General features: G+C 40.1%; 3 protein-coding genes across 9 annotated transcripts; 2 read left to right on the top strand and 1 right to left on the bottom strand.

Annotated features, from left to right (window-relative positions):
- The first annotated feature begins 95,404 nt into the window (after window positions 1-95,404).
- SVIP (small VCP interacting protein) lies at window positions 95,405-101,861 on the top strand. Of its 2 annotated transcripts, XM_075425314.1 has the most exons (4): window positions 95,405-95,552; window positions 96,337-96,387; window positions 98,849-98,962; window positions 99,444-100,929. In XM_075425314.1, exons 1-4 carry the CDS (start codon window positions 95,490-95,492, stop codon window positions 99,456-99,458), a joined length of 243 nt encoding a protein of 80 aa, XP_075281429.1. In that variant the 5' UTR covers window positions 95,405-95,489; the 3' UTR covers window positions 99,459-100,929. The 2 variants fall into 2 exon arrangements, with proteins under 2 accessions (XP_075281429.1, XP_075281428.1); XM_075425313.1 differs by lacking the exons at window positions 95,405-95,552; window positions 98,849-98,962 and adding an exon at window positions 95,638-95,865 and having other exon boundaries at window positions 99,444-101,861.
- A 3,415-nt stretch (window positions 101,862-105,276) lies between these two features.
- On the bottom strand, window positions 105,277-208,005 carry GAS2 (growth arrest specific 2). Of its 6 annotated transcripts, none has more exons than XM_075425309.1 (8): window positions 207,985-208,005; window positions 197,589-197,750; window positions 189,454-189,578; window positions 169,245-169,386; window positions 159,056-159,119; window positions 154,246-154,390; window positions 150,848-150,955; window positions 105,277-106,645 (listed from the first exon to the last, which is right to left on the bottom strand). In XM_075425309.1, exons 2-8 carry the CDS (start codon window positions 197,728-197,730, stop codon window positions 106,427-106,429), a joined length of 945 nt encoding a protein of 314 aa, XP_075281424.1. In that variant the 5' UTR covers window positions 197,731-197,750; window positions 207,985-208,005; the 3' UTR covers window positions 105,277-106,426. The 6 variants fall into 6 exon arrangements, with proteins under 6 accessions (XP_075281424.1, XP_075281425.1, XP_075281422.1 ...); XM_075425310.1 differs by lacking the exon at window positions 207,985-208,005 and adding an exon at window positions 207,942-207,961; XM_075425307.1 differs by lacking the exon at window positions 207,985-208,005 and adding an exon at window positions 207,474-207,744.
- A 21,633-nt stretch (window positions 208,006-229,638) lies between these two features.
- Window positions 229,639-231,140, top strand: FANCF (FA complementation group F). Its single transcript, XM_075426331.1, has one exon. It carries the CDS (start codon window positions 229,646-229,648, stop codon window positions 230,762-230,764), a length of 1,119 nt encoding a protein of 372 aa, XP_075282446.1. The 5' UTR covers window positions 229,639-229,645; the 3' UTR covers window positions 230,765-231,140.
- The last annotated feature ends 57,218 nt before the right edge of the window (window positions 231,141-288,358 follow it).

Genomic DNA, 288,358 nt, shown 5'->3' with positions numbered 1-288,358 from the left:
AGGAGAAAAATGAGGAATATCTTTTCTAACAGAAACCAGCGAGGAATTTTTAAGTAGGTAGAATGTAATTATCCAAATGAAATTAAGCCACGACATTGCAGCTTTCACCTCTACTCTTGAAAAAAGTGTCATGGGATCTGTTAAATGACCGCATGTTGTCAGGACCTCCCTTTTCTGTCTCATTCAGAAGTGTGGCGGGACGGGATGTCAAATCAGCATTTAAAAATCCTATTTGTTTTACGTGCAGCTTGGGAATATTTTTAAGCTTTTACTTCTTATTGATTTGTTCTTAATACTCAGGGAGAAAGAAAGAGGGTTTCCACAAAAAAGACAAAACAGATAAATGGTCTCTCTGTACAAGAAGAATAACACGGGCAAGAAGCATGCAAAGATCCCAAAATACTTGCATGTTAAAAATATGTAAAAAATACTCAGGGATTAAAAAAAAAATGAAATGGGAAACTTCGGTGAATACTTGCTCATTAGAAGATATTTATCCATATTTTATGTGAATTTATCCAGAAAAAAAAAGGAAAGTATTTTCACTAGCATAAAATAAAACTGGGCTTTCTTCAGTCAGACTAATGAGTTGCAAACAAAACAACTTGCAGCGCAGCAACTCAGATAAGCCAGACGTGGGGCACACATGTATTTGTGTATCTTTTACTAAAAATAAAATTAAAAAATGGTGAGTCTCTTTCCCACAGAATAAGCTTCATCATAGTGATCCTACCAATTATTGCCTTTGACTTCAGGTTTTATTTATACTCTATTTGAAAGAATCTTGTGTTCCTGTAATATGAAGGATAGGAAACCAAGTACTCAGAGCATGGAGCAGTGTAGAGCAAAGCTGAAATCTCCACATTAACTCTGCTCACTTCTGCTTACATCTCAAAATATGATTTCCATACATGAACGTAACACACAGCACAAATAAACTGGAATACCTTCCCAAGATGTATACCATACTTTGTAATAGGGCACACACAGCCTTCACCTTTGCCTTGATCTTAACAGTGAGTCCAAGCTTGGTGTTTCAAAGCGCTAGTTGCTCCTGAGACCTGAAACTTGGTGTTTCCTCCAGCTACCCTGACCTATCTTTCCAGCCCCGCTAGTAAGACAGGTCACTCACATCATGCTCTGATGGGAGTGTGATAGAAGGCACAATGGGCCCCTTTGCTGAGGGGATAAATTCATCCTTGAGTGTTACCTTAAATTTAGGGAACTTCCTCAAATTCTCCACTGCTCTCAGCTCCACCACACCACAGATACTCCAGTAGACCACTGGTGTGGATTGGCAGTGAGTGTAGGTTCAGGCTGGATTCTGCCCTGTCTAGATGCAATGACATCTAGTAGCAAATATAAATAAAATAAATTTAACAGAGACACGGGTCCCAGTGATTTGATACAGAGTCCCAGAGGAATTAATAGATTGACACCAGGAAGCAAGGGCTCATACTTTGCGGGGATGGGTCAAAACTGTACCTAGAGTATTTCGTATACGCATACCTACCCAGCTGGTGAGGAATTCTGTTTTCTTCTTGTCCTTTTACCCAATATCTAACCCTCTCATGGAAACTCAAGCAGATGAGACTGTCTACATATGAGAAAGCTAAAGCCAGCTGGAACTGGAAGGAACAGACCTGGGAAGGGCTTAATCAGAAAAGTGAGTACATCGAGCATCTTCTCTGTTCAGACACGATGCTCAAGAAGGAACACAGTAGTAGCTGTGGATAAAAGGAGCTTTGTCACAGGCTTCAGCAGGAACAAAGACAATCTCTGTGTGAATTATTAAGGAGAAGGCAGCCCTTATTATCAATATGATTATTACTACCTCAGACATCTTCAGGCGCTGTGCAGAACACCTCTATGCGTGCGTGCTGCACCTTCCCATGCACGACCCGTCCCTCCTGCGTACCCCGCAGCAGCAATGCACAGGGTCCTCACTCTAAAGTGTAAAAAACCTTGTTCTCACTAGATGAATGCAAACCTGCCAGTATACGGTGCCCTGTTAACATTGTCCTCCCATCGCTACACAACTTTGAAGCACATCAGAACCTGTTCATAATGCAATGGCTGCCTGCTTCTTATGATACACACAAGGCTAATGTTCAGAGAAATTACTTGGCTGACACACTTATCAGTTAACCCTTATCTTTAAAAATACGTTATATAATACAATTTGCTGTGAGTTAGAGCTGGATTTTAATTCATATTATTTGTATTCTGTAAGTGCATGAGAGGTTCTTGAAAGTATTGAAAATTCTAAAGTTTGAAATGAACAGTTAATTTCTGAGTAGAAATTAAACCTGAAAAGAAAAGCTAGAAAGAAGACACTTTTGCAGCTCCTGTACAATGGAAACCAAAGCATTAGACTACAGCTCCACAAAACTCCATATATCCAACAATAATATCTAGAAACAGTCTAGGAAACATTCGTAGAGCTTCATTTTGTTGAACCTTTCAAAAAAAAATGGAAGTGTCTGTCTGAGGTGCTTATACACAATAAACCCCTACAAATTAGGATCTGGAATGCAAGCTAACATTTTTAGCTTACCTGTTTCAAGCATCATATAAAGAAATCCAAAAGTAAGGATATTCTAATTTGCAGCACCTAAAATCGGTGGTCAAAAAGCAGACCATCTCCATCACCATAAGCTTATTGGGTATATGCAGTCTGTTAGTGAAAATACGCATTTAGATTTCCTCCTTGTTCTTAAAAGTTTGAACTAAATAAAATTATCACAGCAACCTTCTAAACTTCTGCTGAAGAGGCAAGATCATGAAAGTGAAACACAGCAATGGTCTCCATTAATCTTCCACATTACTCCACTCTTTATCCTTTGCTTCTGCTTCACTAATCCTGTTCCCAGAGGTGATGACTCAGCCAGGTTTGCTTTCGTTTTGAAAAACTGTTCCCTTTCTGACTAACCAAGCATCAGACCCTTCTTCCAGTCTTTATACAGTGCGCACAGGAAATTTCATTCCCTTCTCAGTTGAAATAGCTACATGGACATAATAAATACGCTTACATCAGCATTTCAGCTCAGATCTGAAGCTCACATGGAAGTAAATATCTCATTATACTTCTTTTACTGTGGTTTTCTCTCTACATAGTTCAGTGTCAGACCACAAAGCTTTGTTCCTTTTGGATATAACGAAACTGGAAGATGTGCAACTAGCACACCCCAGGTCCTCATAGGCATCGCTTGAACAGGACCAGAGCAGGGAAAAACAAAAAACTTCTGCAATGCAAAGGCGAGGCATCAGCAGGATCCTTTTGGTCCTGACTACCTGCTGATATGTACATGGCCAGTATGACTCATACCTAAGGGGAGCATAGGAAAAGACTGTGATTTGCCATGTCTTTGTTCCTGTAGGCATCCCGTCTCTTGGGGGAGCCTGCTTTTACTGTACTTTGGTACTCGTTATATTAGTTGAAAAACTGATTCCTTTCTGACTAACCAAGCATCCAGCCGTTATTCCTACCCTTACACAGCATGAACAGTATTTAGCTCCTAAATACTTCAAGTCATTCTTTTCCTAAGGTAACTTCCAGGCAGATAACACAGGAGTGGTCTTCCAAATTTCGTTTGTGTCTTTAACTCTGAGAGATGTCAGTTTTTATTGCCTGATATTGTCATGAAAGTCGCCTGTAATTAGTTTACTCTAAGTTCTCAAAATGAATGTAATTTTAGGATTTTTTTCAGCTTACACTCTCCTTCTTACCTCACAGCATGTTTTCATGATGAAAAAAAAAATTTGAAATGAAATCACATCGCTACAAATTAAATTTCCCTGTAATAACGGTGGCAAACTCATGCAATGACTATTGCTACGAAACAACACTCTTTACAAGAAACAAAGCATGAGAGTTTGTGTGGCTATATATGCATGTATTTAAGACAGTAACTATCTGAAGAGAGTAACAGTCCCCCCAGAACATTTTCCAGCATCGTTTTCTGAGAGCTAGCTGCTACCTTGTTAAAAAAATTAAAAAAAAAAAAAATTGTTTTTCAGTGTTCTTCTTGGCCTTATGCTTTTGTATTTTCTTTCCTAGAAAGTGATAGATTGGAATTGTGAATAGAAAGATACAGTGTTTGACATTTAGTACAACTGAGGAGTTAAAAAGGTTTCTAAAACAAAACTCTTTGGATAAATTGAATCTACTCCTTCTATGTAAACAAAATGAATAAACAAATACCTTCCCTATCCTCCCCTCTTTCCAAAATGATTTTGCCCATTTTTTTATCAACGACAAGTGCTTATCCTTCTTAAAGTCCCTTTTTGTATTACAGCCTAGCAATGCGTGCCACATCTATTCTATGTGATCTAAATAACTGTGGTCTTGTATCCAGAGCAGAAGATCTGGAGTCAAGGCAACACTATCCAAGCTCTGATTTTTGTCAGTGGTAGGACAATGGGAAAATTCCTTTCTCTTTTCAGTGCTCTGACCACCTGTACTTTGCACTGGATATGACAGCGTAATTGTAGGTACACAGATTTGAAAGCTGGAGTCATATGGTCTGTCTTGCTGTCTGAACAGGAGGTGACATTTTACTATTTTAAAAAGATGGAGATCCTGAGGTCTAACTGACTTTTTATAAGCATCTTTTAAACTATTATTTGAAAGGTGCTCTTAGAGAGAAATGCATTTTTATCCTTCCACATTTCAGCCCTGAACGAAGAAAACCAAAGATCATTGAAACCTTCATTAGTGATTTCATTTTGCGTCCAAAACCAAAACGCTGCTTAAAAGAAACCTATTACTGTCTATGCTCACAATACAAAAAACATCTTTCCCAAAGGTCAGTCCCAGGTGTTTTCTTTTTTCTCTCAGCTCAACACTACAAATATAAGATAGAGCAGCTTTGCAGCTTTCATGGAATGGGGTCTTCATGGCACGAAGCCAGCGATACCTTTAGCAAGCTGTAGGGCATGGCGCTGAAGGCAAGGAGGTGCTCCACGACAGAAGAGCAGCAGAAGTAGCACCTGCGAAGTGTGCGAGCCATGCACCTTCCTGCAGCAGACTCTTCCCTTGTTGAATTATACCCAGCTTTTTTGCAAAAAACAGCTTCTTAGGTTTGGCAGAGGGGTTGTTGTTTCAGTCCACCCACCCATGAAAGAACATAGGATGAGTAACCATAGCATGGACAACCAAAATGCCACGTCCAGGGAATGGACAGGGATACCACGGGTTATTCCACGGCATCCTGTGAGCAGTCACTCACATGTCTACCCTCCTTCCATGAACCTCCTCCATTCCCTGATTTTGGAAGCTGCCCAGCCACTTTGCCTTTGCCATACTAACTACGTAGGCAACTTGGAAGCCTTCTACAAAGGAAAATACTCATGTCACGCATCTGACATATGGTGCATATGTGTCTGTTTCAGACAGTTCCAGCTTTTGAGAGCCTAACAGTCTCTTAATAAAAGCACCTGGACAGTTTCATCCATCTAAAGATAATTGTATTTCAGGACAATGCACATTTCTCCCCATTTGCCTCACAAAATGCCACTTTATATTGTTGCCTGGCTACTCTCCAGTGAATTCAGGCACGGCACTGTTTCTGGCCTTTAAATGTGCTAATTACTTATTGCTGTAATTACAGCACACTAGTTTAAAGGTTTTATCATTACTTTGAACAGATTAACATGCTGTTGTAAGAGCACTTCAGAGCCTTTTGTTTCAAATTTCCATCATTAATCAGACCAATGTTTCTGTGAAAATTCAATATTTATATTCCTGATAACAATGTGTGTACTTATGAGCATCTGTGTTCACAAACGACATAAAATACAGGTAAACCAGCGGTCACTGAGTACATAATACATCTTTCTTATGTACTGGAAGTATTATATACTTGACGAATCTCTTTTTTTGCTGCCACGGCATCAAGACAGAGTAGAGCAGGATTTGCAAAAGGGCAAGTCGATTCACTGCTCACCCTGCTGGGACATCTGCCTTCACTTTCACCAAAGTTGATGGGACATTACCCAAAAGGGCTGTGCATATTTGTGTGCTGTGGCCCAGCACACAGTGAGATTTTTAAAGCCCTGGACGTTTGGCACAGAGGGTGCAAGGGTGGGAAACTCCTTTGGCCCTCTGCCCGGCTCAGCCTGCCACAGCAGACTTCCAACTCCTAATCATAAGCAGCAGCTGCACAAGCATCTTTCCATGCCAAGCACCCTTCTTATAGGCAAACCCCATCATCCAGCCTTGCCATGGCCCTGATCACTAGGAGTTTTGTACACGGGTAGATTATTTTGAGAGACAGGGAAGGAAACCAAGAAGAAGAAACCAAGGGTGGACAAGGAAAACCTATGGATGTCATCTACCTGGATTTTTGTAAAGCCTTTGACACGGTCCCCCACAACATCCTTCTCTCTAAATTGGAGAGCCATGGATTTGATGGGTGGACCGTTCGGTAGATAAGGAATTGGTTGGATGGTCGCAGCCAAAGGGTAGTGGTCAACGGCTCAATGTCCAGATAGAGACCAGTGACGAGTGGAGTCCCTCAGGGGTCCGTACTGGGACCGGTGCTGTTCAATATATTTATCAATGACATGGACAGCGACATCGAGTGTACCCTCAGTAAGTTTGCAGATGACACCAAGCTGAGTGGTATGGTTGAGACACCAGAAGGACGGGATGCCATCGAGAGGGAGCTGGACAAGCTGGAGAGGTGGGCCTGTGTGAACCTCATGAGGTTCAACAAGGCCAAGTGCAAGGTCCTACACCTGGGCCGGGGTAATCCCTGCTATCAATACAGGCTGGGGGATGAAAGGATCGAGAGCAGCTCTGCTGAGAGGGACTTGGGGGTACTGATAGACAAAAGGCTGGACATGAGCCGGCAATGTGTGCTGGCAGCCCAGAGGGCCAACCGTGTCCTGGGCTGCATCGGGAGAAGTGTGGCCAGCAGGTCGAGAGAGGTGATTCTGCCCCTCTACTCTGCTCTGGTGAGACCTCACCTGGAGTACTTCGTTCAGCTCTGGAGCCCTCAGCACAAGAAGGACATGGAACTGTTGGAGCGGGTCCAAAGGAGAGCTACAAAAATGATGCGAGGGCTGGAGCACCTCTCCTATGAGGACAGGCTGAGAGAGTTGGGCTTGTTCAGCCTGGAGAAGAGAAGGCTGCGGGGAGACCTGATTGCAGCCTTTCAGTACTTAAAGGGAGCTTATAGGAAAGATGGGGACAATCTGTTTAGTAGAGACAGCAGTGACAGGACGAGGGGTAATGGTTTTAAACTAAAACAGGGTAGGTTTAGGCTGGATATAAGGAAGAAATTCTTTACAATGAGGGTGGTGAAACACTGGAACGGGTTGCCCAGAGAGGTAGTGGAGGCCCCATCCCTGGAAACATTCAAGACCAGGTTGGACAGGGCTCTGAGCAACCTGATCTAGTTAGCGGTGTCCCTGCTCGCTGCAGGGGGGTTGGACTAGATGACCTCTAGGGGTCCCTTCCAACCCAAAACTTTCTATGATTCTATGATTCTATAATTATTGGAATTAAGCATTCTTCAGTAATAGGCTAAATATTTTTACTTTGTTCTGCATAGCTTATTGCATTAATTTATTACAACCTATCATGTTTGGCTTTTGTAGCAACAACTTTCATGTCCTAGTTTTTAAGCAGACGAACTGCTCTGGAACACAAAGTCCTCAGGTCCCTTCTGCTTGGCAGCAAGCAGAGCAGTGGAGATAATATTTTTCCACCAGCAGAGCCCGGAGCTCCTACAGAAGTTTTATTTATGATTTCCAGCAGAGTGAATTATGGACAGACTACAGGTAATCCTTAATTAGCATTGTCTATCTAGAAGTCTGTTATCATTAGGTGATCAACCATAGTCAGGTTGTTCAATAAAGAGCAAAGCTGTAGCTCAACCTGCCTACAGAGAAAACTGAAATTTCTAGATCTCCGAGCTGAGCAGGAATAAGCACCACCTTTGTGTTCAGGGATCCCAAAACTGATAAGCACAAATTGACCACAACTGTAACAGACTCTCTATTGCATATAGCAAGAAGTGGAATAATGGCCTTCTACTAACCAGCCCCATAGTAAGGACTACGACTGATCTCCTGCATGCATTGCAGCCTGAAGGGTATTACAGAGAGCATATTTCGTCAGAAAGAATAACCAGAGCAAAACCAGTTATTCCAGAGATTAAGTATTTGGAAATTAGCTATAATTTTTACTAATTTGTGAAATAGTCATTGGGTACTCATTAGTAGTTATGTGCTGCTAACCAAATCACATTGTATATTTCTTCTGACTCAATAGATCATGGTTTAATAAAACATTCACTTTTAAAGTCCAAGCTGACATAACAACTTGATTTTTCTGTAAAAAATGTATAATTTCTAAAGCTTCTTTAAAAGTTTTAACTGAGGATGTTTCTCACCTTAGGAGAGCAAATGTTGGACTGCTTTATTCATAGCTATACATCTAGAGATCTAATCTATCCTAGAGACATCCATCCTTCCACTCTTTTCAGACGCCAGCTAACCAGTTGCAGCTTTTTTGGCCCTTCCATTCAAGCAGGAGTCTACTCCAGCAGTACTATCTCCTTCATATACTAAAAAAATAATGAGTGTGATTACTTGTTGAAATACTTACTGATGCACTTCTCAGTGCTTTTACTCTCTACCAATATACTCCTCAAAATTGCATTCAGCTTTATGCTAGTACTCACTGATAAGTACTAAGGAGAATACAAGAGCTAGAGCACACAGCAAAATATTAAAATATTTCTTTTTTTTATATCTTCCCAGTTTTATCTGGCTTCAATATATGGGCCAAATTCCCACCCATAACAGCTTCTAACTGTGGGGATGCTGCTCAGGTCTTCTGTGAGTTATAAGCATATGAATTACCTTCCTTTTGGCCACCCTACAGAACTGCTCTTTCTGCTTAATGGCCAAGCGCTATCAGAAGCTGCTGAGCAGAACTGCCAGGCAAAAACAGTTCAGGGTCCATGCACCTTCTTATAGCTTCTTCTTCAAACTTCAATGGCCAGAACTCTTCTTCAAAACCAGGGTTTTTTTGTTTCGTAATAGAAATGAGTGACTTTCTTTCACTCAGGCTCAGCCCGTCAATGAAATGAGTAGATAAATTCGAACTATTGACTTCCCTGAGGCAATGGCCTAAATCAGGATCACAAGACTGATAATTGCCTGATTCTGCAAAGGCCAAAATTTGGAAAAGTTTTCCTGCAAAAATGATAGATTTTCTGTCTAAAGCAACAATTGACATTTCATTTACTTAATTACTTTTCTCTTGTTCCTGACATGTCATGAAGTTTTAGTCACTATAAAATGCTTCTGATGCAACACAGATATCTCAGCTCTGGGTTACAGACACTGAAAACTCCTTAAAGCCTACAGTCTAGTCCAGTCATTAGTAGTGGAAGAAAGTATTTATACACAGCAAGGATAACAAACTGGTTACATCGAGCTGATAAATTCCTAACAGGGGCAGAATACTTGAAAACAGAATCAACAGCTTCTACCTTAGTTATTCAGTCCACAAGAAAAATGTAGCAAACACAGTTATAGGAAATTGAAATTTAGAGTTATATATAATTCTATCAGGGAAAAAAAGCTAATAATCCAGGCACAGAAAAAATAATGACAAATATTTAGGAATTAACAACCAAATCCAATGCTTATGGAAGTAGAGTTTTGTCTAGAAAAATCTTTCAACTGACTTTTTTTGCACTTATACAGCATCTTTATGAGGGTATTAAAGCACTGTCCAAACACTGCCAGTAGCCCTCTCCAGAAATGCTGGTGAGGAACTGAAGTACAGTTCCACTATCCACCAGAACAGCTTTCTATTAAAAATAATGACCCAATGGTGTAAAAAAATGCTTTGGGGACTTTAAATAGAACTGGCAGCCATACAAGTCAAACAATGCTTGATTTCCATCTGACCTACCTGGCTGGAATCTGGAATTAAAAACAGAAAAGGATAAAAAAATAAAGTCAGGAAAAGTGACATTTACCACAGGATTTTCTAGTTCTCTTGCATTACCTTTAGCTATTTCTGTTTGCAAATAGCCTAATTTAGGCAGAGCTCCTTTACACAGAAACTCAATTTTGAAATATGTTTCACATTCAGATGGACTTGGCTAGATTTGTATATTATGGCTGTAATAGCTTTAGCAACAGAAGTAATATTGTAACCTCACAGCTTAGCCTAACAGATGCCCTATATCTGCATAATAGCATAAGTTCATCTGTATGTTGGACTATACGTACTTTGTGGAATATCTCAGTGTACTTATTCTGTGAAATAAAATATTCCACTCTTGCATCTTTCCATCAAACTTGCTTTCTTCTTGCTGCCCTCCCATTTAAGAGTTCCCCCTTTTCGGCATTGGTTGGGATTCATTTGGGTTTGAAGCAGTAAATGAATCATAGAATCATAGGCTGGAAAGACCTCTAAGATCATGAAGTTCAACCATCTGCAAATGAACCTTCAGGGGATGATAAGTGGTCAGAAGAGCCAGGTCCAAACAAACTGAATCCCTTCCTGAAACTTGCAAGTGCCAAATGTGTTCAGTCATAATTCCTGGATTCAACACACAGTTTCATTAAGTGTCTTTAACAGGCAATGCTGCTTTTTTGGAGGGGAAGATGAGGTCAGGCAGAGAACAGTTATTAGTAAGAGAGAGATACAGCTACCCCAGTAGTGGTCTACAAATCACGAGTGACACGTACAGAGAGGCTCTTCACCATCTTCCCCAGCAAAAATCTAGGGGGATAGAGTGAAGAAAGTAGAGGCTGTGTTCAAATCAAACCAAAAGAACTTGTTCTTCACATCCAGGTGGGAGACCTGTGACATCTCCTCACAATAGGGCTACAATAGCCATCCGAGGGACCGAGATGGTAATGGGCTAGACATCCATTCAATAATCACCAAACATGTCAGAAACCACATCTGATCCAGTAAGTTCCTGAAGACGACACTATCTGGCTGCTGGGAGATTGCTGAAGAAGCCTCCATCTCTCTGTGCTTCCTCAGGAGTCCCCGAGCCATTTGCCATTGTAGGAACAGGCACCTCTGGTCTTACAAACAGCTATCGGGTCCAACTCAGCCCTACGTTTTCAGTCTTCCATACAGAACCATGCACAAGCTGCCTAACAACCCTATTAAAAATGCAATTAAATAGTCATTATAAAACATCAAATTATACACCTACCACTGTTCAAAGCTACTTGTAATTATACAGCACTCCACACATTTCCAGACTGCAAGGAAATCAATAATCTTCCAATGTTTACTGCTAATGATCACTTACAAAATGAGGTGTTTAAAGAACACTCTCCCTTGAAAGTCCAGCCCCTTAGAAGAAGCCACAGGAGGAGTAATCTCTAGTTTAGAAGAAGTGGCTAATTTAAATGAGGAACTAAAATACTGCTTATTGACAATATGAGAGAGAAGTAAGTACCATGAGATTTAATGGTGGTATTACTGCTTTGATCCCTGGTGCTCAAAGCAATAATCCATGAGCTTTAAAATTCAAGTGCTTGACTGAATCTCTGAAAGCTCAAGTGGATTGTAAAGCACAATTGATAAAAGCAGATCTTTAATTAGACAATCACTTTATAGGAGATTTCTTTTATGAATATTAAGGAGGTTTGAAAAACTATCAAGAGTTGTTTATGAAGCACATGCAGCTCTGGGTATTTTTTCCTAGGAAATCCCATGAGTAGGAAAAAAAGGTGTATTATGTCAAAAAACTATATATGAGCTAAACACCTACACACACATACAGAGTCATCAAATTAAAGACATGGGATATGTGGACATGCCCTAAAACTGATGGTGGGTGATCGAAAATCCCACCAACCCAGAGCACCTATAATATAGGAAGCACAATGTACAATTCGCAATTTTAAGGTTAACTGTGTGTTTTTATTGTCATTTTGCATCTCAGCTTTTTTCTTCTCTGACTCCGCACTTCAGCTGAGTACACTGCTTTTAAAGAGCAACTTGAGGCGCCCTGTACCTCTCACTCGCCCAGCACCGCTCAGCACACGCTCACCTGCTTACTATTCATTGCACGGGATAACCCTGCCCAGACAATGGGAATTTGCAGCCATACCCAAACTGTGGCAAATACTCCAAACACAGTCATGTTTCATACAAAAATAACCCATTCATATAGTATACCAGCTTTCAATCTTTCCATCCCCATTGTATTCTCAGGATTATTTTAAGTTACTCTCTGGCTCTTAAGTTCTCGATGAATGACAATTTCTTGTTGGCTAAGAGAACAAACGTCAGCTGGATTAATTCAAAGGGATGTGCTTGTTTTCTGTCACGGGCAGGGGAAGCTGGCTTGTTTCCTGAAGAGAAAAAAAATTGTTTGTTAAAATCAGCCTGAGCTGCGTTGGAAGAGTCGCAAGCTGCTGTGCACAAGTGTCTGCATTTTATCTAATGTACTAAATGAAACATTTAAAAAGTTTCAGCTTTTGTTTGCCGTGGGCACTGTGCACTGCTCTTTCAGAAACAGTAATATTTGTTCTGAGGAAAAAGGATGACATTTAATTTACCCAACGTTCAGACTGCCTAGTTTCTGTGCACATACCCCCCAGTTCGCCATCTGGGTGCACCAACTCCACCCACAGAAATCTTCCCATTTGTGGGTAGAACTTGAACATTAACTCTAAAGTTATAACCCTGATTTCACCCATTCCTGAAGCTGATCTGCAGCTGGGAAATAAGTAATACTTTAATGGTTTTCACATACCCCATTTTTTTTCTCAGTACAGTATGCTATCCGCTAGAAACTTCTTAGATAATAGCATTAAGATAAAGCACATAAGTCGAGCTTTCGCTTTCCTATATGACCAGTGCTATGTATCTGGCAGAGAAACGCATGCCCAAGTTATTAATTGCTCTTCCTTAGTACAGAAAGATAGAAATAGATAAATAAAAATGCTCCTGTTATCTGCTTCTCATTTTTATTATCCCTTTCTCTACCAGTGTATGACAATAATTTTTACTTCTCCCGGGTGATATAACTTGTAACCACTATAAGCATTTGCCACATAACAATCAAAATATCTCTTTCCTATTTCTTTGTTTATTAAGTCTCTGGTTCATACTTGCTTAATAATACATCATCTTCATTTCTCCCCTTTTTTGTTATGTACCCACGCAAAAAAAGAGAGCTATATTTTCTGTAGCTTTCACTCTTTTTTCCTTATCCATCAAATTTTTTTGTAAATTAATTTCTGGGAAGTCCCTGGGGTAAATGTGTATGCAAAAAAGAAATCTCCTTACTGCAATATGTTTGTAAGCTCCTATAATTTTAGCATTAGCTTCTTTCAGTCTCTAAAATGCACTTGCCAACTGACTTGACGCAGGGTGAGAGTTAACCAATGATATATTCAAATATACAATGTTTAAGAAATGTCCCAGAAATAAATTGCAGACCATTTTTGGAAATTAACTTCTCAGACTATGTCCAGCGGCACCGTGGTATTAGGAAATACTTCAATTATTTTCACAGCAGCACTGGCTGTAGTCATCAAAAGTGCCTATCAACTGCAACTGAGTCTATATGCTTTCTTTCTCCTACCCTGAACAATTTCTCTTTTTAGCTCCTTTGTCCAGGTACTTGCCTGTATTAGCTGCAGCTTTCTGCCCTTCTTTCAAATTGCCGTTCAATCTGGCAAGCAATGTGCTGATTTCTAGCTCAGATTAAATTTACAGCAAACCTCTGGGTTGCAATTACATGTCTTGGATGTTACACGACAATCATCACGAAGATCCATTCATTCCTAGCCACAACATTTTGTAAAAGATCACTTTATCTTAATTTTACTTGAGTTACCATCTTTTGTATCTCCCTTTCTCAGAATCTATCAGCATTTCAACTTATTAGTCAAACAGCACTTTTTTAATGCTATGTATTTGCTAACACCAGATGTGTTTGTTCTATATTCATCACATGGTTTTATGAAATGGTTATGATTCCTCAACCTTTTCTGCACAACTTACTTTATTTGAGAGCTGTGTTACTGCATACAGTGCTGGTGACTCCAGCGTGAACCAGTGGCTCTCTCTGCCCATCTCTATGAATGCTGTCTTGGTGAGCTCAGGAAGCTTGTCCTATTTTTTGTGGCAGAATAGCAGAGAAACATTCAAGTGATGTCCCCCACCTGCAGAAACATGGCTCTGTTCCTTTTGCTTGGATCCTATTCAGCTTAAAACTTTATAACTGTAGCAAGTCATAGCAAATACATTTTAACTAGAATGAGCTTATTAGCAGATAATTTCCTTTTTCTTCCTTAATAAAAACAATACCAGCTGCAGCTATTTCTCGATACGCAGTCTTATTTACTTTGTAGTAACAGAGAATAAAACTGATTGCAGTAGAAACATTTTCAAAAAGCTTTCATCTGCTAAGGAGCGTTTCTGTCCCAGGCCCTGGGTCTCCCTGTCATCCACACATCCATCTGCCTCGCTGCTTGGAGACCTTTACCTTGTGTGCCATTAGTAATGGCCCTGACTCAGCCTTGGAGTGTCTGGTGTGAGACTGGCAGAGCTGCACAGATTCGGGCTCTCTAGAGGCTCCATTCTGGATTTTCACCCCCAGAACTCTACTTATACATTGGGGTTTTGTAGATTCTGTATATCGTAAAAAAACCCAAAGCTGTACTGGTGTCTTTATTCTCTAATAAAGAAATAAGATGCACGTTTTTCTTTAAATGTTTGTAAATTAAAAATAATGAGCAAACAGCAGATCTCTGTCTGTCTTATCTCTGTCTCTCTGCATTTCTCAGCATGTTTTGCACCCTTCTGCCACTTTATCCAGGAGCAATGACCCACCCTGGGGTTACAGAAACAGACGGCTGTTTCAGAGACACTTTTTGCTCCTTCTTGCTTTTTGTAACTGGAAACAAAAGCAGTCTTCATGTAAAGAACGTCTGCACTTTGTATATGGAAGAAATAATACCTGCCTTTTTACACCTAGGTTTGACTTTTCAGTGTTGCTGAGGTGTAGGAAATGGTATATGCGCTATACTTTGGGGTCCAGCGCATGCTTATTATTAACTCAGGATTTAGATGTTCAGCTTTTCCAGAGTTGCTCTGTTGCATGATGTTTAATTAAAAGTTGTATTTGTTACAATACTTAAAAAAATCCTTCAGGAAGAAAAAAAATTTTTTTGAGTTGTTACAAGCATAGAAAATCCTGTCCCGAAATGAAGGTTTAGATTACCTGGAAAGAGGTCTTGGAAAGGAAAACTGTATCTCTGTCCCCAGGAAGATAATGAATTGCCTGTTCTGTCCACTGCAGAGCAGATGTTACCTTCAAACAGAGCTAATGCAATTAAAATGGCTACACTTTTAATTGATACTTATGTCATACTAATTGTGCATAACAAGGCCACGAAAGTTAATAAATACATTTTAATAGCCCATGGCAATTTCTCATCATGCATCTGACAGCAGGTAACAGATACATCAAGAAATTTCCTTCTGTGTAAAGAGCTTTGCTGTGAAGGGCTGCTGAGTAAGTCGTTGCACTATTAATTGCTTTTCTTTCCCTCATTTTGAAAACCCGTATGGGTGCAAAAACTACTGGCTAATGAATTGTAGGTAAGACAGGTTGAGGGACTTTCAGATGGTCAGCTGAGGGGGTAGGGAGGAAACAGTTTATATTTATTGATGTTATCTTGGGAAAAATTTGCCAAAATTGCACGTACAGTGCCTTCAGCCTCTGTCTAGTACAACAGAAAAATCATCCTCCCCATCAGGCAGTAGCAGCAGGTATAATTCTTGTGCTGAGTGTAGACCTTTACCTCTACGCAACCAGTTGAGTTGGTCACAGAAATTACAGGGGAGTTTTACCCCTGGAAGCAAACTGAACAAATGAAGACAGATCTTTTCAGAGGACAGCTACAATTTAGCAGACAGATTTCCTCAGGAAAATGTTTACATCGAAATGGAGGTCTGTGGAGCTCACTGGGGCTCTGCACGCGTCCACATATTGAATTGTACCACTGGGTAAACAACTGCTCAGAGACTCACCACAGATTATTTCAGTGCTCAGCCTGCTATAAACTCAGAGGACATCCAACATTGTCAATACTGTCACCTTCGATGAAGCAAAACATAGAGCATAGAGGAATACTATATACTTCTAATTTCAGCAAGCAACCACGTGAACGGCATGCAAGCATGGCTGGTACATTTTGCTGTTGTATTTGATGTAGTCCTTTAATACTCCTTAGTGATGAGATTCCTTGTTGAAGTCAATTTAAAAAGTTGGCAGAAACACTTTGTTGCAGCAAAGTAAAAACCATGATTTTAAATTTTGAATTAAAATCAAAGTTTTAAAGCAATAGAGTTTTTAGTGAGAGCCAGAATAGACTAGAACCAAGTTCTCATCTGAACTCCTTCCTCAGTCCACATGGAAGTAGGGCTATCAGCATGTTTTCCAAAATATTTCCTTTTGATAGACTTTTATCTTCCAGAACTTGTGTTTTCTGTATTTTTTACAGAAGACTCTCAGTCCCACCAGATCACAGTACTAAAGTTGCATAATTTATCTGTATTCTACTGCTTAGGCAAAAGGAATATTACAAATTGAAGTCACAAGCATCAAAAGGTTATAAGGTTGAAAGAAAGAGACAGTGGGAGAAGAGTGAAAGAAGACCACAGTCACATTTAAAGCTACAAATGTCATAATCAATTAATAATACATATTGCAAAGAGATGAAAACACTCAGCATATGTAATATCTGAGTTTTGACTTCAAGTTTATATTAAGTACAGTGTCTGAAACAATAAAAGAAATTAAGACGTATAAATCTTTCGAAAAGTTGCTGAGCTGGCAGTAGCATTTCACATCTCATCACATTGAATAACATAATTGGAATGGCCGCAATTATCACGCCGTCAAGCATTTTCCAGTAGCATTTAAACAACGATGAGTATCTATTCTATTGTTTTGGTGCTTTTGTATGGTTGATTTCAAAAAATAACACACACTCGTATACACACACAGCATTGTTAGCGAAGGAACATAAAATCCATTAGTCTTGTACTTTAAATGTGAGGTAATAAGGCATGAGATTTGCGACGCCAGTTGAAGTGAGGGGTTATTCTCTCACCTGGAATGAGTCCACACCAGAACGTGGCTTCCAGCACAGGCGAATTTTCTCTTGGAGAGAAGCAGCTCCACAGTGCCTGCGGCACACAGACACCCGTCACGCACATCGGAGCCTTTTGGACACTGTCGGCACATAAACGGTAACAGCACTGCTTGTTAGCATGCAGCTCCTAACCCAAGCCACTTATGGTTTCCCCACGAGTACCTGCCATAAAGTCAGTGGAAGTTCTTCTGTATATAGTGTTATGTTACTTTAAATGCACGAGGGATTGGGATGTATGAAGACATAAAAAGACACAATCTTAAAGTAACATCTTACCCCTCTGCCTTGTGAAATACAGAAATGAATAGGACTACTAAAAAAAAAAACATCCAACAAAGAAAAGAAGAAAAAAAGAAGTAATCTTTACAAAAGAAAAAAATATCTGCAAAATCAGTGCTTTGGTGTGGGTATTTTTGTTTGGAGGTTTTGGTTTGGGTTTTTTTTTTTGTTGTTTTTGTGGTTTTTTGGTAGACTTTGTTATTCAGAACACACAAGCAAGCACCAAATGGGACCTACAGTCCAAGAGTAAGAATTAAAGGCTAAAAGTTTTGAGTTCAGCATTTCTTTTTGTGTGGGAGAGTGAGACTTAGTTCAGTATCTGCTTCCCTCTGTTTCTCCTTTTACTGCAAATTGCTTCTCCTGGTCATTTCAGTGATGTCTGATTTTTCATCTGTCAAGCATGATCTCACTTTAACACTGTTACCTTTTTAATTAAACTCCTTGGTTTTCATGGTTGGGATCCTTGATCAATTACCTTAGATCATGTCTTATCCATGAATGAAATATAGTCCACAAAAATGTACTGGCTTATTTATCTTTAGAAAGTTGAAGAGGCACTCTGGAAGTACTAAAGAAATGCTCTGTTTAGTGAGCTTCCTGATGATATTTCATATTTTCTGAATGTTTAAAAAGTGCTCTGTATTTCTAAATAGCAGGTACACGTAAAATGAACTTTTTTTCTGACTAGTGAATTATCTTTATATCTTTATATACTAGTGAATTATCTTTATATGTTTTCCCACTCACAGACAACCGTATGTAAATACAAAGAATATTTCCAGGATTATTTTTGTGAATGCACATTTAAAGGAAGGGAGAAGAGAGCTTTATTATGGCTTTGTTTAAGGAAACCTTGTTATTCCCAATGCAAAATAAGGCTCCTGCTTTGTTTTCTCCCAGTTCAAGACAACACACAATACATCTGTGCACTGTAAGGTTGTTATGGCTTGAGAATAACCTAGTAATTTTAAAAGAAAACTTATTTTCACTTACTGACACATGTTGATGTAGTTGGTGTTACTAGCAAGATATTTCTCTCAATTTAGCAGTCTCACCATGCAAGTTGGGGCTTGACGTCGAAGTCTAGTTTCACTCACCAGCTGATGAAGCATTGCCTTTACTGCAGCTCGACCTAACACACTAATTCGTATGTGCAAATGGCCCTTCTAGTCTTTGAGAATACGGCCTTCAAAGCACCGCTCCAGTAATTGTTAGCCAGCATTGTTTCCCTGCAATCAAAAATGGTGTTGTAAGTACAGGATTACAATTTCAAGGTGAGGAAAAGCAGGTAGCGGAACTTAACTTGCAAGACTCTTTAAAAAAGAATAAAGAAAGAGAAATGTAGAAAGGAGTAGAAACTTAGTGAGAATGTAGACAGAACTGGCTCTGAAGGCAATGCTTTTCAAAGTTATCTGGGATGCACCGGCCTGGTTTTAATGTATGCCTTATCAAGCCAAGCCAGGCTGCGGAAGGAACAGACCGCAAAGAGCTTTAGAGGCAATTATTTTCCCTTGTCTTACTCCACTTTTTTCTCTAGCCCTTTCTGGTTGTTTTTTTTTAGGAGCTACTGTGTATGAAATGAGCAATTTGCCCACAGAAAGGTAGCATCCCACAGACCAGCAGCACCCGAAATTTCAACCTCCCTGTGAAAACACAGCCAGGAATTAGCATGTTGGGGAGAGGGAAGGCCTGGCAACACCAGGTGGGCTTCCAAGCCGCTGCGGCTCTGCCAGCGCAGCTCCACGCTTCCTTGAATAAACCTTTTCAATCGTGCTCTTGTACGGAGCCACTGCGCTGAACCGCAGCAAACTACTGGCAACGCCAATACGGATGCAAGGGCTGGCACAAAACACCCAGGCTTATTCATCTGTGGCCTAATTAGTGTTTGCACCTGTATCATCTATTGAAGAGATTTCCGCGGCAGATTCTTCTTCCCCTGCTGTGAACACCCACACTTGCAGCCCTCTCAATTACAGGTGAGAGAAACAATAACAAAAAAATACACCCTCAGACTTGGCCATTTTTCAGAATTCAGCCGGTAGCAAATATAACAGGTGCTCATATCCCATAAATTTCAGTTAATTTGAACACACAGCTTCGCTTTCAAAGAGGTATCATTCAGACAGAAGAGGTGTGTTCTGCACATCCACACCACCAAGCTCTTGGTCAGGTAAAAATAATTCCAGATAAAATTAAGTCTCCTGCAGCTTCTGGGGACACAGCACAGCACTAAAGCCTGCCACTCTGCCCATAAAAATGTATTAGCTTGCATCGCATAAAACTCAACCTCTAAGTATAATCTGCTTGAAAATGGAAGCAGTTCAACCAGTTTAAGAGGCGGCTTTCCAGTCAACACTCACTGCAACACCACTATAGTAATTGCTATAAGCAATTATTTATCTCTAGCCTCAGCAATAGCTCATCTTGTACCATTCAACAACAGGAGTCTGATCCCAGTGATGGATTTTGATCAAGGTTTGCAGGAGTTTCAGCTGTATTTACCTATCACCAGAGTTTTGTTTTCTTTAATACAGCTCTTTATACTGCTCATTGAATAAACCACTCTTTCTGCCTGTGGGGTTATCGTTTTCTTCCAGAACTTTTGCCTCCGTTGTCTGCTGGGAATAATTTTCATCCCAAGAACACTGAATTTTCTCTGGCTTTGCAGTATAGCTTAGCATAAAACCAAAATGAGAATCGTATTTCCCTCCTACAAAAGTTAGTTCATTGGAAGGCAGTGGGAGAACTGTGAGAATCCAAACTGAGTAAACCAGTTCACTTTGTTAGAGATGTGCTATTTTTCTACACTGAATCAACAGAAATCATGACCATTGTCTGTCAGCATCCTGAAAAATGCCTGTTGTGTGAAACAACTATAAGTGCCATTAAGGTGTCTTCTTTTGCATAAGTTGTCATGAAAATAGATGTACTGACAAACCTAGAAAAATTAATAAATGAAAATGCAAATAAATATCACACAAAACAAAATCTTATGCCTAGGCACACTGTACAATGACAGTTTGAAGCCAGCATCTGAATCCTTACTTATCACGACACACAAATCCCTTTTTCTCTCTTTTTATGGATTCTAAGGTGCCGCAAGTGGCAGTCTCACTTCCCACAGAATGCAAACCTCTTCAGTTCCAACGGCAAACTAATGATCACTGACAACACATTTCAGGGGAATTTAAGTTAACAAAAGCATTTTTCTTTCTCTCAGTTCTGTCCTTCAGGCTTTTAGAATTCCAGAGATGCCCCCAAGATCACCTAAATTAGGCCTTCCAGAGCTTGCAACTGGGACCAAAGCCTTCCAGAGAAGTTTGCTTGCAAACCATCTAATCTCTTTATAGAAAATACTAGTCTATGCACGCTTTTCGAAATATGAATCATCTTCTCCTAAGTTTTCTTACAAATAAAATAAAAAGCATAATCTGGTTCCTTTCAAAACAAAGAGTTGAAAATGATTCATTTTTTGGATCCACTTAGAGAGAGCAAATTCAGTCTTCTCCTTGGACATCCCACTCCCAGGAGAATTGTGCACCTGGCAATTTGCAGTACTTTTCCCCAGAGTTATTGGTACAAATACTGGGGACTACGATCTTACTCCTCTGAGAAGAAAAATGAGGGAATTCCTGCCCCATTCCAGTCCTACAAAATGCAGAGTTACGCCTCAAAGATTTTGCTTCCTGTATCGTCACCGATACTTTTTTATGGTACCCAAGTCATTTCTTTTCCTATCTCACATAATTTATCCTTATGCGAATGAGTTTGCAGTATGGCCAGTACCCATAATGCAAAGGCATTAAGAAATCTTGCCCTATGTTATACTCATTGCTTAAAATAATTACATTTTTATATATACAAACAAATACAAGCAGAATGCTTTTTAAAAAAAAAAAAAATAAATACAGGTGGACTTAATTGTCAAACTGTTTCTGGCACCAAAATAGGCAGAAATATCCTTATTATGAAAACAAAAATAGCCATGAACCTAACTTGCGTTTCAGTGAGATGGGTTGCCAGCCTGACCAGAAAAGGCAGCATCAGGAACCTCATGAGCAAATGTTTTTCAAATCTATTTTTTTCCAAACAAAAGAAGCTTGGTGCTAACATAGGTAAGAGTGAAAATTTCTGACTCCTCATTAAAGCAAACAATTATTACAATCACTATTTTTCTAAATTCATAATGATAAAAAAAAATTCTGAAAACCTTTAAGTCAAATTGTTTTCAAGGCATGTACTGGCATCCATTAGTTCCTTACGTTTCTCTTTAGAGAAACTGTTTAAATGCTGTTTGGCACTTCTGACTGCGTAAACATTCCTCTCATGATGACAGTTACCTACAATTATCCTTAATCATGCTTTTTTGCTTTGTCAAGGTACAAATAATGTTCATTACTTATGTTTTCCAAGCCCTGCAGTTTAATGCACATCCTCATTTATATAGTTGATAAACGTATTTGTGAACTGTAGCTTTCATTCCCTCAGTTAATAGGCTGTATTATGCAAAAATATAAAGGTCACAATGACCTACAAAAAAATCTTCAGTTTCATTTAAAAGCTTTCTCGATAGTCAGAGGGAAAATGCTGTAGCATCTTGAGATCCTAAAGATTAAGATTCACATAAAACACAATAAAAGGACGACCCTCGTGGGATAGAAACACATGTACAAACCCAGAAAGTAATGAGAAAGAATATCACTCTGCATTTGAAATTTTGATTTTAAAACAGGGTTTTGATGCTGGCGATGGCTGAGCTAATTTATTTTTCCTGTCTTTATTTCCTTGTAGTGTGGACTGAACAACTGGAACAAACGTGTAACAGCAGAGCAGAAGGCATAACAGCTTTATGTAAACGCTTTGTAGCTGAATGTCTAAGGAAACGGCAATGGCATTTTATGTCCTGCTTCTTTTAAGGAGGAAAAAGAAATGTGGTGCATACCACTTTTTTTACACTGCTCAGTTTGCAAACAAAAATAATGAAGAAAATAAAGAACGTAATAAAGCACAAGTTCAGACTTGGAGGGAAAACACATTTTGTTTCAGTCAGCATTTTCAAGGACAAGACGACAACATTTGTACTTTGCAGCAGCTGGATTTACACAGCATCTAGGCCGCTGCACCAAAATTGCGACGGAGCTGGAGACCTACCCGTCACTCACTCTGTTCTTCTGTTCGTCCCAGCACTAAGAGAAATTCTCTCCTGCCCTCTTGGTTTTGTGCTGTGGGACACAACTGACACAGTTTTAAGGAAAACAAAAGGCAAAAAAAGTGAAAACCTCATGTTAAGGAGTGTGTTGGAGGTGTTTATTTAAGTGTCAGAGAAGGGGGAGGACACGTTTGTCTTCTGTCTGACTGTCCCTTCAGGAAGATGACACGGATGAAACGGTGCCAGGACTCCACAGTACCAAAAGTTTCATTTCTGCTTCTGTGTAAGCATTTCAGAATTCAAATCCCGAAAGCAAGAAATGCAATATCCGTAATCCCCTTTCCTTTGCCCTTCTCCTAAGATAGGAGCAGATCAGACAGGCAGTGCTTTCACAGAACTGATTAGCCCTCAAAAGCATCTTGTACTGCTCTGCAGCTCTCCGAAAGATATCCACAAACCATCTGCTTTCCTCTCTGATATTTTGTTTATTTTTAGGATTCATTCCTTCATCTATTCCTGTCGACAGGGCTGTTTCATTAGTCTAAGTGGGAAGGGATAAGCAGTTTGCTTACTTACCTCAAGCATTAAAAACTGCAATGTGCTCCAAGTTACCGCGAGGTCATTAAAAAACCAGACACGGGGTTTCGGCTGCTTTCTGCTCACTGTACGCTGCTCATCAGCCCAGAAGCTGTGCCACCAGGGACCCAGAGAAATCCAGCTCCGTGTTTCTTTGGAGTCACTCTGTGTAGGGGACTTGTCTGAAATAATAAATGTAATAACGTGACAGTCTTGCACCTATGGAGCAGGCTGCTGTGTCCCCACCCTCAGGATATAACTTGGAGGAGTTTTTAGGTTGTTCAGATTTGTGCAAGCAGCTGAAAAGTTTCAAGATAGCCAAGGGAAATTAAGGAACAGAAAGTCAGGTTGAATGTCTTCCTTCTCTCGGGTCCTACACTTCATACTTCACCTACCTAACTTGAAGATTGCAAAGGCCGTCAAACAGAGCATCCCAAGATCAGCTGCCTCTACTGAAATCACCAACCATGTCAAATAAACCCTTTCAAACAACTTTAATCTTTCCTAATTGCGAATAAAGACCACTGTTAGAAAATTCTTGATTCCTCACATTGTCAGATATGTTATTATTCATGCTAAATATATGGAAAATACCTTAGCATCCTTGCTAGATCACAGTGTGCCAACTCTACAGAAAAGCTGATTTTTCTAGTGAAATCTATGCTGTGCATCTTGGTCATCACAACGTGTCTGTGCCCTAAAAAATGTCCAGCCTGTTTTGGAAGTTATTGCCTTTCACAAAGGGACATTTTTTGCATATGCAAAATCTTCACCTGCCCTGGCACTTTACAGACATATACTGCTGTTACCTAAACACAGCACAACTTCTCAGTTGTATCCTGCTGCTTCCAGGGCTGTTTACATCACGGCATTAACAATTGCAGAGGTTTCCCAGAGGCAAGCGAAGCCTTGGCAAGGTCACCAGTACTCACACCAGCATCCCCAGAGTCAACTACCACCACAGAGTCATGCCCCACCATCCCCTTCACTCCATGATGAGGGAAGTAGATTTTGCATTTTTTATCTTTTACCCTCCCAGTTCATAAACAAAATTAATTAATACAAGTTTTACATAAATAAAAACCCACAAATCTTACTCCAAGCAATGCTTCAACCCATGAGAAAAGATGTTCAGATAAGACCATAAGCATTTCCGCATCCTACAGAGCCTGTGTAAAAAGAATTTATATACCACACCAGCAACAAGACATCAAATGTTGAAATACATCAGAACAAATATGTCTTGTGCTAGTGCTTAGGAGCACCAGGGTGTGACAATGTCACAACTTCACTATGACTCTAGAAACTAATATATAGTTTCTGTTTCAAAGGTTTTAAATCAGAAGAATAAGACAACGGACAGTAAGGGAAGATAAACAAACAGGCAGGGAACAAGAATAAGAAAATAATATATTTCCATCAGAAGTGTGCACTATTAATGCAAGAAATCTTCTCAGAGTGACAGTGTGTGTTAAACAAATGTATTTTCACCTTGAAAGATTCAACATAATTCTACATAAAAGAGAAAGTTTTTTCTCCTTCCTGCTGTCTAAAAGTCATCTGAAATCAGTTGCTAAATATAGCCCTAGGAAAAGCGGTTAGACCCCACGTGGACTCCTGTAGGTGTGTAGAAAAGGTAACACAGTTGTGAAACTGCAAGTGATTACCTCCAATCAAAACTTCCTGGCTGGATTCCAGGCAATGGATTTAGCATCACTGAAGGGTGTTAGCATGTCTTGAAAACACATTGTAATTTGTCTTTGTTCCCTTGCATAAGCATATAATTCTAGGGAAAAAGCTCTCTAAATGGGGAAAAGGACTAAGCATAATTCCAATAATGAATGTTAAGATCTGTACAATTCAGAGTGGCACAACATAAAAATGCAAATCAAAAATAGGAAAAAAGACGCAGTGTTTTCTCTAATGCAAGTCAGCGCTCACATTTGTAGACGGTTATACTCCAGTGAATCTACTATCCCAATTTTATAGCACCTGATGCATCAGCATCTGACTAGTAATAGAACTAAAATAGTCTTTCCACTTCAAAAAAGATTGCATGAGAGACATATGTATTTGCCAAAACAACAGAGATTTACTGATCCATTGCAACACAGCTGGTATCTCCTGAGCCACTAAGCCCTCGAAGTATCCTTCTGAAGAAGAGCATCCCAAAGACATTGTCAAGGAGTCCACATACACAGACGTATGTGCAATGAGGATACGGTATTTTTGGATATCAAATAAATTTTTTTTTTCCTCTCGGTTGAATGGTAACTATTCACACTCCAGTTTCAAACCTGCCAAAAACATTTTGCATGAAAAATTAAAAAGAATACATAAGTTTAAAAGGGAGACATACCATTTATTATTGATGACATCTGTGAAGACTGAAATCTTGTACTTCTCTCCATTAATAATAATTTCTCCTAGTAATCTGCCAATACATGATGAAAAAAAAAAATAAGGTTGTAAAGGTCTTGGGCCCTGTGCAAAACATACGGAGCACTTCTGAAATCAAACCACTCCTTTCAGCAGCAAATGCACAGAATTATACATCCAGTGCTGCATAACTTAGCTGGTAAGTACCGCACCTTCTTTTACATGAAACTCTATAAACATTTTACGAAGCTATTGAAAAAGTTCTCACAATTGTAGGAATCACCTAGAAAGCGGAATTGAAGTTTGTCAAGCACAGACCTAATGCATCTAATTTTAAAAATTTATTCACAGCAGGAAAACCTGTCCTGTATTCATCTCTTCTTTGTTTTCCCTCTCCTCTCATCAGAATTTAAATCCCATTCAGGGCACCACTTTAAATTTGGAATTTATATGTAACAGTACACACAGTAATACACTTGATGAAAATTAAAGCTGAACGCAGTTTTTCACTGTATTCAGATTCAGAGCTGCAGCATTTTTGAATTTGTGTGGGATTTAACTCAACTGACTGAATATGAAGAACAAACTTTACTCCCTTCAAGACACAGCACTTGCAGCACTTTAGCATTTTTATGATGAAACTTCAAGTAGGGTTTTAACTTAAGAAAACTAAATTGTCTGAAATACCCAAATAAAATAAATTATTTTAGAGTTAAACAAAAGATTTCCTTGAACTAGCAGCACTTTTTTCCTAAAAATTTAATGAAAAAATAATTTTCCAAATGGTTGTATGCAGTTGATCCAAAACCCATTTCGCCCATTTTTTCTCTTGAAAGCAAAAGAAAAAAAAAAAAGAAAAAAGAAGAATTATATAGTCCTAATTGAATCCTGACTTTTTGGAAGCCAAAAATGCGATATTCATACAAGCTTTGTTAGCAGCTCCTTCCCTAGATGATGGTGCTTCTTTCATCTCTTTAAGAAAAGGAAAGAGGCGTGGTTGTCCACAGCTAGCCATTGAGTATAACATTGAAAAAGGACTGAAAGTCCGGATCTGGTGGCAGATCCCAGCTAGCTGTACTTGCCACACAAGGTGGCTTGAGCACCCTTCTAAGTAAAAATAAATAAATAAATACATAAAGAAATAGAAATATACAGCTTGAACATCAGCAAGATCCTGTTGAAATCCCAGCACACTTTCTGCAGAGAAACACTAAATGGCTCCATAAGTATTCATTCATATCCCCCTTTAAGCCTTCAAGATCAGTAAATTAACTTCAATTTTCCCAGCTACCATCAAAAATCCTAAAGAAATATACCCCTGAATTTCCTTTACGTTACAAGGTTGTTTTATCTTGGAGGTTCAGCTTTGAGCAATAATATTCTACATGACAGTGTAGCAGATGGGGCATCACTTGTGGATCTGTCATCATTTCATTCAAGTCTCTATTGCCTTTATTATGACAGAGAATTAAAATCAATTCTGAAACCTGCCATTGTAATTTTTAAAAATCTTTACAGATGAGATTTTCTTCCAAAAGATTAAAAAGCGAGAGAAATGTCCACTGAACTGACACCATATGTTTGTTAAAAAACGCATTCCTGGGACTGTACCCCTTGCTTAACCCAGCGAAATGAAGAAAAGTAATAATAATCCACTTTGCAGGTGACAGACAATGCCATGGGCTATTACATTTTGTAATTCTGCCAAGTGATTTCATGCAGCTTCATTAAGCTATGGGCATGTGTAATTACAAACTTGCCAGGTATAATCTAAAATCAGAATTTCAACTTCAAAATCAAGTTTGTGTATGTCAGGAAATCTTGAAACTATGCACAACCGGAAGAAGTTAACTAATCCCACTCAGTATTTCTTATCTGGTGAGTCCTGAGAATTAGTTAATCTCTGCACAAAATGGTATTTTTTGGAATGTTTACAATACCAATAAAAACTCTGAACAGCACCCCACCAAGGGACCATCATGAAGTAAATTGAGTTGGCCAAAAAATAATGGTTTCATCTCAGCTTTATATCCTGATTATTGTTCTGTATTTCCTCTCCGCCTCCTATAGCGACGCAGATGCTGTGAACAGAAGCCAACAAGACTGGCTGGACTGAGTGGTCCCTGAGCATCTTTAACAAGACTGGCTTCAGCTGTCATGAAACGTACCTTCCACTTCAAGCTTTACCTTTGGGTGTTTCCCTGTTGTGTGGGACTACTTGTGGAAGAAGATTTGCCTACATGAATGGAGACTAAAGCATCAGGTCCCATGCTCTCAGCACACTACCAGAAATCAGCATGTTACTATAGATCCTCTCTCTGACATCAGCATCAGTTTTCACTCAGCTTTTGAGGAAACATGTTTTGGTAGGGCCTCTTGTGATAGGACAGAGAGTAAAGGCTTTAAACCATATGAGGGCAGATTCAGACTGGATATAAGCAAAAAATTTTTTACAAAGAGGTTGGTGAAACATTGTCACAGACTGCCCAGAGAGGCTGCATATGCCCCATCCCTGGAAACATTCAAAGTCAGGGTGAACGGGGCTCTGAGCAACCCAATCAAGTTGAAGATGTCCCTGCTCACTACAAGGGGGTTGGGCTAGACGACCTCTAAAGGTTCCTTCCAACCCCAACTATTCTATGATTCTATGTTTAGACATTTAGCTGGGTTCAGGTAAATACATATTTATTGCATTTAATGTGTAAGGTTAGTAGAAGTTTTCATCGTTGACTCTATATCCATATAAACTTCTACCAAGTGGCTCTTCCTGCCAGTGACCTGCTATCAGAGACCTTAGCAGCAGGTAACTCTTGTTTTTTGATGAAAATTGCCTGTGTCTGCTGTTGCCTGCATATTGTTCTAAATTCCCTTTTCCCCAATGGGGTACTGAATCTGGGGAGATCCAGTTTTTGTCAGACCACCCTGCATTCACTAAGGTGTAACCACCGACAGACTCAGGCTGGTTTTGTTAGTAGAAGGTACGTATTCACAGAATCACAGAATCACAGAATCACAGAATAGTAGGGGTTGGAAGGGACCTCTGTGGGTCATCTAGTCCAACCCCCCTGCCGAAGCAGGGTCACCTACAGCAGGCTGCACAGGACCTTGTCCAGGCGGGTCTTGAATATCTCCGGAGAAGGAGACTCCACAACCTCCCTGGGCAGCCTGTTCCAGTGCTCCGTCACCCTCAGAGGGAAGAAGTTCCTCCTCATGTTCAGACGGAACTTCCTGTGCCTCAGTTTGTGCCCATTGCCCCTTGTCCTGTCACTGGGCACCACTGAAAAGAGCTTGGCCCCATCCTCCTGACACCCACCCTTCAGATATTTGTAGGCATTTATAAGGTCCCCTCGCAGCCTTCTCTTCTTCAGGCTGAACAAGCCCAGTTCCCTCAACCTCTCCTCGTAGTGGAGATGCTCCAGTCCCCTCACCATCCTTGTAGCCCTCCGCTGGACTCTCTCCAGTAGCTCTTCATCCTTCTTGAACTGGGGAGCCCAGAACTGGACACAGTACTCCAGATGAGGCCTCACCAGGGCAGTGTAGAGGGGAAGGAGAACCTCCCTCGTCCTGCTGGCCACACTCTTCTTGATGCACCCCAGGATCCCATTGGCCTTCTTGGCAGCCAGGGCACACTGCTGGCTCATGGTTAACCTGTCGTCCACCAGGACACCCAGGTCCCTCTCCGCAGAGCTGCTCTCCAGCAGGTCCACCCCAAGCCTGTACTGGTGCATGAGGTTGTTCCTCCCCAGGTGCAGGACCCTGCACTTGCCCTTGTTGAACCTCATCAGGTTCCTCTCTGCCCAGCTCTCCAGCCTATCCAGGTCACGCTGAATGGCAGCACAGCCTTCTGGTGTATCTACCACACCTCCCAGTTTGGTGTCGTCAGCAAACTTGCTGAGGGTACATTCTAACTCTTCATCCAGATCGTTGATGAAGAAGTTAAACAAGACTGGGCCCAGTACTGACCCCTGAGGGACACCACTTGTCACCAGCCTCCAACTAGACTCAGCGCCGCTGATGACAACCCTCTGAGTTCTGCCATTCAGCCAGTTCTCTATCCACTTCACCGACCACTCATCCAGCCCACACTTCCTCAGCTTCCCCAGGACGATATCATGGGAGACTGTGTCGAAAGCCTTGCTGAAGTCAAGGTAGATAACATCCACAGCTCTCCCTTCGTCTACCCAGCCAGTCATGTCATCGTAGAAAGCTATCAGATTGGTCAGGCATGATTTCCCCTTGGTGAATCCATGCTGACTACTCCTGATAACCTTCTTTTCTTCCACTTGCTTGATGATGGCCTCCAGGATAAGCTGCTCCATCACCTTTCCCGGGATGGAGGTGAGGCTGACCGGCCTGTAGTTCCCTGGGTCCTCCTTCTTGCCCTTTTTGAAGATTGGAGTGACATTGGCCTTTCTCCAGTCCTCGGGCACCTCTCCTGTCCTCCAGGACCTCTCAAAGATGATGGAGAGTGGCTCAGCAATGACATCCGCCAGCTCCCTCAGCACTCGTGGGTGCATTCCATCGGGGCCCATGGATTTGTGGACATCCAGATCGCTTAAGCGATCCCTCACACAGTCCTCCTCGACCAAGGGAAAGTCGTCCTCTCTGTAGGCTTCCTCTCTTACCTCCGGGGCCTGGGATTCCTGAGGGCCAGTCTTAGCACTGAAGACTGAAGCAAAGAAGGCATTCATTAGCTCTGCCTTCTCCGCATCCTCCGTCACCAGGACACCCGCCTCATTCAGCAGCGGCCCCACGTTGTCCCTAGCCTTCCTTTTGCTGCTGATGTAGTTGAAGAAGCCCTTCTTGTTGTTTTTGACATCCCTTGCCAGCTTCAATTCCAGGTGAGCCTTGGCCTTCCTCGTCGCATCCCTGCATGCTCTCACTACGTTTCTGTACTCTTCCCAAGTGGCCTGTCCCTCTTTCCACATGCCATGCACCTTTCTCTTCTGCCTGATCTCCGCTAGAAGCTCCTTGTTTAACCATGCAGGTCTCCTTCCTCCTTTGCTAAATTTCTTTCTCAGGGGGATGCATTGCTCCTGTGCATGGAAGAAGTGTTGTTTAAAAAGCGACCAGCACTCATGGACCCCCCTGCCTTCGAGAGCCCTGGCCCACGGAATTCCTCCCAGTAGCTCCTTGAAGAGGCCAAAGTCAGCCCTCCTGAGGTCCAGGGTTTTGATCCTGCTTATCGCCCTGCTTCCTCCACACAGGATCCTGAACTCGACCATTTCATGGTCACTGCAGCCGAGTCTACCTCCAACCTTCACGTCCTCCACCAGTCCCTCCTTGTTTGTTAACACGAGGTCCAGCAGCGCGCCTTTCCTTGTTGGTTCCTCCACCACTTGCATCAGAAAGTTATCATCGATGCTCTGTAGGAACCTCCTGGATTGCGCCTGCCTAGCTGTATGGTCTTCCCAGCTGATGTCAGGGTGGTTGAAGTCCCCCATGAGAACCAGGGCCTGTGACTGTGAGGCTGCTTGCAGCTGCCTGTAGAAGGCCTCATCAACCTCCTCCTCCTGGTCAGGTGGCCTATAGTATACACCCACCGTAATGTCACCCGTGTGAGCCTGTCCCTTAATTCTAACCCACAAGCTTTCAACTCCTTCTTCACTTGCCCCCAGGCCAAGCTCAATGCATTCCAGTTGCTGCCTCACATATAGAGCAACTCCCCCACCTCTCCTTGTTGGTCTGTCTTTCCTAAAGAGTCTGTAGCCATCTATGACAGCATGCCAGTCATGCGAGTTGTCCCACCACGTTTCTGTGATGGCGACCAAGTCGTAGCCGTCCTGCTGTATAATGGCTTCCAGCTCCTCCTGTTTATTGGCCATACTACGTGCATTGGTGTAAACACACTTGAGCTGGGCTGTCAATCTCACCCCTGGCCTTGGCACTCCAAGCCTAGGCTCATCCCTAGTGAGCTGGGCAATATCCCCTTCCCCCTTCAAACCTAGTTTAAAGCCCTCTCAATGAGCCCCGCCAGCATTCACACCACGCATGGACCTCACACACAGAGGCAGTTTCTGCATCCACCAGTTCTTGCAGGTACCACTGGGACAGGAGACAACAGAGCTCCTCAGCCCTGAGGAAATTTTTGCACGCTACTTATTTTTCATCTTTTCAGCCTGCCGTTTTCAAAGGAACCACTTCTGCATCCAGACCTATAGGTACACAAAGAAACCACTCAAACACTCACATGGAAGTGGCCTTTCTAACGATATTCCTATTCTAGAGCCTTGGGCACCAATAAGTTTCATCATACTCAAAATTAAAGACAAAAACCTTCTCATCTAATAAAAACCAGAATCTGCAAAAAAAGTAAATACAGTGCGTATTTCAACTTGCAAGCCAAAGTTTCCAAACTGAATATACATTTTTTCCCTATGGAAATTTTAAATCTTAAACATGTTTCATTAATCGGACTTGCTTTTTTCTTTCCCCCGTCCTCTCCTTCTAAACCTGCAGTGACAGAACGGCAAAAGGACTCCTTTTCTCTTTGTGTCAACCACATTACACAGTAATAGCACTTAAACTATTACTATAAGTCTGAAGTTGATGAAGATTTCTGGAGTTTTCCCTGTCATACAGGTAAGCTGGATATTTAAAAATCCTTTAAATCACCAAATGAAACATAGTGGCAAATACGGATACATTTGATATACATGTCAATCAGAATAATCCATTTCAACAGGCTTTCAGCTGTAAGTCTGTTTCTATTAGCATCTCTCACATGTCTTTATTCCATGTGAAAAAAAAACCCAGCAGTTTTAAGTCTCCGTTATTTCTAGACTAAATGATAACAGAATTAAATATATCTTAAATTATTATTTTAAAATTTAAAGAAACTACTGAAAGCAACTATTCCCTAACGAAGTATTCCTTTTCAGCAAGCTGCAATTTCAGAAAAAAAAAGTTTCAGCCACAAGCTGCTGCCCAGTGCAGTTCAGCAGTACCAAGTCGCTGTCTCCCAGCATAAAAGCAAGCACCTAATTATCACAGCTCGCTCTACCTCCAGGCAGTTTCCAAGCACCCCAAGTTCCGCAAAGCTTTAAAATAGCAAGAACATGCAGGAACGGAGCATCGAAGCACAAAGCCCATTGAAAATCCCTGTTCAAAAGCAGCCCAGAAATTAATTCCTCTCAAACCAGCAGCTTCTGTCATAGGCAAGGTCCTCTACAGTCACAGGGAAAATAGCTCTGTGTTTGATTTGCTTCCACAGAGGTCCACGGCTTTTACGCTGCTTGATAGCTCATCAAAAATATATCCATCTAACACCTTTCTGAGGAGCTGCTACACAGACACTCCCTTCTTCCTGAGCACTTTGTAGAACAAATGGATTCTATGCCAATGAGTTCACCAACAGTAGCAATTTTACCAAGGTAAGGGGAAAGGTATGACCTGCAAAAGTATCTACCATCTCCATCCCTGCTGATTCTGGAAATCCACAAAAATAGCTTCCAGCCGCGTAGCAAGACCGCATTTTTGCTTTTATCGTTCACAACTGTGATCGGCGTTGCTGAGGCCTCGTTCTTCTCCCAACAGAAGCCAACTGAAGTTTTGCCATTGACGTCAGTGGGAAAGAACTAAGGTGTAACTGGAAAATACCTTGCTGGGTGCGGGCAGGCTGGGAGGTGAGCTCTGGCAGGTGTCCTCCGACAAATCCCACCTACAGTATTAGTACGGAAAATTCCTCACCTCTTCTGAAATGCTGTCAGACCCTCTCTACCTTTAGTCCACCTGGTCTGAAAGTAACCAAATTGAACTTGTGGGCATACATTTATGTCGTTGTAAGGGAATAGAGGGGTTTTTTTTACAAAACTAATGAAAAATGACCTTAACATGGAATTTAATTATGTCAAGTACAGCATGTGAGTTTCTGGTGATACATGATGAGGCTTGAACAGTTAAAACAGAGACCTTTATAAGCAGGCTTTTTTTGCCTTTTTTTTTTTTTTTTTTAACCAACAAGTAGTGGGCATGCAAAAGCTGAAGGGCTCTTCAACACATCACTCCAGTTATTACAAAGCACTAGCGTAACACCTAAAAAGCTCTAATTTCTGTCCACGTATTCTTCTTTCTTCTCTCCAGCACAATTCACTGGCTGAAAACTTCATGAGTACATTACAGATTTCCTTGCAGCTCTTCAGCCTCAGCTCTCATGTATCAGTGACGCTAACCTCAGGGTTCCCAAGGAGATCTTCTCTACCATCTCGGTGGCTTGCATTGCATTTATTGTAGCCATAGCACCACTTCTTGGAGCATGTAACCCTTTGTCTACGGGACGCAGCCGTAGGCAAGATGCCCCAACAAACCAGGGGAAACGTGATTCAGGCTACCTTCTTCTGACACGCAGCTTGTCAAGTGCAGCAGGTATCGCAGGCAGCTTCAGAAGATTAGTGTCAGTGCAGGGTGGAACAATAGTAAACTCATCCTTAAAGATGATTAATGGCCAAGTCCACATAATTTTATTGCCTGCACCTCACAGTTGCTGAGCAACCTTCCTGCTACATAGCCCAGAACATACTTGAAGCAATCAACTTCCACTGAAATGAGTGAAAACGTGAACTGCTGGGACATTATTATTGATCCCTAATTAAAATGGACTAAATGGAAAATAGTACTGGAGAAGGCTATTAAATTAAGAAACACAGAAACTAAAGCCTAGACCTTTGACGGCATTTAGACGCTCAGCTCTCAGGAGAAGCTTCCCTCTTCCCACATGACATCTTGTGGAATTAAAAAATTCTTAAAAAAAATCTTTTGGCGTAACTGCAGCACTACTCCATTATTAACACGACCCAGAAATCAGAAGCAAACTCCAACCTGTAGTGCTAAAAATGCGGCACTGGCTCTGATTTCAGCTAACTAGTCCCATTCATGAAATTATGCCCACACTTATAATCTATGCATACGCAGATCCCATTTCTCAGGGTGGAATTTCTTCTTCCTTTTTCTTTTCTTAGAGCTTAGCATCTTCTCCAGACATACTCCTTGATGATATATAACATTCTTTCTCAGTTATCTGATGGTAAATGAAACAGCATCTTTACTATTTGTATCCTTTCCAAAGTTGTTTACACTTGGTTGGAATAGCACTGCTCTACTGAACAGAAGTTTTTGTGCCTGCAAATCTTAGCATAGTCAGCAAATGTAGCTATTAATAACTAGCCCAAGTTTCCCTACTGTTTACCTGGACAATAAGCGGCAATTTTCTAGTACCTTGGCTAAAAAAATTGTATATACATAGGTATATAAAATCATACATATACAGATACCCAATTTAAATGGAATAAGGGAAATAAAAAAAAAAAGTCAGTTTTCTTTTTCCACCACTGTATTATATGATACAGTGTATTACCATCACCTTTTAACATCTTCCAGTATGTGGTACAATATTTTTCTTCCTCTAAATGCATCAGCTGGCACCGACTTGAGGATTATTACCAATCAAAGCAGGTTGAAGCTCTGCTAGCTCTGGCAACATCTTTCACTGGTAAAAGACTGCATCAACATTTGACTTGTCTGTCACAGCTCTGCCCACAGCACCTTTCCTCAGCACTGGCGAAGGGATTTTCAGTGCCTGATCCCACCACAAGCTTTTGACTCGAGCTGACTTTGCTTTATTTGTCTTCCCCTGCTCCCTGCACGGCCCTGCTCTTTTTCTTTGTTTTCCACCTCTTCACAGAGAAGTAGAAGCGCTGCCCATCAGGTAAACATTTCTCCGCTTTGGAAAGGTTACAGAGAAGGGGAGCTGTGCCTGTGACAGTCTGCTGCGGCCGAGAAGGTACATCGTGTAAAAGAAATACAGGACTCTCGTCTCCAATCTAAAGTAGCGTAGAGGTACAAGGACAGTCTCCTGTGCTGGGAAAGACCCTCAGTTAATAACATCATTTCAATAATGCAGCTTGCCTCCTTATATTGATTCAGGATGAACATGCCATTCCCCCCAAGCGACACACCAATGAATGCTTATGTTCTTCTACTCGAAAACACCCAAACTACTTATTTCAGAAGCTTGTCTACTATGAGCACTGAGGCAGTATCACCCTGCAAGGCGATTTGTACCACCCTTGGGGAACCAGAGGACGCAAGTCCTCGGTCCTCCTAGGGCAGGAACTGCTGTGGTACCCAGCCTAGACACCATTTCCAAACACCGACCCTCAGTCACCACACAAGACCTACACACAAATTATTTCCAGGTTGCAAACCAAAAAAGAACAACAACAAAAACATTTCCAGACAGCCACTAATGTGTTACAGGGGAAGGGCAAGAAGAACTGCAGTGAGACAACTCCCCTCCCCTCCAGAGAGACGACCCAACCCAGGTGAGAGACAACCACCAGCAGACAGCCCATGGGAAAGGCAGAAGACAATTCTGCTGGGATCAAAGCAGCTGAGAAGACTGCTCTGGGACCCCGGGACATGGCAATCTCCCAAAGTGCTGTCCTCCCACCCGCATCGCTTGCTGCTCCTCCAGGAGCATCCCTGGGGAATGGGTGAGATTTTGGAAAACAAAGGATTTTTAATAAACAAGAGGTGATTTCCTAATGGACAAAGCAGAAAGTCCTTCTGAGCAGAACTACAGCCTTCAATTTATTATGAAAATCCTCCACAGATGCATGCAGGTCTCACTGTTCTCTTGATCCATATAAAATAATGAAAAATGTCTGAAATTCTTTATGCAAAGTTCCCTAGTTCTATGCTGCACATTTAGACTCAGCACTGCTTTTTCCTCATTTCTCTTGTGCTAAGTAATTAGTACATTTTAAACTCCTATCATTCTAAAAAGTAGTGTTGCCTTGTAGAGGTTTTTTCCCCTCAACTGTTCATACCGTTTAGAAAAAAAAAAAATTCAAAAGCAGAATTCCAGAGTCAGCAGCATGACGGAAAAAGCAGCTTACATTAGTTAGTTATGACAGCAAAAATTCTAAGACACGCTACCCAGAACTGAGAAACATAATCCAGATTTAATCGCTTAAATAAAAAGGATATTAATGTCAGAGGTGCAAAGCAGAACAGCATCGTTTCTGGTCTGAACTCGCTCGTAGTTTCCTATATAAACTAAGCAGACTTTCTCCACCGCTTCAGTCCTGCTCCTCACAGCAAAGTCACGCTGCATCTTCTGTGAGAAGTGTTCGTACCAGGCTAACAAAAGCCCTCTGCTCAGATATGCCGTGATTTCCTAAGCTGTGTATTTCCATTAGCTGCTGTACTTTAGCTTAGGCAGAGAGATCTTTTCAAACTTTTTATATTTTGTCATCTTGAACAACAAAATAAAGAGCTGGGTGACCCAGATGCCTCTTCTGAATGAGATACAGCGTGGGCTGCTATAATAGCTTCTGTAGCAGTAACTTCTTCACTCTGAAAGTAATTGTTGTTTGGACACAAAACAGAGGAAGCCTGGACTTGCCAGGAAAGCGTGAGATGGGGTAGGAATCACACACAATCTAACGGCAGCAAGTTAGACCTTTACAAATAGCCTGGAAAGGTGAGATCTGTAAATAAATCTGCTTAGCCAGATAAGAGGAGGCTATCAGCATCAACCCTATTCCACAGTGTCTTCTGCACTGCAAAGGTGAACTCCTTTTTCCCCATTTCACCGCTTCTGTGGCCTGAAACAGAAGAAACCAAAGTGCTCTGAGGCTGCTCGCTGCCACCTGTCAATTTAAGAATGAAAATATTGGGACGTGGCAAGGCGGCAGTGTTAGGGGCATCCAGAAGCTATGGGCATTGGGCAATCCTAGTTCTCCAATTGCAGTCAGTTATATGGTTCTTTAAATGATTTCACAGGTCACCTTTCTGAATGTAGCAAAGCTCCATAGTGGCTTGAACACAGCCTTAACTAACAGAAGAGCAGGGGTAGGGACTATCCTTTCGACTTGGTGAAAGCAACAAAAGGAATGCACGCAGCAATATGGTAAATACAATAAACTCCCTTTTTACACATGATAGAAAAGTATTTGATGAAATTTCTCAGGTTGTCTTATGGAGTCCCATCAGTAAAGTTAATTTCTATTTGGAGGGTGTTTAGAGATGATATGAAGGAGAAACGGGGTAATTTATGATGGGAGCACTGCGCTTCTATGCTTTTCCCATTGCTAGACTTCATCTCGATTTTTTTCTTTCAATGCAACATCTGCAAAAGCCTTGATTTACAGGCAACCCCACGGTATTTCAGCTTTGCTGTTACACTTTGAGGTACTTAATTTTTTTTCAGAAGTGGACAGTGAGTATCTATGTCAACATTTATTTAAATATGTACTGTGGATCAAAGCATCTTCAGGTAGGGATGTAAAGCCTCAAGTAGCTGCCTCATGATTAATTTAGACTCCTTGCACTGCTGAATAAGGATTCATTTTACTTAATAAAGATTCTCTGAAGTTAAGTAGATGCAGACCTCCTCAGAGAAGAAGATTTTACACATCTTTAACTATCTAATTAAAAACAGCAAATGGTTTCATTTACTATTTTTAAGAATTTATCTACTCTTTATTTTTACTTGGAGGAAATCAAGCTGTTACATTGGCCCTTTGTGATCTGAAGAACATCAGTAAATGAAGCTTCTCCTACATGTCGTTACCATTACCCCCCCCTTTTTTTTGTGGCATTACACACATTAATCCAGTCTTATCCTGCACAATCAAAAAAAAATTAAAAAAGAAAAAAACATAAATCAAAGCTTCCTTGCTGTGGTAAATTCTTACTGGTTTGGGATTTTTTTGTTTAGTTGGGTTTTTTGGGGGGGTGGTTGTTTTAATGCAATTTTAAATATTTTATCAGGAACACTAACTCCAGAAAATTTTGCGTTTAAAAAGAGTTTATTTTGCATTTCAGCTGGTGTAAGATGTTGATGCTTGTGTTCCATTTCTTCAATCAAGCAGAAACATCGCATTTAGTTTCAGACCAGTACTGCCAGTATTCTTCTCTTATAAAAGCCATACGCTGCAGAAGTAACCTGGCATGGATTTCTTTTTTTTGTATGCACTGTATTTCCTGGTGGGACCACACCATTCCCTGTGGCCAGTCAGGTCTATGACTGCATGCGAAGAGATGCCATTCTTCCACGAGCCTCTTGAGAGGCCCGGGCACCTGAAAGACAATGTTGGTACGGCGGGAACAGAAACAAAGTTGGATGTGTCCGCAAAGGAGGTGTTGTCACCTATTTAAATCAGCTTCCGATTTCGGTGACAACATCAAGAATACCATCTCCTCATGCAAAGGCCACAAGTTTAGCCATCCATCCAAACCCACACTTTACACTTAGAAAGCATTACAGCTAAGAAAGGTTAAAATCTGCTGTACCTCCAGACATTACTGAGGTTACGGCTCCATGTCAGCACACACTACTGCAAAAGCCAAACAACAAAACCGGGATCATCCAGGGTCATGACAACTAAATCTACGTCTACATTAGCAAACAACACATGTAGCAGCTGACGCAGAGGGTCTGACATCTACACTATCTATGTTTTAGTGAGCTACCCCAACGGAGCTCCAGCCCAGCACCCTTGACAGACGGCCCGTTGGGGGCTGGGGTGCACGAAGTGTCTTTTTGTTTGCTCAATACACAAAACAGTTAAAAGGCAGATTTAGTAATTTCTTCCAGCTTTCTAGACAACTGCAAAGGAAAGTACATTCTAGAAGGGAAAACAGATTGTCTTTTTATTTATTGATGTATATGACTACATCAGAAAAACACAAAGAGATAATGGAAAAATAGGACCAAAGAATAAAGAATTTGTTTTAATCTAATGTTTAGGGTTTTTTAAAACCAGTCATTAAAATTTCAATCCTATTTAAAATTTCCCACAATCACATTAAAAACAAGGCACTGCTATATTTCAGTTAGATGTATACCACAGGGCTATAGTCACAAACTTCTCATTGACAGTGAATTGAACTTCCAGTGAACCCCCCAGCCCCATATTTTAGTGATGGAGAAGAAAGGTGATGCAATGCATTTTCAGATTTCCATTCATGTTTTGATTTCTCTTGCTAGTGTGTGGTTAGAGTTTGAAACTATTACAGCCAGTCAGAAATTTCCCCAGCAATTATCTTAGCTGGAAGCCTCTGATTTACAAAAGTTGTTGACAAAGGCAGTGCTGATACTGAGAGATGCCGGTTTTGCCGCAGGAAAAGACCCATTCTTTTCAAAAGCTGGTGTTGGTGGCAGGCTCACCCTTCCCCAAGGCATGTGTCCATCTTGGACTGCTGCTCACGGTCACCTCAGCCCTACCTCCTCACTGCCTGGCTCCTCTCCCTGCTTTCACATTATCTTTGTCTCAGTGCTGACCAGGCAGCTCTCTGAACTATCGCCACAGTTTCACCACGAAAGTCAGCCCAACTCCATAGAACCTTCGATCTTCTGTCTAGCATGGATTTAAAGTCCAAGGAAATTTCCTTGCATAAGATTTTTTTTTTTTCCCCATCTATGAAATGGTTATTCTCAGCAGGATCTAACAGGTACCCAGGTATTTGTAAAATCATAGTTAAGTGACTACACACATAGCCACTGAACAAGGAGCCCAGCACTCCTTGTACTGAACAACCTGGATTTTAAACTGCACCTTGGCTGGCATCCCGGGCTACAGGTTAAACAAGCTGGTTTGTTTTCTTTTCTTTTCCTTTTTCTCATTTCTACCAATAAATTGCAGCGTCATCTTTGTCAAATCAGTTTATTAGTAGCTTGGAAATAAAAATGCTTAGCCAGCTGTTGCAGAAATACCTGCTACAGACAAGCAGCACAGTTTTGATCTTGTTATGACTGCAGACTGTAACTCTGCGTTGTGAGCAGGATGTGATGAATGTGAGATTATCAAAACCATGACTGGGCAAATAATATGGTGAACACAGAGAGAAGAAGAAACACCACCAAAAAAACCCCACAAAGATTAAGTGCTTAGACTGTAAAACAAGGTTTTATAAACAAGTGGTGAATGAGAGAAAAGACAACTGAGTATGGGTACTTGAACTTCAAACAGCGACTAGCATTCCAGTTTTTTTCCCCCCCATACTGCTATGGTGTTACTTCAGAAAACACAGGGCATCTAATTTAAGAAATGAATTTTATTTATGATGTTTTGAAAGCTAAGGAGAAAAACATCTATTGATTTTAACTGCTGACAGAAACTCAGAAACAAATCAAGGTAAAGTGACAAAGCTAATAAGAGGGCAAGCCATCACAGCAAAGCACAACAGAGCAATTTACTCGAGTCCTTGAAGCAGCCCATTGCAACGAGGCTGTGCTGCAGAGTCAGCATCATTTGAGGATTTTTCCAGTCAAACTACTTGGCTAACACAGGTTAACGAAAGCTCACCTTGTAGTCAGATACATCAAGAGCCATGAATTGAACTTCTGTCTAGGGATTTTGCTAAATTCAGTGATAAAACCGGATCCTAATTCTGATACATCTAAGTTCTACCTACTTTCAGGATGTCAGGCCCCTGAAGCATAATGTCAGAAGATCACTTCCATCCCTCCGTATATTCATCTCCCCCACTGCAGAACTGAGAAAACATTATGGCCGAGTTTCTAATGCCTCTCAATATCACATATTTCACTTGTTCCAAAATTTTGGGAAATGTATGTTAAGGACACGCATCACATTTCTCTTGAGAAACTGAAAGTTCTGCGTAGTTTTCTAGCAATCTTAACTCATGAGCCCTTAAAAATCACTTCTCATCAATAGGTGGCTAAATATTTCACAGAGGAGAATGATCTTTGTTTTCAGGAAAAGTGAAGGAGAGTATCAGTATGAAAAGAACTCAGTTCTCCTGAGTCTCAGTCCAGTATTTTTAACAGTCATACAGCTTTTTCCCTCTGATCACTGCATTTTGGAACAAGTTAATGCCTCAGAAGAGTAGCAAAGTGTGGTCATCTGTTGAAAAATAACTGCAAAGTATTTTCCAGTACATTAAACAGCGTTGACTGGATTCCAACCCGTCTGATACTCACATATCTATTTTCCATACAATGCGATAACACCCCCAGAACTGTAAATAGTATGATAAAATGTTTTCACAGATCTTTGCTCAATAAAATAATTCATTTCAGCTCCAAGTCAAATGGAGACTTCCAGCACCAGCTCAGGCACATGCTCCTCTGCTTTTCTGGATCAGGATCATCTCAGCTACTTCTCTGGACCATTTTATATCAAATTGTAATGCATACGCTTGCAAAAAGAACATCTTAACTAGGTGCAGAGGAATTTTCTCCATGTAAAAACTTTATTCTAAGGTCATGTCAACAGACCAACTATCAGTCAAATTATGTTGCAAATAATCTGGAAAAAAGCCCCACACCCACAAAAAACACCCAACCAAACAAAAAACCCACCCAAAAATATGAACTGCAAACAATTTGTGAACAGAAAGACGATTACATATATATGTATTTGAATCTATTATTCACTACAAGATATCACTCTACTCCTGTCGTAACTGCTTTATTTATAGAAAACTGCAAGTGAGCTCTTCCCCCTGTCTGCTCGGCAGAGCCAGACTGGCTGAAGAACGAGCTGGCCTCCTTTCTTTTTAATCTGATAATCACAATTCCCAATGCTTCTGCTGCAGTCCTTATCGTCATTGTTAATCCATAATACCAAAAGTCTGGGGATTGATTCTTAGATTCAGGTGAAGCTCACAGTTAAACACAATGTCATATTTCTTGTACTGTAACTCAATAGATTTTGTCTGGGAATCAGCGAGGGAGAATAAGTGTGAGACACTGAAGTGATGCTTTCCTTCAGAGACTCACTCTTCAAGTAAGCTCTACATGAAGAGCATTTTCATTTATCATAATGAAAAATGGCAGATCATTAGCATTAACCTGTCTTTAAAAATTCAAGGTGCACACTCCAGTAACGATGTGATGAATTAACGGCCCAGCTACTCACCCTGCGATGGCTTCTTCACTTCTCAGCCAGCAAAGTAATGAAAAGCCCATTTAACCAGCCAGCTGTGCACAGACCCTGCTCTGGGTAGTCTGAGGGTACTTCAGCGATCCCAAAACATGAGCAGTTGGAAACGAGAAGACCTCAACCCAGAACCTGCTCTCACCTTCTCTACAGCAAACAGGCCAAGGACTGGCACTCATATGGAAGATTCTTCACCCAACCCCCAATTTTTTTTAATTTTTTTTTTTTTAACACATTTCAGGCAGAGCTAAGAATGTATCCCACTCAGTCCATTCTGATTTGCCCTTTTTTTCTTTTCTGAAGCAATGTATCACAGAAGGTATTTTGCAATTCCCTCATGAAATTTAATCAAACATGTAGTGTCCTTTTTCAGGAAGCATAGTCAGAAATATTGTCCATTGAATTAATACAGGAGGAAACTTTTCAAAGGCTGTTCTCAATCCCCAGAACTGTTCATTCATAATGAAAATCTATGCTGCTTTCAACAGAAGTTTGAAGTAGTAAATTGGAAATAGAAGACTGACTCTGGAAGCCTTGGGGAGGGTGGGGGGAGTAGGGGAATACAATAGAAAACCTTTTAAATTTGCTAAGTTTCAGACCCATCAGACTGACACGTTACTTGAATGCTAGCCTGCAAATCAGGGGATTATTTTAACCGTCAGTCACATTAGCCTGTAATGCTCCCTTGTGTGCGCTGATGTTTCAAATGCCACAGAGATCCGTGAGCGAAGACAGCTACACTTTATTCCCAGTTCTGCTGGAGCCCTCTCCTGCCGCTCCACCCAGGATGCTTCACCTGCCGCTGCCTCGCTCTTCCCATCAGCTAAACGCTGCTCCTAATCATCCTCCAGCTCCCTGGGGAGTGACCCAGGGAATACGAACTGTTTGCAAAGTTGTCAGAGAAGCGCAAATAAATACACGCCTATGGTGCACAAATGGGTCTTTTACACTTCAGAGCAGACATTGGAGGTGGGTGGGGAGGCCGTTTTCTTCTGATGGATGAACACAAGAGATACAGAGAAAATTAAAGCGTATATTGAGTTCATGTCTTACATGTCAGAGTGATTACATAAATAGTTTTTCTGAAGACGCCAGCCCACTTAGACACATTTTTCAGATCCTGGTTATTTAGAAATAGTAGCTACCAAATACTTCTTATCAAGATACTAATGCCAAATTTGAGAAAGCTGTTACAGGTATTCTGAAATATCTAGCTTGTCACATTATCTCTAATTTATACAACTCTTTCATTTCAAAAGCACACAGATTAATTAGTCTCTATAAAGCATAGAGGCTTTATTCAAATTTGAAATGCTAGCAGTCTGGCTTGAGTAATTTCATATTTGCTGCAACTACTGCAGATATTTAATTGAACCAGCCCCCAGAGGTACAATTGTGCCAAGACTGGCACAGGGCTCATTGTGATAGCTGGAAAAACTTGGTCTTTGACTTCACAGACCTTGCTCCAGAACGGGCACAGTGCAGCACGGCTGCGGCCCTGCCTCCCCTCACCCCCTCCCTCCGGGCAAGGGCTATGAGGAGACCCCAGGCTCCTTCGCATCTTTGCTGCTGCAGGTTGGGGGTTTTGTTTCTGTTCTCCTTCCAGTTCTTCACTCCATCCTGCTGCAGTGGTAGAGGCAGGGCTGCGATCCCAAATCCGCCGCCGTCTTCTCTGCCTCTCTCAGCTTTCACACTGGACCACCGAGACGAACATCAGCAGCTTCAAACGCAGACAGAACACCTCAGCTCTGCTTCTGCAGCAAGGTTAACGCCGAGTAGCTGATTGCTGCTCCCAAGAGTGCCTCTCTGGTGTGCTCACCAATGCCCCGGACAATCCTGGCATTAATTCCTCAGCAGTTCTCAGTGTACTGTAAAAGTAGCTGCACTTCAGTTTTTATTAGGCCAACACAGCCTCGTTGCTCTGGTTCTTGTCTGCCTGCTTGTCACAAGGGAGAAAACTTTTTCAAGCCAAAGCGTTTGAAGATTAGGAAGTCTCAAGACAAGAAGAAATGGCTCATTTGCTTGTGTTTTTCCAGAGTTCTCAAAGCTTTTTTCTATCCTTCATTTTTTTTTAGACCAGACACAGGAATATATTCATTTTCTTTAGTTGCCTGAGTAATAAAGAACTCTGATCACTCTATATTTTGCATACATTCTACATTCAGTTTCTCCTCCATATTTCATTCAGGGTATTATTTTTTTTTTACGTGACTGTTTATTATGAACAAATATTTTCATGTAAAAAAAATTAAACTATTTAATGACCAAGGGACCAAAAGAAAATACATAACACTACTTCTCTTCCTCAGTGAAAAGTTCTTGAATTTCTTCTTCATCTATGTGCTACAAAAATTTGTTCATTATAAAGCTGGTGTTTTGTCTTTACAGCTGGGCCGGACAACATCAAGCATTTTGCTATCACTACCTTGTTCCAGATAGTAATTTTTGCGTCTTTTTTAATGCACAGTAGAAGGATACTGTTACTACACATCTGTTGCTACTGCCACCTCTTTTCCTGAATCCAGATATTGGACTGAAAAATTTTACTTATGCTTGGTAATCTAGGTGGTGTTCTTTCTTGCAGGGTAATTTCAAAGTTATTACATTCCAGGGAAGGTCTTATCTGGGAATACAATATGGGCTTTTTCTGCAAGAGCTTGTAGCTTTTCAGTATTAACAACTCCAGCATCTTCCTCTATAACTAGTTTTACCTCATCATCATATGTTACACTTAAAATAAGAATGCTGAGCGATGAAAGAGAGGAACATTTGAGACAGAATATGGATGCCATTCACAAAGGGGGTCTGAAGCACTGCAGTGTTTGATAGCCACTTTACAGCGTTTTTTCCACTAGCAGTTAGTTTGCTAATAGGCGCTCAGAACTGAAAATTAAATAAAATTAAAAAAAATAGGCATAGTCCAAATAAGGCCCATTTATCAAAATGATCATTAATTTTTCAAAAGACCAGAACTTTCTTCTCTCCTATCATCCTGAACAACCATAGCTCCAGCTGGGATCTGAAGTAAATGTATTAAAAAAAAGAAGTCTTCCTAATCCTGGTATTCTGCATAAAGTAATGCAGTAGCATATATGAATATTAATTGGACGTCTCCTCCAACTAAATAGCTGTCTACCCCACAAGTCTTAACAGTCCTGTAAATATCAAATCTTCTACAGGATAGTTTGCTTTAACATGATGTACAAAGAAAAGTTACCAGTATTAGTAAAGTTATGTGATTTTTGAATATTCATAAGCATTTTTGCAACATTTTGCCAAAAAGAGTGCTGACCTCAACTCGTCTCTATTTATCAAAGCGCTCCAATTAATAAAATGTTTGCAGTTTCTGTAATTCAGCTTTTCAAGAACATCTAAACAGAATCATGTATACCTAATTAATATTTCAAATGTCAGCATAATTACAAAAATAATATTTCATTTAGATAGTGCTGAGACAGAAATCTCACCTTTAATCCTGAAATTATCTATCTGGCTATTAAAAACACCCAGACGCTCACAGTTTCTCCCAGGAAAGCATCTCTCATTCCTAAAAATATTCTTTGAGGCAAAACAAATTATAAACCCGCTCTGAGCCATTTCTTTCATAAGGGTTTTGCTGCCAAGACACTTTCTTTGGTGAACTGCTTTGGTTTGTTCACAACTATTTTGTCTCACAGTGTTAGAAAAAAGAAAGAAGTGGGATGAAAAAATTTGGTCATAAGCCAAGACAGCTCATCCCAGCTCTACTGTACAAGCAGACTAGTCCAGCTACCTTCATTTGCTGTGGTCCCACTCACTTTATAGTTGTTGTGCAAATCTCAGAAGTTAAATCTCTTGAACAGTCCTGTAAATAATTTTAAGTAAAAAAAAAAAAGGCAAAAATATTATCCACTCAGTTATTTCTGCTGTAAGCTATGTCCTTTTTTTAGAACTAGGATTGGATTCCAGAAAGAAGAAAGTACATCTTGTTGTTCTTCTGATTACAACAGCATATTTAATTCAATTTCAATCATTTCAAAGTAGATAAAGCTGACCTTTATGCTCAGCACACTGTTTCAAAAGAGACATAAATCATTATTAGGTGTCTATGAGGATTTCTCCATCAGCTTCTCTTCAATAAGATTTCAAGAGAACATAATGCTACTGCCAGTTTACCACAAACTTGGTTATTAAAATCCAATATGGTTCCCCTAAAAGCTAAGTCTGTTTACTGAAACTTCCTCAAAATTACAAATTCATCTATTTGTCATTGCTGACTTTTGCAAACATACAAAGTGTACTAATGTTTCTAGGTAACTTACATTCCCAAAGTAATTTTACTAAGAGTTGTCAGCTTGAAATATTATTACAAGTACACCTGCTTTCACTTTACACTTTTTGTATTTTGTAAAATTGTACGTTACTACAATTTAATGACAGTACAGATATTATAATGCATTAAATCGGTGCAGGGGTTTGTATTTTAATGTCTTAATATATCTCCAATAGTGCCCACAACTACGCATAGGGAGAAAGTACATACGAGAAACACTTTATTTAAAAAAAACCCACTATTTTAAGAAAAAGCTGCTGGGTAGGACAGACTGACCTATTCTATTTTCTTGAGAAAAGCACCCTAATTTTATTTGACTTGTAATGATCCTACATCAGTGTGTCATAATCTTCATTAGCAGCAAAAGACATTTTGAAGCCTACACAGTAAGACAATCAATCAGCAGCTTCCCTATTTTTTAAAGAAAATTTTCAGTTAAATTATTACAAATGCAAAATGAAAGAGATCACTGATCGATACCCTGAACCAACCTCCTGGGCTCCAACAAGCACTCACAGAGTGAAGCCCAACATCTCTGCTACCAGAGCAATCCAACAGCTCTCAACAGCTACCTCGCAATCCTGCCTACCTTTGATTTATTCAGACCCCTAGCAGCAGATTCTTTCACACACACACAAAAAAAAAGGCGGGGGGGGGGGGGGGGGGGGGAGGAACAGAAAGAGTGTTCTCCATAATCCATACAAGCTACAGAAGTGGATCCACTTTTTGTAAGATGAGTTTTCGTCCGTTTCCCCAAGCTTTCAGCCAGCTATGTCAGAAGCAGTTTCACTGAAAGCTTGAAAGCCAACAGCTCTATTTGCCTGTATAAATTTTTTTTATTCAGCTATAATCCTTTGTCATTAAACTGGAAAAAGTATTATCTGGAGCCAAAGAAAACATCAAAAAAGTCAAGTGGATGACTAGTTTTAATCAGTATTTCATTGTTTATCTGCAACCTAAGAATTTATTTAGTAAGAATTTTAAAGGGAACAAGGCATATTCACAGATTTCGAAAAATGAAGCACTTAAATGATTTTGAAAACTCTTCTAAACATCTTCCATTGACTTTATATGCTTCTTTTTTCTTTTAAAAAACACTCCGCTACTTTTGGCAAAAAGCTGTTCCATGCTTTATGAAACAATTTCAGGAGTGGGCATAGAAAGTCATGATCTAATCCCACACCTCTGCCGGTCTGGGAGGATGCGATCAGCTCAGACGTGGGGACTGTTCAGATAAACCACCTTAAGAGTGGGTCTGGGCCAACGCATCTTCACAGTTTACAAGTGTCAACGTCAAGTGTGTGCAGAGCAAACCAAACATTGGCCCATAGACACTCAAACTAAACCAAAGGTGTCCAAATTTAGTTTCTGTTACAGATATACCATACTCATTCTTATTTTTCTTTACCCACTGCAGAGAAGATCCTATAAATAGAGCGCTGAAAACAAACTGCACCTATGGTTTATAGTAAGAGATGTCTCCTGATAGGAATGCCCCGTCCCTCCTAGCAAGACAAATAGAGCAGGGCACATTAGAACAAACAGGTTTTGTTAAACAAAGCCAGTTTTTTCCATCTAAAATAAGTTTGGGTGATGAAATTATTTTGCTGAATTGGTAAGCTAAATAGGAGAGTATTTTGGAGAAAAATAACATTTCAGCTAATTAACACTAGTGTAATTAAGCCATAAATGAAGTTTGATTCTCAGCTAAGCTAATTCAGAATAGGGCATTCTAATTTACTTTTACCTTCAATCAGTGGAAATTTTCCTGTTCTCATCCTGGCAGAAAAAAAAAGTTTTGAAGAAAATTACTTAGCTTCCAAGGGTTGATTTAATCAGTAAAGAATACCCATTCAGCCTTAATTTCAGAGCTTTCTTAATTCAGAATTCATGTTTATTGTAGAGATAAGTGTCTTAATGTGTTCATAAGTCTGGTCTTGTACAACAATAATTTTTGCACTGTAATAAATGCTGACTGAAATTGTTATTATTCCATTCATTAATAAACAGTTAATTGATAGATTAACAAAAAAGCAGAAATGGAAAACATCAAAGTATAATTGAATCAAGGCTATTCTAAAGAAGGTCCCTCAGAAATCTGTTCTTGAAATAGTACTTTCATTATCTTTATGAATCCTTCAGAAAAGGACAGAAATGCAGCAGCTTGTAAGCCTTGTAGGTGATGCAGAAGTAAGCCGGCAGTTATTTCCCAAGAAATTTCATATTGCACAATTTGTTCAGCTTTGGTAAGAAATGATATGGAATACAGTTCAATGCAAAATGGTATGAGGAACCAAGAAAGTGTATCACAGGTAAGCTTAAGAATTCCGAAACTGTAAGATAAAGAATAGCCAAGTACAAATAAGATGTTAGGACAATGCAAATGGGAGCAAATGCAATCCTTCAATGAGTTCACGGCAGAATATCAAACAAAAAAACTGTTATTGCCGTGACATATCATTACCAGAGCGCTGTATCTAATAATGGTGTCGACATTTCTAAAAATTGTTGAATATAAAGGAATTGGCAAGTATCTTTCTCACGCTCAACAGACATTACAAGATACAGTTTATTTTTAAAAAGCACGTGGTAAATCAAATAAAATAATATGCATGACAGCATAGCTAAGTTAGATCTCCAGTACTGCTCAAGTCAGCCCTTCTCAGCCATTTTTCTCCACAGGCAGTGTAACACTTCGATGTCTCCAAGAGTTTCTGTTCACTGGGTTTATTAAGGACCAACAGGTTATTAAGGGCTTGATTGTGTCAAGCGAGCTTCATGGTTGAAGCCTCCTGCTAATTCTCTACCTTTATGAGTACTGGTCCCCAGAAACTATTCTGTTGAATATACAAAAACATAAAAAAAACCCACACACAAAAAAAAAACCCACACCCCCAAGCAGGTACTGTGCTATGCTTGCCCAGACATAGTCTTCTGATAATTCACCTTTGGGTAAGTTACTAGGGAATTTTAGTCCTTGGATGTTAACCACAGCAGCACACAAGTCAATGCTTGATTTAAAAGAGTCAACTTCAATAGTGTCCATTAGTTTCCAAAGAACAAGCAACAACAGAGCGATATGAAGGGGGCCTACAAGAAAGCTGGAGAGGGACTTTTTACAAGGCTGTGTAGTGACAGGACAAGGGGTAATAACTTAAACTGAAAGAGGGTAGATTTAGGTTAGATATAAGAAAGAAATTCTTCACTATGAGGGTGGTGAGGCCCTGGCACAGGTTGCCCAGAGAAGCTGTGGCTTCCCCCTCCCTGGCAGTGCTCAAGGCCAGGTTGGATGGGGCTTGGAGCAACCTGGTCTGATGGAAGGTGCCCCTGCCCATGGCAGAATGGTTGGAACGGGGTGATCTGTAAGATCCCTTTCAATCCCAACCATTCCATGGCTCTGTGATGCCTTGGTGCCACGTAACCAAGCAAGTATTTCTGCAGAAACAGTAGTGTGGGGACAGAAAGCAAACCGTCAAGCTGCTCAACTTACTTTCCTTCTACCTATGGTGTTGCTGGTACACCTCATCCTGTTTTTTTTTTTTTAAAGTAAATATACATATATACACACAAACATCTATATACATATGTATACACATACAGAAAGCAGATGCAGACAAACACACACTACCTTTACATTAATCTCTTAAAAGAATGAATAACTTAAAAGAATGAATAATTAAAGAAGCATTTGGTCTTTTTAATGGTACAGATGGCAGGAGGGAAAAAACCCACACTACACGTACCAGCTGAAGTAGTGAGTAGAAGGTCACACCTAGACAGCATCTCAAGCAGATTCGGAAAAAGCACTACATATGATCCAGGGGGAGCCTTAAGAGCTTGAGTTTAAAGGAAAGCAGACTAGAAGAGTTCAAGTTATTTGGAGACAAAGGCTAGAAAGATCAGTGACAGCCAGCCAGGGCTCCAGGCACCCTGACTGACTCAGGTTTTCAAAGCCAACTGGAAATGAGGGATATTTACAAATATTTCCTCCGGGCACTTCATGTTTTTAGCTTCAGCCTGAATTATAGCACATCTCCTCTCACCACTGCTCTTTCAGGAAAAAATGAAGTTCACACATACTTACCGTATATTCAGTCACCCTTGAACTACAAATTAAGACAGCCTGTCAATTCCCAAACCTTTATCTTTTCAAGAATTCACAGGAGCTGGTTTTATTCTCGGTACATTTTGACTGGAAGGGGTTGCTGCTTACAAATGAAAGGAGCATTGGAAAGACCAGCAGAGGCCAGGAGCTAAAAAGCAATAAACTCTGAAGTCAAAAACACAGAGAAAAAGATAAAGGAGAAGAACAGGGTAGGAAAAAAAGAAGTGGCCCTAATAAGACAGCAAATTTAAGACATGGAAAAGAAAAAACTAAAAAGTGTTTCTCCAGATTCTCCTCAAATTTTTGCAGCCTCGTAAGTATCCAACAGAGTAGCTCATCAGGAGTGATTTGAATATTTACAACATACAGATATAAAAGATAAGACAGCATATATGTGAGAACCTAAGCAAACCTCAGATGAGGCTCGCATCACTGAGTAGATAAAGAGAGAGGATAATGAAGAGAGGCAAGCACCATGGTGGAAAAGAGAGCCGATGCAGGGATTCAAAGAAAGGCAAAGCATATGAACAGCATCATCTCACACCGCTGTGGGTGGAGAGCAGTAGGGGTAGTTGGGTGCTGCAAAGGGCAAGGCCACAGTCAACACGTGAAGTACAAAGAGGATAAAAGCAACAGGGGTATGGAGGGGTACGAATGCTGCACGTATGTTCTAGAAAGGCTGTACAAGTGTACAGAGGCCAGGGAGAATACACACTCAGGACCAAATGGAAGGACCAAACTTTTCTTGACTTCCTGCAGGAGGAATGATTTAGTGCTTGAAACACGCGCCTGAAAGTCTGGAGGCTCTTTACTCAGCTCCCACCTCTGCTGATTATTTGCTCCACAACTCTAGGCACAGAACTGCTCTGTGCCTCAGGATTCCCACTGTAAAATAAGAAGAACATTTCTGTCGCGAGCAAGTGACCCTTCAGGGCCACCCACACCCAGCGCACCAACGGTTGGCAGGACTTTCAGAACGACTACTGCTGTTGAGATTGAGCCAGTTTCAAAGTAAACAGATCAAATCAAATTTAGCTTTGTACAACCAATGAGACTGTCTCATTGGTTTCCAAGTCAAAGAGAAAACTAGTTAAAAAGTTCTGATATTGGACTCAACAGCTCTGTCCCCCAGCCCACAGAATGCTGCTCTTCTTGCTGCATTTACTCTGTATGCTAACATCTCCTCCACCAGCTCATATAAGTCCAAGAAACAAAACCAGTACAAAATTAATATGGAAGTTTCATGGCTGGAAAAAACACATGAGTTAAAAATTGAGATACCCATACCAAAAAGATTTTATTGGGTTTTTTTTTTTTTTAAATGAAGAATTTTACCTTCCTTTGCAGTCATAAAAGAGAAACTGAGATCCAGGTATTCAGGACAAATAACTGCAGGAAAAAGAAATCCCCACAGTAATCTCTAATTTAGCTGAATGAGTCACGTACGACAGTTCTCGTTTAAAGAGAGTGCTTTGTGGATTTATACTACCTAAATTTGCAGTAAAGTTCCAGGAGAATTATTTTTCTTATTGTTCACTTAATAATAGGGAAAAACGCACTTCACATCACAAATTGGCAGCAGTACCAGGAAGATATTCATATGGGGAACTCCATACAAAGATCAATAAACCTTCTATTTTCATATAACTTATAGAAATAAGCAGAGAGGAAGACTGCATAAGTTTTTAAAATAATCATAATCTATAAAGCAGGACACAATAGTTCCTACATCATTCTGGAAGGCAGGAAAACTATTTTGTCCAATCCTGATAACAAATTCAATCTTCTGCCATCACAAAATCCAATTGCTTTGGCTGGTTTTGACTATATGAAAAGATCGAAATCTCAATTCTTCCCCTATATTGGAGCTAGATTGATTAGAGGTTGTTCATATTGATTAGCTGTGACAGCTAGCAGCTAGTTGTAACCAACAAAAATTCTTTCTTCTCCCGTTACTGGCCCTTTATAGAAAGCCTACCACGGAAAAAATTGTGTGGGTGCAGGAGGAGGGAGCAGAGGCCACTTCCTTCACTGTTCTAGGCACTCTGTTAAGTCAGAGGACTTAACAGGGGATTATTTTTTATTTAGAATTGCTTCTTGCCTTTTCTTCTCGTGCCCTAAGTTAATTAAACCCTTCAAGGAAAAAGGAGAGGAAAAAAAATAAATTAGGAAGGCAGGCCCTTCCTCACCATATACCATAGGTATTTTTGCAGATCAGAAAGCAGCACAGAACAGATTAGAGACAGTTTTATTGTCTCTCTCTCTCATTTATCCCCCTTTTTGTTTCCCTGAGCCAAAACTGAATTACAAAAGAACAGATACATTAGCTAAACTCAAGCTCTTCCCACAAACAATATTCCACTGAGCCAAGTCACCAGAGTACGGTGGCACGTGTCGCTTGTACACATTCCTCTGCATTTGTTAGGCTCAGTTCAGCCTTGGATGTACCTTACTCAGAGTGACTCTTACACATTTTCTTCCTTTTCTACAAACCCAGATGTCCTGCAGCAAGCACTACTGGCAGCAGAGATATTACGGCACTTTAAGCTATACGCTCCAGATAAATGCATGCAAGGCATCTCAAGTTAAAAGCCTTTGGGGCGAAGCTAATTGTCCACCCCCGCTCCCTAAAGTCATTATGCTATACCAGCAAAACAATAATAATGCAAAAAGTATGCCATAATACCCCTCTTGAAGCTGGGATGGGCAGAGCTACTTGTCTCTCCATTTAGTTAAAGAAGGTATATAGAGTCAGTAATACACTTACACCTGCCATGTAATGCAAAGCCAGCTGTGGCACAAAACCATTAAGGCCCACTGAGACAAAAATAGTGATACCCCAGGCTCTTATATACATATTTAACACAGTTTGGTTTTCTACAGATTATCCTAAAAATATTATTAGACACAGAAACTTGATTAAATGGGGATTTTTGTAAGATGAGGAAATGTATTTTGTTATGCTGATTGATAGATGGAGAAAGAGATTTCACCAGCTCATATTTTAAAATTAAATCTCATGCATGCAAAATTTGGTATTTTCTAACTGTACCTGATATTACTTCTCTCACAGATTGTCTCACTCATATGCATAATCTGTCAAAGAATGACAATATTGGTACACTGCAACATTTATGCAAAGCACAAGGAGAACTGCAGGAGCGCAAAGGGAAGCGACTCCTACCACAGCTCTCCCAACACTGTTAGAAAGCAGAATGTTTGTCAGTCTCAGCTTTCTGGCACAGTTTTGCAAACCCCAAAAATACGCTTATGCATCCAGGTATTTTACACATGTATCTGAAAGACAGCTTTCTTCACTTGGTTTCCCACAGCTCTAACAATTTTAGTAACAAAATATGTGTGCTTCATTGATTTAGACAAACAATACTAAAGTTCCCAGGGTATTTGTACCAGCAGCATCTTCAAACCAAATACTTTATCTTCACCAATAACCGAGTTCATCATCATTACTAATGCCGTTACCCCAGCTCAGCCCTTCGACAAATCTTGCGCTATTTCAGGAAAACATAAAAAAAACCAAAAGTCCAAGAAAGAAGTCATGGTGTTAGATTAAACAAGGTAGCACTGTTTAGTATATTAAAGCAAAAATTAATGACAGTTCTGGTGATCTACAGAAAAACACAGTGACTGAGAACTTACCCCCCTCTCTTTTGAAGACATGATAGGTTGTTTCTATTCCCACGCTGTGAAGCACCATGGCAAGGTTTCCAACCCCATCTCCAGTGCATCAATACATCTAACGCATTTCTGGGGATGTCTGGTATTTGCAGAGAATTGCCTTAAGAGTCTCACAAATCAGGAAGTTCAAGAGTGCACAAGAGACCTACTAATTATGGTTGGACTTGATGATCTTAGAGATCTTTTGCAACCTTAATGATTCTATCAAAATACTGATTCTATATATTATACCCTCACCCACTCGCACAAACATTTCTGTACAACATCACTCTGACTTGTTCTGAATCTAAGCGTTTCCTTCTAGGAACTGCCATTATTTGGATTTCAGGGTTTTTCCCACAACAAGATCTGAAAATACTCATATCACTCGGACTTGATCAGTTTAACTGGAATCTTAGGTAACAGCTATCATATTGGTCCATCACACTACCGCCCTAATCATACATAGCAAGAACAGGAAGAAGATGCTTTCGCCTAAATGTAAGAAGACGATTCTGAATGTCATTGCAGACCTCTCAAAGTAGTTCCTGCTATTGCCAAGTGGTTTACATGCCAGACACACTGCTGAGTCTTGTTTGAAAAAAAGTAATAAAGGTATTTGTATAACTATGCAGGATCGGTAGAGCCATGGTCTCCTTGTTTCCCATTTAATGTCTTCGTTTCCCACCAGCCAGATGATCAATCAGACCTACTTCTGGTAGTGTGACAGAAGCGAAGAAGTGGGCAGGGCTCTACAATCAAAATATTTTATACCCACTTTGCTTCCAAAGGTATCGGAAGGCAGTAATGGTTCAGGGCACAGGAGAGTTGGGCTCCAATTGTTCTTTTCTGCTTTGAACAACGCACTTGAATAAATATCCACTCTTCTCTACTGTCCTTTCAAACACTATACAAAAATACAAAATTAAAAAAAAATCCTATCTTACCTAGTCCTCTGAAGAATAAGGTCGGAGCAGAATCCACTAAGCTTGCTGTGATAGGTGTAGGAAGCCATTCTCCATAGCATAGCCACAATGTTGCATAAATTACCCATGAAATCCTTGTATATCACAAATAATTAAACAGAAGCAAAGCACTTCACATTTTTTCCAGTTATTCATATTTATCAAAAACCAGGCTTTACACTGCAACCAAAAAAAAAATCATGTACGTACCATGCATGGAATAATATTTGAACAAAGGCAGCCAGTTTAACTTTACCAACTCCTGCAATGCTATGCTATTTTGAGAAGATAGGCAGGACACACAGAATTTAATATTTATTGAAATTTTTCCTGTAACCTGTGCTGATAAATCCCAGGCAAGGTCATATTTAAAGGAAGTTTTCTTGATAGGAAAAATTGTCTACATCTCCCATATGAGCACAAACAAACAAGTAATTGAAAGAGCAAGCAGTAGCTGTGATACCAAGAAATCCCAGATTATTATTTACGAAATGGACAGCTGCGCAATTGCAACTACAGCAATTTCAGCTGCTACCGCTTTCAGGCATGCCCACACAATCATTAATTTAATATTTAGCCCACCCAAATCCAACCTCAGTGCTCTTCATACAGACTGGCTTCTTCCCAGAAACAACTATTTTCTTAACATGCCTTCACACAGTTTTCTTAATTTATGCCTTTCAAGCACAGGCTATCTTAGAAATAAAGGTTGTTATATATATATTCTGAATCCCAGCAAGACACATGAATCCTAGAAGGTCACCCATTTTTTTTTTTTCAGAATGCCATAATTCCTGACTGAATAAAAGCATATCATTATTTAAGTGCCTTAGATTTTGATTCTATGATTAAGAGAACTGGAGAGCTCATGATTCTAGCAGCCTCCATATAAGCCACCATTTATACTAAATCCATCAATGTTTCTCCTTAGAAGATCTTCCAAGATGAAGATCAGTTGTGGTGTTAGTACAGGAATCAGTAAATTTGGGAGTCCACACAACACAAAACCTATTTCTTAGCATGCATTTCAGCAATTTCATTTGATAAAAATTTCTGAAAAAAACAAAGAACTTATTTAACATATATTATTTCTCTGTACAGTATATTTCCCCACTTTGTCCTGCCAGTAGTCTTTTATTCTTGTTATTTAGGAAAAAACCTGTCATTGTAGTAGAATGCACCATAATTCCCAGCTGATCAGTATAGGCTAATCCAAATACAACAGGAACAGCATCGCGTATCTGTGGGCTAGATCTGGTTCGCCACCTGGCCTCTTTCAGACATGATCCATATAAAAAGAACGGAGAAGATGCTGGAAAATTTTGTGATTTCTGAGGCAAGTCAGAGATAAATGTGCTGCAGCCCGTTTCAAAATCTTTTTATGACACTGATACCTCTGGGTCAGGGTCTGTTTTTGTAGAGCAAAGCAGATTTTGACAGAACTGTATCTCTTTGTGGCTGTAATAGAGTAATGTATCAAATTCCTGAACAAGACAAAATAGGATGCCATTTTCTCCAAGTTCACTGAAAACTGTAGGGGTGAGTCATTACACAAATGAAAAACCCAGAACTAAAGAACTCAAACAGGACAAAAACACTCAGATGTAACCTTGAAGCATCCTCCACTGGAATACACACCGTTTTACAGCAGAAACACACAAAGGGAAGCTTTAAATACCAAGCGTGACTTGACTCACTATGAGAGGTAGCCGAATTTCTCATTTGTTAAATAATAAACAGTTTGGTGATTACCATTTCATTTACATGTAGGAGTCATTTGCAAACTTCAGCAGGTCAGAAAGTTGTTTCCGAAAAGCACAGAGGCAAAATAATGGCTTTTGCACTCTGCAAGAAGAAAGCAAATAAAATATAAGGAAGACTGGGGACCTGGCTAGGGTCATGAATATTTTCACAAGCCTACAGAAAACAGGAGCAACTTGCTGTGATATTTTGCCAATGGACTCTAGCCTATGTCATTATTCATTTTCAAAATCTCTTGTCTTCCAAAAAATGCTGGGGCATTTCATTATACATGAATTTGCATGGCTAAGCAGCCCTCCGTTTTTTTTTTTTTTGTTGTTGTTGTTGGTTTTTTTTTTTTAAAGTCCCAAACAATAGAATTTTGATTTCAGGCAGGTTTCAAGAAAATATTGAACTGTTTCCATTATCCCAAAGAATAATTAAAAATCCCTGATCACCTCCAAGTAGAGAGCAGCGTGTGCTTAATAGAAATTTCATGCAGTTGATAGTATGTACATTTCTAATACTTGTCAAAACACATAGAAAATGCTTTGCAGACAAGAAAGCTTGCTAAGCTGTCCTGGCTAGGTAAACACACACAACCCAAGTAGTATTCTCATGTAGGAAAGGACATGTGGATCACATCAGCCCAGCTTCACGTGAATATCTGGATATTTATATCTATGCTTGTATGAAAATGTTTATAAGTGTTTATTACAAAAATATAATACCTCAGGCTTTTAAAGCCTTTCTTTGTATAATACCTAATGTGAGATCGCACCAGGGACAGACAGACAACCCAGAAAGCCTAATGAGCTGGCAAAAGAAGTCAGCATACAAAGTGTAAGGATATCACAAATTTAAAAGACCTTCCAGTGAGATTTTTGCTTACGTCTCGCAGTTAAGCTCCAGGGCTCTAGTGTCATTTATTTTCTTGCCTTGAGTAGGGAAATTAGAACAGTGCAAACACCCACCAGGGATGAATGTTTATCTCTGGTTTGATTCACTGCTGAATCAAAGCTGTCTGCAAGCCAGCCTGAAGAAGTCTGTTTAACTGGTAACATGCATCAGGAGATGCAAGGTGTCACTTCATAAAAGGCTTACACGCACAAATATATGGGAATTTGAGCTATATAAACTGGTTATGGTAGTATTTTGGGATAAGGTTTCTACTTTATTTTCCAGAATTCAAGTTATATATTGCATGTTCTCTGCTGTCTGTATTGTCCACTTGCATTGTTAAATAACATGAAGCTATACATTGACCCTGAAAAAAAACTTTAAACAGCTATTTAGGTTCGGCAAAAGAATACCAGAAAAGAGAAATGGCTAAGTGGAATCACTTATGTGTGATCTCTCACTTGGGTGACAGGGAGAATAACGCTACTCAAAACCTCCCCACTCTGCTGCTGCTATCTTATACTGGTTGGGGGTGGGAAGTGGGGGCGGGGGGGGGGGGCAAGCGGGAATGGGGTACATACGATATTATTTTCTGCAGGCAACCATGGACTGCTGTGGGATCAGGCAGAGAAAAGATTTAGATGCCTGGCAGTCCAGATTTCCAAACAGCACTCTGCTACAGAGCGAGGTTATATTTCCCTTCTCTACAGTTCACATGTATCACATGTAATGCAGTAATTCAAATTAATTTTTTTGCAAGATAAAAATAACTCATCTTGTCCCAGCCAGCTGGGTACTAAACCGAACTAAAACCAAAAAAGTTTCAGAGAAGGAATTCATGTATTTTTTTGGAATATTTTCAAGCCTTTTCTTATATATATGAACAGCATCTGCCTGTCTGCTTGACAGCTGTTACCTTATCACAGATATTCCAGCACAGCACTCCTATCCTAAAGAGAAATGTGTACAAGCATTTCACAAAATAATCACAACAAGATCGATATTTAATATGAGAATTTTCCAATGCCTTTCCTCTGTTTAATATCCCAAATGAATACAAGTAGATGCGTTACTTCCTATAACTTTACAGCTACCAAACCAGAGTCTGAATTATAGTCCTCCCCCCATTTGGGAAAACTAGAAACTGTATTACTACTTCTCAGCTCTGATAACGATACCGTTACAGCTACAAAACAAATACTGAATGATAGTATAACGAATACTATTGCCACTGAGATTAATGGGCTTTGCCAAGATAGCGCAGACAACACAGTAGTGTGAGGCACTAACACCAGGGAAGCAAAATGAAATCCAGGGGGAATTCCTGGTGAGCAAAGTTCCAGTTTGTCTTTCCTGGATCTTCCTCTTTGAACCTGCACCTCTGTGTCAGTGAAGGTTTTGCTCTTGAACTGTACAAGAGAAGCAAGAACATTTCTTCACTGTTTGCGCACACTGGACTCATTTCTGAGTTGTAATCAAGCAGCCTTTCTGAAGTCCTTATTGCCCGTGCACAGCATCTGCTTTTAGCCTTCCCTCCAAAGTGACTCTAGGCCAGACGAGCTGGTTACATCCTTCTCTGATCAATTAACAACCAAGCTGATGCTGAGAAGTTCTAGACTGAGTCTGAGGTTTCAAAAAAATATCTCCTCCCACAGCTAAGAAAAACAATGCAATTTGCAGATGGCTTTAAAACACATTTGACTATGGCTATGGAAGTATTACATAGCTATTTTAGCGTACAGAGCCACTCAAAACTAGAGTCCAGTTTGGTGTGCGCTACAGAACCAAAGCCAGTCTCAACGTTCCTGTCTTATTTCCCCTCTTCTCTCCAGAGCAGGCAGAGATAGGAGTTCCTGTGGAAGAGAAATGAGGTTCAGACACCACAGACTGTATCCATAGGGAGGTTACTCCTCACCTTAGCTGCTACTCACAGAATCACAGAATCACAGAATAGTAGGGGTTGGAAGGGACCTCTGTGGGTCATCTAGTCCAACCCCCCTGCCGAAGCAGGGTCACCTACAGTAGGCTGCACAGGACCTTGTCCAGGCGGGTCTTGAATATCTCCAGAGAAGGAGAATCCACAACCTCCCTGGGCAGCCTGTTCCAGGGCTCCGTCACCCTCAGAGAGAAGTTCCTCCTCATGTTCAGACGGAACTTCCTGTGCCTCAGTTTGTGCCCATTGCCCCTTGTCCTGTCACTGGGCACCACTGAAAAGAGCTTGTCCCCATCCTCCTGACACCCACCCTTCAGATATTTGTAGGCATTTATTAGGTCCCCTCGCAGCCTTCTCTTCTTCAGGCTGAACAAGCCCAGTTCCCTCAACCTCTCCTCGTAGTGGAGATGCTCCAGTCCCCTCACCATCCTTGTAGCCCTCAATTGCAAAGTCAGTTCAAAATTCAGAGGATCTATATTTTCCATATTAAGATTCTTCATGCACATAAAACTCTGCCTAAAGGACTTCCAAGAGCTACATATGTCCTGACAGCGCCCATCAGTAAGTTCCTGGGTTGCTACATTTAGCTTTGGCAAAACTGGGCGCTCTGGCACCCATGGCCTTTTCAGGATCCACACTTGGCACCTGATCTGCACGTATATCTGGTGGACGAGGTGCCAGAGAAAGAGACGGCGATGGTGCTGCTCTGTCTTCTCTTCTCATCCCTTTTACTGCCAGCATTAAACCAGTGACAGAAGATATGGCAGACAAGCTCATTTCCATCCTTTTTCTTATTTGATCTGCCACTTGTCACAGAAACCATTTAAACCTCCAAATACAGGGCAGTCTGAGGTAGCAAAGGCAATGGTATCAACCTTTCCCACCAAAAGTAAACTGCTTCACAGGGATGAATGAAACATTCACTGAGCCAAGAAAAGCAGAAAAAGGATTCTAGACCACTGGTTTGGGTATCTGATTATTCGCCAGGGAAGCACAGCTTTCTGCGCTGCTCTACTGAACATTTAATGTAAAGAAAGCGTTGAACAGCCCACACATGGGGATGGAGGTCTCATCTCCCAGCTAGCCACCAGAGCACTGGGCTTTAGAGTCATGCTGGCTCTGTTTGCTACACCAACAAGTGCTTACCCTTCTGCACAAAGTGAATCAGGTTAAGGAGACTGAAGCTCTGTCTCTAAGGGTTTATCGATGCTTCAGAGCATAATATCCCTACACCCAACAAAACCAAAAAAATTTCAAAACCAAACCGAAGCAAGAAGAATCACCCTCAGACAGACTGCATGGGCTCATTTAGGAAAAGTTGACACATATGGTCACAGCGCAAATTAGTAGAGAAGTATCTAGTTACTTTTATTATCCCAAATTAAAACTTAATGTTGTCCACAGCTCTGACAAGTGATTGCTTATTACCATAATATAATATTTATAAGCAGTGGCTGACACAGACCCTGACATTTTTTCTGTGAAGCAGCATATCGAAATAAGTTTCCTACAAATCTCCAAAAAAATAGTCCATACAAGTCTCAAATTAGCTGCAACATACATACACGTGATGTGTTAGAAAAACCCTCTCGTAGTAATGAGCCACTAGCCGTGTAGTCACAGCAGGAACAGCCACATTTGAATTTCCTTACTAGGCTAATGAGAAGAAAAATAGAAAGATCTTTGTTTATGCTATAACCAGAAGCCATTGTAATTATTTTCCCAGGGCTAGGCGAAAGCAAAAACATAGTCTGCTATAATGAATGTACACTGGCTTTGTCAGATGGTAAAAGTTATTTCTGGTTCAGTGGTGGAATTCGGTAGGCTTGATCCCCAAGGACTTGCTCAGAAAATAGCAGTTTTGGGATCATCTCTAGCGATGCACACAGTGAAAATTAAGTTCTACAACAAAATAAGTTTTGCCACTGGGCAGATTGCTGTATAAAAAGCTTGACTTGCATTAGTTCCCATTATCTGTATTTGCAAGCTGTTCACAAACAGGTAGCCGTACGACATGAGATTTTCCATAAATATTCACTTCATGTTTACTGAAGAAACATAGTCGTTTACTATCAAAATGTATAGTAACTATTTTCTCTAGAAATATAATTTCTGGTAGGAAACACAGACATAGGAAAAGCTTTTTTGGGTAAAAAATAGCAGAACCCATGCCAAACTATCAGCTTTGTGCACAGACCAGAAAATGCTCCAGTGCACTGGAATTCAAATTTTATCAAGTCATTCAACATATTTCCAATAAATGTCATTTTCATGCCCCCTTTTTGCATACTTCAGCAAAGTAGGACCAAATAAGCAATACACTACCAGTGAAATAGAACTAATAAACTAGAAATTATGTGCCTTTTTTCCTTGCAATGTATCTCCAGGGTATCAGAAATTCACCCATGGTGACTAAGGACTCAAACCCACTAGAGTTGCTTTTGTCTCTGCTGTTATGTGGCACAGATTGCAATACATAGTTCAGTGAGGAAAGCAAATTGGAGGGACACAGTCAAAGGACTCCTCCTCCCAGATGAATTACAGAATGACTTCAGTAATCAACCACATCATCAGGCCACTCCCTTTAAGTATATGGGAGTTGCTAACTAGTTCACAGCAGCACTTCAGAAGAGCTACAGTAAACAGGTTGATCCAATTCAGTCTTTTTTTTCCACACCGACAGCTGTATAAAATTTCTCAGGCTCTGGGATTTACAGAGAGAGGTTGGATCCTCAGCTATTACAAAGCATCGTAGTTTCATTCCGATCAATGATGCGCTAAGCGTGAAAGTCATTTACACTAGTCAAGGATCTAGTCTACAGCGCCTGGCTCATGGCCACCACACAGTTCACAAAGCTTTGAGTGAACTTGTAAAGCATTGCCCAGTAACAAAAAAAGAAATCCACTGCTGTCCTTGAGACGTGTTGGCTTAACAGCATTTTTGCTTTCAGATTAATATATAAAGTCAAAATTGGAAGGACAACAGTGACAGAGATCACTGGTGCATAAAATCAACTGAAATAGAAGAACTGAAACCATAATTTTTATGACATGCCCCATATGCCTCACTCAAAGCCTGTTTTTAAAGATGAAATGGTCAATATCTGATGTTCAGAGGAACATAAGGCCTCTAAGAGCAGAGGACAGAACAGCAGGAATTCAGAAATTGTACTTGTTCATTGAAAGAAGTGGCACCCATAGCAATGCTTTAAATGTGTAGAAAGTATAATTAGTTAATACAACCTAGATCTCAACTTTGTAATCAAGTTAGAAGTGAAGCAAGTGGTTTAATAACTGCCCTTCCCCTTACAGTCTACCAATATATATTTTGTTTGTTTTTCAAAAACCTCTTCCTATGTTTTTATTTATATATTTTTAATACACATACAGATGTGTGTATGTGTGTGTGCAAGCTGCACAAAAACTCAGGCAGCATCCAGTATGTCAAATTATGCACCACAGCGAGCATGACAGTCCTGTTTAATCAACAGAACATCTGTTGACCAGTCAAACAAATTGGGAAATAGAAAATACAAAGAGTTAATTTTATCATTCCAGTCACTTCAAGCAAAAAGATAGCAAAAAACATTTCTAGAGTTGGTAGATTCATTTAATCAGCCCATACTCTAAAAAACACCTGAACCACAAGTGGTGTGGGGCAGGGTACAAAGCTGACTTGACAAAAAAGGCCACGCAGGCCCTGAATGCACAGATGAATTGAGAAGGGATATTAGTTCGTTACTCTGAGCTCCTGTAAGGCCAAGGGCTTCAGTCTCTCACACAGTTGCTCCTGCACAGAATCCAGTAGGGTGCATTTGCTAAACCGCACCTTCCACGAATGAGGTCAGTCTTGATTTAAAGCAACAGTGAAATTATGGAAAGAATTACAGCTACCTTGATAATTACATCCAGTGGTTGATTATCACATTGCAATAGAGAGGGGGGAACAAAATGAAACAAAACAAAACAAAAAATCTGATTCGAAGACAAACTTGTCAGGTTTCAGCTTCCAGCTGCTGGGCACCACCAAATTGAAGAGCTTTGGTGATCAGTGGGTGGGTTGTTAAGTTTTTATTGCTTTTCCTCCTGTTAGATTTATATATGTTCCATTACTTCTCACTTCCTCTTTCCTTTCTTCTTTGATTTTAATGTACTAAATACCCTGATCCTTTTCTCACTACAATGAATTTTGATCTACCTTCAAAAGTGTCGGACCTTTTTGATCATCGATTGCATGTCATAAAATTAAAACAAGTCTCTGAAAACTCAATGCCATATACCAGTATCCCCATTCTCGCTAGTGCTGTAAAGAGACAAATCACTTCCTTGCTCCTATTTGCTACTCTCTTATCCACCCCCTCGCAGAGCATCTCTCCTTGTTTGGTTACAGCATCACACAGAGAGCACATGTTCTGTTACCCCCAGGTCCTTCTAGTTGCTGCCTTCCAGGATAATTTCTCATTTGAAGTAAGCTCACAGTCCTTATTTCTACAGGAATCGCTTTGCATTTGGTGTATTTAAAGCTTATTTCTGTTTCAATGAACCTCTATTTATCATTCTTTCAACCGCTGATTTATCTGAATGTTTTCTCCATATTGATTTTATAGTTACTGTTGCAAAAATGGTATAGCTGAGCTGCAGTAAACTTAATAGGATGATTCCATATAATCTATCCTGGAGTCCTGGGGACTGCTAACATCCATCAGACCAGGAGCTTATAGCACTTCTGGAAAAGAAAGGTCATTCTGTCATGCCCAGAAATTTACTTGGATGGAAGTTTGGAGAGGAAAATAAAAAAAAGCAGCAATCACAAACTTTCTCAAGTAAGGAAGCACTTCATCTTTGCTGTAAAATAAAGTAACAGCAAGAGAGCTCTCTACTGTACAGTCAACAAAGGTACATGAAAAAGAGAGAGTGCATGAACTGTGAAAGATTAAGCTACCAAAAGTGCACTTCAGCATTGGCAAAGGGCCCATCGAACCCCCAGCTGCCACACTGACACTAGTCTTAACACAATGGATAAAGAGAGGCAGCTGAAATAGCTTTCTTCAAACAACAGCAGAAGATTTCAGGCTGGATGGACTCATTTTGTCACCAGAGGAAACCATGAAGTGGACCAAGATGAAGTGAGGAAGATCATTTTTATGTTAGTCCACAATCCACCTCATGGGAGAGGGAACGACCAACCTTCTAGACCCATTCGTTACCCGATATAAAATGCAGTAACCCACCAGGTGACCTGAGCACAGTGTATCATGTCCTAGAGATGTTAGCAATGAGCAGCATCTCAGCAATTCTCCTAACGATAAGTAGGGAGAAGTGACTTTCTCTCTGAAGAGAAATTCATCATCTGGCCTGCTAAGCATGGGAGATATCTTAAGGGAGCCAGGACAAGGGCTTCGATCACACACTTGACTCACAGTTAGCCACCTTCTCCCTACCAGTCTTTGACCGCTGTATTTGGGTCAATAGCAGTCTAATTCTGACAAGAACTGGTGCCAGCACAGCACTGACTATCAAGTTTTCTACCTGCCCTGGTGACCTGCCCCACATAATGCTGGATCAAAACAATTTATAATTATCGCCATAGGATCTTACAAATCCAGGGGCACTGCCACAGAACTGCCTACTTAAGGCTATCAAAGTGTTGCATAAACAGAAGCAAACCAAGTCTCAAAGAAAACAGTGCAGATGATTGTATCTATTTTGCCACTGGGAAAAGCAGAAGCTCAGCAAATGCATCTTATTCAGCAAATCCATGGGCAGAGCTGCAAACAAAAGCTCAGCTCAGCCCCTGACTCTCACACCCTGTTTCTGCCTTTCTTGCTTTCTTCAAGTCCTTTTGAAACAAAGAAAGTAATAAGGGATTTAAGTGCTTTGAAGTGATAACATAACATTAATGCTTGTTAATCAATTGTTTAAGGAGACTAAATAGTGCAGGAAGCTGCCTGTACAGAGTATATTTTACTTGAATTGACTTACTCTATTTTGCTTCATGAAACAGTTGTCTATATTAGAATAAACAAAGATATTAATTCAGTGCCTTAATACTCTGGTAATCTGCTCTTTACAGCTTCTTTTTTTTTTGCTGTGAAACTTCAAAATAATTTCTAATAATTTGAAAAAATGTTCCCAAGCAGTCAGCCTGCCTCTGCTCAGAGCTCTGTGCCTCCACCTGGGACTTTTTTCCTTTCCCACGTTATTACTGCAAACAGAATGTCTCCTGAACTAAGAAATCCAGCATGAAAAGATACTTCATTACTCTGTATGGCGATGAATACCAAATCTCCCTTGGGCTGTCAGGAAGTGGAAGGTTTTTTATCTGTATCAAAATAGCAGCCAGATCTCATGAAACCTACTTACAGAGAATTTTTCCCCACCTCCTTAAAGTTCTTTACAATTACTATTGTTTTGGGACCGGGAGCAGCAGCAACTCCATTTAAAACGGTTCCATTTTAAAGGTGTCATGGCCACTGTAGGCAATTTATGCTGCCCAAGACAACTTATACAGGTTATTTTCAAATACTGTTAATCTTTATTGGGACTTCAGTGCTGCTTCTTATCCTATTTTAAACAATTATTTGCCCTGAAAGTCGTTATGGTAACCTTTCACAAAGGAATCAGCATATTTATTGCTATTCACATTGTCCATTCACACACTGGCTGACATGGGAACACAGTTTGGTTTTTAAAACTTGATTTTACTTATTCAACTTTGACTAAAGTGCCATTAATGTCAATCAAAATAATTACACTCACAGTTTCTTTCCTTCTCACTTCATCTTGCACAACGATGATGGAAAATCCAAAAGTAACTTTTTAGACCTTCACATTTGCGTTTCTCCAACTGCTCCACATGAACATTATTTTTAGACAGGAATTCAAAATATTATTAGCATAATAATCACAGACTGGAGATAGAAGCACACAAAGTATCAGAAAAACATGATAAATACAGGATAATTATCAGCAGGAAAGTTTCCCCTGAAGCAAGTAAACAAGAAGACGGCAAATAGTTTGTGATTTATATTTTCTGTGTCACTTTGATAGAGTATTGCTTCACAATAAATGTATTTCAGTTCACAATTCATTGTCACATAGACACCTGAGATTTGCATTGGGCTACAGAAAACACTACATCGATATACCATCTCCCCTGCTTATCAGAGATTTTGTGCAAGAGTAAGGATCTACACTGCACTCAAACATCAGTTTTCTGAACTGGCTTTGCTGATTTGTCCTGTGCTCTTAGTGCAAATAGTAGATTGAGGAGCATCCTTAAACACAGAGCCCCATCATTAAACACCCTGCATTTCTCTGGGTTCATTTCTCCTTTCACTGTATCACCGCAATACATCACCTACCCTGCACCCTAGTATACAGTCAAGACTTTTAACTGCTCTAAGAATGTATTAAAAAAATGCATGTAAAAACAGAAAATATGGCCAGGGATCATTTATAAACAGATGATGAATAAAATAATCACCACTTCCCAAGGTGTGAACATTTTTCTCATTGCAAGAAGGGAAAGTGAAACGCCATTATGAATTTAGAGATCAAAAGCTTCTGCACAGTCACCAGAGAAACTGATTGTCTTGACACATGTTGAAGATAAACACGACAGTTTTTAGTTATACCTTACACTCAGCAGCTCAAATAAGTTATCAAAACTGTAGTAAAACAGGTTAATGATAGTATTAAAATTAATTGAGAAGTCTTCTAGCTTCCTGATGCACAAAAACTGTTCTCTGTGATTTAAGGAACTTAGCATGTAAATACAACATATTCAAGAAAAATATTACTTCTTCAATAGCAAAGCTAACCTCCTGTATGAGTTAGAATAATAGAAGAAACTAGATCATCTCAGCACCCTTTCATCATCTGCTGAATATGAATCTACAGTGATTCTTGTCTGAACGCATAAAAGTTTTCCCCTGAAGTAAAAGATACAACAGATGCCTATTTGCCAGTGAGGTTCAAGTATTCTGAAAATTGGATCATGAACCATGGTGCCAAGTTTAGTCTCTTTCAAGATTCATTAGAAAACCTTTTTTATTTTTTTTTCCTGGTGTTAACAAAGAAAGAAAAACACTCCTTCCCAACATCCTCCCATTCCCTATTAAAATGCATATTGCTTACTTTTCTCTTTAGTGAAAAATACTATTCTCTGACAATCTTTTTAAAGATCTCTTATATATAATGGAATTCCCTAAAAATCAGCCTTGATACATTGCAATCACAGCAGTTAACACTGGCAAGACTCGTTCACGACATCCCTGCTGTCCTCTGTCTTGTTTCAGGCTTATGGCACATTTACATTTGCCAGATATTCGTCAGGATTCTTTAGATATATTCATAGTTCCTTTTCTATGTTCAAAGAGCAGCAAAGAACATACCGTGATACAAAACATGACACACAGCATCCATCTACCCACAGATATACATGACTCACTGAATTTCCTCCCAACATGAACAAATTACTTCAGGTGGGTATCACAATAACTCAGCTCTTACTTCCAGGACCCCAACTCTTTGTAGCCCTTATCTATTTCTACATACTACTTCATAAATGTATTTTACTGTAAACTGCTCCCAAGGCGCTACATGTACCTTTCATAATTCAAAAGGCTATGAATCCAAACGCTTACAGATGGTACTCTAAAAATCAACTTCTGTCTTGAAAAAGACACCAAAAAGAACATGCCCTCAATTAGAGCACTTTTTATTTAAAGCAGAAGTCTGAAAATCTGTAGCATTTGGCTACCAGTCTCACAAAAACAATCTGTTGAAAGATCTCTACTTCCTGCTTCCAAGTGGACCAGAAATACACACAATCTGCTTCGTGGTATTTTAGTATTTCTAGTCCCTGCTGCATGAAAGTACATTAATATATTAAGGCATGTTACTGCTGGTTTAGAAAAGGGCACAGGTTCTTCCCATCCTCAAAAAGTATAGTCGAATAAACCTACAAGTTTGTTTAATGGAAGAAAGCCCCACCAAAGAATGACTTCAAAACTAAACCACTGAGTCTGCAAAGTTGCAAGCAGTACTCAAATCCCTGATCCTTCTAAATAATAAGAAATATGCCTTAGAGCCGGGCACAATTTGCAACCTTGATTGTTATGATTGCCCCAGGCTCTTGAACGCTTTAAAAATAATTTCCCAGTTTAATGAACTGTTCATTCCACCGCAGACTTAAAATAATTTCTGGCAGAAATTCCCCAGCTAATGGAAACACTGGAACTCATCTTTGAAAGGTAGCAAGGACAGGGCAATCGAATGAAGTAATGTCATATCTGAGCTAGGGAATCTCCAAAGTGATGCTGTTTTGACAGCTCTGACAAATGATAGAATGGTTTGGGTTGGAAGGGACCTTCTAGATCATCCAGTTCCAATGCCCCTGGCCATGGGCAAGGATACCTTCCACTGGACCAGGCTGCTCAAAGCCCCATCCGACCTGGCCTTGAACACTTGCAACAGATAAACCAGGGGCCGCACAACTCGATGTCTTGCCAGAATTATTACTACTACATCACTAGACACCCCTGAGTGTATGGTCTCCTAGTCAGAACTGAAAAAACACCTATAAACAATTAATTTTTTTGTCAGTGAAGCACCAGCAGCTGGCAAAAGTTCAGGATTAAAAGATTACCATTTGCAAACCTTCAAGTTGCAATTGATTTGATTTCAGGACAACTCTAAATGCCTGGGCTGTCCAGGTCCTACAGCAAAGGCCAAGAAGCACAAGTTAAATGCTCTGTTGTGTTCTCCTCTGCCCACACCACCGTAACCCTGGACAGAGATCCCAAGGACCACTCTTCTGTCGCATTCTAGCAAACACATGGGACAGAGTTCACACCTGACTGATGTTATCATTGAGCAACCCTATCTAGTGAAAAGTGTCCCTGCCCATGGCATGGGGGTTGGAATTAGGTCATCTTTAAAGGTCCCTTCCAACTCAAACCATTCTATGATTGCATTAGATACAGGAGTCTATGGGTGAAGTTAGCCATGTAAAGACCACACTTCATTTTTCCTCTCAAAACAAAACTCCTGCCTTTTTGATCATCAAGTCCAAATCCTCCACCAACGTAGCAGCAAACTCCAAAATTTTAAACTGGGCAAGTCTGCTCCTCCAGAATCAAGGCAAAGGCAGCTGCACCAGGGGCCTCCCCACCGCAGTTCCATGTATGATTCCAGAGCCAGCACGGGGTTTCATAGCCTAAAGAAAAGACTTGCAGCCTCACAGGTCTGATACTTTTTTTCCTTTTCTGGTAGCATCAGAGTATGCTTGAGGTGCAGCCTGTGCAGTCGCCAACGTTAACGCAGATTCACAGGCAGCACTTTGGGAGATGTCGTGTTGCAGCTCTTAGGGAAACGTCTTGTTGCAGCTCTTGTTTCACAGAAAGAGTTTCTCTCTCACATGGAGCTGGCTGGTCACAGAGAAAGCGATAGAACGCATCTGCCCTCTGACTGACTGTTTGTCAGAGAGGCTGACACATTTAGTTTTGAAACCTGCCAATATTTCACAGCCTCTGGAACAGACAAGCTGCCAGATTTCCTTTGGGAGAAAGAAAGGAGGGGACGTACACACCCTGAATGAAAATAACGAAGTGCAGGACTGGATCCAGCCACAAAGAAGCAAACCTTTCACTGAATAAGGGCTACAGGTCTTGCCCTACCGATTTTAGGTGGAAAACAGCTCTAGGATTTGGCCTTTACATTTAAGCGTAAGACTACTTCACAGGGTTTGCTTGCCCAAAATCAGTAAAAGACTGAAAATTTGCATGAGCACAAGATGCATACAGAACAGCTTCAATGCCTGAAAAATAACTCTGCAGGCACACAGCTGTTACACAGACCAGCAGCCACTGCAAGCTCATATTGTTTAATGCAACAGCAGCATCATTAGGGGAAAAAAAAAAAAAATCAAACAACAACCAACTTGCAATGCTGCAAAACATCTCAGTGCTTTGTGAATGGCTTCGCAAAAAGCAGTCACTATGATAGCTAGCTTATGTCATTGTTAATGAGATATTATACATAATAAATCTATTTATACGGAACAGCCAATACTGAAAGCTCTGTAGATGAAGAACTGTTATTGCTTTCCAAGAAACAGTCAAATGAATCCCCCTTTTGCTGTCCAGGTTTCTAGAGATTTCCATGCTCCAGCACGGAATCACCCTTGACTCCACAAGGATCCCCAACCCACAGAAAGTCCTTACAAGTCTTGGATTTAGGCAGAACAGAGTGTGAACATGCAGCATAAAGCTCATTGATACTGTGCAAAACCTTTTCACTGAGACCTGGCATCTTTAATCCTTGTCTTCCAAGGTACAGAGGGGTTCCAGAAAGGGATTCATGCTTGAAAGAGCCTTTCTTCCACAAACTGAAGTGGTTGTGAGAACAGCTTGTACTTGTCTAAACAGAAAAGCCTAAGCAGGGACCAGTTCTGTTTTGGCAAAAGGTTTCTCTGGGGGCGTTAGGTTTGTTTAGTTTTTTTTTTTTTTTTTTGTTTTTTTTTTTACACACACATAGAAAACACAATTCAGATAACAGTGGATATGCTTTCTCTAACTTCTGATTGCAAAACCTATTTCTGTTACCTGTAACTTTGTCAGGCTGAAGTTTATCAGCATGAGGCAGAAATCTGACATAGCTGTTTCGGCTTTTTGACAGAACGATCTGAAATGTTACATTGGTTTCAGAGAAAAAGGTGGGAGAAAGAGCCATACATAGGTGCAGAAAAATAATTTCAGCAGGTGTTTTAATGCAATGTTTTGAAAAGCGAGTCTCCACATTCATCATAAGGGTCACCTTTCTTGTCAAGGAATTGGCTTGTGGGGAATATTCCTGAAGCAAAAAAATAAATAATCCACAAAGATAAACAAGAAATGAGCTGCTGAAAGAAATCACCACAGTGAGGCTTACTGCAGCCTTCCAGAGACCATATGCTAACTCACAGCTCCTCCACTCTAGTAAAGTCCTGTCAGCACCAACCTTTCAACCCGACTAACTGTGCACCCGCCCAGAAGGGCGGAAGCCAAGCAATTGCCAGCCACAGGATTTCATAGGAAAGACTACTCCAAGTACTAGTTACTCCTGGACATAGGAAGAGAAAAAAAGAGGAACGCAGTGGAAAGCCAAAATATTCTACCTGAAAAGCTAAATGTTAGGCACCTAAACAAACACCTTGCTGCCTGTAGCCATAGTTGATTTCCATTAAAACAGAGGGATAATTCTGTTATGCACCAGGGTAGCCTACCTGGTTGACTGCCCCCACGCAGATTCGGGTATGAAGGGCTAGATACTCCAAAAAGGATGAAGCTTTTGCTCAAGGAAGCTTGAAGTACTTTGAATTATTAAAATTACTGGACAGATTACTTAGATATTTGTATGCATGCTCCTCCAGTGTTAGGGCTTTTGTACACAGCTTTTAAGTCTTCTTTTGGAACACTGGGGACTCGCACAAAGGACAAAGTCCTCAATGCCTTCATCACAGAGGTGGAATTACCAAAATAATTTCAGGACAATGGAGTAAAGGGCAGTCCAGGAGTGGGAAACCAGCTGGACCCTCCGTACTCATGGTCTCCTGAACCTGAGCTAAAACACCACCACAAAGCCCACAAGAGTCAGACAGTCTATCAACAAGCACCAGCAATGGCTCCTGAAAGGTGCAGCAGCAGCAGGAAGCAGAGCTGTTTTTTAGCAGCTAGGTTAACTGGAAGTTATTTTAATAGCTGGTTCCAATGAACTGGGCCAAAACTTACTCCAACATAGATTAGCCCACAAGTTCATTTACAGTAGTTTCAATCTAATGTGTTCTCCATCATGAAGCACGGTATTCACACCAACCCAAAAATCTGCTTTTCCCGTCTGCAGCCCAGGGGTCTGAAAGGATGCAGGCGCTAAAGAAAGAGCCACATAATGGAGGTAGGAAGCATTCCTGTATCGTAGGATACAGTGCTAAGAGAGAGAGGAGATAAATATCATTTCATTTGTTCTAAATCAATGCATAATTTCAAAAGGATTCACATTTGTACCTGAATACAATATTTACATTGTTGGTAAGTGTATTTTCTCGACAGATGTCTTATTGTAAACCCTGATCTGATTCAATCTGCAATCACTGGGGCTATTCACATGCTAAAACACTATGATGGATGATGCATTTTAAAAAGTAATTCAAATGGGAAACAAAATACCTAGTTTCAAGTCAGAAAGGCTACATTACGTACTCCATAAGTACTAGGACTGAAAAGCAAGTGCTGTTATGGATGGAAAGACTCCATGTAGTTTTCCCTGGCCTCTAGCTTACCACTGAGCCCCCAAAGCTTTCCAGGGCAAAATGCACAACCCTCTTTTCACGATAAAAACATAACAGAATTCAAGATTTGCACCACTGCAATGAATATGGTAACGTTGACTAGAAATCGAATTATTTTTATGTTTTAGAGCCTTATGAAATCTAGCTGAGATGACCATGTGTTTCAGGAACACTCACACCTGAGATGAGGACCTTGGGCCTGGGGTACTTGTGGATCTCCTGTCCTCACTGTCTCAAATAGCAACCCATGCACTGCAAGTCCTCTGCAGTGAAAAATTCATACAGCATCCAATCTGAAAAATACTTCCAATTGTAACAATAAGAGTCTAAGAAAGAAATCAATAAGAGATCAGCCGCAAGGTTAGCGCAAGTCTGTAAAGGACATAAAACAAACACACGAAAACCAAACCCACAGAGCAGGTTACAGAAGGCAAGCGTACAAGGTCAGGATTCCATATTAAGGTCACATTGTTCAAACCAGAAAATGAAACTTTCTGCTTTATTAAAGGCTAATGCACATCTGCTTTGAAGAATGAACTCCAAAAATATTGTTCACACATCAATACAGACGAAATATTTTGCATTGAGCATACTCAAAAAATCCAACAGAAATCAGGCTGAGAAGAACGCAAGCAGTGAAACTAATCTGAAAGTTTCTAACTTAGGTTTTGGGGTTTTTTTTTAGCTGTAATATTTTGATGGAATTGCTATGTCTTTTCAATTTACCTGTCAAAACTAAATAGCATACCGGTCACTTCTCAGGTCTCCCAACAAAGAACACTCCAATATTGAAGGAAAACAGGATGCACTTTTTTTCCACCTTGATCCATTTGCTCAGCATTTTGTGTGTTAAGTCAGGGCACCCCAGGTGCAAAAGATGCTTACAAACAATCTAATATGGAAAAAAAATCCAGCCAGAGAAAATCTCTCTGATTGAATGAGCTTTGTACAAAGAGTGAAAAGCTGAGTCCCAGAGGTCACCCATGGTGGTGACAATGCAGCTAGAGGATGTCACATTTATGAACAAAGATTACAAGTGTTTAGTATGTAGTTTCCCAGGTGCCTCCCCGTTGAAAGCACAGCGATGAAGATGGGCAGTGATTTGGTCTCTGTAGAAAGCAGTGGGACCCTACGGTAGGATGTAGACAGGCGCACACCGAAACCCAGTGCAGTGCCTTGCCCAGGTGCTCATGCATGACAGCCCGCAATAAAATTCAAGGTAGCCCTCTCATTCTAACACCATGCATCACACCAGCTAACAAAAAGAGATAATCTTGTGCTTTGTTAAGTACAATATTGTGTCATTTTCTCCATCCTACTAGCTACCAGTCTACAATGTAACAAACTATCCTATTAATTGCTTGGGTGTGTGGACTGAACTCCAGTAACATAACTCATCGGAGGATCGCTCTTTCAACAGAAAAACCCCCGATAGTAAGCCAATTTCGCCCTAACACCAAGTGCTCCATTTGGCTCCCGGTCTCCTCATTTTCATTAATATGAGCTTCAGCTTCTTAACATGGGCCGGGGTGCTGCTTGAGGCCTGTAGCTTTACTATGCAATAAGCAAATGAGAGGGGGTAACACAAGATGTTGATCAAATGCTATGGGTATCGTTCGGTGCCTGGCACAAGCCCCAGCCTGAGCTTTGCTCTGCAAAGGGTGCTGTGGGCACAAGCCTCCTTCACAAGGCCAATTTGACCAGTGACAACCTGAATGCCACAAAATCCTCCTTCCTCATCCCAAGGCTGTTACTTCCCAGTAAGTAGCCTGGAACATTTCCAAAGACATTTAAGAGAGCTATTACTCAAGGACTATTCTTATCTGTTGGATCTTCACTCTCTAACAAGGAAAGAGCGGTGCAGCAGCATCCAGGGCAGCTCTGCACATCGTGCTATTCTGACACAATTACGTTGCAGACATTGCAGTTCAAACCTTGCTGCTGCTGCTGGCTTCTTAATAATAGACATGTTTCAGAAAACCATTGTTATCTCCAGTTTATCATCCCAAACTTGATGACAAGTTGTTTTGAATAGACTCACTAGAATGAAATTATTCAGTGGAGGCCAACAGCTGCAGGCTGTCATGCATATTGAAGTTATCATACTCATAATGACATCTGTGAACACTGTACTAGACTGTAATCAGTCTTTATACAGCATAAGGACTATAGCTATAAAGCAATTTCAACATCAGAAATAGCATTGCAGTACCTCACTTACAAATACCCACCCTGAAAACAGGGTGCCAAGCCTTGTGCCCAGCCCCAGATCCTCCAGGCAGAGGGGTGCGAATTAGGCATCAAAGCAGACTATGGCAAGGAGGAAGCCAGTCGCTTGTCTGGCAAGTGAATTCGCTAACAAAATAAGGATTAAACGTACATTGAAGTCTGCTCTCTGGACCTTCAGCACCTTGCCCTTGGCTTTTCCTTGGACCAAAGATCTGGAACCTTTTCCCAGAAGTTTTGACCGATGCCTTTTCTTCTACGGGCAGTAAGGGAGAAAAGGGTAAAGGCAGGATGGATTTTTAAATAGCAAGCACCACACACCCTTTCACTAAGCATGGGCCAGGACTGAGGCACAGGTCAGATGGTGCAGGATTGAGACATGATTCAATTTCTTCTTCCTCAGACTTAAAACAGCACTTCCAACCTCCCAAGACTATTTTCTGCCAGCAGGTCTCTGATGGGAAAGTAAGAGAGGAAGCACTGACATTCAGGATCTGCTTTCAGAAGCAACGCCTCTCCCATGACCCAGAGCCCTCACACAAAATCATTCATTTCTGTCCACCATTCTGCCGAGTTACTGTAAAAGCAGAACAAAGCTCTCCCCTTCCCCGTTACACACACCAGGCATCACGTATTTTTTTTTAATCCCCACAAGCAACATCCTCACAGACCCAAGCGCAGGGTGTGAGTAGCTCATATACTCAGAGGGTCCCACTTTACCTTATGCTCTTTTCTGCCAAACAATCTAAGCTGTTAGCTAACCTTAACCCCATAAGTACATATGTATTGATCAAAAATATTTTAAGGCTGCTGTCTCAGCCAAACCACAACAGCTGTGATACCAACAGACAAGATACGAAAGCTATTTTCATGAGTTGCCTAGGTACAGTAAAGTGAAATATGACCAGAAACATAAAAAGAGCAATACTTCCTTTCTTAGGAATAAAAATACTAATTTATTTTGATTTCAATATATGCATGCATCTCTTGTAATGTAATAGAAACACCAAAAGGCATTTTTTGCTACGTATTTTTATAGGCTTATTAGTGAGTGAGAGGGTGCCAGGCTACATTTCACTCATCTATTACGTTGAAGTGTTTGAATGACTATGCCTGCAGCCGGTAACTTTCCACATAGCCCAGTGTGGTTCAAAACAGGTCATAGCCAGCCAAGATACGACTCATGCACATCTTAAACATTCGAAAGGTAAAAGTCATTCCTCCACTTCCCTGCTCTGCTATGGTTCTACTAAAATAAAACAAACATTTTTCACCTCCTGTTTAAATTCAAATCTGCAGAACATCTGACTCACCTGAAATAAAGTGTCACCAATTGCATTATAGCAGAACATCTTATGATGGAAACCCTTGTGGAAGGTTTTATTAAAATATCACAAAATGAATAGTCATCCTAAAGTACCTCCTGGCACTGAAAAGAGAATTCTATCCCTGCAATACAAATCTGGAGAAGGGTTCAAAAACTCTCTTTAAAAAACAGATAATTCCTTTAAAATATGCACATTTCTAATGTAATTTATGTAGAAAACCTTATTGGTTTCATTCCTGTTAAATGCCATAGGACTCTCCACAATGGAATTAATTTCAGAAGAAAAAATACCATTTTTATTTAATCCCATGAATTAATAAAACCATTTTCTGACCTACATTAAAAAGGATGGGGCTAGCCTAAAATGAAAACACAACTCCTCTGAGATCTTTTTTCACTCATTTGTAAATTATACAGCTAGCTTAATTAGCCCTACAACATCAGGCATGAAATTCAACTCAGACCCACATCTTTTCATTCACACAAACTCTAGAGCATCCAATCTTATGAAATGACTTGAAGTTCAATTCCTTCTTCTGGAATAGGCACGACACCACGCTGAGTGGTGTGGTCGATGTGCTTGAGGGACAGGGTGCCATTCAGATGGACCCGGACAAGCTCGAGAAGTGGGCCTGTGTAAACCTCATGAGGTTCAACAAGGCTAAGTGCAAGGTCCTGAACCTAGCTTGGGGCAACCTCCAGTATCAACACAGGCTGGGGGCTGAAGGGATTGAGAGCAGTGCTGCGGAGAAGAACTTGGGGGTACTGGTGGATGAAATGCTGGACATGGGCCAGCAATGTATGCTCGCAGCCCAGAAGCGCACCCTTGCCCTGGGCTGCATCCCCAGAAGCATGGGCAGCAGGGCAAGGGAGGGGATTCTGCCCCTCTGCTCTGCACTGGTGAGACCCCCCGGGAGTCCTGCGTCCAGCTCTGGAGCCCTCAGCACAGGACAGACATGGAGCTGTTGGAGTGGGGCCAGAGGAGGCCACAAAAATGATCCGAGGGCTGGAACCCCTCTCCTATGAGAAAAGGCTGAGAGCTGTGGCTGTTCAGCCTGGAGAAGAGAAGCCTGTGGGGAGACCTTACTGCAGCCTTTCAGTGCTTATGGGGGCTTATAAGAAAGATGGGGACAGGCTTTTTAGCAGATCTTGTAGCGATAGGAAAAGGGGTAATGATTTCAAACTAAAAGAATGTAGGTTTAGACTGAAGAAAAAATGCGTTACTATGAGCATGGTGAAACCCTGGCCCAGGATGCCCAGAGATGGTCGATGCCCCATCCCTGGAAACATTCAAGGTCAGGTTGATGGGGTTCTGAGCAACCTGCTCCAGTGGAAGGTGTCCCTGCTCGCTGCAGGCAGGCTGGACTAGATGGCCTTTAAGCTCCCATCCAACTCCAACTATTCTATGACTCTATTATAGACAGTATACAATAAAACTGTTCCATAAATTGTGTACATTTACAAGCAAATAGAAATGCACCACTGCTTCTACTACAATTCATACTTTCTGCATGGAAGATAATTTAAACTATGCAATAATCCTAAAAATCACTATTCATTCAAGTATCGGAAAGAGGTGAAACTTAATAGTTCTCAAAACAAGCTCTACAAATCAGTTTAACAACTCCTGTTAATCCAGAGATTAACAGATTCGATAAATGAGGTTTGTTTTGCATTTACATCTTAAGTGAGAAGAAAAATAACAGGACATCTAAAAACAAAAGTAAAGCCCCAAATATCTTATATGGATTACCACATAAAACTGCAGGATGCACAGCCATAATAAAGCAGTTACACATCATTCTGGAAAAGCTTCAAGAGAAGAAGTAATATTTCTGAAGAACAATATCACCTGTTTCCATCCTAGTTAAAACTTCCAACCTCTCAATTATAATCATTTACAAATATATGTTATATATACGTACATATGTATATATATAAGCCTTCTTCACACCCTCTCACTTGCAAGCCATTAATATGTATGTCATATGGAGGGGATGCATATCTTATTAACTTATCTACTGAGAGCTGAACAAGGCTGTGGGAGAAGTCAGTCTGCACAGGAATCTGCAGTTGGTTTAGGAAGTCAGTCCTGAATTGTAGGTGCTAGGCTGGTGGTCCTCAGGAACTCCGCACGCTTCCCCATAATTCACCAGGAACCTCCTGCTGAGTCCAGCGAAACATTTTGTACCTTGAATTCTCCAGCCATAAAGCTGTATGTGTGCTTCCTTGGACTTGTTCTCAACCTTGACGACGTAATATTGTCTCAGAAATAACTACGCATATAATGACATTGTATAATGGAACCTCAATCTATTCAGGATCACTAAGAAGCAGCATTGTGTCTTCAGTGTCCATATTTCACAATGGGGAGATAAAAGGGGAGCACCAGAGCTCATGGAAGCACAGGCTTGGAGAATGAGAACACGTTACTGTCATCAAGCCTCCAAGCTCCTCAAATGACAGAAACATGCAATTTTCTGCAGCGCAGAAGGTCAAGCTTCTCTTTCCAGATGTAGTTCTTGGGGAAAGATCTTGGTTCTATTCTGCTGTAAGGTTGTACGACTTCTGCAAAACGTGCAGCTAATGATGGACACCTGATACTGATGTATTAGAATAAGTGGTCTTACGATTAGGCATTTCCCCATAAAATTATTTATGTGGACAAGTATGAACATTTACATCTTACTGGTTTCACCAGGAATGGATCTCATTGTAAATTTTACCATGACAGCAGTCAATACAAGATGTTATACCCGTAGTAATACTAGGAATAAGGAATATAATTATAAAGATGGGGAAAGTTAATTGTTCCCTTCATCCCTTCTAATTCTTTGTTTAGAGTAATAGCTCCTTTTCTTATGGTCCTGATACTTTATGTAACATTTGAGTACTTCTGCAGAGCTTCTTGCCTATCATATTTCAGGAGTGTATGAAGAAAGTCTTAGTCGCAAGTTAAATATCCTGTGATTCCAAGATGTGTAAACACAAGCTACTTTACATTAAGCAAGATGTAACCAAAGAAGGTGGTATTCTGCAAATATTAAATTTCAGGGTAATTTATCAGTGACTTCCACCCTGTGAATGTATGTGTACATAAAGGTATAGTGAAACTTTCTGAACAGCAGAAAGCAAAGCACTGACCTTGGAAGCTTTAACATTGTAAAAATCAGTTATTACCAACCAGAATTATTCTTCTATACTGCTGAGCTAGTGCCTCTTAAAAGCATGTACCTTTATATCTGAAGATTTTTGGTGGCCGACAGAAGAAAATAGAATTTATCAGGCAGGCATGGGCTTTTAAATCCTGCCACATGAACTACTCAAGAGCCATTTTTACTTATAGGACTTTAGTTAAAAGATATAAAAGATCATGCTCAAGAGCATATGCTGCAGTATTGCATTAAGTTTTTCACTTGTGACCCACTTTTCTTTCATTATAAAAAGAAAACTCTGGTGGAAGAGGGAGTATGTGAACCCACTAAAACCTCGATTAAATAGAATTTCTTTGCCAAAAGCAACTAAATTTCATGACACCAAGAGTGAGCAAATGGGATGACTACGTGGAAGAAGATTGGGCTGTAACTCATGGGCAAGAGCAGTGCAAACACAGAGGCTATCACAGCGTCTTCCCCCCTCCATGAAATACCAGATTTGACAGCACCCAAAATTCGCTGGGGCTTCATGAATTTTCTTCATATTTCTTCATTTGCAGCACATGACATGATCTTCCCCATTAAAAGGCATCAAGCTTTTTAATCTGCCCAGTTTTAAGCCAGAAAAGCACATTCTTCAGGTTCTAAGCATGTTTCTGGCAATGGTAGTGCATAAATAGACCACAGGAAGCTTGGCGGGTTTGGGGGGAAGCCAACAGGCAGCTATTACTAATAAATAAGAAAATACACAATTTACCTTACTGGTTGCTTTAATGATACATGGTCTGTGCTACTGTTCATACCTAATAGGGGGTCTTACATCATCAAGTCCCCAGGACAGCTTATTCTGTGGACAATAAGTAGAGTTCTGGGATCTTGATGGTCACAAACTCTTGTTTTGCCTAAACAGGCAGCTGCTGGCTTTTAGAATTATATGTTAAAAATAGAGATACAAGCCGTTCTTCAAACACCAAGGCACAAATCCCGAGACACTCAGAAACACCTGTGCTCAAATGATACACTGATTATTTGTGTGCCATTAAATTCTGTCACAGATAATCAGATATTTAATGGTACTGTATTGTTGCTTTTCTGTTTCTTACATACCAGTTTATATTTTCACAGCTGAAACGTAATTTCTACTGGTATTTTTCCAAGTCAGGTCCTGGCTTTCTGGAGTATGCTCACCAGCATCCCTTTTGGTTTGCTTTAATTTGCACTCTTACCAGCACCCAACAGAGAAGACGTGCTGCTGTGACAGCACTTGTTGTAACATCACACCCAACAATCATGTGTGCATGTGGGCACATGTATGTGTGTGTGTATATATACACACAGAGAGAAAGAGTGATGGTAGCATGCATAGATTCCCTTGCAAGATGTGTACATTTCCATTTCAAGTACCAAATATAAATATGTTCCAAACCTAAGTTAGAATACTATTTTAAAAAGGCACCAGGCTGAAAATGTCATGAAGAATCATTTTCAATTTATATAGCAGATCAATAACGCTGCCTTGGAAAACACTGGGGCATGCTTCTCATTAATCGGATGCACTTCTACCACCATCTTGCGAGCACAGTTCATACCTGTGACATCAGTCTCTGATTTTTTAAACTCCTTAAATACAGCTACAAGTTACAACTCACACTGTGGCAATCGAGTTGCCTCTTTTTCAGCTAATATACATATTAAATACCAGCTGAAATTAGTCATTAACAACTTAATAACTAAAAACTGAGATAAATACGAAGCATAATAGCAGTATTGAAAACCTATCTCAGTAAGCCAGCAGTACAAATGTTTTACAACAGTCAGTTAAGAAGACGTATAGAATTCACCTATGATGATGTGCTTATTATTGTACTCTTTGTTATTTTGTCCGTGTTCAGCAAGTCGCTGCAGTAACAGAAAGACCTGTAGCATTAACAATTTCCACAGTGCCATATTAGTGCTCGGCTGTTCCGGTAATGCCCATCTGTATCCAATACAGCTGCACATCAGTGGCTCCCGTAATATGATATTTTGAGATTCTGATAACACAACCAACTTTTAGTCACACCTCAGATTCACACTTTGTTCAACTTCATGTCATACATGGTTTGAAAATGTATTGAGATAAACGGCAAACTTGCAGTCATGCAAAACGTATATTCATAATTAACTTGCAGCCTAGATTTCACTGACATTCCTTGAGTCCTTAAGGATAAGAAGGAGAAGCCTTCTAGGTCTACACGGCATGTTCTTCTACTAATGCTATTACCATGACGTGTAGTAGAATATGCATGATCTGCAGTGCTGGGAGAAACTTTTCTTTCATAGTCTGAAAGCTGCTCACAAAGAAAGTCTGAGTGAGAACCGGGCAGGCTTAAAGAGAAATTATTAATTCCCATTTATTTATAGTCAGCTATCACTTGGAAGTGACTCACATTCAGCATTAGGACCAATATCCCACTAAAAAGTACGTATCACTCTGCGGTAGCTGGACATAACTGATTGAATTCACCTTTTAAAATGGAAACTTATTACTTGCACGGAACATAAAGTTTGTCTGAACCCAAATTTTGTGTTTAACTATACAGAACAAACATGCAAAATGTTGCCATGGAAACATTATACTAACGAGATTCAGATTTGATCTCAGTTCACAGAAAAGACAGCATTTCTTCTTAATTGCTGCAGCCAGTTAAAAATAGGAAGCACTGCTTCTGAAGACACAGTCAAGCACACCGAAGTTAGAGCTAGCATGAAGCAGTTATGTTTCCCACTTACTCTTCCACCTGCACAGCTGCTTCTCCACCAGTCTGCCATGGGTTCCCAGTGTCGACCAACACCCAGAGCTGCCAAGGGCTGGCACCTTATCCCGGCACCAGTCACACCCCTGACACCAGGGTAAGACCTTTGCTAAAGAGCTTTGGCACACAAAAGTCTCAGGGCAGTTGTTTGCATTAAACATCCGACTTGGTGCTTCCCGTAGTAGCTAAACTTTTTTGCTGAAGCTCCTCAAAGAAAGGCAGCCTGAGACAAACACCCACATGAATTTCAGTCCAAGCAGCTCAAGCCTGGCAGCATTAGAAAAAGCTGAAACCCAACTTTCTTCATGCTAAGTGTCAGGAAACTTGAACCGAGTGACACAAACACTTCTGTCTATAACAAGCACATGTAGAAATGCGGAACTGAGACAGTATTCTTCTGCAGGGTCAGTATACAGACAGCAGGTTTTGGAAGGTCCCCACTGACAAAAGCGGTTGGAAAAATGTAAGATAAGCAGCTGAGAGAAAAGAATATGAAAGTCGAAATGCTGGCAAGAGAGGAAACACGGGAGTATAAATGCTAAAATGTCACAGAACGAAGGAACGAGGTTATTAAGCACTATGGCATTAGCGGCTGCTGACGAGGCGTACTCATGCCTCTGCTGCAGTCGGTGCCTCAAGCAGTGGGCTGTGCATCCAGGTCACGAGCAGCTACAGGGCATCCCTTCCCAAGCAAACTCACAGTGCTCCAACCAGCCTGCTTCGAACCAGCAAACCTCCTAACCAGGAGACAAAGCAAATTCTCACAGTGTTTCTATAGCAATGAAAAATCCCTTCGTTACCCTCCAAGCAAACTTTTCACTTCTGTGCCCATTAAGCATTTATGTGTGTTTATAAATACACACGTGCATGGGCTTCTGCTGTAGTTGAAAAAGTGTTTCCCTGGAAAGGCTCGTTTGGCTCATGGCCTGCTTGTTTGCTCTTCAGCCAGTAATTAATAAGAATACGCTTGATTCACCATAGAATCATAGAATCATTCAGGTTGTAAAAGACCTCTAAGATCATCAAGTCCAACCATCAACCAACACCACCATGCCTGCTAAACCATGTCCTGAAGTGCCATATCTACACATTTTTTGAACACCTCCAGGGATGGGAACTCCACCACTTCCCTGAGCAGCCTGTTCCAATGATTGACCACTATTTCAGGAGGACAGTAAAGGGCTGGGAAGACGAAATCCTCTTCCGATTGCCATTCCCTTCTAGTACAGGACTAAAACATTAGCAGTCTCAGAGACAGAATCACAGAATCACAGAATAGTAGGGGTTGGAAGGGACCTCTGTGGGTCATCTAGTCCAACCCTCCTGCTGAAATAGGGTCACCTATAGCAGGCTGCACAGGACCTTGTCCAGGCGGGTCTTGAATATCTCCAGAGAAGGAGACTCCACAACCTCCCTGGGCAGCCTGATCCAGGGCTCCATCACCCTCAGAGGGAAGAAGTTCTTCCTCACGTTCAGACGGAACTTCCTCTGCTTCAATTTGTGCCCATTGCCCCTTGTCCTGTCACTGGGCACCACTGAAAAGAGCTTGGCCCCATCCTCCTGACACCCACCCTTCAGATATTTATAAGCATTTATTAGGTCCCCTCGCAGCCTTCTCTTCTTCAGGCTGAACAAGCCCAGCTCCCTCAGCCTCTCCTCGTAGGGGAGATGTTCCAGTCCCCTCACCATCCTTGTAGCCCTCCGCTGGACTCTCTCCAGTAGCTCCTCATCTTTCTTGAACTGGGGAGCCCAGAACTGGACACAGTACTCCAGATGGGGCCTCACTAGGGCAGTGTAGAGGGGAAGGAGAACCTCCCTCGTCCTGCTGGCCACACTCTTCTTCATGCACCCCAGGATTCCATAGGCTTTCTTCGCAGCCAGGGCACACTGCTGGCTCATGTTTAACCTGTTGTCCACCAGGACGCCCAGGTCCCTCTCCGCAGAGCTGCACTCCAGCAGGTCCGTCCCAAGCCTGTACTGGTGCATGAGGTTGTTCCTCCCCAGGTGCAGGACCCTGCATTTGCCTTTGTTGAACCTCATCAGGTTCCTCTCTGCCCAGCTTTCCAGCCTGTCCAGGTCATGCTGAATGGCAGCACAGCCTTCTGGTGTGTCTACCACACCTCCCAGTTTGGTGTCATCAGCAAACTTGCTGAGGGTACATTCTAACTCTTCATCCAGGTGGTTGATGAAGAAGTTAAACAAGACTGGGCCCAGTACTGACCCCTGGGGGACACCACTTGTTACCAGCCTCCAACTAGACTCAGTGCCGCTGATGACAACACTCTGAGTTCTGCCATTCAGCCAGTTCTCTATCCACTTCACCGACCACTCATCCAGCCCACACTTCCTCAGCTTCCCTAGGAGGATATCATGGGAGACAGTGTCGAAAGCCTTGCTGAAGTCAAGGTAGACAACATCCACGGCTCTCCCTTCATCTACCCAGCCAGTCATGTCATCGTAGAAAGCTATCAGATTGGTCAGGCATGATTTCCCCTTGGTGAATCCATGCTGACTACTCCTGATAACCTTCTTTTCTTCCACTTGCTTGATGATGGTCTGCAGGATAAGCTGCTCCATCACCTTTCCCGGGATGGAGGTGAGGCTGACCGGCCTGTAGTTCCCTGGGTCCTCCTTCTTGCCCTTTTTGAATACTATGGCACCAATTTCTGGAAACACCAGTGAATAAAGACAATTTACTGCAACAAGATTTGTTGGCAACACGATACACAGGCAAAGTTCTAGGAATTTACCATGGCTTTGCTGTTTCCTGAATTTCACTATGGTTATCGGGATGCAACCTATATGGCCTGCACGATGATTTCTGTTCAATTATTCCTAGAGCCTTTATTAAATATAGTCAGTCACACCAGAAAGCAGAATTTTATATAATTATAAGGTTTATATATATTATTTCCTGCCAAACACACTATTTCAAATGGAATAATAAAGAAACGCCATATTTCATTTATTGTTAAGCAGCACATTAGAACTATTTACATTTATTCTAAGGATTTGCCAAATATTCCTGTTTCTCTGTATATCTCTGACAAGGTTAATTATTAGAGGTTCCTAGAAATCCATTATAATATTATGTGCTTGATTCTTACCTTCAGCTTTCTGAAATCTGTTTATTAGACTTTGATGTGGCATTACACTGTAAATGAAGTCCTAAAATCATCACTTGCATAGACATAGTCCATGTGTCTAGGTAAAGATTAGGTATGTTCTGCTCTCATTTCAAGGAGATAATTAACGCAAAGAAATACTGCGATGCTCATGGAATCACACAGACAGGTTGCCGAATGACTGAAGAGACCATGAAACATCAACACCACATATATATGCCAGAACATGCACCCATGGGTTCTGGTGACAGAATAATTTACATATCACTAAAAGTTTTATCCTTCAGATCTATTCTGATACTCTACACAAAACGGGAAAGAGGAAAAAAGGTAGATTTCAGCCAAGTATGCTGTCAGACACTCCACCATCTGCTGACTGCAAACGTCAACTTTTGATGCTTTGTTTAGGTACAGGAAGCATGTCTTACTTTTATCTTAAGATAAAAGGCTTAATTTTTAACTCACCCTTCCAGGATGAGAGAAGAAGAAATGCATGTCTGTGTTCTTCACCTTTTGGGTTCCCCCACTAAAATACCGATTTAAAACATGTAAGTGAACCCAAGTATTCCCCACTGAGCAGACACAAGAGATTTAAAAAAAAAAAGTAAAACCACAAAAACCCAAAACAAAACTGCACACACAAATAGTACAAGTGCACTTATGTATGAAATACGATAGTTTTGCAGAAGACTCTGTAGGATATCCCCACTCTCAACGCCCTACTCTTTATATGCCATGCTCTTTGCAAGGGCCCAAGTATTTCTCAAGTCTGAAAAGGTAACTCTACAACATGACCCACGTTAGTCAGTGCTCAAGCAGTAAAAGACCCAAACAGGAAAGCATTAGAGCAGCTGTATCAAGACAAATTTGAGCAGGGCAAAATTCCAGCACGAGTATCATCTTTTAATGAAGTACGTGAAAGCTGTGCCAGTCCCCAGGGAATAGACTGCGAACCCCTCACCAAATTGGTGAGGGTTATTCGACATGCAGAGGCAAGATGTGTGAGAGTTTAATTCCATTCTGTACCCAAGATAGGAAACGGGTGCCCCAGGCAGGGTCAGAGAGTGTCAGGCACCTGCAGAAACCAAGCTGAATGTGCAAAGGCCAGGAATCATCTGCTGCCATCCTCATCCAACTGTGGGAAAACGGTCTGCATTTTACTTATTTTAGAAGTTATTTTCTGCCCAATAACTCAAAGCCTATCTCTGCTAACATGCTAGAGGAAGAAAGCACACACGTTGCTGTACGGCTTGTAAAGCAGTCTATCACACAGTGATTTTTCAAACTGCGTAGCGGCACAGAGACGCAGGCAGAGTGCAAATTGACCTTAAAAAACAGTGAAATCTTCCTTCTCAGTTTTAATTGCCCTTGTATTCAAGCACAAGCTATTTCATGATGCAGATTTATCCTTAGAAGTAGTGACTGTAAACAGATGTTCTTTTGGCAGTCCCTAATTACCATCTAACTGAGGTATTCTGGACTGATAAATTCATCATACGAACATGAGCAGCCCAGTACCTAAAAACATTATTTGTTTTAGCTAGAAAAGAAATCTGAAGGAGCTTCACCAGGATACAGATTTTATCACTAGATGCTGGACAGTCAGTTGAGCAGGATTTCCACACACTTTTACAGATTTTATTCAAGCTACTAAGTCGCACATTGAATTTTCCCAGTAATTTCAATGCTTTGTATGTATGGTTTTTTGCATAGACGGAAAATGTAAAGAATGTATGCAGTACAGAAATTTTTAGTCACCAACTAACAACATCGTTAAAGCTGAAAAGCTGTCTTGCTTCAGCAGAGCAGATCGTGACAATCTATTAGGAAAGATGGGAAACTAATGGAAAGGGATTCATTGTTAATGAAGGAAATCTGCCAAGATTAGCTGTAAATTTAAGCAGTGAGTCAAGCCATAGCTTAGAAATGCTCAGCTTTCATGGGCCTCAACAAAAGCTGTACTCTCAGAGATGATACAGAGCTTGGATTACAGTTTGACACTCACTGTAATCGCTAAACTAAAATATAAAAAGGAATTTGTAGAAACTCATGAAGTGAACATTAAATTACCTGCATCCGCAATCTATAATTAAGCACTACACAACATTCACTCACCTCTGGTTAGAAGAATAAGTTAAAAGAAATCCAGCCTTGCTACATTCTTTTTATAAAGAATTCTCAAACTTCCAGTGATGTTGAGAACTAGTACATTTGATCCATATATTTTCATCTAACTTCTCCTTACAGAGCCCACATCCTTTCCTACATTTTGTGCAGAATTATATACATCTAAGTGGAGGGAAAAATTAAAGTACATGATTATTTGTACTGGGTTTGCGTGGCAAGGTTTTGTTAGTGGGGCTACAGGGGTGGTTTCTGTAAGAAGCTGCTAGAAGTTTCCCCTGTGTCCAATGGAGCCAGTGCCAGCCAGCTCCAAGATGGACCCACCACTGACCAAGGCTGAGTCCATCAGCCACGATGGTGGTAGCTCCTCTGGGATAACATAGTTAAGAAGAAAAAAAACCCCTGCATAACATCCTTTGCAGCAGGAGAGAGGAGTAAGTATGTGAGAGCAGCAACCCTGCAGGAGGGGCAAGAAGTGCTCCAGGTGCCGGAGCAGAGGTTCCCCTGCAGCAGACCACGGTGAGGCAGGCTGTGCCCCTGCAGCCCATGGAGGCCCATGGGGGAGCAGAGACCCACCTGCAGCCTGGGGAGGACCCCACGCCAGAGCAGGGGATGCCCGGAGGAGGCTCTGACCTCATGGAGAGCCCGTGCTGGAGCAGGCTCCTGGCAGGACTTGTGACCCTGTGGAGGACCCATGCTGGAGCAGTTCCTGAAGGACTGCACCCCGTGGGAAGGACCCACGCTGGAGAAGTTCATGGAGAACTGTCTCCCATGAGAGGGACCCCATGCTGGAGCAGGGGCAGAGTGTGAGGAGTCCTCCCCCTGAGGAGGAAGGAGCAGTGGAGACAATGTGTGATGAACTGACCACAATCCCCCATTCCTCATCCCCCGGGCCGCTCGGGGAGAGTAGGTGGAGAAAATTGGGGGTGAAGTCAAGCCTGGGAAGCAGGGAGGGGTGGGGGAAAGGTGTTTCAAGATTTGATTTTAATTCTCATTACCCTACTCCGATGTGATTGGTGATAAACTAAAATAATGTCCCCAAGTCGAGGCTGTTTTGCCCGTGATGGCAATCGGTGAGTGATCTCTCCCTGTCCTCATCTCAGCCACAAGCCTTTTGTTGTATTTTCTCTCCCCTGTCCAGCTGAGGAGGTGAGTGGTTTGAGCAGGTTTGGTGGGCACCTGGCCTCCAGCCAGGGTCAACCATGACATTATTTCACTCTAATATTCTACCATGCACATACATAAAATATCTTTTGTCTAACATTATTGATTTATGAGCTATTTTTCTAAATTGTCCAACACCAGACACTGTGTAGAAATTTTCGTGTCTTATGTTTCCAGACAGGTACCAATCTAAGGTTCTTACTGGATGTAACTCTTGAGACACATACCTATAAATAGCCACAAAATACTAAGTCACTAAACTGTGCTCATCCCATGCAACTGTCTCTTCCCTCTCGGCCCACAATCATAATTAAGACCCTGATTTGGCAACAGCAAGAACAGATCCTTATCTTTTTCTACCACGAACTCCGATGGAACTACTAAGAAGTTACTGAGGTGAGAATGAACTTATGCCTTAAGATTCCATGATCTCTGTGGTGGGAATCAACCTCCCCATACATACATAAAACATTATGACTAAAACCCATCAGAGTCGCGCTGTTTATCGATTCCTTATGCCAGAGCCTGTCCTCAGTAACTGCCCTTTGGACTGTGGGCTTCACAGGCACGGCTGCTTGTGAACCCCTCGAGAAGGAGGGAGCCAGAACAAAGCAGCTGGGGATCCAAAACCAACACTGCTGCCAACCTCAATATATTCAGTGTGCCTAAGGCATAGCACAGCCCATCTGTTTCTTGCAGCTAACCACTTACTGGTTGGATTATACATATTTTATAGATCACTTGAATGGCCCTGAAGAAGACGGGACAGAGGTGGAAATGCTCCCTTCCAGCAAACCTTGCTGTTTGGTAACCGACCAGACTCCATAATCACATTCCCCTGTATTGCAGGGGGCATTTACACACAGACAAGAACTCTTCTACAACCAGAAATTGATCTTCCCCTTTAATTTGCTACTCTGAGAGGATGGTGGCATGCAAGAATACAGGCAGAGAAGAAATCGCTTAAGGGGGACTGACGGAGTAGAACCTCTGTGGCAGACCTGGAGGCTTGCTAACCAAGCCTGATGGACACCCGCCGCACATCACCGACCACCCATCAGGATTCGTCTGCTCGCACAGAAATCACCGACAGCCTTTGTATTGATTAGCTTCAGTCCTCTCCTGCTGGTACTTCAACTGATGGCTAACGACTAGAGTCTTGCATATCAGGGCCGATACAAACGGCCACAGATGCCGCAATTACTTCTCCAGCAGACAGCCTGGCACTAAGCTGTTCCTGGAAAGGGCTAAGTGTCTTTCTTGCTTTAAAAGCTGCCTACGGCAAAAGCAAGTACTGCTGATTCCCAAACCACAGTTACGACTGAACCCCAGTCACTCTTACAGTTACTTGCATTTTCCTGAAGAAAGATCCCTACAGTTTAAAATTCAGATGGATATTTTTATTAGCTGGAAGAGAGGTACGGTAAGTAACCAAACATTCCTGAGTTAATTCCCATCTATAATATACTCAGCAGTAAGTTTTATTTTTTAAATAATTAAACAAGCATGATAACTTGCTAAACTTTCAGTCAGTAACAGATTGTCCTTCTAGGTTGACGTGCAGTAACAACAATACGAATCCTCCATTATCAGTAAGTTCCCACGTTCCAAGATCAACACTACAATTGCTGGGTCCCTTTAGACCTTGTATTCAAGAGATACTCTTTCGCAGTGGCATGACAATATGAAGCGTTTCAGAAGATGAAGGCATTGAAAAAGACATTTATGGGGCAGACTGAGTACACGCAAAGACTAATTTTCACCCTGGAAATGAAAGTCATCAACCTGCAAGTCGCTTGGCCTGAGTTCTTGAAACAATTTCCTTTGTACATGCATTATCGTGCGCACACAATAGCACAGGGTTGAAAACTACCTTTTTTTTCCCTCCTGCTGCAGTCCCTGCCAGTTATTGTGAAAAGCTTTCTGACGCCTCCAGAAATGTAGCAGATGGGAGCATCCGCACTCCTATTCAAAGCCACATGGCCTGTAATATCAAAACAAAACAGTAAATCGGAGGTCTGGTTATAGACTGGGGAAATACAGGAAATTTTTGTGCCAATAGTACCATCTGCTGGACTTCAGGAAGATAAGAGTTAGAGACCAACACTGATAAAAGTCAAATCAAGATGCAATTCAATACCGTTCTTGCACAAATGCCACTGCAACTAAACCGTCACAAATGAACCCATAACAAATTGCCACATCTTCTAATGAGCTGCCCAAAGTCTGCAGAAAGGTCACTGACATTTTCAATATGTGCTTCTTGTCAAACCAGATGCGCAAAACCCACAGCACACAATTCATCACCTGCATAAAAAAAATTAAAATTGCTCAGCCTAGCAGCCTCATTTAAAAACCTTGTGCTACTACTACTAATGCCAGTGTTAAGTATGAGCTTTTTAAAACTGATGACACAACTAAAGGGTTATTCCACTACAGTATTATTTGGGAGGGTGGGGGACGTGGACAAAAACACCCCCAAAGCACTGAGATCCCTATCATCTGTTACTATTGAGCTACCAGGCATTAAGATTTCAGATCTCGCAGCATCAAGAAACACTCAGCATGCAATTAATCAAAGTGCATTGCAACCTGTAATGGAGAAGAGCACACTTCACTCTGTCAAGTGATCGCTGCTGCGTTTCTGAGGACGAGCTTCGCCCCTGTTACAGGCAAAGGACAGAGGGATGCTCTACCTTGTTCACACCGAACACAGGGAGTAAGTAAGGAGAGAGAAAAGCAGAAATTGAGTGTTAAGGATTAAGAGGGAGGGGAGAGACAGTTAACTGTCACTGCATGTTTTCCGATATGCTTCCTCAGGCAACACAGATTAACTCAGCTAAAAACCACAGGACAGGTGCGTGTTCTACTGGTGCTATCACACATCACACAGCCACCCTGAGGAATCAGCTTCTGCAGCGCTGCAGGCCAGAGAGCTCTGTCAGTCCTCACCCAGCTCTTGGAATACAGCACTCGCTCATACAGAGCCCAAATTATCCTAAAAATGTGAATCTGCATCTAATTTTCACGGTGCACTGGTACATCCGAGCACACAAAGAGCCTCTCAGTTTCATTTCAAACTACACACACTCAGAATTTCTTTAAGCTCATTCTGGGAAGTCTCCAGCAAAACCAGTTATTAAAGGACCTCAGTCTTAATGACTTTACCAAAAGGTTGTCCCTAAAACTTCAGCAGTAAAAACATCAGCACTGAAAACCCTCAGTGATAACCCAGGAGCCCTTCATTACAGACCAATAAGTTGTTACCGTATTTCATGCTGCTTCTCAGTAAGCAGCTTTCTGACCACCTTACACAGGCTCTTCTGAAGAACTGAAGATTTGCTTGAACCACTCACCTTGTCACTTACATGCCTCATCAGCTCACACTGCCAGAAAGCTGTGCTCTCTTTCACTATGCAGTGTTCTGTCCAAGCACGCTTCCATCTTCTTCTAAACCTTTTACATGCAGTAAAGCATATTTTAGCTGCACCCAGGGATGATCATCTGATGGACCAAACAGGAGACTGCAACCAGCCGGGAACCCCTCAGTTCTAACCCAAAGCTTGACAAACACTAATCACTTAACCTACATGACTATAGAACAATAGCATCTCCATACTTCAACAATAACTTCAAAAATAATAATGCTTTCATTACAAAGCAGAATGTTACATCACAGCCCACCACCCCATGCAGCAGAAAAACTACAACAGCTCCTAGGACAACCCACCACAGCCCAGGTGCTTTGCTAGAGCTTTTATGGCCTCCTGCAGACAATCACAGCCTCGCTAGCCAGGGATGGGCGGCAGCTGAGCCTGCTTCTGGTCCCCCTTCTGCCAGCCTCATCAGTCTCCCACGAGGACAGCAAAACCTCTGATGCCCAGCTCAGAAAGGTCAGGACCACATAGCGACTTGTGCAGAGTACTTAGCCCAGCAATGCCAATTACAGCTGCAGGGATGTCACATTAAAAGGGGTAAGGGAGTCTGATAAGCAGCAGAAGGAAAGCCCTCCTGTTGAGTCACGAGGTTCAGAGCAGATCCCCCTGCGTTCCAAACTCTCTCTCAGAAAGGAGTCTAGGTGCGGCTGGATCTGCTCCTAGTCCCAGACTTGGTCAACGGTTTATGTCTAAAGGGTTAAGTGTGTAGCCACTTCTCTGATTCAACTTGCCTGTCAGAGCCCCTCCAAGGACTTTCACTGAAACAGTTTTGCAAAGTTGAAACCATAGGTAATTGATTCAAGCGACAGGTATCACAGATTCAGAACTGCTGTTGATAAATGCACTGTCTACAAAAGTTGAGCTCAAAGTAGTGGTTTAGAGCTTCAGTTAACAATGTGTTCCCGGGGATAACGTCTGACAACGTCAGAGGCGCGACTCTTACCAAAAATGCATCACTTCCTTGGGGGGGGAAGAGAGGTTCAGGCTCGTCAACCCGTCTGTCAGGTGAAGTTCTTGCTTGGCTCCTCCTCCCAAAGAGAGTTTTCAAGTGACAGTTTTAATACGCTTGAAAATCTTTTGGCGAGGTGGGACTAAGTCAATTATTGTGTGACCATTGGCCCTTGGCATGGAATGTCGTGTCGTCGGAAGCGGGACTCAGCCCTACGGAGCATCTTGGTATGTGCTCAGGGGGCCAAACCTTTAAGCAACCTCTGGCTGTGGGGCCTCCATCACTTCCCAGAGATCACTTGATTTACAAGGGTGGGCCATGCCCCTTTTCTGCTGTCTGATAACCACAAGTCAGTTGCTCCCTTTGTTAACTCCTCGGCTCTTGGCGCCTGAGTCTGATCACGTCCTTGACAAGTCCAGCAAGGCCAAGACCACGAGGGAACACACACAAGAACTTAAATCCGTCCTTTAAAATAACGTAGGACATTGTGGGCTCGCGGAATAAATCGCAGAGCAAGGACATTGGTGCAAAAAGATACACCTCGTCCAAAATCACAGAGGCGGGAAAGCAGCCAGGAGGATGCTGCGCTGTTGATGAATACATACTGTCCTCTTCACACCGTCCTCGGGGATGGATGTACCCAACAACACCCAAATTCAGGAAACGGTGCTGAACAGGGTAAACGCTGGAGGCTGCTGCAAACAGCTAGAAGAGAAGGTGGCAAAATTTGAAGGAGGAGGAACAGCGGAAGAGCCAGAAAAGGGGAAAAGGCTTTTGGAAACCTCACCATCAGCGGCCAGAGGACAGCAGTGAAGCTCCCCAGTTCAGGAAAGATGAGGAGCTACTGGAGACAGTCCAGCAGAGGGCTACGAGGATGGTGAGGGGACTGGAGCATCTCTCCTATGAGGAGAGGCTGAGGGAGCTGGGCTTGTTCAGCCTGAAGAAGAGAAGGCTGCGAGGGGACCTTATAAATGCTTATAAATATCTGAAGGGTGGGTGTCAGGAGGATGGGGCCAGATTCTTTCCAGTGGTGCCCAGCGACAGTTCAAGGGGCAAAGGGCACAAACTGAAGCAGAGGAAGTTCCGTCTGAACATGAGGAAGAACTTCTTCCCTCTGAGGGTGACGGAGCCCTGGAACAGGCTGCCCAGGGAGGTTGTGGGGTCTCCTTCTCTGGAGATATTCAAGACCCGCCTGGACAAGGTCCTGTGCAGCCTGCTGTAGGTGACCCTGCTTCGGCAGGGGGGTTGGACTAGATGACCCACAGAGGTCCCTTCCAACCCCTACCATTCTGTGATTCTGTGAAGGCCACCGAGACCCGGGGCTCTGTGAGGCAGCTCCTGGCAGCGACCCACAGCAAGCCACGCCGAAGAGGGCGAAGGAGCGAGCATGAATAGAACGCCCTAATCCACCTAAAACCAGGAGCTTCCTAAATGGCATGAGCATTTAAAAACATTAAAATGGTGGGGGGGGGGGGAATGAATGATTAGCAGCTCTGAACCCTCCACCGGGTTTACCGGAGCGAGCTGGAAGTCAGCCCGGCTGTGGGCCCGTTTCCCCTGGCAGAATGAGTTTAATTTAGTTTAATTCTCGGGGGGGACAGGAAGCACAGCCCACCCCCTCCGCGGCCCGCCCTACCCGGGGCCGGCCCCATGACGGGACGGGGCGGGCCCTGCCGCAGCGCGGCGCCGGGCGGGGCCGCTGCCGCCTCCTCCTCCTCCTCCGCGGCCGGCGGCCCTGGCGGCGGCGGGGCCCGCCATGGGGCTGTGCCTGCCCTGCATGGGGGGGGCCGTCAAGGACGTGGTGGAGACGCCCGACCCGGTGAGTGCGGGGCCGGTTTCCCCCCCTTCTTCCCCCCCTCCTCCCGGTTGTTGTCAGCGGGGCAGCGACGCCCAGCCGCCGGGGCGGGCCCGCCTGCCTTAAAATGGAGGCCGGGCCGGAGAGCCGGGCGGCCGCGGGGCCTCCAACCGAGGGCTGCCGCGCCGTCCCTCGGCCTCGGGAGGGGGCAGCTGCCGCGGCCTCCCTCCTGCCCCGCGTCTCCCTTGTGTGGGGACCGGTAGCTTCACGTGAGGCGGGTTCGTGCCGTCATCGAGGTCGAGATGACCCCGATTTTAACCAGAAACGGGGAAAAACGGTGCTTTTTCTTCTGGCGGGCAGCGGTGCTCGCTTCTGGCTGAGCTTCGTGGGGTAAAACCTCTCCTGCGCCGGTGGGACCCCTCGCCTGAGGGGGTTGTGGGTAGAAGGGAAGGTGGTGGGGCCTGGAAGGGCGAGCTTTCCCCTTTTCCAGCCCAAAAGGACAGTCCGTGCGCTGCCTGCCTTCCCATCCCGCCGGGATGCTGCGGGGCGAAGGCGTGAGGCGGGCGGCTGCGGCGGGTTTCTGGTGGGGTTCGGCCGCGGGTCTGCCAGCGGCTGCTCTTCGGGCACTGAAAATACTTTGTTCTTGCAGGCTGGCAGTGGGGGCAAAAGCTGATGCGAACTGAGTTAAGGTTGGCGTTTCGTGGTGGTTTTCATTGCGTATTTAAGTAATATTTAGAAATTAAGACTTTCAAAAGAACGCACAGACCCTATTGGAACAGAGTGTCACTGTCTTTCACGTTCTCTTTAGGAAATAAAAAGAAGACAGCTAGCAGAAGCTGCTGAAAAGAGGCAGATGGAGGTAACGTCTGATAAAATGTCGCTTACTCAAAATATATTTAGGTAACTTGGTTTATGGGGAAAACAGCTAGGGCTTCTGTGGGAGCACTGGGTGTTGTGCCTGGATTGTGAGAGTTGTCATTAAATAGTTTCATCGTTAAATATTTTCATAGCATTATTAATGTTTTACCTCTATACCATTTTTTATGTGTATTTACAGTAGAGTTTCAGAGCTAGGTGGGTGCTCAAAGACCACTAACTGAGCTTGTTTGGATGGGAGAGGTTTTGCAGTAGTTAGAAAAACAACCTAAGAATTGGAAGAGCAAGTTCAGCATTATTTTTGTCCTCATCATAAGACTTGAAAACAAGAGACTGAGAAATACTTCAAACTAGAGTTGTCAAACAATTGCTGTGGTGGCAGTTTCAGGCAGGTTATGGGCACTGGCAGGTTCAGTTTATCAGCGTTGCACGTTCCTCAGCTCAGATTCCACCAAAGAAGTAGTATTAACTTCTGTCTTTTTAAGCTTGCTGAGTTTTAACTACTTCAATATCCGTAAAGTTAGAAGAAGTAGGATGCGAGTGTCCTAGCAGACTGTAAAACCAGCTAGCCTATTTCTTCCTTTCCATACCTCTCAAAAAGGCCTGTAAAATACGCCATACAAAATCTACAATAAGTAAAAAGTGTGTGTTAGAGACCACAGCTGAACTGCAAAGAGAAAGAAATGTGTTAGTGACATTATGCATTGAATTAAAAACCGACCGTTATTGATGAGGACCATGTCCACCTGGCTTTAAGGGAGTTTGGTGAATAATTGGAGCAACAGCTGGGTGATGCTTCAGAGTCCTTCTTTAAAAATGCTTGATTTTGTCCAGACTGTGTACTGAAAGCAATCCACGTGTAGTCTTTATTTGTAAAGGGTTTTTTAAGTGTAGCTGTAGGAAGTACACTTTTGAGAAGGGTGTGAAAAGGGAACATCCTCATCTAGCTTTTAAATTGCTAAAAAGCTTTCCTGGGAGGAAGGAGAAATGAAGCAACTATGGATGGTTGTGAAGTTCTGTGGTAGCCGTTACACTGCTGAAGAAAAAAACGGGAGTATCGTGCTCTGTTTACTTTCTGTTTTCTTAAACGACAAAGAGATAAAACATCTACCAGGGTTTTTCAGAACTATCCTTGAGAGCCTTTTAGCTTCTGCATGTTGGGTAGTGGAGATGTCTTGCAAGCAGCCCGCTTCAGTTTCGCCCCCCAAGAGGGACAAGGGAGTAGATCAGATGCCCTCCTCTGCTTAGTGTTTTCCTGTACGTGCTTCTTAACTGCTAATTACTCAGCCTGAAGTCATGCGAGGTGGTCCTCCTTTTGGGGTACTGTAGAGACAGCCCGGGGACCTAACTCACCTGGAAGGCCAGTTGCCTAAAAGCTCAGCATCCCAGGGTCTAAGTTAGTATTTGTTGGCAAGATTTGCCTTAGTAGCCCGCTGAGAATTGTGCTTGTCTTCAGGGCCTTGAATTTCAGGTGAGAGCGGTGCTGTTTCCCCTTGGTAGATTTCAACATCTTTGTAAAGCTTTTAAAATGCTGTAGTATCAGAACCTTAAACTTGTCTAAGAATCAGTTTCTAGAACATTTTCTTACTAGGTTTACAGTGTTAACTGTTTGTCTGTAGTTCTGATCCTTCTGCCAGCTCGTCTAGGTCCTCATCAGACCATCACCGTGAAGATGTGAAGCAGGCACAGCTGGCAGCAGGTTGCTCATCTGCGTGCTGCTGCTGCTGTCCGCACACCCTATGAAGTTTAGAGGGTGGGCTGTCACACAGGGTACTGCTCACAGATCACCGTTCAGAAGCTGGATTGCTTACAGCCTGGGCTAGCACTGCTAACACGACCTTTTTTTCTCCCCTGCATGTGAAGTTCCCATCGATTTCTGTAGTCACTGTACAGAGCTTGTGACTGTGTCCGCTGAGTGAGCATTAGATCAGGGGCTGTCATTATGAGCTCCATCATCTGTAGCCTATCTCTAGGTAGCCTTCTGATAAACAGAGATGGGAGAAGTGAACAGATGATGAAACAGATAAAGTTCTGGGAAGTTCTGTCTGCCCGAATCATCTCTTCCCAGTTAATTCTGTTTGTGAGGGCAAGAATAGGCCCTGATGCTGGAAGAACCATAGACTGACAATTTATGGGACTCTTGGGAAGGGAGGTTCTGGTTCTGCATCTTAGGAGACGAAGCAGGTACACATAATTACATTAAAGTATGTTCACCTGGATGTAATAACAATATGAATCAAAACCACCTTCACATACCTGTGGGACCAGGAGCTTGCAGTGTGAACTATCCTGAAAGGTCTGGGTTTGTGTTGTAGTAGCATTACTTAACGTTTCAGTCTTCTCACACAAACCAGAGTTCACCAAATGGAGTTGTCAAGACTTGCAGGTTGGTTTCTGTCCAGAAAAAAGGCTAACTGGTCTTACCCAAATGTGTTTTCTCCCAGGCTTCCTCTCGAGGTATTAAGAACGCTTCCTCTGTAGAGCAAAAGAAAAAGAAACAGGAAGAAATAGAAAAAAGAATTGCAGCTTCAGGTTCGGGAGGAGGAGGAGGGCTGAGAGTAAGTTTAAAAAAAGAAACAATGTGATGCAACTGCTGTTAAGTAGGGTAAAGGCTTTGAGTACCCTGTACCTCTCCCGCTTTACAAAAGAAACACCCAGTGTTGGCGTAGGTACTGATGAACTGTGCTGCTACTACTTTTCTAATGTAAACTTTGTTTCAGAAGGCCAGGCAGAGATTTAATTAAGAATTAAAATCTCTCCAAGGCAATAGATGCATCTGGTTATCGAAACACAGGCTTCATAAGCTTCGGCTCTTTCCCTCTTTGCTATTCAGGGCTCTGGGGACAGGAGTTTGTATGGGCTGGCACTGGTGGGCTGCATGTGCTCGCTTGCTGGTATAAAAGGTGTTAGAATGGGGAATTCGTTGTCTTCAAGACAACCTTGTGGTGTTTGGGGTTTATTTGTTTGGTTGGGTTTTTTTCCTTTCTTTCCCCTGTCTTCATACAAACCTGCAGCATGTTGTGTTGGTTTTGCCTTCAGTGGCAGGTTGGATAAACAAGGGTGACTTCGGAAGAGAAGACGGATGTTTACTGCCAATAACGTGCCAGTTTCTGCGCCGGAGTGGCACTCAGTCATCATGTGGCTTTTGCTGTTTGCATCTGAAGACTCAGCAGCACTCTGCCATCATGGGAGGACAGACGTGGAAACATACACTAAAAAACTTAAGAGCTAACTCTGAACACTTAAGTTTTGGCCAGTTTGTTTGTTTTATGTGCATGTTTTGTTGCTTCCCTGTCAAGGGAGTGAGATGAGTTGTCTCACGTGGAAGTGGCCTCCTTGCCTGTCGCCCGTCAGTGTGCGTACGCTGTCTGGTCAGTGGGTGTATGTACGTCTGCGTATGACCGGCTTCCGCGCAGCTCAGGTGCCCCTGTGTTGTTTCTGACGCTTATTTCAAGCTCTACAATTAAACTTTTCTCCAAGTCCTCATGTAGGGAGTTGTTCATACATATATATATATTATATATATTTGAATACGTGGGTGACAGCATTTCTCTTCAGCTTCCTAATGACTTTTGAACCGCTTAGGGATTTAGTGCCTTTTTCAAAAAAGAACAGATTCAGGGTGGGTCCTTACCAATGGAAGCATTTTGTGACACTAGTTAAAAAAATAGAAGCCTCGATAAACCCTGTATACTTATGGCAAGAAAGCTGTTTTATTACAAATCTAATAATTGTTCACCTCATTTTCCGCTGTGGATTTCTTTTGAGTCTGTAAGTATTTGTAATGAATACTGGAAGTTAAATGTTAAATTAAAAATACTGTTACTAACTGTTCTCCTGGATTACCACAAGAGGGCAATGCTGCACTGCTCAGGGTTGAACAAGTAAAAGACTGCCTGCGTCATCTCTTGGCTGCTTCATTTCCTGAAGTTTCTGTACTATCTAGGTGGGTTTGTTACAGCACAATAACACTTCTGAAATGCCCAAAGTCCTGTCCCTGTTATTCTGTACTCAGAAATGTCTGTAATCCCTTTCCCAAATGTGAAGCTGCCTTTTGACTTTCAAACCAGTGGCCTCGAGCTGCTGCTTTGATAGAGGAGGGAAGGTTGTTGCCACACGCTCAACACGAAGAATCTAGCTCTTGTTTTCCCCCCGAGAGCGTTATGCTTGGCCTCTGAATCTTACTGGCCCCATTTCTGACCTAGTTTAAGCTACAGAGGCTTTTGTTTTTTCCGTTGAACTAAATATTTCTTCTTTTACCTCCCCCAATAATGTCTCATGCCATCTTAGGAGTGCAGTCCTGACACAATGAGTTTCTCAGCGTAGACTTCAGAATTGAGAAGGGAGACTTTTCGATATTAATATAGTGGTGTTTGGGCTAAAAAGCTGTGTCCTTGGCAGATGAATACCTTCAGTTTCCTTTGATTGCTGACAATTACTCTTTTCACTGTATTAACTGGTCATCATGAATTTTTTTTAAGTCTAACAAATGCATTGAATTATAATAAAATACACTAAATATTAATTTGAAATGTGAATTTCAGTCAAACATCTGTCACAGTGAGTGTCCTGGAAAGAAGTGTAAGCAGCACTTAAGGCTTAGTTGGTGGCTTGGGATATTTCAAGCTTAATACAGTCTTCTCTTTGTTCTCCACCACACCGCTCCCCCAGCACCAGAAGGGTCGGAAAGGGGAATAGCCATCTGTCTCTTCTCATCCAAGCCCCTACTCTGCGGAAGAGCCAGGACACTGGCGGAACAGGAGTCTGTGCTGGGATTAATACCATGAAGTCTTTCATTTAAACCTACTGAAATAGGCCAGTGAAACAAATCCCAGTTCCTGGGTCCCCCGTTGATGTTCCCATGCTGTCAGAATCGGAGGAGTTCCCAGCGTGGAGCAGTCCTGCTGCCCACCCTTGCTGGGCAGCCCAAGGCAAGCCCGTCCTGTTCTGCTCCAGGTGCTGTCACCAGTAAAGGTGCTCTGTGTTTGGGTAGAAGATTAACACCCTGTCTGAACACCCACACCGCTCGCCATCCAGCTCTGGGTCCTGCCAAGGCAGCTGGTGTGCTCGGGGCTGGCTGGCTGCCTGCCTGGCAGCTTTCCTGGAAGGGGGGAGTAAAGGTCTGAACCACCTCGCATCTAGTGGACCTCGTATTTACGAGGCGATTCTTGCAGTTCAGAATTACCATAAAGACAACGCTGCTCTGCTCTCTCCATCCTTTAAGTAAAACACAGATATGTCTGCGCTTCTTAGGAGTCCTTGTTTCGAATGTCAAATTTATTCCTCCAGCTAAGAAACACGTCAGAGGATTTGGGAGCGCGTAGTTCTAGATTACAAATCACAGAAAGCTATTTTTAAAGAGGTTTCATACCATACCCACCTAACTGTTCAGGTGGCCAGTCTGAACTGAATCTGGGAAACCATTTGGGTTAATAAAAACACCTCTTGTTGGTTTAAGTTTTTTGGTAACGTTCATTTCAGTTGAGAACAAAGGCAGAAAAGGCTGCAGTTCCTTAGTATACAACCGAGAGCTACCTGAACCGTACCGTGAAATGGTAAGGCCGAGAGCTACATAGATTAGAGCTGCCCCATCCTTGTGGGAACAGACACCTCCCCTCTTTCTTAGCACTTACTGCTGCACGAAGTAAACATGAAACACAGTAGGAACTTTCTCCTTATTTCCCCCGATCCCCCGAGATGTTTACTTCACCTTAGAGGCTGTCAGAATACATCCATTCATGCAGATTATGTAGGCAGCTGACATTTCGTTTGCTTTACAGCAGTGTGACTACACCGTTTTTCTCCACCTTCCAAATGAATTTTCTTGCAGATCACTTGAAAACGCTCCTGGCAGTCAAAGCCCGATGCTCGTAAGCCGAAATGAAAGGGCTGACTCCGGGTGACTGCGATAGCATCATCTCTGTTGCAGTAACAGAAAATGAAACCATCTGCTACTGCATGTTAAAATACACAGACTGTGCCGGAGAGAGCACGTTTGGGGCAGAACTTCCCAAGGTTTGGGAGGACACAGAAGCTGCGTCTCCATGAGGGCCCTTAGGAAAACAGATGACTTCAGCATGTGGATTTGGCATGGCGACGGTCTAAATCGTTGGGCCACAGCTCATCAGGCACAAGCGGTGCCAGCAGTTGGACCGGGATGGAAGAACCTCTCCAGCTCCATAAATGTTTGCGTGATCCCGCGTGTCTGTTTCACCTTACTTCACATTCCTGACATAGCACAGGCTGAGAGAGCAGGAGACACAAAGCCAAGGAAAAGCACTCTGCCTCCTTAGCTGCCAGGTACCGCGCGTCAGCAGCGTGAAACCGAAGCCCAGAGAGAACCAAATCCTCGCAAACGTCTCTTGCAGATGCTTCTGTAACACCACAGGGTGGCAAACAGCTCATCTCCCCGATCTAAAATGAATGCATATAATGAATTCAGTGTTGGGTCTTAAGCTGTAGGAAACTTGCTATACCTTCCCACACATATATTGACACCTCCTTACTTCACTCATCCCCACCAACAGCCCTTGAACCAGCTTCCATGGATTTTAACTATCGTCTCTAAATTGCTGTTGGAAAAAAGGTGGTAAAGCAAAGGAAGGAGCAATTACCAGTATAGTAAAGGTGAGAAAAAAAACCCCAAAACTAGATCAGTTACAGAAATAATCCTTGGGAGGGAAACTCCAGGTAATACATCAAGAGCCAGGTGACAGAAGGTACCTCCTGTAATGAGCAATAACCGATGTTACAGTTACATTTCCAAACTAATTCTGAATTGCTTCCAGCATGGTGATGCTTATTTGAAATTATACAATAATAATAGTTTTTAAAAGCAATCTGACATCATTTAGCCACTTTGAGCTTCAGCAGTTACTCACTCACAGTCAGCAGGAGCTCCCGTGGGGTTTGTTCTCCAACCCAACAAGGTCTTGGAGAAGAGACTTCCCTGCAGCTCATAACTGTTCAACTTCTCAGGACTTTCAGCCTCCTCAACGCTCCCACCCAGCTGAGCTGCACAGCAACAGAGTAAGCAAAATGCACTGCATGGCACCATTCCTCTCAATCATCTTCTACGGCCAGCTCAGCTCTACAGCACCTCATCACTTGCCCTTTAACCAGAAACGATTCCGCAGTCACAGCAGACCCTCCCTCACTTGGGGAGACAAGAGAAGAGCGGCAGGTCTTCCCTGTAGATACTCCCCCTTCCAGAAACCTACACTAGATACCTTAGTACCACAGATTTTTGGCATAGGAACTTCAAGCATCATCCACTATAGCTAGCTGGTCAAACAGGGGGTTTTCTTTCCTCCCCAGGTACTTTCAACATTAAACCTGCTCCACCCTATCACTGCAACAAGGGCCATACCTCTCTGAGCAAGATTTTGCTGCTCAGCTTCAGCTTTGTAAACTGAGCCTTAGGCTTCTAACAAACTTCCCAGCTCCTATGTTGCTGTAGGGTCTAGTACACAACGAAAATGCCATTAAATCAGATCAGCAGCACCTACCTTCTGAACAAGATGCTCCCAACCCCTTCCTCCAGTTCGTTAGCTAACTTACCAACTTTTTTTCTTTTTTTTTTTTTCTTTGCCTGCTTTATTGATGCTCCTGCTTTAATTTCCTCCGCTGCTCTCCACACCCATGCCAGGTGCATCAGATGCAGTAAGTGCCACCTGCAAGCTGTTTACACAGATGAGGTGGTAGTGGCAAGACTAAATTATTAAAGTCCCTTATAGGCTTCCCATTCTGGAACTGGCTAAGTCGAAGGTTTAAGTCAGGAAGTGCTCTAATGTGATTTGGGTTTTTTTTTTTAAGATGCTTGAGAACCCTGAATCAAAAAAGACTGTTTTAATAGCTACAGTTCAAGCACATAAAGCAGTTCATATTTAATTTAAAATCTTGGTTTGCCTTTACCAGGATTATTTGTTGATGTTTAATATTAAAAGAAACTTAAGATTACTTTTTTTATAATGATCTGCTCTTGATTTATTAGCATGTAAAGACCTTCAAATATTTTAAAGAAAAAACATAATAGTGATGCAAACTTAATCTTAGATGATGGAAATACAACAATTTATGGTTAAAAAACTATTATTTCAAAATAAACATCTGATACTTTCACGAGTGATTTTTTTTTTCTTCTCTGTCCATTTGAAAACAGACCTCTCAGTGCATATATTAAGATCATGATTTTTCTCAGCCGTGCTGCATTTTTTTAAACTAATGTTGCTTATGGTCTGTTCTCCGCTCCCATAAGGGCTACATACGCTGCTTCTATGAGAACTGGGTCTTCCTATGGCTTTTCAAAGGATTTACTGCTTGAGTATATGTTTAATCTTCTTAGAAAATGTCTCAAAATAAGAATAAAAGGCTGCAGTTTCTCTTTCTAAAAGCAATGGTGAACTGTTTGTATGTAGCAGGTATTTTCAGACGGAGAGGTAGAATGGTTCCACAGAAGTGAGCTACAACGTGCTGATTTTAATAAGGCATGGAACACGAAAGAAGAAGGTCGTGATGCTGTCTAGCCAGCAGGCATTTTCCTGTTAATTTTAAAGACCACAGGAGCAGATTATAAGGCTGTGTTTTAAAATTAAACGTCAAAAAAAGACAGAAAAATACCAGTTGGTACTTAAAAAATTATTTCAAGAATGCTTTCCATTTTTTTCTTTCCCTGCAGAGGAAAATCAATTTTCAATAAAATCCGGGTAGTTCTGTGCTGTCTGTAGCAAGTGGATGCTTGCCCCCTTCACTGTGTAGCTGATGATTAGGTTAGCAAGCGGCGTTGTATATTGTAGGCATCCAGTCAGTAGCAGGAAAGTGCCGGAACACAGATTACAAACAATAAGCAAGACTTTCAAAATGTGTGAGTATTTTAAAAAATTTTATTTTATTTGTAATGAAAAAAATGAGTTCTGCTCAAATTTATACAGTCAGTGAAATAATCCTATAAAATGATTTTTCTAGGACGTTACAAGGCACATAAATTACCAAATACAAACAAAGAAAAGTAGCCAAAATAATGAACTAAGCCCCAATATGCCTTCAGCTATTTGAGAGGTGTGTGAATGATTTACAAGAACGTGAATCGCTCTACCGACAGGGTCATGAATATTTCACATTTGGCATGACGAGCACAATTAAAACCAAGGGGAAGGAGAAGCTCGGGTTCAAGCCCAGCGTAGTGTTTAGGGGAGGGAGCAGCACGGTCTGACGCTGCTCCTGGGGTCACGGGGCTGGGCCTCTTGGGGCGCTTCCCGTCGCGGGTTGCAGTGCTTCCCCCCGCTAGCCCCTCGCCATTGTCTGCCGGAGGAAGGGGCAACCTCACAGCTTCCCCGTGCTGCTATATCGGGCGACTTTGTATAAAACCAGGAAGGATCTACGTACAGATGGAACACTGAGCATTGTCTTCAGCTGTGGAGAGTAGAAGGGGTGGGGGCCGGGGGGGGGGGTGTTTCTCTGGCCTTTATTTTTTTGTAAAGTAATCTCTTTGGGAGGTCGTTTGACATGCGAGAAGTCTTTATGTTCTACTGGTTAAGAAAATCTTGCAACCCATAAAAATAGCCAATTTTATTTCAATTCAAGAGGCATTACGAAAAGAATTCCACAAATACGCATTTTCCACCTGCATATATATTTTCCAACTAACCTAACAGTCAAGGATTCAATGTAATAAGATTTTCATACAAATATATTGTATTGTGTATTTTCTTCCATTAACAGGATCCACTCCTTTATGTATCTCTAAGTATACATTCACATATTAAAGAGTAATAATTTGGCTAAAAATATATGTCTATTTCTTATCTGATTGTAGCAAGTAGCCTATCAAGGGTAATTTGCTATAAAAGATACAGTACTAGAAATAAATAGTTCTACAATTCAAAGATCTTCAAAATGGGTTGCCATTTCCAGTCTGTCTTAAATTTTCCAAAGTCCTTTTAAAGCATAAACTAAATTTACTACACTTGAGAAAATAATTTGGACCTAAGTACATAGAGTCCCAATGGCACGAGAAGCTTATTTCACTTAATCTCCTTCTTGGTTTTGTAATGGGCAGAAACAACCAGATAATTGTCTGGATTCATGTCCCTGAGGGTTGGAGACTTGCTCTGGATCGGAGAAGTTTTCCCATCCACACGGGAGATCTGCAGCATTCGGCACGGGTCATGCTTCAGTAAGTAACCTGCGAAAGTCTCCCAGCCTCCTCCGACACGAACCATCACGTGTTTGTTGTGCAGCATCTGAAATTACATATAGAGGGGAAAAAAAACCAAAAGCTTTTGAGAGGGAACCATTCGCTGGGAAATCACATTTTTTCTCCTGGAAAAAGCTGTGCTTACTTTAATTAAAAGACACAGACATATGTCAGTAGTCTGCTTTGTAATAAAGGGAAAGGAAATAGTAGAATGGTTTTTATTTTAATTTAATAAGTAAATTTTTAAAAATGTAAGAAAACGAGATTGTAATTAAAACTAGAGATTTTCATATTTGATGTAACCAATGCTACATGCTTTTCTAGTTCTGTAGCACTGAGTGATCCTCTTCTTCATGTGCTTGGTATAAACACATTAAGGAACAGGAATGTTTGTCAGATTAATTTTTTGAAAATATATGAGTAAAGATACCATTTTATATGTCTTGAAACTTGCCTTTTTTTATAGGATGGGGATCTACATAAAAGGAGGAATGAAGGGCAAAGAACCAAAACAATCTCCTCTATCTCCTAAAATATTAAAGAAGTTATTCAAGAAAATGAAGTACCTTTTAGTTTAACAATTTAGTGTTGCTGACATACAGTCTAACTGAAATAGTCTAATGATGTAATTAAATTAGTATAATGAGGGACATCAGAAATGATACATGTGGAAATGTTTGGAGATACCTGAATGTATGCCTTTGACACGGTCCCCCACAACATCCTTCTCTCTAAATTGGAGAGCCATGGATTTGATGGGTGGACCGTTCAGTGGATAAGGAATTGGTTGGATGGTCGCAGCCAAAGGGTAGTGGTCAACGGCTCAATGTCCAGATAGAGACCAGTGACAAGTGGAGTCCCTCAGGGGTCCGTACTGGGACCGGTGCTGTTCAATATATTTATCAATGACATGGACAGCAACATCGAGTGTACCCTCAGCAAGTTTGCAGATGACACCAAGCTGAGTGGTACGGTCGAGACACCAGAAGGACGGGATGCCATCCAGAGGGACCTGGACAAGCTGGAGAGGTGGGCCTGTGTGAACCTCATGAGGTTCAACAAGGCCAAGTGCAAGGTCCTACACCTGGGTTGGGGTAATCCCCGGTATCAATACAGGCTGGGGGATGAAAGGATCGAGAGCAGCTCTGCTGAGAGGGACTTGGGGGTACTGACAGACGAAAGGCTGGACATGAGCCAGCAAAGTGCGCTGGCAGCCCAGAGGGCCAACCGTGTCCTGGGCTGCATCAGGAGAAGCGTGGCCAGCAGGTCGAGAGAGGTGATTCTGCCCCTCTACTCTGCTCTGGTGAGACCTCACCTGGAGTACTGCGTTCAGCTCTGGAGCCCTCAGCACAAGAAGGACATGGAACTGTTGGAGCGGGTCCAAAGGAGGGCTACAAAAATGATCCGAGGGCTGGAGCACCTCTCCTATGAGGACAGGCTGAGAGAGTTGGGCTTGTTCAGCCTGGAGAAGAGAAGGCTGTGGGGAGACCTGATTGCAGCATTTCAGTACTTAAAGGGAGCCTATAGGAAAGATGGGGACAATCTGTTTAGTAGAGACAGCAGTGACAGGATGAGGGGTAATGGTTTTAAACTAAAACAGGGTAGGTTTAGGCTGGATATAAGGAAGAAATTCTTTACAATGAGGGTGGTGAAACACTGGAACGGGTTGCCCAGAGAGGTAGTGGAGGCCCCATCCCTGGAAACGTTCAAGACCAGGTTGGACAGGGGACTCTGAGCAACCTGATCTAGTTAGTGGTGCCCCTGCTCGCTGCGGGGGTGTTGGACTAGATGACCTCTAGGGGTTCCTTCCGACCCAAAACTTTCTATGATTCTATGATTCTATGCTGAGCAGTGAAAGAAAATACAAGAAAAGTCCCCAGGCTCTTACTAGCAGGAAAGCTGGGCACTGCTGACGCTGGCTGTCGTTATTCCAGAAACACTGGGCCTTGACCTGCAAAGCAGTTTTGGGCCGGGAGGGTATCTAACTGCTCAGTCAAGTGCCTGTCTCTAATGCGTGTCCTCATGATCCACGCTCGTCTTCTGCCTAGACTCAAATCACATTTTTCACCAAGTACCAGTGTAACTTCCTCCATCATTCAGTTGGCGATTTCACTAATTTCTCTCCTCTGGTTCTCTGTGCAGAGCAGTCAAATAAATACCAGTGCAGTCTCGTAAAGCAGCATCTTCTGTAGAAGCCACATCATAAATCACGCATTGAGAAATGCTTTGGTTAGTACCTCTCACGAAATGCTACACATCACTTAGCCATAGCACCAGAAATTAAAAACTGGCCCTGTTAAAGACATGCTAGAAGATGTTTAACATGGTCTGGGTAATGACATTTGGATTTATGGCCATGATGGGTATATGGGCTCTTTTACACATCCAAAGCTCTGTCGAGGGCTGACGGTATTTGCAGTTGAGACTTACGTGGCACATAAGCCTTTTGTAACGGAGCGCAATTCAGATTAGTACACATAGCATAGACAACAACACAAGAAAAATTCTCAATCAAACAAAATCACAGGTAATAAATGGCAAAAATGTAACTCCTAAGAAAACCCCCAATGAACAAACACCCCGCTTCAGCCTAAAATGTGTTGTTTGATTTCTGCTACACGAGGAGACGGATGCACCAGGAGTGAAGAAAGCATGGAGAGCCGTACAACTTTCTGAAGTTTGAAAATCAGGGTAAGTCTATAAGGAATCAAACTCTACAGATGAATAAGAAGCTGCAGATGAAATCTTGTTCCAAATTTTTCATTTAAAACATTTTAATGCAAGGGAAATAGTTGTTCTTGGTTCTGCATGTTGGTTTTTATGTGAAACACAGTGAGAAGTCAATTCAGCTTTACCGATACTGAAAAACAAAGTTACTTCTGATCCATCCCGAGAGCACGCTGAAGTACTCTTAGTTTAATTAACAACTCCCAGCTACTGAGACTGTGCTGTTGCTCCGGGTTGTAGGAGTGTTCACCTCTGCAATAGCTATACACAAGTGAGGTTTTTCTCTAGATGTACATGGATATGAGAGCAGAATCAGCCTCACATCTTCACCAATCACACTTTTTCCTCTCCAGCTTTGTATTTTAGTTTCAAGACTTCATTTTGAACTGGCAGTGGTATCATCAGCCTTCAGCGGTACCAGATTTGAAGCGAGTCTTTAGTCTGGACAATATAATGAAAGCAGCAAATGGTTTTTATGTCCAGTCTGAGAACTGCAGTTCAAATGGTGACCCAGTCTTGAGACAAAAGAGTCTACAGAATTTTATTTAGCAACTTTTTCCTCCTTGAACTTCTAAAAAGCATTTGTGAAATGCCCCAACACCTTTTCACATAAAAGCATTTTAAGTCCAACTTTGGTCCACTGCAACTCGTGACGCTGCAGTGGGAAGGAGTTAACTGCCGCTGGGTTTCAGCGTCCACATGTTCTCATGGGGGGCTCACGTTCCAAGAGCAGCTAGTATCTGGGCTTTTGATGAAGAGTTCGGAATGGAAAGTTAGCAAAAAGTATTTTTGGTTTCATTCCCCTTAGGGACTACTGTGCGGACAAATAAAACCTGGTATGTTATTTCCTGATGCTCAAGCTAAATGTACATGTTCTGTCTTTCCTCTCTTTTTTCTTTCTCTTTGTATTATTATACAATTATAAAATTGGTGAATGCTTGCTTTCTACAGGGACTGGGTTTTCCTGCATCCTAAATATGGTCATTGTTCATGCTGCGCTGTGCCACAAAAGCACTGTTTTACTCCTATGGCCATATTTTGATTTTAGTAACACCAGCACAAATCCAGAATAATTCTGCTAGCTTCAGAATTTCTCCAGGTTCACAGAAGTATAAAAGATTTCTCAGAAAAAAAAAAAGAAAGAATAAAATAACTTGCTGTACTTTCTAACAGAAAAAGCAGTTTCCTCCCCAACATACTTCAGCTGAAGATGACACTTTTGAGATTTTTATGATCCAGCCAATTCAGCTTTTCCATTGCATGTGATCTCTGAGAAAGAAGTTGGACTCTATGATAATCAAGTTTATCAGTAGTTATCAGTGTAAATAAATTCATGTCATCCATCTATTTTCACACTGCTATCCAGCCAATTGAAACTGAGAAAACCCTTTCTGTAAAATAAAATCCAACATATGTTTACGATTGCTGTAAATCTTCATTATTTCTGTTGCGTCGGAAGCCGGGCTGTCACTTGAGCTGTTCCCCCTAGAATCTGGGTTTAGGTTAGAATGGTTGAATCTATGGTGAAGCAAAAATATGAGAAACCAGACGACAGCATCACAGAGGAGGAATTATAGATTGCTTTGGTATGCATTAAGGCCGTATCAAGAGATAACATGAAAAACAGTCAATGAAATTTAGGTGAACTAAGCTATCATTGCATAGGACTTTGGCATCAAAGTGTAAAATAGTCAAACAGTTCTGGGTTTCACATGAATGAGTTTGGAGAGCTTTATGGCTTATTAAAGAGATATTAGGCAGTATATAAAGATATTAAGCTCATGTAAATGAGCGCATTTTTAATGACCTGAAAAAATCTGTTCTGTTTTATAGGAACTGAAAATCTGGCCCAATATTGTTATTCTTCAGACTATATTATAACTTTCTTAAAGAATATTTCATGGAGAGGAGGTAAAGCAGGGGGAGGAATTACACAGTACAGATCTGATCCAAGTACTGCAAAAGCCAGCGGAAAGAATCCTACTGACTCGAAATGTATCCTCAGCAAGTTTGCTGATGACACCAAACTGGGAGGTGTGGTAGACACACCAGAAGGCTGTGCTGCCATTCAGCGTGACCTAGATAGGCTGGAAAGCTGGGCAGAGAGGAACCTGATGAGGTTCAACAAGGGCAAGTGCAGGGTCCTGCACCTGGGGAGGAACAACCCCATGCACCAGTACAGGCTTGGGGTGGACCTGCTGGAGAGCAGCTCTGCGGAGAGGGACCTGGGCGTCCTGGTGGACGACAGGTTAACCATGAGCCAGCAGTGTGCCCTGGCTGCCAAGAAAGCCAATGGAATCCTGGGGTGCATCAAGAAGAGTGTGGCCAGCAGGACGAGGGAGGTTCTCCTTCCCCTCTACACTGCCCTGGTGAGGCCTCATCTGGAGTACTGTGTCCAGTTCTGGGCTCCCCAGTTCAAGAAGGATGAAGAGCTACTGGAGAGAGTCCAGCGGAGGGCTACAAGGATGGTGAGGGGACTGGAGCATCTCCACTACGAGGAGAGGTTGAGGGAACTGGGCTTGTTCAGCCTGAAAAAGAGAAGGCTGCGAGGGGACCTTATAAATGCCTACAAATATCTGAAGGGTGGGTGTCAGGAGGATGGGGCCAAGCTCTTTTCAGTGGTGCCCAGTGACAGGACAAGGGGTAATGGGCACAAACTGAGGCACAGGAAGTTCCGTCTGAACATGAGGAGGAACTTCTTCCCTCTGAGGGTGACGGAGCACTGGAACAGGCTGCCCAGGGAGGTTGTGGAGTCTCCTTCTCCGGAGATATTCAAGACCCGCCTGGACAAGGTCCTGTGCAGCCTGCTGTAGGTGACCCTGCTTCGGCGGGGGGGTTGGACTAGATGACCCACAGAGGTCCCTTCCAACCCCTACTATTCTGTGATTCTGTGATTCTGTGATTCTGTGAACTCAGGCTAGGCTCTGGAAGCCAAATGCAGCAACCTAAAGCAAACCATAGCCTGGAATTTGCTGGTGTGATTTTAGGATAACTTTAGAAACAATATGGGCTACATAGTGAGAGAATATTGACTATAAAATCCAAAGGTGCTTGACAAAATAACACAGTGCATCACTCCAGTGGCTGTGCAAAGAAAATGTTGCATTCCAAAAGTGAAATGTTAACGAGATTGGGAAAGAGAAGAATTTAATACCTATCAATTATTTTTTACTGAATATGAGCCCCTTAGGCTCAGTGTCATCAGAAGATATAACCCTTGCTCCTCATACCTTAGCATTTGGGGACCTTCCCTGAGAGGTGTTCAGCCCATGAAATGGGCTTCTAGATCAATGTATTTTCACGCTGACCCCAGAGATATCACAGGTCAACACTAAGGAAATCCCAGTGTTGTTAAGACTTATCCAGTTACTGTGTCAGACCACTATCCATAGCGAGCTGGGACTTCTCACCACCGTCACTGTGGGCTTCGAGGCCTGAGTAAGTACACATATGCACAGGGTATGCTCAGACACAGCACCTCTACTTTATGATTTTTGCTGCAACCCCAGCTAATGCTACTTAGGAATCATTTTGCTCCAGCTTCTCTGTACAATTTACTCTACCCTCCTGTCTATGCAAAAAAAAAAAAAAAAGTCTTTCTCAAATCTCAGTGTTATTTACTAACCATTCTTAGTAAAAAGAAGGACCCAGATCTGGGCTACTAGCCTTTCCCAGCAAGTCTCTGAGCCTGTATCTGGGCTATGGTACTGTCAAGTAAAGACAAATTTTTCCCCAGGGCATAGCTCATATGGACATTTTCATGGAGGAGGACATCTCTTCCCTAAAGAGACCATGGTCTCCCTCAGCACCTTCCTAGTTGTGGCGTGAAGAACTGATGTTAGACGAGAACCTGCAGCCTGTGGCTGTGTGTGTGGCTGACAGAAGGTGAAGTCTTGGAATTTGGTGTGCCTATATATATGGAAGAGGACAAAGTATTATTTGGGGACTTGAGATACTACTGGTTCAGATAACAAGGCTCATGTCATCAAGTGTCAAAATTTTATTCCTTCTCATGACAAAAAACTTTTAATGGTAAAGCTGTAAACCCAGCAAAATTAGTCCTCAAATTCCCCAGCAATTCCAATGCTTAGCAGTTACATAGGTCCTCTTGAAGGTGGCTGCTGAAAATTCTCACATCTATCATTTAATGTGGAGCCAGGTCTAGCCTGGTGGGGCTGTGAGACAGACTCCGTCAAAGACTGGCAATGTGCAGAGAAGCCTGTCTAGCTGTATGCCTTCACAGAAGCTCTGATGGTATCAGTTCAACATGCCTGACAGTCACCAAAACACACAAAAGTTCACTTTAACAGGTAATGCTAATACTCCATTCAAACAGGTCATGACTGGGGGCTGGCCAAGAAGAGGACACTGAGGAGAGCTGAATGGGTCCTGAGCATTAGTGTGATTGATCAAGGTCTGACAGTTGGTCTGAAAGTGAGTTTGATAAAAGGAAGAAATTGAGGGCAACTACACAGACGTGCAGCACACGCTGACAGCGGCTGGCCTCTGATGGGGCAAGCCACCAGCAGATGGGGTTTGGGATTCCTACTTGTTCCGTGGAGGTCTTGACGAGACCTGATATGAAGAAGTGCAAGGGCCTTGGACAAAAGAAAAGAGCTGCAGCGCTGCCCTGGGGATAACGGATTAGCGGTACTTAATAGTGATGTTTAGGAACCTTGTATTTCCATAATCATTGATGTTATCATAGTGACAGTTTACTCATTTCCCGTACGTGCCTGCGCAGTAAATGCAGCAGCAGGCATTTACACCAAGTCTTCTGAATACATTCAAATGGGGAAGTGAATTTTCAGAAATTCGTAGTTAGCTGTTGCTATATGGAGTTTTTCTACTCCCCTGAGAATTCAGTGACCTGAAAACACCATCAAGAATGTATAAGAGTCTCCTTATTAATTACTGCAAGCCACATAATTACAGACATTAAAAATACCTTGTTAGCAGAGAGATTATGCAACTTGAGAGTTCATTGTAAAATTTATAGCAAAGTCCTGGAGTTACCATCAGATTTAAACACCAGACAGGTTAGATTTAGATACATTCCTATTTTAAAAAGTTTACAGCCACTGTAGCATACCTTTTGTAAGAGGCATTACTGCTGCTACATACATAGAGTTCACTCTCATGGACACAAGGGATCGTGGGAGCAATTCCCAAGAGGATGTAGAAGAAAACCAGCTTCCAGCTGGAAAGCTTCCCTCCAACTATTCTTTTTTTTTGGCTTTCATTCTCTTTTTATCATTGAGTTTGTGTTTTCTTCTTAGAGAAAACATTGAGTCGGATAAAACATCAAGCTTATTTTAGACTTTTAAGAACTGATTTATGTGCCTAAGTGCACATCTAAGGAATTCAAATTAAATCTCAACTCTGCAAATCTGAAAAAGTGAAAATTATGTAGCCAAATCCAGATATTATTTATCCATACTGAAGTAATCTACTTGCAGTATATTAATGTCTATTTTGGTAGGCAACAATATATCAGTCCCTTCCAACCTGAATTATCCAATTATACTCTAAAAAATAAATATATATATATCTTTCCCCACCTGAAAACCAGGAAGAATGCACTCCTCATTTTTCCTTGTCATCCCTCATTAACTCACATTCTGTCTAGCCCCTCTCTTCTTATAGGATTATGCAAAACTGTTTTGGATTATGTCTGCTAGTTTTAAAAGTTCCAAGTGATGCAACTTGTATCACTCCAGTCATTACATGTGGTTTTGCTTAGGGACCTCCGCTGAGTTTCTGTGTTGTCATTCTAAAAGCCCAATAAAGGAGCTTGCACTTCCCCTCTCTGCAGATACCACGATAATAACATGGCAAACAGACAGCTTGCTGGGTTAACATCTCCCTCTCGTTTTCAGGCCTTTGTATGTAGTAAATCACACTAAATGAATCTCAATTAGCTGGAAAAAGTATTATAAAAAAGCTCAGCTTGAAAAAAATGTTAAAAGCGCATGCTAATTGCTTGTCATAATATTTCTTGCTGTGCTAGAGTTGGATTTTATAATTAACACGCCTTCTGAATTATAAAGAATTTTATTTTAATTTCATATCTTGGGCTGTATCCAAACACATTGACAGGTATCCACTCGGTTTATTGAAATGATCTCTTACACAATATTGTATAAACAAAGAACGGGATGGAATGATACTTTATAAATGATTTATAAACTTCATTGGTTCAAGTCTATATTCCTGAGACGAATCAAATGCAAACAGGCCAGATTTTATAGTAAATATTAATGATGGAAAATAAAGCAGAATGGAGGCATTCATCAGAATCCCAAAATCTCCATTTTTGGACAGAATAACCTTTGTTACGTTGTGTCAAGTGATATTTCTCACTGAACAAGGAGCCCAGTTTTCATGTAGAACCTAATAAAGTTCCCAACCGCTTCAGCAACACCACCACACTTATATTCTCCATGTCTACTGACTGACACACAGGCTGGGGGGAACCGAAAGAAGTATTGACTTAAATAGGTGATACAAAAAATTGTGTCAGTATAGTTCCATCTGAAATGATTTTCGGTGGCTGCTGGTACAGTGAAGCCTGATAGATTTTCCAGGTGACGCAGCCATAGAGGCTCGCACCAACAGAGCCTTCAAAGCATATATAGACCAGGCCTTACACTACATATAACTCAGAAGCCTCTTATAATCCACTGAGTAATTTTTTCGAAGCTTGCTTCAGATCAAAAGAACAAGCAGGCTTTGTGCATGCAAATACAAAAGGCATCTAAATAATCATCTGCACACGTCAATACCCAAAAGGCAATTTAAACATGAGAAGTATGAAACAGAAAATAGCAGGTGTAAGTATCTGCTTTTCTCCTTTTTGAAATTTGGCTATCACTTCACTCAGTCAACCAAAATTCACCAAAGAGAACTACAGCCTTATCTCTCTGCAGACCAGACTTGAGTTTAGGAGGCCAGCCAAAGTGAAGGCAGAGGTTTTAAGCTTATCCTCATCACTTTTGAAATTAAAATCTAGTAAGGGAGGCTTTCTGCAACACTGAGCCAAGAACTAATTTTCATACATCCTCCTAGGCAAGAACTGCTATTATAATTAGAGTACTGAACATAAAAGAAGGAGTGTTAGTGGTGCAGTATATTATATATAGTGGCATCTTCAAGGCAAACGCTATTTTTCAGTGTATATATGGCAAGATCTCTGATTTGTATCTGGTGGCCAAAGGCATCATCACACAACGAGCAGGGATAAGGTGCAATGACATATTTTGGTACCATTTTCCATGTTCAACTCCAAACTGCTTCAGACACACACATCAGACTCACATTAATAGTGAGGGGTTTTTTTCAGCAATAAGAATGAGATATTAGTATTAATTAATAATGTCCTCTATCACAGAGGCTGTTATATCTTCAAAGAATACTTAATCTTTAATAGAAAAAAGCCACCTATCTTCAGATGAGTTAAGGTATAATGAAACGCATAGTGGGAAATCAACAGACACCTTTAACAGTCACTATTCTACAAAGAGAAAAATGTTTGATTCTGAATTATAACTGTGTTTTCATTAGATTGTCTTTCCTAGTTTTGTCAGCTTTCTATTACATAGCAAAGCCTCAAAAATGATGTAGAAAGTCTTCAGGATTTGTAAAGTGATAGCAGTTTCTAGTATTATTATACGATATTATGTACTATAATTTATTATTACAATATAATATTATTGTAGTATAGTATTAAATTAAATAGGTATTACCTATCATTTCACACATAAATCTACTAACAGATTTTGCAGTAAAGTAGAAATGGAAATGTTCAAGTATACAAACAAAGTGAAGATCCACAGTCCAAATTTTGGAAGCCTACTCAATAACAGATACACTTGTGTCTCCTATTCCTTCTCCAAAATTAGTAGGACTTTGTATCTGTTTCCATTTGTCATTGAAAAAAAAGCCAAACCAAAATGATTTCCAATAAGAAAAAAAGTTTAACATCAACGAGATTGATGCTCCTCGCTGAGTAAGGAATCTTTTTTAAATTTGTTTTTTTAGGAAAGGATTAAACTGGGGATTAATAAATTGAAAACTTGGCACAGAATGTAGTCAGTTTGGGTTTGGGTAGACAGGATATGGAGATTTTCTTAATTCTACTTTGCTTATTCAAATCTGACCTGAAACTTGTAATTCTTTGCGGGTTTTGTAAAATCACTTGGGGGGTCTCAAAGCTGAGAGCCTTTGCCCAGATGTAACTCATGTCTACTTGTTGATGATCTTAGCAAAAAGGTCAGAAACCTGGCTAGCCTGAGCAGTGATTCACACTCTTATTCCCCAAAATGATGCTGCCAGTTTAGGCCTTTGCCAGTCTGACTGATGAAGTTTTGGAAGCCAGAGTTGTGTCTGATTTTTGTGCTTCAGTACTGTGTAGTAAAGGTGGCCATTACAGGTATTAAATTATTTGACTGTATTATCTATGTATCCTCCCTTGCTCATGGGGTTTTCTGTGATAATAGAAGTTGAATTCCTAAGATTGTTTCAGATCAACATGAAAATGCCAATCTTTAAGCAGCAAAGGGCGATGTCTTTGAAACGCGATGAAGCATTATTACTTTGCCATAAAACCAGAAGGCTCGCTCACAATACGTACCTTGCAAGCTTCAAAATGTTCAAACATTGATATTAAAATGATCCACGTGAGGTACGTAAGTTAACCCCTGGCCTTCTAGCTGATTAACTAACATATGCACCAAAGGGTCTGAGAGGAAACGTAATGAAATCTAACAAAACCAAATGAGACCAGTTACACAACATTTTCACTAAGTGACTAATCCAGTTCCTACTGAAGTCAATGGGAACTTATCCAAGACTTCAAAATGTGTTTTGGGTCATGTTTTTCTGAAATCTGAACCTGACCCTTTTGCTAAAATGACTACTTATTTTTTTTCTTTTCTGAAAAAGCCAAAGGATAAGGGCTTGAAAACTGTACCCATGTCCTTTGCTAATTAAATCCACTCCTTACAAAGCAGCCCTCTCATGCTCCTTTATATCTCACAGATATTTATATGAAAAGATGCATAACAACATCAGCCTTTTTACTTCACTAAATCACACTGTGAAGTGCTCTTTTAGAATACGAAGTGAATTGCTTTCACCCAACTCATCCTTAATTAATCAGTCAGTCATTTTGCTTGCACGTTGATTTCTCCTTTTTTGGGACTGAAATTACTGTCCATTCATCAACTGCCCATTTGGCAACTGCTTCCACATGCAAAAACACTCCTTTCCATGAAAAACTTAAGCAAAAGGAGGGCAAGACCTGAAACGAGAACACCCTTGCCTTTGGGGACTCAGTTTCATTTCAAACCTTCTTTATTCCATTTGCAAGTTCCTGCTAGAGGATCTTTGGACCTCATTTGAGATTTCCACCTCACAACATTTCAATTTATTTTTCCAATACTCACCCAAGTTGTTAAACTACCTTATCAGTAAAAACTCTTTCTTTATAGGGCTTATGAAACACTGTTATAAAACATCACATTTTCAGCACAGGGCTGATGGTGCAACTGGGAACTGAAGACATCTGTATTCTGCTGAAGACAGAGGCACGAAAATAAGCATCTAGCAATTTGACTGAAATCAGACTGCTACAAGTCAAAAACAAAGGCTGCATATATTAACATACCTTGTTGGTATTACCTCGTCACCTGCTCCAGAAAGTTAAAATGCTCTAACACTGCTGAAGTGACGTATAATTCATACATGATTGTAAATTCTCCCTAACAGGAAGGCAAGTGGAACTTGGATAAACCTTTAAAAATCTGGGGAGAGCGTGAACAAGTATCTTAAGTCTCTGCCTTTCACCCTCCATAGAGCTAAATCCTGCTCCTCTGTTATTGTTTATGCAGCAGGCAAATCCTTCTCAACAATCATCACAGTAATATGAAATGAAAACAAAAACTCATTTAGATTTAGTCACAGCTCAGTGAACTAGCATGTAAGCGGGCTAGAAACCCAGCACCAAGAAGAAAGTGTTTAGAAAGCTGTTCCTAGAGCCTCCCCCTAGTTGAGGTACCTTTGTGGAAAAGTTGAGATGGCTTCCCAGTTACATCCTGGTTCATAACAAACAGCTGCTCAAAGTGAGCGGTTTATAAAGGTCTGAAACAAGCCAGGAAACAGATATTTGGGCATGAAGACAATGGGTGTCTAGGAAAACAGACTGAATAGGATGCTAGATGGCTAAAGCCTCATGCAATCCGAGGGAAATAATGGAGGATAACTAGGACCACGACCCGCACTTGAAGCAGGCAGAGAACAGGCAAGTGGCATTTTTTTACACTGGTGCCAGGCATGATGTGCCCTAAGATTTCTCCCATTTGATATTTCAGCAGATCACACTAGAACAGCACACAGTGTCCCAAAAGGGGCAGCAGCAATTGCTGAAAACAATGCTCCTGCTGACCTAATCTAGCAGCACATAAGGGTAACAATGAAGATCAGCAATTGGGGATTTATCAGAAGTGCAGTAACAGCAGGGTGGTGACAGAACAGGAGAGTAGAAAACAGGGTGTCCCAGGATGTGGGGAGGAGTGAAATGATAACAAACGGGTGACCCAGAAACACCCACTCAAACGTTAGCAGCCAGGGGAAAGAATGTTTCTTTTCAGCAGGCATCTAACAGTAAGCAAGAATCAAGCAGCACACTGAAAGCCTGAATGATGTGAGACATGGAATATTAAAGGACGGAGAGGGAGATCTCAGGGCAACTAACAGTAATTACTGAAACTAATGAAAGACAAAGACTCAAAGGACAAACTGGGAGTGAGACTGACAACACTGTCCCATACACTATGGGAGCTAGCATAGAGATGATTTTTGGCTGACACCCGGTAATCTGCAGAGACAGGAGAGAATGAAACTATGGAACAATCATCAAGAGAACTGAACGTGATACCTGACATCAGGACCTGAGATACATACAAAGATGTAATATGGAAGGCAGCGTCAGGAGAACTGAGAATTTTATAGGAGTGGGGTAGGAAAGAGAAAGGTCTGCTTGCACAGTGAGGTGAATGGAAGGACCTCACTAGCCTTAAGCACCGAGGAAAGATCTGGTGATTAGTGTAGAGGTCCCAGCTTGAGTAACAGCATTTCCGTAGTCATTCTACCATTAAACATACTTAGAACCCATGAAAGAACATCTCGCCTTCTGCGAAAGAAATAATCAAGCGAGGAAACTGGAATTTTTCCCCTTTCACATTCCAAAAATGCAACCTCCCCCCTCTGTTCTTGGCAAGAGATGAAGTGAATATGCTTGGTATAATGGCATAAAACACTAATGCACGTGGATGGAAACTAATGAAGAAAATTGCCTGTTCCACTGATTCAGCTCTGGATTGAATACACATGCAGGGAGCCACCCTCGCTTGCAAAGCTCTAGACTGTAACAGAACAGGATCGTAGCCACTGTTCACATACCTGAAGATGCCAGGAATTGGCTTAGAGGGTGAAACCACAGACACGTAAATCCTGCATGGCATAGGCACCTTAAGGTCAAGGTGCCTGCTGACCTCTGGAAGCTAAGGAAAAGGCAAAGTTGCATAAAACATTTTTACAGAGGGAAAGCACTGGGGAAGGTCAAATTAAAGTATTGTCTGTAGTACAAATGTTGCACAATGAATCTGAAGTCTTTATTTCTGTTTTCAGAACACAGCAGACTCCTTGAAATAATTCGTCAAAATATTCCTGCCTGACTAAATGAAATGAAGATACACCTTTGAATATGTACTGATATAAATAACATGAGAGTTCGGACATTTGGGATTCTCACTCTTGATTAAATTTTCCCTCAAACTTTACTTTTCATTTCTGACACAATTTTACAGAATTTGGGAATAGTACATATTTGGTGTCTAATTAACACTAGACACTCAGCTGCTGTTTGAAAAAAGGATCCTGCGTAGGCAAGCACTTTGTGTGCAAGAAATGACTCAGATGCAGACAGAATCACATTTATTTATTAAGAGACAAGTGAATTTCTGACAAGTGGAGGCTTTTATTTATTAGACAAGGAGGAACAGTGTCGAGGAAAATTAATTAGATGTGGGCGTCACGTTCAGTTGCATCTGTAGGTAAAGGGACGGTGCATTTCCAAGCACTTGGGGTGAGACCCCGCACCTGGCTGACAATGAGGGCGACGCTTTCCTCTTGGTGCCCCTCCAGACATTTCTGTGTGGGCCAGCCACAAAGCACACCTATTCCCTATCAACTGAAACATGGGAGACTCAACAGAAATCTAGTTGCTTCTAGCTACAGCGCTGACTCATAAGAAATATTTTATGCAACGCTCAGCAGAAGAGATGATATGGCAAAGAGATTAAATACAGAAAAAGAAATCAGACAGAGTTTATGAGGTTAAGTGAAAGAGAAAGCGTAAACGGGCGAATGATGTCTCTGGATGGAGAGATGGAAAACGAGATGTACTAAGACCAGATAATGGGGGGAGAGGAAGACTGTCTTTCAGAAAAAACATTTCAAAAACAGACGCATGAGACTGCTGAAATAAATCTATGAGTTATCACTTAAAGAGAAAAAAAAGGCTTTACTCTTACCTTTGAATAGAGAAAAAAAAATTTCTTCATTGTAGATACTTAATGTTTATTTTAGCATATTGGGTATGGGAAAGTAGCTAAGGGGGCAAATCTGTCTCACTTTCTGAAGTTAAGCAAGTTTCTACAGCTCAAGTTTTTACCACTGAAATCATATATTGGAGCAGTGATATACTACTTAGCATGAGGTAGAGAGGCAAGATCTAATGAGAAGTAAAAATATGAGTTCTGCTTATAAACAGTGTACAAGTCTAAACCAGAAACCTCTCTAAGTACAAAAAGAATTAGTTTTACCCAGACTACCAAGATACTCCTAATTTACATCCCTTTAAGGATGTTAAGTCATTTACAGAATGTATTCATTCACAGAGCGATCATCCACTCAGATTGGCACTGAATTCAGCGAATCTAGGATTTCACCATGCAAATGTGCGTGGGTTGCATGTGAACACGCTCGTGTTGTAGCATTCCAGAAGTACATGAAAATGTTCTTTTGAACCCTAAAGTGCCATCTGCTTTCTAGCCATTTTCTCAAGACATTCTGTCTCTCCTGATTTCCTGAATAATAGCCTCAAAACAGCCAAATAAAAGAAAATATTCCCTGCAATCAAATTTAAAAACTCACTTTCATCTACAGAATTCTTCTCAATGCCTGCCTTTGGAAGTGATGTGCATGTGATAAGTAACACAGACATTTTATAAGTCTAGCACAGATAGATTTATCACATGCATCCAACTGCAGCAACATGTACATTTCCCTAACTCTGCTTGGATTTTTTTTTTTTAACCTTCCATATTGCTTTAAACAGCTACTTTCAAGCGTATGCAAGATTAAGGTAGAAGCTGGAGTGAAACCACCAGCATCTAAAGGCAGTTCACACTGCTCCCCGTAATTCTGGTCCTGTCATTCCTTTCTTGCTTGCATGTCTGGATTTTCTTCCAGTTGAAACCATTGGTGTGTTAAAAAATAATATGTCCATCTTTTGACTGCTACTGAAATCAAGATGCTGCCAGCTCCCTTAGTGATAAAAATCATGACCTGTAAATTATGAAGTTATATGTAAGGTATTTTGATTTACCCAACATTCAGAATCAATTTCAATTGAGACAGGTATGGCACATCCTCAGGTTGGCTGTTAGTATTTCGGTTCAATGTGTTAAGTCCAAAGTCATAATACTTTGGAAGAAAAAACCCAAGACACAAAACCCCAACATTAAAGCATAACCCCAACAATTGGTGCTTTTAAACATTTTTTCCTAGCTGAATTTCAGAGCTTCTACAGACCTCAGATCCAAGCAGGTCAGTGAGACAGGATGGATCAAGAGTGGTGGTGCACGGCTGGCCATTATTCCTGTTTGTATGACTGGCCTTCTCCATGACCTTGAGAAATTAATTCCACGAACACACTCTTTTTTCTTTCATTACCCTGCCATTTACTTTGTCTAATCTAATCGTCTGAAAACCTAAACAGAATCAGCTTTTAGTATGAGTTCTTACAAAGTCTAACATGAGAGACCTGATCTTGTTAAGGTCCTGCAGACTTCACTGCAGAATAAAACCAGAACGTATAACATTAATAAAGTTATAAAACAGAACCACCCTATTTTCTTATATTGCAAACCCAAAGATTTGGAAAAATATTACCACTCTGTCCTAACCTTTAAACAAACAGACGTATAACAGACTAATTTATTCAGAATTCCCAAATTCTAGGATTTTTTTTACAGTCGGATCTGCTTCTAACCATTTTATTTTCACCCCTTTTTTACTAAAACAGCTACTTTTCATAGCTGTGCATCCCATGCTACAAATATAACATTACTCAAAATAGAAAATGTTGTTCCCTGGAGTAGTAAAATGCCATGCACAAGATAAAGTCACTTTTAGGATAGTGTAATGTCTCACCGAGTCACAAGATAAAAAACCTACTCAGCAATGGGAAGGTATGATGGCATCAGGTATCGCTTACATGAAGAAAAAATGATGACAAAGTATGGGAACACAATCATCTGTTCGTTAATGAGTGTCTCAAGGGCATCACTCTTATGCGTTTCTGAGAAATAAGTAAAAAAAAGGCATAACTAGAGTAACCACAGTACAATTCAACTGCTTAGCATGGCCTATGCAAAAAATAAAAAAAAACACCCAAACCACCAAACACATCAGGATTGCAATTATGAAGAAAGTCACAAGGAGGCAGACAAACACCACAATCAGTTAAACGCATGAGCAAAAGGCACAGAAAAGGATGTTCAGGACAAGTGAAGATCCCACAAAGGACAGTGAGAATTTTTTCACTTGCTTATATAACGAAAACTAATGGAAACTAAAAATTTCCAGACACCTTAACAGATTACAAGAAACTGAATGCCATGTATCTTACGTTTGCAGATTTATCTTTGTGAAGAACTAAAAAAGATTTGACACTGTAGAAGTCTTCTGCACTGATCAGCATAACCAGCACCTGGACTTTAGATCATTCTCTGCTGTCTGTGAGCTCACAGGTATTAGTACCTGCCTCGTTTGGTTGACGCTACCAAGTAAGTGAAAGGAAAGACAATAGCCTGAGGTGTTTCATAGACAGAATCACAGAATAGTAGGGGTTGGAAGGGACCTCTGTGGGTCATCTAGTCCAACCCCCCTGCCGAAGCAGGGTCACCTACAGCACGCTGCACAGGACCTTGTCCAGGCGGGTCTTGAATATCTCCAGAGAAGGAGACTCCACAACCTCCCTGGGCAGCCTGTTCCAGGGCTCCGTCACCCTCAGAGGGAAGAAGTTCTTCCTCATGTTCAGACGGAACTTCCTCTGCTTCAATTTGTGCCCATTGCCCCTTGTCCTGTCACTGGGCACCACTGAAAAGAGCTTGGCCCCATCCTCCTGACACCCACCCTTCAGGTATTTATAAGCATTTATTAGGTCCCCTCGCAGCCTTCTCTTCTTCAGGCTGAACAAGCCCAGCTCCCTCAGCCTCTCCTCGTAGGGGAGATGTTCCAGTCCCCTCACCATCCTTGTAGCCCTCCGCTGGACTTTCTCCAGTAGCTCCTCATCTTTCTTGAACTGGGGAGCCCAGAACTGGACACAGTACTCCAGATGAGGCCTCACCAGGGCAGTGTAGAGGGGAAGGAGAACCTCCCTCGTCCTGCTGGCCACACTCTTCTTGATGCACCCCAGGATTCCATTGGCTTTCTTGGCAGCCAGGGCACACTGCTGGCTCATGGTTAACCTGTTGTCCACCAGGACGCCCAGGTCCCTCTCCGCAGAGCTGCTCTCCAGCAGGTCCACCCCAAGCCTGTACTGGTGCATGGGGTTGTTCCTCCCCAGGTGCAGGACCCTGCATTTGGCTTTGTTGAACCTCATCAGGTTCCTCTCTGCCCAGCTTTCCAGCCTATCTAGGTCACGCTGAATGGCAGCACAGCCTTCTGGTGTGTCTACCACACCTCCCAGTTTGGTGTCATCAGCAAACTTGCTGAGGGTACATTCTAACTCTTCATCCAGGTCGTTGATGAAGTTAAACAAGACTGGAGGAAGGAGGCCTGTATGGTGGCAACATGCCTTATATCTTAGCTATGAGATGGAGATCACAAAGGCTGTCTGCTCCTAGGATGGAAAAGTAGGTGTATTTTTTGTTCAGTCATTGGAAAGAGAGGAAAATCTTGTCTCTGGCTTTAAGCCAGAACACAAAGTTGTTACCAGCATGGATACCTGAAAGGGCAGGCAAGTCTCTGTTTTCAGTTTCCGTTCAGGCTTACCTTTACTTTGCAACTATTTTTGAAAAAGGTTATTTCTTTCTTCCTGTGTCCACATATATGATTTCTACAAGCTGAATTACGTCACAAGTAATCACCACAGAACAACTATTATACCAAACCTGAAGCTGATGGCAGCAGCTCCTGCTGTGTGTCTGGGCTTTGATACCCACCACGAAGAGCTTGCTGCTCTACCAAGGGAAATTCTCACAACCATCATGTCCACTGCTGCATCTAGCAGTGTCTTTGTATCACCTTCAATCTGTGCTGTATTGAGATGACATTGCCTTTGGAATTTACATAGGAAGTTATTTCATTACACCTTTTTCCAGGAAAGTATCAACACTCAGACAAAAACCTCACAAAGCACTCTGTGGTGAGGGCCTCAACAGAAGAATGCCAGCATGATTTGTATTTTTCTGGACGTTCCCAGAATAACCAGCACATTTTCAGGTGTAGAAGTTGCCTAGAATTTTTCTGATGAAATGTGCAATCATATCTTTATTACTCAGACTTTTTAACCTCTTCATGGCATTACTTTCAGGACTGGCAGAGTGCTGGGGTGTCTGATCCAACCCATGGGAGTAAATAATATATGACTCTAATACCATTTCACTTCCTCAAATTAATGAGAGATGTAGGTTTAATTATAAGTTCTAAGACATACTTTCTGTATGACCTCCAGCAAGTAAATATACTGTAATTCTACAATTCAAGTCTCTAGTCTGGGAATAACAAGACTTCTTTTTTCCATTTCTTGTGTGTACTGGCTTGCCGGCTATTCACAGATAGGAGCTTTGAATACATGTCGATAAAACACCGCCATTAGAAAGTACAGTTTCCAATAACTGATGTAAACGAGTCAGAGGGCAGCTATGGTTGAAATTAAAAGCAGTTTTTAAGACTAACACATGCATTATCATGACTCCTCATGGAACGCTTGCAGATGAGACCGGTCTGTGCTTATTTAGGCACCTACATATGCCTGAAGATGCAGCAACTATAGTGCATAAATTCAATGTACACTAAGTCCCTATCCCCTTGTGACTGCAGCTGGTTAAAAAAATTAAAATAAAAAAAAAAAAACCAAACACAAAAGAGCAACACTAACATGGTGCATTGCAATTATGATAGTTATGAAGTTTAACTAAAGCGGGAAATCTAAAACTGAGCAAGGCCCAGCCACGTGAATACACTGGCCTGGGGAGATCACATGCCAAAACGCAGAAATTTTTTAAGAGCATGTGTAACATGCTTACAATCCATTTATTCCTGTGCCAAAGAACTAATGTTCTTTTAAAAAGCTCTTAAAAGCAATACAATATACCAGCCAGACATAAAGCCATTTGTCCTTGGTTGCTTAGCGATCCTAGAACAGAGATGTAAAGACATTCATTGGGCCTTTATTCTGACTAATTCAAAAGGTTACATGTTATTGTCTAGTCTTATCATTAAATATATTTAACAATGTGGTCTGTTAGAAGGAAACTATTCCATTATACTATTCTTTATGAAAAGAACTCATTAAAATGTGGCTATATCAAGGATATTGCTTGCAAAATCTCTTCTAATAGCAACAGAAATTAGTAAACACCACTGAGGTACATTTATCATGTTTAAGGGTGTTACAGTTCCATAATTTAATCCATCCATTTTTTCTCCATCTTTCCTCTACAGGATGGTTTTTTCCTTCTCTTTCCACAACCCACAAGCTTCGGAGAAATCTGCTCTCTGCATTATAGGTGAGAGAAAATTAAAACCTGCCAAAGAGTGGACATACAAACGAACAACTACAGAAACGGAAAAGGGCACAAGCCTTCTCTTTACAAGTACCCCATGGCAACCCAGTACTCCAAAATGGCAAGGGGATGAAAACAGGGAGCTGTTCTCGCCCCAGCCTCTGAGCTCTCTGGTATTCTGAGCCCAGAATATTCCTCGGATAGGTGTAATACAATTTTAGTACCAGTGCAGTAGGGACTATTGCTTAACATTTACCTTAAGGTGAAAGACTGCATGCGAACACTTGTTATGGAGTAGCTGACACGCTGCTAACTCATGCCCTAGGAGCAGCTTGGTTAACCTGCCCAACAATCTAAGTAGCGTAAGCTAGCTCTACAGAGATGTAAATTAATTCCCAATATACTGAAACAGATCTTCTAGTCTGACTCTCTTCCAAAAAGTTCTGGACCATGGAGTGACGGCTTGGCCTCCAGTTGCTTCCCGCCATGGTGTAGTGCAGCAGGAGCTGTAATCCCATCTCCTCCCACTCACGCTCTCTGGTAGGAATGTTTCCATTACTCCAGACCCCACCTCCTTCCCTCGATGAGTCGCAGGAGAGCACCACATTGCATTAAGCACCTTACACCCTCAGTACTGATTGTAAGCACTAAGGAACTCTGGGCTCCAGACCAATGCCACTCCTGCCTCATCCGGGTGTGTCATGTATAGAAAGCAGGGTACATGGACAAAAGTATCAGTAATGGACAGAATAGTTAAGAAGAGAGAAAGGCTTTCCCCCCCCACTCCCCCTAAATTTATGCAGTTCCACCTCTTACACCTGCATTCAACTTTCCTCTTTGGAAAAAAAACCCCTAGATTCATAAACCCTGTCGGCAGAGCACAGTAAGCTAAAAACCATGAGCTGACCAACATTTAATATTAAAGGTCGAGATATGCATATATCTCCTCTATTATTTGTCATGTATCTGGTGAACAGATAGTAGTTCATAATTGATATTTAACAATACTTAATTATACTGAACATCAGTGTATTATACACTCATTCTAACAGCTATTTTTGATTAATTTCAGTCCAGGTTATTTATGGGCTTTTTTACTTGTACAGCAGTTGTCTTGGAAAAATGCATCATTTGTATATTTTATTTCATTCTCTTTCATGCTATCGCTCCATCTTAGTTCTGAGTGCCAGCAAGTCTCTAGACTATAACTGTCCTATGGCCTCACTCTAATGTCAGTTCTCCAAAAAACTTGACCTTTATCTCTTCTAGCAACACAGTGTTCCTGCTGTTGTCAAATTCCAGCTCAATGTCTTTTCAGAGTACACTATGCCTTTACATATGCAGTACAGTCTAAATACAATTAATTTTTAGTTTCATGTAAATTGGAATTAAATAACACAATAAAGGAATAAACACTACACAATAAATGCATAAACACTACCTAAGAAACTTGGATCGCAAGAAGTAAGTACACTGCCAGCTCTATCCTGCCATATAACCGCTTACACTGACCTATCACTGGAAGTGGCGCAGCTGTAGCTTTCATAAGAAAAGTATCTCCAAGAAGAATCTTCTGGTTACTAGTACCTGTAACAGAGATAAATGGCTTACAAGAAAAATATCGGTGAGCTGGCGATATTTAGGTAACATTCCTGCAACCACCACTGACTGATTTTATTCACAAGAACTGTCCGGATGCTCTAAGATACTCCAGGAAACCTGTGCAAAGCACAAGTAGCCCACGATACTGGTTGGCCACCTATGGAGTGCTTCAGATTCCTTCTGTTTTGTGACTCTGAGTTTTGCTGGAAACCTTAGTCCGTAAGTTTTTAGGTAAAATCTAACAGAAAAAGAACACAAAAGCCTCAAGGTTTGTTTTCCACAGTCTCATCTATTAACAGTTCAGGGCAACACCAAAATTATGAAAACAGCCACAGATGTCCCAAAGTAAGATGCAGAGATTTGGAAACTGCCTCCTACCTCCATCCCCTTTTTTTTTAAATCAACAGAGCTACACGCATAACCAAGAAAACTACATTTGGAAAGTATCTAGAGACAGATTACTTTATCAGAGCTTGCTCGAATTAAGACTAGTGATTATTCTTTTAAATGAATGGGCCTGAAATAAATTTATTTAACTCCATGGGTTTCATTTAAATGTCTTCTAATTTGCACTGGGGTAATGAGGGGAGAACGAGGGTAGCGTAATTTCAATAATGTTTATACTTAGGCTTAATTTCCTTTAAATCATACAAAGCATCCTCTCAAAGTTTTCAAAATGATGTCAGTGTGAGTCTATGGGCTATGATGTTACAACATTGGAATGAAATTATGTCACTGCAAATCTATGAAAGCAACATTGTAAGTCATGAACCAAAGCTATACTAATGTGTTAAAAAAAATTGTGAAAACAATCTAAACGGAATAAACAACTCTGAATAAAATTAAGATATGACAGACCAGAAATTATTTATCTGAGACTTCAGTCATCAGGTCTTGACTATAGGTCTGAGTGTATATATATGTATTTGGCTACAGAGCCAAATCCAGTCAAATGCAATCTGCAGTACATTAGCTAAATTCAAATCCACCACGGTTCAAGCGACTGCAACTTGCATGGAAGTCTTTGGGCCAAATTCGGTCAGAGTATCAGTAATACTGGAAACTACATACCAGGTACAACAACTGGAGAAGAGTGCCAATGGTTGGAGAATTTAAACTAGCACATCAAGTGGACAAAATTTACTCCTGATACAATGTGAAAGCAGGAAATCCACATCTGGTCACTCTCCTACCTTCTGAAACAGTCATCCAAATGCAAATCAGAGGTGATTTAACTGCATCAGTGAGGGTAGCATGAGTGCAAGTTAACATACGACAACGTGGCTGCACGATATTTCACTATTACCCCTGTTTCTTGCTCCACCTTTTTCCTTTCCTTCTGGGATCAAATTAGCACTTGCAGTCATCTTGAATCACATTTCCAATGCATTTGAACCTGAAATGAGTTTACTCTGAAATTATAGTGCCATAGAGAAATGAAGGATCTGCATTTCAGCTTACAAAATGTATGAATTTTACATATTGAGGTTGGCTGTTTCATTTCACACACAGAATTGCTTTGTCACAGTCATTACACCCATTTTTGGACCTCCTTACCAGCACCCTGTATACAGTCTTACACTATTACTCCATCAATACTGAACATAATGAAATATAAAAATTAAAGTGATTTCAGTTCTCAGGAACACTAAGAAATCTTTCTGATGTTCTAAACTGTATGCATACAAATCATCTGTGGTGGGGGTTTTAATCAGGCATTTCTTTTAAAACAGTTTAGCCCAAATTGAAATTCAGCTGGAAACATAGTCTTATCTAGAGAGATGTGTAATGTTGATTTTTTGACACAAGACAATACATTTTACATGGACATGGAACTGCCAAGATTTACCAGTTTGGTAAATTTGAGTGATGAAAGAGAAAATATACTGATGTTTTTGTTCTCCTCAGCCCTATTTTGACAGCACATCTGATACTAACTTTGTGCCTAATCCCCACTTTTCCACGGGATGGGTCCAGGAAAAAATCATGGTAATACTATCACTTTTGTTCTGCAGAATTCCAAGTTTATCTTTGGAATGCATTCTAGGACAGTTTACTGTACTGTATTCTCATGACACTCGTGAGCGGCTGACCCGGTGCCAAGCCCTGAGATGTGTTTAAATGCTGCGAGTGCTACCAAAAACAGCCACTTCCTTGGTGTGGAAGTTAAGATAAAGAACTGATGGGGTCAAAGGGAGAAGAAATCAGATTTAAGCCGTGCACAGATTTTACATGTGGTGCTTTTTCTTTGGGATATTTAATAATTTTAGGACTCTGATAACTCTCTTGACACAGGAATGAATTATTTAAAGTTAGTATTAGTAATTTAGTTTAGTTTTGATAGCTGCCAGCTGTAACCTGACGGCACTTAGATTTAGTCACATGGAAATCCCCTGTTGTATATATTCTAGCATGTTGGATCTCTTTACACTCATCAGTTTTATATCTTTCCGCAAATACCAGAAGAAAGATCTTTTTAAGTTCTGGCAAAGATCTTGGAATGGGAAAACGTGCTAGTTGCCAAAAAGGCACTGATTACTGTAACAGAGTAGCCTGGAGTTTCTATCCTTTTCCTTTTAATATGTAAACTTGTTTCTGATTTAGAGCCGACTCTCCTGGCCAAGGTGTTTTCCTCAGTGCTAGTCTGAGTATAGCTAGACTGTATGTGACACTGCTGTCTTAGAGTACACAAACCAGTTTTCACTTACTCGGAAGCACAAATAATTTTATACCATTTAGTCCTACACTGCAGGAGATAGAGCAGGCACACACGAGATGGAAGTACTGTTTCTGCCCCTATTGCATGTATGCTTTTTAACCCTGCTTTCAATAGTAGGAACTATGGAAAACTTTTTTTGAAAAAAAGAAAAAAAAGTCTTTCTAAAAAAAGGAAGAACTACCTTTAGACAAACTCAGTATGCAGGGATCAAGTATGCAAGGATACTTGCACGCTTCCAATAATTCATCCTTAGATTTCCCTTCCTTCAGAGAAGTGATTTTTGCTTACTGTCAGCTTAATAGATTTTCCTTTGATAATGCTGCAATAGGAAATTTAATGAATGTTTACAAGATGACCTTGCATGGTGATGACATTTATTTGTATGATCATGTGTGTGGTTTAGGAGATGTTTTTTGTGGAGTTTCTTGTCTGTTTTTCTTTTTTCTGTTAAGGTGATCAGGTGATGCCCCAGTAAAGCCTGAAAAGCTATGAAAACATTCTTAGCTGAAATGCCTTCTCAAATATTCTCTCTCGTTCATTGCAGCTACATCTGAACTGCAGGGTAGAACACACTTCCTAGGTTCCCCGTCTGTATGGTGTGCCCTGGCCACGTCTTAACCCATGAGAAAGCAAGACTTTTTTTTAACCTTATCTCTCCTCTTACTTTCAGGTGTCCACAGAAGAGAAACCACAAGAGCTCTAGCTGCATACTCTATCTGGACAGTCAAGAAACTCCATGTGTCCAAAATGACATCTACTTCATACTCTAAACATAGTCAGAGCTGACTAGAAGGAGCTACTGTTGCAGATCCTAAAGATCTTAGTTGAATCTAAAGGTCTGTTAAATCTCTAGAGCCTTATTATGATCCCTTCGTCCATCCCCAGTGAATAAATTATTATTAAAATACATATATAAAATCTAAGCACGAAGCATGACAGTTCTTGACTTCTTGAAATCACATACTGAAATTCTACAAATGTCACATATTAAATTTAAACAGTGAAAGTGAATGAGTGCATCCTTTCAAATGAGATGCTAAAGGCCAAAGTCTTCAAGCCCAGAGTCCTGCAAAGATATCCATGGCAACTGCATGACAAGTTACTAAGCCAGATCTGCTTGAAAGCAGATGCTGGTGGCCTGTATCTTATGAAAAAAATCAGGTCTTACTTCAAGGGTACTGTTTGAGAAATCAGTTTCCCAACTGGGACTGGGGAGATTAATTTCTACCGAATCCTTGTGCGCTGATCTTTGCCTTCACCGTGTCTCTCACCATATGCTGTTTTATTTTATTCTTTTCACTATAGTGCATACGTTCTGCAAAACAGTTTGACTAGCTTGGGAAGTAGCATATAGACATAAATGTTTCCAAGTCAGGGCCAAAACAGAGAAGATGTAATCAACATTCCCTTATTACTTTTAAAATATTTAAAGGGCACAGCTGTCCCTTTAAATTCACCCTGGGCATCTAACAAACACCCAGGTAATTGTCAACAAAAGCAGATTGAATGTCACTGTCCTTGAATACTGTAAAATATTTTTAAAGTCATATTGAACTGACAGAGAGAAAAAATGAAAATCAAAACATGCAATTTCACAGGTTTCTCTGGCAGGGTCCGACGATACCAGGAGGAGGGGGCTATGCTCAGGTCAGTCCATGCATTTAGGTGACCAGCTTCTGCATAGAAGCAGGTCAGCTAGCCTGAGCTTGCTTGAAGCCATAGGCATTTTGTGGAGCAGTTTGGGCAGTAAGCATTCCTTTAGGATAGGCCAAGAGCTATTTCTCAGGGGGAAAATGTCTAAGCTCGGGAGTCTGAGGAATAACTAAAAATCAATGAGAAACATTGGAGAAGGAGTGGCGAATTTCAAGCAGCAAGAAAAGACAGGAGAGTATTTCTAGATTTGAACTGATTTGCATTCTCATCCTGTATCTTCCAAAGTTCGCAACCAGCCCTACAGACTTCGCCACCACCAGAACACAGCACGGAATGGAATCACAGAACCACCCGCCTGACGCAGGAATTACACCCAGGAGCACGTGTAAGTGTGCATACAGCAAGTGGAGCTGCAGTCTGACCTGCAGGGTTTGCCCTATGCTTTAACCCGAGCTGCAGTCATTGCTCAGTAGATCAAACCATCAGCTGGATACTGCCACTCTTTGAGGTATTTTGAGCTGACATCATATAAATTCTAGTGAAAGGACTACGGTTTCACTCAAAGAGTATGGCATTTGTGTGTTTGTAGACATCTGTGTGTGGGTGTGTGCACACACACACATATATACCCCTCACATAAAATACTCAAAGTACACTGTGGCCAGGTAACATGGTGTATAAAGCAGACAAGAGTTCCTAAATGCAAACATACGTATTTAGGTGGTAAGTCAACTGGTTCATAAAATATCTTCATAACATTTTTTTTCTCCCACTTCTGTATTATACGTAAAGCCAAAGAATCGTGTGTTGTAAAATAAAGCTTCTTCAGGCTGGAGAATCTATTAAGCCAATTTTAGCTTTCATTCTAAAAAGATTTTGCTTTTAAAGCAGTTTTTGTTATTAGGTTAATCTTGAAAGTGGAAACTAATTGTTAGGATAAGACTGTTGCTTTTAGTTTCTTACACAGTCATAGATAACCCCAAGCAGTAGCCCTAGGCAGAGGCAAAGCTACAGAGATCTTTTCCTTAGACTAGCGCTGCTAATGCTAAGCACCAGTTCTGAGAAATTCTTCCTGTGTTATTTTCTGCTCACAATATCTCCTAAGCGGGTACTATGAATTTTTAACAGCCAAGAAACATGAATTAATTCCTGTTGTGAAGATGACAGTGTAAAAATGTAATGATTTCTATTTTCATGTCAACATCATCTATCATTATGAGTATAGCCTTATTTTTGTATAAGATTCTTTATGTCACTGTTAGCAAAATGGAGATATTCTGTAACAATTCCTGAAGTATTAAATGGCAATGTATTAATATTCACTAGAATCTGCAAAAAATTACTTGATGGCTCTAAGCCAAATACAGCCAGACTCTTGGCTTTACAGAAGAATTCATTGACCAACTATTTATATAGATATATATACATTGCCAGACCTGGATCAAACACTTGATCTCCACACTTCCTACAGCAAAGCTTTCATACCACAGGCACCATATTACACTGTATAAAGCTTTGAGCTTGAAGGCATCTTATCTGGCTTAACCCTCAGGCCAGCTCTTTGGGCAAAATTGAAACCACAGTAGAGAAAAGACAGAAGAGTTAAAAAAAAGCAGTATCACAAGGCTGGTCTGTGTGTTAAGGACATTTTGCAATGCTTTTCACTAGCTGAAAGAAAGGGATCTGGATGCTTAGCACATTTAACAAAAGGTCTTTTCCCTACTGTTCCACACATACTCAGGCACTCCTAACCCACTGGCAGCTTACTTACCATAGAATGGTTTGGGTTGGAAGGGACCTTAAAGATCATCTGGTTCCAACCCCCCTGCCATGAGCAGGGACACCTTCCACCAGACCAGGTTGCTCAGAGCTCCATCCAACCTGGCCTTGAACACTGCCAGGGAGGGGGCAGCCACAGCTTCTCTGGGCAACCTGTGCCAGTGTGTCACCACCCTCATGGTGAAGAATTTCTTCCTAATATCTAATCTAAATCTGCCTTCTTTCAGTGTACAGCCATTCCCCCTTGTCCTATCACTAAACACCCTTGTGAACAGTCCCTCTCCAGCCTTCCTGTCGGCCCCCTCAGGTACTGGAAGGCTGCTCTAAGGTCACCCCGGAGCCTTCTCTTCTCCAGGCTGAACAGCCCCGACTCTCTTAGCCTATCCTCATAGGAGAGGTACTCCAGCCCTCTGATCATCTGCGTGGCCCTCATCCTTATCAGCGTTTTCGTACTGATGGGATTTTCTGAACCACTGAGAACCAACTTAACTCCACAGAGAGGTTGGTTTGGTTTTGGGTTTGTTTTTTTTTTTTTTTTGCACTGCTTGCAAATCAGGGCTAGGTCAAGACTGAATACTTGAATTACGTCTGATTAAAAAATGCAAAGCAAATAAAACACCCCGCTTTTCCATTACTTAGTTGAAAAATTAGTTCTAAAATTAGGCCAGTAAGATAGTAACCCTAATCAAATTAGCCCCATTATACCTTAATCTGTAAGACAATGAAACACAATTATCAATACATGCAGACCAGGCTTTCATTGACTCCTTCAAAATCAGGGCTTATGCTCAGAGTTGTCTTATGTGGGACTTTCTATAGCTTCTTTTGCAAACACCATATTTAACCTAAAAAAAACCGCCATGATATCACTCTTTGGCTTGCTAATATATATATACTTTGAGAGACTGGGGCGGGGAGGAGGGAAGTAAACAGAAACAGGGCTCTTTGTACCCTTATGAAACGCCAAATGACTCCTCCTCCCTCTTGCCCCTCCGTAAATCATGGGGAAGTAGTTCAGTAACATGAACCAAGAAATTAGCACAAACAGCACAGTCTTTTCTGGAAACCTGGTTTAACTAAAACACCAACCTGTCATTTTACCTGATTTCTGTGACTCTGGTTAGAAGGTTTTACACAGAATTCCGAATGCCACTGTGGTTCTACAGCTCAGACATGACATAATATTGATATTTAAAATCCATAGTTTTTGCAAAGAAGGTTTTTTAGCACAGTCAGGATTATCCCTATGTTCTTTCTAATAGATGTCTGTGTTTTACATATATACAGAGAAGAAATCATAGTAGTAATTATGCTTTGACATCAGGAGGTGTGGGGGGGCTGTGTGTTTGGGGTTTTTCTAGCTCAAGCTGTAAACTGGCTTGGAGTTTACTTTTAGGCATTAATTTTACTTCCCAGTCACAGATCTCATTGGCTTTCACTACACTTTTTGTGGGTTTGAACAGGGAACAGACTTGAAACATATTTGATGGAACATAGAAAATGGACACTGTTCTAATGCCAAAAGAGAGAAATAGACCTTATTTACAAGGGGAAATTATAACCTGTTGGCATTTAACAGACTGCTGCACCAGCCAGGAACACTTAGGCAGCCCAAAGTCAATGTGTCGCACTTTTTAATTTTTTGCTATGCTTTCCCATGTACAGCAAAACCAGATTGTGCAATTAAAGAAGGTCTAATTGATGTTTGGTTAGAAAAATCCACTGACATAATGTGAGCTTTGCAATAAGTTTAGTGAATATCTGTTTTGGTTTCCACATTGAAATTTTTTCCCAGAACAGAAAAAGACCCATGTTAAAAAACTAAACCAAAGTTTGAAAATTTGCTACTAACAAAAAGGGAAAACGAGTGTTGCTTTTGTTCACTTTATGTCTACATTTGCCTAAAACATTCCAGTTGTATATTACCTTCCCTGCTTCCTAGATAAATCTCCGCCAGCTAGCAGAGTATCAGACCAGCAATAGTGATGATCCTGATGGATTTATATTGCATTTTACTTTTCCACCATGTAAGAATCTTTTGTACAGTCACTTTTTCCATTATTTCAGTATTGAATTTTACTGATATACATTGAAGTTGTAAACCTTTTAAATGTGCTATTCCTGTCTTCCAATTTCAGTTTACCCGCCTGCTGGTCCTGACATCATAACATGGTGGGATCTCAGCAAGATCCTTCTTAATGTGTTGGGAAGTGCTTGCTAACCTAGAATGATAGCAAGGAAACAGCAATAAAAGTAACTGTGAAAGGCTTTGTTGTCGACTCTGGCCAGCTTATTCTCTACCTGACTGTGGAGTATCCAGTGAACCGAGTGATTCCTTTCAGTTGTGTGCTCAACCTGACAAAGGGTCAGCTTCATCCAAGTGCTATTCTTCATGACTGTTTCACTAAGATACTCCTTCCTGGGATTTAAAACAAGATTTAGATATGTGGAGGATGGGACCCAAATCAAAGCCTGGAAACAGAATATGAAGACATCAGTAGTTTTGTAAGGCTGTCTAAGAGGGCAATACAGTTGGAAGCACTATGAATCAGGTCCTCAGCAAGTCAGTGAGCTTCTACAGAAATACTGGCTGCTTTTGTCTGTTTAAAAAAAAAAAAAAAAAAAAATCTTGTCCTATACAGTGAAGATGGATGAAGACAAAATACAGATCATTGTCTTTATGATCAGACAATAAAAGTGGAAAAAAAAAAAAGTGGCAGCAAGATAAACTTAGGAAATTTTTGACTGAGAAACATTTTAGGTTAGAAATTTTTAAATCCTATCACATAGCGAAAAGAATTCAGTTTGCTTTTCAAAACAATATTCAAATATTAGTTTCAAACACAGTAGTTGATAATAAGTGAGCTATATTGGTTCAACTGGTTGGGTAACACACTAGCTAATGGCAAAATGTTTCCCAGGCTCAATATTGAAAGACAAACACAAGCTGTAAGAGAATAACCACTACAATTTGAACTTTTTCAAATGTGTTCCCTGGAAGGAAACAAGGAGATATTTCAGAAGGTGAGGTGATACCATATACCATAACAGTTAAGTTGAGCTCAGATGTCTTCCATGGAAAGCAATGTGTTACAGCAAAATGGTATCTAAGTGTTACAAATATCTGTGTCAGTTTAAAAAAGAAATAAAAGACGCTCATTTTGTGACTTAACTGGGTCACCTGTAAGTGATATATTAATATGCTCCATGTAAAATAACACAAGTAGAAGGGGACCATGAAGCTGTCAGTTGCGAAGCTGAAAGGCCTTGGCCACATCTCAGGTCCCTGCCACACCAGAACCATTTGCAGCAAGCACACTTATTTAAATACGTCATTGCTCTAATGGAAAGATTCCAAATTGTGTCTGGGATCGAGGCTGACATTCAGATGTGTAGAGATCAAATATTATACCTTTATCTCATTCAAAAGGAAAAAAAGAAAGATTAAAAATTCAGGGAAAGGAAAGGTTTCAGGTTGAGGGCTGCTGGGGCAGAACGTAGACGAGGTAGAAGCCAGTTCCTTTAGATGACACACAGGGAGTCTAACACATGTAAAACTTTGAGGCTAAGGCACAAAACTACTTCCTTTATATTTAGAAAGTCTTTGAGATTGTTAAATGGTCCTCCAAATGAGACAGGAATTTATTATGGTTACGCATTTGCCAAATAGTTATACATGTCTCCTCATGAACAAATAATTACTCTTAAATACAGTAACGTTCATGTCAAGTTGAGGTGGTCATGTGTTTAAGAAGATACGAGAAAAGCCAGACTGTCAAAGGCTTTAGGTAGCAAATACGGCAGAAGCAGCAGCTCCTTTTCCCTATGCTGTATTGTGGTAGAGTTTAAAAGAAGATCTGCATGCAAAGTAAGAAATACTTCAAGTTATTTCAGCATCATTTACAAAAGCAGTCACAACTTAATAACTAACAGTAAATGGCACATTTAGGGCAGTGGTTCTGGCTCTCTTGACTTTTAAAAGTGCAAATAGAGTTGCATCTAGCTGGGTAGACAAAAGGCATATTATTGACTGAAAAACCTAAAATTACCTAATTAGTTCTGATTTCAGCATGTATTTATCTAAACAGAGTGTTTATAACAAAGCATTTCAGCATCTGTTGCCACAATTGAAATATTAATTTGATACAATAACTACAACTTTAATGACCTGGTATGCTGGAGCTTGTTTTGGGTTATTTTTTAAACCTTAAGGTAAATCCATTGCTGGCAAGTTGGAAACAAGCCGTGAGAGCACACCACAAAGCAGCCAGAATCAACTGATGCTGATTTATGACTTCAGGAACAATCAAGTTTAATAGTTGCAGCTTTTTGAAAAATACACTTCAGATAAATAGTTGAGTCTGGGATCTCCAGAGTTTACTAATCTTGGCCAAAGAAAATGTTTGCTGTATTTAATACTTCCTTACAGCAAGTGATTCTTGTTGTTTTGACCTGAGTTTCAAATATTAATACCAAAAAAGAGCAGAAGAGATGTTCCTAAACTTCCATTAAAACATGCACAACATCTTTTCAAAAGTTTTAGATCAGTTCTAAACAGATTAGATCTCAATGAGATTTGCAAAACAAGCTGATTTAAAAAAAAAAAGGGTTTAAAAAGTTTTAAAAATTTGTGTTCACCATTTTTAAAATCAAAATATATGGTAAAATTTGTTTTCATATACAGATATTCCTCAAGCAAATAACTCATTGCTACAGGGCAATCACAAGAAATCACTCCCGGACTTCTGTAAAGAAAACAACGCTGTTTTCAGAAAAGGTTAAATCATGGCACTGGTTATATATTTTAATAGAATTTCATATCCAGTTTTAACTCCAAATTCCTCATTTGGAGAAGCTAGAAGTTTTATCCCTTGGCTTTCGTGGGCTACCACTGACTTCAGTCTTTGTCTACCAACTTACATCTCTCTCCTTAAGTTGTCACTTACTCTGTAATGTTCATGTGACAATTAATAAACTTTTCATAAAGGCAAAAAGGTGGTAATTATAGCCTTTTTAATGTTCCATTGCTAAATGAATAAAACTATATAGAGAATAACTGTGAAAATTCATTAATTGATGCACAAAACATACAAGCAGTTTTGGACTCAGAAATGCTACTTGTAGGGCCAAGAAGAAATTAAACAAAATCACAGAAAATAATGTCAGGCTCAAATTTTCATCTTGGTTGAGCATTTGCAATTTCTGTTGATGCGAATAGGAGCCATGGAAGCACAATTTTGGTCCCATGTGAACTGGGGTAGTTGTTTGCTGCAACTATTTCCATCGGTGACGTACAAAGACGTCATATGTTCAAAAAGCAGAGACAGTAACTGATACGGTCTAGTCTGTGGTCTGACAGTTGTCCACAGAGAACTACCAAAGCCTATATTTTAATATGTTCATGTATTTTGATCATAAACTTTAATTTATATCTGTTCAGCACAAACAGCTTGAACAGGCAAGTTATCATATGAGAGCAAAATATACAATCAAATTTGAGTGCACATAACATCAAAACCTAGTTCCTTAATTTTCTTTTATTGTTAGAAAGACCATATACCATTTTTTTTAATGATTGAATTAGTAAGTCAATCAAAGCATGAAGTCGATGGATGGCATGAAGGAGACCAGGAGGGTAAAATCCCTCCAGCTGTAAGTGAAGACCACGTTCGGGACCTCTTGAGGAACCTAAATGTACAGAAGTCCATGGGACCTGATGAGATGCATCCCATAGTCCTGAGGGAACTGGCTGATGTAGTTGCCAAGCCACTCTCCATGATATTTGAAAAGTCATGGCAGTCAGGGGAAGTCCCCAGTGACTAGAAAAAGGGAAACGTGCCCCTTTTCAAAAAAAGTAGAAAGAAAGACCCTGGGAAGTACCGACCTGTCAGCCTCATCTCTGTGCCTGGGAAGATCATGGAACAGATCCTCCTAGAAGATATGTTAAGGCACATGGAGGCCAGGGAGGTGACTCGAGACAGCCAGCATGGCTTCACCAAGGGCAAGTCCTGCCTCACCAACCTAGTGGCTTTCTATGATGGTGTAACAACAAGAGTGGAGGAGGGAAAACCAATGGACGTCATCTATCTGGATTTTTGTAAAGCCTTTGACACGGTCTCCCACAACATCCTTCTCTCTAAATTGGAGAGCCATGGATTTGATGGGTGGACTGTTCGGTGGATAAGGAATTGGTTGGATGGTTGCAGCCAAAGGGTAGTGGTCAACAGCTCAATGTCCAGATGGAGACCAGTGATGAGTGGAGTCCCTCAGGGGTCCGTACTGGGACCGGTGCTGTTCAATATATTTATCAATGACATGGACAGCGACATCGAGTGTACCCTCAGCAAGTTTGCAGATGACACCAAGCTGAGTGGTACGGTCGAGACACCAGAAGGACTGGATGCCATCCAGAGGGACCTGGACAAGCTGGAGAGGTGGGCCTGCGTGAACCTCATGAGGTTCAACAAGGCCAAGTGCAAGGTCCTACACCTGGGCCGGGGTAATCCCTGCTATCAATACAGGCTGGGGGATGAAAGGATCGAGAGCAGCTCTGCTGAGAGGGACCTGGGGGTACTGATAGACGAAAGGCTGGACATGAGCCAGCAATGTGCGCTGGCAGCCCAGAGGGCCAACCGTGTCCTGGGCTGCATCGGGAGAAGCGTGGCCAGCAGGTCGAGAGAGGTGATTCTGCCCCTCTACTCTGCTCTGGTGAGACCTCACCTGGAGTACTGCGTTCAGCTCTGGAGCCCTCAGCACAAGAAGGACATGGAACTGTTGGAGCGGGTCCAAAGGAGGGCTACAAAAATGATCCGAGCGCTGGAGCACCTCTCCTATGAGGACAGGCTGAGAGAGTTGGGCTTGTTCCGCCTGGAGAAGAGAAGGCTGCGGGGAGACCTGATTGCAGCCTTTCAGTACTTAAAGGGAGCCTATACGAAAGATGGGGACAATCTTTTCAGTAGAGACATCAGTGACAGGATGAGGGGTAATGGTTTTAAACTAAAACAGGGTAGGTTTAGGCTGGATATAAGGAAGAAATTCTTTACAATGAGGGTGGTGAAACACTGGAACGGGTTGCCCAGAGAGGTAGTGGAGGCCCCATCCCTGGAAACATTCAAGACCAGGTTGGGCAGGGCTCTGAGCAACCTGATCTAGTTAGCAGTGTCCCTGCTCGCTGCGGGGGTGTTGGACTAGATGACCTCTAGGGGTCCCTTCCAACCCAAAACTTTCTATGATTGTATGATTAACAGCAAATTTATTACATTGTATTTACATAAAATCAAAAAAACTGCACTTGTTTGATATATCCTAAAAGTATTATTTCTATGCTACTGCATATAAGATAGACACACTGAATTATCATAGCTATGTCATAGTCTTTGGCTCCTAGACAGGTTAATAAATAATTCAAGGATGTAACTATTACAGATAAAGATATCATTGTTTTATTCATTGTCCACCAGAAAAAAATTATTCTTGATAAATACTTTTTTCGTTTGGAAAGAGAAATCAATTCCTATTGACTCACACAGATGCAGCTGAAGTTTTGTTTTTTCTTTAAAATTTGGAACATAACATCTGAAGATAGCATCTTGAAAAATCAATGTAAAAAAATTTCCCCATAATTTAATTTAGAACAAAGCATATCTCAAATGGACAGTTTACTTTTTTAATGTAAAAGACAAATAATAGAATATGCCATATGATTCTGTAAGTTGATTAACAAACCAGTTAATCAACAAAATAGAAATAGAGAGGAATTGCATGTTCCTCTCCACTGAAAATCACCATGTTTTGTGTTTTCAAACCTATGCAAGATGAATTCAAATTGATTCTAAAAGCAATATTCATTTTTTAAGAGAACAAAAACCAAAAATAAAATCACAACTTCCCCCTAGTCTCCTTAGGAAGAGTGGGCACCTCACCTTCTTCTAGAAAAAAATCTGTCCTGGCAGAAAAGATTGGTTGATAAATTCATTGGTAGGCAAGTCACGAGTACTGTCATTAAAATACAGTGATCTATATTTCAACATAATGAAGAGGATTTGGAAAGAGAGCATTTACTGCTTTTCTACTGGTCGGAATTAGAAGGCAGCACAGAGGACAATCTCAACAATAAATACACAGAATAAAACCCTACTGCCTTTATGGTAAAAAGTACTTTACACGCATCTTACTTGTTGCCACATAGGTGCAATGGAGCTTAACTTCAAAACAAAATAGAGTAAGATATAAATACTTTTTAGTGAACATGAATCCATACAAAGTGCAACTGGGTGCAATAGAAGGAAAAAACATTGCCTTCACACTGATAAGAGAATGACAAAGAAATAAAACACTTATTTTAAAATGCACTTTATCTTTTTTCCTGTTATTTCAGGAATGGAAAGGCCAAACCACATTGTATTAAATATTTTAAAAGCCTACATACCATTTTTGTTAAATCATGGCCAATTCAGTTCTATGTAGAACCATCATTCCTGAGTCAAGTTATAAAGCCCAGCTGGAAATTCCCATGTAAGCTACAAGCTCTTTAAGAATATTACCCTAAAGCTGAAGAGTACTGCAAAAGATAATCAACGTACTTTTATACCTGAATCCTAAAACTTCAACGAGAATCTCTGATGAACAGTGGAGAAACTTTGGTTTACTGATGCCACCACATAAGCCTCATCTGTTGTCATTTTTCTAGGTGGTAGCTTGAGTTATGTTTACAGTGTAAAAATATACTGTACACAAAGTATATCACAACAAAGAATCATGGTTTTTTTTCTTTTTAATTAGCACTGTATACTAATTATCTAAAGCTACAGTGAAGAATATAAACTTTAATTCACCACATAAAATATTGCAGCATCATCCTATAAAAGACAGATGTGCTTACCCTGGCTGTGCTAAATATCATTTACATTACTGTCATACAAAATCATTTCACCGAGGAAGAGGTTTAAATAAGAAAACGCAAAGCTAGGTGTTTTCCTCCTTAAAGACCAACACCACAAAGAGCTGCATCCCCAGTTCTATTACATCAGGCTTACTAGTTCCAAACTGCCAGCATTAACTGCTGTCTCTTCGTTAATGTACAATGTATTAACGTCTAGGCAGTGTAAAATGGATCCTTACAAAATGATTTATCTACGAAACAGAACCACAACAAGAAAATAACTGAACGAAAAGGAAATACTTTCCCCTGTTAACATTTTCAGCACTCTATAGACCCACTCTATAGTTCTTACTAATAAACTATAAAGGCTTTTTGATTCTGGAAAGTAATTTTTGTCTGTAGACTAATGGTGGAGTGGTTTAGCAGTCTATCTGTGCTCTTAGATATGCAGATGCTGATCCAGTACCTGTCACATGAAAGGTGTCAGAGGAGCAGGGGAAAAAAAAGGGGGGGGGGGGGGGAGGGAGGGCAGACAGGAGCGGAGTTGGACTTAATGATCTTAGAGGTCTTTTCCAACCTTAATGATTCTATGATTCTAGGGAAAAAAAACAAGCCTGAAATAATGAGATCTACAATACATAACACATTCATCTAGCTTTGTTACTCATCTTTATTTACCTTTAAAGCATTGAGAAACTTATTGCACAAATAGTTACCACACAGAAAGCCCTACAGATCCCGGTGCACAGGGCAATTTCACCCTGGCGCATCCCTGCTGGAGAGGAAAGCGGTACCCAGGCAGGTCTCACTTCGCTGCCTGCAGTTTTTGCAGCCACTGGCTGCATTATGTGCACACCAAAGGCTTCCTAAGCCCAAACCACATTGCTAAGGAAGTCAGATGAATTTTTGGGTGGTGCTTTTAAAGATATTACACATACAGTTTCAGAATACCCTACCCCGGCCTCCTGTTCTGAGCCACCTCCTGAGGGAGATTTCTCTTTCCATTGAATACCGGGAACCTTATATTGTTATAACATCGACTCGACGAGCCTAAATCATAAATACCTTGGCAGGAAATTACTGCAGGTGTATTAGTCATTTCAAGAACTAGATTGTGACACTTCTGGAAGATGCATTACATCCTGGAAAAGCACAATATAATTTGTTAAAGATTTTTCAAACATCCAAGTGGAGATCTCGTTGTGCAACGTTGCATAGAGGGAGATGCTGGGAATTAAAGATGACACAATATTTAGTTGTCCACAGCAGGAGGTCACTCAGGCAAACAGGTCTAAGCCAGTAAGAAAAACTGCTAAGCTATTGCATAGCCTGCCAGTTCCACCAAATCAGAATATCGCAACAGAGATCAATTCTATCAAAACACTTCCAACCAAGACTAACGAGAACACCGGTTGAGTGAAAGTAAAAAGGAACAACTCCATCACTTTTCCATTAAATTAGCAGCTAAGAATATGACTTACACAGCTTTTTTAGAAAGAAGTTTACAATGAATCCTTTCAAACAATTTTTGCTCACAATATACACTCCAAACTATCCCCAACACACAGAAGTTCCAGACACCAAATTAACATGAACAGCTACACAAAAGAAGGATGTTGAGGAAAAAGCATATGAAAATATAACGGGGGAGTGGGGGCTATGTCGTGGTGAATCATTTAATTCCTAGTACTTTATGGGTTTGGGTAGCCCTCAGTGAAAGTCTGTCAGCCATTTAACTAGAAATGCCAAATCTTCACAGAACCAGATAGTGGAAGAGCAGCTGCTTTTGTGTTCAGTGCAAACACAGCATCGTCAGGTACCAAGCAGACAGAGATGTCCACAGGCTTCTGCTCCACCAAGGCTGCTAGGCCTGAATAAGAAAGGCACAAGGCAGGAAGGGGGGGAAATAAAACACAGAAATTAAGGCAGAATCAGGAGAGAAAGTGTAACTGCGAGAACAAGGAAGCTGTAATTTAAGTTGGGGGAGGGCAGGGGTCTACCTAACATCACTCAGCAAATTAATGGGAGAGTAAAGAAGACAACAGTTTTCCTGACTGTCCTACAGGCAGCACTGGACTCCAGTCACCCCACTGACATGTTCATTATCACTGTTTGTTCAACAGCTTTTGAGCCTTGTGGACTGAATTTTACTGGCCCTTTAAGTACTCTATTTTTTAAAAAAAATAAAAAATAATATGAGAAGATTGAGAGGAATTCCTCCTTCACTAGCACAAGTAAGACTGAAATGTGCCAACTACTCTGTGAGCATAAAGCAGTTGGTGAGGAACTGGCACATAGTAAAAAAGTGTCCAGCCACCCACTGCTGAAAGGTCTCCAAAAACACCTTACATCTGGGACATAAATTAGGGCTGTGGACTTCAGACATGCCTTTCCCTGGGTCTTTTGCAGTCTAGAGTTGAGAATTAGTATGTTTGCCTATAAGCATGAGGAGACCAAGATTAGAAGCCCAGAGAAGAGACCAATGACTGTCACTGTCCCGAGGTTCAAGATGTGCTTTCAGAACTCACTCGCAAGATGACTCCCAGGCACCCCACGACATCTCCTTTGGCGCTAGTTCAATTAGAACTCCTGATCTGCCTATGTTTTTGACATTTTAAACATGCCTGAAAGGTATTTGATATGGATAAAGCTCTAGGGAAGGAATTTCGGTGCTAAAAAGGTAAATTATTTTGTAGACTAGAAGTGAACAGGCCTGGGAAAAGCAGAACGACTGTTAAAAACCTCTGAATAAGGAAGACAATAAAAGATAGGTAAATTATGCTGAAGTAAAAAACCAAAACACAGAAGCACACCAAGCCAAAGTTATGAGTATGAATTATGTATTTGGACTGGAAAAGCAGAACAAGACATTTGAGTCTTGAGAACTGTATAAATCAACCTGCTTTCAATTTTTCCTAATTTCCACTTCTTAGATAGTGTATCATCCCTACCTGGATGGTTTGGAGTAAAGTGCGCTTACATATTTATACACGGGTACATTTTTCTCACCAGGAAGAGGCAATAGCGTACACCAGACTGTCTGCAGAGCCATTAATATATATACACACATATGTATTACACATATATACACACACACATTTTGATAGCGAATCCCAAAATAAAGCTTGTACACAACTGGTGTTGTAGCAGGCAAATATTGCCTCTCATTTCCTGGGATTTAGAGGACGCTAGTATTAAACAAAAATTTTATTATTACTACAGCAAAATAATGCTAAGTGATATTAATGATTAAAAGTACAAGGTCAAAAAGTATAAGAGCAATCATATGCTTATCATCTGGCCCGCAAGGCAGAGAACACCTATAAGTTACAGGAAAAATGATAGGCTTTAAAGCTAGCACCCATTATATCATCTAACCTGACTCCAGTTGCACAGAGAAGTAATTTTTCCATTCTGCAGAACCCAACAATTTAAATGTTACTATGGGTATGGACCAACAGGGACAGAACTCTCAGAGAAGCTTGCTAGTTGGTGGAAAGTGTACATCCTTATGTGTATACAATGTAATAAACACGAGATAACTTGAAATAAGTATATTTGCAACTGAAATTGCTAGAAAAAAATACCTTTTTTTAAGGCCTGACTGACATTTCTTACTACAAAAATTTCTACTAATCGAAGTAACTCTTTTACTGCCTTCTTCAAGAAGTAAGCACTTCAAACTCTGTGACCCTTTTTTCCAAGTTATAAAACATGCATTTGTGCAAGGTAAGTTTTCATGACTTGTTATTCTTTATTTTTAAAAATAGGCTTATTAATTCAATTATACTTTGAAAGATTAAGGCTTGTTCCCTAAACCACCTCATGGCAGAACAGTAAGATCCAAGAGTGGACAGGAAAATAATTGATTGTATATGGCCTACATATAGACATCACACTAGTCCTAAACCAATGTTTCAGTTTTAAGTAAGCTTGTAATTTCCTTTTACTTCAAATTATTAACATACTCCATTATTGTACAAAACGTCTTCCATCATTTTTGTGTAAGTGGAATTTAGACTCTTTCATTCCTATATGGCAGGAAAGAAAAAGAATTTATGAGCAGATCACTTTTTATTGAAAATAAATGTTTAGCATCTAAGCCGTCACAGCATTATGGTAATCACGTTCAGTTCATGCATTACGAAACTATTTCATGTGTAAAGAAGTACTTTTGTGACATGCACTTTTAACAGTAGACTTAAGTATCTTAACGTTTTCATCATTTCCATTACTTCATTGATTTCCGTAGTTTATCTTCATATCAAATTTAAACATTTTTCCATGTTAAAAAAAAAACATAAACCTTTATTCAGATAATTTTATAGGACCATTACCTGAAGAAGTTATTACTATACAAGAGAAACTTTGAAGGACCGTCTCCACTGCATTTTGCTATATATTCCAAAGAGTTTTTTCCTTAAAATTACTTTAAACCAACATGTGGAATTTTTGGTGTGATTTTTTTCATGAATTCTATGTTCTGTCAGGTTTTTATTTTTCTTTGCTGTTCCTTTTTCACTTGTTTCATATACAGATATAAATTGTCAAAAAGAGGGACTTGGACATGGCTTGTGGGGTTTTTTTTTTAAGATAACTTGTAGAACTAGAATAAAATTAATTTGTTACAGATATAACATTATTAAATAATTTCTGGAAAAAAAAGTCATAACCATCAGTTAACAGATGTTAACTCCCCTTTAAACTTAGCTCTTGTAACGTTTTATCACATTGCATACTAGTAGCATCACTAAAACAATACAGGTGAAGTCCTGTATAGGTTACTGGAGAAAGCTAATAGAGACAATAATGGGTATACTACGCCAACTTAAAGCAATGAAACTTTCAATCCCAGTTCAACTGGAACACGCTGGGTTATAAACCAGTGGCATGTATCCGGTTGTGTCATGTTGTGTAAAGAACAGACAATGTAGGAGTAACTACCTCAGTGGCATCAAATAGGGTGCCAAATACCAACAAAATCACAAGTCAGCTATGTGTCTCAAATGTGTTTTCTCACAAATGTCCAAAGGATTCCAAAAAAAGGTTAACAAATCTACTTATATACACAATAAGAACACGTAGAATGAAGAGTAAAAACTTACTGTGATCCAGTGAAGTGTTCCAAAATGAGGTTCAAACCAACCAAGACCAAAAGACAACTGAGTATTAAAACCTAGGAATATGGGTTTGCTCCCACTGAAGTTCATGTCAAGTTTCCATTGGTATCAGTGTTCTAGGAATGATCTCTAATACTGCAGTTTAATATCTAATCTCTATTACTGTTATTTTTTGGCACAATTCAACTTGGAATGCAGTAGCGTGATATGAAAAGGGTGTTTTGTTTGCAAACTTGGAATGAAATCTGACTTGAACTGGATTGCACAATAAAGAAGCCAGCAAAAGGGAATTTGACACTCACCATTCTGGCAGAAAAACTTAGTTTATCAAAACTAGAAGATTAAAAGTACTTTGATATTGTTATTTGAAATTAAAATCAAAAGGAAGAAAATGTAAGTGTTAAAACTGTGCAGGATTACTGGGATCTTGGTTAATGAACATTACTTTCTTCAAAGTTGTTTGAAGCTAGCAATAAAGCTAGTACCCAACAATACTGGAGAATTTAAAAAAGGCCCACAGGCTAGGAAACACAAAAGCTATTAATCCTTTATACTAGCATGTTAAATCTCAAACTATCTGTGACAAATCCTGTAATTCTTCTTCTTTCTGAGCTATTACTGAATTAATTGGGAGTTCTCAATCCCTATTCAGCACAGGACTTAAACATGTTCTCAACGTTATACACATGAGAAAACACAAATCCTTATCTAAATTTGACTTTGGTGCAAGTTAAGCACAAGTTTATGGCAGAGCAAGCACTCTGGTGTTTTGTTGAGCTAGGAACTTGACTTCTACAGATGGGAAGGAGCCCCTCTGACTGCTTTTGTTCTCACAAGTGCTAAATGCTCAGTTTTATCAGGTCACAGTTGTATGTCTTTAGCAAAATAGGGCTAACGGTTATTTGAGAGAAAGAGCTATCATCCTGTCAAGTCACTACTAAAGGATAGTACATGTGGAGAGGAAAATGGAAAGAAGCACAGCATGAATCAGATTCTTAACCTACTACTACAGAATAATGTGATTTGTGTATTCACATTATTACCATAAGCATATATACAGAAGATTAAAGGGATCAAAATTAAGTTTGGATAGTACATTTGTGCTAAATTCAGTCAGATATTAATGCTAGCAAATATTTATACCAACGATTAACTTTGTGCTGTGGGACTTCATACACTACATATGAAATCTGAAATTACAGCACTTGGTTTGGAAATATCTGTTAATCAAATGAAGTACTATGGACACTAATGTTTTGCTCACCCTACTTTAGCAATATGTCTTAGTCATGACTTGGCAATTCAATGATCATGAAGTCTTTGATCTGTTTCCTGACCTGTCAAATAGCATCAGTCAGAACAAAGTGGGAGAAATGCTGTTTTAATGCAGTGGATGTCCATTCAAACAGAACTGAGAGGAAGTCATCATCTCCATTTGTGAAGACTTTTGGTTGCCACTGATCAAAGACCGTGCAAATTCCTTGACCGAAAGTCAGAACAATCTACCAAATGCTAATAATTCCTCGAGTCAGTTAACCCCCTGTAGTTTATTCCCTGACAGCATCATAAAAATGAGCCAGTGCTGGTTAATAAGAAAATATTTTCCCCGGTTAATCAGTGATACCATGTCCGAAGTGGAAGGTAGCAGATACTAGAAACGCACTACAAACAAAACAAATAATACTTTTACCCTAATAAAGAGGATCTTCTCTCCAACTCTGTATCTTCCTTGTGAAAGACGCTCCACACAGAACTTATTAGGGCATTTACAAGGTGGATCTTCAGAAATGTGTTTAACCTGAAAAACATGGAAATTATTAATAGAAACTATTTAAAATAATATGTGCAGCAAAACATTCAAGAAGACATTTGCCATAACACATCATCACTAATCTAAGTCTTCACTGATGAGATTTTCTTGGTTTTTCTGAATACTTCTCCCAAACTATGGTGCTTCCAATGTCAAGAACGATTTTACAGCTGTGATGAGGTAAAAATAGGGACGAGTGTCACACAGTTCAACATAAAATTTGCACTGTTTAACTGAAGTCAAACAGCTTGTTAATTTGACTTCACCATTAGAACCTTTGTAGATGCGTTTCAGTATTTTATGGTGAATCAGCCCGACTGTCAAAGTGCTAATATAGCTGACAGGCAAAATGAAGATGTCATAATGATATTCTCCCTTCTAAAAACAATAAATACAGAAGCATCTTGCTTATCAATAAAAGGCCCTGCCCAATACCTTCACTTGGCACTTTCAAATAGTGCACTTGCACCTTAAAAAAAGTGCACAGAGAATACTGTGACAATCACAAATCCATGCCAAGAAGGTCTCCAGTATTGCTAACTACCCTTTGATGATCTCCACCTAAGGGCAATCAAGGGTGATTTAAAGAGGCCTCTAGAGTAATCCACTTTATCATTGCCAACAATACAGGCTGAGGAAATACAGATGAAAACTGCTTTTGTGCTTTTTATTGGCTGCATTAGCTTGACTTCAGCCTCTTGTGAAAGCTTGGCCTTGCATGTGCTACCAAAGGCATTAATGCTTAGCAAAAGTATATTTTGTACTCTTCAGTGATCTGAAAGTAGCAGGGCCATCAATGCCAAAGGAGCAGATCTGGTTGAGAAACTCTTATTTGATATTTAAATTGCACTACTGCATAGGAACAGCAATAGCAAGTGCAGCATTTTCATACACTGCAGTTTTCTTTGATGAAAGCTGATGTAGTATGTCAGTGTCAAACAATGCAAAACGCCGGAGGAACTTCCTACAGGTTTTGTCCACTTCAAATAATATTCCACAGACCTTTTTAAATCCAGTTCATAAACCAAGGCCTGTCAAAACAGTCTGAGGTCTGAGAAAGAATATTCTCAGAAGAGCTAACAAACCAAAGTCTTAAACTGCTTCAGGGGAGAAAAAAAAAAATCAGGGCAAAGCTATGGCACTCTGGTAGGTGTTTTGGTTGTCTTCAATACACGAACGGGAAAGACTTCTGAAGTACAACAAATGTTTTTGAGATCTACTTTTAGAATAAAGCTACAGTATGTTAAATAAACCGGAAGGAAATTAAAAGTTTAGCAATTATTGTTTCTATACTAGCATAGGGAGCAAAAATACTTCTGAAACTCACCCTGTTGGCCAATTTAAAGGCTTTCCAATTATTTCTGAAATTATTCAATGTTGTTATCTAAATGACTTCTTTACTTTGTGGAATAATTTTCTATTACTATTCTTAGATTTTTTTTTAAATTAAGGAATTATGTTTTACTTAAAAATTTCATTTTAAAATAACGCTTATCAGAGGAACTCTACATGTATTTTAAATTCGAAAACTGTTTCTCAAGTATCAGATGAGTTGTCCTCAGTTTGAATGTACAATCACTGAATTATTTCAAGATTAATTATTCCAGTGATTTTTATGAACGAATGGCTGTTAGCCTCCATTTCTGGAGAATCAAACGATTTAGATAGTCAGTCTACATTAGGAATAACTTATATGAAGTCAGTAGTTGATGATGTACATCCAAGTGCAGGTTGCTGAGGATGCAAAAGGTGCATTCCTGCCTCTCTTGGAACGTGGTACCAAGGCACGGCATGTGCTTAGAGGACTATTTGGCAATGGCCCTCCGAATGCTGCCCAACAATCAGCGATTTCTGACACAGTATCCTATGGGAGTTATCACCTCTGGAGACACCCCTGAAATTCAAAACTGAAAATGGATAGCATGACCCATGCCCTAATAGCTGCATCGACCAATGTCCCATCTAAGCAAGCAAAAACTGCGAGTAGCTAGATCTAACAAGTTCAAGGTTATTTTGAACTGCGTAAGCAAAACAGAGCCCCTGGAGAATGAAAGGCAACAGATTTATACTGGTGTAAAACAGAGGATAATGAGACCTTCACTGCTGATCCTGCTGTTGAGACTTCCATTACCTTACTATCCCAAAGGATACAGAAGTATTATTGAGTGGAATTTGGAAATCAAATAAGGAAGCAGTGGGAAGAATTATATCCTATTTTATTTTGTGTCTGGACTATATGAGCACTGCTGCTATTTTATGGTGTGAGTGTCTGGGGCAGTGCAGGTCAGGAATTGAACTGGATGAATTCCATTCTGTTTCTATCCCTACTGCTTTCTAAATTAAAGAAGGTGGTTGGAGACAACCTTCATACTCTCTCTTCTGTTCCTACAAGATACGCAGTCACCACCCTCCTTCTACACATAACTGTTCTTTCTCAATTCTGTTGAAATATACGTGAGCGCTTTTGCAAAGTTAAGTAAGAAATACAAAACGTAAAAAACATTGAATGTAATTGTTTGCATCAAATAGTACAAAGTATTTCAATAAAATGAACGAACATTATATTCCATCTGCTCTTTGTAACAAAAAAGTGGCACATGGATTTTTCAAGAAATGCTTTGTAACTCCCAGGTGGCACATCTACCTTGTAATAAAGCGGTTACTATAGTAACTGCTTCTTTTTATAGAATATATTTGTACTTTTCAAGTTTAACCTCTTCATGGTCTCAAAATGTGTCCTTTTCATCTGGTTCCAGCTCTTTCAAATGAACACTACAGCATAGCGCAAACAGTTTAATGAAATTCAAATCAAGATATTTTCTTTCCAACAATGAGGAAAAAAATACTTGTTTTCTTTACTATGTGAGAAACATCAGAACAGCAGCATAAAAAGTAGGCAGAGATAACTTAGAAGTGCTTGTTAACAATCTGTACAAGTGAGCATGGGCCAAATCTCCTGGTCCTGACTCAGTCCCTTTTCAGTCAAAACACCAAGTGGGAGTTGATGAATAAGAAGTGAAAAGAACAAGAATATGGAGTAATAAAAAGGGAAATTCGCCCTCAGCACAAAGTTAGGCTAAACTGCAGATCTCCCACACAGAGCGACATTTTTTTCCCAAACTTCAGGCATAAATAATTGTGGTCAAAAATAAATTAACTATATCAGTCTGCAAATCTCTAAAATACAGTGAGATGCTAAATTCAGGCTTCTGTGTGCTTTGCAAGTAAGCGCATATGAGAATGCCTCAGATAGGAAGAAGCTTCCTCCCACGACTTACAGCATCATCCAACAGTTTCCCTGTGCTCTTCTTCCCAGGAGACTTTGTTGGTGACGGTGAAGGAGATGGAAGCGGGGCTGAAAGTGTTTCCTCTTGTTCAATCTCTTTTTCCAACTTTATTAATCCAGGAGGCTCCACCCCAAACCTTTTGGAAACACGCAAACAAATTATTAGTCCTTATAAAGTGTTACATACTTTACAACAAAATGGTGGAAAGAATTCATACTTTCTGTATTGCATCATTGTGCAATAATAAAATGCTACATACATTAGCAAACACATGTAAAATACATCAATCATTAATGCAAAAAATTAATTTAGATGGAATCTCTCAGCTGATCAAATTCACAGGAAATACGGGTGTTTTTTGACTTCTCTGTCTGATAACATATATGTTGGTGAATGACGACCTTATGAACAACACTAAGCCTCAAAAATTGCTATACCGTGTAGGACAGATTCAAGTTCAACACTTCATGCTTTTTTTTTTTTTCCAAACAGACACCTTTCCAGTTACTTGACAGCTTATACTTTGTGTTAGTATTTTTCAAAGAAATCCAGATGAAAGGGGATTGAAGGTTATCTTGGTCTCAACTATTGCGCTGAATTTATATATAAATAAAGACATGGCCAGTATTTTTCAGAAGGGGCTAATGCTTTTTCTAACCAATTTTTGACAGCCAATCTTCCGATCTGTTTACAGTGGCAAAACACTTGTAGCTACAGCTAAAACAAAATACTTGCAACTTGGGCATGGAGCATCTCAAACAGCACTTGGAGAACAAGGCTCTTTAAAACAGTGCCTGCTTTTGAAAGCTCAATGGCAAGTGACGAAGTCAGCATTTCACAGCAAGAAACAGAGCTTGGACAGATGCGAGAAGTCTGAAAGCCCATCCAGTTTTCTTAATCACTGATAATTCCCCTCTTTTTCTTCTTTGCCAACACTGAACAACACCCAGAAAAACAGAAAGATTTCTTTTTTCAGACAAGGACTTCAGCTTGAAAAAGTTATCGTTGCAGGTAGGCTTCTTATGGCAAACTACTTGCATAGATGAAAGCATATTTTCTTCTATAGTAGAAAAGTCCATAGCCCAGATGCAGAACTATGCTAACTTATGTAGGTGAAGATCTGGACACTAAAATATTGAACAGTAACAAATACGTTACAAAAATCTATGCTAAATACCATAATAGTGTCAAAAGTGTACAAAGAGAGGGCATAAGCGCATAAACTCTCTTTTGTGTTTTTCTGATAACTGTTAATTTAGTCACACTACTGCCTAGTAAATTCATATAAAGAAAACCGAGAACCAAACCTCTGCTTGTATTGGCTTTAACTGGTGCAGTCTGCCTAATGAGAAGTCAGCCAACATTGAAGCAAGCACTTATATGCAATCCATTTACTTCCTGTCTGTCTGCAGATGCCGACAGGCTGTAAATCATTAAATTCCCACTGGGCTCTAAGCCTACACCTGCATGTAGCCTTACTCATCAAATAAAACTCTTTCACTACAAGCAATGCTGCTTCTTTACTTCTACTGCTTTTCATAGACTCCAGTTTTTGTCATTGTGACAGACTTTTAAAGTTCCCTGTACTCCCAGTATTCTAAATTCCTCCGGTGATGAGTTGAAAAATAAAACCAACGAACAAACAAACGCATTTTTTTCCACATATTGTATCAACCTGAAGCAAAGTTGCTGGAAAGCTGAAATAGTAAAAACCGCATCTTTTCTGGGAGGGGTAGAGGTGCAAATTCTGTTCTGGAAGGTATGCTGAGAATTTCCTTTTCTGCTCTTTTCTGGCCTGCCTTCTCATAACTACAAATGAAGCAAGCCTGGACTGTAACATGATCTCAAATAGGCTTCTTAGAGCACCACTTCCCATTTTTACCAAGGAAAAATTGAATACAATAGCAGAAAGATCTTGAAGTTGCTCAACAGTAATTTCAAAAGACCTGTGGGTGTTGTTTAACTCCCCCAGAGTTTAAGTTACCTAAGAACTTCATACTTTCTGCAGAAAAGATAATTTAGCTGTTTTCCATTGTATAATCTCTGTCTTTAAAATACTTTGGGAGAACGTCGGACATGTGCGACCCACTGCAATAGCCCTGTGTATTGTCAATGCTCGATTTCATCCTGTAGGACACCACCCTCTCTCATAAATGTTCTCAGCCTACCCACATGGTATCTGCCGGTGCACACAACAGCCAGTTTTCACTATTGAAATTTCACAGGTGACCTCAGAATTTTGTTTCGTAGACAACTGAAATCCAGGAGAATGTATCAGGGTATTCTATTTTTATTAGTACCTGGGCTTTGAACTACCACTCTTTGAGCCAAGTGGTCACACCAGTTTTCCACTCACTCTGTAGCCCCTCCAAACAGTCCATCCCTCTCTAATCTGTCTAAAAGGACACTATGAGAGAATATGCTAAAAGCATGGCTAAAGCATAGGTAAATTAACAGCTGTTTCCCCTCATCCACAGAGTATCTGTTGAATGGGTTCAAGTTTAGTAGCACAGAGCTCAATTCTACCTCCCCCCTCAAGCAATCCCCATTCCGGCCCACTTGTCCCTCAATCCCAAGCCTATTTCCATTAAGAAGAAAGGCCCAGGTTGATTTATCTAGACAAAGTTCTAGACCCTGAAGACTAACAGTTATCTAGCTGGGCAAAGTGTGCCAAGACCTGGCTCCTTGTGACGAATAAGCCACTTTGAACATATCTTTCTGCTTCTAAAACAGAAAAGGAAAAGTGAGAAGTTATTCAGCGTCTCTTACACTTTTCATTCTTTAAAAACATACTGAGACACCTTTTCAAAGATCTCTGCAGCTCCTGCTCTGGAAAGCAGACCCCTAAGACCGTCAACAGCCCCAGTTTGCTTTATAAAGCAAGCACACATCTGACTTCTCTCCTGTTTAAAGCAGCACAATGACAACGTCAGTTTAATGCGCTCTTTCCTACGCTTAGTGGCAGCAACTGCCTGTTCTCCTTTTGCATATAGTTCTAGTTTACCACACCTCAGGCAAAACTGACATCACATATTTGCTTTTCAATTCTATCAACCTGATGTTCCCCTTCAACAGTTTTTGTGCACCTTGTAAACTGAAAAGTTTGTAAATGGGTTTTTGTTTGTTTTTGAAGATATTAGAGTAGGAACAAGTAGACAGACATATGTTATTTGACCCCTAAGCTATAAACAAAAATAAAATATATAAATATACATATAAATATAATATATAAAATACATTGGTTACCATTAATGATATATGGTAATATATATGCATTATAAACAAAAAATAAAAATAAAAAAAAATTAAAAGCAAAGTGATAGATATGCATAATAAATGAAAACATGGTTCATTTATTATTTCAGTATTTGTTTTCATGCCTGGAACAGAGAACATCTGAGACATGGAAGCTTAAGACAAATATGAAGGGTAGGATTCTATCTTAATTCCCTTGTAGATCTGTTGAGGAATCAAATCTCACTGCAATCTAACAATCTAATTTAACTCAACCAACTTTAGCAGAATCCAACACTGTCTGACCACTGACCTGCATTCCCTGAGGAAGCTGGATACTACCAAGTGACCAACCTGGGCCAGACATTCCCGACAGCTACGCCCTGGGTATATGGCCTTTGGATGCTGAAAGATCTATCTCCAAGCTGGGGATCTTAAAAGCACTGTTTGCTCAGGTAGATGAAGATTCTTGAAAATCAATTTCATTGAGCACCTACAGATCAGAATACTTTCTTACTCATGGAAACTTAAATTAAAATTAAGGGGGGGGGGGGGGGGAAGCATGTTGGACTGAATCCAAGTCTTAGAGATCAGAAAATTCCTGCAGTCTGGAAAACTCTTTTTCTGGCCAATGCTATTCCTAGCAAGCTTCCTCTGACAGCGAGGGCTTTTCTGAAGCTTGACCAAGAGACAAATTTCTAGTTAAGCAGCTTCCCAAATGAGTTGCATTCACATAATATGAATACTATGAAAATACTAGTTCTTAAGCTAGGAATAAACAGGGATCTCCTTCACATCGATTGTAACCACAAGGAATTCTTGTGAAATTAATGAAACTCTTTGAATAGCAAGGCACTCCAATTTCATACACATAGATGAATGCAATTGCAATTTATATGCAAGACTGGGAAGCAGCATTGCTGTTCATATATTTTGTAGTGAATCTTATGCTCTATATTAGTTAATTCTGCATCTGCAAAAAGGGAAGAATCACATTCTAATTACTGTAATTTTGACTGTGTAGTAAAAGTCACTGTTGTCCTGACATCAGAGATAATGCTACAATGTATTGAGGGTCCAGCCTGGCCAGAATCATCCGACAGAGATAGAACACAGACTGTTAACTCAATTCTCATTTGCTTCTGTTGGTGAAAATCAGAGCTAAGTTTATGTAAATAAATAAGAATGTTGCTTAGGTCAGACTTAGGTCATGTGAAAATCAATTTATTATCAGTAAAGTTAATGAAATCTCAGTTATTTATAGAGATCTAAATGTTAGAAGGAGAAACAGCTCAAAGCTTTATTTAGAAAAAAAATTCTCAACCCTTTCCCCTCCTGATGTGAGGATAGCCAACAAATACCTTCATTCAAGTGGTGGTACAGAGATTTCATTATATTTGTTAACAACTGCCCACAAGATATTCTTGAGTGACATCAAGACAAGCATTCTCCTTGAACCTAATGAGCATAAAAGTTAGCCTGAGATGTGCTGATTTAGTAAGTCTCTCAGTAGCCAATTCTGTCAAGAATGTAAACATTTCTCCATTCTTTAAATATTTTCACCTACCTTGCTGCAATCCTTCCAAGTTCCAGCAAACAAAGGCACACTTCTCTTGGCTGCTTGTGGAGAACTGGAAAAGCAAAATGAAGATGGAAACCATTTATAAATACAAGCTATTTTAAAGATCTTAGTGATGAATGGAACTTAGTCATCAACATCTGTAACTCTTGACTCAGATAAAACTTGGTTTTCTTTGGCTTGCAGTGGAGTTTTACTGGAATAAAAAGGATGGGATTGACAAGTGGTTCTCAGAGTGCAGATGATTTAGGAAGTTCCCATTTAGTTATCCTTTAGTTCTTTTGAAAATACCATTCTAAATCTAAATCACCGAGTAATTATTTGGGCTATTTGGCAACCTGCAAGTAGTTCATAACAATTTAAAAATAATCAGGAGCTCTGACTGAACGCTACAATTAGTAGAATGTAAAAAAATATTAATATCATTAAAATGTTTTTCTTCCTACCAAATAAGAGAATTCCTATCCTTTAGATCACTATTTTTCTTTGCCCATTTAAATAACAAAAATAACAAAATGGCACTGGCAGAGATATATCTTACTACAAATTTGGTCCCGAAATTGTTATACATCTACTCTTAAAGCGAATATGAAACTAGAATACTTTAGGAATTCAGCTCATCATAGGAAAAAACCCAACCAAACAAAAAACTTATCTTCTGTGTATATATACACATATATGCAAGGTTTGATGTCTAGATTCCACATAAAACCTGCAGTTTTGAAGCTTCAGAAGCAACTGCAGCACAGAATGAAATTCCCATTAACAAATACTACCATAATTCAACATAATTCTTTTTCTTTTCACAATTCACATAGGTAATGTTCTGTAGAGAAGTCCAGCAACATATATAAGCAAAATCAATAGATGAGGAAAGGCCTGTGGCTGTTCGCATAATCAACTCCCCAAAAGTCCAAAAAGAAGGGAAAAAAGAAGAAAACAGGAATTATGAGTACATTGTCATCTTCTCTCCAGAAATATCTGTTGCAGTAAACCCCTCGTGTTGTGGATAAAATTCAGGTTTTAGAAATTTCCACAATAATTGGAAAATATTTACCTTATACATCAGGTTGAATTGACATTAAAAAAAAGTTGTGAATATTTATATAAATCAGAATAAAAGAAAGAGCAACAAAATTGATTTGCTTTTGAGATATAGTCATGGCATCTGCTGTATGAGCATTTTGGTTATCATCTAAAGACTCACCTAACTCAAATGCATGAAGAAAAAATAGCATAACTGAAAAAAATATTTTAATGTCTAGTTAAAGCTCTGAAAGTCATTACTTTGTCTTATACTATATGTATGAGACCCAGAACAGAAATCCACAGACTTGAAGATCTCTAAATAACTAACGCTCTGGGGCAGATCTTCAGCTTCTGCAACTTCAACTTCCAGCTCCACTGACTTGAACCAATGTATGGTAAGTTGCGCAAGTTGAATGCTCACCCCAATATCTTTTCCTAGTGTATATGTAGTACTTTGAGATGTATGCATTCTTCCCCTCCAATCTCATCCAAATATATTTCCAGAAGTGAAACTACAGCATGAAAACTAAAATGGTACCGCAGTAGGAGAAGTATTTTTATCCTTCATCCATCTGTTCTTAAGAATATAAAAGATGCAGACTTGGACATTCAGCTATTCTCAATATTCCTCATTGCCACTACACAGTAATTTTATGAAACGTTTACCTTCACTAGTCATCCGTATTTCTAAAGTGTTACGTTCATGAATCTAGAAATTAATTCTGCTGCTTTGGTTCTAAATCAGTTGGGATTGCCCCAAAAAACAAACTTGATTTTTAGAAAGATGACATTCCCCAATATATAAATGGAATAAAATGGTTTTGGAATAGTCAAAGGGAGCCCAATATTTCTTACTTGCAATTCACACATATGCACATCTGAATAACTTTTGGAAGGGAGGAGGAAAACAAAGGCTCAAGTAATATTATGTGCAAAAAGATTCATAAACAGAATTGGAAGAGGATTTGATTAAGAAAGGTAAAATGTTTTTCTGTCGATGCTGACAGCTCTTCTACCCAAACAAAATTCCAAGTCCTTAAGGAAATCTGACTCAGCATAACCTAGACACATTTCATGCATTTCACATCACACAACATGACACAGTGAAATCATTGTTAGAGGATGAAGAGCTGGCAGGCAATAACCAGCCAAAAAAACACATCTGGTCATCTGATGAGACGATGGTGACACAGCACTTCTAACAAAAAATGTTAGCATTCCTGAGGACTATACCAGCATATGTATTCAGGAAATTCAGAGACAAACAAACGTTATTTTGTATACTGCAGTTCTCGCTGGAAATAATTTAGATTCTCAACCCAAAATTTTCTTTTTTTTTTCCAAAAGCACAGCTGTTTAATGGACCACCACCTCAGGAGTTACAGCAAAAGCCAGAGACACACAAGACTGCATTTCCACACCTATCTTGGTCCCAAATGTTCAGTATAACCTTGAGAGAGCAAATAAGAGCGTTGCTTTTTGGAACAAGTAGCACTTTAGAGCATCTTGATTTCTGACTACTTCTTTTGAGATGCTTTTGCCTGGTGCTATTCCACAACAGCTGAAAGTACTTGATATTTACAGTCACTTTCAAAAGGCTGTCTCCTAAGCTTTTTCAAAAAAAAAAAATCTACCTTTACACTTTTTTCCATCTAAAGAACAGAAAGAGAAACACTTCTTTTCTTAGCTTTACTTATAGAAGTTGAGATAATCAATATTGTTGAAGCATTTCCAGACATCTGATAGAAGAGATGGCAAAAACTATTTCAGAGGCACTACACAGCATCAAAATAATTCATTTCATTATTTAAAGTAAGTATGCCACTAAAAAAGAAAATCTGTAGAAGTTCTCATAATTCACTTTTAAATTCTCACTGTACTGTACTTTAAATTCACAAATTCTGACTGCACTGCAGTTCATGGCTAGCTACACTACGTACATGTAAACAGTTATATAAACATGTAATTGTGTGTATATATATGGTAATAACTAGTCATCTGAGGACTAGAGGCAATTCATTCTGAAGTGATTAGTTACAAGCTCAGGTTTAAAAAATAACACCTGTACCCATGGTATTCTGTGTCTCCTGTGGGAACTACATCTATGATATTCTGAACTACTTACTATAATTAATAGTTGCATTTCAGTAATAGGCACGACCTCAACTTTTTGACCTGACCAATTACTTAATCCTAGATATTCTACACGGCAAACAGATATTTGCCAAGCAACACATTTTCTGTAATTGTAGCAATTTCTACAGTTAGAAACAGCAAGAACTGGAGGCTTAAAAATTGTTCTTAGAAGCCATCTTCATTCTATCTACAGCCACATACACAAATCACTGCACATCATTTAAAGTCTACACTCGACATAGCCCAATTCATTTCTACAACAATGCTACTATATGCTGTGAAGAATTCGAAGAAAAAGCAAAAATAAAGATTTCTCTAACATTGCTATGAGGTAAGCAGTAGTATTATCCCCATCTTATACATGGAGTTTAGGTATAGGTGTTAGACACAAAAGGCACACTTATCAAGGTGCTAATCATACTTACTGCCTGATCTCCAGACTGTTTTCGAGTTTCCTAATGCTACATTTTGTGTGAAAGCAAAGCCAACACAACTAGTGATCCCATTACAAAGTCTGATACAGATCCTCCCGCTGCATGTGGGAGCTATGTGATAGAGCCATAGTCACTTCTTCCGATGCCATTCAGTAGCAACATCAAAATACTATCCTTCAGCATCTTCATCGTTCTCCAGACATCTTCAGATTTTTGTAACAAATGAGGCATGTGAGGAGAAAACAACACACCAGTAAGCTTCCTTCACTTCATGAACCATACCGTACTAAGATGTTGGCAGAGCAAGGTCCATCCTAAATGGAACACAGATCTTTTAGGGGAAAAAATAGCTCATGACCACATGAAAAGTTGATAGGCGATTCATAAGAGTTAAATAGCTTAACTAACGTAGCACAGCCAGCCTTAATTACAGCCCAAGTATTTCACTTTGCAGCATTAATACAATTTTTGTATGCAATTTCCTGTAATTTTTCACACTTTCATATATGGAAGAAAACAATATTCCTGGAGAATCATTGGCCAGTCCTTCCCTATCAAACATTAGCAAGACGGATCATCTGAGTAGGCAACTATAAGCAAGTAGCAATTTGTAAATGTAGAAGACGACACATGCATTACTGCATAATCAATGGAAATATCCACCCTGCCAGAGAATCTCAGTGATGATATTTGCTTGACAAGAGAGCAATGTGAAGATTTAGAAATAATGCATAACAAGGCCAGCCTATTTTAGGTGTCCTGACAGTTGCAGACCCTTTTACTTTCCCTTTCATTCATTCCAAGTCCTTCCTATCCACTGTCCCCATTGCCTGCATCTTTTCAAGCAACTTCCAGCCACTCTCTTTTAACAATACTTCCTTTTCAGCTCCTAGCAAGCTTTTACCCCTGTTCCTCTCTGGCTGCAACTTCTTTTTCTACGCTGCTTCTGTCTCATTGCTGCCCCTTTCTCCTTTAACAGGTCTTCCTCTCCTGATCACTCACCCCTCATCCTCCTTCCTTGTACTTCATTGCTTTCCTAGCTACCGTTCATCACATTTCTACATCCTTCACCACTCCCTTCTGAACTGCCCGGGTGCTACCAGGAGCAGCAGAGGAGGAACAGCCTCTGCATTCAGTGCTGATCAGACCCTGGGGCTATGAGGAGACAGAGCACACCCTGCACATGGAGACCGCCTGCTTGCTGAGCACGTTTAAACCCACAGTGTTCACAATAATAAACACGAGGGGGTTTGTTTTGTTTGAGGTTTGGGTTGGTTTGTGTGGTTTGTTTGGGGGTTTTGTTTGTTTGTTTGTTTTAATTAGCAGAATGTCCAACCACATTAGAGGAACAAACATCTTACACCTCTCTGACAGTTTCAAGCCTTGGCTCCTAGCATTTTTATAAACTGTCATTAGTGGAGTCAGTTTTTCTTCAAAATGTAAACTTTTCTTTTTTTTTTTTTTTTTTTTTTTTTAAAGATCTTAGGTACAGCTGAATCAAAAAAGTGAATGTGTTTTCTGCTTCTAAAGCATTTTTTAGCTCACTAGAAGTGAAGAGATTTTCTGAAGGGATTTGGTATTTTTTATCTTAGGCTTCCAATTGCCATCAGAATTCATACATGTTTAGGGAAGCTTTTTCAAAAGGTTGATCCTTTGATCCCTCTTCCTATTGTCTTTCATTTTCTCCTTTAATACTTTTTCTTCCAATCCTACAGTAGTTTTTTTGTTTTGTTTTGTTTTTTTAAACATTGCTTTGACAACACTTTCTTCAACTTATCCCAAACATACCCTTCCTTCTGCGTCAAAGAGTTACACTACAACACACTTAAATGAAGGAGTTGTGTTCCTCTGGCCCCACTTCAGCACTATCACTTATGGAAGTCTCAAAACAATTAAGTTTTCAAACACAGTAGATCTATGGATAGCGAAGAATTAATCTACAATGAATACAGATATCATCTAACAATTAATAATTTACTGGAATTCATTAATTTAAGATGCTAATCCAATGGTAATAACACAATGTCCAGGATGCTTCTATAGTCCTCAAAATGAGACATATTCAACAACAGTATGAGTTGTTTAGTAAAATGTTGTGAAAGATGGGACAAAGCCTTATTCTGATGCAACTACAGGTAAAATTTAATACACCATTGCAGGCTGTGAATGTGTCACTGTGAAAGCATGGTCAAAATGCTTCTGTCTTGTAATATAAAATTAGATAAACTAGAGTACTAATTAAAAAAAAATCATTTGCCCCTATGCATAAAATACTTCTAAGCAATCAACATCTCACTTTTTTTAAAAAGTCAAGAACATCAGAGTACATATCAGAGGTTTTTGTGTTGAAGTCTGTTATTTCCACTGAAACACTAGATGCTTTTTTTCAGGGAATCTGTACATTAAACTAATCAATAAGTTGCATCAAAAGAAGTCCATGCCACAGATTATGTGTACACACACACAGCTACAGAATATACAAGCACAAAACATTAATACAACAGTATCGCCCAACAGCTCCCAAAACAAACAACACACATTAGCATGCTGGCACGCTTGGTGGCAAACCCTTTTCTTGTGGGGTAGACTCTTTATCATAGAAGAGCTGCAGAATATTCATTGGTTCCAGATCCTATAATCGTCCAACAACACTAAGTTACCAACAAAGAGTTCATAACTTAAGATTTAAGTACACTTCATCAAAATAATTCTAGAAAATCTTACCATTCTTACTATTTGGCCAAGAAGAGTTTTCTTCGAGTATTGTACTCTTTAGGCTTGAGCACCATAATTACACATATCTCCATAAACCTTCCACTCTCTTTGACTGGGGTTCTTCCAGGTATCAAAGGTCAAAATTTGTCCTTCCATAAACTGAATTACCATAGCTGTGTGGATCTGCTGCCCTAAAACCTACAAAGGGGAACTTACATATCATGGGAACAGAGGAGTTACAGACAGTATTACTTTTCTTAGACTGCAAAGAGTTAATGTATCATGTTCCAAGAACCCCAGTCAAAGAGAGTGTATCTGAGGATTTGCCCAGATGATGAAAATTTGGAATTTGGATCATAGTTTTTGATATAAAAGCTAATTCCTTCCCCTTTAAATACACTAACTATAAAAACAACAATTACGACAAGCACACTAAATTGGTCAATGAGTGCAGGGAGCATGCAGTCTTCCTCTGTCTTGCAGCATTCAAGATTATCCCTACATAGTGTGCTGCTATGTTTGTTACAGATGCTCGTGTTTTATCTGCAGCTCATACAGGAGGCACAGCATCCACCTTGTCTTTGCGGAGGCATTAACTCAGACTTTCCTGCCATGTTTCTCCATTAAGGTAAGTGCTCAGGGCAAAATGCACATAGGTTGCTACCAGTCAGCTCTGGCTGTATTATAAATCTTTACAGAAGACTATTTCTAGCTTCTTTGCATTTTAAACTATGTTAAAGCATCATAACATTCAGCAAAACAAAATATATCATATTATAGACTACTAACTACAAGTTAGTAGTACAAGTGCATTGTTTTCAAATTTCTGAGTTTTTGTATAGGCAGAGTTGAAACTGTGCCGATCTCTTTCAAGGATCTTTAAAGTAAGCCAATGGAGATGAAGGCATAATCATATCTACCAGCATAACAAATACCATTTTTTTTCTTCTATTTATTTTGAAGACAGACTTTGATCCTGTTCCCTCATCCAACAAAGCATTTGAACCTGTGCTTAACTTTAAACAAATTTCTAAATCAGTCCACAAGCGATAGACAAGGACTCAAAGTGACATGAGTAGCTCTACTCACCTGCTCGTCCAGATCAGCCCTAGAGTATTAACACTTTACAGAACCAAGCTTCTAGGAATACTCAGGATTCACATTAACATCACTCGCTTGCAAACTCCTGGGGCAAGACTGCAACTATCTGCTACAGTGTCTGTTTGGCACGGTTCCATCCCAAAGAGGGATACCTTCATACAACTTCAATCTCAGCACTAAAAAAGTGGGAGTGTTGGATGCATTGGTGTGCAGCTATACGTGCATAGACTTCAGAACTCATCAGCGTAAGAACACACTTTTAAGCAATTAGTAATGTCTTAGCTAATATATCTATCTAATTTTGCCAATCTCTGAATGGACTTGGGACTTTTAAAAATAGGTAGTGTCATAAATCCATCATTCGAATGTTCCTGTGCAATACATCTTAAAAATTACTCTTGTAATATTAATGTTAGAATAGAAATTTGCCAGGAAATTGCCTCAGGACTGTTTTATGTGATACAGTGGGATGAAGAAAATATCACTATGTGCATCTAATTAAATAATAGAGTATTTATATAAAATAAGGCAGGCAGAATACTGTAAAAAAGGAGGATAAAAATCAAATCAATTAAGAACATTCACACAGTAAGGTTCCTCAGTGTAGAGAGAAAATAGTTGCCTTATCACTAGCAATTTACACATCAATACAGTTCATTAACCACGGGGAAAAAACACCAGAAAACAAAAAAAACAGTTACCTCTGTAACCATCATTTCACCACAATTTTTATCAAAAATACAGCAGACTTCCATGAGGCAGTGTAAACACTTAGATGTCATTCACACATATTTCTCACCACTTTGAACATAACCTTTGACACTGCTTACCTTTGCTGAATTTATCTCCTGTGCAGTGGAGAAGTGATTGTTGGGGGAGAGAGAGGAACATAAAAGCTTTAGTTTGGCAACTGATATGATTCATCATTATTTCTAATGTATTAGAAAAACCTCAAATGAAATCAAAACTTTTAAGAATTCTAGCTCAAACTGAGGGCAAATAGTAGCTTCTATTTTTATCTTTTTTAGAGATGGCATGGTCACTATCCCACTCTCAAGTTTAGAAAAACAGATCAAAACATTATGATGTCCTAGTCCTATTTCCAGTGCCATAAGTCTTTTCAACATGTACATTCCATGAACAGCAACACTCAGAGAAGGAAAACAAGGAACCTAGTTGTCAATCAGTGAAGAAAATCGGTCGCTAATCAAACAAATCTAATACAGCCATATTTGCTTTGTGCACTGTGTATTTGGACAAATTTCACTTCAGTTTTCCGCGAGAGGAAGTCATCTTGAACATCAGCTTTCCAGGTGCATTTGCGCTCAGTGTTATACTGTGGCAGGCAAAGTGCTGTGTATGTGTAAAAATTAACTTCTCCAGGGAATGTCGGTATTTCAGCTATGCCAATTCCATCTCGAAACAAAATCTGGTTTCTTCATGATGCACGAGAAATTCCTTATAAACACGCTTTCACACAGCTAATCTATTATCGCAACAATGGTAAACTGTTGAGTTTACCATAGCAGTACAAAGTCTAAATTCATTTCAGTGTTGGATTAACCGCAGGTTTTTCTGCTTAATCATAGACATTGGAAGTCTGTGTCTCCTTCCTTCTTGTGTTTGTACATTTCTTTGGCCTTGGCAATATCCAGTTTCTCCATCATTTCAAATTTTTGGAAATACAAGTATTCCACATGATTTACCATGTCCAATAAAAATTTCATCTTGAGGATTTAATTAACCAAACAGCGATAACACATAAATCCCCCTTACCATTTGTCACCTTTGTGATACTAATTTCTTCTCTGACAAGCATTTTCTCCTGGAGATAGAAAATAATTTAATTTAAAAAAACCTTCACAGGATAAAAGAACAAATGACAAAAAAAATGCTTCAGAAATAGTTGTGCCAGAAGAGCATGACTGTAAAAGAAGGGGAATAGATCAGTTGCAACACAGGTAAGAACTTCAAATGTCAAAGACCTTTTGAGCAGCAGAACAAAGAAGCCTCTTGATTTGGTACAGTGTGTTCATTTGTCTTCCATAGAAACTGAGCTGTCTATCATCACAACTGCTTTACACTTTCATCTGAGTTCAGACAACAAACAAGCATTTGACCCTCTTCCTTTCATGATATTTGTCTGAAAAACTCTCAAGATAAGTTTCATAATTTTTCCATTCAAGAGAGAAGAGTTAAAATAATGAAGAATATGTAGTATTAGAACAGTGATTTCCTAAGCAGTCCAACTCTTTTGATGGAACACCCTGAAGCCCTAGTGCTGGACAGTATTTGTCCAGAGCCACACAAAAGAATCAGCTGGAAAAGTGGTCAGTATAGGACACACAAAAAATTTCATATTTTCTTGTCTCCTGCGCAGCCCATTGAATCTGCACAAATAGCTAAACATCTGCAGCCAAAACTGAGATTCCTACTCTCCCAAAGCAGAAAAGCACCACCTTATACACAGAACTAAGGAACTGCTTTCTAAGATCAAAAAGCGTGTGTAGGGTGAAAAATCATCTGCGTGCAAGAAAGCATAGCAAGATTTTGGTCTCATTTAAGCTCCTCTTAAAATTGACTTAAATAAATGTTAAGTGATGTGTACTTTATTTGTTCATGCGTCAGATAAGGGGCAGAATTAACACAGACAGAGGTCAGATTTGGAGTCAGGATCTATTGAGAGATTCTTTGCCTCGTCTTGCAAGGCAAAGCACAAAAGTTATTTAAAATTACCTACTACTATATAAAAAAATACGTACCCAAACCTTCTGATTCAAACAGGCAGGTATCATCCACCCCTACATCTCTGCACCAGGATAAGAAATTTGCTGTGTTGTCCCGTGCAAAAAAAGACCCTGAAGGAGCATTGGCTTTGCATGGAATCTTCCGTACTGGTAAGGTCTGAAAAACAGAAGTTATCTATTTAGATAAATGACACATGCCAGCATAATAATTCAGTATCATAAAATCAATATGCTGGTTTTGCATACATTGGTGACTGCCACCAACATATTTCCTTGTCTATTAAAGAATTCCAAGCAAAGAAGTGAATTTAACAGCATGAAGTTCTCAACCATGAAGTTTCTTCAAAAGCATCACGATAGGCTATGTGATGTGAAGTTCAGAGCTGAATCAATGTTAGAAACCTCTTGGGGATATTAGAAACTACAATTTTGGGATTTAATGTTTGGTAAAGTTCAGTCAAAAAAAAAAAAGGAATAATTTTATAAAGACAGACTTTAAACTACGAACTGAAATTTCCCAATATTAAGGGTGAATAATTTCAGATCTAAGTCAGGAGGGAATCACAGTGTAAAGCTCTAGTCTTGAGGACTAGAAACCATAAACACTTCAGAAACGCCACTGTCTCCCATTTAACAACTCCCGGAAGCCCCCCTGCACACAACACAGAAAAGTAACCTGGTAGCTACAAGATCAAGGTCTAACACAGAGCCAGGCTCTCATTGTATCAGAGCAGTTCCATTCTGGTGATTTTGATATCAGAGGAGATGCTACTGGTATAGCATCTCAGCGTCTGAGCCAGAGTAATTACCACAGCAAGCTTTTTGCTTGTATTGGTACATTTATTGAGACACATACAAAGAATACTTTAGCATTTAGTTCTCATTTAAGGTTTCTTTTCCTTAAATGAAAAATAGCCATCACCCATGGCAAAAAGAAGAAAGAATGAAGCATTGTTACTATGTAACTTTAGAAACCTCTAAACCATGGAGATCTCATGTTGATTTGAATGTGCTGCTTTTCTATTAAGTTGATTTATTAAATACTTGCTTCTCTTCTGGAGTCAGTAGTTACTCAATGGCAAGTGAGCTAAGAGGTAGAAGACTGAAAATGGTGTCTCTACTAGTTCCTAGATCTACATCCAAAATTCTGTTTTTAACTGTCCAAAATAGTTCTTGGAAATGTGGAGAGGGGAAAAAAGACACAGGAGTAGACCTCCCCTTACAACAGCTGCTGGTAGCATACTAAAGTCAGTATTTCAAGAGAGCTTAGAAAGAGTTTACATATGATTTTATATTAGACATATGATAGCAGCAATATAATTGCAGAATACATCTACATGCACAGAACTACTCATCTCCATATATCTGATAAACCAAAAAACTGGCAAATAGAATGGCTACAGAGATAAATACTATCCTACTTATTGTCTCAATATTCAATGAGAGTGTATAAATTGCTTTAGACATATATACATGCCTTATAAATGTTTAGACCTACTCCTCAGATCACCATCTAGCTCTCATTCCCCCTTGATTCTTATTCCAATTGCACTTTTTTTTACATTTTCTTGTTTTGCAAAAGATAAGGTTATGTTTCAAAATATTTATAAGGGATATTAATACTTCTCTATATTGTATTAGCAGAAAACACTGACCATTTTTACATATTTTAAAGGCAAATCCAGGTAAACCTTGTGTCACAGACACCACATCACCCCCTGGACCATCCTGGAACAAGGGAGGGGAAGGAAAAAGAAAGTAGGGAAATAAAGACAGGTATTCACTAAGTCCAGAATAAGTAAAACCCAACGAAACCTGAATTCTTCCAAGGGGCTTTAGATATGGAACAACCTTACAGATCAGAGCACAAGGAACTTGTTAACCATTATTTTAATTCTCTCTCCTTTCTTTGGGGGGGGAGGAGTAGGAAAAAAAAAAATGCTCAGTTCCTCACAGACCAAGGCTTTTTTCTTTTCTTTTTTTAAAAAAAACACAAGCTATTAGCACTAGACACATTTCTCTACTAGCACCCTTTTTACCTCACACTAGTTTCTTCAAAGAAACAATGAGTATCTGTACCCTGAGGCAAATTCTCGTCATACTCTACAGACAGCTTCACATGTTGAACTTCACCTTGTGACTTACAGCCTTTAGGAAGAAGTAACACTGCATTTGTCCGTCTCTGCCCCCCCATATCCTTTCTCCAGAGATGTTAATCGGACAAGTCTAATAGTCTTAAAAGAGCACCCACTTCTGTTAGAAGGAGTCACACAAATTGTCTGTCAGCCTGCTGGAGGAAGGTCAACTAGTCCAGCCTGCATTCGGACAAAAGCTGTCAAAACAAGCCTTTTGTTTCACAATTTCCTATTAAGATCTTACACAAAACATTGCAAAAACCTTGAAGAAGTTCCTTCACCAAAATAATTTCCGCAGCAGAGGTCTAACCTGACCTTACTTCCTCCGGTGCAGAACAGGAACAAGCAGTGTGGGCAGGGATGCTCGACTGCCCAACAGCAGCATGAAGCAAGATGGGAAACAGGCAGGAAGCAGCAAGAGCTGGGCTGCTCCATGATGGAAGATCAGCCAGGAGCCAAAGGTGGCCCCAGCACAGGTGGTGGCAGCCCTCCCCTGCAACGGCATGGTCCCACAGCATCCGAGTAAGGCAGTGCTGGTGACAAGACAGCTTTAGCTGACCGTCCCGTGACAAGATGAGGTGACAAGTCAGGTCTAGTGTCTCTCCAGGAAGATGCGTCAGACACAGCAGCAGACAAGGCTGGAGGCAAGGCCACAGTAGAGGCCGAGACTCCATTCATGAAGCCCCAGCAGTGGGAAACAAGGCTGGAGATGATCTGGCCACGATGTGGCTCCAGGAAGAAGTGGGGCTGAGGTCAAAGGGAGCTCCTGAGCCATGGGCAGAGTGTGCAGGTTGGGGTCCCAGGTGAGGCTGGTCACAACTATCAAGGTATTTTGGTTCCCTCAGGTCCTGACAGCAACTATTGTGTGTTTTTCAGTATTTTGGTGGAATCAGTCCCTTCAGAAATACATTGCTAGCTTGTAATCAGCTCTGTCTTGTCTGTAGACTGAAAGAGGTGCCATGTCACAGCACTGTATCTTAATCTGATTAAAAGTCCACTGTACATACAACATACTTGATCATATTGTCACAGAAACAAACTACCAGCAGCTATATAAGTTTAAAACCATTAAAAAAACCAAACAGAATGAAATACTTTTCCAATAATACCTCTGCTCAGACCAGACTGTCTGAACATGGATGTTGAACTGAGTTAACAGGTCAACATAAGACCAAACAAATTATATCTGACAAAACTATACTCTTTGGAATTTTTGAATGACTATATCCACGTTAAAACACAAGTCCTGGATGACCTTATAACGGGTTAGCAGCGCTGGGACAGGAACAAGATGACAAAAAGCCAGCTCCAGTACTCCTGGCACTTGCAGATTTGTACATAAGCTAGTTCAGAGAGCATGGAAAGGAGATAAAGATACAGTTGTTTTTTGTCTGAACGCACACCTGCAGTGTCAGATTACGTCACCTCCCTGTTCACTCCTCCGTTCTTATCCCTGCATTTTCCCCAATGCTTATATATTGCTTTGCTTTCAGGCTCTCTTTTGCAGAAATCTAGAGAGTCTTCTCCAAGACAAAAACTGTTTATCAGCCCAGAAGGGCATTACAGGTGAAATCACACCAGGTTTGTTTCCTTCCACTCAGTTCTTCAACTCCAGACCAGCCATTTCTGTGCCTTTAAACTACGTTGTCCTGCCACATCCCCTGATGACCCACCTATATTCTTTCACGTCATGCTATGGGTATTAAATGCTGTTCTGGAAGTCTGTGATAAAACCTGCATATTATTTCAGGAAATTTGAACTAGAAAAAAAAACAAAAAACAAAAAAACACACACACAAAAAAAGAGAAATATTGTGCTATATGGCTGGTGGATGCCACCTGGCAGTCACAGCAGGCTTGGGTCCAGTGTGGGCACAGCTGATCTGCTCTACTCAGCCCTGAGCAAGTCTGCAGGACCGGTCCTGGAGAGCAGGCACTGCTCCTTGGCACCGCTGCCCGCAGCAGTATGAAAGCAGCTGGAAGCAAGCAGACAGCCAGGAAAACCTAAACTGCCTTTCTTATAAGGGGCTGTTGGGAAGACATTGCCATGCCTGGCAGGAACACAGAAAACCGCAGTTTTCCCCTGGGTCGCTGCTGCTCCCCAGTACTAACAACAGGTGAATAAATCTGGTTCTAAATATTTCATGTCTTCCGATTTAGGTAATGACTGAATATAGAAATGCTTTCAATAAAAGCAATTCAGAACAGATGGTTTGTGTGTCAGAAATCCGTGCAGTTCGAGTCAGCAAATAAACCATCTAAAACTTCATGTACGTAACGGACTACTCATAAATTACGCTTCCCTACCTTGACAACTAAGACAGACCTTTAAACACGTCAGTCAACCCAGTGCCACTGTGCAACTTCGACATTTACGGAGCTCTCAACATTTCTTCTACATTTATAAAGATCACGGTGTCTATTAGAAGTACAATTTTGTAGTAACAGCTACTGACAGCAAATATTAAGAGCCTAGATACAGAAGTATCACACTTAGCTAATAAAACTTGTGATATTCTCTAGTTTCATAGAGAAAGAAGAAATGTCTGATTAACAGGTGCCCTAAGCAACTCCAAATTGACAAACGTCCAAATGTAAAAACAAGGCATGTCCTGGACTATAGAAGGGGAAAAAACTTACACTTTTGAAGGGAAAAAAAAAAAAAGCTTTAAGTCATTTTGTGGAACAAATACTACATAAATAAATATCTCTGGCATCACATGATCTCACTGAAATGTAGCATTCTATATTTCATCCAATTTCCCACAATTTCCAGTTTCCCCTGAAGAGACCAGCAAAAACTCTCTCCATTCAACAACAGCATGATCAGGTTTATCACAGAAATCATAGAGAAATACTTGTATTTTCTTATCACCTAATAAATTTCCCTACCACCTTTTAAATAGAAGCCTACTTTTTTAACATTTGCAAAACTATCACTGTAACGTTCAACCTATAACACATGAAAGCTCTTATTTAAGAAAGGTTTCATGCACAAATATGTTTTACTGATTTGTATAAATGGCCTGACTATCTCAAAAGTGCTTTCTAACAGATCATTCTGAAGTAATAAGGTTTCCATATGGCAAAAGTGACTTTTGTTGACATAGTATAGTATAACCACAGTTGCTTTGAAACAGCAGTGGCCGCAATTACTCCTATCGAATATCATGAAAACAGTTCCCCAGTTACACTCCTTTTACAATCTTGTCTTGTTGATGTGCATGCATGTGGTTTAATGCAGGATGTGAAAGTGTGAGTGAAACATATGATGCAATCCTGGAAAAATGCTGTCAGGTTCACTTCTAAACCCAGAAGGGACTCTCTTACACCGACGCTCTGAAATCACACGGAAAAATGTATTTTTTGTGTTGTTCTTCCAAAACGAGGGTCCACAAATACATGTTAAAAACCCCATTACTTTTTTATAGCAGACTTGAGCCATGTTTTGAAGATCCCTAATCATACCCCGCACAATGAATAGATGCTTTCACAACTTTTTGAACTGTCACTCACACTTGAATGAAAGGAAAAAGATCAGCTATATTGTTTGTTATGGAAGAGGGTTACAGTTAGCTAGCAATTCACAGGACAAATTTGGTTTTATCGCCTGATGACCCGCATTAACCAAAATGGGGGGAAAAATTGCACTATGGAGACTGCAGTATCTGACTAAAGTGGTCTCTCTCACGTGGCTATTTAGTGTTATGAAAGCATAAATTCCTACTGAAGTTTGAGTATATCAGCTAGCTAGAATCTGTTTCAGAACTTTTTATAATTTTGCCTTTAACTTGGCTATGGGCCTCAGAGCTACTCTTTTCCCTTCCTAAATTCTTCCCTTATTATGATCATGTGTTCTTAAATAAGCCCTCCTCCCCCTTATAAAATCTGAATTACCTCTTTAGGGTAAGAAACACAAAAGAGAAGTTCTGCCACAATCTTCTGTCTAAATACGATTTTGCTCCTTGTCTTTTATTAATTTGTTAAACATAAGTACACTGAAGCTCATTGCTACAAGAACTTACTCTTATTGAGCTGTTACAATTCACCTCACCACAGAGAGACAGCACCCCTAGCCAACCATCATTTATCCAGTTGCTATTCTTAATTCTTCAGGAACTCAAACCTACGTTTCAGATCCCATTTATAAACCACAGAAGTGGTGTCCCAGACACTCACTTCAGCAAGGGACAAGTAAGTTCACCTTAGACTGCTCTCCAGTGCCAAAATTCAGGTTTAGAGAATAGCCATGAAGTATAGACAGGTATGAAACTGTTACACCTACAAGGTAAAATAACTACTCCTTGCCAAGATGGGCCCAGTTTTGTTTTCTCCCTGCCCCATTTACTATGGGACAGAACACTTTCCAAATCTAACAAATAGACAAACAGTCATAAGAATCTGCTAAATGCATATGCAAAATGGATAGAAGGAACTCTGAATATGGAAATACACACATAGAGTTTAAAATACAGCATTTCGCACTACAAAAAATAAAACCTATGGGGAAAAAAAAAGAATTCCCCCCCAGCCCTCCCAAAGCCGCAATAAAAGTTAAAATCCAGGAAAATTTAAAAAACGAAAACTCAGCATGGAAAATTTGAAGGCTTAGGAGACACCAATAAAAATTGCCAAAACTCTTCAACAGACATGGAACCAGGAACAGCTTCCAGATTAATGAAAAATGACATTGCACTTAAAACAAAGAAGGCATCCCTAAGCCATTCACTTAACAATTGGCAAAGATTGTCCATCAGTGAAATACAGTCTTTGCACTGTCATATTAAGTACTGTAGACAGATGTCATTTTAATGGAATAGCAGGTTGGATTTCAAGTTTAAAGATCACATGTTGACCAGATTTTTACCCTATGTAATCACTGCAGAGATCATCAAAAGCCAAAAATCACTCATTATCAACTTCCTAGATTCTGCAAAAGCATTTGTGATCACTTTGGAATACCTAATGGATTTATGATATGCCAATAAAAATAATTAACATCATCAAGGCTTTGTATCAACATACAGACTACAATGTTAAAATAAATACAGAACTAAGGGAAGAGTTTAGCCATGCTATTAGTATCAAAGTAGCATACATTCTCTCACTTTTTCCATGTAGCATTAGTTTTAGCTTTTTAAGAGTAAGCATAGATGGGAAATAAACTTAGTGTAACAACTATACTCTTAAAAGTTAAAATTTTGTTCATGGCTTTATTCCTCTAAAAGCTCTGTGTAAAAATCAGCTTACTGGTCACGTAGCAAAAGATTCAAACGTAATTCCAATAAAGATGGGGTTCATAAATAGTTATGAAAAACTAATCTAGCAGAAACACTGCAACAACTACTTCCAGCAGCATGTTAGAAAACCAAGAAATACAAGAAATGTTTCAGTTCTCATAGAACACATCAGCTAGCTAGGATAGCCAGAAGTATATCATGTCAAAAATTGGCAAGGCAGAAGCTTCATTCACCAGCTTAGGCATATTTGATTATTTGACTAATAACTAATTTAAATGTAGTAAAGGAACATGTCCATTTCAACACATGGAGGCGAAATCATGATGTCTGCCAGAGTAAGAGACATCTATCTAACTGAAAGCAAAGGCCTCAGTAAAATATGACACAGGATGAATTTCTGTTAAGAGTCAATTGATATTCAGCAACTGAATTACCTGGAAGTGACTGGAAAGAGAAACTAAATGAGGAGATGTGTGGGACATTGTGAATGATTTAGGTGGCCACCTGCGAGAGGCTGGCTGTTGGGCAGAGATCAACAACCAGAAACCTTCCATTGGAGAGCAGGTGAGGCACAACTAATGGAAGCTGACAAAAAGAGCCTATTTAAACAGATGTCAGACCCTGTTCCTGCCCACTCAATTTGTGTAATTGAGGATGGGATTAAGTCACTACAGTCCAAAGTCTTGGGGAGGTCTGTAAATTGACTTTCAAAATTTCCAGACATTTAACTCCATAACATATCTGTGCTTACTGACAAGTTCACTTTTATTAACAGTCTTTCAAAGATCATGTAGAATTAATTTACAAACTCCAGGCACGTACACAGCACAAATTAAAAGCTATTACTTCTATTTACCTACAACCTGAAAATGCTAGCAGGCCAAACACAAAATTCAAAAGGTTGTTTGTTTGGTTTTTTTCTAATGCTATAATAGCATTAAAGAAAGAGACTACCATTAAATAGCATTAAAGAGAGACTACAATGAAAATAAAAAAAAAAAAGTTTATTAGAATTTCATAAACAGAGAAACTAAGACAGAGACACTAAGGTAAGTTGTGGCAAAGACCTCCTTGCAGTGTTCCAGAACACAAATGCAAGGGGCAAAGCCTGGGATTCAGTAGCTTATTTCCATTCAATAAAACCTTCATACTTTGTCCTTAGACCTCTGGCTTTCAGAGCTTACATTTAGATGGGATTTTTAAAATTGACATTTCATAATGGGTTTCTTCGACAATATGTGATTGGGGCAATGGGGCAATAATGGGGCAATTCTCACAAGCGCTCTTTCAGAGGACAATTACAGCTTATCTTCGATACGTGACCATGAGCTTTGCCTCATCACAACCACAGAAGCCAGAGCTGAATTAACATAGAGTTAGTTGAAGAAGCTGAAGAATCCTAGTTTCTGAATTTCCCTTATTTATATTGTAATTTAATGAGAAAAATAGGATTGTATTTTAGTAAGTTGTTTGTCGCTATTTCATTGTCACACAGCAGTACCTGTCAATGAACACGGCAACTACATGCATAAGCAGCAATTTTTCCATGAGATATAAACTTGTCAAATTTGAGTGGATTTTCACAGGACACATTGCAAAAAGCATCTTATTAACCGACGATCATGTCTTATCAAACGTCACATTCTTGAAAGTGATCTGATACTCTCTAAATAAAGTTAAATATGAAAAATATTACATTTTGGCAAAAACAACTCATTTTAGTCTCAGAAATTTCAAAATCACTTTTTCCCCTTAATCATTCCAGAAGAACCCAAGCTAAGGACAACGCTTAGAAAATTTCAGTCAGAATAGCTGAAGTCCATCAAAACACATAATAGGTTCTAAAATTTCCTATCGAAAGATGTTTCCATACTCTCGCTTACAGTGTAGTGTAATATAGTTCAAATAACCAATATATGTCTTTGATCTATGAAATTATAGTGGATAACCTTTCACTGGCAGTCTGAATAACAAATGTAAGAAGCCATTCAAATTCCTTGATGCAATAATTGTAACGCTGGGTATACTGCTGTATTACAGTCATGCCTCTTCTTCCTTTTCCTCCTCCTGTTTTTCCCCTCAATGATCAATCTCACACTTGGTGAGCTTTTGAAGTGTGAGGCGGGGTGGGGGGTTCCCAGCCCTTTCTGTAAGATTAGTTCCAAATGATGTTTTACCTAACATGAGCCAAGTGTCAAGGAAGACTGTGATAAAGATCTATGCAGTCTAAAGGAAGACAGAATGTTTTCAGATGCTTTATCTGTTCGCTTTTTAGATTTCCAGATGTTTAACAAAGATACAACTTTTATGGAGATGATGGAAACATTCAGAAAGAATTTCACATGTAGCTCACTGTGGGTAAGCCTGATTCTCCAAAGCCGTGTATGTTAATTTTTAAGAAAAATTGCATCTTTGCCTTTATGATAAAGAATCTGATTTTCTGCGAGTTTTCCAATTAGAAACCACAAGGAAACTGCCAGAGCCCTGGGAATTCTAAGCTGGCATAGAATTTAAAAACGTCCATGATTTGAAAAACATGCTGGAATGTTAACCTATACAGCCAAATTTCCAAACCAGCCTTAAATCAGCCTCTAAAGCTGCGAACAAAGCTCTACTGTATACTTGAAGCATTTGGGGCCAACTTACATATACAAGCCCAAATGGGAATACATGCTTATTTAGATAAACTAATTAGATATAATTATGATATTTATAAATTGGTGTCTGTGCCTGAAGGTGACTTCTCTTTTCTCCTTCTGCATTGGAGTCATCACTTATGGATGTACATTCACTATTCCCACTGTTTCAGAAGTTTTGGCTCATTATTGTAAGTTCAAGACTTACTATTGGTAAGTGGACTAAAATCTGTAGTTCTTTCTTATTCATTATTCCCTAAAAACTACTAATGTTAAGTTTGACCTAAGAATTTCACAATGAAGCTGAAGTTATTTGGTCTAAATTATATTTTCGCAAGGTTTTAAAAATATATGCTAATTTCCATCCACGTCCCTAATCTTACATTTCTGTTTCAGACTATTCTTAATAGTTTAAATAAAAAGACCCATAGAAATATCTGGTACAAAGGTTTTTACAGTTTGCTTTAAAGACTTAACAAGATAAATAATAGGTCTATTACAATGCATTTCAGGTATAAGGCAAATCTAGCAAATCTAAAAATGGCTGTTTATATATTTCTCTTGGAGAATATGGCATCCCTATTTGGAATACCTGGACTGAAGTAATGGTAAAAATGTTATGAAAATTTCCAGTTTTAATACAAAATTTTATGAAGTGTCTAAGTATTAGTATCCCACACAAAAGCAATGCTAATTAAAAAAACCTAAGAAGTCTTCTAGTTAAATGATACTATATAGAAATCAAAGTTTGGTTCTCCTCTTGACCTGATTTGCAGCCTGAATCACTAGGATATTTTCCAAAGCAGGATCTAACAGGCAGTTAACTGTTTAAATATGCTTTGCTTTTTCCGTGACAACTACCTTGAGATGCAAATTCTGATTATTTCTGCAATGTCAAACAGGAGCGGAGGGAGGGGTATGCAGGAGAATCCTCAGTTCACTGACAAGAACAAGGCCTGTTCACACAGAGATTAAATGTGCTCCAGCCAAATGAGGGAACAAACTATGCTTTCCCAAGGACGAGAAGTATCAGCAAGAAGAACGATCTGGAGAAAGATAATGTCTCAGTGCTCCTTCCAGGATCGCGTAGCTCTGTTGCCAACACAGCGCATGGCTTCAAGTGCATCTAAAAGCTTATAAAAAGTTCTTCAACGTGTTCACCTGGAAGGTGCTAAGCAGACAACCACAGAATATCCAAACTTTTTTCAGAAATCTCCTTTTGTGGTCTGGTGAGAAACAGAACTCTATCCTACCATGCAAACCTCCGACAAGCAGAAAAGCCTTAGAAAAGCATATAGGCTTTGTCCATATGACCTGTTGCAGGCAAATCTTACAGTATCGGCAAGAAACCTGGTAGCAATCCAGTTGAACAAGAGCTCAGCAAGCCATCGACATGTCTGAGAAAGGTACAAGGAATTCTCTAACAAACAGCTTTACAGTCTTGTGGAAATGATTCTTTCCAGATGGATTAGCACTTGTGAGTCATTTCACAAGATTATTATTTTCCTCTTATATCCACACTAGTCTGCCACTATAAAGATTAATACACAAAAAGACAATGCTCTGCCTTTTTTTTTTTCTCTCAAGTCACTGAGGGCCATATCTATACTATATATGATTAGAAATTGGCTCCACAAGCTTTTACAGCAAAACAAGTCTCCAGAAGAGTGCTAGTGTGCAGACAAGCCAATTTCTGCCCCAGACCACAAAGAATCTGTTCATAGCCTAACCACATTCACACAATTCTCGGCTAGAGACTCAGATTTATAACTTACAGAATTCACCTGAATACAGTTCTGCTGTAGCCGAGGACTCTACACTGGGCAGACAGGCGCAAGGCACCAAGCTTACAGAATACTGTGTTTGCTAGGAATCCATCCCATCTACAGGGCACAGTTCTCTGCCCTAGTGAGGCCCCATCTGCAGTACTGTGTCCAGTTCTGGGCTCCCCACTTCAAGAAAGATGAGGAGCTACTGGAGAGAGTCCAGCGGAGGGCTACAAGGATGGTGAGGGGACTGGAGCATCTCTCCTATGAGGAAAGGCTGAGGAAGCTGGTCTTGTTCAGCCTGAAGAAGAGAAGGCTGAGAGGGGACCCGATAAATGCTTATAAATATCTTAAGGGTGGATGTCAGGAGGATGGGGCCAGATTCTTTCCAGTGGTGCCCAGCAACAGGACAAGAGGCAATGGGCACAAACTGAAGCAGAGGAAGTTCCGTCTGAACATGAGGAAGAACTTCTCTCTGAGGGTGACAGAGCCCTGGCACAGGCTGCCCAGGGAGGCTATGGATTCTCCTTCTCTGGAGATATTCAAGACCCGCCTGGACAAGGTCCTGTGCAGCCTGCTGTAAGGTGACCCTGCTTTGGCAGGGCGGTTGGACTAGATGACCCACAGAGGTCCCTTCCAACCCCTAACATTCTGTGATTCCGTTATAACCTTGAGAAATCGAAGCCTACAGTAAAAATAAAATCACTATGTTGATCCAATCAGAATTTCAGCTTGGCCATCCAGGGTCTAAGAAGAGCAAGACCCACATACTTCAAAGGAAGATGCTTCAAATGAACATACTTCAAAGCAGACAAAGATAGAAGAGACTGTCCAAAGAGAAAATGTATTCTTAACCCTTTCCATTTGAACTTGAACACACCTTCAGGCATGAAAATTTATACCCTTTCCAAATTAAAAAAAAAAAAAAACAAAACAAAACATTGAAGCAATTCTCTCTACTGTATCTATGGATGTTCTCATAGCAATCACACATATCTGATTCTGTTTAGGAATCTGTTAATCTTATTCTTAATTGAGAATACTTTGATGCAGTAAGTTCAAAAAGTCTTATCATATTTCAGAAAGTCCAAAGGAAGTTATAATTTTACTGATTTTCATTGCACAGCACCTCAATCATTTGTCAAGAGAAAGACTTACTTAGGGCATGACATTTTCCACTTGAAGAAGAAAAATAAATTATCTGATTTGGCCTATTTTTTGTATTTTAATATCCTGAATAATTTTAATGCACACTCACTTTTTGACAGCTCTAGTAAGGGAGGCTCAAAGAGCTTTGGTGTTGATTTTATAAACTATAATATCTAGCCCAAAGAATTTTTTACCAGCTTATTCATTTTTAAGAGCCCTTCAAAAACACTGTGGTCTTCACTACTTTATTGAGGTTTAGCTAGATCTTAAACCACCTACTGAGTCTTTGAATTATGCCAAGCACAGCCTGCCTCCGGTCCACCAGCCAAGCTAGCTGCCTTGGGAAATTATTAAATATTTTTCTAGTTCTCTTCCTGGCTCAGTATTTGATCAGTTTTGGTGAAAATATACTAACATGACCTATTATACCTTGTACAATTTGTCACAGGTGTATGGTCTTCTGTAAACAAAAATAACAATTCCGCCTTACAATATGTGTCTCACCTTGTCCAAGACTTGAACGGATCCTCCTGGATTATTTACAAATGACATTACAGTAGTATATTCATTTGTCATTTAACCTACGTGACAATATACCAATACAAGGACACATAAGGTCTTCTAAACCCAAATTTCCTCATTTCTAAACTGCTGTCAGACACTTTGCTTTCCTTGATGATGCATGCCTCGGACTCAGAGGTATTTCTTACTTCTCGTGAACCTCCAGGATTCTGTTCATTACTCCATTCACATAATTCCCTTTACAAAAAGGGGTGATTGAAAAGATAGAACAAGCTTAAACATATCTTTTGTTCCTATAAACTGTTAGAGAAATCCCAGAGCTGTTACTCATTCCCAGCTCTCACTGGTTTGGGAGATGAGTCAAATCCTAAACCATTGGTCCAGATTCTCTACTTTAGGAATATTAGGTTTACCACATTTGCTTGTGGCCCTGTTGTGGAGCAGACACAAAACTCTTTGAAGCAGTAAATTAACAAGCAAAGGTCTGTCTTCCCTACATGTTTAGAGAACCCTAAGTTTCCATGCTTCTTGTAAAGGAGCAGAGTCAAATGTCAATTTGTTTTCATAATGGGAACAATCTAATACTAATTATAGCTCACCAAATGGGGTAGCAGTACTGTCTGAAACAAGAAGAGCTCAAAGCACATTATAACATTCACAAATCAAGCCACTATTGTACAGTGACCTGTATTCACAGGTTACAGGTGTGGAAGATTAAAGCACAGAGATGTATTCTTCTAAAAGCAAACAACAAGCTTACAGCTGAGATGAGAAATTAACTTGGCCTCCAGTTTACAATCTTGCTCTTTTGCTGCCAGCCCCTTCTTTCAATATTCACAGAATTTAAGTCAATTCCCTGGCTTTTCAAGCCATTTAGTTTACAGAATTCTGCCTCTACTTCCACCGAAATGCATAACTCTCTCTGGAAAAATAAACATCTTGAAATTCAAAACAAACTGTGAGTTTTCAGTTGTGAAACTGCTAAATTGTTTCACCTATGAGATCCAACTTCAATATTAGAGCTTAATTAAGGGCACAAAACTTCCATCCCAAATCTTGGTTTAGATCTCTTAATTGTAACTCTCAAAATGCATAATGCCACTCTCAGAGTGCTCTCATTAGGTCAAAATCTCACCTTACGCAAACCTGCACGACTCCGAGAAGCCAATGCTGTCAGAGTGATCTACACCCGCCGGGTGTCAGATTCGCTAAGTATATTTCCCAGGAGCAAATTTAAGCTTTGGATATGGAACAACTGCAAAATACACCTCAGATACTAGGACTATGGGTAAGACGTGGACAGAATCTCTTCATATTAGGAAATACATGAACATGTGTGTACAGAAATTATGGTTTTCATAGACAGTTTCAATGGAAGGGCACATGCACATCCAAGCACAAAATTTACGCGCCGTTTTCTACACAACAGCTTTGTTTCAGTGCACGTTCAGGTTCATCTCATTCAATCAACTCCCATTGGAAGAATAAAATTACTTGTATATCTGAATTAAACATTCTAGGACTTAAGAAATATTGCACCTGGATTTATTTTGTATGTATTTCTATTTCTTTTATAGGCCAAATCAAATCTAGGTCCTGGCTTCCTGAAAATGAGACTGAATTTTTATATTCAGATTCATTATTCAAGAGTATTTCTAAGAGAGATTTCAGATGAGATTTATCTGATCAACCTCTGAGAAACCAGAGAAAAAGGATGATTCAGCTTCAACCTATTTTCATTCATTTGCCATGAAAACATTGTTTTCAGTCGAATGTTCATGAATATATAGGCAGCTTCAAGGTGGTGGGCAGACTATTATGCCCTGCTTATTAAAATAGTGATAACTTTTAACACAATTTATTTATGTTTATTTTAAAATCTTAATTAATGAGCTTACTAAATTAAGCGCAAGCAAATGTGGGCTTTGTGCATACTGCACATGCCTTGATGCTTTGCATTTGTTTGTACAGCTGTGAAATTCTCAAATTAAGTATCTGTCAGGAAAAGTGAAATACTGCCAGGAGAGCATGCAGATGAAATCCAAGCCAATGGGAGAAAATTACAAAATGGCATCCTGTGACATGAATCACTTTTACGGAATAACTCCTGCTATAATCATAAGTCTGTAGTTTCTAGACAGTAGATCATTAGCAGCAGCTTAGGTAGCTCTAGCAACTTACTACCATAAAAATCCTCAGTATTTATTAAGATTGATATCAGTCATCTCCTTGTTATTTTATAAATGTACATTATTGGATTTATTTATGACTGTAAAATCTCCAACAAGGGGAAAAAATGACTTCTTTGGAAATATATCACACAGTCACAACAGTCTAATACTGCCCTCCCTGTTTAAAATCTCCATTTCCATTTAAAACTCAAAGTTTTGTCTGTCTGAAGTAAAGGATTAGATACAACATGAAAATTTTTAGAATCATCGGGCTTTGAAGCATGATTTAGCTGCGTAACAATGAAGAACATTGTCTTCCAAGATTTGCAAAAGAACCTAGCACCTAACAGCCTTTGAAATGAACAATTGTTAAATGTTTCATCTTTAGAAACTGAAATGCTTTTAAGAACTCATTACTAAATGACTAACAAATCACATACCAAAGCTAGGGAGCTAGAGTCGTGGAGGAGGCATTCAGAGTATCTACTGGGATACACATTACTCCCCTGGATAACAGATACCAAAGCAGGTTGTGATTCAGGTGTTATTTTTAGCTGCAGGGATTCAGTCCTAAAGAAGCATCTTTGTATAGAACAAGTACAAATTTAATTTTAAATCATTTCTTTGAAGTTTGACCCTTGTGAAAGGACAGACTTTCCCATATCCGTCTGCACAACCAGCAAGGTATGCAGCCCCAAGAACCAATAAGGCACAGAACATAGCAGCTTCCCTACTGGGTCAGCCAAAGGTTCATCCAACACAGACTGGCCATAAGTAAGTAGCTGGGGAAAACCAAGAGCGTAGCAAATGCTGCATCTCGCAACACTTTCTCAAGCTCCAACCATTTCCAGCTATGGGGACTTCCTCCTCTAGATGGGGTATCTGTGTGTTCAGCCTTCCAAAAGATCTCTCCTCCATTACCTTATTCGGTGTTTTCTTGAACTCAGCTAAACTTCTACATCCGTTGGCAAGAAATTTCCAACCGATTCATAAACAAGGACCCCCTTTTGTTTGTTTGGCTCCTACTAGCTTCATTCCATGTCCCACAGTTTTTGCATCAAAAAGAGTGAATATCTACTGTGCCATTCCTGATTTTGCCCCCATGCTGCCTCTTTCCACCCTGAAGAATCCTAACCTACTCAGCCACTCATAAAAAGCTGCTCCATTGATCTCCTTCACACATAAAAAGTTACGCCTTCATTGCCTTCCTCCAACTCTTAAGGAAAGCAGACTTTACATTTACATTGCACACCTTTTAATCTCTTTTTCAGTCTCTTAAAGTTGTATTCCCAAGCCATATCACCAATAGTTTCCCAGCTCTTTTGAAAATGTCCCCAGTGCCCCAAAGTGTCTCCACATGACACAAAAAGGAATGGTTTATAGTATCAATACTACCATCTTCCTTCCAGATTTGAAAAACTCAGTATTTTGGGAGGCTCGGCCTTTTTGGTTTATGCTTTCCTGATTTATTCCACGCTCTGAAAGGCTGATGCTCACCTAGGGGGTCCCTGAAAGCTGAATAACATTCAGTCCTCCCTAAGAAGAAAGTAACCAATAGAGTTCTGTTAAAAAACAAACTGCAAAACTGACAGTGACTAGAAACTCATTGCACAGGCAGTTAACCCAGAAGCAATAGGATTTAACCTCTGCCATTCTGTAGGGTATTGCAATATGAACTTAAGGAATTATGGCAAAAAAACTGATGAGTCAGGTATGTAATGTTAGTTTTTAATGTCTTTTTACATGTGTTGCTATAGCAGCGAAACTGGCCAGACATCCCCGAAGAGCTGCAAAAGCAAATTCATCATCAGTAGTACATATCAAGCAGAACAGGATACATCATCTTCCTCTAAGACAAAGCTGAACCCAAAGTATTTTATGGAGTTTTGCCATTTAGGAAGTAGCTCCCATACAAGGAAAAACTTCACTTATGAAAACAGACCAAATCTTGAAGCTTGTAGAGGGACTTAGTAAGATTTCCCGTCCCCCTCCATTATCTACAACCTTACCCTGTCTTATCCTGTCTCTCTCACTCTGCTGCAACCTGGTGCTGCCTGCAAGCTGATCCTCCTGGCAGCCACTCACTTTATATCAGTCTGCTTCTATCTAAAAAGAATTAAAAGTTACATGTGTGGACAGGAAAGCATATTACCCATTTTGATAGAGGCTGGACTCTATAGAAATCAGCAGCTTCTTCGAGCTGCCAGCGAAGTCAGCAGGGCACCTGGGTGAAAGACCATAAAGTTTCCTTTTTCCTGTGGACTGAGATATGGCCAAATGGCTTCAAAATGCCACATGTATTATTAACAGAGTGCATAATAATGGTTCAGGGAAGGATTGTGGAATTCTTACCATGCTAAATTTCATATGGTATAATCTTCTTATAAAAGTTTCCCTGGCACCACAAGCCAGATTTTCCAATGTATAGACTAGACCTATTGCCTGGGACTGCTACACAGGGAGCTGCAATCTGAAAGGATACATAGCTCCCTAATAGCCTACAATGACACAAATCTATTACTCTCCCTTTTCTCTGAATTCTTACTATACCAAGTATGAAATACTATACATTGAGAAAATAGCAGTGGAGCAGAATTTTTTCCTTTTAATTGCATTGCCTGTTATACCAGTTTGACAAAAGACCAACAAATCTAAGTAATTACAACATATGGGATTATAAATGTCTAATTGGCTTCTAATGTAACAGGTTCAAAAAATGAGTATCAGCTAATACAGTCAGGAAGGCCATATTCTCAGCCGAGGAAGTTAATACGAGAAAGGAGGTCTACTTCTTTTCAGTGACAAAACACAGAATTACCAAACATTGGTAGATTTCTGGGTTATCTTTCCAAATGGCAGCTCACTCCAGATACATCACCAAAGTCTGACGATACAAAAAACCCTAAAACACACACAAGCATCCAAACAAAAAGCCACCAAAAACCCTGAGAAGCAGTAGTTAGATATCTAGTAAAAATGTATTAATTTATGAACGTTCACTAGAATTTTGTAGTTGTTGATGAATTTATGACTATTATTTTCCTGAGAATTTTATATTAAATAGGCATGGTTTTCTGAGATGTCAGTCTGCAAAAAAGATTCTTTGCAGTTTGTGATTTAACAGATCTTCCAGTATGTCAGCTGGGGAAGATATGAGAAGGGAATGTTTTAGAACTCTGTAGCCAAGTTTACCTTTTGGGTATTCACTAAAGCTTTTAGTATTTTTTGTCAATAACAGGTACCTTTGTTTGTTTTAAGGGAAACAAACAAACAAACAAGTAAACCTTCTTTCTGCCTTGCTAGTTCCTAGAGTCAACAAAAAAGGCTGCCATAAGTGTTTTCTCAGCTTGGGATCTACCATGACACTAACAGGCCACCACTTAGGTGAAGACAAGTTGGACCATATTATAAAGGGGAACTCAGAAGTCATGCAGTAATTTGACTAACCAAACCCTGATTACAATTTCAAATATAAGTTCCAGCTGTCTTTTCCTCCTCTGTGGAGGAACGTTTCCTTCCTTCTCTGCTTTACTTCTTATCTTTATTCCCAGCTATCTCTTCCCTTTTCTTTAGGAACAAAAATCCCACAAAGCAAGCAAACAACACCCCCCTGCACCCCCCCAATTCACAGAAGGTTAGAAATAATAAATAAAGCCTGCCTTAGTCCAGACAATTTCTTCTGCAACCACAATTATGAGCTAAGAACCAAGAAAAACAACTTATGCAGCTGCAGTTGACACAAGGCTGTCAGTTTTCAGAACTGCTGATAAAATTTATGCTGCGCCCTAATTTCTGCCACAGACCAGTTATGAAAACGTAAAGAATAGAAGACGCATTATGTGATTTCTGCTCTTGCGTTCTTTTTTACCTGCTGTGTATTTGCCTGTTTTAACTTTCAGGGAAGATGTATGTGAATTCAGCAAGAAAAATAAAAACAGTTTTGGAGTAAATGCATTAATATAAACATCAACCATTTAATTTAACATATTCCAGAAAGAAGCTTGCTGCACTCTAATTTCTGCCAGTAAGATTACTCTGTGAAAACCATTTAAATTACAGGGAGGCTGTGGTCAAGCAAGGTCTTAACTTGATCTTTGCCAAGCTCTTCAGTATCTTCTGAAGGTTCACATTTTCCACATCTTCCTTGCACCTCTTTACTGGATCTCTTCGAGTACACCAACAGGACCTTCAAACTCAAGGCACCAAAACTAACTATAGAATTTTATTATTGGCCTCCCTAGAGCTGTTTATAGAGGAAAAGACACCTCCCACAGCTACTTAATATTCCCCTTGCAAATAAATACAACAGTCACATTTTGTCTATCAGCTACCATACCACACTGCTAGATCTTGTTCTATGTCTTACCTTCCACATGCTACAAGGCATTTTTTGAGTAACAACTTCTCACAGTAACCTTAATAACTACACAAGAAGTACTACTTCCCACAATTTTATATTGTAATTTTTCTGCACAGAGCAATTACCTTCCTGTCCATTTGCAGAACCCTCCACAAATGAAATCTCTTACCTGCCCAAAAAGTTCAGTACCAAAACAGATACCTCAGATACTGATAATACATACTAGAACATTTACTGACACTTACTTTGCCAGGCTTGTTTGCATCAAAGCTGTTTTCTTTAAATTTCTCCTGCAGGGTCTCAGCTAACCGACAAAGCAAGGCACCATTATCCAATTTCTCCATAAAGGTTTCTGCTGTTATTTCTCTACCTGAACAGCAAACAGAAAGTTAACATGGCAAAAAGTGTGCAATTGTGTAGACTGCATTTGCGTAAAAAGAGAACTCAATAGAAATCTTGACAACAATTTTAAATATGCTTTAACTGGAAAACTTGCATTGCTCTGAATATTTACTGAACAACTTCAATGCTACTTTACTAGTAGACATACAGCAAATTATTAAAAAATAACATGCTTTCTTTGGGAAGGCAGGTGCTATTTGTAAAATCATTCTAGTGTATCCGACTCCCCATATCTCATTTTTACTTATGAAATTCCAGTGCTTTTAACATAGTGTTTTAAAAGACATAGTACAGCAGGGAAATGTTTTACACCAGTGTGCATGGGTATCTATAGCGTAAGACTAGCTAACCTTACTGCAGCCTATTTTGTAACAGAAGTAGAAAACCATATCAAGAAAGAAAGGAGTGTGTTTTTGTAAAAGTATTTTAAGACTTGATTCTGCAAGGTGACAAAAGACTCCAGTGACTGCAATGCTCCTTTGAAGAGCTTTTTCTTTAAAAGGGGACATTAAAAAAGGGGGGAGAGTGAAATTTTATGTTATGTATCTACTTGCCACACAAATTAAAAATTTTCACCCAAAGAACAACACCAAAATAGTCCAATTTCATAATATAGCAAGGATTATGCTGCTAGATGACACTGTACTTCAGCTGCCACAGATTGTCCCCCCTGGCTACAGCAGAGCAGATGACCTTCCATTTACATCCTCCTGGCAGAGGATAGCACAGGAGTCCCACTATGAGATGGGCATTCTGACCAGGTGGCACAGGCCAGAAGAGAAAGGAATCATTTATCACCCTAAAATAAATTTCCACCATCTTAACATAATTTCCAGGTAAAAATATTCCTATTTCTTATTGAAGGTTTTCCATTTTCACATTTCTACTGGAAAATTTGCCTTCTTTTTGGACACGTTTTTGACCAGCAGCTGTATTTTTCAGCCCTTCCAACTTCCACTAATATCAAGAGAGCACCAAGGACTAATTCTTGCTCCTCCTATGAAGACAGGATTTATTTATTTTTGGTGATATTTACATATGTCATTTGGGAACAGGAATAACACTATCAACTCATTTTTCATTGACTGTTATACAGCAATCATCAGTAACAATAGTCTATCCTACCAAGAAAAAATAAAAAATTAATAAAACTGAAATGCGAGTGGTTCCTCATCCCATCCAGATTCACTCCTGCAGCACAAACCCGGCTTGTTTGCAAGCAGGACGATATGTAGAAGTCTGCCCACTGCTGGTCTGGTTTTTTTGCCACAGATTTTTGACCAGTAAGAAGCTGCCTGACTAAACCAGGCTTTTTATGGTTTTCCAGTTAGTTTGGGGAAATGTATTTTCCGTGAGATGCCATAATGAAAACATTAATCTGTTCAGAACAGGTTCATAATGGGTTTTTGTCAAAAAAAATAGAAGAAGATTCAGACGAAAAGGTAGTAAAATTTTCTATCCCTTTTCATTCAGAAAATAGGGGGAAATGAACATTCAAAAGTAAGAAAAATGAAGCAGATAATCAAAAATTAATATTGTACTTCTGCAATATATTGTTGGTACACTGTAATCTGATAGTCAATGTCACTCAGAACACTAAAGACAGCAGTATTATAAAGCAATATGATTACAGAAATGCTAAACGAAATGTCGATTTCTCTAGGCCCTTGTCTGAAAACTGTTAGATACGTCAACATCCTTTGGGAAAAAAAATTGTGAGTCTTTTCAGTTTGGTCAGTTAAAAATTAAAGACTAAGACAAAGATCTTTGCACAAAATCATCTTCAGATATAACAGTATACTTGTATTTTTGGTTGAAGTTAAATCTGTTCCTTTCTAATGCATTTCTACTTCAGAAATATCTGTTTAATGCGAATTTTTTTCCCCTTTTTATTCCCCCTTAATTGTCTCTGCCATATAGCCCACTTTATAGCTCCTGTATACCTAAATGACTTCTGCAGGCAAAAGAGCAGTAGCCACACTGCAGACATTCAGTGGTAGCTTGTGCATAACTGACAATATTTTAGCAGTGCCTCCAGCTCAGCTGAAGCCAGGACCGAAACTATAATAGTCCACAGATACAAGAATTGAACATCTCAGCACCTCAAAAGCCTTCATCACCATTCTAGCCCACGTAGCAACTGCTTTATTTTTAATATACTATCGCATTTTATAGTAGACTCACTTTCTTCTAAATATGTATTTCAAATATTTTTAACCTACTCAAGATTTTACACAGGTAAAAGAAAAATCACATTCTACATATCTATTCTGTCCTATGATTTATAATTTATTATTTTACTGGTCAAGCATTAAAAAAAACCAAAACATCTATTTAGAGGTATTTTCTCTTCACACAGACATTGAAAAATTCTATCTTCTTCTGCTATTTAACAATACATTTATAGTATTTTAAATGCTGGATTGCATTACCAGTTTGGTTGCTGCATATTGTATGCTAAGCTGGAGTATTTTACTTCTGTTCCGTTTTATGAAAGCTGAAAGAATGAGTTTTGCATTGAACATCTGTATCCAATGAAAAATATATTAGGTGTCAGCTTTCAATTCACTGTATTTTATGGCTCCAAAAGGTGGCATTTTCTTTGCTAAAACAGACACTCTGACATATTTAACAGTTGAAATGTATTGATTCAAATGAGAGTAATGTTCATAGCCTGAAGAAAAAAATGGCTCTGTGTATTTGTATGGAAAAAACATTAAACTCCATTAAAAATGTATAACTCCCCCTATAATTACAAGAAAGCAGTTGCAATGTTTTTATAGAATGGTAATAACATTAGTATAATAAAAAAACAACACTAAAAGTATGAAAAAACACCCCAGGAATATGAAAGCTTTCTCAAACCTCGCAAGCATTGCTTACCCTCTCCTTTACCACAATCACCAGATTAAAAAGACAAACAGTTACACCTGAAGACCTACCACTTGGAAACTGGGGGCAGCTATCTGCAAGGCCACCCCGCCCTGGGGGTCCTAAAGCAACCAGACTGGGAGGTCTGTGAAAGAATAACTAAAAAGAGCCCATGTCCAAGGTCTGTGCCCAAGAGGCTGTAGATAAAGCATTCTCCACTGGCCATCTCAGACAACAAGAGCCTTCAGAACAAGATGGAGGGACTCAAAGACAAAAGCAAAGTATCAAAATCTAGTTGGTTCCTCTATTATTACACCGAGTTCTTCCACTTAGTTTAACAGCTACAACACAAGACACTGGCTCCAGCCTCACAATTAGCCAAGCAACTATTTTACTTGTACTTTTCAGTGGTAACACAAGACTGCGAGGTTACAGATAGAAATATTTCACATGGGTGAATCTCTGAAACACATCAGTAGAAGGATGAGCTTCTACAATACTGAAGCACCAATGGAACTACTCGTCCTGAGCCTCTCAAATTGTGTGGCATCTAAACCCAAGATAACATAACAGTAGAAATAAAGAAAGCAAAGGCCAATGATTTTATGCACACGCAAAACTGGTTCTTTTCTGACAAGGCTACTGAGTATCCTAGAATAGCTGACAGCAAAAGAAATAGTTTTGATAGCATTGAGATGTTATCACTTACTTGCAATGGGATATATAAACAATCCCAAAGGCATGATGACATTAAAGAAAATTATAAAGCCTCTCAGCTAAATCAGAAACTGCATCAGTGCCAGCAGAATCCTTAGAAGTATCAGTATTAAGAATGTCTTGATATTCAGACATTGAAAACCTGCATTTTCCACTGGCTTGAGCTGAACACACTAATGTTGATAATAAAAGTACTGCTACAGAATCTTCTTAGCAAGATGAGCAAGATCACCAAGCTGAAGCAAGTTTTCTTTAATTCAGAATCTAAGACAGACAGATTTCTTGCAGAAGACTTCCCAATGTTCATCCCCCAAACTTTACACCTCTTTCAGCACACCTTTAAATTCCACACTTGGTCTTCAACTCCATGCCTCTCCTATCATCCTCATCTCTCCGTTTCTTTTCTCCAAACTGACTTCACTTCTGCACCCAAGCAACTTTTACATGCCTCATGCAATATTCAACATTTATGTGTCCAGTTCCTCAGCATCTTGAATTCTCCAGCTCCTTACGTATGAGCTTCTGAAGCCCAGAAAACTCTGTCAGGAAGAGACCTTGGTGCAGAAGCCTGGAAATTCAGGCATGTGCCCAGGGCACATCTTACAGGTCTATTCCTTGGTCCCATGTGCTAAATGAAGCCGGATGGAATAAGCTACAATATCATAGCCCTCTGGAGCTGGTAAATGGGCTGCAGGAATGGGGAAAAAGATCACAGCTCTACACAATAGCCAAAGGGGAAACAAAGAAACGATCCCTCCATACTTGTCCAAAACTACAGACTGGTGATGAGCCCCACTCCTCATGATGTCAGACCTTTCTCCTCTGCAGACACACAAGAGAAAACAAGACAGTACTGAAGAGTATAGCCAACAAGCAAACCATGTTTGCTTTCAAATTGCCATTTTGCCTCTGCTAGAAGATTACTATGGCCCAGCTGTGCTAATTCTGTGCCCAACTGTGAAGCTTGCTCAAGGGGAAACAGTTTTCAGTATCCTCAAGAGCACTCTACTAAAATAAGTGTATACACAGTCTACCAAATTTGGATTGTGTCAAGCAGTGAAAGCATTGCCGAGTGCTTCACTGGCTCTATACAAAATGAAAACAAGGCCGAGACATGATCATGATTTTCAAGACAGTTGGGTCAACTTATCTCCTTAACTTTGCCACTGCAATGTTCTCTCAGATGAGCCACCAGAGCTCAGCAGAGGGAAGTGAGGGTAAGAGACACAACATCCATAGCTCAAATCTTCCTCTTCAGCATGCAAACCCCAATCTCCACAATGCTAATGTATCCCACTTTGAGAATGCTATAATGTACAGTATTGTACAAGTCAATCCCATCTGATACATTGATTTCATCTGCAACTTCCTTCTTCCAGCCCCCAGAATACAGGTAGCTAAAAATCTATTCAGCAAGGGAGCTATGATGACAAACTGTCCTCTCAGAAGCTCTGAGTTTCTCTGACGTGGTTCCAAAAATAGTTAGGAAAATGCATACAAAAGTACTAGTGATTAATAAAAAAAAAAAAAAAACCAACACAACAATGTCCATGCTAAATTAGAATAAAATGTCCAAAGTCTCAGGGTTAAAAATTCTTAGTGTTATTTTCGAGCTGCACCATGTATCTCAGTCTTCCAATTTGTGGAATAGAATTTGGATGAAGTCAAATTCTAGCTATGCTTAATTTCCATCTAATATCAAAACTCTTCATTCATATTATAAAGTCCAATATCCTTCTAATGTTTTCCAGTTTGTAATTTCAAACCCACACCAGACTTTGCTGCTGCAAAACTGTCACCATTTTAACTTCCAGTAGCACTGCGTAGAACATACTTGCCTCTCCACAAAAATTTCCCAAAACACCATCAGTTGATCAAACTAGCAAAAAAAGTTCAGCCCTATTCTTGTCTAAAATACTTTTGATTATTTTTTTTAAAAAGTCTGCATTTATTTGAAAAGATCATGTGTCCTTCCTTGTTGAGTCATAGTACAAATGAATGAACAAAATATAGATGAAACCAACACAATAAAAATTAATTGAAATGTATATTAATTTTCTTTATAAATTGAGAAATCCTAAAGACACTTAGAATGAGGCACAAGTCATAGCACAGAGCAAACAAGGGTGTGGATACACACAATATTATCTGCTTTGTGTTATTTGCACATCCACGCATGTGAAAATCTACTCACCATTAATGCAAAGTAAATTATCTCTCCCATGGAGGAAAAAAAATAAAATAACAAAAACCACATCAAAACAAACAAGCAAAAAAGAGTCTTGCATATCCTTTTATCTTTTTGGATGTTTTTACAACAAGGTAATGGGATGCTATAAATTCATGCCTATTTTATCTTACAGCAGCATGCTCACATGTCCCTCCTCTCACTGAATTTAACTTAAATTATACAGTAATTAAACCAAATTTGGATTCTGAGTTAATATATTTATATGAATATGAATTACTTTAATTCAGTTACACTTAATTTATTTTGAATGTGAATTTTAACTTAATTGAATTATTAATTTGAATAACAATATCTACACAGGAATTCAAAACAGCTCAACAAATTGCTATAATTTCAGCTCTTCAGGACAAACAGAGAAGAGCTTGGTGTGAGAAGGTGTGGGGGAATGCATTAAGCAAGTGAACTGTGTATGCTGCTTAATTAGAAGAAGGTTGAGCCCCTTTAGTGCTGCAGTGCAGAATTTGGTGTCCATATGAAAAATCAGATTATTAATTATAGTTGGCATTCCAGAACCTCCTGCTGGTTGCTACTTTCATGCTAAAAAAGTGACCTCATTCCTAAACTTGTCACTGTGAGAACTCTGTTATGAACTGCAAACAAGCTTCTGTTTGTTTTAGAGTGGCTCACTAAAACGCCATTGTTTAGAACATTTAAACAATATATTAAATCCTTCATGGAATGTGCTGCTTCTGATTCAAAAAACAGGCTTTTGGAATGCTGTCTTGTGGTAATTGGAAAGAAAAGTCAGGATTTCTGGATGCTGTTCTGGCATTGCCTAGACAATTTTATATTCAAAACTCCTTAATTTAAATGGAAGTACCACAGAACGACGTAATTTAAAAGAAGTGCCACTTTTGCAGTTGTGGATTCATAACTACTCCAACTCTAAAATGGGTGTCGCCTACCTGCAAAATACTGCGTTCTTGCATTCTGCTGACATGGTACTTCTGGACTACACCTCTCACAACATAGTGATACTTCCCTTTGTTTTAAAAAAAGGGGAAATACAGCAATGTAGAACACGCAGATGAAAGGCACCAGAGATACTCTATTATTGTATGATATCACTGAGACGGTTCAGCTACAGCATTTGCCAAGACAAGACGCTGCCTGCCTATGTCTCACCAGAACAGACTGCCAGAAAAAAAAAGGAAAAAAACCACTCCAAAAACACACATCACAGATTTAAAAAAGCTCATCCAAATATTCCTCCAAAATAACATCATCAAAATTTTTATGTAAACATCACCTCCTCTAAAGTATTTTTCTCCTCTTTGTTTAACTACTGGCATGTTTCCCTTAGGATGAGGTATTGTGTACGGTTGTATGTCTTTGGTAGAATTCTTCTGACTTACAGAGATCACACAAAAGCTGTTTTCTGCTGAATGCTCTCAGCAAACAACATACTATTTCCTGGCTCACGGTTTCTAAATTCTGCCTTCTTGAATGAGTCGTATATCCCAAAGAACTGTCTCTTTCCTTCCTGCTAGGAACATACTCTCATTCGCTCCTCTTCACATCTACCTGTTTTTTCTTGGCTTTGGGTTAGCATCCGCTTTCATCAACACCACATTTCGGCTTCGCGTACCAAGACATACAGCTGCAACCGGTAAATCCCCAGGTCCCATCGCAGCCACTGGGTCAGACCCTGCTGTGCACAAGCTTCCGCAAGTCTTAACATGTGTTGCCTTGGGCAGCAATTATCAATCACTAAACTGCTTGGTCAGCAAAGAACTATTTAATGGCTCCTTCCCTTCAAGACAGTCAGTACACCCATACTCTTTAGGATGCCTATCAATAACAATGAAAGATGTAGTCCATGGCAGTAATTAGCATCGTTAATCTTAGTTGTATTAATACTGAACACACATGCAAAAAAACATTTAAAAGGATATTTGAGGAAAAATAAACATGAAATTAATTATAAAGTTCAATTACGCTACTCACTGAAACACCGTGGAGGCAAATTACTTACTAGCTTTTCTGACCTTGCTAAGAGTTGCAGTATGTGGAGGCAGCTACCTAATTGTAACTACCTTTATTTTTGAAATGCAAAGAAGTCTGAATGACTGAATTCCCAGCTAACAGTGTATAGAGTTCTCTTGCTGCCCAGTATTTGCATTCCATCTTGTATCTTACCCAGTAGGTTTGTGAGCCACAGGGCCAAATCCTCTTTCATGGGCAGCAAGTTGGCCTCATGTCTACTCGCAAGCCACTGGCTGTATTGATGCATATCAGAGAGGCCAGGCCCACGTGCCTTCGGGCTCAGAGCAGTGCACATTGCTTATCTGCTTGTTGTACCTGTTTTATTATATTAAAAAAAAAAAAAAGAAAGAAAAAAAGCATTACTTTATTATACCAAATAAAGTTTCTCAGGTTCTCTTTTCAGAACTGTAGAAGATAACAACAGTAACTATGACTCTAAGAACTCAGATGTCAAACAGATGTAGATCTAACACATGAACACAACATCGATGACTGAAGTTATGTTTTGTTAATGGATCACATAGCAAGTGATTAAATCATACAGATAAACATCAGCTTCATTTGTACTCACCAAGCTACACGTTGCCAACACATAACCAAATATTCTGTAAGGAATGATTAAAATCAAATCAAAATAAACATTTTACACAAAGATAACAACTCACTACAATGCCTGATCCAAAATCCATTCAAAATAAATTGAAAGCTTCAGAGATTTTTGGATCAGGCCCAAGAAAAACATGGGAACAACTGAGTTACGCTAGTACAGCAAACCTACTAACAACTAACAAATGCAGTTACCAAATGGAATCAGTCTATTCTACAGATTTAGAATCATGAAAGAAAATACCCCACCCCAAATATATTTACTGAATGGCATTATTTCTTCAGAAAGCAGCACAACAGCTAGTGCTGGTCACCCACATTTCCCACTTCCACCTTCTATACAAATACTCCTTCAGCCACAACTTTCTAAAACTTTAGTTTCAGGTAAGACAACACATCATGCGTCACACGTTAGTTAAGTGTTCCGAGCCTCGCAGCAGCCAGAGAGGTCAGACCCACTGGATCTATACCTCTGCTCCTGAAGGACTACTCTCTGGCAGAAGTGTGCTAAGGGAAGAAGGTTACTATTCTCCCTGAAAAGAAACTCAGACACAGACCCTAACACTTGTAGCGATGAGCTGATGCACTCTCTTGCCTGGTAGCCCGTAGCCTACTGAAAGCCCAACCACACCAACAGTCGCAGGTCTTCTACAGGTGGCACCAGACAGATATTAACTGAGGGTGTGAGGTCCGCACGGAATAGATCTTTGCCTATTGTCAGCCGGCTAATCCACACCAACCGCGGTTACATGTGTCGGCTGGCTTCAGCTTATGATACATTGCAAACCCTGTTTCCTTCTGTCCTTCGCGTACCTTTCAAGTCAGGCAAGAGGTAGTTGTGACTTCAAAAACAACCACCCAAAAGAACAATTTGTTATACTATTCCATTGGGGCCTGAAATAACAAGAATACTAAAACCAATTCCTTTGCCAAAAAAAAGGAAAATGTTTACTGAATGTAAAGCACAATTGCCTTTCCATAAAATTGAATGGTAACCAACATTTCCAAACGTATGAACTTCTATTTGGGCTATTTTAATGCTTACATTAAAAGACTCCCGCATTTTTTAACCATACCTTGGGTAACTAAATTCTTTGTTCTCAAAAAAATCTGCTTAAGCTCTTGTTGAGTGTACCTCACCCCAAATCCTGAAGTTCAACTTGCCCTTGAGATAGTCACAGTATGAATATACTTCTTACTGAAATATGAAAATTTTTTCAGTTGGGGAAAGGGGAAAATAGACTTAAAAAAGACTTTATTCCCTTGTATAAACACACGTTTTGAATTATCAGTAGGTTTTACATTTTTCTAATTAAAAAATCCTTGTGTATCAAAGTTGCTTTGTAAGCAGAGGAGTTTAAGGTAGTAAGTTAAGCACAGCTCTGTTCTGAAAACTGACTTTGTAAAAATGTCAGCTTGGATTTACGGTTTCCTGGCTGATTAAATCCAAATCCTACCTGTTCATTTGGGGAGGAGTGTGAGGGGGCAGAGGGAGAAGAGTCTGGCTGTTAGGTCTGCAAAAATCCATCTGGAATGTCACTCAAAATAGATTCCTTCGGATGAGGTGATACTAACAGCTCAGGAGTTGCCATGACAGTATATCTAAAGTTGCTGTAAGTCACCCAGAGCCATGCAATTTGTAACTTAAATCACTGCTTCATTTTGGACATAACGAAACAGAAGCAAGATGAATAATTGACACCGTCTCATCTTCAAAGATTATATGGGAAAAATCACGTATAAATACCTCTGTCATATACTTTCTTTCCAGGAAAAAAAAAGCCTTAAAATATTTTTTTTTAACTGATTTCTGGGTCTATAAACTTCATGGATAAGGTGAGAGCCAGAACTCAAACTAGTTTATTCTCTTCAATCATCTCTGAAATGATATCCCTAAAAAGCCATTAAAAAAATTTCTCATCCCTGAATGTTCACTTCATATACAATGCAAAAATAAAGCAAAAGTAAAAATACATATATTTTTACATCACTTTTCATCTTATTAACACCTATGTATCTAAATATTCAGGAAACAGAATCCTGCAATTTGTTTCTTTTGATATACGGATTGGAAAAATATACCTGAAAAAAGCAGCACCACTGTACTAAAGAAACCAGTTAAGACAGTGCACCTCTTCAGTGGAAATAATTTCACAGTTCATACAAGCTTTGAGGAGGGGGTTTGACTAGATGACCCCGAAGGTGCCTTCCAACCTAAATAATTCTGTAATTTTATACTGCACACAGAAATATTCATCGTGGGACCCTGTGCTAGGTCTGCCCTCCTAGGAGTATAACACACAGCACACACACTGAGCTGGGTTGTGTAAACAGGAAAACTACAGAGACAACATCCTTTTCTTTCACCTCAGAAAAGGTCCACCTACCTTACCACTTCCAAGACCAAGTAATATGAAGTGCCCTATGAAACCTGGAGCCAATTAACAGCCAACAACATTACAATATGCCTGACAGCCAGACAGATACAATACGGGCTGCTGCCACCTGTGGGGCTGAAGTAATTCTAAGGTCTGAAAGTTGCATTTCTTTAAGACTAGAGGAAAAAAAGAGGGAAGGCTTCTGAAGCAGCTCCATGGAGGCAGTTTGGATTTCCCCGTCAGTCTGTGAAACAAGGACTGCAGTCTGTTTACGCTTCAAGCTGATCTCTGGAGACGCAGAGCAGAGAAGTCAGGGATTTGAGATGTTACTTCAGTTTGGCTCTAACATACTAGGCTGTCCTTAAATATATTTCATACTGACCTACCTCTTGTTTCATAAAACTCAGCAACCAGGCTGTGTAAAGTTCTTGAGGAACTTTTGAGACTCACTGCAGGAAATAAAATGGGAGAATAAAGAGCTCTGATTTTGGAGGATGCGTGGGTGCGTGAGTTTGGTAGTAACTGTGGTAGTAAGAAGCGAGAAGATCCAGAGACGAGAAAGGTATTCTGAGTTTAAGGTAGTTTTAATAGGACACAGGTTCTCAGAATGGGAAACTAGCAAAGATGAGGAAAGGCAGACAGACAGGTGACAAAACGTCTAGAAGCTGAAGATGATTCAGGCGTCTTGATACTGAGACTAGGTCTGCTTGCAATAGCAGCCCTGAATTAACAACAACGTATGGGTTGATATCTGCAGCAGACACGTAAAGTGAGGACTGCAGAATGAGACAGTTAATACTGATGAAGAGTTTCCACCGAGAAGAACCCTGAAAAATCACAGATGAGTCACATACAATCCAACCTTACCTCTCTAAGTTTTCTTTAATTTCATTACCGAAAGGAACGACTTTTCCCCTTCCCTGCTACTGCTCTGAAAACCTGCCCTATGCTTCAGTAAAATACTTTCTTATTAGAATCAAAGCAACAAAATTTCTTCTTTGAATCTTTAAAATTAAAAAATAAAAAAAATCAGCCTTCAAGGAGCAGAGCACAACTTGTTACCTGTAGCTCCCATCACAAATTCTACAAGTGATACTGTGGGTCAGTTATCAAACTGCAAGCATCAGAAGCTATCAAACTTCTAATTATACTTTATGCAAACACTGACCACTACTGAACTTCTAACTTAAGCCTCCATGATACTTCAGTGCTGAAGTACCTAAGTGTCATTAAAACATTTGTCTACTTCATCAGCTGTAATAGCCCATACATTAACTATTAAAACATCATCATATACTAGCTGAGATCTGTGAAGCTGAACTAAGTTAGGTGAAGGCGACAACAGCTGGGTCCTGAGCTCCTTCAAGACCTCTTTGAAGATTCTACCTATAGTCAACACCAGGCTCCTGATACCATCAAGTCACTTCCTTAAAAAGTCTTAACGTATTTATTTGCTGGTGAGCTGGAGAAAAGTTTACTGACAATTGAGCAGTGAGGAATCTGGTCAGAGAAATGGACTAAGTTGCCACAGAGATAGACAGTAGCATCGCAGGATACATCACCACAGCTGAGGCAAGCCTCTTTGGCTCCAACAACAATTTCATCCTTTCCTTTTGGCAGACATAAGGTACGAAAAAAGTAGCCAAAAAATTATTGGTTTTCCTAATCTCCCTACTTTCTAACAGCAACATCCAACCATCATATATACAGTTCTTTAGAGCTAGCCAACACAAACGTGTCAAATAATTGATAGAATGTTAAACTTCTCTGTAAGCTGTTGAGGCTGACGTGAGATACGCACAAGCATTTTCAAAACTTACCTCTAAATGCTTTGTTCCTCAAAAAGCAACTTCTTCCCCTTCCTATTCTGAAGGCAGGCAAGAAAGCTCTTTAACTACTTTTCATTCTGTTTTGTTACAGGTCATATTTATGCAGCACAGCCTTTTTTTCCACGTCTCTCAATAAGAGGACATCTCAAATTCTTAGACTTATTGTCTAGCTGAAGGATTCAGTGTGGGATAGTTTACAGTACACCCAGTGACATGTAACAGATTCAACACACTGAAAGGTTATATTTCTCTCTGCTTCCTTCTACCAAACAGTGAAGTTTTTATTTTGCTTTACAGTAGTACATTTGGATTTCTGTGTATTGTAGCTTACTGCTCGTATTTTGCCAGCAATGTAACTTATACTATCTGCTGATTGTTGTCAGTGATCATCAGGTGAAAGCAATGAGAATCAAACAAGTAATCTTCTGTAATTCCACTGGCTTTTGTTGGGGTTAACTGGTAGAACAAAGGACTCAAGAATGATACACTCTGTACTTAAAACACACGGGAGGCAAAGGCTGTTTAATCCAGAAAGTAAAACTGGCCACACAATTAGGCACTCACAGTTGTAGATCCCTGGATTCAATTCCATTTCCTATTCCAACCACCTTCCTTACCTGTAACATTGTGATAAGAGCAGTCTTCAACTAAAATCAAGTATAATGAGGAAAAAATTCATTCTATATAGTAAAAATGTATATATAAAAGTGTGTGTGTATGCATAAATATACATACACAGAAAATACACGTCCCTGTGAATTAATCACACAAACCAGTACGTTCGTACTCCAAATTACCCATCCAGTTCCAGCATACATACCTAATGGCTTGTACCGAGTAGCTGCTGGCTATGCAGTCCTCCCTGTATTACAGGAGTTTCATTGTTGCTTCAGCCTTATTCCTAATTACAACATGTGCATTAGTTCTTTAACAAAAGAAGGTTTGAACCACTCATTTTAACTTGGTCCTAGATGCAATCCTTCCAGGACAGGGATGAAGAAGTCTTGCTGAGTCACTTACTCTTTATGACTCGATTTAAGAATTAGGACAGAAATTAAGCATCCAGCAAAACAAGCACTTTTCTTTCTATTTATATTCAGTTAGAAAAGAACAAAAAGATGTTAAAATTGTTTATGGAGGGGAAAAAAAATAATCATAAAGCAAACGCAGAAATCTGCATAGAGATCATACAAATCCTCTCTCATGCAAAGGTCCTGCACGATGTCCTCTTTGCACCACACCAGCTTGACTGCGACACTGTGCAACAGACATCTGTTTCAGCCCACCCACGCACTATTGCCCAGCAGGCAAGCTAATTGAACGGCTCTGTTCAGTTGGCAGCCAGACCAGAGTTATACAGGGCTCCCGACTTGCACACACGCCAACTCAGTGGCCTAGTTGCTCTACAAAGCTGGAACAACTGGAACAGAAGATGGCATAACTCTGCCTTGGACAGTGGGTTCAAAGACTCCATTTCATCACATATTTATAGAATTAAATATGCGGGCTTTAAGCTTGTGAAATGAGGTCTCCACTAATACGACGGAGGAAGCATACTAGCTATCAGTTGTAGACGAAACAAAACATCATGCACTCAACTGTGCAATAGCTTTAGTGTCAGCAGCAGAGAGAGCACACAGCAACTCAGACAAGAGCAGCAATAGTTTTTCTCTGAAGGAACTGGAACTTGAGCACTAGACTGCACATTGGCTTTGACAGAGGGGTATCGGCTATAACTGCAGACAATCTCCTGCTGTCTTAGAGAGAAGGTAATGCTATTGGAAAGCAGCCATCCTGGAAAGAGAGGAGACAGAGGATCAAAAGCCAGAACAGAACTCATGAGTATTTGGCAAGGGTCTCTGCTGGATCTCCCTGCTAGTTCTAATCACCTCAAGCAGATGGAAAAGAACAGAACTTTTGAAACTTTACTGGAGTTTAAGTGGACTGTGTGAAGCATTCACTTACTATAACTGCAACTTGGGTGCAAAAGAGGACTAAATAGAAGATTCAGTGTTCATACACAGATAAAGTTACAGCAACAAAATGCACATTTGTGCAAGCAGAAAGGAGGTTGCCACAATTTGGGACCCCTACTTGCAATCACCACTGTCACAGAAGCAAGTGCCAATTTTACACACATAGCACATCCAAGCATAAATACGTTCACATTTGAAAACTGATTTCAGTTTTCCTGCCTCAGTGTTGGCATATTTTTCAGATTTGGAGAGTATGTAATCAGCCCACAGACTAAACTCTGCTCTTGTTTTTCCACCCCCTCACCCATATACATACATATATGTATGCACACACATATGCAGAAAGGGGGGGGGGGGGGGGGGGGAAGATATATGAATGTCTTCCTTTGAGAGCCACAGAGGTAACTAACAACTTCTGTAATTGATATTTTTACTGTCAGGAAACTGTTCCCTTGGTGAGATCTGCTAGACAGTGGAATAATTTCCCCAAGTGAAACTGTGAAAGCTCCCCTACTTGAAATCCTTAAAATGGACTAAAAGAAGCAGTAGGGGGAAGAAAAAAAAAAAAAAGAAAAAGAAAAAAAAAAAGAGACCTGTCACTCATGGATAGATGTTACTCAGTCAGTCTTTACCACCTGCAACTTCCAGTTTACTACAGAACAGTAATCACTCTCATTTTGCTCTTTTACATATGTAAAAACAAACACAATTACTTTTAAAGTGATTCTGCTACTACACCACATAGCCCCTCTTCAAGAGCTATTACAGAGTGTTCCCTTCTGTAAGAAACAACAGGTCATTCTTGTCCACATCACCCTAAATACAGGTATCTGTAATCTTAGTTTTCTTAGAACCATAACCAAGCAGATAAAACGTAAGCTCACAAATGCACCAAGCATATTTTTGTAAGGAAATTCAATTTTTCTAGTTATTTTATTATCTTTATAAACTATACCACAACCAATTTAGCCCAAGGTTTCTGGAGCTTTCCCAGATTAACTTGGAGCATACTGTACACGTTAGGAGCAGGGGGAGGGGCACTGGAGGGGAACCACCATCTGAAACTCATTAATCAATTAGAATTTTTAAGGGCTTACATCAAAATGTGATCTACACTGATAAAGTAAACTTTAATCACAAGAAGCCTTTGTCCTTTACATTATGAATATACTCGTTAGAAATGTGTGCAGTACTTCGAGCAGAGGATAGAGAACCTGGCACAACAGCTTACCGATACTTTAGACCTGTAAGGCCGTTGGTCTGAGGCCAGAGCAAAACAAAGTTAACCGCACTTAAAATTCTGAGCTAATCATTGGAAGCCTAGACATTTTCAGGACTATGCCTAGTAGAAACAATTATGTTGCCTTCCTAATGTCTCCTCTACCAAAAAGAAAGCAAAAAGTCCTTCTCACATAGACCAAAACAAAAACTTTAGGAATGTTCAATATCTACTTGCTCATAAAATTATAACTTCTGGAAACTGAGCCCGGTTCCTAACACAGTCCAAAAACTTTCAAGTTGAGTTCTCTTTGCCTGGCTCTTACCACGTGTTTTTCTGCTTGTCTATGAAAATAGCCATTACAAATTAGTATAAAAGAAGTTTCAACCTCCACCAACTGGAAAAGGAAATACATATTTAAACTGACATATCACATCTCATAAGTGCGTCTCTTGCTGCAAGCACACTATGCAGACAGTATTACAAGCTGACTCCCAGTCATCAGCTTTGCTTTTAATTATGAAGTTCCATTTCCAAATCCTGTCCTGAAATTAGCGTGAAGCTTAACTGAGAGGTGTAAAGTGGAGTCAAAGAGGTACTTTGGATAGTAAGTGTGCCAATTTAAATAAGACTGTGGGTAAAACAAATAAAGTGACCGAATAAGTTAGTAGCCTAAAGTCAGTAAGAGCTATGAACTTGAGGATAGTACTGACTCTTCCTCACCTCACCACCTCCATCTAGGTTTGGTTGCGGTTCCAACTAGGGTACCACAGTATAATGCTGATCAGATGGCATATGGTACCATATGATACGAATTTAGAAATGTCAGTTAATTTCCTGTTAAATCACAGTCCACATCACAAAACCATCATAAAACCATTACACTTGGCACAGCATCTACTTCACAGCGAAGAAACCATTCACAATTTAATGTACGTGGAAACTGAAGAATACTTTTTTTGTTCTTTTTAAATTTCAGAGTCATGTCAGAAGCACGCAGGAACAGTACTGGAGAGCCTGCAACGCATCCCTCCGGGTGCCCCAAGAGCCCCGCTCCCCTAGGAGCACGCCGAGCCCGCGGGCTCAGCTGACACACACCATTGCAGCAGGATGCTGACAGCAGTCCTAGATAAGGGAGACAGCAACCTTCATTTCTCACAGTAAAGCCCCAGCGAGAAGACAGAGCCCGCTTAAAGTCAAACTCTGCCCTCCCGAGAGCGGAACGCAGAGCCTGAAGAGGAAAGCCAGAACCTGGAGGGATGGAGCCTGGCGGGAGCGGGGTCTCACCCTGTCCGCCCCGTGGGGCAGCGGAGGGGCAGGCCGGCATCTCCCCGGCGCAGCCCCCCGCACCGCGCCCGGCCCCACCCCACCGGCAACCCGGGGCTATGCGGAGCGGCCCGGAGGACAAGCCAGAGGTTGCGGCGGGTGGGGGGGGAAGCGCACAGCGAGCAGGAGTACCCCCCCCTCCCCGAAAGACGCGCTGGGAACTCGCACGCCGCCTCGCAAGGGGAATCCCTACTACCCGCCCCCCCCCCGACTCCCCGCACCGCTGGGAGCTCCCGCAGCCCCCCCCCCCCCTCCCCCGGCTCTCACCGGCCGCGGAGCCCGGCTGTGCTGCGCCGGGACGCGCTCGTCCTCCTCGGGGCCCCTCCGCCGGCAGGCTGAGCTAATGGCTTTGCCATGAGCGCTGGAAGCGCTGCTCCCGGCTCTGCCCCCCGGGGGCAGGACCAAGCAAACCCGCCGCGGGATGCCCGGGGCGGCCCTCCAGCAACCCCCGGGTGCAGCGCCCGTGGACCCCCGCCACGCACCCTCTCGTTCCGCCTCCTCGATGCTTGCGAACTCCAGACAGACGGAGAGCGGGAGAAGAAGAAAGAAAACTAAAACCAACCCAAACCACACAACCGCAGCGCCAGAAAGCAGCCCCCCGCCACCCAGCGCGCAGGCAGCCGCCGCCGAGCCCTGCCGCTTCCCGGGTGGGTCCCGAGGCGGGGAGTGGGGGGGAAGCACCTACTCCGCAGGGCGAAGCTCACCTTCCCGGCCCTTTGCTCTTAAAACTCGAAGGCAACCGGCGAGTCACACGAAACGCCCTCAATTTAAAGGAGCTGCGGGCTCCGCCGTGGGGCCGGCAGCGAGCCCCGCTGGGCCAGGCAGGGGTCCCCCCGCCGCCGGGGCCGGTGGGCTGGGAGGGAGGGCTGGCTCCCGCCGTCCCCGGAGCGGGCAGGCAGGGGTCCCGCCGTCCCCGGAGCGGGCAGGCAGGCGGGCAGGTGTCCCGCCGCCCCCGGGGCCGCGCTCCCTGGCCCCCCCCGCGCCGCCGTCAGCCGTCGCCCGGAGCAGAGCTGAGCGGAGCAGACCGGCAGCCGCCGCGCTGCCGCTCCTCATACTGCTGCCCGCTCCGCTCGCTGCTCGCTTTGGGAAACCCCTTCCCTTCCCCACCCCCCCCCCCCCCACCCCCCCTTTTCCTTTTTTTTTTTTCCCTCTCTCCGAACCCGGTTTCCTACATTTCAGCAGCCCGCACGGGCTGGACGGAAGTGAAAGACTTACTTTTTTTCAGCGGGACGGCAAACGCAGCTCACGCTGATTTACCCTTGAAACGCGGAGATATTGTGTTACAGCCCTTGGCAGCGAGTTCGTGCGTGGGTCCATGTCTCTTTTGTTCTTACTACTCTCTTCCCAAGACTCTAGATTGTGGAAAAAGGAAAAAAAAAAAACAAAGAAAAAAAAAACAGGAGAAAGGAAAATTTCACATCCAAGATAAAACTCTCCTTTAATTTGACCAGTTGCCTCTGCAATTTTTTAACACTTCATGGCACCTCTTTTGTCACTTTTTTTTTTTTCCCCTCTGGCTAAAGAAATGTCTGGGGGAACTCTGCTTTATCGCATATTTCTCCGAAACAATTTCATGCCACCTTGTAATCTATTTCGACAAAAAAAATGTATGTTGTTCATAAGTTATTACACTTTTAGAAGACTGCTGGGCAGAGGTTTTGCTGATTCTTCTCTGTCTGTGCTTCGTCTGCCAAGCCGACTCTTAGCACACCTTTATTTCAGTCATTTCATTCTCACCTTATGTCATTCTCATGACTTTTCAACATTTTGTTAAATGCCAGAGATAACCTTCTCCAACTGTTGTTTATTCACTTATTCACTGCCCAGAGAAGCCCCTTTTGTGAATTCAATAGTGGGAAACAGATGTTCAGACTTCTGCTGCCCTTAATGCATGGATGTAGATTGTCTTGTTGAGTTTCCTAATGGCATCATGTTATCACTTTCTGTAAGAGTGCTCCAGTCAAACGGCACACTTCTTTTTTCTTTCACAGTGTATATCCACTTAATTAAATTGTTCTAGCCAAAGCACATTATGTATAATTACTGAAAGAATTGTTTTAACCTGATTGATGAAAAGCACATCAAGCTGATCCTTATTTTTTATTTACATTCATTTCTTTGCATTCTGATCTGCTGGGAAAACTTGATTTGCACAATTAATGATGGGCTATTTCTCAATAATTGCGCTGTAAGCAAATTCCTGTTCTCCGAGTAGCAGATGCTCATTTCTAGCCAATCAGAATACACACATCTTTTGGTATTTGTTGTATTCCTGTACTCATATTATGCTGTTCTGATGGACTATTAACTGCTGCGATGAGTGCTACTTAAATGAGAGCATTTCATCAGCATGCTGATGTATTTAACTATGATGAGCTCTAGCCATGTACTATGTGAGTAACAGTACAGATCTAAATTAGCTTATTTTGTTCTGGTTAGCAAAATTTGGATGCCCCTGGGCATGATGGTTTTTGTTTGGCGCATTCAATTTCTTGTTCAGAGAAAAAAAATGAAAAAAAAAAGCCCTTAAATTTCCTAAAAATGTACTAGGGTACAGCAGATGGTGAGCTGATGAGTAGATTCTTGCATGCACTTAATTATCTTACAGAGGTTTTATCTGACCTCGAGGAAGATTTTTTTTTTAATAATGAGCAGCAATTTAAATCAATTTATGTGTCACCTCAATACAAAAACCAACTTGAGATGAGAAGACTAGTTCTGTTAAGGTGTCCTCTATACTTAAAAGTTCTGCCACCTGACAGAAAAGTTGGAAAACATCCCCCTAAGCAGCAGTTATGTCTCCAGTAAAAGGTTCACATGTACTCTTGAAGGTACAAGATTCTCACTAACTTTAGGAGCAATTCTACACAGGGAGTTAAGCTAAGGCTTTTCCAGACCTCAGGCAATAAATCTTCTACGTGTATTTGCATACGTACCAGTGGGAAGGGCTGAACAGGCAGCTGTAAGATTTTGAAGCCAGCGTAGTTTGTGCACTGCTTGGTATGCTCAGTGTGTACCAAAGAATAATCTAACATCAGCTGATAGTAGAAGAGCATGCATTCACAGATACACTATCTGTGTGAAACACATCCTACCTTTTACTATTTCAGTCATTAGTTTCTTACCATCACTTTAGAAAGAATTGATAGGACTAGCAATATGCAACACCCAGCACAAAAGCTAAGCAAAACAAAAAACTGAAGGTGACATCAAATGTTACGCAGGCAAGACTGAGTGGAACACAGTGCCAAGCATGCACCCGAACAGTACATGATAGAAATGCTATGGAAGTTTCAGAAGTGACACCAGTTACAAATGCACTGAGATTCACGCTTCAAACAAGACTACAACTTTTCTGTTTCATATTTAAGCACTAGAATTTGACTTTCAAATTTGACACAGTAACTTCACAGCCACAATACAAACACATTTCCTACATAAGGTTATTTCAATAACATCTTTGCTACCCTTGTACAGGAAATACACAAAGGTTTCTTGTGAAATGCTATGATTTTCTTCACTATTCCTCTACTTAAACAATCTTAGCTCCCCACACTTTCAACTTCCAGTGTCTACACGTTCTGACAATATTTTTGTACAGTATACTTCCAAACAGATAAGAGGATGAGTGGGCATATGAATAAATGATGATTGAAGACAGACATAGGAAACAGAAGAGAGAGAGAGGGAGGACTTACAGTGGCTGGGGAAGGTAAATCTTGTTTGGAAGTCATATGCACGTGCAGGAAGCCTGAGCAGAATTATTACTATGACTAGGACAAAATGGTTCTATACATTGTCATTTAGATAATTTTAGCAGCAGGAAGGGAATATTAACTCTCAAAAGAGACAGAAGATGAGCGTAGCTGGCTGTGATGCTGCAAATTCTATCTAGAGATGTCATAAACCTTCTATGATTTGGGACAAAAATTCAGGATTAAAGATCCTGAAAAATTTGCTCTAACTAGGTTGCACTTTATAAATCTTGATGCATAGATAACTAGAGATGAAACTCTGGAGCACGAGGTCAGCAAGGATGATCACAATGTCCCATTTTATTCCATTAAATTCCTCAGCCCTTTTCTAAAACTCTCCTATAATCACCATCTCTGGTGACCTGTGGATGCTATATCATTCTGTGGCGTTATCAGGATTTTCTTAACAAAGTAACCTGCAGGTCACTTACAAACGGGGAGAGAAAATTACCTAGATCAAAGAGTTATAAATGCACAGGGAGCTGAAGCAGCAGTCACTAAATGGGAAGAAGAAAAGGGAGCAGGAGAGGCAGAAGGTAGGGAGGAGACTGAAGTTCTTGGTGGGCAGAGAAGAGACACAGGCATCTGTTTTGGCCTATCTCTAGATCACGCTTTCCTGGTGATTTTCCATATTTCTTAAATACTCCTGCTTCAGTATGTAATTAGTGTTATAACTGGCCAGTATAATGTCAACCAAATATAATGGATACATTGTAATTTATGACTGGCATCCCAATTCTATACCAACACTTAAAGCATATAGAAACACTAGACAGGACACACCTTGGTCAGCTAAGAGAACAGATATGGGAGAGAGCAACTGAGGTGAGTAACAGAAATGATGAATAAAGTGTACATTGAGTAGAGAATGTCATACCTGTTGATCTTCTTGCTTTTTGCCACTAAAGGGACTATACAATTAAACTATTTAAATGAAAATTAAGCGAGTTCGGAAAGCAGAAATACATTTACTTTGTTCTCTTCTTTCTTTCAGTATATGCCACAGAAGTTAAAATTCAAAAGATGTAGAGTCAGAGGTGAATAAAAACTGCTGATACTTGAGTCAGCTTGCTAGAAAATGAGCAGCCAACGAGTGCAGAACATGTTTCATAAACGACCTAGCATTGTCCCAATATTATAGTGCTTACTTTGCAAACAAATGTCCATTTCTTCCTTGACTTTTAAAAAAGACAGAGCAGTCAGTAGCCTCGCAGGCCTGTGATCAATAAATACATCCTTGTGTAACTCATTGAAATATATTGCACTAACCAGTACAGATACTTCTTAATTTTACATTTTTTTTTCTAAAACAGCTGGAATATAATGTATAAATCCTAGTTAAAATGTGTCCTGTGTTGGCAATTTGAAGAATATGTGGAAAAAACATAAATGGTTAAAACTTAAAATTAATGCAGTTATGCTTGATTTTCTATTTTAATTATCGTGAAAGTAAGGCATGCTGTAAGTTAATTCCATCCTCTGATAATTCAGTTCAACGCACACAATGACTTTGGAATCAAATGAAGTTTTATCACACCTGCAGTGGAATACTTATTTTAAGCTCTACGAATAAACAGCTGCAAATGATTCCTTCACCATAAAAGTTGTATGTTTTGCCCTTCCGTCTTGTAGACTTACTATGCAAGAAATACTTATGTGACTAGAAAGTACATATGTGACTTAAAATAATTATGATTTTCATGAAATTTTTTGGCTTTAATCTTAAATTTGAAACTGACTACTATAATCTGAGAAAAACAAGTTTTCAACATTGTGAGCCTAAATACAAGTTAACAATTTCCTCTGCATCATATTTACTAAAACATACCTACTTCTAGTCTTCTGGAGTAATCTTATCAGTGTCAGGGAAAACACCTGGATGAAATTTGACCCAATAACAGACAGTTTTCTGTCATCATGAGTACACATACTTGAAGTGACGCACTGCGCACCAGAATATATAAACTGCTCAGAAGGTACAGGTGTAACTGGGACATACGTTATGGAATATGCACCACTGGCATGAAGTGCCCACAATTCTGATTTATACAGCAAGCTATTTTTTGGCCGAGTGTCATGATAGTTTATTCATGGATACAGAGCATGCTGCTGACTTGCCAAGAAAAATACTGGGGTTGACACAGTCATTAGGAGGCCAAAGTCTACGTTATGTTTGACAAAGCGTAATGATCTGTAAGCAAACCAGTGCCTTAAACATTAACAAGGCAGATTGTTACTGTTATTTATTTTCTTAAGTATAAGGATCTCAGATACTACATGGATAATGCCTAGATAGATTGGATAGGCATCATAACACCTTCCTCCTTTCTTGGTGTGAAATCAATGATGCTCACACACAGGTCTGAGTCGTCTAACCATACCTCACGCTGCACAGCCTTTCCACCAAACAATTGAGAGTGACTCAGGAGACAATACAGCAACAGAAACTAACTCAAACACCTGTCAGAACTAGACCAAATGTAAATGAAGTGGTGGGAAAATGCATATTTGATCTCTGTTCGTGTTCCTCATAATTTAGAAAAAGAGCCCCAGATTTTGTGGTTGGTTTCTACTTGGGATGGACAAGTGATTAAAATAAGGTGCTCTCTAAGGTCACACCGAAACACCAGAATTTAACTACCAACAGTGCAAGAACACCAATGAGAAAAAGAGGATCTAAGAATGCCAACAGCTACCACAGCAACATCGTCTTCTTGTATCAGAAGTGTTCTGGAGTCACTTTATCAGCTCCTGCTTATGTAGAAACTGACTCAAAATACACAGACTAGTCTTCATAGGAATTGACAAACAAATGCTGTGCTTTGGGAGGCAATTTGCAAACAGTCCGGATGCACATGTCACAGTTTCTTGAAAGTAATAAATCTTCCAGACCAAGAATACCAGACGACCAATTCATTATTCAAGAACTAAAAATTTATTTTAAACAGAAAACGTTCTAACAGAGTTGTAACATCTGACCACCTGCTTCCTCCTTGGCTGGTCAAAGTCCTGCCTGCCTTCTTTTTCGCTTTGCCTTTCAATCCCTTCCTACTCCTGACACATACCTAGGTTTCTTTTCAAACCACTAATATTCTTTGCTTCAATTTCACTTCCCATTAACTTATTCCCTTTGTTCTTGGACTTTCTACGAAAATATTTTTTTGAGCTTCTATTTCTAGGAAACCAGGGCCCAATTCTCTCCCTAATGTCACCCAGAGTGAAACTCCCTTTAGCATTAATGAATTCAATTGATGCTTTTTTTTGTATCTACTTTATAAGATCTAAATTATCAGCAGTTACTCCAAATCTGAGAGAACTGTAGACAACTACAGATACAGCTTTAAATCTCTTCTTACAGTCCTATGGACTCATCTCAAAGTCTTCATAACTTCATCACATCTGCACTGATAATTTCTCACACCACTCCAGTCCGTACTGCTCAGAGACGTTATTGTAATGTTCTACTGAACGAGGAACACTGTATTTCAATAGGCTGGCTAGGGATCTAATATCTCTAAATGAAAACGCTAAACTCAAGCCAGAAGCAAATACGTGGCATATAGAGGTATCTCTGCACAGGCTTACGTGAGACAAATATGTCTTCCTTCCCTACTGGCTACCTAGTGAAAATACAGCAATTTCATAGAGCTACCCTAGTCTAGTCCCTGGGACAACTTCTCCAATCCATTTTATCATCCTGTTTCCATATGAAAACCCCATAAAGCAGCAGATTCTATGGCTATCTCACAAGTTCAGTTCTACTTCTCTCACACTGCTCTGCCCGTGAAGTAAAACAAGGCAGATAATACAATCTACCCCGTTTGAAGAGATGCACCCTAACAAATTGTGTAATTTGTAGTAAACCTGCCTTTGTAACAACAAAATTCAAGAGCTTCATTGCCTGGACAGCAACGTAAAGGAAGAGAGGCTAGTCCTTATGGGCAAAAATTAGGTGCTCACTTAAGTTTCTGCGAGTTAGATTTTTCTTTCCACACTGCCTTCATATTTCTCCCAGCCTTTGTCCTGGTGTTTCTGACAGCAATTTTCAGCATTTATTGCTCAACCCTTCATTTTCTCCATCAACATTTCAAATTAATTTTCCTCAGAAGCTATTGTTGAGATACTACTTCCATTGCGATTCTTTTCCAGTTTTTTTTTCCTCCAACTGCTCGGTTCAAACAGTCAAGCTGTACCTTAGGGAATGCTTTGAGTCCAGCATTCCTTCTCATTCTTCTATTAAAGTGGCATCATCGCAGCATTCCTAATGGAAAGAACACCATTCCCTCTGCACTGTACTACGTCATTGCCAAATGAAACAGGGTGAATGCCAGCTCATTTACTGAGTATAAATTATTTGTGTCTCATGGGGGTTGGGAGACTCAGTTCCTTTTCCCAGCCCTGCGAATTTATCTGTTGTATGAGTTTCCTCAAATCACTTTTTATTTCAGTTTTCCCATCTGTAAAATAGGTATATTCATAAAAACTTTCTCTTTTAAAGTAGTCTGACGTTAGTGGACAGCAAGAATTATATAGAGATGAGCTCGATTTATGAGTTTAATTTATAGAAGAGTCCTCTGCACATATTTCCTTTCCCTGTCTTTCCTTCTTCCTTATCCTGCAAATCACATATCTTGTAACCTGCTAATAGAGAAGGGGAAGTAAGGCAGTTTGGGAATAATCTTGGCTCTAGTAATCACTTGCTGTCATAACAAAACAAGAAATCTGTGTGTGATCTTGGGGAAGTTACTTAATCTTCCAGATGCATCAGACTTCCAATCTTTAAGATAATAATTAAGTATATCTCATGAGGGTTGGGAGTTAAGAGAAATCTATTAAACATTTTGATGTCACTGGCTGAGGATTCAACAGAAATGATAAATATTACTTTTTTGATGTATTACCTCTTTTGCAAGAATTCTTCTTGTTGTGAAGAAGTTGCTCAATACCAGAATTGGCTCTGTGACATTATTCTTCACGTAAAGGCATGTTGTGGAATGGCAGTTTCCTTCAGAAGAATCTTCCCAATTCACAGCATCGCAGTCTGAAACATGATAAGGGAATATCTACTTGCTGACCAAAGACTAGCATTTATATTTTTAGTATGTTTCTTTAAGACAAAAATATGCTTTTGAAATTCTGTACTTTCTTAATTTAGGAGGATATTAATTTGCATAAATGTTACTTCAGCACCTGCAATCCACAAATCATCTTTTTCCAGTTTATCTTTCTCTTCATTGGGAATGATTCTTTATCCATGCCGTCAGCCACACCAACATCAAAATAAGGAGCTGGTTTTGTTCAACAGGTTTCTTGTTCAGAATAAAAGCAAAGAATCCTTGCGAAGTGTACACTTTTGTTTTTCTTCTGGGGAGGAGCCTGACATATCTCTGTTTATGCTATAGCTTATGCCTTGGGCATGTTTTCCTAATTGAGACTGGCTGAAACTGTTCTGCTCTCCTGGTGCCTGTCATAGGCTGAATTACAAACAACGGTGAGACCGGTTACCCAGCTCCCTTCATTAACGACATCTGTTGCTGAAATGCATTGAGAGAATCTGAGTAAGATCAAATTTCAGACCAACCTTGAAACCAGATGCCCAAAACCAATAATGAGGAGAGAAAGCTCTAGATGTTAAGCTAGTTTTTTTACCTTGTGAACATTATAGCCATGCTTGCAAATAAGACCAGGATCAGAATTCCAGTATTAAAAATCATTCTGTGTGATCTTTAATACATTGCTTTTTCTTCTTCTGTCCCAAGTCCAGGCAGAGTCCACAAAATAATTAAATCAAGAAATGCTTCAACAAATGTGAAAAAGAAACACTTATGCAAAATATTGTAGGCCTGGTAGGTGAGAAGAATTAGGAACAAAGTAGACCAAATAACTAAGACCGAATATTCAGATCAGTTATGCGGATGATATGATAGCATGAGATACCTGGATGCTAGTAACTCCATATGGAATTTGCTACCAAATACTACACTGTTTATCTGTGGCCCTCAGGCTTCATTCAACAAAAAAGAAGATGGGAAAGACAGTGATTTGACATTCTTCAGTCGTAGTATATGCAAGTGCTAGGGTTTAAATCCATCATAAGGTCCTCTTTATTTCCATTATGTTATGCAGGTGAAATTTTCATCTATAAGAAAAAAAATGTAAGGAAAACAAAAACATAAAGTGATCTACCAAGGCATAACTGGTGATCCACATTATCTGCTGTAACATACACTAAGTCTTACTGGACAAAGATAAAAATCATTACTTTTTTAGGGTAACTAATTTTGATTAATCTAGTTTTTATTATTAGAGTATGAACCTAATAATAAATATGGTAGCCAAAGTAGAACAGACAATCATATTTCATATCGTATGATCAAACTGAGTTCACCAGCTGTTTCTTCATGAAATGTTATAAAGATGGAAATCAGGAGAAATGTTAATGAATCACAGAATCACAGAATGGTAGGGGTTGGAAGGGACCTCTGTGGGTCATCTAGTCCAACCCCCCTGCCGAAGCAGGGTCACCTACAGCAGGCTGCACAGGACCTTGTCCAGGAGGGTCTTGAATACCTCCAGAGAAGGAGGCTCCACAACCTCCCTGGGCAGCCTGTTCCAGGGCTCCATCACCCTCAGAGGGAAGAAATTCTTCCTCATGTTCAGACGGAACTTCCTGTGCTTCAGTTTGTGCCCATTGCCCCTTGTCCTGTCACTGGGCACTACTGAAAAGAGCTTGGCCCCATCCTCCTGACACCCACCCTTCAGATATTTGTAAGTATATATTAGGTCCCCTCGCAGCCTTCTCTTCTTCAGGCTGAACAAGCCCAGCTCCCTCAGCCTCTCCTCGTAGCAGAGATGTTCCAGTCCCCTCACCATCCTTGTAGCCCTCTGCTGGACTCTCTCCAGTAGCTCCTCATCTTTCTTGAAGTGGGAGCCCAGAACTGGACACAGTACTGCAGATGGGGCCTCACTAGGGCAGTGTAGAGGGGAAAATGAAGCCAAGAGATTTACACTACTGTGAAAGTGGAGCGAGTACAAATAATGCCAGGGCACAATGTGTAAATTTTAGGAAAAAACAGTCTGGAATATCTCTCCTTGAAAAGACACTGAAATATAAAATAAAACCTAACAAAGACTCTCCGTTTTGCAGAGTTCAGCAAAACTCTCCCTAGGGATTCAGAACAACTCCATGGATTTTGCTGAACGTGGCAGTAATTTGTATACTGTGAGCTGTTAAGAACTGGGACGCTGAATTGTTTTGGGGACAAATTTAATGGGAAATCCATGACCAAATCTGATGGATTAAACTTTTGTTTATGTCCATTAAGATTATAACTGGAGGAATACTCGGAACAGGACTGAAGTCACTGTTTGCAATTCACTAATTAAAACAACATGTAAAAATTAAAAAAAAAAATTGAAATAACATCCATATTGTTATTTTAGACCAATATCTTTGTCATTACTTTCCACCAAACTAGTTAATTCAGATTACCTGAGATAGCGAGGCATTAGCCATGGTAGCAAGTTAAGCAGAAGATACCTTCTTGCAGGACAAACTACCTAGAACCAATGTGCTGCGTATAATGTGAACTTTCCATGTTTAGTATGAAGCCTAAATACACATGTTGAAATCATTTCCATGTGAAAACTTTGCAAAAACTCTAAAAGAAAAGGACTTGGAAACCATGAAAAACAAATGCTATTCGAAACAATTATATATTCAGAGAAACAAACAACAAAACAATATAATCTAAGCAAAAGGAGAAACAAATATTTTCCATTTGGATATCGACTCATGCTAAGCCTGCTGTCTGAGAAGCCACTGCATCCTACCAGGCAGTCTCTACATTTCCAAGTTTTCCTCTCCTACAGTTCTTCCCACACCAGCAAGCGAAAGAGTAATTCTGAACCAGGCCACATATCTCATGAATAAGTGTGGTGGGTTGACCGTGGCTGGAGTCCAGGTGCCCGCCAAAGCTGCTCTCTCATTCCCCTCCTCAGCTGGACAGGGGAGAGAAAATACAATGGAAGGCTCGTGACTGAGATAAGGACAGGGAGAGATCACTCGCCAATTACCATCACAGGCAGAACAGACTCGACTTGGGGGAAAATTTCATTAAATGTATTGCCAATCATATCAGATTAATATAATGAGAAACAAAACCAAATCCTAAAACCCCTTCCCCCCATCCCTCGCATATTCCCAGGCTTAACTTCACTCCTGATTTTTCTACCTCCTCCCCCCGAGCGGCACAGGGGGACAGGGATTGGGGGTTGCAGTCTGTTCATCACATGTTGTCTCTGCTGCTCCTTCCTCCTCAGGGGGAGGACTCCTCACCCTCCGCCCCTGCTCCAGCATGAGGTCCCTCCCACGGGACACAGTTCTCCACAAACTTCTCCAACGTGAGTAATTCCTATGGGGTGCAGCTCTTCATGAACAGCTCCAGCATGGGTCCTTCCCATTGGGTGCAATCCTTCAGGAACCGACTGCTCCAGCATGGGTCTCCCACGGGGTCACAAGTCCTGCCAGTAATCGTGTTCCAGCACAGGCTCCTCTCTCCATAGGTCCACAGGTCCTACCAGGAGCCTGTTCCAGTGCGGGCTCTCCACAGGGTCACAACCTCCTCCGGGCATCCCCCTGTTCCAGCGTGGGGTCCTCCCCGGGCTGCAGGTGGGCCTCTGCTTCCCCGTGGGCCTACATGGGCTGCAAGGGCACAGCCTGCCTCACCATAGGCTGCTCCACAGGCTGCAGGGGAACCTCTGCTCCGGTGCCTGGAGCACCTCCTGCCCCTCCTTCTGCACTGACAGTGGGGTCTGCAGAGTTCCCACTCCTCTCTCTGGCTGTAAATGCCATTAAGCAGGGGTGGGTGTGTAGGGGTGTGTGTGTGGGGGTGGTCGTCTTAATTATGTTATCCCAGAGGCGCCACCACCATCGTTCGGCCTTGGCTAACAGTGGGTCTGTCTTGGAGCCGGCTGGCACTGGCTCCATCGGTCATAGGGGAATCTTCTGGCAGCTCCTCACAGAGGCCACCCTGTAGCCTGCCCAGTCCCAAAACCTTGCTACGCAAACCCGGTACAACAGCACAGGAACTGACAAGACACTTTCTTCTTTTCCAAGTCCTTTGAATAGATCAAGTTAGGGAAGAGCAGTTGAAACCAGTGAACACCCATTCAGACTAATAAGAGAAGGTTCAAAATATTTCAGTGGAAGGCTGGAAAGCGTCTTACTCAAAGTCAAACCTTCCAAAGAAATTCTCTGCTTAGAGTAAAATTTATTGTGGTAAAAGTAACACTTCTTCCTCAACATTTACTACAGAATTAGAATGTTCTTTGAATTTTTTTTTAACAAATGTTTCAACTTTTAAACCATTAAAATAATTTCATTTAAAAATATTCATTTAAAAGTTACATCAATAGTATTAAGGAATGTATACTGATTTGTCTAAGCTAACATTTTGATTTATCCCACATCATTTTATTTCTTAACTTCATTCAGCAGAAAATTCTAACTGGTCATTCATAATGAAATCACTGTTTGATAGAAAAGACGACCCAAGAAAATAAAAGCAAATTTAATCTTGAGATTAAAAAGCTACTCAGATTACTCCCATGAAAATGCTCTGAACTATTCTCTTGGACAAATCATTTCTGTGCTATAGTTCGCAGCGTGTATCCACTAGGACTGCATATTTAGGCAACTTCCACCCAGATTATAAACTGTTAAATTTCCCATGTAAAATTTCCATCCTGACTATTGCCAGCTGCACAAGGTGCTTCCAGTAGACACACAAGGACCCCTAAACTGTAGGCAAGCATCTCTGTTAATACACAACTTTTCAAGAGTTGTTAAGACCCTTAGGCATCTGGTTCCCATTGACGTGCTATCGTGGCAAGGCACCTAACTCCCTTAGGTGGTTTTGAACAGTCAATCATATGCAAGTTTTGTCTGGAAGACTAGATTCATATTGTTCCTTTTCTAAGAACTATCAGATCCAACTCTTCCTACAAAAAGCAAGGAAAACAATTCCAGCCCCGAAGGGTCATAAGTTATCAATTAACAGAACTTCACACTCTTTCTAAACACTTGATGAGTATCAGCATTTCACAGAAAGAAGAACAAACAATAATTTTTCATTGTTTCATGACTTATTTTCTCCATGCAGAGTATAAAACTCCAGTACATTCATTAGAGAGTAATAATTCCTCGATGTAGTTGCAAATGTATTTCTCTCAAACTAAGGGAAGCTATTGTACAGTCAAGAAATCCGAGGATGCTTGAAGCAGTAGTTTCAACTAAGAACAGTGTTTTCACTGTTTTCATTAGAACAAATTGAGTTAATATGAATTTGATCATTTCCAGACTTAATACTGGCTGATTATTACCTTTTTCTTACCAAAAAATAAAAAGGGGACCTTTAATAAAGCAGACCTTTCTTTTAGACCTTTTCCTTAATTCTAGGAATTCATCTTCACCCAATCGGCGGGTATGAACTACATAGCAATTTTTTTCTGCTGGCTTTTAGGTTTACGAAAGTATCCTACATGCTACAATCTCATTTCTGCTGTTCGTTTTTTTTTTTAAATAAAAAACACCTCATTGTTATTCTTTTCTGCAAGTACAGTTCCTTATTTTAGCACTGCTCATTTCTTGTCTTGCTGGGAAAGCTAATGGTAATGTCTCAGGTTCAGCTATGAACTAGCATATTCTAATACATATATTACCTGTTTTGTGATGCTTTTTGCATGTACACAAAGGGTCCAACTTTGCCATTATACAAATCCTTAAGTGTGGTTCAGCAATGGACCAGGAACCAAATCAGACAACCAAACTAATATCGAATTAATATGAAATACACAAATCCTAACTGCTGTTAAAAACTAACACCAGATGAAAATATTCTGGTTTCTGGGCATTTTTAGTTATTAAAGACCAGTATTTTCTGAAAAATGTGGGAAAACTTCTTGTTAAAGAACACAATTAGGTTAAAAACTCTGGAGCTTAGAAAAATTTTAAGTCTGTGTTTATTTACCCTGCCCTTTCTGCAGAAAATATCAGTATCAGGACAATATGACAGTTATGACAGTGGTTTCTGTGATAGGAGAAACTTACCATCAGGAAGGTCCTGTCAAAACCTGCCAGAGGCATTTCCCAGTGACAAATACACAACTCATTATTAACAAGAGGCCCTCAATAGAAACCAAAATTGTTTTACTGCATTATTGATCCTAAGCAGCTGGGTCAGTTTTAATGATTTGCTTTCAGAGGATGCTATGAGTATAGACAACAGAAACCTGTATTCCTTTATAAATGTTTAGATAAATAAACAAACAAAAAAACCCCTTAAACTCTTCTTAAATAGGAAGAAAAATCCTTTTAAAGTTTTGCATTAACATTTGCTTGATTCAGCCATTTATATGTTTGTTTTTTTTTTTCCTGAGATGAAGTTCTTGATGTACTAGGATGGAGGAAAATAAAATCTTTTAATCATTAATGAGATTAACATATACCCACCCCCATTCACTTAAGTAATGATTCTTACCATTCTACTCTCCCACATTTGCTTCACAGTGAAAAGGATGTTAATATGGAAAATTGAATTCCTTTGTAAATATTAACCAATGAGATTCTTAGCAAAGACTGAAAAAAATTTATGTATATATTCTGTGGTTTCCATTTCCTTGGCTTTATTGTTTTTATGTAAATTCTCCCAGGACATTTCAGGTTATATGTCTGGAAACGCCAGCCATCCAGCAGAGGAAAGGTTGAGAGAATAATGAGAAAAGTGCTGGAAGAATTCACATAAAAGCTTTGGAGACATGAAAATGGAAACAACAGATACTTAAAAGCATTATTGCTCAAAAAAAGAAATGTCTATCCAGCATGTGCATGTGTGTGTTTTAATGTAGCTATCTCTATATACACAGACCTGTATTATTCATAAAGACACTGTACAGATCTATGAAGCAGCAATATTAGCGTAGCTGATAATTTAAGATGTTCTCAGGACATTATGGCAATGAAAGTGAAAAATCCAAGTGAGTTATGTTATTAGAACCCAGACATACATATAAATAGCTTTATACATAGTTGTCTTGCATTGAGTTTCATATATCTTTTTATTTAAGTGAAAAATACAACCAACTCCAACATGAAAGTGTGTTTATAAGTTCTCCCTGTACTCTTGTGAATGACAGCAATTTAATGGTCATGGAAACACACAGAATCTATGAGTAGGAAAGAATTTTTAGATGCTATTCTTAAATGTATAGATTTTTTTCCCCCCAATAGTCTTCAAGACACTTCATTGTTAAATACTAAACCCATGATGCTAGACTAAGTTTAGTCCTAGCATGCTTGACTTCATACAAGTACCACAGCATTATACACCAAAATCACAAACCTTTAGACATAGCCAGTGTTTTATGATTCAAGCTTTATGGAATATTATTTTCAGAGGACTCTCATAAGATGGTCTCCGAAACAGACAGCTCTAAGATAGTTAACAGGTACCCTCAAAAGGGGGGAATAGATTCAAACTGCCTCAGAAGGCTGAATTTGTGCACCTGATCCTACAATATAAGTTCTTAACAAAAGTAGCTAAGAGTTTTCTTGGCTTAAAGGAAAAAAAGCCCAGAAAAAGTCATGTAGACAAATACTCTAATCAGTACATGCTGTGATCTATCAAACCTACCACCACCACAGACAGCAGATGAAACCTCTCTAAAAGGTATCACAAACAGTGGCAAGTGATCAAAGCACACAGCTTAATACCTTACCATTCATCAGCTGAGCAACATTAACTGACTACATGCATGCTTGTATCCCACAGCAAATGTAAGCTAAAAAGCATTAGCTCCAACAACCTGAAGGCAAAACTAGCTATAGCTAACAACCACAACTGGTTTTGGAGTGCACTCATGAACATTTAATGTGGCTCTTCTGGTGAGAGGGAGCTTCGTAAGCATGTAGTAACTTCACCACATCTAATCAACTATACAGAATCAGAAAAAGGTAGTACAATTTGCCATTCAATTTTACTTATTTTTATGTCTATAATACTGAAGAGCTATACCCTAGCTTAGTATAGTATAGTCCTGACTCATAGTAGCAAAATCAGAAATGAGACTAGGCAGCAAAGTCTGCCTGTTTATATGTTAGTTTCCTAAAAATCCAGTTTTGGTATAGCCAGACATAAGGAAAACTTGTAATTAGAGAATGGTTTTTAAGTTATCTCAGTAATAATGTGTGTTACATATAGCAGTCTTTCAACACATGGATTTTCAATCAATTTTCACTCTAGTGCATTATATAACTGCTGCTTGGTCATTGGCATCAATTACTCAAACCATAGGTCTAACTCATTGCAAATGAGCTTTGCTATTAATACATTGATACCTTATGATAAGCATATGCAGGATTTACCGCGCTATCCTAACTGGAGCATAGCACAAAGAGGTTTCAGGGGAAAACCCCCTGCTGACAGATATGCCTTTTGTACAGCCTGAGGCTCATGCTCAAATTAGTAGGTTCAATGCCTTTATTATGCAATTTGAGCATATATTGTTCTGTTCTCATTCCAAAAGCCCACCACAGCCTTGTTAGTTCTTGAGATATGAGAGATTACATTGACCAAGAAATTCTAAGGACTTAATCGGAAGTTATGGAAGGGGCGACAGAGCCTGCCAGGTACTGACTTGACTAATAACCTCAGTTTTCCACAAAGTTTGTTGCAGAAATAGGAAGAAATTCTACAAGAATGGTCCATGAGTTCAGAATCATCAATATACATATGTCACTACATAATGAGTCTGGCATCCTTATTCCTAGCACGCGATTTGAGGCAGCTAAACAAACCTCCTTACAGTTAAAAAGCGCGTATTAGTGCCAGAAATATAGAAGATGATCATACATCTCTCTCAACATAGTCATTTTTGTAATTTGAAATAACAGCTCCTATGTAAGGAAAGGCCATTATGGAGTTTTATAATGCTAGGTATACTGAGTAAACAGAGTACTGAGTTTATATTCAGGAAAAATAGTATAACTGTGTTACAGCCAATAGGACTTCTGAGAGGAAGGAAAATACAACAATGGAATCCAGACTTCTGTCTACTTTGACCAATTTTGCTTCAAAACTGATACTCTTTGCCAGGATGAATTTTACTGGCTCCGTAACCAGAGTGAAAAAACTCTCTAGTTCCATAAAACTTCGTATGAATCTTTTACTTGACTTAGCAGCTTAGATAAAACAGTACAGTAATTCATACAAAATGCAGGGCTTGTGAAACTGTTTTGCAGTGCTTCACTGAAAAGTGGGCTTGTTTTCAGGGAGCTGTGGAAACGACTTCCCAGATTTTGTATCTAACACACATTTTTCCTACTTGCCCAACAACTTACTTTGCCATGTATCTTTTGACATCAGTAGATAAATACTCTCAAAGACTCTTTTCTTATTTTAATGCTCATTAAAGAGATTAAAATAGGAGATGATATTTATTGGGGAAAAAAGAAAAAAAAAACTCAGAACCAAAACCCACAACACAAGAAACACTAGCTATCCCTGTTCACAGTATCATAGCTACTTGCAAGGACATAGCAGAGAGCTTAAACAATCCAATGTGTTGCAATTGTGAATCTGTACTCTAGCCAATACAAAATATGCCCTGTTCTCTCTTCTATCTTCTTCTTTGCTTTTAATTCAGACAAAACAGAGAGGTTACTTTTCAGACTGTGTAATGAAGTGATAATGCTTAAAAAATAGCTGAAAAATGCTACTTCAGCATATTTCCCCATGCTTCATAGAACGAAGCCTCATGCACTCACACATGTAGTCTATATGATTTTCTTTAAGATATCTCTGTGGGTTCCATTTCTCCTTAGAAAAAAATAAAGAAACTGCATAGTTTGTGTGACATGAAGTACACAACCAAACGCAGCCAAAACAGTATGAAAGGCTACTACAAGAGTCATTAATAGGGGGAGCAGACTGATATTAAACGACCAAAGACCTATGCGAGACCCAGAAGTGAACATAGAGTTTTCTTAAAAAGTCATCAAGCTAAGTAGGAAAGCACCACCCCACATACCCAGCTGCCTGAAAATCCACTCACTGTTCTATGTCCCCCATTTCTGTGCTCTTACTGCATCTTCTGACATCCTGACCCAACCTTTCCCGTCCCCTTCCCCAACATTAACTCTCTATGTCATCTCCTCAGTCTTGCAGTGCTTACCTCCTCAGTCTCTTCCTCGCTATCCCACAGACATTCCTTAGGCAGAAGACCAACTCAGCACTATACAGATATTTTTAAATAATGTCTACACAACTCAGCAATACTATCAAGTAGAAATAGATTTAGCATAAATTGATAAACAGTAACTACAAATGTAAACTTTGATGCTTAGTAATTTTGCTTTTGGTAGGAAAAGCCCTAAGGCTACTCAAGCTGAAACTAAGACTGATAATAGAAAAGAGCAACAACACTTAAAAGTTATAGGAAAATAATTCACCTGTGAGAAAGAAATCACGTTTGCTCAATTTACTTTGATTACCACATGGCACCAGCATCAGCAGATCAATCAACAGATAAATAGATTCCAGTCTTACAGTGGAAGACCCCAAAACACATTCTGAGAGTGGCTAGGCTTTCAATTAATAAGACAAAACTTGGAGTAGAAAGGGAGTTCCTTCAGTGGTGACTGTGGAAGAAGAATTAGTGTTTGTAAGGGCTACTGTAGTGTAACATTTTATTACATGAATTGTAACTGTCTCAGTGTTACCTTGTTTCTTCCTTGACTTCATCTTCTAATACTATCTTACATAGAACTCTACCAGTTCTTCAGACCAGCCTCTATTTTTCATTATATGCATCAGCTGTGCCCCATTGTGACTGGAGATTCTAAATGCAGCTGCACAGAAACACCTAAATAGCTCTTTTCATGAACCATTTCATTGCAGAGTTGTCAGACTGTATCGCCTTGATGAAAAATGCTGATATTTAGACTTCTCCTCCTAATCTGAAACAAAGCCAAGTGCTGAAATATTCAGGGTTTTTCGTAAAACGGAAATTCCATTTTTCAGTCAACTCTACAGAGACCCATTAGAACACACAGGCCATCTCCCTTCACATGCAAGAGTATTCCAGATACCATGTTACTCCAGTCTGGTTAGATTTTCACAACCTGTTTTTGTTAGTTTCCCTGCGCTGCAAATGTGATTATTTGATTTCTTTCAATTGAAACATACAGAGACATTCACAGGATATAAACCCATACACTTTATCCAATAAAGAAAAAGAACAGTAATGTGAAAGATTTCTTGTGAAAACTTTCCTGACGTAACAGGAAATATTTCTTCTCTTCTTTATGACATAGAGCATACGCACCTCCAAAACTATCCTTCACTAAAATAGAACATGGGTCTTTAATTCACTGAAACTTCTTCCTCTATGCCACAGCACTTCATTCAAGAGATCCTGTGGCAAACCTGAGAGGGCAAACTACATAACACACAATCATATTCCAACCACTTCAGATTTCTATCACTTTTCCATTTAAGTAAAGCATTAAGTAAAATATTCCCAAGTGTTGCACTCAACCACATGTAACTGAAAAGTCTGCATGTTCCATCTTCTCTTTAATGTATATTAGTGTATAATACGCTTTGGAATATATGGGCATGGTAGATGATAGATGAGTATGAATATACTAATAAAAAAACATTTCCATTGTTAACAATGCAACACATCTCTAGCCACCTGTAGCCAATTTTGTATTTATTACTCCAGAAATAGTTAACAGAAGGCTTAAAAGAGATTTTTCAGGAGAAAAACAAACATTTTAGAATGATATCTTAAAATACATTATATTCCTAGAGGTTGAGGGATTGTTACAAGCCCCTTCGACTAGAAGGGCCACAGAATTTCTCTCTAATTCCTGTATTAGGCCCTTAACCTACAGGTGGTTTAGACCATTAAGCCTATAACCCCATTGTTTTTTAAATAGATAACTGAAATAAGAAAATAAGATATGAAATAAGAAAATAGGGTAAGAACTCAGACGAGAGCTTTGTTTTCTTGAGAGCACTTGAGAAAGATCTTTCCTAAACAACCATCCAGGGCAGTCCAGGAGAGGGTTTGAAGAGGGGACGCTGATATCTAAACCCTTACTTACAATTTTGTTATTCTCTCTTTCGCTTCATTTTGGAAGTATGATGTGAATTATAGAAGTCAGCCACTAACAGTTAGCACCTACCTTTAGGGCAGGGGTCTATGGCCCGGAGACAAGGTCTGAGAGTGTTCCTAGCAAGGCATGGGACTCCAACAGGTCCAGTGGCTCTGCTCACCCAATTCAGTTTTCCTTAGCAGAAAAAAAAAGCAGAAGCAGCAAGTTGTGGGCCTCCTTCTTGCCTTTCACCCATGCTAGTTTGAAGTCTGGTGTAACTCGGAGGCTACAAAAGTCGTAGCTCTTAGTATCCGAGCTAAAGGATATTTGCTACTGAGTCTATCACACACTCACTTCATCACTCAAAAATTTAGTTTAATAATTAATTTAGATTAACAGTTATTTTAGATAACAAACTCAGGGGAAACCATTTCCAGCACTAAGATGTATGGAAGAAAACACGCTTTCTGCATAAGAGGAAGAGTATTATGGTTTGCTCTACTGTATCGTATCACACCATTACAGTTTGGTTTCTGTTGCTGGTTCCTGTGATAAATTCCAATCAAACTTTGTTCACTCTTGCCTTCCAGAAAGCCCTCACCAAAGCAGTCGCTCAGGCAGGCTGGCAGCGGCGTCTGTGGGTCCCTCGCTCCTGTCCCCAAGGCGTGGGTGTGGGGCCCTGTCCTGCCAGGCGTGGGTAAGGAGGTGCCCGGCTCTGCCTCCCCACAGCCCGGCCCCGGGGACTGCTGCAGCCCAGCTCCGGGCCCAGCCGACAGTGCTGGGGCCTCTCCGGGCCTCCCCGCTGCCTCCGTACCCGCTGAGTGGCCAGGATTAGGCCACAGGATTCGTGGGCTCCCTGAGGAGCGCCCAGCAGCTCCCCAGCCCCCCAGCCCGGCGCCTTCCCGCCGCTGCTTCACCCCCTCAGGAGCGGGGGTGCAGGGGGCACCTGCAGAAGCTGCCGGAAGCTGGGCCCGCCTGCTGCCTTCCACACCATGAGGGGATGCTGAGAGCAGCAGGTCTGTCGTGGGGATGAGGATGGACGGAAAGGGCCCGTCTCCCAGCTGAGCAGCAGCCCTCGAGGCGGCGGACGTGAGGGAAGCAGCCGGGAAGAGTCGCTCCAACAGGTAGGGTGCGTCCTGCAAGCTACGCCTAAGACCTCTAGCCTGCCATGTAAAACTACCCCTTGGCTGGCTGAGGCGGGAAAGAGAGAACGGGCCGCCTCTCCTCGACGAGGAGAGGTTGTAGCACGTTTCCACCATGCTCTCTGGAGACCATCTGTGTGGGAAACCCTGCCTGTGCTGGCACACAGAAGGCCAGGACAGGCGTCAGCCATTAGCTCTGAAGGTAGCCAGAGGCCTGGCACAGGTACCTGGGGAAGGCCAGGTACACTGAGGAAAAACTAATGAGCTACAAAGCCGTTAGCTGGCAGGTCAGTAGGGCGAGCCCAGCCGTGTGGGCTGAGCAGGGTTCGGCCCTGGCAGGGTTGCAGGCAGCGCTGGGGAGCCAGCCTGGCTCCACGTTGAGCTCGGCCATGGCTGCCCACCAGGAACAGGGCGTATCACAGAAACGGGGAAACACCCCCAAATGTGGGGCAGGGGATGTTCGCTCTTGAAGAGTTTTATTTTTTTAAGGGGTATTTAGGAATATTATTCTGAGGCTTATTCTAAGCCTCTTAGCTGTTTGTTTGTTTGGTTTTATAAATTCTTAATCCTGCTCGGTTTTTATTGCTTTAATTCGGCTCAATTTCCCCGCCCTTGGTTGAGGGATTAGCCACAAGTGACCGACACAGGAGGCCGCTTAAAGGCTCCTTTAAGGGCAGAGCGATCCGCATCGGATTGACGTCAGACTCAGCCAATAGAGTTACGAATCTCCTCCTCTCCCGGTTCGGATTGGCTTCGGTTCCTGGCTGGAGGCGGGACTTCTGCTCGAACCGGTGGCGCCAAGGCCGGGGCCGCCCGCCATGGAGGCCGTGCTGGAGCAGGTGGAGCAGCTGCCCGCGCTCCTGGCCGTGTCCCGCTCCGCGCTGGTGCGGGACTGGGACTCCCTCACTCTGGACAGGGCTCTAGAGTGGGCCCGGTACTTCCAGCACCTCCACGACCGCTTCCGCGCCCGGCCCCGGCTCCGGGAGGCCGTGAGGCGGAGGCTGCGGCGAGGCCAGCCCAGCCCTCTGCTCGGCTTCCCCCACCTGGGACACTGCCCGCAGCTGCTGGGCCTGGCGCTGCTGGAGAACCGCGCTCTGCCGCCCGCCGCCTGCCGCCGCTTGATCCGCGGCCTGCTGCAGCCTCCCCCCGCCGAGGCCGGCCCCGAGCCCGGCGGCCTGGCGCTCCTCGCCCGCCGGAAGGCCGCCTCCCGCCTGCTGGAGCTGCCCGAGGGCCCGCCGCGGCCCCCGGAGGGGCTGGAGCCGGAGCCGCAGCTGCGAGCGGAGGCGCAGCTGCTGCTGAGCCGGCTGCGGGAGGAGGGGCGGGAGGCCGAGCCGGCCGGGGGGGCTGCGGGGCGGCTGCGCTGGCTGGGCTGTGTCTTGGAGCAGCTCCCCCAGCCCCGGGCCTTCGAGGTGGTGGCGGCGGCGTTGCTGCTGCTGAGGCGGGAGGGGAGCGGCGCTGAGCAGGCCGGAGGCGGGGGCCGGGATGGGAGCGGCCCGGACGGGGACCAGGCGAGCGAAGCAGGCGGCGAGTGCGTTGCCGGGCCCCTGCTTTCCTGGCTGCTGGGGAGCCTGGAGCGGTTTTCTGCCTTCTGCCTCTTCCTCCCAGGCTCCCTTCTTGCCTCGCTAGCTGCCCACTATTCCCAGTTAAGCGGACCTTATTTGGAACTCCTAGCCAGCTGGGGAAGCCACTTGCTCTATGACCCCTTGCAGGGACAATGGGTTAAAAGTTGTGTTGACAAAGCTGAATTGTCTTGGGAGGAGCTGAGGGAGCGCTTCAGCTGCCTCTGTCGGGGATCTGCACTGCTCAGGGGACAGACCCAAGCTGCTCTGAAACTCCTGAAGGCACAGGATGGAGACTTCAAGGTCTGCGGCCTAAGTGTGTGGACTGACTTACTGGTGGAAGTAGAGGAACATCTGAGGAAAGCAGCAGAATGCTAGTGCATGAACACAAAAGCAACACAAAAACTTCTGAAGTCCAGCAAATTGGCTTAACTCTATTTGCTATGAAAGGCAAGAAAGCCGTACCTCACTTTGGGCTGAAAACCAAGCATTCATGTGACCATTGACCACACTGTTTCTGACTGAATGTGAAGCCTTTCAGGGAGGCCTCGTGCTTTCTTGCAATTGCACTGTTAATTCCAGTCACATCAGGAAATGTCTTCCTTTTCTGTACTTGCTGCTCACCTAATAAAATGAAGAAAATGCTTTCTGTTTCAAATGTAGAATAAATAGGTTTCTGTTTAGAAAATGTTACAGTTCAGATGTGGTCATGGTAGTTGTGTCTCTAGCTGTTGGAGGCTGACCAAAAGCTTAAAAGGAGGGTGTAGTTTCAAACATGAAAAACCCAGATTCAGGGTTAGTTTAGTAGTGGTTGTCTTCATTGGCTTGTCTGCACTGGTGGCCACTTTCATGCTTCTACAGCTCTTGCACATGACTTAGCCCCTGGGTCTAAGTGAAGGTGAGAAAGCCAGCTGGAAAACTTATTGAAAAGTTCTAAAATTAGAAGGCTTTATTAGTTGCTATATTATATGATAATATGCGAGTATTTCCTAAGAAAACCAGTAAAATGTAGGGTGTTCTGTGTGGTGTTCTTCTCTTTTCCATAGTCTGTTACATGATTTTTATTTTTGTTTTGTGACACAGAAGTGAATGGACAACAAACTTTTTAATTGGATGACAAGTTTTTTTTCTTTGTTCTTTTAAGTTTAACCATTTTCTGTGAACAAAACTTGATCATGGTAGTTTCTCTCTTACCTTATCACTGTCATTTAAATTAATTATTGTAATGCAGAGGTAACATGTTCATCTATATTTAGCTCTATAAGCTAATGTTACCAAAAGTGAGCAGTGTGATAAGGGAATAGTCAAGGAAGATGGGAGAAATGTATGTGAATACCGCAAAAAGAGGTCCTCATTAATCTTTTGTGTGGAGTACCTGTCAAAGAGTTCCTATAGCCCATATTCGCACAGTCTCAAGATCAGTTGAGACATCTCTCTCTTGCTTCTGTTGCTGAGGTCCCTGTAGGAATGGTTAGAAGCTGCTTTGGTTCTGCTTATAAGCTTGGAAAAGCAAACAAGATACAAAAAAGTATAAACTACATTGAAGCTAATTAGAATAATAGTACATATTACAATAGAGAATAGTGTTTACAACTATGGTAGATATTTCTGTACCACAAAACTAAAGTGGGAAGGATCTCATGATTTTGAAATGGAAACAGTTAGTACAAGGGGATGAATATTGTGTATCTGGTAAAAGAAATAATGCCTATTCTAACTTGTAAGGAAATAATAAAAGACATAGAGAAGTTTTTGTTCTTCCCCCTCTTCTAAAACAAAAGAAATACTCAAGGCTAGCACGCTTTGTATAGTTAGAAGGACATGCTGCTAATCTCGCATCAAAAATATGGCTGTTTTCTTTGGATTCCTTGTTGCATCATGTCAGTGAGGCAATGAAGTTATGGAGATCTGCTGATGAGCATATTCTAAAAGCTACAGCTGTGGCAGTCATCTTGCTCTTTCTGAAATGGGGTTGTTCCCCCTTCTGGAGCTTGTGGTGGTGGTCAGTCTTAAAAGAGAGCACCAGGTCAGTGGACCTCAGGACAGGGTCAGTATTTCTGTGGTATCGAAAGGGATATGAATGCTGTCTGTAAGTCTTTAAAACTGCTTAGAAGTATAAAGCATGAAGTTTGAACTTACATTGTCTAGCCACAGTTCCCTGTGTTATGCAGTTTTGGCATTTGGTGTGGAAACTCTGCACTTGAGCTTGCTCTTAACGCTTTTAACAGGCAAAAAGTTTTTTTGTCTGTTAGAATACTTTTTGCTATCGGAGATTCCTAATGAATGATATACCCAAAGTACTAGTCAAAGTCATTCCTTTCTCCCTGGCTATATGTTGAGAGTGAATATCAAATCTTGCAGTAATATTACAAATGTTATAGTAACAAAAAATGACCCTTATCAGTGCTCCTTCTTCTGCATGGAGATCTAATGGGAAAAGTTGGGTAGAAGGCATTCCCCTCTCTTAGTGAGGCGTATTTGACCTTAACTATTTAAAAACTGATTTTTCCCAGGTACCTGAGTCTCTGATAAATTTCAATGAAAGTTAAGTCTTGTTTTTGCTTGTCAAGGTAGACACATTTCCTAATGTATGCAGCTTGCTGACCACGAGTTAAGTGTCTTCGCAACTTTTAACTATTTCCAGGATAAATCTGATGCTTGTAGGGAGTTTGTACTTGCACTTTTTCAGGTCTTTTATTTTTTTTATAAACTTAAGCTTTCTCTTATAAAATTCAGTTCATGAAGACAGATGTCTTCTTTCCAAGTAATTTAGCATTACATGTTTTACTAGCTAAGTGCAGCTACAGAATCTTCTACTGGAGTAGCTAGGAAGTAATAGGCCCTTCAGTGTGACTTTATTAAGAAAGTACCTGGGTCAGGGCAACCCTGGGTATCAATACAGGCTGGGGGCTGAAGGGGTTGAAAGCAGCCCTGCGGAGAAGGACTTGGGGGTACTGGTGGATGAAAAGCTGGACATGACCCGGCAAGTGTGTGCGGGCAGCCCAGAAGGGCACCCATGCCCTGGGCTGCATCCCCAGCAGCATGGGCAGCAGGGCGAGGGAGGGGATTCTGCCCCTCTGCCCCACTCTGGTGACACCCCCCCCACTCCCCCGGAAGTCCTGCGTCCAGCTCTGGAGCCCTCAGCACAGGACAGACCTGGAGCTGCTGGAGCGGGGCCAGAGGAGGCCACAAAAATGGTCAGAGGGCTGGAACACCTCTGCTGTGAGGAAAGGCTAAGAAGAGTTGGGGCTGCTCAGCATGGAGAAGAGAAGGCTCCAGGGAGAGCTTACTGCGGCCTTTCAGTACTTATATGGTCTTATAAGAAAGATGGGGACAGGCTTTTTAGCAGGCTCTGTTGCGACAGGACGAACTAAAAGTGGATAGATTTAGACTAGATAGAAGGAAGAAATTTTGTACAATGTGGATGGTGAAATACTAGCACAGGTTGTCCAGAGAGGTGGTAGATACCCCATCCCTGGAAACATTCAAAGTCAGGTTGGACAGGGCTCTACGCAACCTGATCCAGTTGAAGATGTCCCTGCTCACTGTAGACAGGCTGGAGTAGGTGACCTTTAAAGGTCCCTGCCAACCCAAACAATTCTGTGATTCTATAAAGAAATAACTGGGGAGGGACAGGCAAGAGATGGGCCAGTGTAGACCATATATACTTGGTTTCCAGTTCTGTCCTTATAGGAAAGCTGAATAGTAAAAGGTAGTTTAGCCTCAGTGAGGCAGAAGCACCTGGTTTTAGCAATTTCACAAAACTCTTCCAGCCTGTCCCAAATACATTATAAAGAGGTGCCAGATCTATGATTACCAAATTCCGAAATCCATATGGCATTTATTGAAATAATTGCACCAGTCCACGTCCCCTGTTATTTCAGCATGCTGGTTGAGTTTGCCAGGTAGCCGTGCAAAAGACACTTAATTAAAATTTTTTTGGAACTCCATTTTTAATAAAAGTATAAACAGGAGAGGAATAAGTGTGATGTCTGTGACCTCCTGCCTCCACGTATTTGCAGCTTGTATTTGTGTGCTGAGGATTGCAGCCCAAATTTGAAAACTCTTGACCGAAACAATCTCAGGTGTCAAGGGAAGTAAGATATTAGAAATGACAGACTACAGCTTCTTCTGCTAGCACCTTCTTCCCTTTTTTACTAATAAAGAGAAACAGATCTCTGCTATTTTCTCTATTAAAATGGTGATTGAAGAAACTGTTCTGTTACTGTTTCAGAAGATTGGTAAGGATTGTGAAGTGAATCAGGAGGATTTTACTTGCCCAATAAATAGCTAAGATGGATACATTTTGCTACCATTTTTTTTTTTTTAATTTAAGTAGTAAAGGGAAAACTTTTTTACCTTTAGTCAAACAGTACTGTAACTCACCACAAGTGACATCTTGGAGACCTCTGGATACTAAGTTGCTTTTTTTCTTAGTTTTCTTGTGAAGTGTCTGTTATTTTGTAATAACCCTACTAAGCAAAATCTTGAAGAACACAAAAGTTCTTCTAGTAATTTGCAGTATGTATCTAGATACCAGAATAAGGATAAATTGTGTAGAATAAATTGTTCATTTAGGAAAAAAATATAAGCTGATTGGTACCATTCCGATGAATATATGAGCTCGATTGTGACTGAAAGAACGCGTGTTAAATTCAGAATGGGCAGTCAAAATGTCAAGTCCGACAATGTGTTAAAATGAATTCTTGTTTTACACACAAGGTTTCTCTCCCCCACCCCTCAGCTAGGTGAAGAAGGTTCTAATGTTCTTGTTCTTCAGTGACAATGACAAGTGATTTTTTTTTTTTCTCTTGTGTGTAACAGGATATTTTTTGGGGTTATGAAGACAGGCTGATATTTTTATCATATGGCAGTAGTATTTTCAGGTACTGTTAAACTAGAAAGCCAAGTTAAAATTGTATGGCTAATTTTAGTTCTGCTGTTTCTGAAAAATAGAAAATTTAAAGCTAAATTCTATTCCTCATTAAGAGTTTGGATGAATGACCTGTTGCAGAGTGCCAGTGAAGGCCCTACACAACTGCCACGCAGAATACAGCAAAGAGCACTAGCAAGGGAATCATTTGCTTGAGAAGCTTATTTAATTTCATGGGCAGAGTTACAGAAAAAGAAGTAAAATGCAAGTGGGGATGCGGAGGAGAAAACAAAAAAACTGCGCTCTTCTAAAGGCCCTGCAGAAAGGGTAGGTTTTCCCTTCACTAAAACTGAGTGGCTTTGCTACAGCATTGGGTCTATGAATGTGGTGGTTTAAAAAAAAATTGAAAAAAAATTAGAATACTTTTGATTTGATGTTGGCTGCTCTGCTAAAGCACTCAGACTCTGTGTTCCCTAATGACCGCTTGGATCAATGGTTTAACAGGCAAGAATATTAAGGCAGTGAATGAGAAATGTAGCTGTGTGTGCAGGGTAGGAAACTGTGCTTAGTTAAATAGGGGTTGCTCTTGCAGGGGTGAGAGCAAAAGAACAATATCCTGTCTGCCCTGGTATAAAATAGACTTCAATAATCACAAGTATGATCAGGATAAGTAGCTTTTTATCAGTTAATAATTAATATAAATCCTTCTCACAAGCTGTTTTCTCTCAGTGTTGTATCTGTCTCATGAGGGATTAAATGTTACTTTGACCAAGCACATCATTCTCTATTAATCAGTTATGTGCCTGTACTGAATTTCAAATTAGGACATGATGGACAAACTGGAAACAACTACATGTTTGTTCTTAGAAAATGTCTAAAAAAAAGATGTCCATAGCAATGGACTAGACTAAATACACAGTTAAGATGCATTCTCTTTTACCGTTTTTCAAATGTAGCCCCAAAATATGTTAAGCTGGTTAATTTAGCTACTGCTTCAATATTGAAGTCATTCATGTACCAACACCACTTTAATTCCTTGTGTGCCGGTGACTTTGAGTTACTGGTATTACTTTCCACATTTAATTATATCCTAATATTTTTTTTGTTGTTGTATCAGTTTTTTCACAACGAGAGATCTTGGTCCCTAAGTCTTTAATTAGGGTCGTTGGCATTTTATTTACGGTTGGTATTATGAACCGTCTCAGATACCACAGAGGGTGGCAGCAGAGTGTCTCTGCACAGATCGGCTTGGAATTCTGATTTAAGGGAAGAATCCAAACTCAGGGTCTATTTCTAGAGGCGGAAGAGATGCAGCGAGTAAATACCCACTGTTGTGCTACCCAGTCAGAAGTTTCCAATTGAAAAATCCCTTAGAGTCTATTTTGTCCTTGCATTTCTGATTTTATCAGCTCTTTAATTTTATGTAGGATCAGGTAATAATATAAACTGTATCCCCTAAATGTATCTATCCACAGACCTGTTTTATTAATAATATTAGGTATTCAGCTCTTAAATTCCTTTTCTATTACATGATAAATTCCTGTAGTATTATGTGATCAATTTACTGTAACCCTTAACTAGGACATTTTACCAGAAATGATAGCAGTATGCACTGAACAGAGAATATAGCAATCAGATTCTGAATTTCATCTTGAAATGCACCTTCCTATTATATTTCTCCCTCTGGGAAGAAAGTCCAGGACGAATGCTCAGACGTGGGCTATTCATAGTGTGTAGCTCACAGAGAGGCTAATCCCAGCATCTGATAAAGCGTTATTTAAGTTTTTGGCAGTCATCGTGAGTTCTAAATCCCACCCCAAAGATTCCATTTGAATGTTTTCCTAAGGGTTGTTGCCAGGAATGAAATTATATGAACTGCTTTTACCTGCACACTCGTATCCCTGTTCCTCTGATGGTGTGTCAGGCTTTATGGCTATCTGAACAGGAAATCGTAATTGTGGTCTGGAGTTTCTGTACACAGTGTTTCTCTCAACATTAAGTTAGCAATGGAAAAAAATTATTATGTGCTTTCTATAGTGTATGATAAAAATTACACCCATAAAAATAAGCCAGCAATGCAAAACTAATTGTTATATGATCCAGTTGTCAGATAAATATGTAGAGAAATACTTGATTTTAATGCTGAATAACTGGGAAAAATTGTGTGGGTTTTTGTTTTGCTGTCATAGGAGGAGATAATGAATCCTCTTGAAACACCAGCAGGTCAAAATGTAAATGCAACTTCTATTTCCAATACTTACAGGCAGTGAAGTCATTAATATTTTCTTATTAATGTAAATGAGCTAGGTAAGAACAATTGATTTCTTCTAGGAATTAATTGGACATGATCAATCCCCTAAAACAAGTGTGACAACAAGGTCATTCATCAGCTGCTTAATGTTGCAATAGCCTAAGCTTGCCCTTTCATCTAGGAAAAGATGCCATGCCCTGGGGAAAAGGCTTTTAAATCGTTATGCTATTGACAAAAAATTGTGTACTGTTGTCTCTCACAGTCTCATCATTCTTAATGTTCAGGTGAAAGCTGCTGAGTTCGGGTGTTTTGTAATTTGCCTTGTACATGGTATCTCTTTTCAAGCTTAAATTTCGTTTATGTAGTAACGGTATAGGGTGTAAGGAAATCTAAATTTAAGAATATATTAAGAGTGACAGTCAGCTGCTTGGTCTGGCCCAAATGTTGGAGAAAACACATGGAGTTCTCTTCCTACCTACAGAATATGGCACCAGTGTTTATGTCCGACCAAAGCAGTTGTGTTGGTGTCCTGGAAGGGTAGGTGGTGCTCATGAGGATGTGCTTAGCATTCTGCCAAGTTTGAAATTTTTGTTTGATTGGAGGAACACTTCCTACCTGAAACTAAGGGTCTTGACAGTTATGCAGGGATCTTTAGGCACTGGAAGTGACAAGCAAGAAAATATCATCATTTAGGTTATGTCTAGATCTTGAGTAAGAAGGTGTTTCTTCTGGATTCTACAAATGAAATAATCTGACCCATTGTTTGTTTATTTGCTTAAAGTTAGTTTGAGCACTGAACTCACCTCTGGTTTCTGTAAGTCTTTTGCCTTTTTGTTTACAGGTATGCTTTCCCCCATTTGCAGCAAGCACCTTCCCTTTTATCCTCATAAATGTGCACAAAGACATGTTCAGGTTGAAAGATAATATACGTTGAGGAAATGCCAGGATGACCATAGTGCAGAAAACCATTTCTGTAATGTGAAACTAGAATTTCTTACTACTACTGGAGTGGTCAAGTAAATGCATTCCTCAGTTTTCAAACGAATTGTATAACAAGTTACTGCATGAACCAAAATTCAACAGGGTGACAAAAAAGCCCATGCTTTCAAATGGTATGCCAAACCATCATTTAGCCTAAAAAGCACAGGTAAGATCTAGCAGCAGGAAGAGAAAGCTTGAAACAGTTATAAGAAAGATTCAGTTTTCTGTAATAGTACAATTCTCAACTTAAAGGAATAATTTATCAACACTTTTTGTGATTTTCATTGCTTGCTTACAATCCTTTGCAGAGACTTGGTGTCTTCCTAAAATATGCTTTTTCATTTCGGGCAAAAGTTTCTTGGCTAAAAGTAGGACCAAGCAAGTGAAATCCTATGGACTCTTAGGGGAAAAACTGAGGACTGAAAAAAAAAATATTAAAAACAAGCAAAGAAGCAACAATTTATTATGTTGGTTATCGGTGTGAATCTGGGTACTCTGGATCTTCCTGATGTAAGGTTTGCGAAGGTATGTGGCTGTTTTCAAGGCTACCTGTTCCCGGATGATGTGTTTAACACCCTGGATGCAGCATGAGACCGTGATGCAGCATGGACCTGCAAGACGAGCAGGAGTGTCATCTTGCTGTTACTACCAACAGCATGGTGGTTTTGGGTTTTTTTGTTGTTTTTTTTTTTAAGTACAAGTTCTTGCTGTGTAAGACAAAGAGCCTGGTGCTGTTACTGGTAGCAGGCCTGTGAGCTCCAGAGGTGACACAGTGAGCAGGTTTAAACTGGGCATGTGTCGTCATTCATCTTGCAAATCGCATTTACCATAAATGCATGGTTATATTTCAAGGCCCAAGGAGATACATATAGCTAGAGAAATGGTTTATATTGTCAGAAGACTTCTGCCACTGTTACTAGAGCCAATATAGTGTTCTTTGTTTCAGAGTCAACTGAAACATTGAAGTGTGTGGTCTCACAGCACGGGCCAGGAGGGGACACTGGCTTGCGAAGTGTGAAGTCACTGTGTGAGTTTTGTATTGAGTTCACAGTGCTGCGACAGTACCATTGAGGGCAAGCTGCTGTCGTCTTGCCTCCTCCCACTGTTGTCCCACTTTTGCTCTTCCTGGTTTGACAAAAAACCTGGTTTATCTTCACAGTAGAAGGTCTCGCCCAGATAGTGGTTGAGCACTAGGTCAGTGCGTGCTCTTTCTCTCTCTGAAATTCTGCATCTCGCTGTTTGTCACACCTTGTGAGCCTGATCTCCTGTAAGTGGTGAGTGTTGCACAGAAGCACGTGGCTCATGACAAAAGCTGCAGTTGTAACGTTTTTGAAGTGATCATTGTTTAAGATTATTGGAGTTCATCCAGTAAAAGTGAGAAAATAAGTTTTATCTGGATCAAGTTTACTACTGCTTCCTTCTGAATGTAACTGGATTTTTGTCACTGACTGTAATTGAGCAAGACAGAGCATGAATTATGGTGTGAAATCTAGCAGGCAATATTGCCACCAAAGCAGGAAGAAAAGCTGCACTTAGTTTCGAAAGACCATACAAACATGTAGAGCAGGAGTTCCTATGTAAGGAATTTATAATGTGAAAAAATAATTGTTTCTTTCAAGAAACTGAGGAATGATTCCTAAGGTGTTAATTCTGCTAACATAAAACTCTTATCTTCACACCTTCCATCTAAGTCAAGTTTTCTAAAGCTTTCTCTATGTTGTATGACTTTCTACAAATGACAATTTTTATACCTGTTCAGTCTGAGAAGGGGAAAAATGGCATAAATCATTCTTGTCTCTGTTCTTGGTAATGTCAAAAACATATGTCGTTGACACTGCCAGTTCAAGACTGTTCTTGGAAACATGAAATAAATTGCAAAGGACTAACAGGAACAATTTACAGGAGGTGCATTATCCCAAGCATAGACACATGCACACTCCGCTAGTCATTGGACATATGGTTGAATCTGGAATCACTACCGTAACTTCAGGTAATAGTGAGCATGCACCAGCCACTAATTACAACAGGAAAACACTGGACCCTGTGCACTGCACTGACAAATTGCTCCCAGTGGTTTCTAAGCTATTTCGCTGTTGTCATTATAGCCTCTAGCAAAGTCAGGATATTTGAAAAGAGTATGGTGTCTGCAACCTATTAAAGATATTATATCCCTATTTATAGTCCAGTTCCATGAATAGAAAGTTCCAACAGAAGAACATTTACTATAGAAATTTTGGAGTATGGAGCTTTTAAAGGCAGTTGTGCTTGGTTTATGGGCCAGGTATTTAGAAAAAAAGCAATCAAAGCCGCCTTGCTCATTAACCTTTCAGTTCCTCATAGGGCACTTTAAGCACAGGAAAGCGATTGCATTTTGATTTGTAATGTTTCAGTGAACTGGACCTCTTCTCTGTGTGTGTGCGTTGTATTAGAGCGCAGTCTCTAAACACTTGCATGTGGTTTTGTTCTGCCATGATTTAACTGATACGATGATCTTCTAAACTCTTTGAGCTCATGGAATCCAGTTGCCTTTGGCATGTGCTTTATTCAGTCCTTTTTACTTTTGCTTTGCAAAGGTATAATACCAGAGATTCATGGCATAACTGCATCACCATGGTTGTTGCTAGTTATAACAAATTATATAACAAATTATAACCAATATATAACAATTATAACAAATGGCAAATCAAGACAATGATTTATAGAATACGTATTTTGACTTTTGCATTATAAATTGGAAGAAATGACAGCATGAGTGTTATCTCTCTGTCACTGTTCGAGTATGATGAGCACAAGTCAACAAATCATTATTCCCTTTAGAAGATAACTGAAGTGGGGAAAAAACCTATGCTGTTGGCCCAAGAAATAGGTTAGCTGAAATAGAAATGAGTATTTGAAAACAATGTATGGGTTAGCAAAAGAGGTCGCTTTGAAAGTACTCTGATTCTCAGAAGCTAATTAGATTTAGTTTGTGTTGGTGGGGGTGGTGTTCTTATGTTAATCTTTTCATTTTCTTCCAACAACAATTAAAAATAATAGATACAAAACATAAGAGGTGAAAGAAAGATGTTTGCTGTCTTCTAGTTACAGAAAAATAACCCAGATGTTGGATTAAGGTTTTCCTCCTTCAGTCTTCATGAAGGCATATCCAAATAAACCTAAAATACAGAGCCTTTTAAAATGCAAAGGTTTTTCATCATCTTGACAGCTGTGACATGCAATCGTAACACACCTGATGAATCCTTGTCACTACAAAAGCTTCAGGCACAGTGGCGTTTTACTCGTTATGCTCAAGATCATGACTTCAGTGTTCGGTGAACATTGCACATGTACTTGAGGTAAAAAGTTCAGCTACTGATTAAGGTCTGGAGGGAAATTTTTTCCAACAAGATTAGAAGAGACCTTCGGTTTTCATTTCTCTTTGTATTTAGCTTTATATTTTGTAGTGTGAATTGTCACTGCAAAGGTTGGAAGTGTTGGTTCCTTTAGTCTCCCCTTTAGAGCCTGCTGTATGCAGCAGTAAAGCATAACTCAAATGTTGTGGTCCGACTAAAGCAACTAGTCTCAAGAAGATTTCTTGAAACATAAGGGTAAAAGTAGGATTTTCATATTCTTGTATGAATTGCCATTCTGTTTGATATACTTATTTTGAATATATTTTTACAAAATCTAAGTCCATAGGCCTGCCTGTGCTTCTGGATATACCAATTTTTTTGAAGGAGAAAGAAGAGTGTAACAGCAATTCTGCCACCGAACCATGTTTCTGGACTGTGAATTTCTTGATTTAAATGTAAAATACACTGACTTTAAAGTTATCAGCCAAAAGATATACCTTTTAGTTGAATTAAGTTCTAAAGAAAGTAAAGAACAGAGCTGTCAGTCTGTGAAGTGAAGGGAGAACTTGAAGTACAGAGAAATCAAATGACTTGTGCAGAGTGATACAGGGAGTTTGTGGCAGTTGGCCACTTGATGCGGCGGTTTTTATTCCTGGGTCTCATTGCAAAGCTGTCATTGTTTAATTGTGAGACTAAGATGTTTTGAATGTCTCAGCAGTTCTAAGGCAACATTTAAGAAAAAGTAAATAGCCATTCGATATTGCCAATGAAATTGTTCATCACATGCACTGTTGTAGACTTCATCTAGGAGCCTTCCTTATTCCTTTGGCAATCCAATGGTAAAAAGTAATTAAGTTCATATGAAGAAAATGGAAAGTGGTAGCTTTTCCTCCACAATGAAATGCTGAAATCTGAATGAATGCTGAAGCCTTGCCTTTAGAATTAGTGGCACATTAGTGTAGTGAACTGAGAGAGTGACCTGCCCTGAAGGAACAGGGAAAAGCAATAATGTTCGTGTCCCATCTGTCAGAAAGGTGCAGGAGACATTTCTTGTTACATAATGGCTGTCCCATTCCTTGAAATATTGTGGGGATTAGAAAATACCTTGCATAATTTATGTACACCACCTCTATTCCAGAACCATACATTACTGTTCCCACAGACAGATTATGCTGAGATTCTGAACCATATGTATGGTTTATGCAGGTAACATAATACTTTCAAATTATATGTGCTATGAGCCAATAAAATTAGTATGGCGTACTTATGCAATAGCCTCATAACAGCTAAACTAACAAAGGTTTATAAAATACTTCTCTCCTAATTTTTCATGGGGCAGTCATTGGTTTTTATTTTTTTCCCTTAGCTTTACTAATGAAAGGCAGCATTAGGAACCAGCTCTGTTACTAGCCAAAACGCCAGTGTTCCCAGGCATATATGGAATTCCATTCTTCTATCTCTTCTTCTCAGATGTCAGTTTCTAGGATTCAAAATATTCAGCTGATCTTATTTAGAATTGCCACAGAGCTAGGACAGGTTATACCTGCTTAGAATCAGGCTTCTTGAGAGAAAAAAATAGAGGATAGTTTTGGATATGCTTATCAAAATGGCATTTTACTGTTCTGTTAGTTTTTATTTCTGTATGGGCAGCCTGTACTATTTTTCCAAATACCTTCACTGGTTCACTTTCAAAACAATTATTGGACCATTTCATGCCATTAGTGCTTTATTTCTTTGTTTGGGGGGATTGCTTTGTTTTTTGAGAGTGTCCCACTAGTACAAAACCACTGGCAGTATTTGACTTCTTGGAAATATGTTACCAAGACCTGTAAATCCATCCAAGGGTCTATGAAAGGACAAGAGGATTGATTGTTTCTATTGTATCAGAATGGTCTGCTTCTGAGCCTAGAGAGCCGGAGCTGAGAGGTGGCAGTGAGGAGGCCGGTGACGCACAGCTTGTTCATCCACCTAGGAACTGGCGCTGGGTGCTGAGCTGTGCCAGTGGCAGCTTTGGTGCCTTGTCTGTGCAGCCTACTGTGCCCTCGTGAGGTGCAGCCCCCAGAGCGAGCTGACGGTGCTTTCCATCAGCTCTGCTTCCAGCCTGGTAATGCCGTGATTTTGCAGACCTGCAAGCCCCACTGCTGCTAAAGCAGGTGGCCTGGCCCACCTGCCCGCTCTTAGGGGGAGGCCAAGCGCTTGTGTGGTCGCGTTGGCAGGTGGGCAAGAGGCCCTGCTAGCCCAGCAGACATTAGGTTTCTCTTGAATCGTTTCCCATTCTGCTTCACCTTGTAGCTCGAAGAGCGTGTGTGCTAGAGCAAAGGCGGAAGATACGTACGTGGGAGCATATGGCTGGGGCAGGGGATATGTGCAGCAGTTTCTTCTGGCAGCATTAGCATTTTATGCTTTCTTCAAGTATACCCTTTGGTGTGTATTTTCTCTATTCCTAACCAACAGTTTAGAAAATGGGTAGAAGATGTGATTAGGTGAAAAGCATTGCAAAGGAACATAATTTATTCTTTTGTGTTACTCCATTGCAAAGGTACAAAAGCTGGGCTGTCTTAAAGAATTATTCGTGTAGTCTTTTCTGATGTGATAGCCTGAAAGACAGCAACTTTTAGTATATTTTGCTGAATCAGCTTATTCTAAAAGGTACATTATTGCACTCACTTCAGTTGAGTCCTTTCCCTTTTTTAAAATCCTACTTCATGATTTAGTAGCCATGGTGGTGTTGAGTTGACAGTTGGACTTGAAGATCTTAGAGGTCTTTTCCAATCTATGATTCTATGATTTGAAAACAAAGCTGTTTATTTTCCATTTAGAAGAAATAACTTCTTCTTGTACAAGATGACTTGAGACAGATATAGATCTAGCAAGTAAAAGAGAAGATTAGGTTCACTTCTGTTTCACACCTTCAGAGCAGTGGAAATGCTTGGAACACAAGGCATTGATCTAATATCTGTTCAAGACTTTCAGGATTTACACTTTTTAAAATTTGTGTTTCACAGTTATATTTTAAAATCTGATTTCTGACCATTATTGTACTATAAAACTGAAAGATGTGTAACCTGATGAAAGTGAAGTCTTCCTACCTTTTACTACTAATTTCAATTTGTAGCAGAATTTAATAGGTGTGTCTGCTGATATGCTTTCAGCTGATTAATTAAGCTTTCTCTCACACCTAAACAAACACACCGACACGTGGAGTTCTTAAGTAACTGCAATCTGAATCTTTTCTATGCTGTGAAATCAGTAGGTGATTGCTGTCAGCAATAGCATATTTGTTTTATATTTTTTGGCAATAGCTATCAGTCTGGAAAAAAATTCTGAGAAAACTATTCAATTCTACATGAATAAAATAGGAAAAAGGCAGATTTGATTTATTTTTATGATATTAAATATCTAGGACATGTTAAAATGATGCTGAATTCCAGAAGCCATATTATCTGATTATCTGAAATATTTTGAATATGAATTTATGGACTTAGATAATTTACTTTGCTAACATTGTCTGTAACTTTACAGACATAGGTTTTGTCATCCTGTCATCAGTATTCTTAACACAAAGAATTTTTGGTGATAGAGATGTAAGGAGAATAAAGCTGCAGGAATTTAGTGTAATTTCACTGATGTGTGTGAAAGTCCCTGTGGAAACTTCGTGTTTTTTTCATTGATTCCTGTGCCTGGATTTCCTGAGTCTTCCTTCACAGAAAATGGCCTCAGGTTTTTCATTATGTTTGAATGCTGCCTGCTTGTGTGCTACCCTGAATGCTTTGTAAATCAGCAGGTCGGGTCATTGGTTCCTCTTGTGTTGTAGATCTTAGTTTATAGGACATATCTAATAATATCTGTTCTGAAGTTGTCATTTGTAAAATAACTGATACTTCAAAGAAAAGAAATATTAAACATGAACCCAGTTTCTTCTGCTGTTACTGGTTTAGACCAGTATGGAAAGGACTTAATAGTTCAAAGTCTTCCCCCGGCACCCCAATAACAACAAGTAACTGCTTTCATTAGGTATTTTTTCCTGTATTTTGTTATTGTGTGCCAGGAAACAGCAATATGTAGACCTAAATTACAAGTGAAATCCCAACGCTGTTGAGTCACAGTAATGTATTTGTTGACTTACAAGGGGTCAAAATTTCCTCATCCATGTTCTTTTGACAGACTCCGCAAAGTGCTACAGAATAGGACTGCCCAGGTGGTCATCTAAATGTATGAGTTCTTTTGCAGGGTTTTTTTATTCCAGGCTCTGTATTTTGGGACACTACCACACTCTTTCTGCCACATCAAATAAGAAAGGTCAGGATATCTCCATGAAACCAGATTATATGGAGCCAAGTTGCATTTCTGCCTCAAATTCTGTCCTGAAATATCTTGACTGAACTTGCATTTTCTGAATGCACAGGCGCAGGTACAAAAGGATTCCAGGAGAGAGTAAATCAAATATTTCTTTAGGTACAGTCCAGGGACGTTTTAATGATCTGGAAAATTAGATTACTAATTATGCAGTCCCCCTGATGAAATTAATTGATAACAGTTCTGGTACATATAATGAGTTGATGAGAACACTTGTTTTTAGATACAGAGCTTTTATCAGAATTAGTCTTCATTGCATTTCAGGTGGATGCTATTTGTACATGGCAGAAACTTTGAGTGGTCTCTCCTTTCTCAGGTCAGTTTTTACCCTGCTACTGGGAAAAAAGTTGGCAAAGGGAATCGAGTGTGCTGGGGAACTGGGAAGCCCAGGGGATACAGAAGGCTGAGGCAGGGGAGAGCAGGTGGCCTGCCAGATCACGGGCTGGAGAAAGAGGGGTTTCCAAGACAGTCCAACTCAGTGTCTACTTGGACTGATGCAACAGGGGTCTTTATTGGAAGGGGCAAAAGAGGTGGGGTGGACCTGTGGGGCATCCTGGTGGGGCTCGAGCGGCTGGTGCTGGTGGGAGCAGAGGAAACGGGTGCTGGGGCCTGACCGCAGCTGTGCACTGCCCAGCTCTGTGCACAGGCACTGGATGCAGCCGCTGTGGCTAACATCTTTCGTTTACTTTTTCCTTTTTATTTTTCTTCTCCTTCCTTAATTACTGGATGTCTTTTTCTGTCTTTCCCATTATACCTTCTCTCTTTCTAACCCATTTAATCATTCTGCTGTTTTACACTTTCGTTTTCCTCCCATGAACAAAAACCTGAAAATACTGGATGTAAATTTTATTTTTATCAGAAGCTGGTGGCTGGCTCTAACGGGATGAGCAGGGTGACATTTTAAAGAATGCCATTTTATTTCTACATTTTGCTGTAAGGTTGAAATTAATCTTGTGTAAAAGGCAACATAAGGTCTATTTGCACCTTATTCTCACTTAATACATTTAAGTTAGAATTAAAATAAGATCTTATGTGGCAGCTTAGTATTGAACTGGCCTTTTAAGAATGACTTCAATATTTAACAAGTGCACAGACTTTTTTGTATATGCTGACCCACTAGTCATTTCACACTTTGATTACTTAGGTTATTTCATATATTTGAATCTATCCTGCTATAACATTGTAGCTGAGCTTTCTTCTGTCTTATTATGTTGATTTTTTGTCCTCCTTAAATTACCATAGTCAATACTATCTGTATTTTCTTTCTTAGCCTTTTTGTTTCTTCCCAGGGTGGATTTCTATCAGTTTATATGAAGAGTAAATCAACATATAAATCCATCTTTGAACGCTTTCACTTTCTTGCTATTCTGCTTTTTAAGTAGAAAGCAGTAATTGGCACAGCATTTGGCGAGAATATATGCAAATATACTTCATATACACAAAGTGTTTATAGCATTAAGTAAAGCATCTTCATTGCTTTTCATAAAACTTTTATACACACAGTCTGTACATTATGATTAAGCAACAAGTTTTTCACAGCTACGGACAAAAAAAATTCATCAGAATAAACTTATTCCAAGACAAATTTGGAATAAATTAGTGGAATCATGCTGGTCAGAACATGAAAGCAGAATTTCTGTTCTTACCTTTAAGACCATAATGCTTACATAGAATAAATAATGAGTGACAGAGTCATTTTACTGAAGGTAAATACCATGGCAGAAAAGTTGCATCCTTATTAGTGATGGTGAAACCCAGTAGTTATCATAAGCAAAAATTTATGTCACTCCATAAAGCCAGGAGGATGATGTCAGAAGAACATTTGGATTGGGTTTTCCCTTCTCTCCCTCATTAATATTTGAATCTTTCCATTGCTGTCACTTGTTTTGCAACAGTGCTGTTGGTGCTCAGCTAGCCTCCAGGTCCCAGCTGTGTGGTGGAGCGAGAGACAACGGGAGAGACAAAAGGAGCGCCCTGTGTCAGAGCGCTTACACAGCTGGGGGTACTGTTCATGGTCTTTTACAACCTTGGTCTTTGTGTGCTCCTAAGAGTGAAAAAAGGCCATGTTACGTGAGGCTGAGCTTTAGCCAGCTGTTGGTAGGGTTTATTATCTTGGTCTAGGTACCAGGCTCATTGCAGAGATACCTCGGGGCCCCTGGCCTGACCCTCAGAGTGGAGCAATACTGTGCAGCTTAAGGTAATGTCAAAGGACACTGCGGTAGCAGAGCTGCAGCAGATCCTCGAGTCGGAACCGCTGGCGCACTAACCAGACCCCTAGGCAGCCGTGTGCGGTGGATATGCAGGCAGGAAAATAACTGTGGGTTTGTACCATGGTTATTTCAGGCTGCTAAACCAACATACCTACAGCTAAGGAATCTTAAAAAAAAAATTTACTAGGTGGTTCATGATATGGTTATTACCAGCTACCATACAAATCTTTAGGGCATTTAATTATTATTTTAGTATTCATTATTTCAGCAACAAATGAAAACTGAGCTCTGTTAAATGTTGTTTGTTTTATTTCCTTGGGGTCTTTACTGAGAACAGTAATTTTTCTTCCCACCCCTCCCCACTTCTGTAAGCCCCATGATGAATTCAGACATTCAAGTTCATTAATTAAAATGTTTCCTTCTCTGCTTATTTTAACATGACGCACAGAGTTGATTACCTTTTGCCTGAGTACGTTTTGGAAGATTGATGGTTCAGCTTTGCTAAGTTATAGCTTCTATAAGGGTGTTATCTGAAATTATTTTAGTGGCAAGGTCGTGTTCCTAATGTATCACACTATTGGAATCATAAGAAGATATGGATTAAAAAATAAAGACTTTGTGCTAGATTGTCACTCTGTATAATGTCATAAGAGGGGGAGGCAGAAAAAAGGTTTCTGTTTCCAAGCTTTGCTGTCAGGAGTAACAGATGAAGAAGGAAGAAGCTGGGTCATAATGGGGTGCTCTGCAGAAGAGATGTAGTAGCAGTGGAGAGCACTGCTCCCAAATGCTTTGCTGGGGTGCCCACGTGAATACAGGAGCTCTTTGCAAATCTGCTCCAGTGTGGATGCGTGAAAATGTTATTTGTCTTTAAAATTTATATTTGAAATATCTGCACGTTTCTTTTTAAAAGAGGAACGTGAAAAATTCTTATGGTTCTTTGAGCTTGTAAAGATGCATCCCCTAATTTAGAGACTTTAGTTTCTCTGAAAAGAATCTCCTTCTCCTGGCTATGGAAAGCAAAGAGGTATTCAGCAGTGGTTAAGAGGCAGAAGGGCCAAGGCTTTTGGAACGCTGCACGTAATGTGAGAATCCCTGGAGCAGAATGCAGGGACCATGCAGTCAGTGCCTCATATTCCCGCTTGCCTACAGGGATCTAGATATGCAATTTTAAATGCAGTTTTTATTAAACTCATAATATTTTCCTTATTAAATCTATAACATTTCAGAGAATATTTTTGCGCATATTTACATAAAGATAGTGAAGTGTATATAATTTTTATATGAAATTTTTATGAAACATTCAATACTTTAAAAATATTTTTCAGATCCAAAACCAAAGGATATTATACTATTAGAAGTGCAAATATAATGAAATCACATTTTGAAATAAAGTTGAAAAAAATTTAGGAGCAAGCAGTTTTTTAATGTACAAGTTGAAACTCATGCAGCCTTTTGTAGTTGCTGGGTGGCTGCCACAGGCAACCTGCAGGCTGCAATGCCACTAAATTTTCATGCTGGAAAGGTGGGGTTTGATGCTGGCAAGGTGGGTGGCAGAGTGGCTGATCTTACTGCGGGGGGCCGAGGTTTGCTGTGGAGCGGGAGGAAAGCAGCAGCGTGTGCTGAGCTATTTGGTGCCCACAGTGCTGTGGTCCGGGCGCTGTTTCAGGGAAGCTGTTCTGCTGTGCTGGAAGAGCGTAGCTTTGCTGTGTTTTTGAGGAAGCCAGCATGCCTGTTGGTGATCTTCAGAAATTGCCTCTGCACTCTTTCATAATTTTATGGTATTGTTCTTTGAGCCAATTCCTGAGCAAAGTGAGAACCAGTTCAGAGTGGCTAATTCCTCTTACTCAGACCAGAGGAATCCTCTGAATTTTTGAGCCATCTGTGTTTGGTTTTGATGTTCTAAGAGATCTTTAAATGCACATTTTGTTGTGTTTTTTTCTGGAATTCCTCACAGGTTTGTTAAGTGCTGGGTCATTATGGATTCTGTTCTTGTGGATTGTGTCCTTTGAGTGGTGGGACTTGTGGGTAGTATTCACGGTTATTTATTTCAAGTCTATAAGAGTGAAATAAAGGATCTCTCCTCAATTCTGATTGCGACTTTCAGCTTCCTCTTGATATTGGCAGAGTGCAAGGATTTTTTTGGGGGGGGTTGGGTGGTTTTTTTCACATTACTTCCTTTGTATCAGGTGCTATAATGTAATAAGCCTTTTGGGTACTCCCGGAGTGTTTTCTCTGTTCAGTTTATGGGCAGTCTTGATGAGAAGGCTCTGGCAGTTTGCAGCTGTTTTAAATAGGATTGAGATCAGAATTTTGGAGGGCTTCAGAAGGGTCTGTCCTGCTGGGACACAAACCAGTATGAGATGACTGGAGAACTTCCAAGCTAATATGGAGTGGAGATGTGTCCGTAAGAATGTTATAAACAAAGACCTAATGAGCATTGAACTTTATATGCTTTCAATATTGATAATAGAATGCACATTGTCACAAAGAGTTGTGCTGCGCAGATGTAGCTTACTTCAGTGCAGATGAATTAAGCTTAGCAGGAACTGAAGTCTGCTCCACAAACGCAGGGCGGTCAAGTCATATATTACAGATGTAGGAAGAAGACTTCACCTGTTGAAAAACAACCCCTGCTGCAACAAACACAGCTAGGCTACAGCTATATTAGCTAATGATCTGGCCCAGTGAAGGTTTAAGGTAGTATCTTTCTTTTCCGTTGAGCGGTAAAGAAAATGTTTTTAGTTTTGTCTGAATTGACTTCAGTGAGTGTTGAACTAATTCTGTAACATTGTCTGCTCGTTGTGTTAGGGAATACAACTGAAGCTTATTGCACCATGACAAGATACTGCAATGCAAAAGAAATCCTGGGCACTTTTTACATGCCTTTTGTTTGCATATGTAACACTGGTCATAAGAGCAAATCCTACTTTATGTAAAAGGCGATAATGAAATATACTTACGTTAATATCTTAAGCTGACACCATTGGCTGGGACAGAATGGAAGAACCTTTTTTGCAGAGTGTCTATTACAATATGAACACTCCTACTGAGAACAAAGCAGAAATCGTCTTCACCACAAAGGCTGTTTACTCCTAGTTATCGTAATTGTACTTTGAAACATCATGCCACTTGTTCAGTCAGCATCTAAGGGCTCATTGATAGACAGGAGTTGGGATATGGGCACTAGAGCAAGTCACTATGACTCTAGGGCCTGGCAAGTATCCTACGGCAACAGCTTATTTGCTGGCCTTGTCCTGCTGATATGTGAGGTAGACTACCTCATTTTAGTTACGGGATAAGCTATGTCATATTTATTATAGGGTGAGAGGGCACATTGACAGCTACCCTGGAGTACCTTATGGGCACATCTTACATCCTAGTGCCTTATTTGGGATTCCGTCTCTACACTACCAGTCTGAGGCAGGATATGAATTTTCAGTTCCGTAGTTATATCAATGTAATTAAAGGTATGTATGGTCTTTCTACAAGGACTTTTTTCTTTTTTTCCCGTAACTTCTTTTCCTATTTTTTTCTAATTCATGTTGAATCTTTTAAAAAACATTTTAAATAATATAAAACTACTCTTACTGGAGCACATTGTATTGTCCTTGTCAAGCCCAATCATCTTGCATTTTTCCCTGCTGTGGATTTCTCCGTTTCCAGGAAATCATTATATATCTCTCTAGCTCAGGCTTTCAGGCCATTTGTTAAAAATAATTTATGTAAGATGAGAAATTAGGTATCACGCAACTAGGCTGTTAGAAAGAAGTATTAAGAAGTACTGTGGATAATATTCGGTCTAACCCATCTTTTGATGCCCTTTTTTAGTAACTTGTAATATGACATCGTTTACTGAAGTATCAGACATTCAGTATATATCTGTCATAAATGTGACCCATTCACAATTCAATTCCTAGTAGTGGGTTTGCGTGGCAAGGTTTTGGTAGCAGGCGGGCTATAGGGGTGGCGTCTGTGAGAAGGTGCGAGAAGATCCCCTCAGATCTGGTAAAGCCAGTGCCAGCTGGCTCTAAGATGGACTCGTTGCTGGCCAAGGCCAAGGCAATCAGCGATGCTGGTAGCACATGTTAGAAAGCAGCGTGGCAGTGCATATCGGGAAGTTTTTCGTGTGGACTAACATCAGGTTTGTTTTACTACTTCTCTAAAGTTTGAGGACCAAACTCAGGCTTGATATGAGTCAATGAAGTTATAAAAAAAGGAAAATTTCAGCCTACTTTTTGAGGTTTTTATTCTAATAAAACAATAAATAAGCATTAATTTAAAGGACGAAATTGTCTTAAATGTTTTCAAACTTTTAGATATCGCTGTACAGCATTTTTCAAGTTGGAGTAATTTTGAAAGAGATGAATAATCTCTTATATCTTCCAGCAATCCAACATTGCACTCACTTCTTTTGCCACTAGGCTAGGACACAGCCACCAGGGGATGTTTGTCTGGCATCTCTCTGGGCAGGCTGCAGCTTTACAAATAACTGTTCAAAACTCCTAGTCTCTCAGCTGCATTGTAAATATTTTAAGATTCCCAGCTGTACAGTGCTTGTACAAACATCTTAAAATTATGAGCTCACTGGCATGCAGCTGGGTTTATACCCAAGGAAAATATGTGAATAACATCAGAACTTTTCATTTGTTGAAGTAATCTAACGTTAGGGAAGTGGGGCCCGCAAGGTCCTGCAGATCTTTTTTTTTTTTGTTTCCCCCACCATTGCTAGCATATTTCTCCTTTCATAGCTGGTGATCTGGGTTCTGTGAAACCATCTTGTATCATCCCCTACTCTGCTTTGTACAGAGCGAGCATATAAAATGCGTACTCTTGCTGTTGGTTTATAGCAAGGGATGATGAAGGCACAAGGAAATGCTTGGCTGTAGGCTAGACTATAGCACAGGGTACTTTCCAGGTTTTGTTCACTGAAATTTTTAGGATAGCTGCTTGTTATGGAGAATGTCATAATAAATGATATATCTGTTCTTACTGGATTGTCTAGTGGCCTTTTTGGTGGTGACACCCTAGCTGGGGAATACAGAATCTTGTTTCCAGAGGGTCTGTGCACACTAAAATCATGACTTCTTGCACAATACATGTGGAAAAGCAAAACTACATTAAGGATGGATACCTTGAAAGTAGCTGTGAGTTGTCCTTGTATAGCTGAAATCTATAGCAATGGCATGTTGTTGCTCCCTTGGAGCTACCTGCTGGCATGCTTCTACATCAGAGAATATTTAGCATCTTCATCTTTCACAGATTTCTTCATCTTTTTGAGATTTAAGGTGCCTTATAATTTAGTGCTTAGTTTGAATATCAAATTGCACTTTTTTAGTGCATCTATATCATAAAATATGGCGTGTTATTTTTGAACTGCATTGTCTACATGTCTTGCTTTTCGTTAATGTTAATGATCAACTCCTTGGGGTAGAAGTGTTGTTCTAAAGTTTCACAGTATTGAGCGCAATGATAGAGATTAAGTATGTGGAACTGTGATGAACTGCATCCTCTCTGGCATGAAGTCAAGAGCATTCAGTTTCTGGTTTAGCAGTTCATGAACCGGGTTTTGTTTTGACTGATGATGTATTCTTTCTTTTCAGACATCTGGGAGACTCAAGATATCTGCTAGCAAACTACACTTCCCCGTCTCCCTCAAATGACGTTCTTGCACATAATGTTGATATCTGGTTTTAACACTACTTCATAACTCTTGATATTGATAATATGCTGATCCACAGAATTAGAAATGAATTGTAGGCAATATAGATATGAAAAATCTTCTTCTATCAGCCATTCAGTCTTCTGACTCGGGCAGAATTTGATTTAGTTTGTACTGTATATCGTTTTCATTTTCCTGTGGAAACCTAAGGCTAGGCTAATATCTCTTTTAACTAATAGATATCCAGCCTTTTTGCAAACAGTCGTTGTTCTCTTCTGGCTTCATCACCAGGCATCTCTCTCTTCTTATTCATATGGCACTTATGGATAAAAAACATGCAAATAAGCAGTTCTCATCATTTGGTTTTATTTTCATTTGGAAACAAAATTAAAGAAAATCAAAATTAAAAATTAATTCATAATTAGCTTTTATTTTTAGTCTTACATTAAAAAATATTTAGTGTTTATGTATAAAAACAGTTAGTTTGAGTTAATTTGTGTATGTATCCATATGTTTATAAATAAATGTAACAATTTATTGATGCATTCATTCATTTCATTAATTTATAGGTCCATTAATAGATATAACGTTTAGTCAGTAAGTTTAGCTGATTCTATCTGTTATATTTACAACGTGATCTATTTATTAGATTTAAATAAACAGGAAAGAATAATGGTTCATGCTTGCAGCATAATAATACTTAAAACTAGTACGATCACATTGGGCTTGCCATAGGTCTTGTACATATGACAAGCATTTATGCAGTAAATAATCAAAATTTTTACTACTCTTGGCACAGGTACTTGGAAAATACATTCAGTATTCTGAATTTTTCTCACTTTCCATGGTGTTTTCTCTATAAACATTCTGCCAAATGTAGAGAAAATTCCACTCACCACTTGTTTGATTCTCCCCCTGTGTTCGAATCTGTTCCACACCTGTAAATTTTTTGTTCTTGCTGTGCCCTCGTGGTTTCAGGGCAATTTATTAACTGTGATTGTTCAGAGACATTTCATATAAACAGCTTTTTCTTGGTATCGGACCTTGGTCTTCCATAGCTGTCTGAGGATTCATGGCAAAAAATATCTGTCCAGTGACCAGCAGAGCTGCTGAGCGAAGGTTTCTATAAGCGTGTACAGTAGCCACTAGTCTGTTTCTGAGAGTGTTGAAATTATATTCTTATAACTGAGACTTAAATACAGATGAAGAGTGTTTGTTTTTTCTGCTGTTGCAGGGTTTCTTTGAGATCATGCACCAGTTAATGTTTGTGGGTTTGTTAGTTTTTTAACCTATAAAACATTGATAATATGTTCTTTGTTCCCTAGAGACCTGTGAATCCAAATTAATTTTTTTTTTGCAAAATGCCTTGGAATCCTTAAATGTTACAAAAATACTATTAATTAATGCAACAATCCTTTTGGCTGAAATATTGGGAAAACTATTTTTTGGTATATCTTGTCAGGTTCAGTTTACATTCATAGTAAAGTACAAAAATGCACTAAAAACATTCTAACATTTGTGTTTGTGGTTTTGAATTTATCAGTTAAAATCTGTTTAGCATAAAAATTTCGTATCTTCAGTATTACTAATCTGATTTATCTTATGTGTCAGTTAAACCAAAGGCATAATTGTTTCTTCTACAACAGAAGAATACACAGGTGACTAAAAATTCAATAATTCAACTTTTCCAGGGGAAAGAATAGCAAGTTTATATTAGGAATGGGACTGTAGGTTAGAACTTCAGGGAAGAAACAGCTCAATATGGGAAAAAATTGGGTGTATGTCTGAACTAATGAATGTACTTTTCGGTAAAGAAGAATGAAGTAAAAATTGTGGTTCAAGATGCTTAACCTTTTAACTTTTTTAGTGCAATATATAATCAAACATGATGATTAAATATGATATTCAGACTTGGTTTGAATCTAGGTCTGTGTTTTATCACTGTAAGATTCATAACCAGCTACATTGGTAAATAGGTCATTTTGGGGGAGAATAAGATATCTAATCAATTACCAGTAAGATTGCTGAATACTTTGTCATATAGCTTATACTTTAAGTGAACAGACTAGATGAATTTTTAATGCAGATTTATATTCCAGGAGGTAGAGAACAGAACTCTTGTCATTTCAGCTCTTTTCCATTGAGAATTATCTGAGATAACATACACTCCCGCAGCCTCTGTTTTTGAAAGAAAACAAATAATGCAGAAATCCAGCAGATAGAAAAGGTTTGTCATCACTCAGCAATAAAGATATTTATGTTCAATTCCTATTCCAGAAGGTACTTCAATGTTGTTGAATTCTTCAGTGGGAATTTTTTGAGCCTCCAAAATCATAGGGTATGCGAAGTACCTTCTTAAAAACCAGCCATTTCCATTGTTGTAGCATTATCCGTGCAATATAGCACAAACAGATTTTTGTATTTGAAAAAAAACAACAAAGGAGCAAAAGAATTTGACAATCCTTTACATTTTGAAGAAGAAAGGGAAAAAAAAAATTACTGCAAAATCTTCATTTGTAACTTCAGAAGTTCGGCATATCAGACTGGAGACATTTAGATAACAGGAAAAAATAAATCAGCTATAATATTACAGAAGAAAAATAGGTAATTGCAATAGCTTTAATATTTGAAAATTGTCCTCTGAATGCCTGAGATGTAGAAAAGTATATAAAATACTAGCCTAATCTCTTTGTTTTTGTAATCTTTATGTCATTAGAGTCAGGATTGTGTTCCTGTTATCCTCTTCTGTGTCAGAAGGAAGGATGAAAGGGTCACACAGAAATGGGAGTCCCTGTGAGCCAAAATTCTTCCTGATAGTTCCTGTATGCAAGCATTAAAGTGGTTGCAGAGTTTGTGTTATGCTTCCTTTTACTTGCCAAGTCATTTCATCAGCTTTTGGGGTGGATGCGAGCCTGGCCCATCTTTCATCCCACTCCTTCTTGCTCTTTCTCTAAAAGCTGCTGTTCGTGAGGTCACTGGCTTTATGTTCTTGCCAGTTCTACTAGGTACAAGAATTTTTTTTTCAAGGCTTCTATATACATTATTTTTCTGAAGTTTTCCTGATACGATGGGGAATATCCTGCAACTGCATCTCAGAGGGTTTTAGAGACTGGTAAAGCTGGAGAGCAATAACCTGTTTATAATTATAAAACAGACAGTGAGAAGTTTCACTACTCTGCTGTAATGCTGGTGGAGGTTGGGAGACATGGCTAAAATGGAAAGACACGGAAGAGCAGAGCCTTCAGAACCACTTGGCACTTTGCCTGGAATCTGTAAGGGCACAGAAGGGCTGATGATCTCACCCATGAGAGCCATTGATAAAATAAGTCTATGAAGGGAGCTGCCATGCCCGTTTGGACACCTGTTGTTATGCAAGTTCCCTGAAATAAAACCTGCCATGCTATTTAAGCAAGGACTAGTTGAACTACTGTCTCCAAAAAGAAGGTTATGTAAAGCTAGCTAGCTTTCTGGAACGCCATTCTAACTCCAAATGAATAACCTTTGGAGCAGGGCACGTGCTGGGTAGGGAGGACAGCTGGCCTGCTGTGAGGCATCTCTGACAGCCAGTTTTCTGCAGGGTGGAATAGCACGTGCAGCGATGGGGGTACTGTCCGATGAACTTTCGGACCTACTGCCACTCTTTGTCCTGGTGTTCCATAGCTCGATGAAGAATATTTCTTCTGCTGCATCCTGTGAAGTCTACCTTATCCAAAATCAGGCTAAGGAGGATACTCATTGATCTCCAGTTTTATTATGTTTATAGAGCAACCTGATCTTCTGAAATATGTCCTTGCCCACGACAGGGTGCTTGGACTAGAGGACCTTTAAAGGTTCCTTCCAACCCAAACCATTCTATGAATCTATTAAGATACAGCAAAATCTCAATCACAAGCCAATGTAGCCATTAATACGTTAGTTGATGCCATGGAATAATACTGAGAAATTTAAATACATCATAAACATGCATGGCATAATTGCATGTTTTTAGAAAAAACAAATGCTGCTTATTATTAAACCTTGTTTTATAAGATACTTTTGAAGACAGAAGATGATATATTTAAAGAGCTCTTCTGAAAATGACCCTGTGCAGTGCAGCATACATATGTAATTTAATGAGTCAAAAAGCAAATTATTAGTAATAGAATGAAACACAGATATTTGAATCTGATAATCTTCTGCTATAATTTCCCCTACAGCAGGTGAAAAAAGTGAACAATAACATAAACTGAAGTGAATAAACAATTTGATTACACCATACATTTTGCACATATGCTCACATGAGTGGGGCTATATCAGATTCTGCTGCCTCTCTTTATGCCTAATGGTATTTTAAATCCCCTTCATACATATTGAAAAGTAAAATGTGTTACCCTTTCTGATCCAGTATGGCAGAACTGAGAGGGTTTATCGCGTTTGGCTGAAACAGCACTGTGAATAAATTGATTAATAACATTTCCACAGGATTTTCCTTTCTTGAGCGGGGTGTTTGGGTTTCCTGTTAACTTAAGCAGTAAGGGTTAAATGAAATGCTCACTGAGATCAGCAAGCTCTGAATGAAAGTAGCCTCTATGCCCCTGTGTCCTAGTGAAAAGGAACAGAAGGAACCGGGAGCTCATCGTTATTATAACAGGGACACTGTGGGCTGCTGAAAACAAAATGAAACAGCTGAGATGAGATGAAACCCTTAATACAAGGGGGAAATGCCCAGTGTCTATGTAAATGTTCTTTCTTACTAGTTCCTTTGAAGAATAAATACAATCAATTGACAAAATACATGCCAATAACTGGAGCTCAAAGGAGCAAAGAGATTGCTAAAATACTGATTTAGTTCTGAGTGACACTAGACCCTGTATTGGGAAAAAACAATTTTAACAGGTTATTTTTGAGAATTGCCTCTTCCATGTTTGTAGAACAATTAATAATACATGAACTGCATAAAATGCACAGCATAAGCAAAGTCCTGTTCCATTTTGTATTTATTACAATACTTGATATTTGCAGATTTGATATTTACAAGTTATAATCTGGACCCCAAACCATAAGTTTGCCTTAAACATCTAAGCATTTTAAACTGACACATTTTCTTTTCAACTTCCTTTCTGTGCTAGAGCCTTAAGGCTTCTGTTCTTTAGATTTCATTTTTTTCCCTACACCCAGTGGACTGAGATCCTTTAGAAAGAGAAAAACAGATCCTCACTTAATATAAAGATGATATGAGCTTGTATAAATAAAAAAACAAATAAACAACAAATCACCAATTAATTCAAGACTTTGGATTAAACTCATAAATTTTGGCAACACAGATTCCCAGTGAAATCAGTGGGCGTTCAATTAATCCAGAACTGAGTGTCACTTTTTCAAATGACACTAGAAAAAAAAAACGATCATGCCAAGAAAAATCTAACTGTAACTTTTGGGTATATAAAATTGCCTTCTTTTGACCATGGTATTCTTAGCCTTTTATCTCCCAAATACAGTTGATTCTCTTCTATATTTTACTGCATACATTGTTAAGAGTCAGTTTCTTTCATAGGACTGCAAAGTGCTGAGCTCTTTTAGCTCTACCAAAGAATCATGGTGTAATACCTGCACAAAACATTGTCTGTTTGGCCTAAATCTCTAAGTTGTTGCCTGTATCTGCTTGACTGATCTTGTAAGAGCCGAAAGTCACTAAAATGGGATTTCTCAGGTTCCGGAGCAAGTTGTGTCCCGGTCTGAGTACTGGCACAAATCGTTGCAGTCTTGGTGATGTTCTCATCCTCCCTCCAGCGTGGAATGGGACATCTGCCAGCAGGGAAATTGCTGCTGTAGGGTGATACCGCCCCAGTGTTCCTACAGCTCTCGGTGTCCCACTCCAGGTGAGTGCTAAGTAGGTGCCAGTTAGGCCAGCTGGAGACTTCCCAGTGCCAGGTGAATCCTGAGATGGAAACATCGAGCTGCTTTTTGGCCTCTTCCTGCTGTCAAAGGAGCAAAAAACGGGCCAGAATGAAGTCCAGAGCCTGGCCCGCTGTTCAATTAATTTACCCATCTGTCATACAAGCATTTCTCAAAGGTGTTGTGAAGCCTTCATGTCTGGAATGCTTTTATGTGGAGGGCCTTTGTGTTAGGAATTACTTTAAGGTCCTCCAATGAAAATTGCTGTATCGGCAAAACGGCTGCAAGTTCGAGTAGTTGGTCACAGAACCCGCTTGGTACATGGCGTTTGATTACTTTTAGGTACCTTTGCTTTTTCATTGAACTCCATTGCCTTTACAAATGCTGTTCCCTGAAACAGAAAAGAGATTTTCAATTTTTTAAACCAGACAATTGCTATTCATAGAAACAACTTTTCAGCCAATAAATACTATAGAAGCCTGGATTGAAAGGTCACTACTGCGATAGCCGGTGAGGGTCTGGTTTTTTAATGGAAAGCAAGCATTATGTGGCTTTGCTGCATAATGTGTTTTGCTGGGAGGTGAAGCTGTGCAGCAGTGAGCTTTCTCTAGAGGCCTATTCTCTTGGCTTTCTGTCGAGGACAGGCTTCAGCATTAAATGGCTTTAAGCTTGTCAAAGAAAGGTTATTAAAAATGTTCCTGCCTTTCAGTCTCCATGCTCAATAGGTACAAAAATGCAATACTGTAGGGATTTTTTTCTATTTAGTCATGTCATTTGGCATTTTGCCTATAGCTAAAAATGAGATACCATCTGTTTTAGGCTCACTAACGATTCTGCATTGTGACTTGAGCCGGTTCACTAGTTTATTGTTACCGCTTAAGAAATAAACTTGCCTTCTGCTAATTGCACTTTTGCTACTATGTCTTGGTAGGATTTTAAATCTTAATGATTCTTTGAGGTGGTGATGTGAAATCACAGTTGTAAGGCTTCTGCGCTCTGTCGCTAGGTAATGTTACGTTTGTGCTGTCCTAGCATAGCTCTTTTATCACAAATATGTTCTTATAATGTAGTGGAACCACATCTGGCTTAGGGCCTGTTGAATTTCACAGAGTCTGTTTTCTGGTGTGCAGTGGCAGGTAGGTGGGAAGGCCACGTGCAACTGCTGAGCACGGCACTACCGCTTTGCCAAGCACAGGTACGGAGTGATATAAAAGGCAGGGGAATAGCTGTGGGCTCCCTACACTGGTAGGCATTGGCCTAGAAGCTGCGGTGAGCGCTATTGCTGTCTATTGGGGCATAGAGACTTTAGTCATGGGTGAAGGGAGGCTTCCTCAGCCCTGTACATAATGCCCGCTTAGAGGAGGAGTCCAGAATAACGACCATCTGCAAGATGGTTTGTACTGATGCAGCATGTCTGGAAGCTGTTCCTTCACTTGCTGCTGTTTTCTGATGAGTTCGGTGACCACCTGTTGATTGACAAAACAGTTGCTCTCATTGTAGAGGTCTCTTGGATGTGAATCAGTGGGCAGCAGAGCTTTGTTCCTCTTCACAACGGATCATCCTAGCAGGGAGAAGTGTCTCTTTGTGGCACTGAACAGCCTCCACGCTCAGAGCTGAGGTGGGCTTGTTCCCAGCCCACTGCCTGCTGTAGATCAGCTCCTTGGCACTGGGGAACATCATAACATTTCTGGAGAGTTTTATGCTTTCCTGATCATTCAGGACAGTGGAAGTGCAGCATAACTTAGTACTAATATAGGGTAGCAAACCTTTCTTTTCCAGATGACACCGTTCCACAGTGATCCAGACAAGTCACGCATCTTCTCATGCAAGAGTGTGGAAAAAGCTATTTCTCCCAACCCTCAAGCTCACTTCAGTAGCAGAGCTCTGAATCTAAGGAGATTTCAAAAAGAGATATTTGATAGTATTCAGGGACTGTTGTATGTGACCGACAGATCTAGGAGCAGTGTTTTTATTGAAAATATTGAGCAAGGGCTTTTGTTTAGTAACATCAGAGCTGGGGTGTATGTCTATGTGCACAAGATGAGTTCAAGTCTCTCAAAGTCTGTCTAGGACTTTCAGAAAACTCACTTAGGTGATCAGACCACTGACGCCTTCAAAAACAATTGTTTCTCTAGAAATGCTGCTCATAATGGGAACTGAGATGCTTCTGTCATTACACAACCTGATTTTGTGAGGTTCTTGCCCCAGCTGCTTCAGATTATAGGAGGTTAAAACTGTACTAGTTAGTTTTTCAGCATGAAGGCATTTTTTAAAGCCCCAAATGGTTTTAATATCTTAAGTTATGTTCTAGTTACTGAGTAGTGCAGAAAGGTAATTTAAAGACAGTCCTGTGTGACTTTTTTGCCAAACTCTACTTGCCTATTAAAGAAACCTTAGATTTTTGCAAGCAGTACCCCTCTCAGAAGATAGTCTTTAAAGCCTTGAAACTCTTGAGAAGTTGCAGTTTGAAAATTGGCTGTAGCACACGTATATATGTTACTTCCAGAATATTTTATCGTCTTGGTGCTGTAATATCGATGGTAATCACTTCATGATGTTGTGATAAAATACGAATAGACCACTTTGGAGCAAAGTAGGAACTGTTGTAAATTCTTGGAGTTTAGAGGTTTCAAGTCATACCTTGCAAAATTTTAGTTGCACTGTTTTTCGATTTAGTTTGCAGTAGCAAAGTACATGTATACTAATTGTTTGGTATAATGGTATAATTTACAAGGATAATTACTGTTTGTAGGGAGAATCTGTTTGCAAATATTTGCATGTAAAGCTATTTAGATTGATATGAAAACATGTCTGCATTTAGTTATGACAATTTTCAGGTAGCTACACAGCACAGAACCAAGATGAGTTTATCGTCTAAGGTTCTGATTAAGACACATTACCTTCTGAATTTGGAAGACCATTTAGACTTTATTACAACTTCCTCTTCTTACAGTTAGTTATTAGTTGTATTTTAGCCTATGATTAAGGCCTTGCTTTTAGACACTTAGTTTTTAGAATAATGGAATATAGTTCTGTGTTGGTTTCAAAGAGGACTTTTGGTGACATCTTGAACTCTGTTCACTATTTGTTTTTTTCTGAACAAGTCCAAGCCACACTTATCAAGCAATGTCATGTATAAAGTCATGTATAAATAAGTTACTATGCCATATTTCTAATGCACACTGCTTTTTTCTTTTTAGTTTGCTAAGGATGTTGGTGTTATTCATACCTTAGGGCAGAAATGCTTTTACTTAGCCAAATGCAAGCAACAGAAACCATGAATATATACAATTTCAGCTATCAAAATCAACTTATCTTATTGGACTTGCCTTTGCTCTCATTTTCTGTGATTATTGTAGAAAACAAATTTAATGACATAACTATTCATGAAGACAGGAAAACTCATGAGAATACTGCAGGATATGGGATTTGGATTTTGAAAATGAAATTGCAGGGAACTTGTTTTAGGAACATGATCATGATGTCATCGAAAATAAATATCACTTCTGTGATGGATCAACTTAGATTTCAGCACGTAGATTTTTGTTGAATATATGAAACAATTCTCAACAGGAATCCTTAATGATAAATTAATTGTCTAAAATACATGTTAGAAGATTCAGCTAATGGTTTCCCACAGGACACATTTATTAAAATGGAGAATTTAATGAATAATTCACAAAGGGAAAGAAGAAGTTAGCAAACAATCTGTATTTCAGTCAGTGAAAAGGTCTAATAGCTTTTGAATAAGGTAGTAAAAAATATTTTCGGAGACAGACAATGGTGGACATACAGTATTGTTGAACAGGATTCCAAAGGAAGAGACAAAGATTTGAGAAAAAGGACTGTAGAAAAGCAAAATAAAGAAGTTTAACAAGCTATAAACATAGAAATAAACAAATGAGATCTGTCACATGAAATGCCAACGATAAGCACAATATAAATACACAAAAGGAATTTATAACAAGCATAAATCAGAGAAAGCAAAGATAAAAATACTAGGATGGAATTTGGGAAACTGAGATGGGGGAGAAGAGTGAGGGGAAGAGGGGAATAGATCAAAAGGGCAGAGAAGACAAATGTGTTCAGAGTATTCCCCATAGGTTTTATATCTGTGAGTCTTAGATATCCATCAGAACAAAATGTTCTGGTGAAGGGCCTGTATGCTTGTAGGACAGGGTTTACACAAATTGCTTCTCTCTCTGCTTACCCATCGAACCCTTCTTTGCGGCTCCAGTTGCTGAAGCAGGGCTGCCTGGTGGATGTATTAAAGCCAGATGATCTTCAATGTCCTTTCCAACCCAAACCGTTCTATGACGTGATGATGCTATGAAAACACCAGCCCACGTGGGTGAAGGTGACAGAATCTATAGTTAAACAAGGAAAGCAACAACCAAAAGCGGCTGTCATAGGTGTCTTGGCTGAAGATGTGAAATCCCAGCATGGCTTATGGGGTAAATTTTGCAGGGTCTTATGGGACTTCTATTACTAAAACCTTTCGTTGTGCTTCTCAAAGCGTTTCATAGACATGAGATGGTTCCCATTGTAAAAGTCCACATCTAAATCCAAATGTCCTGATAAAAGAAGGCTGGCTAGATCTGAAGTTCTGGACCGGCCAGTTATAGATGGTCTTGCATCATGAATTTTGGACCTGGATGAAGTTTTCTGAAACCTGAAAAGTGAATAATCCAATATGGTCCAAAATACTTGATCTAGAACAAACATTGTGTCATTTGGCAGAGCTAGAGAAAATGCCCTTCATCATTCCTTTCTCACTCCAGGCCCAGACCATGCTCCCTTTTTTTGAAATTACGTGGAATAGTCTGACAAATTAATACCAGTCTGAAGATTGTGTACTGCTTTTTGTGTCAGATTCATAATTGCATTCTTTTGTCTGGGGAATGGGAGTTTCTAATCAGTCCCTGTATTGCTCTTTATAACTAGCACTTGTCTTACACTTCCCATTTAAAAAAATTATCTCAAATGTTTTGAACTTTAATGAATTTTAACTCTTCCTGCTGGGTGCCTGCCCCAGGATGAATGTTTTTGAAGACTTCCAGCAATAAACTGCTCTTCTTGAATGGACTGGGAGAAGGGAAAGGGAGAGCAGGAAGAAGCAATAATTATATGGTTAGCATCAAGCTCTCACCACTCCAGACTTCTGACGGCTTAGTTTTGTGCTTTAATATTCTTTTTTGGTTTTGCAGTTCTTGTTACTGTCTCTTTTTGCCAGAATATTTCTACATTCTGCCTCTTACCGTGCCATTAGGGGGATACAAGTGCATCCCTAAGTGTCTTTATAACCAAATGAATTGTACTGAATCCTAACTTAGATTGATTTATTTTTCATCTAATATATTTCTGTTGTCTTTTGTTAAAATTGCTTCAGATATGCCAAGAAATTGTTCTGCATTTTTTCTGATGTTTTGATCCCTATTCTGGGAGATGGTGAGATAAACACAGAGAGGAAATCTTGTAAAAGCTCAATTTATCTGGTCCTTCGCCTGCCTGGTGCTGCCAGCAGGGAATGGCAGCTCCCTCCCTTTGCTCCGCAGGTCGGCTGCCCCAAGCTGAGGGACTCCTTACCCTGCAGCTCCCCAAGAATGCAGTCTGCTGCAGAGGGATAGCAGTCACTCCCGGGCTATCTGTCTAGCACCATTAAATTATGTAAGGACTCTGTAGTCTTCTGCTGCAAGCACCTGCAAAAGCAAATGAGCCAGGTCATCAATTTGTGACTTAGAACCCCAAAAGCAAAACATTTTGGGAAGGAAAGAGTGACGAGTTAAAATACAGTATTGCAGCATTATGAAATGGAAAATAAAGCAATCTGAAAAATTTCCAGGAGCGAGATGAAGCAATGGTTATTAAACAAGAAATCATGCTAGGCTACATTTCCTTAGCTGAACACAGTTCACACCTCCCCTGAACCCACGTCTAAAAGGGGAAGAAAAACCTTCTCCAACATCATCGTGTAATAGGCATGTTCCAACTGGTGATAAAATTGCAAGTAATATAGTGAATATTCATAGAATATGCATTCATTTAATTTGATTTTTTGTTTGGGATGGGGGTGGTGTCTTTGAAAGTTTAATTTCATCCTTGCTACAAAAAAGGAACAATATTTTTTTTTCTTTATTCTGCTTCAGTATTCCAAGACAAGTGTAACCATCTGGCACTTTTTCTTTAGGGATGTGATTGCTCATTAAATGTTTGCGTCTCTGTTTTTCTTAAATTGTATTTTCACGTTAGGCAGTGGATTTAATCAATATGTATCCATCTGATGCACTGAATCTGTCACCAAGGCCTGCCCCTCAGACTCAAAGTATATTTTAATGAAAACATTTCTGTGCTTTAGCAGAGAAAAAAAATGACTTTGTTTTGTTTATTCATCAGTGTCTTAAATATACTGACTTATGGCATCTATTTCCTTTGACAAATCACTTAAGAGAGTAAAAGGTGGAATCAATGGTCTGCAGATTTTCCCTCCTGTAGCTCAAAGCAATACAGGAGCCAAGGAAAGGGAATCCTCTTTTGCAGTTTTTACGTGCGTCTACTGTCATGTCTGGATGGTGAGACATTTCCATACAGGAGAAACTCAAGGCAATCATCGAGATTTTTGGGTAGGGCACACATCCAAAGGCTGTCCATGCAATTTACAATTACTCTCCAGAGTTGTTCAGTCATCAAGCAGTGAAAAATTTCCCTTGCATAGCAGAAGTACTAGCCCACTCTGGCATCCCTTGCAGATCAACATCCTGTGGGCATTCCCCAGCCTGAAATTACGTTAAAACCAATCATGGTAACAGACCTTGGGCTGACTGCTTTAACTCTTTTCCTCTATTTAATCTCAAAACAGGGCTGAACGTGCTTAAATATAGTTTGAAACAACTATTGCCATGAACACAAATACTCTGTTGAATAAGCCAAGTAAAATTCTTCATTTCCTCAGGTGCAACTGCAAAGCCTCCTCGTTCTCTGCTGTTTCAAACTTTCCTGGTACATTCTGTGATCCGATTGCTTTTCAGTACCCTAGGGTGAAGACAGACATCCCTCGTGAGCAGGACATATTCCTGTGTCCTTATGGCTGGCAGATTATTGGCAGATGAGTGCTCTGAGAGCCTGCAATGCAGCTTGGGAAACCCATTCTCTAAAAGCAGCAGATTTCAGGCATAATAGATATATTCATTCTCTGTGCATAAGGCACTTCTTGCTTGTCTCATACCACCACCAGTACAGCACCAGCACTTGACTTACTCCCACCAGTCTGAATAGCTACCAACCTGTAGGCAATGTCCAGATGGCACGAAAACATTTTTTTCAGAATTGGTATGTGAAGCAAATTCCATAAACAGCTCCTTCTGCTCCCCAGTTAAAAACTAAATGGAAGATGGGGGACAACACGTTAGCTGGGGGACAAAGTGAGGGTCCTGAATGAAGACTGCTTTTTGCTCTCTGTACAGCAAAGAGCACACTAGATTTCATGGTTGGGAATTGTATGAATAGCAATTTGTATTTAGAAGGCTTTAAGTTACTGATTTTTTTTTTTTTAATATTGAAGAGTCATCTGAAGTAAACTGTCTTGAAACTTATTGCTTCATACATTGTGAGAACTTGGGACAGACAAGCGATTGCAAACAACTGCAATTTAGTAGAATAATGCAAGGGTGTGAGCTATCATCTGATTGACAAAAAATAAGCAACTTCACTGGCGAAGATTTTTCCCTTTTCAAAATTATATCGTGGCATATCAAGCAATGATGCTGTGAAGGGACACCGTGATGACAAAGTTACCTTGTGTGTTTGTTTACCTGAGCAAAGAAATGAAATTCCTTTGGGTAGCTTAGAATTGAGCATGGTATACTTTCCTGGATCTTGTTCTTGAGGAATCTCTTTGATTTCAGTGGGTTAATTCGTGGTGCAGAATAGCATTAATGATGTCTAGGGGTATCAGAAATTAACCTCTTCTGGGTAAATGCAAAGTATTATTTTAAATATGAAATGCTTTGAAATTGAGCAAAGATAATAGCTACCTTTTACTCCACAGATATGACCGCACCTTGTGTAGACCTTTACAGCGTAATCTGGTTACTGATCACACTGAAGATGCTGTGGCATGGGATTTCTTCACAGAACACAGACCTCAGGTCCCAGGCAGGAACAACTAATATTATTTTTATTACCCATATAAATTAGCTAGTTTAAAGCCAGTCAACAACATTAACAGAACTTCAGAGCATGTTTCTTTACTGCAAAATAGACATAATCTTTAGAAGCTATGATCTAGAAGGTCCAATGTTTATATTTAATCCTGGAAAAGTAATTACTATCACATTATGGCTTCTGCATATGCAAGTAATTTTTTTTTCTACTGTCCTTCAGAAAGAGAATATTTGTTTAGTTCTTATCCTGTATTCTGGGTTATTTATTTGTAAGCTCTAGCTATATACATTTCTGTCGTTTCTCAGAATTTTCACAGACTTCAAGAAGCTTAGTCTTCTTGATTTAAAGCCTTAGTTCTAGGACACGTAAAGAGATCTAGAATCTTGATTGTTTTTTTCTTTTTTTTTTGAGTAAGCTTTAGGGAGAACCTGTATGCTTTGAAAGAAACGGTACCTGCAAGTTCAGAGACTAGAAGGCAAGTGAAAAAAACATCAAATCCATGTATTTGAGAAAAAGAGACAAGTCATCTAGTGACTCTTGAATGCTTAGGGTGGGCAACACAGTTTATTTGGTCCTAATGCAACTAGTCTCCTGGGAAAATACATCAGTACACATTCATATAATATTCTCAACCAATCACCAGCATCCATCTCGTGCCATATAGCAGTTTCTAAACAAGAGTTAATTTCCAAACCATTTAGAAAAATCACCTGGACTTGAGTGATGATGGTAAACATAGTTTCCACAAAAGCAGGGACCTTTCCATCATGTTTTCAGGATAAGATATGTCTTTTCACTAGGCAGGATTCTTTATTAGATAAGCACTGGAGAGGAACTCAAGAGACCTGAGATCCAATTCAACTTTGCCATTAGGCAGTGAAATGAATTTGGGCAAGACACTTCATCTTCCTGCATCTCAGTTTCTGCGTTTATGAAGTAGTGGTCTAGTACTATGTACGTGAGGCACTTTTACCTAAGAAATTTTGTTTAGTTTTCCTTGTAGCAGTAGAATATCCTCTCTCCCTCTCCTCAGAATATTTGAGATTTCTTCCTAATAACTCTAATTTTAGCCAGTAAAGATAAATAAGTGCCTTTTTAGTAAAAACCTTTTTATTCTGTTAATAACAATGGCAGTCTTGCGCATAGAGTATTTTAGTGCAATTTTGGCACTGCTTTTGATTTTAAAGCTTCGAAATATAATACTGGTATTTGATTTTGTTGCTTTTTGAGCAGATATAAAATGAGTGTACCCTAAGTCCCTTTTGTTGGCTTCCCTTCTTTCTTTCCCAAGTTTTTGTCTTGTTTGATTTCTGAATGTTTGGGCAATTGTCGATCAGTTTGCACACATGATTTCTTTTCCCTTCACGTGTTACAGTCCTTTGGCTGATATAGTATTTTGACATCCATGCATGTGTATATTGGTAAATGCAAGTGTCCGTACAGTTGTGCACGTGTACCTCTGTATGTCTCTTATATAAACTAAGAAGTAGTAGTCATCGGTCATAAAACCCTGACAGTGCAAGCACAGAGTCCAAGTGAGGGGAGAAATCAGCGTGACTTGGATGTAGGTGGTTCCTTGCTTGTGTTGGGATGAAGCCTTAAATCTGAAGCCTGTGGCTTTACAGGAGACCTGTTACCAAGGGTTCTTTATCTCTTATTGACACTTAGGAATGCTTCACTTTCCTCCATGTGACAACAGTAGTTAAGTATAGTAGAGAAACCTTTACTTACCACTACATCTAGAATAAATGAAAAAAAAATCATTCTGTCTTTTTCAGGATTTTCTAAAAGCAAATAAGTATCAAAGCTGTTATACAGCTCAATGTTCTGCCACTAGAGTGCACCAGAATGTCTGGTTGTAATGGATTGATTGCAGTAACTTCCCTCACCTGAAAATAGTGTGATTTTGTGCTGTACAAATCTCTACAAAAATGTCTGCGTGATTTTAACCCCGTTTTAATATGAATGTCTAATGAGAAAATATCTGTTTCTAGGTATATCATATCTGAAGGTATAACTTAAAGTTTAGGCTTTCAGTAGTTAAAAAACAGTTTTTTCACAGTTTCTTCCACAAAAGCTAAATGAACTTGCTAATTCTACCAACAGACATTTTGCGCTCTGGAGTTGTAACACTTTATTGTGCAAGTGTAAAGTAGGAAACACAAAGTATGATTAGAGACACAATTCTGACATTTGTTCCTAGTCAGAAGTACAATTAATGTGATAGTGTCAGCATTTGAGTTGAGAGATGAAAATCCAATCATAATTGCTGCCAAAAATGAGAAACACTCATAAAAAAACACGAAGGTTGTGGTGGATTTCAGGTAGGCACTGCTTTGGTTGCTTGCTTCTTTGTTAGTTTTGCAGTGGTAATACTGCAGGCTAAATCTGAATAGAAGTGCTGATGTAGCTGTGCTTGAAAACAAGAGAGCACATGACAATGAAATTGTGTCCCCACTTATAGCAATAGCAAAGCTTACATTGATGAAGCCAGGATCTTATCCTCAGTGTAGGGGAGAGGAAGTATCTTTAACACAGAGTTAATGCTGTGAGGAGGGAGCCTGTGCTTCCAAAGGAGCTGTATCTTTTTTTTACTATTCAGAAGGGTTCTCCAGATTCTCATTGCATGGGTGTCTAGTACTCTCTTCCCTTGTTTGCAAGGCTGATCTTGGTGGCCGCAGTACTGCAGTCTCCGTTCTGTCACCTCATGACGTATGAGAAGTAGAGCAAGCTGTTCCCCTGCAGGAGCCTGAAAGTCCACTTGAGTAAGCAACCTAAATCAAGGGATCTCAGAGAATACCTTTCTGCAGTAACGGATATGCAAGACAGTAGACTAAAAATCCAGTAAAAAATATGGGAGAATAATATGAAATGTGGTTGTTCTCCCAGTCCTGACTTGTGAAACTTTAGGGATACTGGTTCCCTGAAGAAAAATCCATATGAAATATTCTGGAGTTTTAGAGTGGTGAAAGAGAGGTTTATGGGTCCTGGTATAACAACCAGTAGCCTGAATTTCAAGTTTGAAACATTAGGTTTTGATTGTTTTAGAAATAAAGACGCAGGCTATTAGTTCTTCAAGAAAACAGATTTCTGCAATTTCATTTTACCTTGGTACTTTTATCTGCACATTCACAAATAAAGAAGCAATAACATTTCAATGCATTAGTATCACAGCAGTAAGCATCAGAGAACTCTGCTTCTAGACAATACATCATTAGATTCCAGGGGTCTTTTAAAGGGCAGTACTTTGATCTCTCTACCTTTCTTTCTAAATGCAAATATATCAGTAAGAGTACTGTTTATTCTTTTTCAGGTCTTAGTAAACAATGATTGATCCTGAGCTAAAAACACTCATTTTGGTGTTACAGGGCTTAATTCATCTGTAAAAGGCTTACTGAAGACTTTATTAAAATCTAGGTACCTAATTGCCTAAAGGGCCAATATAATCAGTGGTGACGGAACAGATAACCAATAGACGATCCTGTTGGATTTGAGGCATACCTACCCTTGCTACTAAAAAAAAAGTAATAATCTATCTTAGGACCCATAAGAAGAGGAACAAAAAATACAAAAATAATCATCAAGCTGTTGTATGGATCATGAGGATCTGCAAGACTTGGTATTAATTTCAGTAGGTTCAATTCAACACCAAGTGCTCAGTCCAGAAAATCCAGAACGAATAATACCAAAACACTTGAGCATGTAAAATGTACTCAAATAAATCTGGTCTCATTCAATAGCAGGAGACTCTTGTGCTTAAATTTAAGCACTTCATTAAATACTGTGATTAATAGACAGGACTTGATAAATGTGGGCCAATTGCCTCATGCAGAGTCCAGAAAAAGCTCAAATTCTCACATGCCAATTATTTATTAGCAGAAAATAATGGTTTTGATATTTTTCTGGTGATAGCACAGCAGCAAAATGAAGTCACCCAAAGTTTTCTAAGGTGACTAAGTGAAATTTTTTATGCAATTCCATTGTAAGAGTACAGTTAAAATTGAAAGAGGAATTCCTGTGTAATCAGAAGATTTTTTTTTTTCAAAATCTCAGTTTCTTCAGAGTATTTTCTAGATATACTTTTTGGTTCTTTTTCATACCATTGATTTGGTGAATGTGTTTACATTGGAATAGAAAAGATTTAAAGGATCATTTTCATTTATGTTTTAAAACACATTATCCAAATGTTTCTTCCCAAATCGTGTTTCTCTCTTGACTGTGCTTAACTCACAGTTTGCACCTGTGGCAATAAATATCAAATGAAAGAAAAAAAAAGTGAAGGAAACTCCATTGTAGTAATTTGATTACTCTGGAAATAAAGCGGTGGATTACTAAAATCTAATTTGGAAGTGATGAAGTGCATGTGATTGCCAGGTAATTATTTCTGCACAGTCCTTGTCCACGGGGAGAACAGAATGATTGGACAATACACAATGTTAATGATGCCATAGTTTGACATTCACACGAACATGCAGAAATACTGGTCTTTTGAGTACATTTTGTGACAACAATTTGTATCCATCCAACAGTCTGTATTAATATGTGCACCAAAACCAGTCTGCAGTAGCAGCTTTTGTTGCTGTTTTAGTTTTGCAGAATAAAACCAAAACATGGTCTTGCAATCAGAATTTAACTTTATATGTTAACTCACTTGCAGAATATGAAGAAGTGTGGGCGGAGTTGTAGAAAGAAAACTGATGCAGGTGTGAAGCATGGAACATTTTATTAAATATAATTGTGCTTCTAATATTGTCTGAAATTTTTGTTAGGCAATGGCAAATGTAAAAATTGCTACCATGGGTACATGATTATTAAATATGATTGTATTGTAATGCTGAGAATATTTTAGTTCTGTTTCAGACTTAGATATCAGAAGCAATTTTTACTAATCAAAAAGAATGAATTTGCCTTCATCACGAATTGCAAAATCTCATTGTTAACTACCAGAAGAAAGGCCAAAGTAAAGCGAGCAGATTAAATCACATATGCACCCTATACCTAGGGTCTTGATTCCCTAAAGCACGTAGCAGTATCAGAATTTCAATTTTTATTTTATTAAAAAATAATAATCTGTTTTATGCTTAGTTTATGTTCGCAAGCTTTGTTCGTAAATAATGCAGAAAATCTGCTGAGTGTTCAAAGAGCTTCCAATGAGCTACTGCCAGTAGCTGAAAAGGAGTTCGTCGTTAGTATGAAGTAGAACCCCTTTTTAAAGTGAGGACCAAGCCTGCTCTGTGCTGAGAGCATTGCATTATTGATGCTACTTGAGAAGGAATTAATTTTTATGACATTTGTTTGTGATGGGGTTCTTGGAGGCAGTAGTGCTGCAACTGTCCTCAGTACCCCAGATGCGTGATACCACAACATGAACAACAGTAAGGAAGCATCCTGCCAGGATTTGCTCACGTTCTGCTAACTGGAGTCACAGAATTGCAGAAAGGCTGAGGTTGGAAGGGACCTCTTGAGGCCGTGTAGCCCATGCCACCTACTCAAGCAGGGTCACCTAGAGCAAGCTGCGCAGGACTGTGTCCAGATGGCATTTGAATGTCTCTGAGGAACTAGACCTCCATGACCTCCCCAGCCAACCTGCTCCAATGCTTGATCTTACCACCCTTAGTAGTAGATACCAGGGTGCTCATTTTAGGTGTTCATGGGGACCTTTTGCCAACTTACTCAATACTGACTTTAAATTAGTACAAATTCATCTCTAGAATTGTAAAAACAAACAAAGAAAACCACTACCAACAACAACAACAACAAAATTAATGCTGGAGCTCACATTTTCTCATTCTACTTTATCTATCTTAGATCAAAAACAGTTCCAGGTTAAGGTGAGTTCTACTGCAAATAGTAGGAACTACTGTAATTTAGAAGGTTTCCAAAAGGAGAAAGAAAGTTTAAAGAGATATATTATTCTAATAGGTCCTTGTTATAAGTTATTATAAGCTAATGGATGCTCTCCTTTTACATTAGATGAGTTAGAAATGACACTGATCTGGTGGTTATGAACTCCTTTGGAATAACCTTTGTGTGCTCCAAGCTTTCTGAGGCTTCTCTGTTTAACACTTCGCTCACTGATGAGATTAAAAACAGCTTTGTGGAACTGCTTCATTCCTGTACCTGCTTCTACATCAGTTGCTTAAAATACTCATCAGGTAGACTTTAAAAGTAATAAAAGGCTGTCTTGAACAAAGCCCTGATCTGTTAATAGAGAACTCCCAAACTTTATTCCAACAGAAGATACCCATGGACTCTAAAAGAGTGTCCTGTGACATGCACCAAATTCATTGTCTGATCAGTGGACAAAATTCATTTGCAAGGGGTACAAAGCTTGTCTAGTACTGTGGCATGAAATCATCCTGTATTTTTAAATGTTTTCCAAATTAGTGCCTTTTACCTAGTTGTTTTTACCTTATTTTTCACTTCAAGTGGCAGATTTATAGAGCCCAGTGCTCATTTGTAGTCTAATCTCATGGAAATGTTTCATCATCAGATCCATTTCCCAGGATTTTGCTCCAGGCAGGGAAGTCACCTCCTCCATTTTGAATGACAGTGAATGGTGATGCCAAAACCATTCTCTGGCATGGTTGGGAAAAATAATCTGATAAAACACCCCACAAAAGTTAAACTAGAGATTAGAGTTAATAAGAGTAAGAATGTGTATTGCATGCATGTAATCCATGAAAGTTTTCTCTAATGAAGCCCAGTATGTATCAGAATGAGACTTACTAATCAAAAAAGCAGTAGTAAAATACATTTTTTTTCTGTGTGTATGGATTAAAATGCTGATCCTGCTTTGCTGAAGTCATTGGGAGGTGTTGTGAGAGTATCAGGGTTTAACATTTCAATTTCCTAAGCAGTCTGTAAAGTTGCAGCTGTCAAGATTTGCATGCAATTGTTTTATGCACATATTTGTAGAACTGAATTTCAGCTGTGATCTGCATTTAGAAAGGTAGATTTAGAGTAGGCTACTGAATCACTTATGTTACCTTTAGGCCATACAGTAAGGTTTAAGAAGTACTGTAGTATGCTATGGTACATAACTCAGTGATGAGATAACCCAGTGCACTGAAGTGACAAAGGAGCAGACTTTATAACTACCAGTCATATCTCATATTGTGAAATATCATGCTGCTCTCTCTGTTATGGGATTATAGAGTAATCACAGTGAACACAATGACCAGCAAGTGTAAGAGTTTTTCCTTTAAAATATAAAAATAATGGTGTATTGAAACAAGTGAAAATCGAAACAGCTGAAATATTTTCAGCGGGGCTTGTTGCAATAGGACGAGGAGTAATGGCTTTAAACTAAGGGAGGTAGACTTAGACTAGATATATGGAAGAATTTTTTTACGGTGGGGGTGGTGAAACACTGGCACACATTGCCCGGAGAGGTAGTGGAGGCCCCTTCCCTGGAAACATTCCAGGCCAGGTTGAATGGGGCTCTGAGCAACCTGATCGAGTTGAAGATGTCCTGCTCACTGCAGGGGGGTTGGGCTAGATGACCTCGAAAGGTCCCTTCCAACCCAAAGTGTTCTATGATTCTATGATTCTATGAATTACTTTTGGATTCTGAAGGAATTATGAAAAAATTGCTGTCCCTATTGACTGTCTTGACTGAATTAGAGGCAGCATCCATATTCCATTATTTTTCACATATGAAGAAATTGATATGGAAATCTTGTGAGTGGTGACTTATTTTCTTTCACTTTGTCTTCCCATGCTTTGCCCTGCTGCTGAGCACGCTGCGTGTTGTGCTTCCAGTCTGTGGCTGGCAGCAAAGTACTCCAGGCAATTCCTGGCCCCAAGCAAGATCTGGGGTAACACTCCTGCTACCAGGTTTTAGGAAGCTGTATGCAGCCGTCTCAGTTAGGCTGACCCTTTATAGTACCAGTGAGGAAATGAGAACTTCTGAGTTGATCTGGTTCCAAAATGAGTGTGTATACCCATATATAGAAGTAGAGGGAGTCAATTCTCCAAAATTAGGTGGTGTGAATGCTACCTAAATGACAAGTCTCATCATTTCTCCTGTGGCTAGAAAAATCTCCAAACAGCCTTGTAGTTAAAATATTTGGACTTCAATTTATGAGTGACTAGGATCAGATTTTTGTCATGCATTTGTACTGTCACTGAGAAAACAGGTTGGAAAGATAGTATGCTTTCCTGCATGCAGAATTACTTTGAGGAGTAAGTCAGTGAATAAGCAATGTACAAGAAGCAGAGAACTGTAACCTGAACGTGTACCTAAGATTTGCTACCCAGTTGCTGGCATGGTGAGAAAATGAAACATCATCTCTGAAAATGAGTGTTTCGGATGAAGTTCTGCAAGAAGAAATTCGTATAAAGTAGATTTTCTGCTTTCCACTTATAAGAGACATTGAGGAGGTTAAGAATATTTTTTAGTTGCTATTGTCTCATTTGTTTGTAGAAGAAATATCTGACAAAGTAGCCTATAAAGCCATTGTCCAAAATACGGGGCAGCAGCATACACGAACTGTTTCTTCCAGCTGCAGAAAGTAATAGGAACTGTATTTTAATTTAAAAGACTTTTAAAAATAAATGGTTATATATTTCGTTCTATCTCTCTATAATTTATTCATTATGACCCTAATCCTAAAATCAAGATTTTAACTGGCTGCAGTGTGCTTTTTATCAGGACTGGGATAGTTTAAGTCTCTTACTACCTGAGCCATTTGCTTGTCAGAGATGCTATGTCCACTCTTCCACCTGCTTGCCCTCTGTCCTGTAGCCCTTCCAAGGAAGAATGGTTCTTCCCTCTGCATCTTGTAGAGCCTGCTGGATTTGCAGGAGTTACTGCAAATAGTAACAAGTAATCAGTATCTTTAATTTCACATGACAAAGTCATATTCTTATGAATAAGTAAACTAACAAAAGGATAGGATTTTAAAAGCACTTGGTGTTAGCTAGTTCTCTTTCCAGTCAGTATATGGAAAGAAACAAAGGCCAGGACTGCATATTTTGGAAAATCTCAGCCTCGGTATGATAGACCAGATCCAGCATAGTATTAAACCTGCCTCCCTCATCATAAGCTCACAAGTGGAGACCCCTACTTTTGGGATGATGACAGCCCTGCCAAAGGAAGTAATTGCACCGTTGAATTCAGCCTACCTTGGACCCGACTTAGATGTTCTGCATTATCCTCCCCTTCCCCAGCCCAGGTACTTGTGTCTCTCCTTTGGCTAAATGGAGCCCAAAATGTTTTACAAGTGGAAAAGAGAGGTTCAGGAATCACTACATGTTTCAGAATCCTTTGTTGGCAAAGTTCTGAATTGTCTCAAAATTATCAGAATAGGGACAGCTTTAGTCCCATCATTTCTTGTGCTCTGAAGATACGCTTCCAACAGTTCTGAGAGGAATCCACACTTTCCTTTGCTCTCTCAAGAGTCTAGCTGCTCCAGACTATGTAAACGGTATGGTGAAAGCAGAAGAAAAGCTACTATTGGAAACATCTGCAAATACTAATCAAATATATCATTGTGAGAAAAGCAAGATTTACCAAAAGATCAATAAAAATACTTTGAGAGTCCATTTTCCACCATCACCATGTCAAAGATGGAAAGGATCTCCAGTGTTCGAGAGATGATTTAAGTGGATTTCTTCTTTGTTTCTGGCCTGAGACTTTATGCGATTCCTATAAAATAAAAAGTATTTTAAACAGAAAACCTAGATTGAGTGTCCTACCACTGAAAATTAATTTGTGTTTTATAGAATTACATTTACAAGCCTGGTATACTTATGAAATGTACTTTCTCAAGCCAGTTATGAGACTCTAATGGGTTAAATTAACCAGGCTGTATAAATGTGAGCTGAACATATGGTCAGGCCCTCTGAGAGTTTTAAAAAGCAAATGTCTGCTAAAACAAGTAAAGTCCAGCTTTTTGAGAGTATGTTGTCAGCATGAAAAGAGTCGTTCTGTTTACCACAATGAAAAAGGGGAACATCCACAATTATTTCACTTCTTTGGTTGCACACAATGAAATGGGAGGAGAATAAATGTTTAAGCACGGACAAAAAGGTAAAGAAGTGGAAAATCCATTTGGGAAACTGGTGTGAAGAGTTGTAGGAGACAGAATAAATATTTGATGGCTGGTCTTGTAATAGGAAAGAGAGCAACTCTAAAATGCAGTCCCTCAAACTGCTGCAAAAGTTTTGATTTCTGAGAAATTTATTTTTGTTTTTACTCCTCATTATAGCACTTCAGACCTAATGAGATGAATGTGCCAAAAAAACAGTCTTTTAAAATGAGAAGTTTGTTTTAAGATTGTTACTAGTTGATGGGCTGCAAGTGTGAGAACTGATCAAAGATATCAGAGGTTTTTGTGCTATTTGAAAGATGATAAAATAAACGCTTGAACTGTGACACCTGTATGATCTCTGAGTAAAAGATATTTTTGTCTCCTCTTTCATTCATTGTAAAGGAATACTTTCAAGCAAAAAAGTGCTAGTATGGATATTTCTTTTGTTTGAAATCAGTTTCAACCTAGAAGTTTTGATTTTAGTTTTAACAGCAACCTCTGTAGTTCTGAAAATCTACTTGACAAATATTTTTCCAAGTGTTCCTGTGGCACTGTTCTCACCTGACTTATGAGCTGAAAATTAGTTTAAGATGATAGTGATTGAAGAGTCTAGAAGTCAAAGGTCTTCTAAACAATAGACAAGCAAGTCTATTATTCCCTGTTGGATTTTCATCTGCAAGAGAGAATTACTACCGTTTTGTCTCCAAGTTGGCAATTTGGCTGGAGGCTAGAACAAAGCAGCCAAGGACACAATAGCCTGTTGGGAATGGGGCATCCCTTTAGAGCCCTTTTCTACACTTCCCCTATTCTCTCCAAGCCGTAACTGAGAGGAGTAACATGAGGACAGGAAAGTGTCTGTGTTTATAGAAGTGCTAGTTTTAAGTTATATTTGATAAAGAAAGATTTCATTGACCTTCAGAGTCAAATTAGTGTCTGTGTAGGGTGAATCCAAGCCACACAGCATAAACAAAAGGGATTTTTTGGATTATAGCTAATGCTTAATAATTTTTATTTTTTTTTCCTTCCAGGGGAAGTTTACTGAGGATACTTTCACTGATTTTGTCTGCTGACATGTAAGTAATATCCACTTTATTGTAGAAATATCTAAGACAACAAAAAGCATTTTTTCTAAACAAAGCAAAAAGGGAAACTCTTCAAACAGCCAACAACTCATAAAACCCCTCATTATTAATATTTTGCCTATTACAAAATCTAGTATTATTTGATGTCACTTTTTCCCATGAAAATTAATGAAAATAAAAGTAATGTCAGCTTGTAAATAATATCCTTTTTGCTTTGGGGCTCTAGTTATTTAATTATCAAGAACAGATCAAATTATTATAATCAGTTAACTCAGATCACTACTTTAAATGCAAAATATTGCTTTAAATATCAGAGTTTTGTCGGGGTCTTTAAACCATTTTTAAAATAGCTCATAATAACACACATGTCTTTCCCCATATGACAAAATGGGGTGATGGCAAAGGTGTTTGGGGATGGCCATGGAAGGAATTCTTTGCTGTCCAGTTTGACATGGTTCTGTTTAATATCTGTGAAGTTGTTCAGAATTTGCCAGTCAGCTTCAAAGGGCCAACATGAAGTTTAACAAATTCTCCATAATTCACTGAGGATTTTCCTCCTGCTTTTACTTCAGTAAGCAAAATTAGTCAAATTCAATTTTGTCAGTGTCTCATGTGCTGGAAAAAGAAGAGTGGACTGGGCTGGCTGTGAAGTAAGCTAAAGTCTAGAAAAGAGCAGATGAATTCTGACCCAATCCCCCATTTCTCAGAAAGGTCTTAGAGATTCAGGACACAGAATGTGCCAAGGAGGGACATGGAGCAGTAGCTTTATCTTTTATCAGAATAGTTCAGGGCTTGTAGCTCTACAGTTTTCTTCAAATAGGTCCACTTGCCAAAATGAAAAATAAAATGTTCAAGGAAGCCATAGTTATCCCTGATATTTCATTTGGGACTCACAGGGGTCATGCTCTTGGGGTCTGATTTTACTGTGTTGGAATCAGGAACTTTTTCTTCTAATAAACACTGTAGTTGCATGGCTATTGTTCAGCTGAAGATTGTTTTTCTGGAGGCAGTTACCCTACGTAAGAACGTAGTAGTTTAAAGGTGGATTTGTTTGGAATATGTGTACCAAATAACTGATAATTGTAGCTCTTGGAAAATATCATTTTCCTTGTTCACCTTGCCAAACCTGTGACTGTACGTTTTCCAATGTGAGCATACAGATGCTCATTTGTGTTAGACATATTGATAATTTCAAAGGTCATATGATTTCTGACAGCTATTTCATTCACTAGTCTGATATAAAAATCAGGTGTGCACAACTGCATAGATTAATGCAGTTTATCAGTCACACTCAATGAAAATTTACAAAATCTGGGATAGACAGTGTTCTTCCTATGAAAATAATAATTTGCCTTCTAGATTAGTCTTTTCAGACTACTTATTAGCCCTGAGCCAAATTTCATTTTCAGTTAAATGAGTATAAATCCCCATATGTATGAACTAGCAGTTTAGGTAGAATAAAGAAGCAGTTTAGGGCCTTTAATGCCTCAGTTTTCAAGAAGTTTTCTGCAGTTCAAGTTCACACTCTGTGAATAACATTTTTTTAAACAATTTTAATTAGTTTTTTTTAAATCAAATATATTCTTCTTACTTCTCAATTACTTGGAAAGCTCAAGCTTTTGGCTGGTGTTGGATATTAATAAACCAGACCTTCTTCTAGTTATGCAAAACCAGATGATTTGCTTTGTGTCTCAACTTCTGCATTGGCGCTCAGGTCCTGGAATTGTTTGAATTCTTGCTGGCTCACTAGTCTTTTTTTTATGTGCTTTCTTTTCATCTGGAGACATCTGCATTCAGGCTTGTGATGGAGTGTGAAGTGAAATCATTGGAGAAGTTGCAATAAGCATGTGAGCTTGACTGGGGGTAAGGAGAGGGGGATGGTATTTTTAGTGCTGCAGAAGTTTGCTCTGGCCCTTTCTTCAGTCATCTTTTCCTATTGACAGCCTTCAGACAAAGTCTGCTTCTAATGATTATAGGAAGACAATTCACCAAGAAGTTCAAAAACATGACTCACAGCATTCGAAAGATTGTAATGGAGAGCATTATGTCTATTCTTAATACCAAATAATAATTTGAAATGCAATAACATTCAGAGATGCCAGTCTGCATCGCTCTGACAGGGTGTATTAGTGACCAGAATGGTTTGGTTTCCATTCTGAATAATCAGGGTTTATACAGTATAAGGATTAGATCTTGCAAGCGTTATCTCCCAAAAGGACTGCTGGATCTGAATTATATAGTCTACATTTGCCTTACTCATGGAGATAGGGTCAGATTTATTTTGGGGATTTATTTTTCCCCAGTCCCTTTCACAGGGTCTTTCAATTTTTTGCCTCTTCTCTTTTTCCCCAGTCATACACACCTCTAGTAATCAGCCAGCCTGGCCACTTTTGCAATGGCCTTCGCTTTTCTTCGATACGGCCCTTAGAAGAAATGTTGACTTTAAGTCAGTGGCAGAACTCATGTGGATCTGAATATGGCTAATGTTTCTTTCTCTTTTCAAGATTAGTGAAAAAAAATTAATTGATCTCTGAAGTCTTGTTTAACTTCTTCATCAATGACTTGGATGAAGAGTCAGAATGTACCCTCAGTAAGTTTGCTGATGACACAAAACTGGGAGGAGTGGTGAATACACTAGCAGGCTGTGCTGCTGTTCAGCGTGACCTGGATAGGCTGGAAAGTTGGGCAGAGAGGAACCTGATGAGGTTCAACAAGGGCAAGTGCAGGGTCCTGCACCTGGGGAGGAACAACCCCATGCATCAGTACAGGCTTGGGGTGGACCTGCTGGAGTGCAGCTCAGTGGAGAGGGACCTGGGTGTCCTGGTGGACAACAGGTTGACCATGAGCCAGCAGTGTGCCCTGGCTGCCAAGAAAGCTAATGGCATCCTGGGATGCATTAGGAGGAGTGTGGCCAACAGGTTGAGGGAGGTTCTCCTTCCCCTCTACACTGCCCTAGTGAGGCCTCACCTGGAGTACTGTGTCCAGTTCTGGGCTCCCCAGTTCAAGAAGGATGAAGAGCTACTGGAGAGAGTCCAGCGGAGGGCTACAAGGATGATGAGGGGACTGGAACATCTCCCCTACGAGGAGAGGCTGAGGGAGCTGGGCTTGTTCAGCCTGAAGAAGAGAAGGTTGCGAGGGGACCTAATAAATGCTTATAAATATCTGAAGGGTGGGTGTCAGGAGGATGGGGCCAACCTCTTTTCAGTGGTGCCCAGCAACAGGACAAGGGGCAAAGGGCACAAACTGAGGCACAGGAAGTTCCGTCTGAACATGAGGAAGAACTTCTTCCCTCTGAGGGTGACGGAGCCCTGGAACAGGCTGCCCAGGGAGGTTGTGGATTCTCCCTTCCTAGAGATATTCAAGACCCGCCTGGACAAGGTCCTGTGCAGCCTGCTGTAGGTGACGCTGCTTCGACAGGAGGGTTGGACTAGATGACCCACAAAGGTCCCTGCCAACCCCAAACATTCTGTGATTCTGTGATTCTGTGAAGTCTTTAATGTCCATGTTTAATACTTTTACTGTGCAAATAGCGTTTCTAAAAAGCCAAAAGCCATTTTCCTGCAAGGTCACTGTGTATGTGTATATAATATTTGGTTTTAATTAATTTTTTACGGAGTAAATAGCTTGTGGCATGCATCATAGTTTTTAAATTCCATATATATCACTACAGCCAATTCTTGTATTATTTTACGGTAATCAGATGTTTTGTGTAGCTTATGTAAGACTCTTCATTACCTGGATTAAAATTTTGAACTACATTAAGGCAGTAGGGATCTCAAAGGCAGAAATGGCATACTACTAATGGCACAGTAGAATATATGTGTTTATAGATATTAGCAACGAGTCAGTGTTTTCAAATGACCATTGATCCCTTCTCCATGGAACTTACTGGGGTGATCCAACAGGAAGTGTGGAATACCTTTAAAAATCTCTTTTCTGTGACAACGTGGAAGGGCCAGCCTCCCAGGCAACCTGTATTAAACCCCCAGAAACAATCCCAAACCACCCTGTTGTGCAGGAAGGTGCGGAGGGGTCACACAACTCACTGACTTGCAAATATGACACTGATGAATTTGCACTCATTTTTACTGGTATGCCAAGACAACACGAATTGAAAACCTTTAGGGACAAGCATATAATTTGTCCTTTTGTACTAAATCTTCCTGATTTAAGTCAGGATTTGACTAAATCAGGATTTGATTCTGCATATCATCCTCCTAACTCTGCCAATATTTAGCCATTCAGGTATAAAGAAAAGTGTATTTCTTATAACATGATTAACTAACTGTATAAGAAAACATTAAAACTAGTGAGATGGTAGTGATAGAGGAGTAAAAATTATTCCCTCTCCCCATAAAACACTCCGAGTTTTAAATGACATATTCAGATTGTCTTCTGAAATAAGCTTTGTGAAATACACCCAATGGCTTATAATTTCTGTCTGCAAGCCACTGCATGCAGTTAATACAGATGTTAAAATGTGCACAATGCGTTTCACTTTCCACTAATGAGATTTCAAAATCCATCCTGATTTGCTGCTGTTTACACAGGGAAATTAAAAAATTGATTGGTTGCTTCCTCCCCTGGATTTCTCCACCTTGACCGGCCACTCGCGGTGGCTAGGCAACCGCGCAGCCCCTTTGGAGCAAGTAGCAGACTTCGTAGCAGCAGGGGCTGTGCAGAAAGAGGCTCTGGGATCAATTAAAATGCCAGGCTTTTCCAGGCTGGTTTCCAGAGCATCTGTGCATGATTCCACATAAATTTAGGGAATCAAAAATCAGACAAAGGTAAACATTTCCATGCTTTGCTTAGTATTGAATTAAAATGAGGGGATGAAATATGAAAAGACCATTGAGCCTGAAGCTATGTTTACAGCCTCCATTTTATTTATTTACATCCAGTTGCTTTGTAATTGCTGGTATGTCATAACTGTAGGCTATCTGAGTCACTGTTTGGGTGCAGAGTGTATCTAGAAGTTTAAACTGAAATGCTCTAGCTATTGTGAAATAGTATGCAAAAAAACACATTACCTTAGCTAAGAGCTGGTTTTCTTTATACATCATATACTTTAGTACCCACAAAAAATTCTTTCTCAAAAAAAGAAAACCCAAAAGAAAATGTTTTTCTATTAGTCACACACTCAGCCAATTGTAGAATTCTATATCCTGGCAGACAATTTCAGTATTCGACATCCTGGCTAGCACACTCTAACCACAATTGCTTTAAAAAGCCCTTCTGTGTTTTTTGAAGTAAGCAACAATACCTTCGCAGCAAACAAGAGGTACTGGCGTGTCTTCACCTCTTCATCTCAACAATAATCTGTTCCGGGAAGAACACAGGGTTTGTTTCTTTGCTGCACAGAGCAGACCTTGAGCCCCTCCAGCACTGCAGCACTCCGTGCAAGAGATCAAGGTGAAGGAATAGGCACCAACTTTTGTCGCTGTGTATAGGTGGGGAACAGATGCAGATGTCACAGGGAAGTGATGGGTTATTGCCATTCAGCTCAGAGAAAGCACTGCCTGCATGAATAAGCAATTCAGAATGAGCGAAAACAACACGGAAACAGACCTTGAATTAGCAAATCATGCAATGCTGTGTAGAAATGATTAAGACAGTTAAATCCAAAGGGATACAAAAGTATATGTATAAAATAGATAGAAAAAAGAGCAGTTCAGAGGCAAAAAAAAAAAAAGTTTACCCTGAAACAAAGCCTAGTAACATGAAGACCACATCTGTGGATCCCCTATGTTGCCAGAGTCTGATATTTATTTCAGAATAATGTAATTCTTTAAATAGACTGGGATTTTCAAAATTCCTTGAAGGCATTAAACTCTATCAGTCACCTTTCCAGCATCCTTCAAAGCTTCAGCTGAAACAGTTTTACCACAACACATCATTCTATCTCCAGAGACTGTAAATGAACCATAAATAAGGTTCCTAATTTAACTTAACCTGCAGAAGGAAGCTTGGTGCGGAGGTATTGGTTTAGGTTGCCCAGAAACATATGACATGGTGCAAGTTTTATTGTTCTATATAATGAACTGTATATTTAGGAAAGAGATGTATAAAGCCCAGGTACAGATTGTGGCAGCTGACAGTATTCTGCTATTAAGAATGCAGGAGAGAAACGCCAGTAGGAGAGGAGGAAGAACGGTTTCTTTCACATTGTGGCAGTTTATTTTGTGCTGCTGCTACCTTCTCATGACTAGATCATAGATCACATCTAGTGCCAGCTAACTTCTGCTGCTTGAGAAAGCTGGTGTCTTTTTTCCCTGAATACAGATTTATGGTCTTTTGAAATCTGTGATATTTCTTTACAGCAATGCCTTTTTGTAATAGGATTATGTCCATTTATTTTTTCCAGTGGTCCAGCGATATGAAATTGTTGGCTATTGATATTTTCAGCATTATCATCTGGCTTTCCAGCAGCAACCCTGCATTACTAGATTGTAGAATTTTGGTTCTCAGGCTATAGAAAAGTGCTACCTTTTGTTTGAGACTCTTAACTGGATAACAGCAGGTTTGTCAAAATCTACTATCTCAGCATCACGAGAAGCTTACAAAGTTCATCTTACTTTATTCTTAGTTCTGAATGATTAAGTGCTGGTTTAAAATATGCCAAGAGCATACAAACAAGTTGCCTAATCCTTCAGCTGAGTACCTATGGGTACTTTGTATCATATGGCTTAACAGTTATATTGAAGCTGTTTTTACAGGCTGAGTGAAAATATCCAAAATATTAGCATCGTATTATTATATTACAAATACAGACTTCCAGAATCTCCCTCTTCAGTCTGTGTGCCCTGCTTTGAGCTCTATCATATGTAGTTAAACCAGGAATGGCTACCTTAACAGAAAAAAAATTCTTTGAAACGCCTCATGGATCAGTAAGTTCAACTACTTTTGTCTTTCAATATTGAACTAGAGGCCTTCGCAGGTGACTGCCCCAGTAGCTTTCGCTTTTCCCTTTCTTTCTGGAGAAGAAAAAGTGATTTATTATGCCTTGCTAGAGAGCTTTCAGAATCTCCTCAGACTGGCATATTTTCTGAGCTGAATGACAATTTCATTGATTTCTTCCATCTTTCCATTAATCCAAATGCTTGCTGAGGAATTACTCTTTGCTCCACCCTCTACTTACCTGGGTAAAATCTTGATTCATGTCAGAAGGCAAGGCTGGAAAAAAGGGTATAGGTTTCTCTGCGGCTTCTTTAGAACCAGTTCACCATCTGCTGCTACATTAGGTTTTGATAAGAAAAGTAATTTTCTAAGCCTAGCAGATTCTTACACATGTCCTAATCTATTTTTAAAAACAGCACCAGCATGTGTACGGAGTGAAGTGTACAGTTGCTGTAGAGTGGTTTTACATAATGCCTCATTTGATTATGATTAAAAGTGAACCTTTCTTCCAAATACTGGCTAAAAATTGCCTAGAGCAGCATCTGTATCCATGTTAAACAGTAATTAATGGAGCTAGCACCTTCAATGTGTGTGGTGACTGCCTCCCTTCTTCTGCAAATACGACTGTTGCCTTAATATTTCAAGTAATGAGCACTTTCTTTCAAAAAGTATAAAAATATATCTTAAACATCTTCTAGCCAGCACTTTTTATATCTTAAGTAGACTTTTACGTCTCAAGGAGGCCAATTTGAATTCCAAAATGCAAAATGTGCATTTAATTATGGACTGAAATAATAACATTCATTACACTTTTATTGCTTTTATAATTGTTATAAAATAAAACATTTTCTAATCACTGTTATAGGAACAAACACAAGATCTGATAGTTCTCTTACACAAAATGTGCCCATAATCTGGGAAAGCTGTGGATGCTGGGCAGCACAATAAGGATTCTGAACCTGTGGTGGCTGCCGTTTTGCCATATGTGGTTCAGGAGGACACAGTCCCTGCTCCAGTCCTTCTGCTGCGCTGGCTGGCTCTCCTTTTGTGAACTGACAGGATATTGGAGTTGACAGGGTTTCTGCAGGACTGAAGCCAACGGGAGCACCAAAGGGCCTGCATGGAATATATACTCTTGTTTTGTTGAAGGCGGGCCATCCAGCTTGGAAAAGGACATTTTAATATCAGCTTAGACCTCTTCTCAAGCATACAAATTCGAAAGGAAAAAGCTCTGAAATAAAAATATGACTATTTGGGGGGAAGAGAGCATACTTAAAGAGAGGGAAGGGGAAAGGGCACCTTGTTAGTCTTGAACATCTCTCTTTGACTGTTACAATTGGACCTGGCTCTTTGACCCTTCAGACTGCTTTGCACTGCTTCAGCGATGCCAAGCGGCCTCTGAACCGCACCATGGGAGGATTCCCCAGGCTGGAGAGGATCCTCCGGTGGCACAGAGCCATTGTCACTTCTACCACAGAATCAGAGTTCTCCCAGCACATCGTTCTAACTGTCAGTCATACTAACTGCTTTAACAATTTGGGGGAAAAAAATCAGACATTCCTGAATGTTCAGAGGAAGAAAGCATATGTATGTTTTTCAAAGCACGTTGCTCAGTTTAACACATGCGGTTCCCAAGAAAAGCAGTGGCATACCTGGCCAAAAACATTAGCAGCTCTTTGAAAATTTGCCCCTAATGTGAATAACCATAAAGCGTATTTAAGTGCAGACGAATATGCTTCTACTGCACCAGCAATTGTAAAAATAAAATGTCTCCCACTGCTGCCAATGCATTACTCTGAAAGATTACTACAACACATGTGCTCACAAACGCAGCGCAGATATAGTCTAAACTTGGCTTACTACAGCAAACCACAGTAACGCTTTCCAAGAAATGGTTTAATGGTGTTGGCCTTAAAGGTTATTCGTACTCTTGGCAGACAACCCAAAGAACAGAATGCCATGAACACACAGGCTCGCTGCTCGCCAAGCGGCCGTGGCTGCTCTGCTCTCTGCTGCTGTCTCGGTACGCCACCCGACATGGCACCTGACCCTTCAGTGTGCGATTGCTCTGGGCAACGGCTCTGCAGCTGTTTCTCCAAGTTTTGTCTTTTCTGAGACGCAACGTAGTATTGCTATTCAGCTCATGTTCTCCTCTACAGGGCGTTGAAGGGCAGTTGGTAGGAACATGTGCCAATTGACTTTCAAAATCCTCTTCTCAGCCTGCAGAAGATTGTTCGTTCCAACCTGATATCTCCTTTGG

This window comes from Opisthocomus hoazin, chromosome 7, assembly GCF_030867145.1.
Source record: "Opisthocomus hoazin isolate bOpiHoa1 chromosome 7, bOpiHoa1.hap1, whole genome shotgun sequence".
Classification (NCBI taxonomy): domain Eukaryota; kingdom Metazoa; phylum Chordata; class Aves; order Opisthocomiformes; family Opisthocomidae; genus Opisthocomus; species Opisthocomus hoazin.
The sequence above is the reverse complement of the archived record's forward strand: the minus strand, read 5'-3'. Positions and strand labels throughout refer to the sequence as shown.

Excerpts from the sequence above, each read along its gene's own strand:
- SVIP (XM_075425313.1), top strand. The coding sequence starts at position 95,656 with ATGGAGGCCGGGCCGGAGAGCCGGGCGGCCGCGGGGCCTCCAACCGAG. Across the intron at positions 95,866-96,336 it reads ACCAGAAACGGGGAAAAACG|GAAATAAAAAGAAGACAGCT; the intron begins GTGCTTTTTCTT and ends CGTTCTCTTTAG.
- GAS2 (XM_075425309.1), bottom strand. The coding sequence starts at position 197,730 with ATGTGCACTGCTCTGAGCCCGAAGGCACGTGGGCCTGGCCTCTCTGAT. Across the intron at positions 159,120-169,244 it reads GTTTGAATCAGAAGGTTTGG|TTCTCCACAAGCAGCCAAGA; the intron begins GTACGTATTTTT and ends TTGCTTTTCCAG. Across the intron at positions 106,646-150,847 it reads AGAAGATCCTCTTTATTAGG|ATGCTGCACAACAAACACGT; the intron begins GTAAAAGTATTA and ends ATGTAATTTCAG.
- FANCF (XM_075426331.1), top strand. The coding sequence starts at position 229,646 with ATGGAGGCCGTGCTGGAGCAGGTGGAGCAGCTGCCCGCGCTCCTGGCC.